General features: G+C 44.6%; 4 protein-coding genes and 1 long non-coding RNA gene across 42 annotated transcripts; 2 read left to right on the top strand and 3 right to left on the bottom strand.

Annotated features, from left to right (window-relative positions):
- Positions 1-23,551: 23,551 nt before the first annotated feature.
- LOC111767398 (ferritin heavy chain) lies at positions 23,552-65,501 on the bottom strand. Of its 5 annotated transcripts, none has more exons than XM_070257085.1 (4): positions 64,767-65,501; positions 53,889-54,029; positions 37,856-39,490; positions 23,552-26,150 (listed from the first exon to the last, which is right to left on the bottom strand). In XM_070257085.1, the coding sequence occupies exon 4, from the start codon at positions 25,814-25,816 to the stop codon at positions 25,268-25,270; it is 549 nt and encodes a 182-aa protein (XP_070113186.1). In that variant the 5' UTR covers positions 25,817-26,150; positions 37,856-39,490; positions 53,889-54,029; positions 64,767-65,501; the 3' UTR covers positions 23,552-25,267. The 5 variants fall into 5 exon arrangements, with proteins under 5 accessions (XP_070113186.1, XP_070113187.1, XP_070113188.1 ...); XM_070257086.1 differs by having other exon boundaries at positions 38,017-39,490; XM_070257087.1 differs by lacking the exon at positions 53,889-54,029 and having other exon boundaries at positions 64,767-65,490.
- LOC102150936 (protein FAM156A/FAM156B-like) lies at positions 30,472-30,999 on the top strand. Its single transcript, XM_005614201.1, has one exon. It carries the CDS (start codon positions 30,472-30,474, stop codon positions 30,997-30,999), a length of 528 nt encoding a protein of 175 aa, XP_005614258.1.
- Positions 65,502-87,549: 22,048 nt separating the features above from the next.
- On the bottom strand, positions 87,550-96,153 carry LOC138921762 (uncharacterized). The gene is made up of 3 exons (XR_011434646.1): positions 96,042-96,153; positions 95,395-95,493; positions 87,550-89,705 (listed from the first exon to the last, which is right to left on the bottom strand). It is a non-coding gene; the product is annotated as an uncharacterized lncRNA (long non-coding RNA).
- LOC100060161 (protein FAM156A/FAM156B) lies at positions 96,098-168,747 on the top strand. 16 transcript variants are annotated; one of them, XR_011434644.1, is made up of 8 exons: positions 96,626-96,854; positions 143,821-143,920; positions 153,283-153,419; positions 154,794-154,939; positions 159,591-159,729; positions 159,820-159,949; positions 161,550-161,705; positions 168,392-168,747. XR_011434644.1 is itself a non-coding variant. In XM_070257078.1 (3 exons), exon 3 carries the CDS (start codon positions 159,711-159,713, stop codon positions 160,350-160,352), a length of 642 nt encoding a protein of 213 aa, XP_070113179.1. In that variant the 5' UTR covers positions 96,098-96,123; positions 143,821-143,920; positions 159,591-159,710; the 3' UTR covers positions 160,353-161,046. The 16 variants fall into 16 exon arrangements, 12 of the variants coding, with proteins under 12 accessions (XP_070113179.1, XP_070113175.1, XP_070113174.1 ...); XR_011434643.1 differs by lacking the exon at positions 168,392-168,747 and adding an exon at positions 164,428-164,844; XR_011434645.1 differs by lacking the exons at positions 153,283-153,419; positions 168,392-168,747 and adding an exon at positions 164,428-164,844.
- Positions 168,748-170,850: 2,103 nt separating this feature from the next.
- On the bottom strand, positions 170,851-265,298 carry FAM156A (family with sequence similarity 156 member A). 19 transcript variants are annotated; one of them, XR_011434638.1, is made up of 8 exons: positions 264,542-264,770; positions 217,478-217,577; positions 207,978-208,114; positions 206,458-206,603; positions 201,668-201,806; positions 201,448-201,577; positions 199,692-199,847; positions 191,176-192,415 (listed from the first exon to the last, which is right to left on the bottom strand). XR_011434638.1 is itself a non-coding variant. In XM_070257066.1 (3 exons), the coding sequence occupies exon 3, from the start codon at positions 201,684-201,686 to the stop codon at positions 201,045-201,047; it is 642 nt and encodes a 213-aa protein (XP_070113167.1). In that variant the 5' UTR covers positions 201,687-201,806; positions 217,478-217,577; positions 265,273-265,298; the 3' UTR covers positions 200,351-201,044. The 19 variants fall into 19 exon arrangements, 12 of the variants coding, with proteins under 12 accessions (XP_070113167.1, XP_070113165.1, XP_070113162.1 ...); XR_011434637.1 differs by lacking the exon at positions 191,176-192,415 and adding an exon at positions 192,650-193,005; XR_011434636.1 differs by lacking the exon at positions 191,176-192,415 and adding an exon at positions 196,543-196,969.
- Between the last annotated feature and the right edge of the window lie 23,060 nt (positions 265,299-288,358).

Genomic DNA, 288,358 nt, shown 5'->3' with positions numbered 1-288,358 from the left:
CCCTTTGTCGGATCTATTGGATGAGGAAAAATCGGCCTCTTCAGCTGAGCGCCATTCAGGAAAAGCTGAGGAGGCGCAACCAACTGCCTCCTCCGCCTTGCTTGCCACCAAGAGACTCTTTTAAAAAGGCCGTTAGTAAATCTCAGACAAATTTTGAACAAACGTCCTCAGACGATGATGATTTACCATTCCCCCCTCCTTTAGAGAGGCGTTTCGCCTTCAAGAACCCTCCTGTCTTGCCTACTGCTCCTCCTTGTACTCCACCAGCCCCGTATGTTGATTCCAGGCAGTATAGTGTGGTTCATAATTGCCTTCGGGAAGGATTAAATCATGGATATCCTGATGTTTTTTCCTGTGCCTTCCCCGTAGTGGTCAATCATGGGCAAAGAGAACATGAATTCCTTCCTTTTTGGGTGTTTAAGGACCTGAAAAAGAGCATTAGAGAGAATGGAGTGCAGTCACCTTTCACTGTCGGGATGATAGTGGCACTGGGAGCCAGTTATCGTATGCTACCCTGTGATTGGCTTTTGCTCGCAAAGACTCTTTTGTCGCATGCTGAATATACTCTTTTCAAGTCTGAGTGTAATAAGATATCTGTATCCCAATCTATGGATAATCTATCTTTAAACCCCCCTCTCCCAATCAGTGCCGACTCGTTACAGGGGGTCGGCCATTATGCGACGCCTCAAGCACAGGCTGAGGCAAATGGAATGTTGCATAGACAATGTTCAGAGGTGGCATTAGCAGCCTGGAAGGCAATTCCCCCTTCAGGGGCAGACAGAGCCACCAATTCCTTTGTGAATGTCCGACAAGGGCCAAATGAGCCATACATAGAATTTATTGACCGTCTCCAGCAGGCAATTGAGAGGCAAATAGCTCATCCTGAAGCGGCTCAAATTATCCTGTTGAAAACAGCCTTTGAAAATGCTAATGCTGATTGCCAGTCTGCTATGTCTCACCTTAAAGGGCGAACTCATACTTTAGGGGATATGCTGCGAGCCTGTCAGGAAGTAGGAACTCATAGTCATGTGGCCAAAGTAATGGTGGCAGCGTTTTCGCAGCTGTCCAAAGGTGCTTTTGATAATGCCTGTTTTAAGTACGGAAGACCTGGACACTGTGCAAAACAATGCATGTCCGGTCCAAAAGATATCCCTGGTAAAGGGGGGCCAGCCGGTAATATGAAGCCACCTTCTAAACCATATCCTCAGTGCCGAAGGGGATTCCATTGGGCGAATCAATGTCGCTCTAAAACTGATGTAGATGGTAATCTAATCAACAGTGACTTGGCGTTGGGAAACCCAAAATGGGGCACACTCCCCAGTGCCCCGAAAAACCAAGTTTGGGGAGCTCTCAATCAGCAGGCTGACTCTATGTGAATGATTTAGTGGTGGCCTTGTCAGGAAGTACCGGAGTGGATCTCATGGCCTCAAAGACAGTCGTCACAGATTGTGCTGATGAAATCTTTCTTGTTCCTACCAATGTATGGGGACCTTTACAATCAGGATATTTTGGGTTATTAATGGGACACTCTAGTTCAGCTTTGAAGGGCTTAAACATCATTCCCAGGGTAATTGATGCTGACTATCAAGGTGAAATAAAAGTCATGGTCCGTTCATCTAGTTATTATGTGATAGAAGCTTTTACGAGGATAGCTCAGTTGATATTAATACCTTACGTGTCCCCTGCTCACACCTCTGCTGCCAAGAGGGGGGCCAGTGGCTTTGGCCACACTGGCGACAGTGCTTTCTGGATACAGTCATTAACATTAAATCGGCCCATTCTTACAGTATACATACAGGAGATTCCCTTTGAAGGGCTCCTGGATACTGGAGCCAATAAAACCATTATAGCCTCGTCCACTTGGCCTCCCCATTGGCCTAAAAAATAAACCTCTGCATCTGTACAAGGTGTAGGGGGGCTTATGACTCCTAAGGTAAGTGATCACGTACTCAAAGTCAGAGGGCCCAAAAACAGAATTGCCTTAATAACACCCTACATTCTTCCAACTCCATACTCCCTATGGGGGCAAGATTTGCTTTCTCAGTGGGAACTATCTCTAAACGTTAAGCCTTTTTCCTAGGGGCCGCTGATGTTATTAACATTCCTCCCATACCTATTCAATGGAAAACTACCACGCCTGTATGGATAGATCAGTGGCCCCTTCCAAAAGGAAAATTACAGGCTTTAAAGATGCTAGTACAGTAACAACTAAAATTAGGCCATATTGAACCCTCAACTAGTCCCTGGAACACCCTAGTATTTGTGATAAAAAAGAAATCTGGAAAATGGAGATTACTCCAGGACTTGAGGGCAATTAATGCTGTCATGCAACCTATGGGGGCTTTACAGAAGGGATTGCCAAACCCTTCTTTAATACCTGAGAATTGGCAAATTGTTGTTATTGACATTAAAGACTGTTTCTTTTCTCTACCTTTGTGCACCGCTGATAGGGAAAAGTTCGCATTCACTGTCCCAGTTTATAACAATCAAGAGGTCCCCCAGAGATATCAGTGGATGGTCTTGCCTCAGGGCATGAAAATCAGTCCTACCATATGCCAACAATTAGTAGGAGATGTGTTATTAACTTTTCCAAGCAAATACCCTACTATACAACTTTACCATTATATGGATGATATTTTATTAGCAGCGCCAACTAAAAATTTATCATTAACAGCATACCAACAATTAATTGAACTGCTAAAAGGCAAAGGCCTGCTTGTGGCTCAAGATAAGGTACAGTTTACCTCCCCCTGGAAATTTCTAGGATTAATGTTTGATAGACACCTGGAGAAGCCATGCATTCCCTCTATTTCCATACCCAATACTTTAACATTAGTTACATTGCAACAGCTTTTAGGAAATATCAGTTGGATACGTCCTTTTCTTGGCATCCTGACACATTCTCTGAATCACTTGCTTTCCTTGCTACATGGTGACTCTTCCCCCTCTTCTACGTGCACTCTTACCCCTGAGGCAAAACAAGAACTAAGCCTAGTAAACAAGGCTCTAACCTCCCAATTTTTAAATCACTTTGATCCGGAAATTCCCTTATGCCTTTATGTAATAAACACACCTAAAAGTCCTACTGGTATCGTCTTTCAAAAAGCGGGCAAGGTTATAAAAAGCTTGGAGTGGATATACTTGCCCCACACACCAGCTAAGGTACTCTATACACATTTTGATGGAATAGTGGAGGTTATTCAAAGGGGACGTTTACGGTGTTTACAATTGCAAGGCGCTGACCCTCAGACCACTTTTTTGCCTTGCACATCTTCTCAATTTGATCATGTTATGATGATCAGTTCACAAATACAAATGGCTTTGCAATCTTATATGGGTGAGATTTCGTTTAAATCCCTGTCCCATCTGCTCTTTCATTTTTGTACACAAACTCCGCTTACCTTTTCCTCGGTTATCTCTTCCCAACCTATTCCTGATGCCTTAACCGTGTTCACTGACGGCTCTGGAAAAACTGGAAAAGCTGGTATAGCTTGGTTTGCTAATAATGACTGGCAGACCAAAGTCTCTCACGGACATTCAACTACTCAAGTTGCAGAATTGGCAGCTATGTACCTAGCCCTGTGCACCTTTCCTTCTGTTCCTTTGAATATTCCTATGGATTCCGCTTATGTAGCTAATGCTGTCCCACTTTCGCCCTCCATTTTAAACTTTCATCAAACCACACAAGATATTTTCACTCATTTTCTGAAAATCAAGCAATTATTGTCCCAGCATACTCACTCCTGCTTTATTGCACACATACATCCTCACACTCCTCTTCCTGGTCCTTTATCTCAAGGGAACGCTATTGTTGATTCTGTTGTAGCCAATGTTTCACTTGACTGTCCTGCGTTTACAGCAGCACGTTCGTTTCATGCCTTACATCATTGCAATGCTCCAGCCCTGCGCTCGCGCTTTCACTTAACAAAACGACAGGCTGCACAAATAATTGCTGGTTGCCCAGCCTGTCAACAATCTTCCCTAGCCACCTCTCCCTTCGCTGCTGATGGGGTTAACCCTTGTGGACTATACAGCAATGATCTTTGGCAAACGGATACAACAATATTTCCGCCTTTTGGATGTTTCAAGTATATTATCGCTTCTGTTGACACTTACTCTCAATTTCTTTTCGCATTGGCACATACAAAAAATACCGCTAAACAAGTCATTCATCATTGGCTTGCTATATTTGCTTTCGTGGGGTCTCCTACATGCATTAAAACTGGTAATGGTCCCGAGTTCTCAGCGCAGATTATCTGCCAATTTTGTGCAAATTGGAATATTATCCATAAAACTGGCATCCCCTATAATTCTACGGGACAAGCTATTACTGAGCGATGTCGTAGAACGCTAAAGGCTGCTTTACAAAAAATGAAAGAGGCAATGAATATTATAAGAATGATCCGCAAGGTATTCTCAATCACACCTTATTTACTTTAAATTTTTTGAATCTAGCAGAGGATGGCACATCAGCTGCAGAAAGATATATGAGTCAAACTCAGAACCATGTGGCCCAACAAAGGCCAGCATTACACACGTCTGTTTCGACACAAAATGTTGGCAAAGTGTGGATTAAACGTCCTTATACGGATATCTGGGAGGGCCCTTTTATGGTTAAATGTGGGAAGAGAGGAGCGAGCTCTTTGTGTTTTGACAGATAAAGACATTGAGCGGATTCCATTAAAATGTGCACGGCATGCTCTAGAATTACTGAAAAATGGACAAACGGATAAGTAAATCAGTTTTTTTCTTTTTCCTCTTTTCTTCTCTAATGCATGTTGAGGTGATTTCAGAGCATGAAAATCTCACATATTGGGTCTTTATTCCTAATCCTCCTCTCTTTACTCCGGTTACTTGGTGGCATGCCGATCCCTCTTTGTCCTCTAACGATTCTGATTGGACAGGAGGAACCTGGGTACCCCCCCCAACAACATACAGGCCTGCACCAAAAGGGAGAAGAACCTCTGGTGATGTATGCTAACGATTTACCTTTTTGTATGGTTTATCAAAACAAAAGCACAACGTGTGTCACCTTTCAGGAACAAATGTATTTGTATTACCAACCTAAGAAAGGACAACAGGCAGCCAATCTGACATACATTACTGCTATATCAACATCTTATGAAGACAAAAGTAATGTCACACAAGTTCCTTCCGTCCCAATTTGCCATCCAAAAACTGATTGGCGTTACAAACATTACTCAGTACAGTGGTCCCCTTGCCGTACAGCATATCCAAGGTGAGGCAACATCTTTGGGGCCAACGTGCTGGATTAGGGACCTCACGGACATCTTTTGAGTGACAATCATACTTGGGCCTTCAACAGATCAAGTCCTAAACCTATAACATGGAGCAAACATGGCCTATCTGGACCCCTTTTACAACTATCTTACAATGAGACAGTGTGCAGCCCCCTCACAAAGGAATATGGAGGGTCGGGTTGCCTTTTATATCATGACTGTTGTCCCATGGTAAATATGAGAATGCAACTGGCGATTATTCATTGACTCTGATTCGAAAAGTTTCTGATACCGTTATGATCTGTACCACCCATCCTTATGTGTTATTATGGGGAAAAAATGTCCCTACTATCGAAGAATCTTCTAGTATGTATGTGGTTAATATTTCTCCCCCATATTGGTATTCTGATTGTTTAACACATTATAATGTAACCTCATTGAATGTGACCTATGTAATGGTGTTAAAAAGAAGAGCACATATTTGGTTACCTGTTTCTCTAAAGCGGACATGGTCCGAAGAGCATGCTCTACATATCCTCCTTGAGTCCATGAGAAAATTACGCCCTAAGCGGTTTTTGGCTACACTAATTGCATTCATTGTGTCCGCAGTGATTATCATTCCATCGGCAGCTACAGCTACTACTGCCTTGGTTAACAGTGTTCAAACAGACCATACGATGGAGTCCGTCTTGGTAAATGTCACTCAAGAATTGCAGACACAGGTGGATATTGATAAAGGGCTAATGTCACGATTGCAGGCATTAGAGGCAGCAGTAGAGTGGCTGGGAGAGCAGCAAAATGCATTAAATATGCGTATGAAACTAAAATGTGACTGGCAATTTACCACGCAATGCGTTACCCCCCTACTGTATAATAGCTCACTGACATCTTGGTAAGAAATAAAAAAACATTTACAGGGGGCATTTAATACCTCCCTGGCCAATGACATCACTGGGCTACAAGCTCGGTTAGAGAGGCAGTTACAAGAAGTACATAAGGTGTTCTCTCAACAAATATTTCAAGACATTGAAAATGGGTTACACTGGCTAGAGCCCTCCAATTGGTTCTCGGGCCTCAATTTATGCATATTTGTTGATGCTGGTGTGATTTTGATATTATCCATGTTAATAGGTTATGTTTTACATCTGCTGTGCTCCCTGAAAAAACAACAAAGGCAACAAGAGCAGGCATTGGTTATGATGGGCCTTCTAGCCTCAGCACAACATGACACCTTCCTTACTTTAAAAAACGAAAAAGTGGGAAATGTAACCGCCACTGATGCAGGAAGGGTTAATGATCACTGGAAAAGGCTTACCAACAAACTGTGACCTGGAGGTGAGAAGGCCGGTTAGCCAAAGATGGGTAAGATTTCCAGTGGGAGGCAACCTAAGCCAGGCATGGTCGCCCAGGGGCACAGATGGAGACACGATATCGGGAGCAGGAGGGGCCGTTGCCTAGGAGGCCTTGCATGCTCCGAGATAAAAATATACGAGCACAGCAATAACATGATAATATCAAAACAGAGGCCGAGGGAGGGCTCCTTGAGAAATTGCTAAGAATTCTTGGCATCTGCTAATTACATTGTCCAGAACACCTGTGTATGTTTAACAGCTGTAAGCTATGTATATATTGAAACACTGATTATAATAAACTCAGAGTGGCCATCAGCCCTCTCTGCATCTATCCTAGTGTGTACATTGATCGCGACACCAACATACTTTCATTCTTTTGCATGGGGCTGTCCAGTTTTCCGAACCCCATTTATTGAAGAGACTTTCCTTTCTCCAGTGTATGTTCTTGGCTCCTTTGTCAAAGATTAGCTGTCCATAGACATGTGGTTTTATTTCTGGGCTCTCAATTCTGTTCCATTGATCTCTGTGTCTGTTTTTCTGCCAGTACCATGCTGTTTGGATCACTATAGCTTTTGTGTATTTTTTCATTTTCTTTTTTCTTTTCTTTTTATTGCAGTAACATTGGTTTATAACATTATATAAATGTAAGGTGTATATCATTATATATTTCCATTTCTGTGTAAATTACATCATGTTCACCACCCAATGACTAATTAAAATCCATCACAACACACATGGGCCATACACCTCTTTCCCCTCTTTCCTCCCTGCTTCCCCTCTGGTAACCACCAATCCAATCTCTGTTTCTATGTGTTTGTTAGTCGTTGTTTTTATCTTCTACTTATGAGTGAGATCATATGGTATTTGACTTTCTTCTTCTGATTTATTTCACTTAGCATAATACTCTCAAGGTCCATTCATATTGTCACAAAGGGCTGGATTTCATCATTTCTCATGGCTGAGTAGTATTCCATTATGTATATATAGCACATCTTCTTTATCCATTTGTCCCTTGATGGGCACCTAGGTTGCTTCCAAGTCTTGGCTATTGTGAATAATGCTGTGATGAACATTGGGGTGCATGTATCTTTATGCACTCATGTTTCCAAGTTCTTTGGATAAACCCCCAGCAGTGGAATAGCTGGATCATACGGTAGATATATTCTTAGTTTTTTTGAGGAATCTCCATACTGTTTTCCCTCGTGGCTGCACAAGTTTTCACTCCCACCAGCCGTGTACGAGGGCTCCTTTCTCTCCATATTCTCTCCAACACTTGTTTCCTGTCTTGTTAATTATAGCCATTCTGACAGGAGTGAGGTGATATCTCATAGTTCTGATTTGCATTTCCCTGATAGCTAATGTTGTTGAACATCTTTTCATGTGTCTGTTGGCCATCTGTATATCTTCTTTGGAGACATGTCTGTTCAGATCTTTTGCCCATTTTTTAATTGGGTTGTTAGTTTTTTCGTTGTTGAGATGTATGTGTTCTTTGTATATTTGGGATATTAACCCATTATCAGATATGTGGTTTGCAAATATCTCCTCCCAGTTGTTAGCTTGTCTTTTCGTCTTGTTGATGGTTTCCTTTGCCATGCAGAAGCTTTTTAGTTTGATGTAGTCCCATTTGTTTATTTTTTCTATTGTTTCCATTGCAGGGTCAGACACAGTACTGGAAAATATGCTGCTAAGACCAATGTTGAAGAGTGTACTGCCTATGTTTTCTTCTAGAAGTTTAATGGTTTCAGGTCTTACATTCAAGTCTTTAATCCATTTTTGGATTCAAGCTTTGTTCTTTTTCCTCAGCATTCCTTTGGCTATTTGGGGTCTTTTGTTGTTGCATATAAATTTTAGGATTCTTTGTTCTATTTCTGTGAAAAAATGTTGTTGGAACTTTGATAGAGATTGCATTGAATCTGTAGATTGCTTTAGGAAGTATGGACATATTAACTATGTTAATTCTTCCAATCCAAGAGCATGGAATATCTTTCCATTTCTTTGTGTTTTCTTCAATTTCTTTCAACAATGTTTTATAGTTTTCAGTGTACACATCTTTCACCTCTTTGGTCATGTTTCTTCCTAAATAATTTATTCTTTTTGCTGCCATTGTAAATGGGATTGTATTCTTCATTTCTCTTTCTGCTACTTCATTGTTAGTATATAGAAATGCAATTTATTTTTGTATGTTGATTTTGTATCCTGCAACTTTACTGTATTCATTTATTATTTCTAAAAGTTTTTTGCTGGATTCTTTAGTGTTTTCTATATATAAAACCATGCCATCTGCAAATAGTGAATTTCATGTCTTCATTTCCAATTTGGATCCCTTTTATTCCTTTTCTTGCCTGATTGCTCTGGCTAAGACTTCTAACACTGTGTTAAATAAAAGTGGTGAAAGTGGGCATCCTTGTCTGGTTCCTCCTCTCAAAGGGATAGCTTTCAGTTTTTCTCCACTGAGAATGACATTAGCTGTGGGTTTGTCATATATGGCCTTTCTTATGTTGAGGTACTTTCCTTCTATACCCATTTTATTCAGAGTTTTAATCATAAACTGTTGCTTTATCTCGTCAAATTCTTTCTCTGCATCTATTGAGACGATCATGTGATTTTATTCTTAATTTTGTTGATGTGGTGTATCACATTGTTTGATTTGTGGATGTAGAACCCTCCCTGTATCCCTGGAATGAATCCCACTCGATTACGGTGTATGATCTTTCTAATGTATTGTTGTATTCGATTTGCTAGTATTTTGTTGAGGATTTTTGCATCAATGTTCATCAGTGTTATTGGCTTGTAATTTTCTTATTTTGTGATGTCCTTGTTTGACTTTGGTATCAGGATAAGGTCAGCTTCATAGAATGAGTTAGGAAGCCTCCCCTCCCCTTCAATGTTTTGGAAGAGATTGAGAAGGATAGATATTAAGACTTCTTTGAATGTTTGGTAGAATTCACCAGGGAAGCCATCTGATCCTGGACTTTTATTTTAGGGGTAGTATTTGGTTACTGTTTTGATATCCCTACTGGTGATTGGTCTATTCAAATTCTCTACTTCTTGACTCAGTTTTGGAAGGTTGTATGATTCTAAGAATTTATCCATTTCTTCTAAATTATCCAATTTGTTGGCATATAGCTTTTCCTAGTATTCTCTTAGAATTTTTTGTATTTCTGAGGTGTCATAATTTCTCCTCTTTTATTTCTGATTTTATGTATTTGAGCCTTCTCTATTTTATTCTTGATGAGTGTAGCTAAAGGTTTGTCAGTTTTGTTTATCTTTTGAAAGAACCAGCTCTTGGTTTCATTAATTTTTTCTATTTTTTTTTTTTTTAGTCTCTATATCATTTATTTCTGCTCTGATTTTTATTATTTCCTTCCTTCTATTGGTTTGGGCTTTGTTTGTTCTTCTTTTTCCAGTTCCTTTAGGGCACTGTTAGATTGTTTATTTGGGATTTTTCTTGTTTGTTGCAGTAGGCCCAAATTGCTATAAACTTCCCTCTTAGAACCACTTTAGCTGTATCCCATAGATTTTGGCATGTTGTATTTTCATTTTCGTTTTTCCTCAGGTAATTTTTGATTTCTCCTTTGATTTCTTCCTTGACCCAATTGTTGTTCAGTAGCATTTTGTTTATCTCCACATTTTTGTAGCTTTTCTTATTTTCTTCCCGTAGTTGATTTCTAATTCCATCCCATTGTGGTCAGAAAAGATGCTTGGTATGATTTCAATCTGCTTAAATTTACTGAGGCTTGCTTTTTTTCCAAACACATGGTCTATCTTTGAGAATGTTCCATGTGCACTTAAGAATGATGTGTATTCTGCTATTTTTGAATGGAATGTTCCATATGCATTAAGTCCATCTGATCTAATGTTTCATTTAAGGCCATTGTTTCCTTATTGATTTTCTGTCTGGATGATCTATCCATTGATATAAGTGGGGTGTTAAGCTCCTCTACTATTATTGCATTGCTGTCAATTTCTCCCTTTTGATTTGTTAATAGTTGCCTTATATACTTTGGTGCTTCTGTGTTAGGTGTTTATATATTAACATTTTATGTCTTCTTGTTGGAATGTCCTTATATCATTATATAATGCCCATCTTTGTCTCTCATTTTCTTTTTTGTCTTGTAGGGTTTTTTGTCTGATATAAGAATGACTACACCCACTTTCTTTTGGTTGCTATTTGCTTGGAGTATCATCTTCCATCCCTTCACTCTTAGCATGTTTGTCTTTAGATCTGAGATGTGTTTCCTGGAGGCAGCATATTGTTGGGTGTTGTTTTTTCATCCAGCCAGCCAATCTGTGTCTTTTTAATTTGGGAACTCAATGCATTTGCATGTGGAATGATTATTCATATATGAGCGCTTAATACTACCATTTTATCTTTTGTTTTCTGGATGCTCTATATTTCCATTGTTTCTTTTTCTTTGTGCTTCTGTCTGCCATTTCAGTTTGGTGGTTTCCTGTGATGTTTTTCTCAGTTTTCTCTTTATTTATGACTTGTGACTCTGCTCTGATTTTCTGCTTAGTGATTACCATGAGGTTTGTATAAAAGATCTCTTAGATGAGACAGTTCTTTTTCTGATAGCCTCTTTTCTCCATTAGCCTATGTAGATTCCACCCCTTTCCTCTTCCCCTTCTATGTTTTTGTTGTCACAAATTGTTCTTTTTTGTGTTGTGAGTTTGTGACAAAATTTAAGTGGTTATATTTTTTTTGATGCTTCCTTTCCCTTTACCTTTATGTTATAGTTGTTTACTAAGCTATTCTGATATAGAGTTGCAATTTTCTAGTTCTGTCTGTCTATTTATCACCTTGCTCAAAGCTGTGTAAACCTTTGCCTTTTTGTTTCAGGTAGGAGAGCTTCTTTCAACATCTCTTGTAAGGCAGGTCTAGTGGCAATGAACTTCCTCAGCTTTTCTTTGTCTTTTAAAGCCTTCATTTCTCCTTCATGACCTAAGGATAATTTCTCTGAATAGAGTATTCTTGGCTTATAGTTATTGTCCTTCTGTATTTTGAATATATCATTTCACTCTCTCCTAGTGTGGGGGGTTTCTGCTGAGAAATCTGCTGAAAGTCTGATGGGGGTTCCTTTGTAGGTTATTTTCTTCTGTCTTAATGACCTTAATATTTTTTCTTTGTCATTGACTTTTGACATTTTTAATATTATATACCTTGGAGAAGATCTTTTTTGCACTGAGGTAATTAGGAGTTCTATTTCCTTTCTTGTACTTACATGTCCAGTTCTCTCCCCAAATTTGGGAAGTTTTCCACTATTATTTCTTTAAATAAGCTCTCTGCTCCTTTCTCCCTCTCTTCTCCTTCTGGGATATCTATAATCCTTTTGTTACTTTTCCTAATTGAGTCGGATATTTCTCAAAGAATTTCTTCATTCTTTTAAAATCTTGGTTGTCTTTTGTCCTCCATCTGAACCATTTTTAGATTTCTATCTTTGAGCTCACTAATTCTATCCTCCATATGGTCTGCTCTATTTTTTAATGCTTTCTGTGTTATTTTTCATCTCATTAATTATGTTCTCCATCTCCAGAATGTCTGGTTTTTTTCTAGCATTTCAATCTCTTTGGTGAAGTACTATTTTGTTCATTAATTTTACTCCTGAGCTCATTGGACTATCTTTCTGAGTTTTCCTGTAACTTGTTGAGTTTCTCTATGAAAGCTATTTTGAATTCTCTGTCAGTTAGATTATAATCTTCTGTGATTTCAAGCTGGTTTCCAGAGTTGTCATTCTCTTTCTGCTCTGTTGTTTTCCTGCAGTTCTCCCTGGTGTTTGATGAATTAATCCTCTGCTGGTGCATTTGTGGTAGTAAGCACCATTTCTTATTTGGATATGGCTTTGGTTACTTTGTTCTGAGCCACTTCTGATTGTATTTGAGAGCCTGCACTTTCCACTTCCCACTGCCTCTGCTATAAGCATTGTCAATGCCCTCCTTGTGCCACCCTGTGCCTCTGAGGTTGCTGGTGCCTTGCTGCTTATGATGTCACTGCAGTCTCTGGTGTTGCCCTTGGGGTCACCAGGCTGTGAGCACTTCTGCTGCATCTGGGGTCGCTTGGGCCTCCTGATCCTTCGCTAGCTCTCCACAGGCTCTCCATGGACTTGGATGCTGCTGCCCCATGCACCACCTGCACTGCTGTTCCTGAGTTGTCTGGGGGTGCTGTTTGCACCACTACCAGGGGTGCTGGGTTTGCAGTTGTCACTGTTGTTGCCAGGGGCTTGGGACCCAGGGACTTGTATGCAGCCCTCACTGCTAGTGGAGCTGGCATTGGGGGTGCCACTACTCAGTGCTGGGTCACCATTTCTGCTCTGGTTCCTGAAGCCTTTGGTTGCAGGTTCCACCTGGGTGGGGGCGTGGGGACCATGGGCTGTTTTATCTGCTTCCACCACATCTGCTCATAATTGCATGAGCCAGGGGTCCTGCTGACCCCACTCCACTGGCCATCTTGTGGACTGGGGCACCTGCCACCTCTGCTCACAGTCATGCAAGCTACTGTGTTAGGATCTGTGCCACGGATTGCAACTGCCATCAGAGGGAGAGAGAGATGTTCCCCTAGCTCCACTGCCTCCCGGGGGTCCAGTCCACCAACCTTCAGATGTATAGATGCATGGGTCTCTTATGCATCCTGTTGTGCTGTGTAGGGAATCCTCTGTTGGCAAATGGCTATCCAGTTGCTTGTAACATGGTGGGGAGAGACAAAGGGAACAACTCACTCTGTCGTGATGCTGATGTCACTCCCTAGAAGTCTTATTACTTTTAGCGTTGTATTTAATTCCATGATGCATATTGGGTTAACTTTTGTATGTGGTGTGAGTTATGGGTAAAAGTTCATTTTTTGATCTTATGGAATCCAATTACCTCAAAACTATTTGTTGAAAAAATTGCCTTTCTCCCTTGAATTGCCTTTGCATCTTTGTTGAAAATCACTTGATTATACATGCATGAGTCTACTGCTAGACTCTATTTGTTGATTTTTTGTCAATACAATGCTATCTTGATTACTGTGGTTTTATAGTAAGTCTTGAAATCAGATAGAGTGAGTTCTTTAACATTGTTCTTCTTCAGAATTGTTTTGTATATTCTAGTTCATTTGCCTTTCTATATAAGTTTGAAAATCAGCTTTATTGAAGTAGGTCAAAGAGAGAAGAGTCTTAGGATAAGTTAAGGCAATATGCTTTGAAGGACAAAATGTAGTTCCAATCTGCAGAAGGACATGTGGGAAGGGATTGGATTTCCACCCCCGCCCCCCCTCAGCTTGGGGGCCTGCTCCAACAGAGAGGTAGCAGGTGATGGTTCAGGAGAGAAGAATGATTATTTCAGGTGCAAAGTTCTTGAGAAAGTGGAAGGCATGGGATCCTGAGCAGAGGTGAGGGGCTGGTTGCAGTCAGGAGCATATATGCAGAGGGCAGCAGAGAATGCCAGGGTAGAAACAGGTAGTTCGGGTTTGGGAAGCTCTGAGAAGTCCCAGCTGATTGCTTCTGTCTTCTCAATGAATTATTAGTGAGGGTCGTTAGAATGGAGGAGTGTTGCTAGTGATTGTGAAGGAGTATTGTAGTAGTGTATGTAGGATGAAAGTAAAAGTTTGGAGCAATTCTGTCATGGTCATGAATTTCAGATTAAATAATTCAGTGTGGTTGTAACATTTTCTCATCATTTCTTGGTTGCTCAGATACAGGTATTATTATATTCATTACATTATTATTTGTACTAGGAGCAATAGCATATAAAATAGGTATCATAATACTTGCCTCCTCAAAGGCACTAAAACTATGTATATTAGTTTGCTCAGGCTGCCATAACAAAGTACCACAGACTGGGGTGGCTTAAACAATATAAATTTATTTTCTCACAATTCTGTAGGCTAAAACTCTGAGATCAAGGTGTCAGCAGGGTTGGTTTCATCTAAGGCCTCTCCTTGGCTTATAGATGGCTGTGAGCTTGTGCCTTCACATGGTCTTCCCTCTGTACGTGTCTGTTTGTAAATCCCTGTTTTTATAAGGAATCCAGTCGTATTGGATTAAGGCCCACCCCAATGACCTCAATTTCACTTACTGATCTCTTTAAAGACCTTATCTCCAAATACAGTCACATTCTGAGGTACCAGGGGTTAGGATGTCAACATATGAATTTTGAGATTTTGATGGGACACAGCTAAGCCCATAACAGTATCATTATTAGTTTTATTTTAATACTATCTTTATTCCTATTACTAATATAATTAATTTCATTCTCGCAACAACCCTGTGAGATAGGAGTTAGACACTTAAACTCAGGAATTATGGCGCTTGCCAAACCTTCCCAGGAAAGGAAGTACTACTTAAACAGATGAAACTCGTGTATTTTTTAGTGTAGTCTAGCTTACATAGAGAGTCAACCTGTTTGTAATCACTAATTCACTTGTTATCATTAAACTATAAATGTTCAGCATCAGTAAAGAAAATAATAATGAAGGATGATGGAGTCTTATGAATCTACAGATATACTGGAAATCACACTGGATTTGGAGTCCAGTGAGATACACCTGGTCAGGCAACTACAACAAGCCACTGCCAAAGGTCTCTGCCCCCTGCAGTACTGAGGCAGGTGAATAACAAGGGAGTCTTGAGGCCACTGCAATTATTCACACATTTACACCTGCACAAACCCATGCATCTGCGGCCACTCTGGGAGAAATAAAAATAGCTTCCACTTCCCAAACCTTACAGAAAGGAGTATCATTAGCAACACCTAAGAATTTGTGGAGCACCACCACCTGCAAGGGACCCTGAGACATTCAGCTATCAAGAGTCTAACACTAGCAGTGCAAGGGAGAGCAGAAAAGCAGAAGGGAATGACTGTTGTTTGAATGGTTGTGGAGGTTCTATCTGTCAAGAATTGATCTAGTATGTTTTTTGTGATATGAGTTTCCTGGACACTGAGGTTCATGTGTATTTGTTGTTCTATGGCTTCCCCTGAATCAGTATATTGCATGGTAGATTTTTAAGACACATAGCTTCAAGTTTTCTAACTTTGGGGACAAACTGATTCTAAAATTTATACAGAAATGCAATGGACCACAAATAGCCAAGACAGTCATGAAGAAGAACACTGCTAAAGAATTTACATTACCAGAAATCAACACATTATAAAACACTAGTAATTAAGACAATGACGTATTGACACTAGGATAGTAAAATAGGCCAATGAAACAGAACAGGTGCTAGAGAAATAGACCCAATCATATAAGACCACCTGATTTACTACAAAGGAGCCACTGTTATTCAAGGAAGAAGAGATGGTTCTTGATCAATTAGATATCCACATGGAAAAATTAAAACTTGGGCCCTTGTCACATCAGCCACAAAAGTCAATTCCAGATGGATTTTTGATCAAAATTTGTCAAAATACAAAAGATAAAACAATTAATTTTCTATAAGTAGCATAGGAAGATATTCTTATGACTTCAGAGTGGGCACAGATTTCTTAAACCGGACACAATAAACACTAAGACAAAAGAAAAGATTGATAATATGGAATTCATTAAAATTAAGATCCTCTCTTCATCCAAGGCACAACTGAGACGGTTAAAAGACTAACTACTGGGGTCCGGTCCGGTGGCTCAGTGGTTAAGTGTGCAAGTTCAGCTTCAGCGGCCCGGGGTTCGCCGGTTCGGATCCCGGGTGCAGATAAGGCGCCGCTTGGCAAGCCATGCTGTGGCAGGCGTTCCACATATAAAGTAGAGGAAGATGGGCACAGATGTTAGCTGAGGGCCACTCTTCCTCAGCAAAAAGAGGAGGATTGGCAGCAGATGTTAGCTCAGGGCTAATATTCCCCACAAAAACAAAAAGACTATAGGAGAAGATATTTCCAATACATATCTCCAAAAAAGGACTTGCGTGTAGAATATCTAAGAAACTTCCACAAATGACTAAGAGAAAAGCAGACAACCCAATGAGAATAGGCAAAAGGCTTGGAAAGCCATTTCACAAAAGAAGAATAACCAAGTGGAAAATAAATATTATGAATTAGTGCTCAACATCTGTAGTCATCAGGGAAACAAACTAAAACCACAGCGAGATTTCACTACATGCCTACTGTAATGGATAAAATGAGAGAGAGGGGAAAAAAATCTTAACGTCAACTACGATCTGAAGCAACTACAACTCGAGAGAGCATTACCACACTGCTTTTGGAACATAGTTTGTTTCAACCACTGCTGCAAACTGTTGGTAGTAACACTTAAAGCTGAGTACTTAAAGCTGCATCCTCTGTAACAGAGCAATGCCACTCCTCAGCATACACCAAACAGATATGTGTTTATATGTTCACCCAAGGGACAAGTACAGGAATATTAGTAGCAGTATTATTTCATTAACATCAAAATTTGGAAATAATCCAAATGTCCATCAATATTAGAGTGAATAATAAAAGTGTTGAGTATTCAAACATTAGATTATTAAACAGAAATGAGAAATATTAAACTACTGCTATCCACAACAATACGGATGAATTTCACAACCATAATATTGAATGAAATAAGACAGACATAAAAAGGATACATACAGTGCTGTTCCATTCACATAGCATTCAAAAACTGGCAAGACTATTCTTTTCTGTTTGGTTAACAATTGGGAAAGGATTGTGATGTGTTACCATGTAGAGCACATTGGATATGTAGGGTCTGAAATCTTTCTGAATGATACTATAATGGTGGATGCATGAATTTATGCATTTTTCAAAATCCATAGAACCCTAATGTAAACTATGGACTTTAGTCAATAATAATGTATCAATATTGGTTCATTAATTGTAACAAGGGTACCACACTAATGCAAGATGTTAATAATAGGGGAAATTGTGTGGGAGGCTTCTGGGAACTATCTGTGTTTCCTACACAAATTTTCTGTAAACCTAAACTTCCTCTGAAAAATACAGTCTATTCAGTTTTCAGAAGTCAGAATAGTGGTAAATTTTGCTGGGTTAATGATAGGGAAAGGATTATGATGGAGGTTTCTGGGGTGCTGGTAATGTTCTATATCATGGTGTAAATATTAGTTCTGTGCATGGTTAACTTCACAAAATTCATTGAGTTGTACTCTTAAAATATGGGCACTTATATCTGTATATGTGAAGTGAAAAACACATTCCAAGAAAAAATGTCCCAGAAAACTAAACTGAAAGTCAGAAGCTAAAGGCCTTGTTAGATCTCTCTTTCTCTCCCTCTCTCTCTCTCTCTCCCTCTCTCTCTCTCCCTCTCTCTCTCTCCCTGTTTCTAACTCCCTATCTGTCCCTCTCCCTCTCCCTCAGTTTGGGAAATCTCTAAACACAACTGCTGTTTGCTAAAATTGATCCTGAGATAAATAACCCCAAATAAGTTGAAAAAAAAAAAGCCTTTTTTCTTCCAAACTTGACTCCTCGGAATACGATATCCGTCTCTGAGCTCATGGTTTTAATGACTCTACCATATTGCTTGCTAAGGATGCATCTCTCCAAAACAGGTTCATTGTATGGACAGTACTTGAGGCTTTTACTGTGGAACAGGACATATGGGTACTTTCCTGACCCTAGAATTTGAGGACAAAATATTCACTTGTGTGTGCTTTTTCATCTTTATCTCAGGAACTTGTGAACCTTCAGGACCTCCTTCTTGACCATGGAAGGCCTGTCCCTTACCGTTGCTTACCAGGTAAACCATTTTGTCTTCCAGACTGGCCACGTCTCTGGAGAAGGGAAGGCTATCCTACCACCCTCTATCACTCTGGGGAAGGCTGCAAGGTACAATTAAATGAATCAGTGACCATATTATATGGAGCTCCCACTGTGTGGAAGGCACTGCCCTTTGTGCTTCAAAATCCTGTTTCTGTTTTCTTCTCAACCTCACAATGTAGCTTTCATGATGCATTTTAAAATTAGCTGTGAAAAATAAAATAAAAATAAACCTAAAAATAGCTACGAAAGCTGAGACACAAAAAGGTTTTCACCAAGTTAAAGAACACTATTCAAACTCTTCTGTGCCATGTCTTATATCTGAAAGCTCCAATGTTATTTTTCATTAGAATTAGATACACATTGCAATATTCTGATGAATAACAATATGAAAACAGTTGTCATTGCTCTTGTAGAGTAAGTGCAATTTGGGAGTTCATTGATGAAATTAGCTATAATCTTGGGCTTATGTTTCATAGCAGATGCTGAATACATAGCAGCTCTAATCCTCATTGTCATTGTTAGTCTAAGTATTCATTAAGCACATGTGTGCCAAGCACTGAGTTAGGCACTTGAACATGTGCCATCCCAGGAAAACTTCAAAACATTCCAAGCATGTAGATATTCTTTTTGCCATTTTATAGAGAGGAAACTGAGGGGCTGACTTGCCCCAAATTGGGTGTCAGTCCTAGATTTTCCAGGTTCTGTCTATATGATTTTGTGTCGGTGGCTTACCCTTTTATGAGCCTCAGTTACCTTATCTATAAAATGAGATTAGTTACAATATGTACTGTCTCTGGTCTTTGTGTGTGTGTGAGTTCGATAGAACATGCTGCCTTGGTTTCTATGTGGATTAAATAAAATCACACGTGTGAGGCACTTAGCTCAGTTGCTTCCACAGAGTAAATGCTCAACAAATCACAATAATTTTGGCCAATAATATTGCTATTGCTACTACTGTAGAAAATTCCAGACTGTGGCCTATCACTGGAGAAAGACATAGTACATTCTATGGAAGATGGTTGGAAGCACTAATTTGCCAACTCTTGTCACAGCAATCTTCTTTAAGAAGAATCTTGACAGTATACTACTGGCCAATTCCCTCTTTCTTGGGATGTCATTAAAAATCAAATAAAACAATAAAAAATACAAGTTTAAGGCGGGGGGAGGGCCTTCTGACAGAGCTGGTGGAGATGCAAGGCAATGATGGCTTCTTGTCTCATCTCTCATTTCCTGTTAGTTGCTGCCAAGAAACATCTCGCTTGTGCAAGATCTTTAAATTCCATATTCAGTGTATTTTTCAAGACACAGAGATGATGCCCAAGATGACCATTATTTGTTTTTTGGTGTTGTGTAATTTTTTTTGAATGCAGATATCCACACTTATTTACAAGGTGCACTAAAATAAAGAAAAGAAAGTCCCTCAACTTGAACTTAGCTAATATTATCTCCATTCTCCACAAGATCTTAACAGTAGATAAGAGCATCCACGTGTTACAGGTTCAGGGCTTTTGTGACTTTTTCTCAATCACATAGTGTGATCTCACTGAATACAAAGACTGTTCTGGCTGCTCTGACACATGGTCCTGATTCAAGTCAACCTTTTCCAAAAATCTTCAGCTTCCCAGGAGGTTCTATGACAGAAGATAATTCTGAAAAGTGACCATTTACTAGTCTTAACTGTCACCCTGCTCTGAGTTTGATTGAAGAATGACTGTAAGGACACAGGTTCTTTCAGTGGTCCAGCCACTGACACAGTTTGCTCCAGCTTCACCCAGCTTGGGAGCTGTGACCTAGACCATGATTGTGTGAATCTAAAGAACATGGACATGTCCTGAGTCACTCCGTGGTTGCTCTAGGATCTGTTTTTGGGAACCACAAACAAGTTGCTCTCTGCCAAGAGGGTAGAGAGGCCTTCATCAAACACTTTCCTACTCTAGAATCCAAGAGTCCTCATAAACCTTTTCTTTGGGGCACAAAAAACTAGTGGTAACATCCTGGGATCTGACATTTTCCATTTGTGTCACCTTTAGCAAGACATTCAAGCACTCTGAACCTATTTCCTCATTAGTCTTGTGGGAGTAACATCTGCCTTGCAGATTGGTTCCGAATATTTCATGTAGTAATACATATAAATTACCAGACACAGTGAAGGGAGGGTGCCAATAAACAATACAGTTCCCTTCCCTCTTCCTCTTACTGCATATTCTAACCCTTGGCTTCAGTTACTAGCCCCAGATCCATTATTCCTTGAACCAAATTTCTGCTTAAATCACTCCTGCCACAAACTTCCTTCATCTGGTTACTCAGCTTCTGAGAACGGGGGAAGATTTTTGTGAATCCAGAGGGACAGTTGCTGGTTACAGCTTCAGTTTGAAAGGCAATTTCCTCTCTATACAGATCCCCACAATTTACCACATCTCTCTCTAGTTAGATCATAAGGACATTTACCAGGTGGCTACCATGAGCTGGGCCCTTTGTCCTCTCTTGTCTTCTACATTTCCTGCAGATCAACCGCTCACCTTCCCTCCCTCCACAGCAGGCTCTAGATTCTCCAGGTTCTATCCCCTCCTCAGCACTTTGCCCAAAGCGGACCACCTGCCGAGCACGCTGGAACCACCTGCTCGACTCGCCGGAACCAGCTGCCTGACACGCCAAAATTACCTGCCGGCTATGCCAGAACCTCTTGGCGGACACTCCGGAACCACATCTCAGACGTGCCATAACCACGTGACAGTGACGCTGGAAGCACCTGCCGAGCACGCCGGAACCACCTGCTCGATTCGCCAAAACCACATGTTCGACTCACCGGAACCACCTCTCTCTGAGGCCCCTATCTGAACTCTCACTCCCAGAAAACAGCTCTGCAACTAAAAGCCCTCCTCAGAATGCTCTCTCCTTAGTAGTCCTCAGGAAGGTATAAATAGCAATTGTTTTTGCCCTCAAAAGTTTTAAAACTATCTATTTTCCTTTGTTCTAGCAGGCCTCAGTGTTGGATGTAGAGGCACTGGGCCAGAGGACCTGGGGAGTGGCCTGTGGGATGAGGAGCTGCTCAAAGTGTGAAGGCAAGATGGCCTGAAAACCAGGGTGGGCTGGATCAGTGAGAAAAAGGGGAAAGGAATAAGGGGGGAGCACTTGGGAATTATACATTTGGAGACTGCCTACAGTGTACTCCATGGGCTTTAGCATCAATAGACTTAGATTAGAGTCCTGCTTCTACCTTAACATAAATGGGTGGCCCTGAGAAAGTTACCTAACTTCTCTGGGTCTCAGTATTTTCATCTATAGCAATAGAACTAACTATATATTCTTTGAAGAATTGTGATAATCAAAGGATAAGAGATACAAGAAGTGCATACAATTACACAATTTTTTTCTTCTGGAATTATTTATTTATTCATTTATTTATTACTTGTTTGTTTGTCACCATGCAAAGCTATTACAATATTATTGGCTGTATTTCCTATGCCATACATTACTTCTCCATGATTTATTTATTTTACAACTGGATGTTTGTACTTCTTATCCCCTTCACCTATTTCACCCGTCCCCCAACCCCTCCCTACTCCAGTAGCCACCACTTTGTTTCCTGTGTCTATGAGTCTGTTTCTGTGTTGTCTTATTTGCTCATTTGCTTTGTTTTTAGGTTCTACATATAAATGAAATCAAGTGTTATTTGTCTTTCGCTCTCTGACTTATTTCACTTAGCATAATACCCCCTAGGTACATCTACGTTGTCCCAAAATGACAAGAGTTCATTCCTTTTTATGTCTGAGTAGTATTCCATTGTGTATTACACCACATCTTCTTTTTCCATTCATCTATTGATGGACACTTAGGTTGCTTCCACATCTTGGCTATTGTGAATAATCCTGCAATGAACATAAAGGTATATATATCTCTTCAAATTAGTGTTTTCATTTTCTTCAGCTAAATCCCTAGAAGTGTCACTGCTTGATTGTATGGTAGCTCTATTTTTAATTTCTTGCAGAACCTCCATACTGTTTTCCCTAGTGGTTGCACCAATTTACATTCCCACTAACAGTGTACATGGGTTCCCTTTTCACCACACCCTCGCCAAAACTTGTTATTTTTAATTGTTTTGAAATATACTTAACATAAAACTTACCCTAAACTATTTTTAAGGCTGCAGGTCAGTAATGTTAAGCACATTCACATTGTTGTTCAAGCAATCTCCAGAACACTTTTTATTTTGCAAAACTGAAACTCTATGTCAATTAAAGAACAACTCCTGATTTCTCCTCCCCCCCCCCAGCCCCTGGCAACCACCATTCTACTTTGTCTCTATGAATTCTCAGAATTATACAATTTTTACTGTTACTTATACCCAATCTGAAGCTTATTTTTAAAAAATTTTAGCCTTATTTTGGTTTTGCTACATTTAATTTTAGTTAGTTGAGTGTTTTTGCTTTTTTGCCAACTGATGCTTTTTATTTAAATAAAATTATCAAGTCACAGCTCAAATGGAGTGCAAAGAAAGTAATAACTCTGAAGGTGATACTTAATAACTGAATTCTGGAAATTATTTAACTGATTAAGATTCAGTGATGCCCACCAGGATTCTGGCAGTGTCCTGCAGAATGGATTTCCAAAAACCAGGGTCCTTGCCCTGGAGGTTCTCATAGTTTCATGGGGGATCCAGACCAATTCATTCACTCTACATGGGTTTATTAAGTGCCTACTATGTGCCAGACAATGTTCTAGATGTTTGGGATACAGCAGTGCATAAAATAGACAAATATCCCTGTCTCGCAAAAGCTTACCTTCCCTCAGGAGCACTGATGCGTGAACATAATATTAATAATTTATGGATCATCTGATCCAGACATGTGCCTGATCTCTGTCAGTACCATTTGAGGCTGGAATACCCCATAACTCCTTGTCACATACTATGACATTTTTATCCCCCACTCCCTGAGACATAGTCAAGGCAGAGGCATTAGGATTGAAGAGGCACAATCTGATGTGGTGTGATAAATTACTCCCCCTAATGGCACCTTTGGTGTGCCATGGCAACATAGCCTTGTAATTGTGAGGAAGATCCATGATGTCACTGTGTCCTGAAGGATTCATAACTGTGGTGGGCCGTGGTGACAGTCATCCTTTATCCCCATCTCAGCCAACTACCATCCTCACCACCAAGCTATCTTGAGAGTCTCTTAATTCTTTTAAATTCTTTTTTAGAGTGGTAAGTAAAGATTTATTACTTTCTTCTATGAAGCACTACAGATTTCATTTTGGATTTTCTCCATATTTTTTCTAAGATATTTTCCAACTGATTCTCTTGCTTTTCTGGGTATATAGCATGGATACACAAAAATTATGTCTTTTCAATCAACTAGTGACTCAGTGTTTATTTCACATGGATTTTAATGAAAGATTTATATGATCTTGAATTTTTCCCTTATTGCTCTCCTTTGCTACATGTCCACTCTTCAATATTTGCTTTTAATATTATTGCATTTTAAAGAAAAATAAATCAATTTAACAAAACATGATGGGCAAAAATTGTATATAAAGTCTATTTTTAGTGTTGTAAACTATACATACATATATCCATACCCACACATAGAGACAGAGAAATGGCTGGTCAGAGATACACCAAAATGTTAATAGTGTTTGCTTGTGGGCTATTTCCTTGTCTATGTCGTTGGAGTTATATGACTCTCTGAATATTCTAACTTTATAGGCAAAAAAATAAATAAATAAATGCAATAACATTAAAGACTGTTCAAGCAAAATAAAATATTTTATATAATATCTACTAAAAATATTATGATACAATACCTACTATTTGGCAGAAAAGTAAAGATTCATGTGTTATGTCTTAGGTTGTATATTCCAATCATGTAAAAATTATATTTCTAATTAACTTAATATAAGCCAAAATTAGATCTTGTTACTTTCAGAGTGTTTTTGAGCCTCCATCATATTCTATCCAATAAAACTTTATACTTTCACTTGTGAGTTCTCAAGGAGATTTAACCTCTGTTTTTTGAATAGGAAACTGGCCAAGTATTCATATGTGCCTATGAGACCCATCCCATTATTTGAGTTTCAGTTATAATACAGTTTTTCTCAGAACTGTGAATATTTTCCTAGAAATGTATGAGAGAAACTTCACAAGTTGAGGTGCTAAATCAGTGTTTTGCCTCTTATTGGCTCTATTAACCTTGGTCCAGTTACTTCCTTTGCTGAGTCTCGGTTTCCTCTTCAGTCAAATGGGCCTAATAATTCTTATTATAGTTTTAAGTGTCCAACACATGGTGATTGGTATTAATAACAATTGTTATTACTCTTGATTGTTCTTTAGCAGAAAGAACAGATAAGATTGCACTGAAAACATTCATATTTTCCATGGTAAGATATCTATTTTTACTATTTACAATAGAACATGGGGTGACTGGGAATCTGAAGCTCTTAAAAAGTAAACGTGAGATTTGATAAGGTGTCATCGAGGAAGGTACGAAGGAATCCAGCTCCTGCTTTCTGCCTCAGTGCCCCTGTCCATGCTGGGTGTGGATAGGCTGACTAAGAAAGATGGCCCCTACTCTGGAGGAGTTAGAAGTACCCACTCAATCAAGAACAACTGCCAGGGCTCTGGTCTGGGCAATAAATGGATGACAGTGACCACATCCAAGCAATTTCCTCCCTCTGTGGTCAGCAATTTGCACTGTTCTCTCATTGACTGTCTCCCGTCCAGCATCACTCAACCAGGAAAGCAGCAATAATAAAGGCTGCCACTCACTGAGCACCTACTCTGTGCCAAGAACTTCATTTTTTTTTTTTTTTTTTTTTTTTTTTTTTTGGGTACCAAATTACTTTATTTGAAGGAATGGTACAAATCCAAGAACTTAAGTAGATGTTTTGGTACAACTTATAGAAAAGGTAAAGGTAACCCCAACATGCATGCACTGCCTCGGTGGATCAGGGAAGTCACCCGGTGGCTGCGGGAAGCTGGCCTGAGACTTAGCTCTCGTCACACTCTCCCAGGGTGTGCTTGTCAAAGAGATACTCTGCCATGCCAGATTCGGGGGCCCCCATCCTGCGCAGGTTGGTTACGTGGTCACCCAATTCTTTGATGGCTTTCACCTGCTCATTCAGGTAATGAGTCTCGAGGAAGTCACACAAGTGGGGGTCATTTTTGTCAGTGGCCAGTTTGTGCAGTTCCAATAGTGACTCATTCACATTTTTTTCCAAGTGTAATGCACACTCCATTGCCTTCAGCCCATTCTCCCAGTCATCCTGGTCTGGTTTCTTGATGTCCTGAAGGAAGATCCGGCCGCCTCGTTGGTTCTGCAGCTTCATCAGTTTCTCAGCATGTTCCCTCTCCTCATGAGATTGGTGAAGAAAATATTTGGCAAAGTTCTTCAAAGCCACATCATCGCGATCAAAATAGAAAGACATGGACAGGTACACATAGGAGGCGTGGAGCTCCAGGTTGATCTGACGGTTGATGGCGGCCTCCGAGTCCTGGTGGTAGTTCTGGCGCACCTGCGAGGGGAACGCGGTCGTCATGGCGGACGGCTGAGGAGAGGAGAGGGCGGCGGCGGCGGGGCGGCGCTGGAGCGGCGGCGGGAGCCTTGCGGCGGGCCGAGGGCACTGTGAGGAGGTGAAGGAGGGCTGACTCTGGGTGGCCGGCCGGGGCGGGGAGCGAGCGCCGGGTTCCGTTCAAGCACTGTTGAAGCAGGAAACCTCGGCAACTCCGACGAAGACTGTCGCCAAGAACTTCATTTATGCCAGATACAAACATTTATCAAGGATCATCTATGTGCCAGGCAGTGTGGTAGGAGCTGAGGATGCACCAGTGAACTAAGCAATCTAAAACACCTGCCCTTGTTGAGTTTATATTCTAGGGGGGAGACAAAAATAAACAATGAATATAATGACTCACAAATTATGCAGTGCAATAAAAGGCAATATGTGCTATTAGAAAAGTAGTGAAGGAAAGGAAGATTGGGAGGGCTGATCGGTCGGTATGGAGTTTTAAATGGGGTGTTCAGGGTCAACTTCACTGAGAAGATGACATCTGAGCAGATATGTGAAGAAGGTAAGGGATCAAGGCACAGGGGTATCTAGAAGAGCAATGCTACCGGCATTGATAACATTCCTTCCCACCCCTGAAGGAGGAGTATGGGTGCACTGAAATACAAGGATACTGAGCAGGGTCACCGGGATTACAACTCGGAAATCACACTCTAGTGCAATTTCTAATCTGCCATTATTCTCATCCAGTGTATTTTTTTTTAAAGATTTTATTTTTTCCTTTTTCTCCCCAAAGCCCCCCAGTACATAGTTGTATATTCTTCGTTGTGGGTCCTTCTAGTTGTGGCATATGGGACGCTGCCTCAGCGTGGTTTGATAAGCAGTGCCATGTCCGCGCCCAGGATTCGAACCAACGAAACACTGGGCCGCCTGCAGCGGAGCGCGTGAACTTAACCACTCGGCCACGGGGCCAGCCCCTTATCCAGTGTATTTTTCATCTTTCACATTGTAGTTTTCATCTATAGTTCATTTGTGTCTTTTTACATTTTACATGTCTTAACTTTTTGAACATATGGAGTACAGTTATAATAACATCTATGTCACTTCAAGTGAGTTTCAATTGATTCACTAATAGTCTCATTATGAGTTGAATTTTCCTGCTTATTTACATGCCTGCTAAGTTTTGATTGGATGTCTGATTGTGAATGTTACCTTGTTGAATGCTGGATATGTTTGCATTGCTAAAAATATTCTTGTGCTCTTTCTAGCATGCAGTTAAATTACTTGGAAATATCTTGATCCTCAAAGGTTCAGGACTAACACAAAATTTGCATGTGTGAGATACTCTGACCCGGAAACAACACAGGGCAGTTTATGTTTTCTGTGATGTTGACACTTTCTCTACAGAGGCCAACCTTTATTTACTGAGTGTGACCTGAAGATTTTAAGGCATACTTAAGAGTTTTAAAGGCATGTTACCCCATGCATGGAATTAGGCTGTTTCATCCAACTAAACTTTTATGGATGTATATTTAATTTATTTCCAGTTTTCCACCTTTTCAAATACAGCCAGTGTAAATATCTTTGTTCAGAAACCTTTGTACATCTGTCCAATCATTTGATTAGAAGATATTTTTAAAAGAAAATGTATGAATCCTACAGAATTTACCTTTAAATCTTGATGCATATTTCCACCCTGCCTCCTAGTCTCACCAGGAGTGTATGAAGGTAACTGTTATCCTTCGTTTTCTCCTTTATTTACTTACTTACTTATGCTTAGTATTATTTTCCAAGGGATTAGATTAAAAGGGAAGAAAATCAGGTCTCAGCCTTTATACAACAACCTTGTTCTGTGGATAATAATTTCCCCCTTGTTAAAGAAAGGAACTGTCACTGAAGCTCTCCTATACTTCAGATTTCAGAGACTAAGTATGCCATTGAATCAAACTTGCCTTTGTTTTGCTCCCCCCAGAACCAGTAGGTAAATGTTCCGAATGACTGTACCTTTCCCCTAGGAAAGGCCTCGCAGCACAGATATGGCTGCACCAATTCTGGTGTTGGGGAAAGGCATATCTAAAGTAGAATCCCAGCTCCATCACTTACTAACTGTGTGTGTGACCTTAGGCATGCTGCTTTGGCTCTGGGTGCCTTGGTTTCCTGTTGCATATTTGAGGGGTAGGAGGCATGAGAGGCATGGAGAAGTTTTGAGCCCCGACCAGAGACTTGAACATAGCACCTGGGATTCCATCCACCTGTGAGGATGAGGCCCTGAGACCCAACCTTACTCCTCATGCTCTCCTCAGTAAGGGAAATGTGGGGATACAAATAGCCTAGTTATGGTCCAGGAGGTGCCATTAACCCTAGGCGTGTGAAAGTCACACATCAATGAGGAGGGAAGGGTGCCAGGACTCCCGAAAATCTCATTAATTTTCACAGCGCTCAGGGGCGTACTGGAGCCAGAACACACTCATTCACAAGAGTTGATCCATAAACATCTAGGGGTTTTGCAAACCAGTTGTTAGACTGTTGGCTGCTTGAAATCAGCAAAGGCAGGAGTGTCGACATGACAGAAATTAGCCAGCAAATGCTACAGGCCTTTGCTGTCCTCCTGCACCTTCTCCAGAGCCAGTTTACCAATACACTACCAGTGTGCTGGGGTGAAAGGAGTTGGTGCCATTTCTATGCTTTCCTTTTTGTTTACGAATCCAAGACACACTTCAAGGTATCTTTAGGTGAGTTGTGTAAGGGAAGGTAAAATAACATGCTGTAAAGGCATGGAGCTAGCCCTCATAGTTTATTCTGTGGCCAGCTGTACCAACAGTGGGGTCCCAGCCCTTAAGTGGACATTGCAGGAACTGGCACAGCCTGGGTGGGTTTAGGGAAGGTGTTGGGGGAGCCAAAGGGGGTGGATGAGGTTTGTCGAAGTCCCTGGGATGGTCCCCAAAAGTCAGCGGAGGACTGTTCCTTATCTCCCTGGTGACAAAGAAAGACCAGGAATGAACCACTAGACAGAGCTAGGATAATTTAGTTAAGAGACATTCTTGAGATAGCAGGAAACATGACTGAACTGGTTTAACTTATGATGAAAATTTTTCTCATATAACAAAAAGTTTATGGTCAGAGTGGTTCCAGGCATGATTAATTTCTTACCTCAATGATGCCATAAGTAACAAACTCTGTATTTCTTGGTTTCTGTCCTCACTGGATTGGCTTCTCCTAAGCTCAGATCCCCTTATGATACCAAAATTATGGCCACAGTTCCAGGCACCATATCCAGATACAACAATGTTCAATGGAAAACAAAGGCTTGCCCTTTGCTGTGTGTATCCTATTCTGAGCAAGGAAGACTTGCCACAATCACCAGCTCTCAGACTGCATTTCCACTTAGTTCATTCTGAACCTGTATAAAATGTTGATATATTTGTGGATTTTATAATGAATTTCTATCATGTTCCATCTAGTAAAAATATCAGATTTATTAACTGCACTCTTCCACTCAGATTTAAACTTTGTTGGATGAACAGGAGTTTGATGTATGGTTTCGTATTTGACTATTTCCCCATCCTAACATCTAATATTTAACTATGACACTGGATATGTAAAACAATGTCCCAGATTATTAGGTTCTGGGACAAGCAAGGAAAAGACACACACGATCTCTGCCCTCAAGGAGCTCCTAGTCTGTTAGGAGACATTCAATAAAACAAGCACTGACAAGGAACTGTGATAAGTGATTTCTCTCAGAGAGAAGGTAATTGTATGGATTTGTCTGCACACAGCAGGAAATAACCTAATTTCAGAGGGACAGAGGAAGCCTCTTAGAGAAAGACAAGTGTAACCTGAGTGCTGAAGGTAAGCAGCAATCAGCCAGATGAAGGTGGAGGAAAAGCATCCCTGACAGAGGGTGGATGCCGTTGTATACAAAAGCATATATGAGGTGGAAATCAGAGAGAGCTTGGGCCATCTAATGAACAGAAAGAGGTTCAGATTGGCTGGAACATAGAGTGTAGGAGGCTGATTCAAGATACTGCCTGAAACATAATGAGCCTTACTGAACATTTATTGGGTTAATTAATCTTTTGTAATGACCCTGATTGGAAGATCATTTTCTCAATTCTCGGGTCAGTAATGAGAGGTTATCTGTATAGGCACCAGTTTGTCAGACTTTTCAGGATACTATAATATATTTAGACATTGTGTCTCCTTAGTCTTCTAGAATTGGCCATTTCTTCCAGGAGCCCTGGTTCCATATATTAGAGAATGATAGAAAGAAACCAAGACCTGGGCTCTGGGTGTGCTCATTGCAGCTAGAGATGCAACACTCTCCAAGATATAGAATAATAATTGGAAAACTAGTGGATCTTTGGCTTCTATGTTTGCAGGAGAGGAGGAGAGCCTGGACAAAGGGAGTCATTGTAATATGTCTTTCACTGTATGTCTAATCATTAGCATGCTTCACTATTATTGGTATCATTTCCATTTGGGGTATAGGAATATTTTTCTGCATTAAAAAAAAAAAAACTAGCTGTTTTTGTGAATCCTCCCTGTTCTTTCTTCTCTCTCCACCATTGTTTGCAGTTTGGCAACTTTTGGCTGCAGTCCTTTCCTTACTAATTGCAAGCAATTTGAGAACCTTAAGCTTCAGTTTCCTGTCCATCCTGAAATCCAAGAGTAGCTTCAAGCTAAGAATGGATCCACCATGGAGAGTCACCACAACTTTAAATTCTGGTTCATCACTGATTCCACCTAAAGAAATATCCCAGGAAGTTACATCAACCTCCCAACCATCATCCTCCAAAGTACAAAACCTGGATCTCATTAACTTAAACCTCAATCCAGATAGCAACTACCTCACTCCTCTACCAGAGGAACTGTGCCAACAGCAGTACAGAGATGAGATGACGCAACAAGAGAGGCAGTGGGAAATGTCAGTGTTCCCTCAGAGGAAAAAGACATTCATGGAGAACATGAGACAGAAAACCCTCAATCACATGGCACCTTATCGGATTGAAAAGGAGGGAAAAATCTCGTCTTCACACGTTAAAGATCATAATAAATGTAAATGTCGTCACTGCCAGAGCCAAAGGGAGCATGTTTCTGGAAACCCTAAAGGGCAGAATCCATCTTCTTGGAAAATGCTGGTGCAGGACCTTAGCCACTTGAACCTCAGCTCTGATACCAGACAGGCCAGCTGTCTACCAGAAGAGCTGCCATAAGAGTAGGAAAGAGAGAAGAGCCACCAAGAGAGGGAGATGAAAAGCAGAAGAATTCCTCAGAGGCTCCTTAAATAATAATTGAAATAAGACTCTCATCCTCATGTGGTGAGATCAGAATGGATTCAGATGTGTGAATGTTGATTTTTAGTCAATTCCCTTGGTGGAACTTTTTGGGAACCAGTTAGGAATGGTCAGTAGGAGCAGTAAGATCCAGTGTCTTCAAAAAAATCTTATTAGCAAGCAACAATCATTCTTTCAGTGATTTTTAGGGTCACTCTGGGACATGGTGGGAGGGATACTCTGTGGCAAGGAAGATGGGTAAACAATGGTTCTTTACTTCCCATTATTGGTGCAACCCGTCTTTTTCCCTCCTTGGATCTCTTTTTCCCTTATCCTGTTGCCAGTAAGTTATAAAGGATCCATGTAGTGTGAATCTCTTGCTGGTTTCAAAGTGCTTTTGTTCTGCTTTATGGATTGGACACAAGAAAAAGCACTATGTCTGATGAAATGCATGTGTGTTTTGGAATTCTGAAGTTGATAAGATGAGATCCACTTTTAAGCTTTTGAATCAAAAGAAAGTGTTGCAAAGGTATGTGTGAATAGAACCTGCGGGCTTCACATTGAATTGTTTGGATGAAACGTACTTATCATGAGGCAAGTATAGGAAAATATTTTATGCCCCTTTACAACTGAGTATTAGTCTCCCTTTTGAAAAAATTTCAAATGTATTGTCTCAATTGTCAGTTTCTAATACTTGTGTATGTATTTAAAAGCCTATCGTTCAAAGTCAGATATTTTATTCAACATTGCTTGGATCATATTTTGTCAAGGGTCACTACACATGTAATTTTAGAAGAGGTGTAGGAAAGAGGTTTTTGAAGACATTTTCATTACTCTTTGAGGTACCGTATTCAGGATGGCATGTGGAACAGCCACGCCATTGCGTGGACCAACTGCTCCGTGTGGGTAGCAATGGAAGGAGAACATCCTGCTCATAGTGTGAGCATCTGTGCCTTGTGCAGCTATCACTTGCTTAAGTACTCCATGATACATTCTTTGCTCTCTGGTGCCCTTCTATGTTTAGTAAGAACCGCACTCCCACGTCTGCTATATGGGACAAAGAGCATCATTATGTTGTTTATACTTCTCCAAAAATTATGACAGAGGTTAGATATGTGTTTTTGCTGTTCATGATATGAAATTGATTTAATTTCTCAGTTTCATTCCCGTAGACTTTTCTGAGCCACTCCTGGTGGTCTAGTGGTTAAGATTCTGCACTATCACTGCTGCGGCCAGGTTTGTTTCCTGATCATGGAACCATACTACTCCTCTGTTGGTTGTCATACTGTGGCAGCTGCATGTTATTGTGATGCTGAAAGGTATGCTACTGGTATTTCAAACGCCAGCAGGGTCATCCCTGGTGGACAGGTTTCAGCAGAGTTTCCAGACTACAACAGACTAGGAAGAAGGACCTGGCCACTCACTTCCAAAAAAAACGGCCATGAAAACCCCATGAACAGCAGTAGTACCTCATCTGATATAGCACTGGAAGGTGAGAGGATGGTGAAAAAAGACTGGGCAGGGTTCTGCTCTGCTCTACTCGGGGTCGCTAGGAGTCAGAATTGACTCGATGGCACTAAACAACAGAAAGAATTTTCTGACAGTTACCCCACTACAGAGCATAGTATTCTGCTAATGAGAAAGTAAGGTTAGCTCTGGACAATCTGCTTTATTATGCAGTCTTCAGTGGTGTGATACAGTAAAAATCCATGATTTTTTCACACATGGAAATTACTCCAGCACATATAAATTAACATGGACTGGATTCCAGCCATGTGATTTCATCAGAGAGTATGAAATCTTGTATGGTTTATACCACAATTCAAGGGGACAATGTAAAAAAAACAAAAATAGGTTTTATACATTTGGAAGTTTATGGCCTAATTTGATTATGTAAACTGGAGTGTATTTTTGAAAGAAATATAATGGTTTATTGATTGCTTCTTATGATTCTGGCAATATTCTAAATATTTATAGGTATATGTATATTTAGATATACAACTAATCCGGAACTGCTCAAAATCAAAGCAGGTTTTCTTCATGTGGCTATTGGCATACTTGTACTAAAATTTATATGTAAATACAAAGAATAGCAAACCCAATCTTAAAGAACAAAGGTGGTTTTATTACACTATCAGTTATCAAGCATTGCTCTAAGTCTGTAGTAATTCTGATAGTTTTGTATCAGCATAAGAATATACAAATAGAACAGTGCAAGAGAATATAATATACTCCACTGCAATTCAGTGGGGAAAGATTGTTCTTTTCAATGTAGGAAGAAATGAATTTTGCCCACTTACAACATACAAAAAATTAATTTGAAATTATTCATCAAACTAAATGTGAAAAACAAATCAATAACATTTCTAGAATAAAATACAGGACCATATCTTCATGACTTTGGGCATGCAAAGATTTTTTAACAGGATACAAAAAGCACTACCTATAAAATTAAAGTTTGATGAATTGTACTTACTTAAAATTAAGAATTTTAGTCCTCAAAAGGAAACCACAAAGTATTTGTGTACGGGACATATAAAGAATTTCTATTTTAGAAAAATATAGGTAAATCTTATCTTTATGAAGTCACAAAGATCTATAGAATAAATGAATCTTTATAATATCTCAACAATCTCTAGGATGCCCCCTTTTCATTCCTGCTTATTGTTAATTTTTGTTTTCTCCATTTTTTAATTGATTCATCCTGTTGATACTATACCAATTCTATTAATCTCTTTAAGAAATCAACTTTTGCCTTTCTGGTGTTTATGTATTATTCATTTGTTTATTATCTCTTAGATTTCTGCTCTTATATTTATTACTTCTTTTGAGTTCAATTTGCCATTCTTTTTAATCAATTCTTGAGATAGAGGTTTAAACCATTGCTATCCACCCTTTCTTCTCTAATATATGCAGTTAAGACGATAAGTTGTCTTTAAGCATTGCTTCACCTGTATCCCACACAATTTGTGGCTGGTCTTCATTAATATTTGATTAAAAATATTTTTTAATTTTCAGTATGCTATTTTTCTTTAAGTAATAAGTTAAAGCATACTCCTTAACTTTCCAGTCATCAGAGATTTTCCCATTATCTTTTTAATATTGAATTCTACCTTAACTTCCCTGTTGTCAGATAACTGACTTTTATTTCTTTTGAAATGTTAAGACTTACTTGTATGATCAGTTTTGCTAAATGTTACTGGTATACATTAAACAAAATGTATATTCTGTCATCATTGTGTACAGTGCTATGTAAATATTAGGTCCAGTTTGTTAATTGTCTTCTTCATATGTTCTTATATGCTTAAAGAATTTTACCTTTTTCTAATAGCTACTGAGAGAGGTGTGTTCAAGTCTTTTACTATGAATTTGGAGTAATTTTTTAGTAATGTCAATTTTTGCTTTCTGCATTTTCAGGCTGTATAGTTGTACGCATATAAATTGGAACTTTTATATGTTCCCGATGAATTGGCCCATTTACGATTATAATATTTTTATCACTGATAATGATTCTTGCTTTATAGTCCACTTTTCCTGATATTAGTAAAGCTACATCAATTATCTTTTAGTGTTGTATGGTATGTCTTTCTACATTATTTACTATAAATCTCTCTGTTTATATTTAAAATTTGTCACTAACAAGGTGTGTATAGTTTTATTTTTTCAAAATTATGACAAAAGCAAATATTTCTTTATGATAGTAATATGTGAGTACTTGCCATGAACCAAGCAGTGTTTGAAGCATTTTCCCTGGATTTGCTATTTTAGTTCTCACAATCTAAAGTTAATGAGTAATGTTATAATTATCCTCATGTTCGTTTTCATTCCCAGTTTGTCATTCCTAGTCATTTGTGTTTTCATTCCTATCTGACACTCCTAGATGGCATATTTTGTCAATTTACATTTAATATAATTAATAATATATTTGCATTGGTAATCTTACCATCTTACTTTTTTTCATTCATCTATTTATTCATGTATGTATTCTATTCAGTACATAATTATAATTTAGACTCTGATTCATTTGAAACTATTTTTTTAAATGTGAAATTAAAAAGAGTAAAGCCAAACTCATAGTAACATAGACTACAATAGGGATTACCATCTTATTTTTGACCCATAATTCTTATGGCCCTTTTTCTTTTTGTAAAAATTATTTCAATATTTTTTTGTGATTCCACTTTCCTCTATCAACTGGTTGGTTATACGTTGTCTTACTACTTTTAGTGGTTATCCTACAGCTTACAGCATGCATTCTTGACTTGTTACAGTCTTAAAAATTACTAAGATCTAATACAAAGTGCTAATCTTATAACTTTCCTTATAATACTGGAATTATGAGATATTTTAACTTCATTTATCACCTTGAGCTTTTTCCTTATGTTTACGTGGTTAACTTTACATATATTTGAAATTCCATAAAATACTACTCTTTTTGTTCTCACAGTGACTATTCAGTCAATATTCTTTCATATTTACTCACATGATGACTATTTTCTTGGCTCTTTCTTATTTCCTGAAATACTGTTTCCCCTGGAATCATTTTCTTTCTGCCTGAGGAATTATCTATATTATTCCTCTTAGTGCAGGTTGGCTGAGGATGAATCTCATCAGTTTTTTTGTGTGTGTTTCTCTGAAAACACCTTTAATTCATCTTCAGTTTTGAATAATATTTTCACTGGTTATAGGATCCTAATTGGCACTTGTTTTCTTTCAGACTGTGGAAGATATTTCATTTTCCTCTGGATTTCATCATTCTGTCAAATAGATCTCCTTTGAAAGTAATGTATATTTTTTTCTCTGCTTGCTTTTAAGATTTTCTCTTTGGTTATCATCACTATTTAAATTTGATGCTTTGGTTTGACTTTCCCTATAATTATTTTTAGAGGGTTCACAGAGCTTCTGATATGTATGGATGCCTTTCATCACTTGTAGAAAATTCTGGGCTACTACTATACTAATGCTTCTGCCCTATTCTCTTCTCTCCTTGTAGGAGTTCACTTACAACTATGTTAGACCTCTATCTTTACCATTATTTCTCCCTAGCTTCACTTTGATATAGTCAGTGCCCTAATCATGTTTTCTGCCTTAGTACTGACCTGGTGTGTATATCATCTTCTGCTAACTTCATCTAGTGGGTTCTTAATTTTAAAGATTGAGGGTTTTCCCATTCTAAAATGTCCATTTGAGTTATTTAAAGATACTTTAATTTTCTGGTAAAATTCTTCATCTTTCAGGATGAGAATCATATGCAGTGGTTGCTAGGAAGTACCTTTGTTAAAAATATTTGCAACATTTTTCTTTTATCTAAGTTCAGTCATTTAATATACAGACAGGTGAATTTCTATTTATGCCTAGCAGGACAGTAAGATTTCCACATGTTAATGAGTAGCAGTTTTGATAACACACAATAGCTATTACAAAATAATACGAAAAATCAAAGTGGTATTGAATCTAGCATGGAAAAACCTGGCACTTGATAAAATTCCATATTATACAGTTTTTTTGCATGACTCAAAGTAGCAGGGGTTTATAGCTGCTGGTTACATATTGATGTTTAGATGTGTGTAAGATTCAGTGATATGTGTAAGCTATCACTCTTGAAAGCAGTGATCCAACTTTCACTACCCAGCATATGAGGAAAATAAGAACTAAAGATGAACTTTCAGTTTGGGGATGTGCCAAAATGCATGAAAAAGTGGAAATCTCCTGTATAAAATAAAGATATGACTTCTGGTCTGAAAAAAATGGCATAGACTCATTTCTCCCTACTCTTCCCCACTAAGCAAAACTATAAATCTTGGAAATAATGCAAGAGGCATCCAAAAGAGAACTCTGAATAGTAATAAGAGGAAAGCAAAGAGGTTTGCAATTCCAGAATTGGAGAAACACAGTGGCTGAATAACTTACTGTCTTAGTCAGGTTCTCCAGAGAAACAGAACCAAGAGAATAAATATATAGAGATAAATAGATATATATAGATATAGATGTTTAGACATACAGATATAAAGACATACATGAGAGAGAGAGAGAGGGAGGTTGATTTTAAGGAATTGGCTCATACAATTGTACAAGGTGACAAGTCCAAAATCTGCAAAGTAGGCTGGCAGGCTGGAGACCCAGGGAAGAGTTAATATTGCAGTTTGAGTCTGGAGGCAGAATTCCCTCTTACTTGGGGGACTTCAGTCTGTTTCCTCTTAAGGCCTTTAACTGATTGAATGAGTCCCATCCACATTATGGAGGATAATAGACTTTACTCAAAGTCCACTGATTCAAATGTTAACCTCAACTAAAAATTAGCTTCCCGGCAACATCCAGACTGGTGTTTAACCAAATATCTGGTTACTGTGACCTAGCCATGTTGACACACAAAAGTAACCATCACAAGTCGACCCCTTGTCAACTTGGCACCCAAATACATTTACCTCTGAATAAAGACAATAACAAAATAACAAGATATGCTTCCACCTAACACAATACAACTATCCTGTGTAAAATCAAAAATGCACTAACCCTTTTCCCAGAAAAGAATGCACTTTGGTGATGTTCACTCTTCTCCTTGATATTCTGTAACTTAAATACTATCCTGTAAAGTCAATACATCTTATATTATACAATAAGAGAATAAGAGGGGGAAGAAAAAAAGATACTACACACACATTTTATAACATAATAAAGAAGAAATATTTATGACAATTACTATCTTTGTTTCTGTAACTGATAATGGGGTCAGAATTAGTACTTATAACTACCCTATTCCACTATCACTTTGTCTTCAGCTAGTCATGGTTCTTACCTGGTGGGGTGATCCAAAACTTCATTCACCAAGGGTTTGAGGCATTATTAGTCCTGCCTGAATTGGGCTGTTGTAGTTTTCCATTGACCTTAATCACAGGGCATGGTAATACTAAGAGACACCTAAGGGATCTCCTGTATGCCACAAATACAATTCCTCACCTCCATTGTGGAGTAGCAATACAGTATCCTCTTGGCAGCAGTCACCCCAGCCAGCACAGTAACTCCCTTCTTTGCCTGTTGATTCAGAGGCATAAGAAGAATGAAGTGGTGGGGCAAGAGTTTTAACTTCCAGTTCAATGGAATCATTATTCTGTTACCTGGTGGACACATTCCTCTCTTTGAAACTAAGACCTCTAGAACAGAAAAGCATAAAGCTGCAGGAACAGGAAACAAAAATTTTGCTAGTGGGTCACTAGAGGTAATAGTGAGTAGTGCCACTCCTATTTTCACCCCTTGATTCTTGGACCCATGAATCCCAGCTATGGAAAAAACAGTACCATATATTGAATGCTGATTCAGAGCATATACAATCTCCTGGAGAACCTTTCCCCACTCCTAAAGGGTATTGCCACCTAGCTGGCACTGTAACTGAGTCTTCAAAAGGCTATTCTACCATTCTATCAAGCCACCAGTCTCAGAATGGTGAGGAACATGCTAAGACCAGTGAATTCCATGAACATGGGCCCATTGCTTCATTTGTTGTGAAGTGAGTTCCATCATCAGAACCAATGCTGTGTGGAATACGACAAGAGTGGAGAAGGCTTTCTGTAAATCTACCAATGACAGTCTTGGCAGAAGTACTGCATGCAGGGAAGGCAAATCTGTATCCATTGTAAGTGTTTATTCCAGTAAGAACAAAATGCTGCCCCTCCCATGATGAAAGAGGTACAACATAATCAACCTGTCACCAGGTAGCTGGCTGATCACCCCTGGGAGATGGTGCCATGTCGGAGACTCAGGGATGGTTTCTGCTGCTGGCCGATTGGGCACTCAGCAGGTCGTCCTCGGTGAGTGACAGTCCATGTTACTGAGCCTATGCATAACCTCTATCCCTACCATCATGGCCACTTTGTTCATAAGCCCACTGGACAATTAAAGGGGTGGCTGAGGAAAGAGGTTGACTGTAATTCATAGAACAGAACATCCTAACCTAAGGAGATTATTAAAATCCTCTTCTGCTGAGGTCACTGTTTGGTGAATATTCACATAGGACACAAATATCTTCACATTTTTCACCTATTCAGAGAGGTCTATCCATATACCTCTTCCCAAGACTTCCTTGTCACCAATTTTCCGTCATGTTCCTTCCAATTCCCTCACCATTCAGGAAAACTATTGGCCACAACCCATGAATCAGTATATAATCAGATGTCTGGCCATTTATCCTTCCAAGCAAGATGAACAACAAAGTGCACTGCTGGAAGTTCTGCCCACTGGGGGAATTTCCCTTCACCACTGTCCTTCAGGCATGTCTCAAAGAGGGGCTTAGTGCTGCGGATATCCACTTTTGAGTGATGCCTGCATGTCATGCAGAATCATCTGGAAACAAGACCAGATTTTTCTCATTCTCTGTCAATTGCCTGTGCCACTGCTGCTGCACAGATCGATGATGAGAATTCTTCCTGGGGCAAAGCTGAAAGAGAAAAGAGCAAAAGAAAACGATAATTCAACCTGTATCAGTCACTACTCCATGGTTTCACTCTCTAGCACAAGGCACTTGCTTTTGCTTATTTTTTAGATTCCTCATATAGTTGTTTTTTGTATTTTTTCTAGAAATTTTAGTTATAATCAATGGAAGACATAGGCAGTAGTGAGCTAACTCCATGGTGGCCATAAGTAGAATCTCCTCATTGGGTTTTTTAATAGATTTTATTTTTTACAGCAGTTTCAAGTTCACAGAAAAGTTGAGCAGAAAGTAGAGAGTTCTCATATACCCTCTGCCCCCACAAATACACAGTCTCCCCCATTTTTAATATCCTGCACCAGAGTGGTACATTAGTTATAATCAATGAGCCTACATATCATAATCACTAGAAGCTCACAGTTTAAATTATGGTTAAATTAAATTAACCATTAAACACCAGTTTAAATTAAACTTGGTGTTGTACATTCTATGAGTTTTGACAAATGTATGATGACATATATCCACATGGTTTTTGTGTGGACATAAATTTTCAACTACTTTGGGTAAATACCATGGAGTGCAATTATAACATCATACAGAACAGTTTCACTGCCCTAAAATATATTAATCTTGTATCCTTCATCTTTGCTATAATTGCTTACATCCCCTTGCTGGAATGGCAAGTTTTTTATTCTTTTTTATTTTCTACGTAGACAATCATGTCATCTGCAAGCATATATTGTTTTATTTCTTCCTTCTCAATCTGTATTCCTTTTATGTCTTTGTCTTGTTAGTTAGGACTTCCAGTACGATGTTGAAAATAGGTGGTGAGAGAGGACATCCTTGCCTTTTTCCTGATCTTAGAGGGAAAGCTCACCATTAAGTATGATGTTACCCGTAGGATTTTTGTAGATGTTCTTTATCAAGTTAAGGAAGTTCCTCTCTATTCTTAGTTTTCTGAGTTTTAATCATGAATCAGTGTTGGACTTTGTCAAATTCTTTGCATCTATTGATATGATCATGTGACTTTTCTTCTTTAGCCTGTTTCCTCACTGAATTTTACGGAGGATAAAATTGAATTGGAAGTTGTATCAAATTGGTGGTCTGAATGCAATAGATTCTGTTTGAAGTTGTAAGTCACTCAGATGATGACTGGATCATTTTAAAATAGTAAGTGTTCTAAAAAATAATGAAGGTTCTACTGAAGACCAGAAAATATGAGGATTGACTGAAATGTGGAAAAAAGATATATTCCGAGTGAATGACTAAACCAAATATAAAATCAGGCATAAGACAGAAGTGTTTTCAGAGGCAGGCAGGTGGTACACTCTCCCCGCAGTGGGAATCAGAGGTTCTTTCCCACAATGGTGAGCACAGACATATTGTTACTCCTGCCCTTAGTTAAGATATTTCAGATGCCAGTCCTTGTGCCTGGGTGCTCCCTTGCAGGATGATATGAATAGTGTTCTCACACCTGCTCCCTAGGAAATAGAGCATTATTAAGTTCTGTGCAAATTATGTTAGGGTTTAGATGTGTATCTTTACTTTTCATGATGCAAAGTGGCTTATATTGACTAACTGGTTCCCTGTAGAGTCCTCTGACGGGCATTCAACCAGATCATTATATTCTGATGGGACAATTAGTATTGTGCAGAGTCAATATCTTCCATGACTTCAAGTTTGGTTTCTGAAGAATTGCCATTTTCCTTTTGTGATACCATGTTACTATAGTTTTCAAGGTTTTTGAGGAGTTGTTCCTCGGTCAGTGCCTTTAGTAAACATCTTTCCTTATTTGGATACGGCTTTGTTTACTTTGATTCAGAGCTGCTTCTGGTTGTATTTGAGAGCCTGTACTTTCCACCCTTTACTGCCTCTGCCAGAGGTGCCACCAGTTTCCCTGTTGTGCTGCTTGTGCCTCCCAGGTTGCTGGTGCCTTGGTGCTTACAATGTTGCTGTCATCACAAGTGCTGCCACCAGGGTCACCAGGCTGGCGAGCACCTCTGCTGCTTCTGGGGTTGCCTGTGTTGTAGGTTCTCCCACTGTGGCAGGGGGAGGGGGGACTGGTGTGGGAGCTAGGGTCATGGGCACCTTCGCCGTGTCTGGGTTTGTTGGATCTACAGGCCCCAATGCTATGTGTGGGGAGGCTGACGCTGTGGGGTGCCACTGCAGCTAGGGGGATCAGGGTCATGAGCTCCACTGTTGCAGTTACCTGGTTCTCTGCAAGCTCTTCACAAGCTCGGCTCAGGCGCTGCTGCCTCCAGTGCTGCCTGTGTTGCTGCTCCCGGGTTTTCTGGGGGTGCTGGCACCACCACTGCCAGAGGCACTGGGTTCACAGGTGTCACTGCCCTTGCTAAGTGGGCTGGAATCATGGGCGACACTTCCAATACCACAGAGGGAGGGGTCCCTGGGTCACAAGTGCCAATGGGGCTCCTAAAGCCTCTGAATTAGGGTGCCAGCGCAGTACCTGGAACTTCACATGACAGGCACCGCTGCCACTGCTGGGGGCCCAGGGTCTTGTACGCATCCCCCACTACTGGAATGGCCAGTGTTGGAGGTGTTGCTGTCAGGGGAGGGAGAGGGGGCTGGGTCACAGGTATTGTCATGGTTCCTAGAACCTCAAGTCACTGGCCCCACAGATGTTCCTGGCGCTTCTGGAAGCATGGGCTACCTGGGTTTCTGGGGCTTCCATTCTCGGTGTTACCTCAGTTCCTGGGGCCTCTGGTCTCAGGCATGGCCACAATTCCTGGAGCCTCCAGTCTTGGTTGTGGACACTGCTCCCCTAGTTCCACTACCTCCAGGAGGTCTAGTCCACTCACCTTCAGATGTATAGATGCATGGATATCTCAGGTGTTCTTGTGTGCAGAAGATCCTTTGTCAGTTTATGGATGCCCTACTGGTTGTAACTTAGAGGGGAGAGACAACAGGACCAACTCACTCTGCCATGATGCTGACGTCACCCTCCAAGCCTGTAATCTTTTGAGACTCCTTCACTCATAATGCATTTGAGTTTCATCCAAGTTGCAGAATGTATCAGTAGTTCATTCTTTTTATTGCTGAAAAATAATCTGTTGTATGGATGTACCAGATTTTGTTTATCCATTTACCCATTGAAGGACATTTGAGTTATTTCCAGTTTTTGGTAATTATGAATACAGCTGACATAAGCATTTGTGCATAGGTTTTTGTGTGAATATAAATTTTCATTCATCCAGGGTAAATATCCTAGATGTCCAATTTTTCCAACATCATTTGTTTAAAAGACTCTTTTTATTGAATTGTTCACAAAAGTACAGGTCAAATAAGAGAGTTGAATAGGGATATGGTGAAAATCACCAATACTGCATCTTTCAAGTCAAAAATGGTGGCATTTATTTCTACAATCCTTCCAGGGATGCAGTATTGCTTTCAATTTACTACATTCCTAGATAGAGGCAGGTCTAGTGGCTTCCACTTGGTCTTCCCACCATAATAGCCCTCATTCCACAGGCAAGGGAAACAATGTGAGTACATGTACTCCAATTATGTATTTATCAGCTGAGTATATGTATACTAATGATACATTCCAGACTTGAGAAATAAACACAAGATGGGTTCAGAGACCCACTGGCCCACCATGAGAAGGACTTGAGCTAAAATTCTATTGATCATGTGACCTACATGAGCCTCTATTCTGACTGATGAGCCACAGTGATGTTTTGGATCTCCTGGAATCAATGTCAGTTCAGAGCTAGTGTCAGTAGTCCTCAAAAGATCTGATTGTTTCCTTTTCCCCAGTGTATAGTTACCCCGGTAAAAGGTTTCTTTGGGGAATACTGGGAGAAAGATTTACAGTATAAATTTTCAGTAGTGTATGAGTGTTCTTCCTCAAGGGGACTGGGCATCCTTTTCACTCAAGGGGTTTTGTGAGAGGGGGTCAAGATGGCTGCATAGATCTCATCAAGATGATGGCATAAGCAGACTCTGAATTCGTCTCCTCCCATAAACACAACCAGGTTACAACTATTTTTGGAAAAATTACCCCGGATTGAAAACTGAAAACTGGATAAAAAGAACCTCCATAACAAGGGACAGTCCTGACGAAGGCAGAAGAGGCAGAAATTCCTGCTGGAGAGGAAAAAAGCCACCTTTGGGAGCAGCAGAGCTTCTCAGCTGGCCAGGCGGGAGACACCCTAAGGTACGCAGCCCTCCCTGGAGGAGTGAGGTCCAGAGCAAGGGCCAATACTGCTATAAGCATCATTCACACGCAGCCCAACTGAGACGATGGTTTTACTGTCTGGCTTTGCTGGCTATTAACTGCAGCGAGGATACTCCCAGAAAGCCTATCAGCTGAAAGCCGAAAAGACCCAGGTCTTAAAGGGCCCACGTGCAAACTCACTCATTGCAGCAACCTAAAATGACCAGAGAGGAGTCTGACAGTCCTTTGGTGAAACGAGACTCACCTTGTGGGCTCTGAGGCCATCTTGGTGAGAGGAGTGACCTCTCCGGAGACTGAGACATTGGTGGGGGCCATTGTTCTGAACAGGTCCAGGCATGCTGACACAGACCCCAGTAGGCGCCATTGAGGTTCATCCCTGGCCTGTGAGCCCAGGGCTCTGCCATGCCCATTAGAGCACAGATGTAAACCAGCTCAGCCAGGGCAGGCAACCCGCCACAGGAACTGGCCCCACCTAACAGCAAACCCTCAGGTTACTTTTCAGCCTGCATAGACTGGCTGCCTTGATCTTCTACTGGCAGGGAAGGGTGTCTGCCTCTGTGGGGCAGGGCCTGTGTGAGGACCATGTGAACTGTGGGGGGCATTGGTGGAGAGGTGGGGGCCTCTGCAGTGCGGTGTCAGGGTACAATCTATGGGTTTGGGAAGTTTGCATGGACCAGGACTGTGTTGACCGTGTGTGTGGTCATGTGGGGGGTGAGACTTAGCTGCAGAAGACCTGTGCTTCACAAATAGCCATAAAAAGGATCAGCCCCACCTTCCAAAGCCTGAAACAACTGAGTGCTCCAGTGCCTAGGGCCAGCCCCACTCAGCTGCACTCCTAAGAGAACTGACATCAGTCTTGTAGGCCTCAGGCCCATCACAACTTTAAGCCCCCGAGCCTAGCAACCAGCGACACTGGGTACAAACCCAATTAAGAGGAAAACTTCAATAGGAGTGTGCTAATAGACTTTGTAGCCAATGGTACTGAGGGCCCCAAACCAGATTTACAAACAGCTGGCCAGGGAAGGAAAGACTAGACTCCCTGGGTACCCACAGTAAGAGCAACCCTGCCACAGCAGAAAGACACAAGTAGCCCACAAAGAGGTCCCTCCTGGATCTTCTTGACTGGTGATGAGAGGGAAGCACACTGCTGGGCCTCATAAGGCATCTCATACATAAGGCAACTTCTCCAAGATCAGGAGACACAGTTGACTCACCTAATACAAAGAAATAAGCACAGAGAAAGAGGCATAATGAGGAGGCAAAGGAATACTTTCCAAGCAAGGGAACAGGACAAAACCCCAGAAAAAGGACTAAATGAAACAGAAACTAGTGACCTACTCAACAAAGAGTTCAAACAAAATATCATGAGGATGCCCTCAGATATGGAGAGAAGACTGGATGAAAAGGGTGAGCTCATCAGCAAAGAACTAGAAGATATTAAAAAAAAAAAACAATCAGAAATGAAGGATACAATACTGGAAATGAAAAATTCACTAGAAGGACTCAATGGCAGAGTAGAGGATGCAGAAGAATACATCAGCAAACTAGACAAAGACTAGAGGAAATCACCCTAGCTGCACAGAAAAAAAAAAGGACTACAATGAGAACAGTCTAAGGGAACTCTGGGACAATATCAAGCGAGGTAACATTCAGATTATAGGTATCCCAGAAGGAGAAGAGAAAGACAAAGGGGCAGAAAATTTATTTGAAGAAATAATAGATGAAAATTTTTCTAACCTGAGGAAGGAAACAGACATCCAATTCAGGAAGCACAGAGAGCTCCAAACAAGAGAAGCACAAAGAGGCCCACACCAAGACATACTATAATGTCCAAAATTAAAGATAAAGAGAGAATCCTAAAAGCGGCAAGAGAAGGCCACAAGTGACATACAAAGGGAATCCCATGAGGCTATCAGCAGACTTCCCAGCTGGGACCCTACAGGCGAGAAGAGAATGGCATGATGTATTTAAAGTGCTAAAAGGAAAAAGGCTACAGCCAAGAATACTCTATCCATCAAGGTTGTCATTCAGAATGGAAGGAGAGATAAAGAGCTTCCCAGACAAGCAAAAATTAAAGGAGTTTATCACCAAGAAACCAGTTCTACAAGAAATGCTGAAGGAACTTATTTAACTGGGAAAGCAATGACCACAAATAGAGATAAAAAAGTATTATCAATGAAACAAAACAACAACAACAACAAAAAACAGACAATAAAATCACTTGTAAAGGTAAAAATATAGTAAAGGTAGCAGATCAACTACCTGTTAAGATAATATGAAAGTTAAAAGACAAATGTACTAAAATCACCTATTTCAATGATAAGAGGGTAATAGATAGACACACACTAACCAAGAGACGATATATGGTTTGAAAAGCATAAAATGTGGGAGGAGGGGAGTGAAAAAGTAGAGCCTTTAGAAAGAAGTTATGCTAAAGAGTCTATCAACTCGATATAGGCTGTTATGTGCATAGAATATTAAAAAGGATCCCCATGGTAATCACAAATCAGAAACCTATAATAAGGAAGAAAAAAAGTAAGACAAGAGAAATCAAACATATTACTAAAGAAAGCCATCAAACCACAAGGGAAGAGAGCAAGAGAAAAAGAAAGGAACCGAGAAGAATAACTAGAACACCCAGAAAAAAAAGTAACAAAATGGCAATAAATACATATTTATCAACAGCTACCTTAAACGTCAATGGAATAAATGCTCCAATCAAATGCCATAGGGTGGACAATTGGATAAAAAAAACAAGACCTATATATATGCTGCATACAAGAGACACACTTCAGACCTACAGACACTCACAAACTGAAAGTGAAAGGATGGAAAAAGATACTCCATGCACATGACAAAGAAAAGAAAGCAGGGGTAGCAATACTTATATCAGACAAAATAGGCTTTAAGGAAAACTGTAACAAGAGACAAAGACGAGCATTACATCATGATAAAGGGAAGAATCCAACAAGAAACTGTAACACTTGTAAATATCTGTGCACCCAACATAGGAGCACCTAAATATATAAAGCAATTATTAACAGATATAAAAGGAGAAATAGTAACACAATAATAGTGGGGGATTTTAACACTCCACTTACACCAATAGATAGATTGTCCAAACAGAAGATCATTAAGGAAACACTGGCCTTAAAGGACTCATTTGACCAGATGGACTTAGTGGATATATATAGAAGTTCTGTCCAAAAACCATAGAATACCCATTCTTTTCAAAGGCAGATGGAACATTCTCCAGGATTGATCACATATTAGGCCACAAAACAAGTCTCAATAAATTTAATAAGATAGAAATAATACCATACATCTTTTCTGACCACAAAGGTATGAAACTAGAAATCAACTAGAAACCAGGAAGAAAACCAGAAAAGCCACAAAAATGTGGAGGTTGAACAAAATGCTACTGAACAACGATTGAGTCAATGAAGAAATCAAAGAAGAAATCAAAAAATTCCTGGGGAAAAAAGGAAAATGAAAATATGACAAGCCAAAATCTGTGGGATACAGCAAAAGCGGTTTTACAAGGGAAGTTTATAGCAATACATGCCTATCTCAACAAAGAAAAAAACTCCCAAATAGACAATCTAAAAGTGCATCTAAAGGTACTTGAAAAACAACAACAAATAAAGCCCAAAATCAGCAGAAGAAAGGAAATAATAAAAATCAGAGCAGACATAAATGAAACAGAGACAAAAAATAGAAAAATTAATGAAACCAAGAGCTGGTTCTTTGAAAAGATAAACAAAATTGACAAACCCTTAGCTAGGCTTACCAAGAAAAAATGAGAGAAAGCTCAAATAAATAAAATCAGAAATGAAAGAGGAGAGATACAAAGGACACCTAAGAAATACAAAACATAAGAGAATACTATGAAAAGCTGTACGACAACAAATTGGATAATCTAGAAGAAATGGATAAATTCTTAGAAACATACAACCTTCCAAAACTGTACCAAGAAGAAGTAGAAAATTTAAATAGACTGATCACCAGTAAGCAGATCGAAACAGCAATCAAAAACCTCCACAAAAATAAAAGTTCAGGACCAGACAGCCTCCCTTGTGAATTCTACCAATCAGTCAAAGATTACTTCATGCCTATCCTTCTCAAACTCTTCTAAAAAATTCAAGAGGAGGGGAGGCTTGCTAAATCATTCTAGGAAGCCAACATTATCCTGATACCAAAACCAGACAAGGACAACACAAAAAAACAAAATTACAGGCCAATATCACTGATGAACATTGATGCAAAAATCCTCAACAAAATACTAGCAAATCAAATACAACAATACATTAAAAAGATCATACATCATGATCAAGTGGGTTTCATTCCAGGAATGCAGGGATGGTTTAACATCCGCAAAACTATCAAAGTGATACGCCACATTAACAGAATGAAGAATAAAAATCACATGATCATCTCAATAGATGCAGAGAAAGCATTTGACAAGATACAGCATCCATTTATGATAAAAACCCTAAATAAAATGGGTACTGAAGGAAATACTTCAACATAATAAAGGCCATATATGACAAACCCTTGGTAAATATCATTCTCAATGGAGAAAAACTGAAAGCTATCCCTCATAGAACAGGAAGCAGACAAGGATGCCCACTGTCACCACTCTTATTTAACATAGGATTGGAAGTCCTAGCCAGAGCAATCAGGAAAGAAAAAGAAATAAAAGGGATCCACATTGGAAAAGAAGAAGTGGAACTGTCACTCTTTGCAGATGACATGATTTTATATCTAGAAAACCCTAAAGAATCAACTAAAAAACTTTTAGAAACAATAAAGGAATACAGTCAAGTTGCGGGATACAAAATCAACGTACAAAAATTGGTTGCATTTCTATACACTAACAACGAAGTAGCAGAAAGAGAAATTAAGAATATAATCCCATTCACAATTCCAACAAAAAGAATAAAATACCTAGGAATAAACTTAACCAAAGAGGTGAAAGATCTGTACACTGAAAACTATAAAACATTGTTGAAAGAAATTGAAGAAGACACAAAGAAATGGAAAGATATGCCATGCTCTTGGATTGGAAGAATTAACATCATTAAAATGTCCATACTTCCTAAAGAAATCTATACATTCAATGCAATCCCTTTCAAAGTTCCAACAACATTTTTCACAGAAATAGAACAAAGAATCCTAAAATTTATATGGAACAACAAAAGACCCCAAATAGCCAAAGGATTCCTGAGAAAAAAGATCAAACCTGGAGGGATCACACTCCCTGATTTCAAAATATACTACAAAGCCATAGTAACCAAAACAGCATGGTACTGGCACAAAAACAGACAACCAGATCAATGGAACAGAATTGAGAGGCCAGAAGTAAACCCACACGTTTATGGACAGCTAATATTCGACAAGGGATCCAAGAGCATACGATGGAGAAAGGAGAGTCACTTCAATAAATGGTGTTGGGAAAGTGGACAGCCACATGCAAAAGAATGAAAGTAGACCATTCCCTCACACCATGCACAAAAATCAACTCAAAATGGATTAAAGACTTGAATGTAAGACCAGAAACCATGAAACTTCTAGAAGAAGACATAGGCAGTACGCTCTTTGACATCGGTGTGAGCAGCATATTTTCAAGTCCCATGTCTGATCCGGCAAGGGAAACGAAAGAAAAAATGAACAAATGGGACTACATCAAACTAAAAAGCTTCTACACAGCAAATGAAACCATCAACAAAACGAAAAGACAACTTAACAATTGGGAGAAGATATTTGCAAACAATATATCAGATAAGGGGTTAATATCTAAAATATACAAAGAACTCATACAGCTCAACAACAAAAAAAAACAAAAACCGAATTAAAAAATGGGTAAAGGATGTGAACAGAGATTTCTCCAAAGAAGATATACGGATGGGCAAAAGGCATATGAAAAGATGTTCAACATCATTAGCTATCAGGGAAATGCAAATCAAAACTACAATGAGATATCACCTCACTCCAGTCACAATGGCTATAATTAACAAGACAGGAAACAACAAATGTTGGAGAGGATGTGGAGAGAAGGGAACCCTTGTACACTGCTGGTGGGAGGGCAAACTGGTGCAGCCACTATTGAAAGCAGTATGGAATATCCTTAGAAAATTAAGGATAGATCTACCATATGATCCAGCTATCCCACTGCTGGGTATTTATCCAAAGAACTGGAAAACGCAAAGTCATAAAGATACTTTCACCCCTACGTTCCTTGCCCTATGTTCATTATACCCAATAGCCAAGACTTGGAAGCAACCTAGGTGCCCATCAAGGGACAAATGGATAAAGAAGATGTGGTCTTTATTCATGATGGACTACTACTCAGCCATAAGAAATTATGAAATCCAGCCATTTGTGACAACATGGATGGACCTCGAGGGTATTATGCTGAGTGAAATAAGTCAGAGGGAAAAAGTCAAACACCATATGATCTCACTCATAAGTAGAAGATAAAAACAACGGCAAACGAACACATAGAATTGGAGATTGGATTGGTGGTACCATAGTGGAAGTGGGGAGGGCATAAGGGGTGATTAGGCTCACATGTGAGTGGATGGACTATAATTAGTTTTTGGGTGGTGAACATGGTGTAATCTACACAGAATTTGAAATATATTATGATGTACATCCAAAAGCTATGTAATGTTATAATCCAATGTTACTGCAATAAAACAATAATTAAATAAATAAAATTTTTTTAAAAAGATGGTGGCATAGGTGGACTCTGAATTCATCTCCTCCCATAAACACAACAAGGTTACAACACTGCAACAAGGGACAGTCCTGAGCAACCCCACCACAACAGAGGGCACACATAGTCCACACAAGGGTTACTCCTGGAACATTTGGAACAAGGAAGGAGAGGAAAGCACATTGCTGGGCTCCATAGGGTATCTGTTACATAAGGCCACATTTCTAAGGTCGGGAGACATAGCTAATCTACCAAATACATAGATATGAGCACACAGAAGTAGGCAAAATGAGGAGACAAAGGAATATGTTCCAAATAAGGGAATAGGACAAATCCTCAGAAAAAGAAATAAACATAACAGAGATTAACAATCTACCTGATAAAGAGTACAAACTAATAGTTATAAGGATCCTCACTGACCTTGGGAGAAGAATAAACGAACACAGTGAGAACTTCAACAAAGAATTGAAAATATAAAAAAGAACCAATCAGAATTGAAGGAATAAAATAAAGGAAATGAAAAATTCACTAGAGGGAACCAACAGCAGAGTAGATGACACAGAAGAACGGATTAGTTATCTGGATGAAAGGGTAGAGTGAATCACCCAAGCTAAACAGAAAAAAAGAATAACGACAGTCAAAGGGACCTCTGGGACAACATCAAGCCCACTAACATCCATATTATAGATGTCTCAGAAGGAGAAGAGAGAGACAAAGCAGCAGAGAAACTATTTGAAGAAATAATAGCTAAAAACTTCCCTACCCTAAGAAAAGAAACAGACATCCAGGTGCAGGAAGCACAGAGAGCACCAAACAAGATGAACCCAAAGAGGCCCACACCAAACACATTATAATTAAAACGTCAAGAATTAAAGATAAAGAGAGGATCCTAAAAGCTGCAAGAGAAAGGCAGCAAGTTACATACAAAGGAAACCCCATAAGGCTATCAGCTGACTTCTCCGCAGAAACCTTACAGGCCAGAAGGGAGTGGCATGATATATTCAAAGTGCTTAAAGGAAAGAAAATACAGCCAAGAATACTCTACTTGACAAGGTTATCATTCAGAATGGAAAGAGAGATAAAGGGTTTTCCAGACAAGAAAAAACTACAGGAGTTTGTCACCATTAAACTGGCCTTAAAAGAAATGTTAAAGGGACTTATTTAAGTGGAAAAGAAAACATCACAAATGGGAATAAGAAAATTATCAAGGGAAAAACTCACTGGTAAAGGCAAATATACAGTAAAGGTAGTGGATGAAACACCTATAAAGCTAGTATGAAGGTCAAAAGACAAAAGTACTAAAAATATCTAACACGAATGGATAGATCATATGAACAGAAGATCAATATACAACAGGTATGCACCCAGAGACAAACTAGGGCATGTGCACAGACCAGCCAACTCCTCCATGCACAGGTGGAGACATTAGCAGAGCTGCCTGGCTGGTGGGCACCTGCCGCAGCAGGGGGCCAGAGCAAGAAGGGGCTCCAGGGTGCCATGTGAAAAGGGAGGTTGTAAATGTTCGGATCACTTCCTGTTAAAGCATCCCTGATAGTCTGATGATTACTTTGATTGCCACTCGTTCATCATCAGTGAGGCTCTTTGGTCTTGCCTATACATGTACAACGTTTGTTTTTCTTTTAATTTGATCTCATTCTTATTTTTCCACAAAAATAGAAAGCTGTTATGATTGTTGCTGTTATTACTATTATACAGTATTAGGTGTTCCTAAAAGAAATATAATTATGTTATTAATTTCCTTGATTGTTGCTTTATTTAAAAATGTTTTCTTTTAGAACATTTCAAACATAAAAGAGTAGAAAGAGGGGCTGGCCCGGTGGCCGAGTGGTTAAGTGTGCGCGCTCCACTTCGGCGGCCCGGGGTTTTGCCTGTTCGGATCCTGGGGGCGGACATGGCACTGCTCATCAGGCCATGCTGAGGCGGCGACCCACGTGGGACAGCCAGAGGCACTCACAACTAGAATATACAACTGTGTACTGGGCGGGGGGGGGGGGGGGCTTTGGGGAGAAGAAAAAAAAAAGAAGGTTGGCAACAGTTGTTAGCTCAGATGCCAATCTTTAAAAGAAAAAAAGTAGAAAGAATCCTGTAACGAACCTTAGCGCACCCATTGCCCAGATTCACCAATGATCAACTCATAGGGTCTTTTTTCGCCTATAACCTCACCCACTTCCCCCACTTCCAGAGTATTCTGAAACATATCTATGATACCATTTCATCCACAAGTATTTCAGTAAGTATTTCTAAAAGATAAGGACGCTTTTAAAAAATTACAACCATATCATTTTCATTAGTTCTTTGCTTATTGATTTACTTGCTACTGGCTTTTAATATTAAAAATTAGCCAAATCTTATTCTTGGTGGGATTTCATAATTAACTATTATTTTTTGGTTTTAATTAAAAACATTTGTCAATAAATGAATGGCGCCTGACTACAGTTGAATTGAGTTGATTCATGAGAGGAAAATCTAGGCGTTTCTGGCTCCATCGTGGAGTGCTGCTTTCTTAAGAATGCAGAAGAACTCAAATTTGTTTTTTGAAAAACTCAATTTTCAGAAGTCACAAAGGTCTGCTGATCCCTTCAGTACTTTATCTTCAAGTAATTTCATTTTTGAGATGATAGTTCTTTTCCCATCAAAATGGACTTTTTGACTAAAGCTGGAAAATCAGGAGACTCACAAGACAAACACAGTTAGTCTCCCCTCCAAAAAAATCCAAGATGTCCCTAATTTAAGCAATTTAATGAGGATTCTCTCAAATTTGGATTCAGCTGCCCAATGAGCCCTCTCTTTCTCTGCCTAAATGTTCGATTTGCATGGAAAAGTTATCAAAAGAAACTTCATTTCCCAGTAGGCTATGTTGGTCAACCGACCACAAAACACTCTATTACACAGAGAAAGATTTGGACTTTTTAAAGCACCCGGAGGTGCAAATCAAGAAACCGGGCTCTTTCATGAGATGAGTTAAAACATTCTTAGATGGAGCTCAACCAGCTAGTGACAGGGTTGCATAATTAGTAAGTAAAGCTAAGATGACCGTTCAGCAGAATCTCACATTAGCAGTCTGCCGGGAAATTGTCCACACTATATTTGAGACCCACGAGGTAAAGGGAATAGGAAAGGGGCCACTTTCAATTATTGTTATTAGGAGACACACTGACAACCGGTCAAAGGACATCAAGGCAACACTAACCCAGAAGTTCATCGAATCGAAAGGGTTTTCATTTCGTACTGATGCAATTCTGGATGTTGATTGACAATGCTTATAGTACTAGTCAGAAAGCCTGAAGAGAAATGCAAGAAGCACCAAAATAAACTAAGGTTGAAATATTCAAAAGGATACATGAGTATTCTGAAATATTGTGGAAACTTTGCGTAAGGTCGTGGACTGATGCTGCTGTTGAGAAGGCAGGAAGTTGACATGCGGAATTTGTTCTGAAAACGCAGAGATTCATTCATTCACTGAGGAGCCTCACCTATAAAAGTTTGCCTGAGGGGCCGGCCCGGTGGCGCAGCAGTCAAGTTCGCAAGTTCCGCTTCGGCGGCCTGGGGTTCGCTGGTTCGGATCCCGGGTGTGGACCTAGCCTTGCTTGTCAAGCCATGCTGTGGCAGGCGTCCTACACATAAAGTTAGAGGAAGATGGGCACAGATGTTAGCTCAGGGCCAGTCTTCCTCAAAAAAAAAAAAAAAGTTTGCCTGAAGGTCTCATTTCCACAGTAAATGATGCTAGGTGAAGTTAATAAGATCCAGGGCACTACCCACGCGCTTGTCAGCTTTTCGCGAAGCACTGGGATCAGTATCCCATTCTCCATCGTTTTAAACCTAAGTGTGTAAGGATTTTGTGAACGATTCTCACTTTGCTGATTTGATGCTTACTGGCTTCAACAAATGGCTCTTTGAGCACATGAACAAAATGACAGCAAAAATTTTGAAGACAGTCAAAAATATATGAAAGTATACCGACGAGGTTTACGGATTTGAAGCCAAACTTCAATTTAGAGGAAATGAGGCCAAGTATGGTTCCTGGGTGAGGTTTAGTCGGTGTTATAAGTTCAACACTAAAGAAGACTTATTAGGATGAGTAGAACAATGTGTCTACTTAGGGGAAAAGCTTCATCGTTATTTTTAAATACTCAAAACGAAAATTTTCTGTTGGATTCAAAATTCATGAGCATTTGTTACAAGGAATTTCAACATCACATCTGATTGAAAGAAAAGAAAGAAGCATTAGATTTAAAGAAGGTTTCACCTTTGATGTACAAATTTCAAAGACTATGAATTATCCAAGTTCTGATTATTGACGAGAAAGGAGTTTTAATCAATAAAAAAAATACCCTTTGACCATTTGCTGTCACCTACTTATGCAAGCAGTTTCCTGTTGAGGGTAACTACCAAGAAATAGAAGAGATCATGTAGCTATTTCGAGCATAAAACCTGGGTCTCTGCCTGGCCTTGGCAAGAACCAGTAAGTTATAAAAGGGAGGTGAAAAAGGGAGGCACGAACAAGCAGTTGTTCCATTTCTTAAGAAAATTTGGTATGGTATGAAAGCATCAGCCATATTCAACACTAGAAACTGCATCTGATGCTTCAGAGAAGCCAAAATGGTACCTGATGACCCCAAAGCTTGTGCTTTTGAGGTAAGCTTTGCTGGCCTGCAGGACCATGCAGCTATATTTCACACATTCCAGCTGATTACTGAAGACATTAGGGCAAACTGTGTCTCAACAAGCTCCACGGAATGGATCTTACTTTCGACAACATGCCTTCCAAGATTGAGAAGTGGCAGGTCACGATGGAAGTTTATATCCGTGCTGAAACTACTAGTGGTTATTTGCTTCATTTGTTTTGTTTGGGTTTTTACCGAGAAACACAATAACGATGTAGAAGATCTATGCTCAGTACCAACTGATTTACCTAATCATGATGAAAATGGCCACAAGTGAATCAAATGACCATGAAATAAATCAAGGCAGTCATGACCAGAGGCTCAGAAGAAGTGGGCACGAACGTTGACCACTACAAATTTGCACGAGTGAATAAAAACTTATGCTTACAGAAGTGAACTCAAGTGTGCTATGACAAAATTCTGAAAAGATTTCATTGGGAAGTTATATACAAATTCAATATTTAATGACTCTCTGAAAACTTCGCATTTTTGTTTTTCTTACCACAATTGGTATAACGAAAAGAAAATGTAAAGAAGTCCTTTTCATCAAACCCCAGTACCCCTAAATCCTCTTCGGTTTACTCCAGTGCGCCATACAAATATTTCACCTTTTCTGTGTGCCTGGCTGTGAATGCCCTAACACATTCACATCTAGTCATATTGCATAGACACACTAGCACACGTGGACAGATATGTGCCCACAGGCACACGTGTTACATGGAGATTTGAATTTGCACTTACATCCAGACTCACACCAGCTGATAAGTGCAATCAGGTGCTCATACACACACGTACACACATACTTCCTCTTCTACACAGAAATGGTTAGGTGTGTGTGTAGGTGCCCACCTACCGGCAAATCATGCAAAGATATACAAAACACACACACACGCACACACACAGATATAACCACTCTTTTATAGAAATACAGGCCTAGGCAGAGACATATTCGCCATTCACATGGGCACATGCAGACACATACACCTACAAACCAAATCACATGGTCCTGCATGCTTTCAGACACAATTGTGTGCACAGACATCAGAACTGACATTCAGATACAGGGCAAGTCCTGTGCACATCCTACAGATCCAGGCCCTACCCACTCCAGGCTCTTACACTAAAAGATTAAAACCCACTAGCTTATACAAACCCTGCCCTGGCACACATACATATGAACACAGTATATAAATCTGCCCTGGCACACATACACATACACATACACACAGTAAAGATATGCTCACACACACAGACACATTGCTCAGGCTCACTGCTACAGACAGAGGCAGGCAGGCGTGTAGAGCAATGCAGGCTCATGCATACACATCCACATAGCCACCAATGCTTGTGAACACAGACAGACACAAAGCCTCAGATGCACACACCCATTTACACCTACATATAAACTCACATGTCACAGATATACACATCCTAGTACATGGCCATATAGGCACAAATCCTTTATACAAACACACACACACACACACACATCACGTATAAACCTGGATACCAACCTTCTTACATTTGCAGACACTCACAATAGAGATTGACGTGCGTGCTCACGTATGCAGACATACTGGCAATGCAGGGTAACACCTGAACTCACATGGACACAACACTATCACAGACACAGATGTGTGCACTCATACACCCGGATTTGCACACACTGGGAAATACACACACAGGGCCAAACTCCCTCCATTGACCTCCTGGACACACACTTCCTTTCTCAGACACCCCTGGTTTTATACACACACTGGGACACATATAAGTATAAAACAAGTTTTATGTACAAGCACCCTCTCACATACACACAGGATCTGCTCATTCTCTCACATACACATGGAGACAGCTAACGTGGCAAATACGCACATAGAAACTACCCCATTCACACTTGCAGATGGACACACACTGTTACTTACACATCAGCACATCAATAATTACGTACTAGGTAACACCTTATATGGCACAGAGGACTCATTATGTGCCTGGCACTGTCCTAAGCACTTTTCAAATATTAACTCATCCAAACCTCACCCTACGAGATAGGTGGTATTATTACTCCTACTTGACAGATAAGGAACTGGGGCTTCGTTGAGGTTAGGTGACTTGCCCAAAGCCGCACAGCTAATACACGGCAGAACTAGAATGCAAACCAAGAGCCTGGCTCCAGAGACCTTGCAGATCCAACTTACTCACATGCAGAAGCACATTCACTTCATACACATACACAGATACACACCACTCTAGCACAAGCACATGCAATGCACACACAAGCCATGTATTGACACACTCAGCTGCAAACAGCCACACACATGCACACACAGACACAAACATGGACATGCTCACATTTACAGACACTCCAGCCGAAGTATATATGCCCTAGGAAAGATACACACATTCATAAACACGCCCATAAACACACAGCCCACTCAGATACACCCACACTATCAAACACACAAAACACCCAGATGTACCACCTACACACCAACCAGAGAAATCCACACTCACATACAGATACACCCATATTCTCAGATACATTCCCCACCCAAACACACCCAAACACTCTCACACACACTATCCAGATAAACTCACATGCACACCTCCCCACCCAGATACACTCACATTCACACACTCCGCACAGATTCACCTATACACTCTCTCTTTTACACACCACCCAGATACACCCTATCTCTCTCTCAAACACCACCCAGAGGGAACCCCACACATCCTGCTTAGATAAACCCACTCTCACATGCCCCAACCCAGATAGGTGCACATTCTTTTTCTTACACACACTATTTGGATATACCCAATTTCACACACATACCCAATACTGATACAGCCACACTCTCTCACACACATCCCGTCCAAACATACCCATCCTTGTACACACACACATCAAATACACCTACAGTCACAGGCACTACACCCAGATACAGCCACACTTATTCAAACTCCCAACTCAGTACACCCACACTCTCACATACACCATTCAGATACACTCAAACTTGCACACATTCCCAACCCAGAACCCTCATACCCGACCCAGGCACAACTAAAACCTCTCTCACACACAGTATCAAGACACACACCCACGGTGACACACACACCACTCAAAGACACTACACTTGCACACACTCCACCCAGCTAATCACACCCACAAATTCCCAACCCAAATACATCCACACACACAGACACCCACGTACACATAATCCAGAGACACCCACTCACACACAAATCCTATCCACATTCGCTCACTTTCTCTGTCTCTCTGTCTCTGTCTGTATGTCTCTCTCTCTCACACACACACCCCAAGCACAGCTCCACTCACCCAGCCCCACCCAGATACGTTCACCCTCTCACACATACACACACCATCCAGATTCATCCCATACGGACCACTGAGATACACTCACACCCACACACATCATCTAGATGCACACCACCATCTAGATACATTTGCATTAACATCCCGCCCAGATATATCCAGCTCTCACACATGCCATCCAGGTGCACCTCCCCAGATACTCCATTGACCAGATACATCCATGCTCTCATCCCCTCCACACTACCCAGATGCACACACACTCCAAACACACTTCCCACCCAGATATGCCCCCCAAATTCTCTCTTTCACACACCCTATCCAGTTATACACACACATACCCAGGTGCATATACACCCAGATATACAACAAAAACTTTCACAACACACCATCCAGATATACCTTACTACACACTCGGCCACCCAAATACACCCATGCTCTCACGCACCCACCATCCAGATACACCCACATTCAAACACACTTCACCCAAAATACACCCACACACTGTCTCACACACAGCCCAGACATACCCCGACACCCTCTCTCACATATCATCCACATGCATCCACATCTCACCCACACGTCATCCAGATACACCCACTCACACCTCCAATACACTCACACTCACCTCCCAACCCAGTTAAACCCAAACACTTACACCTCATCCAGATATATCTACGTACTCCTCCCACCTGATACATCCGTGCTCTCATACACCCACACTCAGAAACACCTCACTCTCTCTTACACAGACACACAATCCATATCCCCTCTCTCTTAATCATCGTCATCCAGAATACCCACATTCCACACACACAATGCAGATACACCCATACTTTCTCACACACCCCCACACACCATCCCCAGATACCCCCAATTGTATACACACTCACACTCCCACCCTCACCCCGACGTACCCAAATTCTCTCTCTTACACACACACACACACACACACACACACACAACATCTAGGCACTACAGGTACATCTAGGTACATCTAGGTGTACTCCATCACACGCTTTCATTGCCTAGATACACTTGTGCTCTCACCCACCTACACACCATCCAGATATACCCATATTTGAATGCCCTCCACCCCCAAACGCCCATACTCCCTCATACACATACTCTACCTAGGAATACCCACACTCTCTCTTACACACACAACACAGATACATCCACACTATCAAACACATACATTGCCCAGATATCTCCCCACTCTCTCCTGCACCATCCAGCTATACCCATACCCACGTATCCCTCAAATATTCACATCCTCACACATCTTTCCACCCAGACACACCCAAACTCTCACTCATACCATCCTCCACTCAAATAGGCCGATGCTCTCATAGTACCTCACAAATGTACCATTAACACACACCCACACTCACACCTGCCCCTCCCAGATATACCCAAATGTCTTACATACACACTCCACCCAGAAACACCCGGGCTCTCTCTTACATACATACAACTCAGACCCCTTCTCTCGCTCTCTCTGTCTCTCTCTCTCTCTCATTCTCTCTCTCACCAAATATAACACCCTTTTCTACACACACACACACCCTACTCTACCCAGATATACCTTCACTTATACATATATATTCACATCTAGGTTTCTGCCTGGACGGCATAATTCGGGTGCTCTCCGTGAAAACCATTTATCAACCCTAGACACCATACAATGCCATTTTGTCCTGGGTCTTTGATGGGGAGGGGAAGGGAAGGGAAGGGAAGTCTTTGTCTTTCAAAAAATCCTTTCCTAAAGAGGTGACAGGCCCCCTTCCCTAGTAGGACATCAGCCATGATTGGTTCCCACTTCTTGAATGTGAATGATGACAGGAATTATCCTGAGACCCACACAAAAGCCCAGCACGTGGTCAAAGTCAGAGAGGCTCCAGAAGAGGTTCATGGATTGCTCGGGTGTTATAGTTTGCAATCCTGTAGGATGTCTACAAGTTAGAGGCAGACATGGTCTAGCAGGGTGCCAGTGACTCAGACATGCACATAAACACACGCTTGGGTGTGCATAGCATCACACAGACTCATAAGTACCCTCCCTTATCATCTCCTCAGGGATAAGGTCTATCTGCATAGGGCCAAGGCCAAATATTTCTCTCACACACATACCATCAGATAGGCACATGCACAAATACCTACACTCATCCCTATACATAGGCACACTCACAGCAATGCACACTCGCACTGCACATGGTCCCACACGTTCACATCCATTTACTCTCAAACATAGGCATGCATGCATGGCATACCTTCATATGACATAATGTCCATGAAGGACATACATTTACTCACAAACACAGGTGTACACACAGGCATACTTACACACGACCACAGTCAGGCAGACTCTGTATCACACCTAACGAGACAATGAACAAACATAACACATAGAGGTGAGCTCCCAAATGTATACACACACACACACACCTGGACATGACCACATAAGCATATTCACACACACTCACACATGGGTGTACGCACACACATAAATGCTCAGATGTGCACATGCTTGTCAATGAGATGATGTCTGCATATACAGACATTCTAACACACATAGACTTATACACACAACCGGGCATGTCCGCCTCTGAGCACATTCACATGCTTATAGACTTGTACATCATTTGTTCCTATATGCACACAATCAGACATGGAGACACAAATGTACTTACAAAACATACTCACACAATCATGGCCAGATATGCACACCTTATACATTTGCACACGTGCATACACCCATATGAGAAACTACGCAAACAAAAGAAGATTCATTTACACTCACATTCCCGGACAGACTTGGACACAAAGGTATGTTCACATACACGCACACATAGAAGAGCAGTCACATATTCTCACGCACTTGTACATCTGCACGAGAAGAACTGATAACACTCAGCACAGACATACACATGTAAGACATCCTCATACCACACACACACATACACTCAAACACACTTATAGGCCCAGAGTGGCACAGACATACATTCACTTACACTGTTCTACAACATATGCTCCAGAACAAACAATGGTATATAAACACAAACACACATATGCAAATAATTAGAGCCGTACAAACTGGTACATTCACACACCTGTACCTGCAGACAGGCACGCGCACAGGCATATTCACATGCACACGCACGTGTGCATGCACACACACACTTAGATGTGCATGAACACACAAATATACAAACATGTTCACTCAAATTGCGTACAGCCAGATGTTCACACATACTAGCAGATACACATACATATACACTCACAGTCACTTCACAGGCATATCCACACTCACATATTCACACTCATACTCAGAAATCCAAACAAAACACATAATCAGACACGTGCACCCAAGTATTATGAAACATAGTTACTCATGCATATCACAATGAGACATGTACTCACATATAACAGTGTATCCACAAACATAATTAGACATGTACACAAATGCATCTATTCACCTGTGTACACAGTCTTCTGTGCATATGTATACAACCCACCCCACATCCATACCCATATACATAGTCAGATGTGCACACATAGGCATATCCACAAAATATATTTTCATGAACAAAACATGTACTCACACACTCTCCCTTACTCACACAATTAGTTCTCCTTATACTAGTGTGACCATCTACACTAACATTTCCCTAATCAGATGTGGACCCATAAGCCTGTCTACAGACAATATCTCCCCAAACATGCACACCCATAATTCAAAATGCTAGAGAGCCCACATGGACATTCACACATAGGCCTACTCATACATATACATGACAGACCCACCCACACAGAAGCATGTTCACACACACATACCCTCCCATGCATGCATGGACACACACACAGATGCCCTTACACTCACAAACGCACCATTTAGATGCACCTAACTCATATGTACACATAAACACACATGAATATACACAATCCGCTACAACTAGGCATTCACCTAATTGGATATGCATACCCAGGCATTCTGAAACCCTCATACTCATACATATACAATCAGACATGTACACTCAAAGACAAATTGATACCACACACATATACAACCAGACATTCAACAGGCCTGTTGGCTCAGAGAAATACACCCTCACTGAGGCTCAGAATCAAACATACCTATTTGCTCACCCAGACAGACATGCAAAGTCATACCCACTCCCCTACACACACACAAACCTACCCAGACACCCATACACTCACATACACCATCACATAGCCTGTTCACACACACAGACATATACACACCCACAGTGCCCATGAACAGACACACACACACAGACTGCGCACACAGCTACACACCTTCAGTTGCACATACAGTATACACCCATGCTCAGGCCCAGATGCCTCTGGACCACAGGTTGGGTCCTCTCCCTTCCACATCAAATGCTTCTTCAGAAAAGTCTACTCTACACTCCAAAGCCCCATCGCTCCTTGCCCCCACAGAGGAGGTAGTGTTCTGGGCCTCAGCCTTTCTCCTCCTCCTACTCCTCCCCTGGCCTTGAGGACCCTCTGCCAGCCACACTCCCTCACTCAGTTTTTCACCACGTCTCCGCACCCAGAAACCAGCCAGTAACCCCCACTGTACCCCTAGCCCAGGCTCTTGGTTAGCAACTCCCTGCGAACTGTCCCCCACAGGTCTGGCTGCTGCATGGGCCACACCCCAGCTCTCCCCGAAGCCCTGCGATCTCAGAAGCTTCAGCCTTATCTACAGGCCCTGCCAACCACTGACCACAGGCCAAACTCTTGCCAAGTCTCCCCTCAACAGGGAGACGCATACATCGTCAGGGCCAGAAATGCTGCAGGCTGCAAGCCAGACCTCTGTTAGCTCATGGGGGCCTCAAGCCTCTGTGCGTGTGTGTGTGTGTGCACAGACAGGAGCAAGTGCAGGGAAAGGAGCCTGGAGTGGGGTAGGGGCAGGAGCTCTGCCCACAGCTACCACTTGTAACTTCCTACAAATGAGGTGGAACAACATAGAACTGCTCCTACCTCCCCTCCACTCCCCTCACCATTTGCCTACCTGCTGTCCTCCCCAGATCTCTACCAAGAGCCTGAAGAAGAGGGGCCAGTCCCTCCCCCAAATAATCAATAGCGGCATTAATCATGAATAACCGGCAACAATATTGACCATGAGCTTTGCTGACATTGCTGAAGGGCCACTTCTAGGCACATCCTTTATTTACACACACCAACTCATCTGGTCACTACACACACTCATGATGGAAGAGTTACCAGTCTCTTTGACAGATGGGAAAACCAAGATTCAGTAAGTAGCATACTTTCACTCAAGTTGCAGAGCTAGTAGCGGCAGGAAGTGTCCCTGGAGAATCCATGTTCTCCATGAACCAGGCTTTCTTGCCCCTCCAGACATAGGGACCACTGGCGACATGCACAAGGCCATAAGCTCTGGGGGTCCCAGATACAACGTGGGTGTCTGAAACAGAGATAGACAGCCTTGTGATGGAGGCTGGGGACCACCATGTTGTGCCTGGCCCCTGCAGGTTGTTGTGTGACATGGTCCTTGCCCCCACAGAGCCATCAGGCAGCCTAGGGCCTGGAAGTGCTCCCCACCCCACCTCACCTTCCTTTCAGCCCTACAGTGACTTCCTCCCCTTTACCCGGGAATCACAGCAATATCTTCGGTAGCGAGTGAGCAAAAGTCTGCTACCTGTAGGGAGAGACAGGAGAAGAAAAGGAAGGAAGGAAGGAAGGAAGGAAGGAAGGAAAGCAAGAAAGAAAAGGGGGAGGGAAGGAAGGAAGGCAAGCAAAGGAACGGAAAGGGGGGAGGGAAGAAGAAGTGGAGGGTGGTCTGGGCTGGGAGCAGCTTCTCTATCATGTCTACCCACCTGCCTGCTCACACACACACACACACAGACACACACACACCCTGCATGCAGGCCAAGGAACCTGGAGGAGAGTGGAGGAGGAGGGAAAGGGAGAGGAGGCAGCTGCAGGAGGCTGAGCCTGCCCGGGGTGCAGGCATTGTGAGGAGAGCACGGCCCGGCTCCCAGGCGTGCCTTCCACAGCTAGCACATGAGGAAATATTAACACAGCCTGGTGCCCAACCGCGACCATAATGATAAAAACAGACCCTGTGCGAGGAAACAGGTGGTGGTCCCCTTTCTCATGGGACATTTGGGACTGAGAAAGATGAGGGTGGCTACAGGACTCTCCAGGTTTGGGTGCCCAAGTAGCCCTTGCGATGGAGCAGAAAGAGAGAGACTAACAGAGTCAGAGAGAGACAGAGAGCAAGGCAGTGATGGAGACTCTGAAATATGTGTGGGGAGACAGAAGAGAAGTCCCAGCCCCCCACCCTTGGTGGAAGGATGCTGACTACTTACCTGGGCTCTCTCAGCAGGGCTGTCTTGGAATCCAAGGAGGGGGCCTCAAGACGTCTGACCCAGGATGAATCACAGCCCGGGCCACACTGTGGGACCCTCAGCGATCTGGCTGGCCAGTGACACTCTTGCTCCTGTTGCCGTGGATACAGTTGGGCTGGTCTAGATTGCAGACATCAGGGGAAGCAGGCACCGGAGGGGTGCACTGGGCAGGGCTGCGGGTGTTGGAGAACACCAGGTGGGCAGCACATAGCCTTGGGGTGCCCAGCTAGCTGGCAGGTGGGGATCTGGGCAGGTGCTTCCCCCACTACACAGTCCCACCCCCATCTTCGTGCCACTGCCAAGCTGGGAGGGCGGCCAGCGCTGGCCCCTACGACCCGTCTGCCCGCCTGGCTATTGGTCCCCCCTGCTTCCCTGTCTGCCTGCCGGCTGCTGCCTTTTGTCCTCAGAAGACACGGTCCCCGCGGGGCCTCTGCCAAGCCTCTAGCAGATGCTCAGGGTCCAGGGCTCCTCCCTGGGAGCACTCGCGCCATGGCCTGGGAGAGCCCCAGGTTGAGGGGGCTCTCATCCAGGCTCACCCCGCTCCCCAGGCTGGGCGGGGATGGGAAACAGGAGTAGGTCCACAGCCAGAGGCAGCAGCAGAGGTGGTGTTGGGGAGGGGATGGACGCCAGAAAGAGGGGGTGGGGTGGAGAGAGAGGCTGGCCTGAGAGCTGTGTCCCGGGTTTTAGATCCGGGTTGAGGAGGGTGGCTCAGAGCATCCGAGGGGGGGGTCCTGATGCAAAACAAGGGCACCATGGGCACGCCGGAGGGACCCTCCTGGCCTGGAAACCACCCCGGCTCACACAAATCCAGGTCCCAAGATGCTAGGGACACCCAGCCTGGATGGGGCATCAGCAGAGAGCCCGGGGTCCTAAGCTGGACCCCATCCGGCCTGTCCGTCCCCCCTCTCCTCGATTTGCACGGTCCCTGCCTCAGGGACGGGCGGAGGAGGGAGGGAGGCAGGGAAAGAGAGGGAGGCAAGGAGGGAGGCTGAGCAGGCAGGGAGACTCCCAGCCACCAGCCTGGTCCTCCCTGGGGCGGGGCGGGGAAGGGGGCTGGTGAGGCCGAGGAGCAGCCGGCTGGCTGGCTGGCTGGCCGACTGGGTGGGGATGCTGGCGTGGCGGCTGTGCTGCCAGGACAAAAGCTGACTGAGGAGGTCAGACTCCAGCCTTTCTGAGATGCTTGAGAGAGGCACACCGTAGAGGTGGGGAGAGGTGGCCAAGAGGCTGCGGAAAGAGCAACCCACGTGGGCTACAAGTGCAGAGGAGGCCGGAGGTGGGCAGCCTGGGGTCAGGGTCGGGGCAGAAAGGTCCTGTGGAAGTTTCTCAAAAGCTTTGAGATGGGAGGGATACTTGGAGCTCTGAGAGGTAGGACAGGTAACCTTATTTAAATAGAATGGGTTCTACGGGCATTTTCGCAGCAAGGCCTGGAGGTGGGCTGGGGGGCCGGTGGCAGGGACCTCTGCCCAGCTCTGAACAGCCCCTCTCAGAATATCTCCCAGTGCCACCCCTGCTTCCTCTGGGCCAGTAGACAGGCACAGACTCACACTTAATGCCATGTTCCAGGACAACAGAATGGGACAGGCAAGAAGAAAGCCTGGTGGGCAGAGATTTGAGGATAAGGAAAAAATGTTTCTGTCCTGAATGGATTAAATTGGGGCCAAATGACGCCGTAGTGGTTCCCCTAATTTATAGCATTCAGGAATTCCAATTCTCTTGATATGAGTAACTTTCTTTTATCTCCTTTCTTCCATCATCCGTTGGTTCACCCATTTCTTAAGCACGGCTTTATGCTAGCTAGGCCCAGTGGTGGGCACTGGCAATACAGGTGAATCAGACTTGCTCTCTGCCCTTAGGAGACCCTTGCTCTACCACCAAACTGTGGTCCTGCAACTCACCTGTACCTGAATCCCCTGGAGAGCTTGTGAAATGTGGATCCTCGAGCCTACCTCCCAGAAATACTAATCTAGGAGCTTGGAGATGAGGCTCCAAAACCTGTATTTTGACAAGGACCTCAAAATGTTTATTATTATGCTCACTGAAGTTTGGGCACCATGCTTTGGAGAGGGAGAGAAACCCATGAGTCAAAGATAAATTCACAGTGGAAATTAGAAAACATTTTGAACTGACTGATAATGAAAATATTACACCTGAAATCCTGTGGGATGCTGCGACGGCTGTGCTTAGAGAGAAATTTACAGCCTTAAAGTCATATGTTATTTTTAAAAAGGCTGAAAATCCATCTCAAGAAAGTAGAAAAATCAAATTAAACTTAAAGAAAGTAGAAGGAGAGACATAAGAAAGATAAGAGCAGAAATCAATGAAATAGAAAACAGAAGTACAACAGAGAGGATCAACAAAGTAAAAGTTGGTTCTTTGAAAAAACTAGAAAAATGATAAATCCCTGAGATTGATCCAGAAAAAATATATAGAAGGCACATAATGTGTCAGGAAGAAAAGGGGGCACTACAAGAAGGGTCACAGATACATTAAAACATAATAAGACAGTATTATGAAGAACTTTCTACCAACAAATTTGAAAATTCTGATAAAATGAGAAAATTTTCTGGAAAAATACAATTCACTAAAACTCACACAAGAAAAAAATTTAAATCTGAATAATCCTATAACTATAAATTGAATTTATAATTAAAAAGCTCTCTACAAAGAAACCTCCAGACCCAGAGACTGCCCATGGTGAATTCTACAAAATATTTAAAGAAAAAAATAACACCAATTTTCTAATTTTACACAAATTCTTCCAGGGGATTGAAGAAAAATTATACGATCACTTCAAGAGATGCCAAAAAAGCGTCATGACAAAGAACTTAGCAAACTTAAGTTTGCTAAGAATATAAAGGAAATTCCTTAATTTAATATACGTTATCTACAAAAAAACCCTATAACAAATATCATACCAAATGGGGAAATGTTAAATGCTTCCCATCTAAGATTGGGAATGAGGCAAGAACGCCCACTATAACCACTTTTATTCAAATTGTACCGGAGGTCCTGGCTAGTGCACTAAAGCAAGAAAAGTAAATAAAAGACAAGGATTACAGAAGAAGATACAAACTTGCCAATTCATTAGTAGTCAAGAAAATATGAAATAAAATCACACTCACTCGAACGACTAAAAAGAAGAAGAGAATACTGAATGTTGGTGAGAACGTGGAGTGACTGGAATTCTCATTCAATGCTGATGATAGTATAAATTGATATAATCACTTTGGAAACTGTTTAGCAATATATACTAAAGGCGACCATGTGTACACCCTATAACCCGACCATCCTACTCTTAAGTACACACCCAACAGAAATGCTTATATACGTTTACCAAAAGACATATGCAATAGTGTTCATAATAGCGCTATCTGTAATAGTCCAAACTGGAAACAACCCTAATGCCATCAACAGAAGAATGATAGATAAATTGTGGTATATTCATATAATGAAATACTACACATTGATGAGAAGAAATACCCCACAACTACATACGACAATATAGGTGAATTCTGCAAACATTACGCTGAGCAGAATAAACCAGACGCAAAAGAACACTTACTGGATGATTCCATTTATAGAAAATTCTACAGCAGGTGAAACTAATTTATGGTGATAGAGTCAGAACCGTGATCGCCTTTGGGGTCTGAGTAGGGAAGCCCAAGGAGACTTTCTGGAGTGCTGGGAATGTTCTGTTTCTTGATTTCTGTGCTGATTACATGAGTGGTTACTTAGTAACAATTCATCGAGAGCTGTGCGTTTATGCCTCGTGTGCTTTTCTTTACGTATATTATACTTCAATAAAAAAAGTTTTTAAAAAACGAAAAAGTACAATAAGCAGTCAGACTGTTTCATCGTAATGGGAGGCAAGGGTGGGAACTGGGAGCCGTGGGGGCTCAAAGATGTCAGGGGTGGTGTGTGGAGAGGTGTTGATACCCAAGATAAGTGTGGAATAAGTGAAAGTGAGTTGGAAGAAGTTTAAGAGGCAATACAGTATAGTAGCTAAGAGCACTGACTCTGGCTCCAGGCTGCTTGGGTTTGAATCCACGCCTCTTACCCTCCTTGCACCTCAAGTTTCCTGTCTGTTAAATGGGGTAATAATAGTGCTTACAACATAGGGTTGTGAGGATAAAGGAGGTAATATTTGTAAAGTGTTCATCATAATCTCAAGACATATAATTAGTACCATGTACTTCTTGATTAAGTGAAAAATGGTGACTAGGTGAGTGACACAGCCTGTACAAGGGCTTGGGCGTCCCAGAAGGCAAGATGCGTTTGGAGCATGGTGAAAGCAATTTGCTGTGGCCTGGGTGGGGGATACTCCTCCTGCACAAGCCAGACCCTGAATGCCAGGCTTAGGATCTCCTGCTTTCTCTTGAAGACAGAGATATTGACCTGGACTCCTACTATCTTGGTTTGCCCTCAGTTAGCTTCCAACTGATGTCCTTCTAAGGTCCTCAGGAGAAAGAATTGTTCTGGTGAGGTCGTTGGAGATGATGAGGAATGGCGATGAGGAAAGAAGGGCTTGTAAAGGAGGGTGGGAGAGAGGACGGCTGGACTCAAGCCCCCCACCCTATCCTTCAACCTTCCTCCCTTGCCAGGGGGAAGAAAGGGTTCTCCAAAAAGGCCTGTCTGTGAGATACGCACATAGGAACCAAGAGGCGGAGCTGTAGCGGGGAGAAGCCGGGTGGGGGGAATTGGGGGGAATTGAGTCATGCTCTTGTAGCCACAGTCCCTTGTTTTAAATCAACTCCAGCATTCTAGGAATGGGAGAGCCTTGGTTCTCTTCTGCCTGTGCCCCTCTGTTTCAGCCCTGAGCAGGTGGGGAGACTAAGCACATTTTAGAGGATTTTAAAAGTTCCTTATTTCCTTCTTCTCCTTTCTCTGAAATGACAGTGTTCCGCCACCAGGTGGGCAAAAGCACATTTGTGAGGCTGCTGTGATCTGTTTAACCTGTCCAGGCTGCACTGGATTGGGAGAAAGAGTGCCATGTTTTCCTATTCAATTATGCTTTAAAAAATTTAACATTTTCAAGTGTGAAATGTGATATACAGATATAAATGTGCATAAGATTTATACATGCAGACTGACAAACAGTTATAAAGTGAACATCCATGAAACTACTGCTCAGCTCAAGAACTAAAACATTAAAAGGTATCCAGAAGTCCCTAGCATAAATGATTCTTTTATCTCAAAAAACCAAAAACACATTCCTATCGTAAGAAATCTTCTACTTGGTGTCTAAAGAGATGTTTGGTACCATTGTTTGGTACATTTCTCATCCACGTTTAACTGTCCGAGTTACTGAATCTAAACAGGGCTTTTACTCCAGACTTGAATAAAGATGCTCCGTTACAACTTGTTTGGGAATTTTCCTTAGTTGGGGCCCCCTTTCATTCTCTAAACAAACTTTAATTTTTTTATTTTGAATATTTCAAACGTAGAAAACAGAGAGTAGTAGCATGAACACACACACACCTCACCAAGATTGGACAGTGAATAAGATTCTACCATATTTGTTTCACCTATTCCATTTTTTCTTTTGTTGAAGTATTCCAAAGCGAATCTCAGACATCGCATCACATCCCTATATACTTCAGTAGGCATTTCTAAAAAAGGATATAATTTAATTAAACCATTATGCCATTATTACACTTAAGCATAGCAATAACCCCTTGGTGATGTCTAATAATAAGCAAGTCTACAATTATCCAATTGTCCTAAAATCAAAGGTCTTTTTACAGTTGGCTTGTTCTAATCAGAGCACATTGCATACCAGACACTGGTATGTCTCTTGAGGGTCCCTTAGTAGACCAGGCCCTCTCTTCCCACTTCTTGTGTCATGCCCTTGACTTGTTGCAGTTGTGCTGTAGAAGGACTCATCTTCCAAATTTGTCTGTTTGTTCCCTTGTGGTATCATTTAATGTGCTCTTTACTCCCCGTTTTTCCTGGAGATGGAAGTTAGCTCTGAGGACTCTCTTGCGTTCGGGTTATTTATTGTTATTTTATATGTATTTTTCTTTCTTTCTTTCTTTCTTTTTTTTTGCAAGAACACCTCATAGGCGTTGCTGTGAGATTCCTATTTCATCACACCAAGAAGCATATAATATTTGGTGGTCCTGCCTTTAATGATGTTAAGACTCATCAGTAGGTTAAGGTGTAATAGCTTGATCTCTCCGTGAAAAATTTCCCCATCAACCTTTCATCTAATGAATTTACCTATTGGTGATTGTTGCCTGAATCAGTTATTTTATTAGGACTTGCAAAGTGGCAATTTTTCTAAAATTCTATCACTTTTCTACACTTATTAACTGGCATTCTTACATAAGTAAAGACTTTCCTTCATCAGCTCGGGCTATTGGGTTACCCAAAATACAGTTGATACAGGAAAGACAAGATAAAGATGTAATTCTGTCATTACAAATGCCAATTTTAGATTAAGGAATTGATGCTCTATGGTTCCAATGGTCCCAATGAGGTTTTAGTTTAGACTTTTTCTTTTGCTTGTTCTTGTTTTTAGCGTCATTACAAACTCATAGTTTTCGCTTTTTTAAAAAGTACATTCAGTGCGTTTTGATCCATTGCACTCATTATTCTATTTGACGTTCAAATTCTCTCTCACTTGGCCAATGGGAACCCCTTCAAGTTTGCTCCTGTGCCTTTTTGACATGAAACTAGTAGTCTTTGATAGTTTTCTTGGTTTCTAGTATGAAAAGATGTCCTATGCTCATATTGGACATTTCCTGCTCCAGACCTCGAATCAGCCATTTCTCCAAGGAGTCTGGGCTCCTTTTAGTTGGGATGTATTTGGACAAGAAAATAAGGGTGCTAGGTGTGCACATTGATACTGGGTGTCACTGCTTCTAGGTATTTTCAGTGAGGAGAGAAAGAAAATTTTTTCTTTGAGAGAAACAAGAAAGTCATTGGATTGTATTGATCTTTCTAATTTAAAATTAATATTCCAAGGTGTTTATGCAATTTTTAAATTTTGTACTTCAAAAGGGGCACTGTTATACTGAAAATCTTGGTTCCTAACAACATTTATATGGTGAATTTTTTGCAATAAAGTAACAAAACCAATATTTCTACCAACAGTTAGACTCTTGAAAGAATCTTGCTAAGATTTCTTAGCAGCTCTATTTGTCCTTGGAATATATTCCACTAAGGATATGCGTTCAAAACACTGTGTTCTAAAGTTGCTGGAAATAATACATCATCTTTGGAAGCTATGTCATGAATGTGGTATAGTTAGGTTTATTCATTACAGCTTGTTTTCAATTTTTAGGGATTAGTTTTAAAATTTTTAATCGAATTTTAATTTTCGAATATGTAAAACATTTTTATGTTTCCAATATATAGTCTAAACTATGTAACTTCCATCCTGGCCCTACACTCTGTTGCATCTTCTCCCTCAAAGGTTACTATCTTTTATTAGCTTTTGGTTTATCCTTCCAGTATTTCTCTTTGCAAATATAAGTATCTACCTACGCACTTATATGTGTATATCTATATATACTTATACTTTGCATTCTCCCCTTTCTCAGGCAAAGGCAGTAGACTAGATAGACTGTTTTACTCCTTCTTCCAGCATCTATTGAGTGCTTATTACATTTCCAGCACTGTGCTGAGGTGCTCAGGCAAGAGTGATCCCACTTATCACCATGTTCTAGTATATTTTTCGGTATTACAGTTAATTAGGGCTGCTGCTCTTATCTCTGTCTCTCAGGAGGCAGTGCTCCTGGGTGCCGCCTCAGTGCAACTTATTTATCTCCCGCTATCTTGCAGTGAGCGCTGACAGTGACAAACACTTGTCCCTCAGCATGTCAAAAGAATAAACATTTTTAATTACACAAGTAATGCATGAGAACATGTACATTGTGAGACGCTCGAACAACACAGAAATGTACGGAATAGCAAGCCATGGTTTGCTCTCACTCTCGCCCAATTCCACTGCACTTGACTGAAACAATTGTTCCTATGGTAGTTGCCAAATGGTGATTTCCTAATTCCATTGTTTCTTCTACATTTATTAGTTCACATTCTACAATAAGGAAGAGCTTTCTCTTCTCCTTCATTTATTTATTCATTCATTCATTTAATTTTCTCATATGAATTTGTGGATTCTTATTTTATTCAATGGGTTATAAACGGCTACATTCATTATTTATTTTGATGCCCAAATTGTCCCAGAATTTGACGGGGGGTGGGGAGGTCCTGTCAAGCTTGCTTTTGTGTCCTTGTGATATGCCCACCATTCTTTGAGCACTTCCTTACTTTCTGGAACAGCAAGATGTTCTAGGCGCATCTTGTACTTTTCCTGCCCCAGCTCTGGAATCAGCCATTTCTCCGAAAATCCAGCCTTGGTTCCCTTTGGTAGACATACCAAGATATGGGCACTAGGTATGCTCATTGTTGCAACTAGGGTTCATTGCTTCTAGGTCATCTCAGTGGACAGAGCTAGTGTGTGTGTGTGTGTGTGTGTGTGTGTGTATGTATATATTCCTACACACAAACACACACATTATCTATCTATATATATAGATACACACTCTATCTATATGCACTTTATATATATATATATACACACACATTATCTATATCTATCTATCTATCTATCTATCTATCTATCTATCTATCTATCTATTTAAGTAATCTCATCATCTTAAAAATCATGAGTCTGGGGCCAGCCCAGTGGCACAGTGGTTAAGTTCACGTGTTCCACTTCAGCGGCCTGGGGTTCGCCGGTTCAGATCCCGGGTGCTGAACTACACGCTGCTTGTCAAGCCATGCTATGGCAGGCGTCCCACATAAAATAGAGGAAGATGGGCACGGGTGTTAGCTCAGGGCCAGTCTTCCTCAGCAAAAAGAGGAGGATTGGTGGTAGATGTTAGCTCAGGGCTAATCTTCCTCAAAAAAGAAAAAAATAACAAAAATCATGAGTTCATACTGGTACTCCAATTCCAGTCTCAAACCACAAGGTTCATTCTAGCCTTCCCTGTTTCCACATGTTTATTTATTTATTTATTTATTTATTTATTATTTGCTGAGGAAGATTAGTCCTGAGCTAACATCTGTAGCCAATCTTCCTCTTTTTTTAGCTTGAGGAAGATTAGCCCTGAGCTAACATCTGTGCTAGTCTTCCTCTTTTTTATATGTGGGTCGCTGTCACACCATGGCTGACGAGTGGTGTAGGTCTTCGCCCAGGATCCAAACCCGTGAACCTGGGCTACCAAAGCAGAGCATGCCAAACTTAATCACTACACCATGGGGCCGGCCCCTTCATATTTTTAACTCCCTTCTCTGACAGTGAGAAACCTGGTTCTCATAATCCATAACATATTTACTGATTTTTTCAATCCTAGGATTCGCATTCAGTAGTTTCAGAACTGCCAACCCACACCACTGTGAAAAATAAAACTACCAACTAGGGTTTAATATTTGTTTACAGTTCTTTTTGCTTTTGTCCTTCAGTGTAGTCATGTTATTCATTTGAAATAGGTTCATTTGTTTATGTTTGTATCCCATTTTGTTTTCCCTCATCCTTGTTGATTGGTTATGTAAAATGTTAACATGATTTTAAAAGTCAAAACTATACAAAAAATTATACCCTGAGAGGCTCACTCCCTGATCCTCTGTACCCCATTCCCATCTGCAAACCCTTTTCATTCCATTCCCACTCAGCCCCTGTAGGTAATAAATCCCACTAGGTCCTGGTTGACCTTTACTGTGTCTTTTTGTGCAAATGAACAATATATATTTTTCATTTCTGTTTCTTTCTTACACAAAAGATAGCATGCTATACATACTCTATTGCACTTTGCTTTTTCTTTTGCACTATTTGCTTTACAAATATATCCTGAAAATGTATGTATTTATAAAAATATGTTAATGGCAAAATATGATAAACATACAGAAAAGTACATAAAACATATATTCACTTTTTAAGAATCATTATAGTTCAAAAACCTGTACAACCACCACACAGGTTAAGAAACAGAACATTACCAGCACCCTAGAAATCCTCTGAGCGACTTTTGCCAATCATACCTCCCTCTCTCTCATCCTAAATTTTATGGTACTTATTTTCTTGCTTTTCTTTATGGTTAACCACCTTAGTTTAGTTTTGCCTTTATTCAAGTATAACACCCACACAAAGCACACAAAAATTATGGACTTGGTGAGTTTTCACAGACCAAACCTACCCAAGTCAAGAAACAGATCATGACCAGTACCCCTGAAGCCACACTTGTGCCCCCCCAGTCACTTTCTACCTCAGGGTAGCCGCTATTCTGACTTCTAAGGGCATGGTTTAGTTTTGCACTTTATATAAATGGAAAACTAATAGAGTATATGCTTCTTTTACTTAATTATGTTAGTGAGAGTTATCCACTCTGTTGACTGAACAGACAGTTCATTTTTTTTATTACTAAGATTATGATAGTTAACAACCTTGTCAAATTACAGTTGTACATCATTATTAGTCATGTTGTAGGTACACCACTTCACCCCAGTGCCCACCCCCACCCACCCCGCCTTTCCCCTGGTAATCACTGATCAGTTCTCTTTGTCCATATGTTAACTACCACCAATGAGTGGAGTCATACAGAGTTCGTCTTTCTCTGTCTGGCTTATTTCACTCAACATAATACCCTCAAGGTCTATCCATGTTGTTGTGAATGGGACGACTTTGTCCTTTTTTATGGCTGAGTGGGATTCCATTGTGTATATATATATATATATATACCATATCTTCTTTATCCAATCGTCAGTTGCTGGGCACGTAGGTTGGTTCCATGACTTGGCTATTGTGAATAATGCTGTGATGAACATAGGGGTGCATGGGACTTTTGGAATTGCTGATTTCAGGTTCTTAGGATAGATACCCAGTAGTGGGATGGCTGGGTCATAAGGTATTTCTATTCTTAACCTTTTGAGGAATCTCCATACTGTTTTCCATAGTGGCTGCACCAGTTTGCATTCCCACCAACAGTGTATGAGGGTTCCTTTTTCTCCACAGCCTCTCCAACATTTGTCACTCTTGGTTTTGGATATTTTTGCCATTCTAACAGGTGTAAGGTGATATCTTAGTGTAGTCTTGATTTGTATTTCCCCGATGATTAGTGATGATGAGCATCTTTTCATGTGTCTATTGGCCATCCGTATATCTTCTTTGGAGAAATGTCTGTTCATGTCCCCTGCCCATTTTGTGATTGGGTTGTTTGATTTTTTGTTGTTGAGTTGTGTGAGTTCTTTGTATATTATGGAGATTAACCCTCTGTCGGATAAATAACTTGTAAATATTTTTTCCCAATTAGTGGGCTGTTTTTTTTTTTGTTTCAATCCTGTTTTCCCTTGCCTTGAAGAAGCTCTTTAGCTTGATGAAGTCCCATTTGTTTATTCTTTCTATTGTTTCCCTCATCTGGGGGATTATCGTGTCCGAAAAGATTCTTTTGAAGCTGATGTCAAAGAGTGTACTGCCGATATTCTCTTCTAGAAGACTTATTGTTTCAGGCCTAATCTTTAGGTCTTTGATCCATTTTGAGTTTATTTTAATAAATGGTGAAAAAGAATGGTTGATTTTCATTCTTTTACATGTGGCTGTCCAGTTTTCCCAGCACCATTTGTTGAAGAGACTTTCTTTCCTCCATTGCAGGCCCTCAGCTCCTTTGTCAAAGATTAGCTGTCCATAGATGTGTGGTTTTATTTCTGGGCTTTCAATTGTGATCCATTGATCTATGCATCTGTTTTTGTACCAGTACCATGCTGTTTTGATTACCGTTGCTTTGTAGTATGTTTTGAAGTCAGGGATTGTGATGCCTCCAGCTTTGTTCTTCTTTCTCAGGATTGCTTTAGCAATTCGGAGTCTTTTGTTGCCCCATATGAATTTTAGGATTCTTTGTTCAATTTCTGTAAAGAACGTCATTGGGATTCTGATTAGGATAGCGTTGAATCTGTAGATTGCTTTAGGTAATATGAACATTTTAACTATGTTTATTCTTCCAATCCATGTGCATGGAATGTCTTTCCATCTTTTTATGTCGTCGTCGATTTCTTTCAAGAAAGTCTTGTAGTTTTCGTTGTATAGATCTTTCACTTCCTTGGTTAAATTTATCCCAAGGTATTTTATTCTTTTTGTTGCGATCGTGAATGGGATTGAGTTCTTGAGATCTTTTTCTGTTAGTTCATTGTTAGCGTATAGAAATGCTACTGATTTATGTATGTTGATTTTATACCCTGCAACTTTGCTGTAGCTGTTGATTGTTTCTAATAGTTTTTCTATGGATTCTTTGGGGTTTTCTATATATAAGATCATGTCGTCTGCAAACAGCGAGAGTGTTACTTCTTCATTGCCTGTTTGGATTCCTTTTATTTCTTTTTCCTGCCGAATTGCTCTGGCCAAAACCTCCAGCACTGTATTGAATAAGAGTGGTGAAAGTGGGCACCCTTGTCTTGTTCCTGTTCTGAGAGGGCTGGGTTTCAGTCTTTGTCCATTGAGTATGATGTTGGCTGTGGGTTTGTCATATATGGCCTTTATTATGTTGAGGTACCTTCCTTCTATACCTATTTTATTGAGGGTTTTTATCATAAATGGATGTTGGATCTTCTCGAAGACAGTTCATTTTTATTGCTGAATAGCATCTCATTGTAGGAATAAACCACAATTTAAAAGATCTGTTTCGCTGGCATTGCTAAGAACTTGAGTTATATATACCTAGCTTGTCAAAGAAGGAAAAAATAACCTCAAGATCATAGTCCCACAGGTGAGACAGACAGATGAAGCAGAGAGTTACAGAATAAGCTCTCCGTGAGAGTTATATATGTGGAGTTATGGTTCGATGGACTCCGAGAGGTCTGAGGTAAGTTTTGAAGGATGAGAAGATAGGATCTCGCTAGGAGGATATAGGGAGAGAGAGAGAGAGAGACAGAGACAGAGAGTGAGACAGAGACAGAGACAGAGACAGAGAGCTTCTGGACAGAGGGAGAGCATAGTGAGGATCTGAGAACTGCTAGCATTTGGGGAAGGCTAGGTCAGAGGGAGCTGCATTTAGAGGTGGAGGGGAGAAGTGAGGTTGCAGGTTGGGTTGGTGGGGCAAAGGACATGTCACAAAAGTCCTACAGTACTGGGTTAAGAAGATGAGACTTTATCCTTTAGGAGATTGGGACACTACTGAATTTCTTTTTCGCTCCTCCTTTTTTTTTTTTTTTAAAGATTGGCACCTGAGCTAACATCTGTTGCCAGTCTTCTTTTTTTTTTTCTTCTTTTCTTTCTCCCCAAGCCCCCGCAGTACATACTTGTACATTCTAACTGTAGGCCCTTCTGGTTGTGCTATGTGGGACGCCGCCTCCGCGTGGTCTGATGAGCGGTGCCATGTCCGCGCCCAGGATCCGAGCTGGCCAAACCCTCGGCCGCTGAAGCGGACGGAGCGCGCGAACTTAACCACTCGGCCACGGGGCGGGCCCCTCCTCCTCCTCTTCTGTCTTCATTTTCTCCTCTACTTTTTAAGCAAGGGCATCATATGGCTCATTTTGCAGTTTAGAAGGATCCTTCAAGCAGCGGGCAGGGAGGATAGATTGGAGGGGTAAGAACAGGAAGGAGGGAGACCTGTGAGGAAGCCACAGCAACATGCACGGAGCGATACATGTTCGTGGTTAAGAGTCAAAGTCCTGGAATCAGGCTTCCAAATTTTCTCCAGCCTTGTTCTCTCTCCTGATCTCTAGACTCTCATATCCAACTTTCTACTCAACATCCCCACTTGAACGTCTAGTAGGCATTCTCAAACTTGACACAACCAAAACTGAACTCCTGACCTTGCCCCTAAAGCCGGCTCCTCTCTCAGTCTTTCTCTTGTCATGTTGGCAATTCCATCCTTCTGGTTACTCAGGCCACATTCTTAGAGTTATTCTTCACTCCCCTCTCTTTCATATCCCGTTCCATTCTAAAGTCTAGTAATCTATTCATTTGCATTTCCTAGAGTGTATATAAATGGAATCATACAATATGTTTTCTTTTTTTTATCTGGCTTCTTTCACTCAGCATAATTAGTTTGAGATTCATCCTTGCAACTGCATTGTCAACAGTTCATTCCTTTTAGTGCTGAGTAGTATTCCATCGTATTTATATATCACAACTTCTTTATCCATTCATCTGTTGATGGACATTTGCGTTGTTTCCAGTTTTTGTCTGTTATAAATAAAGTTGCTGTGAAGATTTGTGTACACGTCTTTGTACGGACATATGCTTTCATTTCTCTTGGGTAAACACATAGGAATGGGAGGGCTGGATTATATGGTAGATGCACGTTTAACTTTGTAAGAAAGTGCTGAACTGTTTTCCAAAGTGGTGGTACCATTTCATTCCCACTAGCAGTGTATGAGAGTTCCAGTTTCTTCATATCCTGCCAAAACCTGGTAGGTTGGTAGGTCAGTCTTTTAAATTTTAGCTATTTTAATAAGTGTGTAGCGGTACCTAATCATGTTTTAATTTGCATTTCCTTAATGACCAACGATGCTGAGCATTTTTTCATGTGCTAATTTGACATCTGTATACTTTCTTTTGTGAAGTGTCTGTTCAGATCTTTTGCCCACTTGAAAAATGGAGTTGTTTGATATCTTATTATTGAGTTTTCAGAGTTCTTTACACATTCTGGACAGAAGTCCTTTATTAGATATATGCTTTGCAAATTTTTTCTCTCAGTCTGTGGCTGGCCTTTTTATTTTTGTAACAGTCTCTTCTGAAGAAAAAAATTTCTAATTTTGATGAAGTCCAAGTTATCAATGCTTCCCTTATATCCGTGCTTTTTGAGTCCTAGTTAGGACATATTTGCCAAACCAAAGGTGAGTAAGATTTTCTTCTATGTTTTCTTTAATAAGTTCTTATAGTTTTTGGTTTTGCATTTAGGTGTATGATCCATCGTGCATTAATTTTTGTATATGTTGTGAGGTAAATGTCAGTCTTCAATTATTTCTTGCATATGGCTATCCAATTGTGCCAGCACCGTTTATTGAAAATATTATTCTTTCCCTCATGGAATTGCATTTATACCATTGTTGAAGGTCAACTAGCCATATGTATATAGGCCTGTTTCTTGACTCTCTTCTTTTTCACTGATCTTTACACCAATACCACATCATCTTGATTACTGTAGCTTGAAATCAGGTAGTCCTCTAACTTTGTTCTTTTTAAAAATTGTTTTGGCTATTCTAGGTCTTTTGCATTTCCATATAAATTTTAGAATTGGCTTGTCAACTCATGCATCTTAGCAATATTGACTTTTCCACTCCGTGAACATAGGATATTCTCATTTATTAGATCTTCTTTAACGACTCTGAGTAATGTTTTGTAATTTTCAGTGTACAGGCCTTGCAGGTCTTTTGTCAAACTTATCCCTAAGTATTTTATATATTTTGCTGCTATTATAAATGATATTTTTATTTCAAATTCCAATTGTTAACTGCTAGGATAGAGAAATGCAGTTGATTTTGAACGTTGACCTTTTATCCTGCAACTTTGCTAAACTCATTTGGTAGGTTTTTTGCAGATTTCTTAGGATTTTCTACAGACAATAATGTTATATGTGAAAAGGACAGCTTTGCTTCTTTCTTTACAATCTGCATACCTTTTATTTCTTTTTCTTACCATACTGCAAGGGCTAGGACCTCCAGTACAATGTTGAATAGAAGTGGAGTCAGATGTTTTTGCCTTGTTGCTGACCTTAAAGAGAAGGCATTCAGTCTTTCCTCCATAGACTATGACGTTAGCTGTAGATTTTTTGAAGATGCTCAACATCACTAATCACCAGGGAAATGCAAATCAAAACCACAATGAGATATCACCTCACACTCATTAGGATGTCTATTATAAAAAAGACAAGAGGTAACACATGCTGGCGAAGATGTGGAGAAAGGGAAACCCTTGTACACTGTTGGTAGGAATGAAAACTAGTACTGCCACTATGGAAAACAGTATGGAAGTTCCTTAAGAAATCACAAATAGAACTACCGTATGATACAGCAATCCTACTTCTGGATATATATCCAAAGGAAATGAAATCAGGATCTCAAAGAGACATCTGTATTCCCATGTTCATTGCAGTATTATTCATTGCAGCCAAGATATGGAAACAACCTAAGTGTCCGTCAACAGATGAATGGATAAAGAAAATGTGGCATACATGTGTACACACACACACACACACACACACACACACACACACACAGGAATATTACTCAGCCTTAAAAAAGAAGGAAATCCTGCCATTTGCGACAACATGGATGAACTTGGAGGACATTATGCATGGTATCACTTATATGTGGAACCAAAAAAGAAATGCTGAACTTATAGAAACAGAGAGTAGAATGGTGGTTGCCAGGGGCTGGAGAGTGGGGAAAATAGGGAGAGGCTGGTAAAAGGGTGCAAACTTTCAGTTATAAGGTGAATAAGATCTGAGGATCTAATGTATAACATGGCGACTATAGTTGATAATACACTGTATAATTGAAATTTGCTAAGAGAGTGGAACTTAAATGTCCTCATTAAAAAAATGGTTAATATGTGAGGTGATGGATGTGATGGTGAGAATACTTTCGCAGTGTACACTTAGATCAACTCATTATGTTGTACACTTTAAATGTATTACAATCTCAGTTGTCAATTATACCTCAAGGAAGCTGAAAAAATTTTCTATTCCTCCCTTTTCTTTTTTGGGTGAGGAAGATTGGCCCTGAGCTAACATCTACTGCCACTCTTCCTCTTTTTGCTTGAGGAAGATTGTTCCTGGGCTAACATCTGTGCCAATCTTCCTCTCTTTTGTATGTGGGACGCTGCCACAGCATGGCTTAATGAGTGGTGTGTAGGTCGGCGCCCAGGATCTGAACCTGCAAACCCTGGGCCGCCGAAGCAGAGAGCACGAGCTCAACCACTACACCACCGGGCTGGCCCATTCTGTTCCCCTTTTTGATTTCTTCTTTGACACAATATTTAGAAGTGTTATTTTGTTTCAAAATATTTGCAGATTTTCCACATACCTTTTCAAAAATTTATTTCTAATTTAGTTCCAGTGTGTTGAGAGAAAATATTTCGTATGACTTAAATCTTTTAAGTTTATGGAGATTTGTTTTATGGTCCAGAATATGGTTGTACTAGTTTCCTAAGGCTGCCATAACAAATCGCTACAAATTTGATGGCTTAAAACAACAGAAATTTATTCTCTCACACTCCAGAGGGCAGAAGTTTGAAATCAAGGTGTAGACAGGGTTGGCACCTTTTGCAGACTCTGAGGGAGAATCTGTTCCATGCCTCTTCTCACCAGCTTCTGGTGCCTGCCAGCAATCCTTGGCATGCTTTGGCTTGCAGATGCATCACTCTAGTCTCTGCTTCTGTCTTCACGTTGCCTTCCTCTCTGTGTCGCAAATCTCCCTCTGCCTCTCTCTTATAAGGACATCTGTCATTGGATTTAGGGCCCAGCCTAAATTCAGGACGATCTCATCTTGAGATCTTTGACTTAATTACATTTTCAAAAACCCTCATTTCAAATAAGGCCACATTCACAGGTTCTGGAGGTTAGGACTTGGACATTTCTTTTTGGAGGCCCCTATTAAACCCAGTACAATGGTCTATCTTGATAACTGTTCTGTGTGCATTCGGAAAAAAAAATGTCTATTCTGCTGTTGTTGGATGGTGTGTTCTATAAATACGTTAGGTAAAATTGGTTGATAGTATTGCTCAACTTTTTTTTATTCTAACTGATTTTTTGTCTACTCGTTCTATAGATTACCGAAAGAGATGTGCTGACTTCTTCAGCTATAATTACAAAATCTTCTGCTTCTCCTTTTAGTTCTATCAGTTTTTGCTTCATGTATATTGAAGCTCTGTTATTAGGTGCATAAGTGTTCAGAATTGTTATATCCTTCTGATGAGCTGGCCCCTTTATTATCATGAAATGGCCATTTTTACCCCTGGTAACATCCTTTACTCTGAAGTCTACTTTTCTACCTTTTCTGATATTAATATAGCCACCCCAGCTTTCTTTGATTTAGTATTTGCACGGTGTATCTTTTCTCATCTTTTTACTTTTTTTCTCTGTTAAAAATAACAACTTTATTGAGGTACAATTTACATTCCATAGTATGTACTCATTTTAGGTGTACATTTTGATGAATTTTGACCAACATATACACTCATGTAACAACCACCACAAGATATAAAAACATTTCTATCACCCCAAAAAGTTCTCTCATGTCCTTTCTTAAATTACAGCTTTATTGAGACTGAATTCACATGCCATACAATTTATCCTTTTAAAGATACAATTAAAACATTTTTAGTATAGTCACAGAATTGTGCAACAATCACCACAAGTTTTGAACATTTTCACCGCCTCTCCGAAAAAAAGCCTCCATACACATTAGCACTCACTCCCCTTCCCCCTCTACCCCATCCCTGAGAAACCACTAATCTACTTTCCTTCTCTATAAATTTGCCTATTTTGGACATTTCACATGAATGGAATTATACAATACGTGATCTTTTGTGACTGGTTTCTTTCACTCAGGATAATGTTTTCAGGTTCATCCATGTTGTAGCATGTATCAGTACTTCATTTCTTTTTATCACTGAATAATATTCCATTGTGTGGATATACCACATACTATTTATCCATTCATCAGTTGATAGACATTCAGGTTGTTTCCACTTTTTGGTTATTAAGAATAATGCTGCTTTGAACATTTGTGCACAACTTTTTGTGTGGACACACGTTTTCAATTCGGTATATACTTAGGTGTGGAATTGCTGGGTCATATGGTAACTGTATATATAATCTTTGAGGAACCGTCAGATTGTTTTCCAAAGCAGTTGCACCATTTTACATTCTCAGCAGTGTATGAGGGTTCCAATTTCTTCACAACCCCACCAACACTTATTATTATCTGTCTTTTGGATTATAGCCATCCTAGTGGGTGTGTAGTGGTAATTCATATGGTTTTGATTGCCTTTCCCCAATGGCTAAAAGTGTTGAGCATCTTTTTATGGGCTTATTGGCCATTGTATATCTTCTTCGGAGACATATCTATTCATATCTTTAGCCCATTCAAAAATTGGGTTATTTGTCTTTTAATTATTGAGTTGTAGGCGTTCTCTCTACAATCGAGCTTTCAGGTATACGATTTACAAAAAATGTGGGTTGATTTTTCGCTTTCTTGATGGTATCCTTTGCAGCTTAAAAGCTTTTCATTTTGATGAAGCTCAATTTATCTATTTGTTCTTTTGTTACTTGTGCTTTTGTTGTCATATCTAAGAAACCTATTCCATGGTCATGAAGTTTTATGCCTATGTTTTCTTCCAAGTGTTTTACAGTTTTAGCTCTTAACTTACATCTTTGATCCATTTTGAGTTAATTTTTGCATATGGTGTGAGATAGGTATACAACTTCATTCTTTTGCATGTGGATGTCCGGTTGTTTCAGCACCATCTGTTGAAAAGAGTATTCTTTGCCACTGAATTTTCTTGGCACTCTTGTCAAAAATCAATTGGCCATAAACGTGAGTGTTTATTTCTGGACTTGCAATTCTATTCCATTGATCTATATGTCTATCCTTATGCCAGTACTACACTGTCTTGATTACTATAGCTTTGTGGTAAGTTTTGACATCAAGAAGTGTGAATCCTTCAACTTTGCTCCTCTTTTTCAATATTGCTTTGCCTATTCTGGGTCTCTTGCAACTTCATATGCATTTTAGCACTAGTTTGTCAATTTTCGCAAAAAATGCAGTTATGATTTTGGAAGAGATTACATTGAAATAGATCAATTTGGGGGTTACTGCCTTCTTACGAGCATTAGTCTGCTGATCCATGAACATGAGATGTCTTTCCATTTATTTAGGTCTTCCTTAAATCTTTCAATGATATTTTGTAGTTTTCAGTGTACAGTCTTGCACTTCTTTTGTTAAATTTATTCATAAGTATTTTATTACTTGGGATGCTATTGTAAATCGAATTGTTTCTTTAATTTCATTTTTGGGTTGTTCACTGCTAGTGTATAGAAATGCAATTCATTTTTGTGTGTTGATCTTTTATCCTGCAAACTTTCTGAAGTCGTTTCTAAGCCCTAATCGTTTTTAGTGGATTCCTGAGGACTTTCTATACACTAGATCATGTCATCTGCAAACAGAGATAGTTTTACTTCTTCTTTTCCAGTCGTGATGGCTTTTATTTCTTTTTCTTGTATAATTGCCCTGCCTAGAGCCTCCAGTCAGTTTAGCTTGTTGCTTTCATAGGGTCCCTTCTTCATAGCTTACCAGCAAAATCCCCATTGTTTTTTAACGTCCTTAAGTTTGAACTTCCCTACATTCTGTTTCAGATAAAGTCAGTTCCTTTGGGGATAAGTTTAGAGGTCTCTCTTCTTATGGACTGCCTCTCTCCCTGGGTAAAATCTCTTGAGCCACTGCTCCAGGCACTGGGTGAGGGTGGCAGCTTCTGCTTTTCTCAACTGGAACCTCTTCTTATGAGCGAGCTGGGACGAGGGCTATAGATGCTCTAGTATTTTTGGCCTGCTGTGCCTGGAGTAAGGTTTCCATCCTATGAGCGAGGGCTGGATGAGGAAGGGAGTCCCTGATCTCTCAGACACACTCACTAGGAATTTAGCCTCTGCAACCTGGAGTGGGAGGGGATGAGGAATGCTGGTGTCCTGCCTCTTCCAGTGAGATACTGTGTCCCTTGATTGGGAGCTGAATGGAGAGGAAGTCCCATCTTTTCTCCCACAGTGAAGCTTCCACCCAGCTGATTTGGGGGGGGGGGGGGTGGAGGATGGAGTGGGTCATGGCTCACGTGCCACAGACTCTCAGTGTTCTGAGATTTAAAAGGTTTTCTTGGATAAATGTCTCTTTATTTGTTGTATATGCTTAGGACAATTTCTGGAGACTTTAAATGTTTTGGTTTTTAAAAAATAACTTTCACTAGTTGTTTCACTGGCGAATGGATCCACAGAGCTCCTCGTGTTGTCATGCTGGAAGTGGAGTCCCCTGAGTGGCCCATCCTATTGCTTTCAACCCATTTGCGCCTTTACATTCAAATTGGGTTTCTTTTAGGCAGTATATAGTTGAGTCTTGCTCTTTTATCCAATTCTGCAATCATTGTCTTTTAATGGTGGCATTTAGACCCTTTATATTTAACATAATTATTGATATGTTTGGGTTTACATATTCCACGTTGTTATGTGTTTTCTATTTGCCCCATCTATTCTTTGTTCCCAGTATCCTCTTTTTTGCCTTGTTTTGGATTAATGTAGTAGTTTTATGAGTCCGTCTTGACCTACTTGGTTGATTTGTTGGCCTATTTGCTGTACTTCTACTTTTTAGTAGTTGATTCAGGGTAAACCCTGAATAGCATACATCTACAATTTATCACAATATACTCTAAAGTACTATTACAACACTTTGAATAGAGCATAACAATTTTACAACCGTATAATTCCATTTCACTTCTTCCAGCCTTTTTGCTTTTGAGGACATATATTTTACTTTTACTTATGTTATAAACCCCATAATATATTATTATTTTTGCGTTAAACTGTCAATTTTTAAAGTTATTTTAAAAATGAGAAAATGGGTAGTTTATATTTACACACATATTTATCATTTATGGTGCTTTTTCTTTCTTTGTGCAAGTCCTCATTTCCGTCTGATGTCATTTTCATTCTATCTGAAGGACTTTTTATTTATTTACTTATTTTCTAGTGAGGAAGACTGGCCCTGAGCTAACATCTATTGCCAATCTTCCTCTTTTTGCTTGAGGAAGATTGTCACCGAGCCAACATCTGTGCCAGTCTTCCGCTATTTTATGTGAGATGCCACCACAGCATGGCTTGATGAGTGGTGCTAGGTCCGCGCTTGGGGTCCAAACCTGCGAACCCTGGGCCGCTGAAGTGGAGCAGTGAACCCAACCACTACACCACCGGGCCAGCCCCTGAAGGACGTTTAAGACCTTTTTTGTATTGTGCAGGTTTGCAGATGAATTCTTCGAGCTTTAGTATCTCTAAAAAAGTCATTATTTTGTCGTCACTTTTGAAAATTACTTTATCTCAGTTTTCAATTTTAGTTTGACAATTCTTTTCTTTTACTGCATTAATGATGTTGCTCCACTGATTTCTGCTTCCCATTGTTTCCGAAGAGAAACGTGCTGTTATATTTTATCTTTGGCCCACCTTACATAATGAATCTTTTTATCCTCTGGCTTCTTTTAAGATTTTCTCTTTTTTACAGCTTTTGAACATTTTAATTACACTGTGTCGGTGCAGTTTTCTTTATGCTCCTCCTGCTTGGGATTCATTGAGCTTCTTGGATGTGGCTTTATGGTTTGCATGAAATTTGGCAAATTTTCTGCTATTATTTCTGGAAACATTTTTTGTGCCCACCCTCCTTCGGCAACTCCAATGATATGTATATTAGGCTACTTGAAGTTGCCCTACAGCTCACTATTAGTCCATTCACTTTTTTTTTTTTTTTTAAGGAAGATTGGCCCTGAGCTAACATCTGCCACCAATTCTCCTCCGTTTTGCTGAGGAAGATTGGCCCTGAGCCAACATCTGTGCCCACTTTCCTCCATTTTATATGTGGGACTCCTGCCACAGCATGGCTTGACAAGCAGTGTGTAGGTCGACACCTGAGATCTGAACCAGTGAACCCCGGGCCGCCAAATCGGAGCACGCAAACTTAACCACTATGCCACCAGGCTGGCCCACTCCAATCATTTCTAACAAAACTTTCTTTTTTCCTTTGTGCGCTTCATCTTGGATGCTTTTTTTTTTTTTTAAACATCTCATTGAGTCTTCAAGTTCACTAATCTTTTCCTCTGAAATGTCTAAATCTACTGTTAATCTCATCCAGTGTATTTTTCATCTCAGATCATGTATTTTTATCTCTCGAAGTTCAATTTGGGTCTTTTTAAATAACTTCATATCTCCTGTTAACATGCTCACTCTTTCCTCTGTCTTGTTCAACACACAGAATACATTTATAATAGCTGTTTTAAAGTCCCTGTCACTTAACTTTATCGTCTGTGTTATTTCTGGGTCTCTTTCTATTGATTAATTTTTCTCCTCACTATTGGTTCCATTTTCTCATTCTGTGCATGCCTAGTAATCTTTTATTGGATGCCAGACATTGTGAATTTTACCTTGTTGGGTTCTGGATTTTATAATAGTAATAACAATAATTCCTTTAAGTGATTTGGAGCTTCATCCTGTGATGCCTTTAAGATACTTGGTAACAGTCTTATCCTTTTGAGGCTTGCTTTTGAGCATTATTAGATGGGACCCGAACAGTCTTCAGTCCAGGGTGAGTTTTCCCAACCAGCTGAGAAGTTTACCCAATACGCTGCATATTATTTTTTTCACCTCTGGCAGGGGAGAAGGTGAACTATTTCCATCCTTCTGTGAGCTATGGCGTTGTGCCACCCACTCCTTTTTGGTAGTTTCTTCCCTGGCCTTGGGTAGTTTCCTCACACACGTGGACTGATCAGAATTCAGTTGGAGACTCCAGGGGAACCCTCTGCAGATCTCCAGAACGCATGCTCTGTCTCTCTCGCACACGCTCCCTTTCTCTCTCTCTCTCTCGCTGCAACTCTCTCCTCTCCATGCAGCTCTCTTTTCTCTGGTCCTCTGCTCTAGGAATTCTACCTGTCTTGACCTCCCCGAATTCTCAACTGTTCCTCAACTCTGGGAGACCGTAGGACTCTGTTTGGGTTCCCTCACCCTGCACTGATGCCTGGAAACCCTCTCTAGGCAGTAAGCTGGGGGAAATTGTAGTGCTCACCTCATTTTTCCCTTTCTCTCAGGTATCAGTGTCCTGTACTGCCTGATGTACCATGTCCAAAACCCATCTCTTCCAATTTTTCAGTAATTTAAAGTGGGAGGATAGACCCAGACCTGTTAGCCCATCCTGGCCAGAACCAATTCCTAGTTCAGTCTTCAATTAGTCCTCGAATGCTATGTTAAGAAGATCCCCTATCTTTCTCATATGACATGTGTGTGTGTGTCCTGTGATGAAGAGATTGAGGGAAACTCCAGAGGTTCTGTCAGTGTAAAGATGGAACAGCTCTTGCTATTCTGACCATTACCATTATTTATGATGAGGAGGATGTTAGAGAATTGTATGTAAGGCATGTGGCACGGGGGCACCATTTAAAGGGCATCTGCTACTAGAGGCAGAAGAGAATGTTGTTTTAGGTCAGGACACCTAGAGTCAGAAAGTGCAGTGTGTGAATCCAAGTTTGCCATGGACTAGTGGGGAGACCCTGGGCAGCTAGCCTAACCCCTTGGTACCTCATTCTCCTCATCCACTGGTCTATTGACAGAATCAAGGGTGAATGTGGGCTGTTGCAGCCACTCGAAGGGGAGAGTGCCAGGAAGCAGGTTGTGAAGGGTCAGCTGGGTCCAGGGGCAGAGGGTCCCTAGAACATGGGGCCCCAGCATGCCCGGCCAAGCAGTGCAGGGAGAGGTGGGGGTTGCTCAGGTCAGCCTTGGATGAGATCCTGCAGTGCTAAGAGGTCCCTGGAGGACAAGACCCACAGGATGGATTCTCCAGCCCACAGGACACGCACAGGGAGGGGTGGCTCACTGAGACTGAGAGCACTCTGAATATCTCGTCTTTCCACTTCATGTTGTGGGGAACCATGTTTGTTTCGGGGACTGTGCAGATGGGGTCTTTGCTCGGCTTTGGCTACCTTTGTGATGTCAGTGGCTACCGCTGTCACTGACACTGCTGCGGAATAAGGCACAGCTGGGGGTTATGGGCAGGAGCTCTGGAGCCAGACAGACCTGGGCACGAGTACTGGCGTTTTCCCTCCTGGCTCCGGCGACCTTGAGTAAGTTAGTTAGCTGGTGCACAGCACATCAGTTTACTCATCTGTAAAAGAGTGATTAGTAATTATAGCCACCTCCCAAGGATGTTATGAGTATTAAAGGAGTTAGCTGATGGTTAAAATAGAGCATCTCTGGAAACAATAATAATGACCCAAAATATAATAATACTGGCTAATGTATCACTGACATTTATTCTGGCCCAGGCCCTGTGAAAACTCTTACTGGGATCGTCTCATTTACTCTTCACGACAACCTGTGAGGATTGTCACTATTTCACGGTGGAGAAGACCGAGGCACAGAGAGAGAAAGGGAATGACCCCCAGTCACACAGCTGCTACGAAGAGGATAAACAGAGATCGGTACTCAGGGAAACACCAGAACCCAAGCTCCTGACCACTGCTCGGGGTGGGGGTGGGGCGTAGAGGGGTCTATTCCAGAGGGGACTCTGCTGGGGCTGAAAACCAGGAAAAGGAATCAGAGCGGGCTGCTGTGGGCAGTGAGTGCCGGGAAGACACACCAAGTGGATGAAGGGGTCAGAGGGCAAGTGATGATGCCCTCTGATGGTGGAGATTGGAGAGTCGATCCAGGAACTCTAGGAACAGAGGAGAAAGAGGCCCGGGATGGGTGTCACAGGGGACTTCACTGGCTGAGAACAGGGACCCTTCTTCAGGTCTGGATGTTAGCTCCTGAATTCACATTCATTCGTTCATTCATTCATTCATTCATTCGCTATTTCCAAAGGCATTTCCTGAGCTCCTGCTGTCTTCTGAAAGGCCTTCAGAAGAGTTTCAGAAAGATCTGCCGGGAAAAGGAGCCCCCAGACCCAACCCCACGCGCAGACACATTGTTCTATACGGCTTATACAGAGCTGGGCTGAACCACAATCTTTGCCAATTTAATTTGTTTCTATCATTTAAAAAAACAGGAGATGACAAGTACCCAGACTTCCAGCTTCTCTGGGAAAATCACAACCCCTGGCCATGCAGGGATCTCATTCCTCCTCAAGGATAGTAGGCAGTAGCTGCACTGGAGGTGCCCCCTCAGACGAGGTGCGGGTCTGGGGTCTGCACTGGCCCCATCTTCTCTATCAGTACCCATTCCGGGGGCTGGTTGGCAGGGAACATTTATCCTACCCGTGGGCTGCTCTTCCTCACCTTCACAGGAGCTGGGTTCTCTTATGCACAGTAACTGCCTGGCCTTGGGGCAGGTAAGTTTGAGAACCCTGTTCCTGGACACCTTCCAGATGCCCTCACAAACAAATGCTCTGTGGTGCAGATACTGTTTTCATCACATGACTTTGCTTTAGAAACGGTTATTCAAATAATACATGAATATGGGGCTGGTGTAAAAGATTCCATTAGGACATCAGTACATGGACTACACAGGTCACTTCCTTCCTCCACATTCTCTCCCCCCTGGGCCTAACACTGGGGTTAGTTCTGGGTACTTCCCTGTTGCTTTCAAACATATTTCTCTGTATTTAAACAACACACACACACACACACACACACCAGGTCTGGTTTACTGGCATCCTCACGCCTTTCTTGGGGCAGGAGCTCTGCTGCAGTGGACTGGATGCTTAGACCTTTGCTCCCTTCAAGATCTTCAGGGTCTGGCGCTAAGACTGTTTGTCTGGGTGTGTTGGGGGCAAGGAGGGAGAGAGAGAAGGGAAGGAACAGTGCGCTGGTAATGTGGTGGAGGGAGACAGGAGTCAGACTCCACTTAGTTGTTGGGGAGGGAGGCTGAGCTTCCTCGGACCCCACCCCGGAGGACCCACTGAACCAGAAACTCTGAGGGATTCTGATGCACGCTAAAGCTTCACAGGAGCATTAGAACCACCAGAATATTCCACAGGACATACGTGAAAAACAGCCCCTCCGGGGTCTCACCTCCTGGGGGTGGGAGGTGAGGATGAGGTGTGAGGGTGGAACTGTTCCCTGCCTGAAGGTACCATTTCAGGGGTGCAAAGGTGGAATGCACCACTACCGGAGGTCCCACCAGGGAGGGGAATCTATTTGATAACAATACAAATACTGTGTATGGAGGGACAATAAAATCTGCCCCACCCCAGGGTGATCAGCCTCAGCCTTTGACAGAGGAGGGGATGATGCTGTCTTGGCGGCCCAGCCCCCAATCCCGGCCCTCGGGCGCACACCCACTTTTCAGACTTCCTGGAGGCCACTCTAGTCCCATTTTGGCCACGCCTATCTCCTACAGATTCGAATAAACCAGGAGCCTGCGAAGGGACAGTCGATTGATCATGGGACGAGAAAGGCGAGGAATCCAGGGCCACTCTGTGCGGTCCACCTGGAGACCACCTGCTCTGGCTCTTGCGGGACACAGAGAGACGGACTCCCAAAGCCCAGTCACTGTTCTCACGCTGAGGAGCTCTGGTTGATGGGCAGGAGTTTGTAGTGCAGGGGCTGGGCGCTGAGCTCTGGAGGGCCAGTCCAACCCAGTCTCCAAGGTGTGCTCCGCTGTCCAGTCAACAGGGCTGAAGACGCTTCCCCAGTCTGTGGCAGGGTTTAGGGAGATCACTCTCGGAGTCAGCTGGGACCCAGTGCTGGGGCTCTGAGTTCTATGTAATCATTGATCTGATTTGCAGTGTCCTAAGCACTTCTTAAGTGCCATCTCACTTAATCCTCACTAGGCCCCTTGGAAGAAAACACTGTCACTGATGAGGACGCTCAGGCCCAGAGAAGGCAGGTAACTGGCTCCATTATGCCCAAGCCCATGAGGACAGCGGCTGGGGCACTCCTCAAGTTCACACTGCCCCTGTCCCTCCCAGGGCCGCTTCCCTGTCCTCACAGACCCAGCTCTGCACACTGTCAGGCCACCTCCTGAGGGGACACTCACTGTAGCTCCTCCTCTCAGAAACCCTTCTCCTTCCCTCCCAGCCCTGGAGGAATTGCCCTAGACTCCCAGGATGGGTCTGGAGTTTCAGGTGGATCCTGGAGAGATTTTCAGCTCTACCCTAACAGGACTTTATGACAGACCCCTGTGTAGGGCGCAGGAGAGAGTTCTGTCCTGCACAATGTTCTGAACTTGAAGGAAGCAGGGAGGGTCCTGAGGGGGTCCTGTCTGGGTGCTGGGTGAAAGGATGCAAATGGGGGCGAGAGGTGTAACTGAGGCCTGGTGAATAGGGCTGGGAGAGGTGCAAAAGAGGCCCCTGTGGTGGAAGGGGAGGTCTCATGGCTGGCAAGGGGAGGGGAAAATCGGGGTAGAGAGAAGACGTATGGCAGCTGCCACCAGGAGAGGGAGTTTGAGGAAACGACAGGGATCATCAGAGGGATTTAATGGGGGCTGCCATAGGCAGTGTGAAGGGAAGACTGTCTTCCTAGGATCCAGAACCCCAAAGTGGGTGCTGAGAGATGGCAGAGATGACTAAGTCCATGGGCCTCCTTCTGTGGATCTGGGATTCACCCTAAATCCCCTATGGGGCAGGATGCAAAAGTCGCTACGACCAGAAGTGACCAGGGTTGGTTAGATGATGGTCATTCCCTGGACCCAGACATGAGAGGTCGCTCTCAGAACCCGTCAGCTCCAGAGGCCCTCCCCATCCCTGGAGTGAAACTGCCTTCCTCACGAGGACATGGTGATGACTACAGATAGTGGGGACTGCAAGACCCAAGGCCTCTCTCACAGGGGGTGGATGGGACAGAGACTCACTGTCACTGCCCACACAGCAGCCCTGAGATGAAGATTTGTGGGTCTGTGTCCCAGGGTGCAGCCTGAAGGCTCTATGGGGAAGTGCGTGAGGCCTCTGAGCTGAAGAGGAACTATTACCCAGAGTAGGAATTCGCGGAGCTGGTTGGCGTCTATGTTCTCAGGTGTGACATCTTTTAACTGTTTGTGGTTGGTGTCTAGGATGAGAGGTCTCTGAATTGTTTGTGGGTGGCTGTCCCAGGTCATGAGTTCTCTGAACTATTTTAGGGGGGTGGAGGTCTTGGTCCAGAGTGTTGGGTCTCTGAGCTGCTCATGTATCTGCACTTGAGAATGATTTCAAGAGGAAGGCAGGACGGACCTTACTCTCACAGGGCTTAGCAGTAGGCCTGTGATTTCACATTTGCTGTCAGTTCTCCCATGCCTGCCCTGGTACCACAGAGATGAAAGCTTAGGATCCCCATCCCCAGGAAAGGCAAGTCCTCAGTCACGTACAGCTCACAGGAGCCTGTGGTAATATTACTGATAAGGACAATATCTGCTGGCATCACTCTCACCCTTGCTAGGGGCCCTGTGACAAACCTCTGTACACATATAAACACAGGTAATCTGCCCAACACCCAACGAGGAGGTCACCATTTGCAGATGAGGAGCCTGAGGTCCAGTGAGGATGACAGTTCTCAGCTCCTGAGGAGGAGAGGAACTGGATGTAATTGGGCTCCTTGGAGGAGGCAGGGGAAGGCTCAGCACAGCCCAGGCCAGTTGTGGGGGGGGGGGGGGGGCACGACAGGGAAGGGGGAAGGGCAAGGTGTGCCCAGGGCCACAGGACTCTGTAACTGTCCTGTCAGGATGTCTGTCTCTCTATCTCTCACTCACACATCCTGCTTGGTCCTTGATGTATGGAATGTAATCCTTACATTCCCTGTGGATGTGACGGTGGAAGGTAGACAGGTGAGCCTCCACACAGGTGGGGAAATACCTCAGAGTCATCAATTTGCAGAAGGCCCCACTGAAAAGGTAGAGATCTCTGCCACCCCTTCCCCCTTTAAAGCATTTTTTTGGCACTGAGATCAGCAGGAAGGCAGCTAGGGGCCTGATGGGGTGTGGGGGACCTTGTGTACACAATGAGCCTCCCCACAACTGGGACATGTCCTGGTCCTGAGGGGCAGAGCGTCCTGATGTGTGTCAAGGCAGTGTGACTGAGGCCCAGGTGATGGGCAGTTGAGTCATTCCCTAGAAACAGTCCCTGAGGAGGGGCTTCCTTTCCCCTGTAGAAACAGGCACATCATCCAGTAGCAGGGCTGGGGGCCCACAGGTGGGTGCTAATTCAGTGGGGACAGTGTGCTGCCAGAAACAGTCTCTGTCCCTGTCTGTAATGTTCGTTTCTCTCTCTCTCTCTCTCCTCTGTGCCTATCACTTTGTCCCTCTCACACACGGGCCTGGGTATGACCTCATTCATGCCATGAAGGCCCACACTCGGCCTCTCCTGAGGGTATCATCCCTTGACGTGGACATTCATGGGGAACAGTTGGGGGGTTCCTCCTGAGTCTACGGGATTGTCCAGGGAAGGTATGTTCAGCTGCAGTGAGGCTGGGGAAGGGGTTCTTCTTTGCGGCAAACCAGGAGCTCCTCCCCATACATTGGGTGACCTGGGCCTCCAGCCTCTGAAACAGGCATGGGGGCTTCTCTGCTAAAAACCCTCCCACGGCTCACTCAAAGTCAGTCCAAGCCCTCACCACGGCCCAGAAGGCCCTACATGATCTGGCCCTCATTACCTCTCTGACCTCAGCTCCTACCTCTCTCTCTCCATCATGCTGTGCCAGCCACACCAGCCTCCTCACTGTTCCTCATACAAACTAGACTGAGTTCCACTCCCAGACTTTTCCAGAGGCGCTCATCTCTGTCTGGGAGGCTTTTCTCCCAGATATTCATCTCCTCTAGGTTTCTGCTCAAATGTCACAGTCTTAGCAAGACCTTCCTTGACCCCTCTTTCTACACTACTCTCTTTACTTTATTATTCCGATTTAACTTTAATCACAGCAATCACCAATACCTGACAAATTACTTACGTTTTTGTGCTGTATGATCCCAATAGAATGCAAGCTCCACGAGGGCCAGCGTTTTTGTCTCTTTCCAAACGGCTGTATTCCTAACACCCATAATAGTGCCTGACAGGCAATTTGGAGAGAAGGAAAGGGAGAATGAATAAACAAAGGCAAAGTTGTGGAGAGAGGCATAGCTAGACATGCTGAGGATTCTGCTAGGGAACATGTTCAGGGGTGACGGGGTGGTGACGAAGTCCATGGTCTTTATCTCACCTACTCAATGTCCTGGGGGACCCTGGGAAATGGCTCCTTCCCTAACAGAACCAAAGGTCCTGCTGTCCCTTTCGCTATTACTCACAGTCAAGGACAGAGGCCTGCCCCACATTAGGCCTTTGGACCCCAGTCGGGAGCTCCATCCCACCTGCCCCTTGGGGGACCGTGTCTGGGTTCCCCAACTAGACTCATTCTGCATTACCCAGGGAAGCACAAGCCAGCACAATGCCCAGGGGGGGTTCTAACGCTAGGGTGACCAACGCAGGCAGGCAAATTTCAGCTTAGGAAGACTTTTTCCCGGGTCCAAGACTGCAGCGAGTTGTGGGGTTTTCATCGTAACTTTGCCCTCCCAGCCTTTGGGGACCAGCCTGCAACGGCCCATGGGCATCTGCACCGACCAGCTGTTTTCCGTTCACACCAGCAAGGGGCGCGCGAGATGGAACAGTTCTGTCCTGGGCGGTACCACTGAGGGGCGCAGAGGTAGGACCGTGCTCTCCGGGAGGTACCATCGGGGAGGGGGCATCCGTTTTGGAATAACCCATTGTGTGTGTGTGTGTGTGTGTGTGTGTGACAACACTGAGGGGGTGTGTGTGTGTGTGACAACACTGAGGGTGTGCTTACACCGCGTGGGGCATCAACCACAGTTCCTAGTGGAGACACTAATGCGCCGTCGAGTCCATCCCCACTCCCACCACTCCATTCTCCCGGTGCATTGAAGCCCAAGTGGAACCCGTGTCTGAGGCTGTAGCTTTCACTTCCACTTCTCCAACTCCACCTCTCCGTTTCTACATGGTCGCATCCAGCTGGAGACTATGAGGGGGCGAGAGATTGGCTCCCGGACGGACGTGGGGGGTGGGGGGTCTGGGCCAGAGGCCGTACTGGGCGGTGATTGGTCACGGCGAGATCGCCGGACTAAGCACTTCCGGGACGCAGAGCGGCACCGGGTGGACCCGGTTGTTCCCGCCTCCCTCTTCGCCCAGCCAGTTCCCGTTGGCCGTCTGTCTGGGACAGGCGCGATGACGGCGCTCCTGGAGCTCGGGGGCGGGGAGCTTTTCAGAGTGTAGAATTTTCCTGCGAGTTGGACTCTTCACCAACTGACTGTCCCGAGGAGGCTGAAGCTGCTGCCCGGGTCAGTGGCGAGGTTCGGCGCAATCTCTGGCTTGTAACTAGAGTCCGACGCTGGATGCGCGGGGTGACGGTGCTGTCTTCACGTGAGCTTTTCAGTCTTCTTTAGCCCTGACTCAGTCAGAAGCCTAGTCGGGCGCGTTTGGCACCGCACCGTCAGTCCTACAGATGCATTCAATTAATGTCCGGGGAGAGGTCTCTGAGCTAGTTTGGTGTCTCTGCCTAGGAAGTAAAGTGTGTCGCTAGGTATGACATCTCAGATGCTGTTTGGGTACATTTGATCTGTCTGAGCCTTTTGGGGGATTGTGAACGAATGGGATATTTTATCTGAGTGGATTTGGTGCGACGTGGTATAAGGTCTCTTAGGCTTTGTGTACCTGTAAATCTGGGTGTGCATTTTCTGAGCTGTTGGGCATTTGTGTCCCTGGGTATGGGATCTCTCTGTAGGCATCTGCACCCCAGGGTATGAGGTCTCTGAGCCGTATGTCATTCTGGGTCCCAAGTTGTGAAGTCTCTGAGCTGCTTGGGTGTGGGGTGGGCTTTATCTTAAGGTGTAAAGTATTTGAGCTGTTTGGGGGTCTGCGCTCAGGGCCTAGGTTCTCTGATTTGTCTGGGGACTCTATCGCAAGGTTATGTGATGTTTCCGAGTTACTTGAACTTCTGTCTTTCTGGTTTTGTGGTCTTTGTATCAGGTTGAGAGGTGTCTGAGTGGTTTGAGGGTCTGTCTCTAGGATGTGAGGTATCTGAGCAGTTTTAACTTGTTTCCTGGGGCGAGGACTTTGGTATGTTGGGGAGGTCCTCGTGGCAGTGTGCATGGTCTCTGTTCTCTTTGGGGGTCTGTGACTGCAGTTGTGAGCTCTCTGTGCAGAGATGTTCGGAATCTGGTTTAGGTTTTGCGTTCAGTGATCTGGTTTTTGATGTCTCTGGGTATCTGAGCTGTTTAGAATTTCTTACCTTTTTGGTTGTGAGGTCTCTGTCCAGGAAGTGAGGATTTTGGAATCTGGCGGATATGATTCCAAAGCCTCGAGCCCCAAGTCCTGGTTGTGTGTCGTTGGACAAGTCGCTTGTCTCCTGGAGCCTCAGTATGTATCATACTTCATAAACTGGGGCCAATGCCTGTCTTGGAGTGTACCTGTGCATCTTAGCATGTGTGTAAAGGGCCTGGCTCCCAGCCATCCTTCCAGAAGAGTTTTCTGAGCGCCTGCTCTGTGCCTGAGTACTGTTCTAGGAGTTAGTGATAAAACACAGGACAAAACTGACAAACACAAGCAAAATCAGGACATAACATAACATGTTTATGACAAACATAAACAGGACAAAAACAAAATCAAAGTCTCTGATTTCATAGAGTTGGTCAGTAAATATATAGCACATCGAGGGTGGCAAGTGCTAGGTAGAAAGATGAGGCAAGGTCGATGGAAAGGGTATGTAGGGAGGACGTGCTTGTTTTATTCAGGGTGATCAAGGAAGGTCTCCCTGAAAAGGTGGTGATTGAGCGAAGACCTGGAGGAAGTGAGGGAGCATGCCTTGGATTACCTGAGGGCGGAGCATTTTAGGCAGAAAGAACAGCAGGTGCAACAGTCCTGAGGGGAAATCCACTTGGTGTGTTCCTGGATGTCAGGGAGTCCAGTGATGGTGGTAAAGCCCTCATCACTGGGTTTCACATGTAGCACTCATTGAAAGGTGCATGGTGTTGCTATTTCTATTTCCCCCACAACTGGTGAGGGAGGTGGGGTCATCCCCATTTTACGGATGAAGGCCCCGAGGCTCCAAGGCCTTGCACCTTCTCTCTGCTCGCTTCTGAAATTGCTAAAAGAGGAGTGAAACTTTCCACTTCATCCTAGAGACAGAGGGTTTGAGTGTCAGGGCTGCAGGGAGGACACCATCCACACTGAATGGCAGCCGGCCTGCTAGTATAAATTATAATATGGGAACCATGGCCATCATAACATTTCTACTCTTGATCGAGGGCAGGACTTTAGGAATGAGAAAGAACTGGGGCAGAAGAGAGAGAGGCAGGAAGGGGAAGCTGGAGAGCAGTGAGAAAAAACACAACTGGCTTCATAATATTGCCTGGATTTGGCCCAATTCATCTTAATTAATTGATCCTATTAAGATACGTTCACCCTTTTCCCCTTCCCTGCCCATTCTTTCACTTCCCTTCTCTTTTTTGCCTGAGCAGTTCAGTCCTAAAGCCATGAGGTGCTGCAGAGCAAGGCAAGTGTATATGTGTAGGGGCATCCCAACTTGGGGAGTCGGCGCCCAGGCACAGTGAGGAGGACATCCATCCATGAGGACAGAGCCCAAGGCAGTAAGGAGGGTCCCTGGGGGTTGGCGGAGGAGAGGGCTAACTGGCTCAGGGGTTCAACCCTGAGTGGGGCCTGGAGGTCAAAGGTGCAGGATGGTTGGCACAGCATGTGAGGAGGGACACTGTGTGGGGAAAGGATGGCTTATATACACTGGGATTCATCAAGTCAGTAAGTGTGTAAGGATAATGGGAGCCATGTCTCGTACTTTTGGAAAAGGGAGTTTCAATTATGGAAAGGAAGAAAACTACAACAAAATCGGGGGGTTATACTGGAATTGGAGTCTGTGTGTGCATATATGGGTAGATGGATATAGATGTACATACGTATGTGTGCGTGTGTGAGTGTGTACATACATATATTCCAAAGTTTTGGAGACAGCACCGACCCAATAGCAATAAGTACACCTAGCTCCCAGATCTTGGCTTCTAAATACCATCCCCTGCTAAATGATGGGTTCCCAGGCTGGAGGAGGGAAAGGATAAATGAGACTGCCTCAACTTGTGGTGTCAGTAATAAGGGAAAGTTCAAGGAATGATGGGGAGATGTCGGAAGGACACAAGAAATAACTCGAAGGGGCTCCCACTGGATAAATAAGTAAAATGAGATTATTTTATTTGTTCCAGCTTTATCAAGCTATTACTGACATATAACATAAGTAGGTTTAAGGTATACAACGCGATGATTTGGTGCACCCTACAGTTGGCTCTCCGTATCCGCAAGTTCCGCATCTGCAGATTGAGCCAACCACAGATCCTGTACTTCTGTGTTTATGATCCGAGAATGCAGAACCCCCGGATATTGAGGGCCTACTAAGGGACAGAGGCTCCGTGGATTTTGGTATCCACGGGGGTCCTGGAACCAATCCCCCGTGGATACCGAGGGACAACTGTATCTTGTGGGATGATTGCCACAACAAGGTTAGTTAACGCCCTGTCCCCTCACGTAATTACCATTTTTTTGTTTGGGTAACATTTAAGATCTACTCTCAACAACTTTCAGTATATAACACAGTACTGTTAATGTTATACGTTAGATTGCCAGAATTTATGTATCTTATGGCTGGAAGTTTGTACCCCTTGACCAACATTTGCCCCAGTACATTTGCCCCAGTGCATTTGCTGATCTCCATCTCTCTGAGTTTGGCTTTGTTAGATTCCACACGGACGTGAGAACATAGGCTGTCTTTCTCTGTCTGACTTATTTCACTTAGCGTAAAGCCTTCAGGGTCCATCCATGTCGTTGCAAAAGGCAGGATTTTCTTCTATTTTATAGCTGAATAACGTTCCATCGTATATGTATACACCACCTTTTCTTCATCCATTCATCCATCCATGGACACCTAGGTTGTTTCCGTAGCTTGGCCGTAGCTGCGATGTAAATCTTAAAATCGGCGTTACTCCTTCAGTTTTATTTTTTGTTTTCAAAATTATTTGGCTGTTCTAGTTTCTTCGCCTCTCCATATAAATTTTACAATCAGTTAGTCTCTATCTACAAAACATGATGCTGGGATTTTTTATTGGAATTGTATGAAATTGATGGATCCATTTGGGGACTATTGGCATCTTAATTATATTGAATTTATCAACCCATGAGCACAGTATATGTCTCCATATGTTTAGGTCTTCTTTTGTTTCTTTCCTCAGCTTTTTGTGTTTTTTTTTTTTAATTTTGTTTTGTAATCGTTCATTGATAGTATTTAGAAATACTCTTGATTTTTTGTGTTGAGCTTGTATCCTGCAACATTGCTGAGCTCACCTATTATAGGAGATTTTAAAAATAGATTTCATGGGATTTTCTATGTAGATAATCATGTCTACATTCATCAATGAATTGGAGCAGTTTTATTTCCTCCTTCCCAATCTGTAAGCCATTTCTTTTTCTTGCCTTACTAGAGTGGCTAGGACTTCCAGTACAATGTTGAATAGCAGGAGTGAGAAAGTGGCCATCCTCCTGGCGTCATTCCTGATCTTAGGAAGAAAGCCTTTAGTCTTTCTCCATTAAGTAGGATGGAAGGTGTAGGTATTTTTGTAGATGCTCTATATCAGGCTAAGAAAGCTCCCTTCTACTCCTGAATGTTTTTATCACGAATGGCTGTTGAATTTTGTCAGACGCTTTTTCTGCATCAATTGATAGGATCATGTGGTTCTTTTTCTTTGGTTCGCTAATATGGTGGACTTAGTGATTGATTTTTGAATACTCCACCAGCTTTGCACTTTTGGGATAAACCCCACTTGGTCATGGTGTATTATTCTGTTTATATGTTACTGAATTTGATTTGTTAATGCTGTTTTTGTCTGATTTTGGTATCGGGATAATGCTAATCTGATAGAGTGATTCAAGAAGTGTTCCCTCTCTTCTGTTTCCTTGAAGGGACTGTGTAGAATTGCTGTGATTTCTTCTTAAGTGTTTGGTAGGATTTTCCAGGGAATACCATAGGAGCCTGGAGATTTGTGAAGTTTTTCAACGACAAATTTGATTTTTTAGTAGATATGTATCTATTCGGATTATCTGTTTACTTTTGGTTGGGCTTTGATAGTTTGTGTCTTTCAAGCAATTGTTCCATTTTATCTTAAGTTGCCAGATGTGGGAACGTGCAGTTACTTATAGGATCCTTTTAATTTCTGTGGGGCCTGTAACCTGTTTTATTCCTGATGTTGGGAAGTTGTGTCTTTTCTTTATTTATCTTTCCGTTGTTGTTGTTGTTGTTGTCAGCCTGGGTAGTTTATGGATTTTATTGACCTTTTCAAAGAACTAGTTTTGGTTTCATTGATTATGTCTATTCTTTTTCCGATTTCTGCTCCAATCTCTATTTCCCTTATTCTGCTTGCTTTGAGTTTATCTTCGTTTTCTTTTTCTAGTTTCTTAAGGTGGAAGCTTTCATCCTTGATTTGGGTCCTTCATTCTTTCTAAGACAAGCATTTGATGCTGGACATTTACTGCTAAGCATTGCTTTAGCTGCATCCTGCAAATTTTGATGTGTTGTATTTTCATTTTCATTCAGTTCAAAATATTTTCTAATTTCCCCTGAGTCTTGCTCTTTGACCCATGGATTATTTAGAAGTGTATAGTTTAATTTCCTTGTGTTTGGAGATTTTCCTCTTAACTTTTTCTTACTTCTCGGTGGCTTTTCTCTTTTGGTCAGACAACATTCTTTGTATGATTTCAACTATATTTCCATTTGGTAAGATTTGTTTTATGACCTAGAATATGGTCTACCTTGGTGAAACTTCCATATGCACTTGAAATAAATGTACATTCCACTGTTGTTATGTGGAGAGTTCCCAACTTGTCAGTTACATCCGGGTTGTTCATGGTGTCATTGACTTCATAGACTTATTGCTCGTTTTCTCTTCATTAGATCTATATATTACTGAGAGAGTGTTGTAGTCTCCAACTGTAATTGTAGAGGTGTTTGTTTATCCTTTGTGGTCCGTCTGACTCGGTTATGTATTTTGAAGCTTTGTTGTTGACTGCTGTGCAGAAAAGAGTTAACGTAGCAGGCCTGGGACTGCCATCCTTAGAAAGACCGGCTTGTTGGCCCTTACCTTGCATCTGGGAACTTGGATTTGGGGAGGTTTGCCACCATTCCCTACCTGAGAAGGGCGGTTTACGCTTCCTAAAGTGTTTGTCCAAACAGTGTGTTTTATGCTAAACACCTGCCTGCCTTCTGGGACTCTGAAGTCTTGGGACATGCTAAGCAGACAGTGCCTATGTGACCGGCCCCCAATAAAGACCTTGGGCACTGAGTTTCTCATGAGCTTCCCTGGTAGACCACATTTCAAACATCTGCCATAATTCATTGTTCAAGGGACAGATTGTGAGACTCTACAGGGCAAGGACTCTTGGAAGCTTGCCCTGGTTTGCTCCAGGTGGTGCCCAGGGTACCCCTCCCCCTGGCTGATTTGGCTTTGAGTCCTTTTGCCGTGATAAATCTTTTTCCATGAGGGTGACTGTATACTGAGTTGAGTCCTCCTGGGGATCCATCAAAGAAAGGGTGGTCTTGGGACATCCGAAACAGTAGTGGCTGCCATGGGATCCACTAGCAAGACCCTGACTTTCACCTGAAATAGGGCGAAAGCCTTGTTGGAGTAAAGGAAGGATGAAGGGGCAAGGATGGTGAACCTTTTGTGCCTCGGTGACTATGGATGTACTCGTGATATGAAACAGCAGCTGTGCTGCTGTCTGTTGCGACAGGTTAGTGTTACTTACAGAATTTACAAATAAAAGATCCAATTTCAGGAGAGTTAGCTCACTGCATCCCTTGGCTGCTTTTGCCGTGCTGGGTGATGTGAGGGGGAAGAAGCGCAGCCAGTTCATGACTTTGGTGTTTGTTCTTTCCTCCCAGTAGGTGGAAGAAGGATCCATAGGTTCCCAAAGGTGACCTTTGGGTCAGCCAGAAATGTGAAAAGTTTGACTTGCTCTCTCCTCCAAGTGAGAGGAAACAAATTAAATCGGTTTGGGCTGGAGCAAAGCGATAGATACACTAGAGGCAAAGAAGGGCAAAAAACACTCCAGCCTTTGCTTCAGCGTGGCTGCTGCTGCTGATACAGCCCCTCCCAGCATTCCATCCAGGATCTCCCCCAGGAGGCTGTAATGGTAACCCTGTGAGTGTCAGTTTACTGCTAAGGGGTTGAGTAAACTTTCAGTGAAAGGGGAAAAGAGGGGGACCTTTTAAAAATGGCCTTGTCTTTTGTGGCTATTGCATCTGGATGTGTGGGAAAATTCATGTAAGATGTTAGGCAATATAACTATTCAATGCAGCTGCCCCGGCAAGACACTGATCTTTTCCAGCCTGCTCACTAGATAAATGATACAGACAGAGGCGACAGGAGGTTACGTAAGCCCATTTTGACTTTTTTCTTTTTTGGCTGAGGAAGATTAGCCCAGAGCTAACATCTGTTGCCAATCTTCCTCTTTTTCTTTTCTTTTTCTTTTTTTTGGTTTTTTTTTGCTTGGGGAAGATTAGCCCTGAGCTAACATCTGTGCCAGTCTTCCTACACTTTATATGTGGGTCGCTGCCACAGCATGGCTGATGAGTGGTGTAGGTCCGCACCTGGGATCTGAACCCGCCAACCTGGGCCACTGAAGTGGAGTGTGCTGAACTTAACCGCTATGCTATGGGGCCGGCCCCTGGAAGTTTTTTTAAAATTTGAGATTTCATCCTGACCAGTTCCTAAACATGATGTGTCTTTGTAGTTAGGTTATAGAACTTGTTTTTCTGTGAAAATTCTTTAGTCTCTCTTGCATACAACCGTACTAGACAAAAGGTTTGGAAGAGAGTAGGGGATAACTTTGTTTTGTTTTTATTTTTTTGTTTTTTTCGGATGTACATCATATTTTGAATTCTGTATACATTATATCGTGTTCACCACCCGAAAACTAATTATACTCCATCCCTTCACATGTGAGCCTAATCACCCCTTTTGCCCTAGCCCCTCCCCCCTTCCCCGATGGTAGCCACCAATCCAATCTCCAATGCTATGTGTGTTTTTTTTGGTCGTTGTTTTTATCTTCTACTTATGATTGAGATCATATGGTATTTGACTTTCTCCCTCTGACTTATTTCACTCAGCATAATACCCTCAAGGTCCATCCATGTTGTCACAAATGGCCGGATTTCGTCATTTCTTATGGCTGAGTAGTAGTCCATCGTGTACAAATACGACATCTTCTTTGTCCATTCGTCCCTTGGTGGGCACCTAGGTCGCGTCCATGTCTTGGCTATTGTGTATAATGCTGAAATGAACATAGGGTTGCAAGAATCTTTATGCCTTTGTGTTTTCAAGTTCTTTGGATAAGTACCCAGCGGTGGAATAGCTGGATCATATGGTAGATCTATGCTTAATTTTCTGAGGATACTCCATACTGCTTTCCATAGTGGCTTCAGCAGTTTGCACTCCCACGCAGTGAACAAGGGTCCCCTTCTCTCCACATCCTCTCCAACCCTTGTTGTTTCCTGTTAATTATAGCCATTCTGACCGGAGTGAGGTGATACCTCATTGTAGTTTTGATTTGCATTTCCCTGATAGCTGATGATGTTGAGCATCTTTTCATATGCTTGTTGGCCATCCGTATATCTTCTTTGGAGAAATCTCTGTTCAGATCTTTTGCCCATTTTCTAATTGGATTGTTGGTTTTTTTTGTTGTTGAGCTGTATGAGTTCTTTGTATATTTTGGATATTAACCCCTTATCTGATATATGGTTTGCAAATATCTTCTCCCAATTGTTAGGTTGTCTTTTTGTTTTGTTGCTGGTTTCCTTTGCTGTGCAGAAGCTTTTTAGTTTGATGTAGTCCCATTTGTTCATTTTTTCTTTTGTTTCGCTTGCCGGGTCAGACATGGGACTTGAAAATATGCTGCTCACACCGATGTCATAGAGCGTACTGCCTGTGTTTTCTTCTAGAAGTCTCATGATTTCGGGTCTTACATTCAAGTCTTTCATCCATTTTGAGTTGATTTTTGTGCATGGTGTAAGGGAATGGTCAATTTCATTCTTTTGCATGTGGCTATCCAGTTTTCCCAACACCGTTTATTGAAGAGACTCTCCTTTCTCCATCGTATGCTCTTGGCTCCCTTGTCGAATATTAGCTGTCCATAAACGTGTGGGTTTACTTCTGGGCTCTCGATTCGGTTCCGTTGATCTGTGTGTCTGTTTTTGTGCTAGTACCGTGCTGTTTTGGTTACTATGGCTTTGTAGTATAATTTGAAATCAGGGAGTGTGATCCCTCCAGGTTTGTTCTTTTTTCTCGGGAATCCCTTGGCCATTCGGGGTCTTTTGTTGTTCCATATAAATTTTAGGATTCTTTGTTCTATTTCTGTAAAAAATGTTGTTGGAATTTTGATAGGGATTGCGTTGAATCTATAGATTTCTTTAGGAAGTATGGACATTTTAACTATGTTAATTCTTCCAATCCAAGACCACGGAATATCTTTCCATTTCTTTGTTTCTTCTTCGATTTCTTTCAACAGTGTTTTATAGTTTTCGGTGTACAGAACTTTCACCTCTTTGGTTAAGTTTATTCCTGGGTATTTTATTCTCTTTGTTGCAATTATAAATGGGATTTTATTCTTAATTTCTCTTTTTGCTACTTCGTTGTTAGTGTGTAGAAAACGCAACCGATTTTTGTACGTTGATTTTGTATCCCACGACTTGACTGTATTCCTTTATTATTTCTAAAAGCTTTTTAGTGGAATCTTTAGGGTTTTCTAGATATAAAATCATGTCGTCTGCAAAGAGTGACAGTTTCACTTCTTCTATTCCAGTGTGAATCCCTTTTATTTGTTTTTCTTGCCTGATTGCTCTGGCTAGGACTTCCAAGACTGTGTTACATAAGAGCGGTGCCAGTGGGCATCCTTGTCTGGTTCCTGTTCTTAGAGGGATAGCTTTCAGTTTTTCTCCATTGAGAATGATCTTTGCTGTGGGTTTGTCATGTATGGCCTTTATTATGTTGAGGTATTTTCCTTCTATACCCATTTTATTTAGAGTTTTTATCATAGGTGGATGCTGTATCTTGTCAAATGCTTTCTCTGCGTGTATTGAGATGATCATGTGATTTTTATTCTTCATTCTGTTAATGTGGTGTATCACGTTGATAGACTTGCGGATGTTGTACCATCCCTGCTTCCGTGGAATGAAACCCACTTGATCATGATGTATGATCTTTTTAATGTATTGTTGTATTCAATTTGCTAGTATCTTGTTGAGGATTTTTGCATCGATGTTCATCAGTGATATTGGCCTATAATTTTCTGTTTTCGTGTTGTCCTTGTCTGGTTTTGGTATCGGGATAATGTTGGCTTCGTAGAAGGAGGTAGGAAGCCTCCCCTCCTCTTCAGTATTTTGGAAGCGTTTGAGAAGGATAGGTATTCAGTCTTCTTTGAATGTTTGGTAGAATTCACCAGGGAAGCCGTCTGGTCCTGGACTTTTATGTTTTGGGAGGTTTTTGATTGCTGTTTTGATCTCCTTACTGGTGATTGTCCTATTCAGATTTTCTACTTCTTCTTGGTCCAGTTTTGGAAGGTTGTATGTTTCTAAGAATTTATCCATTTCTTCTAGATTATCCAATTTGTTGGTCTATAGCTTTTCATAGTATTCTCTTATCATCTTTTGTATTTCTGAGGTGTCCGTTGTAATTTCTCCTCTTTCATTTCTGATTTTATTTATTTGAGCCTTCTCCCTTTTTTTTGGTGAGTCTAGCTGAGGGTTTGTCAATTTTGTGTATCTTTTCGAAGAACCAGCTCTTGGTTTCGTTAATTTTTCCTATTGTTTTTTTAGTCTCTACTTGGTTTATTTCTGCTCTGATTTGTGTTATTTCCTTCCTTCTGCTGATTTTGTGCTTTGTCTGTTGCTCTTTTTTCCAGTACCTTTAGGTGCACTTTTAGATAGCGTATTTGGGATTTTTCCTCTTTGTTGAGGTAGGCCTGAATTGCTATAAACTTACCTTGTACAACCGCTTTTGCTGTATCCCACAGATTTTGGCATGTCGTGTTTTTATTTTCATTTGTCTCCGGAATTTTTTGATTTCTTCTTTGATTTCTTCATTGACCCAATCGTTGTTCAGTAGCATTTTGTTCAGTCTCCACATTTTTGTGGCTTTTCTGGTTTTCTTTCTGTAGTTGGTTTCCAGTTTCATACCTTTGTGGTTAGAAAAGATGCATGGTATTATTTCGGTCTTCTTAAATTTGTTGAGACTTGTTTTGTGGCCTAATATGTGATCAATCCTGGAGAATGTTCCATGTGCATTTGAAAAGAATGTGTAGTCTGTGGGTTTTGGATGGAATGTTCTGTATATATCTACTAAGTCCATCTGGTCTAATGTGTCCTTTAAGGCGAGTGTTTCCTTATTGATCTTCTGTTTGGATGATCTACCCATTGGTGTAAGTGGAGTGTTAAAGTCCCCTACTATTATTGTGTTACTATTTCTCCTCTCATGTCTGTTAATAATTGCTTTACATATTTAGGTGCTCCTATGTTGGGTGCGTTGATATTTACAAGTGTCATATTTTCTTGCTGGATTGTTGCCTTTATCATTATGTAGTGCCCGTCTTTGTCTCTTATTACAGTTTTTGACTTAAAGTCTATTTTGTCTGATATAAGTATTGCTAACCCCACTTTCTTTTCTTTGCCATTTGCATGGAGTATCTTTTTCCATCCTTTCACTTTCAGTTTGTGAGTGTCTTTAGCTCCGAAGTGTGTCTCTTGTATGCAGCATATACATGGGTCTTGTTTTTTTATCCAATTGGCCACCCTGTGGCATTTGATTGGAGCATGTAGTCCATTGACATTTAAAGTAGCTATTGATAAATATGTATTTATTGCCATTTTGTCACTTTTTTTTCTGGGTGTTTTAGTAGTTCTTCTCTGTTCCTTTCTTTTTCTCTTCCTCTCTTCCCTTGTGGTTTGATGGCTATCTTTAGTAATATGTTTGATTTCTTTTGTCTTACTTTTTTTTCCTGCTTGTTATAGGTTTTGGGTTTGTGGTTACCATGAGGATCGTATTTAATATACTATGCATATAACAGTCTATATTGAGTAGAGAGACTCTTTACCTTGACCTCTTTCTAAAAGCTCTACTTTTTCACTGCCCTCCTCCCACATTGTATTATTTTCACATCATATGTAGTCTTTTGGTTAGTGTGTGTCTATCCATTACCTTCTTATCATTGAAATAGGTGATTTTAGTACATTTGTCTTTTACCCTTCCTATTATCTTCACAGGTAGTTGATCTGCTGCCTTTACTATATTTTTACGTTACAAGTGATTTTATTGCCTTTTTGTTGTTGTAGTTTTGTGTTTTTTTGATCATTTTTTTAATCTCTATTTGTGGTCGTCGCTTTCCCACTTAAATGAGTCCCTTCAGCATTTCTTGCAGAACTGGTTTCTTGGTGATAAACTCCTTTAATTTTTGCTTGTCTGGAAAGCTCTTTATCTCTCCTACCATTCTGAATGACAACCTTGATGGATAGAGTATTCTTGGCTGTAGGGTTTTTCCTTTTAGCACTCTAAATATGTCGTGCCATTCTCTTCTCGCCTGTAGGGTCTCGACTGAGAAGTCCGCTGATAGCCTGATGGGCTTCCCTTTATATGTCACTTGTGGCCTTTCTCTTGCTGCTTTTAGAATTCTCTCTGTCTTTAATTTTGGACATTTTGATTATAATATGTCTTGGTGTGGGCCTCTTTGTGCTTCTCTTGTTTGGAGCTGTCTGTGTTTCCTGAATTTGGATGTCTGTTTCCTTCCTCAGGTTAGGAAAGTTTTCCTGTATTATTTTTACGAACAAATTTTCTGCCCCTTTGTCTTTCTCTTCTCCTTCTGGGACACCTATAATCCGAATGTTAGCATGCTTGATATTGTCCCAGAGTTCCCTTAGACTGTTCTCATTCTGTGTAATTCTTTTTTCTCTTTTCTGTTCAGCTTGTATGATTTCCTCTAGTCTTTCGTCTAGCTCGCTGATCCGTTCTTCTGCTTCCTCTACTCTGCTATTGAGTCCCTCTAGTGAATTTCTCATTTCCAGTATTGTATTCTTCATTTCTGATTGTTTTTTTTTTTATATCTTCCAATTCTTTGCTGATGTGCTCACTGTGTGCATCCATTCTTCTCTGCATGAATTCTTTGTCAAATAGGTTGCTAGTTTTTGTTTCACTTAGTCCTTTTTCTGGGGTTTTGTACTGTTCCCTTGCTTGGAAAGTATTCCTTTGCCTCCTCATTATGCCGCTTTCTCTGTGCTATTTTCTTTGTATTAGGTGAGTCGGCTATGTCTCCTGATCTTGGAGAAGTGGCCTTACGTATGAGATGCCTTATGAGGCCCAGCAGTGTGCTTCCCTCTTGTCACCAGTCCATAAGAACCAGGAGTGACCCCTTTGTGCACTACTTGTGTCCTTCTGCTGCAGCAGGGTTGCTCCCACTGCAGGTACCCAGGGAGTCTGATCTTTCCTACCCTGGCGAGCTGTTTGTAAATCTGGTTTGGGGAGCCTCAGCACTGTTGGCTACAAAGTCTATCAGCACACTCTTATTGCAGTTGTCCTCTTAATTGGGTTGGTACCCAGTGTAGCTGGTTGCTGGGCTCAGGGGCGTACAGTTGTGATGGGCCTGAGGCCAACAAGGCTGTTGTCAGTTCTCTTAGGAGTGCAGCTGAGTGGGGCTGGCCCTTGGCATGGGGCACTCAATTGTTTCAGGCTTTGGAAGGTGGGGCTGATCCTTTTTATGGCTATTTGTGAAGCACAAGTCTTCTGCCGCTGATAAGCCTCACCCCCCACAGGACCACATACACTGTCAACACAGTCCTGGTCCGTGCACACTTCTCAACCCCCTGGAGCGTACCCCAATGCCACACTGCAGAGGCCCCCACCCCTCCCCCAACGCCCCCCACAGTTCACCTGGTCCTCACACAGGCCCTGCCCCACAGAGGCAGACACCTTTGCCTGCCTGTAGAGGATCAAGGCACCCAGTCAATGCAGGCTGAAAAGTAGCCTGAGGGCTTACTGTTAGAGGGGCCAGTCCCTAGGGCGGGTTGCCTGCCCTGGCTGAACTGGATTAAATCTGTGCTCTAGTGGGTGTGGCAGACACCTGGGCTAACAGCCCAAGGGATGCACCTCAATGGCCCCCACCAGTGTCCATATCAGCACACCTGGACCAGCTCAGAACAATGACCGCACCAATGCCTCAGTCTCCGGAGAGGTCCCTCCTCTCACTGAGATGCCCCCAGAGCCCACCAGGTGAGTCTCGTTTCACCAAAGGACTGTCAGCCTTCTCTCTGGTGATTTTAGGTTGCTGCAATGAGTGAGTTTGTGCGTGGGCCCTTTAAGACCCGGCTCTTTTCAGCTTTCGGGCGGATAGCTTTTCTGGGCGTGTCCTCGCTGCAGTTAATAGCTAGCAAAGCCAGACAGTAAGACCCCCGTCTCAGTTGGGCTGAGTGTAAAGGATGCTTATCGCAGTATCGCCCCCGCTCTGGACCTCACTCCTCCAGAGAGGGCTGCTTACCTTAGGATGGCTCCTGCCTGGCCAGCTGAGAAGCTCCGCTGCTCCCAAAGGTGGCTTTTTTCCTCTCTGGCCGGAGTTACTGCCTCTTCTGCCTTCATCAGGACTGTCCCTCGTCGTGGGGGTTCTTTTTATCCGGTTTTCAGTTTTTAATCCAGGGTAATTGTTCCAAAAATTGTTGTAACTTGGTTGTGTTCGTGCGAGGAGACGAGTTCAACGTCTGCTCAACCTCCATCTTGATGAGATCTCAGGGATAATTTTTAAAATGTAAATCTTTGATTTCAGAATTGTGTACATTGATATTGTGACAATGGAAGACAACACAAACCTGGCACCTGGGGAGAGGCAGAGGGAGGGAGTGAGGACATTAATGATCTTGTTTGTCCAAACTGTTCCTGGAGACTTTCTATTTTTCCTGACGAAATACTTCCTGTGCAGTCTTTGCAAGCTGCTGTGAGCATTTTGAATGCAAACTGACAGCTGAGCCTGCAGTCACACCTGACAGAGCTCTGACTATGGGGCAGCAGGCATGGCCTCAGCTCCTGGACTTTGCAGGTGGAGAAAGAAAAAGCACATGCCATGTGGGATCTAAAATGTCGTCTCCTGTCACCACCTCCATCCACTGGCCATGAAGAGAATGGATTTGACATCAACTGAAGCCTTCAGGGAGAAGGCCAGTGGGGTCATGATGTGTTCTCAAAAGATCCACTGACTTGGCTCTCATGCTGTGTTCATTATGTTCTGTCTTCCTGTGTGCTTTCTGGTTGGTCTTCTCTACTGTGTGTCTGTCCTGGGAAGAGTGAGTATGTTGGAGGCGGTCCTGCTGCTCAAGGGCTTTAATAAAGTTCCTGAGAGTTTCTTAGGCAGTTAAAAATCACAGATTCTAGGGCACTGTCGTGGCCACACTAAGTGAGACTCACTGGCTGTTGATCACAGAATGTGCGTTTTTTAAAAGTTCCTGGGTTCCGACACACACGGACAACTTGTCTGGGAACTACTGGAGCAGGGGTCTAGTCTTATTTTCCCTGCTGCCAGGCTTCTGTCTCCATTGTGAGGGTGTAGAAGTGACGTAGGGTTGGTGCCTTCTCTGGTGCACAAACCCAAGACCTCAGGCTAGGAGCCTGATAGGCTGTTTGCTATACTAAGGAGGCTCTCACACCATCGTTTCCACAGTGTATCCTGATTCCAATCCTGTCAAGCCTCCATCTAAAAGATTGCTATTGAGATCCAATTCCTACTTACTCAGCAGTTCTATGCTGCGAAAGCAATTTGTGTTACACGTCAGCTGTTATTCTACGTATTTTGTGGTAGCGTTTGGATCTTACCCTTCATTGAATAAGTACACAACACAGTGAGTTTTCCACAATGCCTCCAGACCTGTGGCTCCACCACTTACTGCTGAGTGACACTGAGCAAGTTGCTTAGCATCTCGCTGCCTCATTTCTCCATTAGTAAAATGAAAACACTAGTTAGTAGTAAATTTAGCTACTTCTTGGGGCAGTTTAGAGCACCGACTATGTTCAGACGTGTAAAGTTGTCAGGACGGTGCCTGGCGTATGGTGAGTTCCCAGTCAATTCTAGTTGTTGTTGTCAGTGTTGTTGCTGTTGCCACATTTTCCTGGAGCATGTTCCAGAGAGACAGTGTCAAGACTACCTTTGACTGACTGGATGGACTTTGCACGCTCACTTCAGCTCTTCGGGGACTCAAGAACTGAGTGTATGGGGCATGAAAGGTCATATTTTTGTTAGCATAATGAATATTCAGTTCTCCTTGTAGGGTTCTCGTGAAGCCTAAATGTACTGCCAGGGTTTCATCATCGTGTGCTCATATGGAAAATTTGAATGGAAACTTCCCTAGGAAATTAGAACTCTAATACCCTCTTCATATGATTTGTGTAATGCTGGGAAAGTAAATGGTCACTGGATGATGATAGAACATGAGTATGTAAATTTTAAAAAACATTTTAAAGACTGATATGTAAAGGCCAAAGAGCCTCATCATGTGATTTCTTTTATTGCCATTAGTTCTATCTAGTCTGATTCTCCTGTATCAAGTTGTGGAGATTTGAATCTGATGAAGGTATGAAACCATTAGGAGTCAAATTTTCTTCAGTAACACTTTGTTTCTTGTGTAGTTTTCACATTGTCAGTTTTATTGTGTTCGTTATTTCTAGCACTAATATTCATTATTGATTTAATAAAAGGCTGATGATGTTACCGTTTTCTGAGGTAAATCATGAGGCGACGGTGAACTGTTTTCGGATGGAGAGTCTGAGGGAAGGGGCAAAGGGGAGAGAGAGTGGGGTGGGAGTGGGGGAAGTGAAAGTGGGGGGCAGGGAGGGGGCAAATGGGAGGAAGGGGTAATGGGTACAAGCAAAAAGCAGAAGGGAATAAAAGCTCACACTTCTGGATGCTTCCTATAGGCCCGGCCTTGTTTTTAGCTCTCTCTCTACATATATAATTTTAAAAGTCATTGAGTACTTACAGCAACTCTATGAGGTAAGCATTTTGAATGTTATCATCCTTTCTTATAGATGAGGAAGCTGAGACACGAGGAGATTAACAGGTGAAGTAATTTGCCCGCAGCCACCTAGCCAGCAAGGTCAGAGTCAGATTTGTACCCAGGCCAGAGAGAAACATAAAGACACATGAGATGCAACCCTAAACTCTGGAGTGTGACCTCAGTGTCACATGTCCTCTGGATCAAAAGCCAGATGAACATGTCTGGCAGCATTAATCAGATTACATGTATCTGTGTACGGGTTGACCATGCTGTCTCCTAGGTGCATGAAATACTATGGGGTGACGAGTCAACATGTGCACATCACAAAGAACAGTTTCTGCCGTATCAGAGTCTCTGCGTGTGTTTGCTCCTGTTGACGTCGGCATCCACATCCTCATCGTCGTTATCATTACGGAAGGTAGTTTATGGTATAATGTCAAACAAGCAAAACAACAGATACGGTATAAAGACATTATCTCCCCTTCCCAAACTCATAATTTAAAAAATGCATAGGAAAATAGCCTGGAAGGGAATAACCACATATTAAGTGTCTTTCTCTAAGTGTGAAACTCTAGATAATTTTCACATAACATTTTATTCACTGTTCTATTTGCTGTATCTTCGTTATTACATAGCCAGCGTTCCTATTATAATTTTTAAAATAGTTTTTCTGAAGACTCATTCTCTTAGGTGTCTTGACGTTTCAGGATAAAAACTTATTTCATTATGCTTGCCAGGTGAAAAACCAATCAGTGTGTTTAAAGCAGGAGAAAGATCTGTGGTGCAGTAGCAGAGAGGAGCAGGGGAAGCAGAGAGGTCCAGATGGAAGGTTGGCTAAGTCTGCACGCACTGTGAAAAAGGCCACAGTCAATACAGGCAAAAACCAAACCAAACCCAACTCGCACGTCCCTACAAAGAGGCTGATGTGCTATCGAGATAAGTGTCTGTATTAAGACTTCTTAGACCTTCGCTCCCTTTTGACTCCCTTGGGGCAGTGGGGCAGCATGTGGTTCCTAGAAAGCAGTACTGCTTAGAACTACTCTGTGGATGAGAGTCGCAGCCTCACCTGCTCCTTTTGTGGGTGATCTGGAGCACTTTTCTTGAAGTCTGGAAGCCTACAGATTCAGAAGGGAAAAGAGAAAGAAAATACATAGTGCAGTAGTTAGATCCAACCTTCCCCCAATAAATCCATACGCAGAAAGCGAGATGCAGATACAGGTTGTGGTAATAATCGGTTGGGAATTAGCAGGGTTGGATTGGGTGACTCAGACAAGAAATGGGGAAGTGAATGCAAAGGTGAGAGAACGCGTTAAGAGGAGATAAACAGCAAAAAGTCCGTTTTCTGGCCTTGCTTTTCTGCTAAGAGGATAGAGTACTCCATTATTGTCGGGCAGGGCTCCCTGGTCTGAAGTCTGGGAGGGAATTATTGCACTTAGTGATGAGTGTTCTGAGGACTCACTATCAGCCCTAACAAGGGGCCACTGAGTGTGTGAAGGCATGAAGGTCTCGGTCCTTACCAGTGACAGATACAGAAAGCTTCTTAGCCCTGCTGAGAGTAGTGCTGTGGCACCTTAGGGAAGCTGGAAGCCACCCTCTAGCAAAACTACCAGTGCTCCCCAACCTCCTAATCCAGGTCAGGGGGCGGCCCAGACACTGGTCACTGTCCTGGATAACTATGATGGTCACTGTGTGTGTGTGTGTGTGTGTGTGTGTGTGTGTGTGTGTGTTTAAAAAAGATGGTGGGGGAGACTGTTCATTTAACTACAGTTCACCAAGCTTCAACTGTGGTCTAGGCACTGTGCTGGGTGCCTGGGAGATGCAATAAAAAAAGAAGCATCCGTGCCCTCATGGGGTTTATGTAAAATCATGGGACAATAATGAATCTAATGATCATACAAATAAATGTAAAAATTACTGCTGTGATTGGTGGTACCAAAGACGCCCACTCCAGGGCTTGGGAAGAAGTGACCTTGGCAAGACCTTTTGGAAGGTCTTCCCTTAAGAGGCAGTGCTTGGAGATCTCGTCAAGATGGTGGTGTAGGAAGACTCTGAACTCATGTCCTCCCACAAACACAACCAGGTTACAACTATCTTTGGAAAAATTACCCTGGATAGAAAACTGAAAACTGGATTAAAAGAACCCCCGCAACAAGGGACAGTCCTGACTAAGGTGGAAGAGGCAGAAATTCCTTCTGGAGAGGGAAAAAAGCCACCTTCAGGAGCAGCGGAGTTTCTCAGCCAGTCAGGCGGGAGCCACCCTAAGGTACGCATCCCTCCCTGGAGAAGTGAGGTCCTGAGTGGGGGCCCGATACTACTGTAAGCATCCTTCAGACTCAGCACGGCTGAGACGAGGCTCTTGCTATCTGGCTTTGCCGGCTATTAACTGCAGTGGGGATACCCCCAGAAAAGCTATCGGAGGAAAGCCGAAAAGACCCGAGTCTTAAAGGGCCCACGCACAAACTCACCTGTCTCAGCAACCTAAAATCACCGGAGAGAAGGCTGACAGTCCTTTGGTGAAAAGAGACTCACCTAGTAGGCTCCGGGTGCATCTCAGTGAGAGGAGAGACCTCTCCAGAGACTGAGACATTGGTGGGGGTCATTGTTCTCACCTAGTCCAGGCATGCTGACACAGACAGGCAGATGCCATTGAAGTTCTTCCCCTGGCCTGTTAGCCCAGGGGTCTACCACACCCACTAGGGTGGCCAGCTGGATAAAAAAACAGGACTCATGCTTATGCTGCGTACAGGAGACACACTTCAGACCTAAAGACACAAACTGAAAATGAAAGGATGGAAAAAGATATTCCGTTCAAATGGCAAAGAAAAGAAAACGTGGGTAGCAATGCTTATATTAGACAAAATAGACTTTAAAACAAAAACTGTAGCAAGAGACAAAGAAGGGCACTACATAATGATAAAGGGAACAATCCAACAGGAAGATATGGCACTTGTAAATATCGATGCAGCCAACATAGGAGCACCTAAATATATAAAGCAATTATTAACAGACATAAGAGGAGAAATAGACAGTAACGCAATAATACTAGGGGACTTTAACACTCCACTTACATCAATGGATAGATCATCCAAACAGAAGATGAATAAGGAAACACTGGCCTTAAAGGACACGTTTGACTAGATGGACTTAGTGGATATATATAGAACATTCCGTCCAAAAACCACAGAATACGCATTCTTTTCAAATGCACATGGAACATTCTCCAGGACTGATCACATTAGGCCACAAGACAAATGTCAGTAAATTTAAGAAGATCGAAATAATACCATGCATCTTTTCTCACCACAAAGGTATGAAACTGGAAAGCAACTACAGGAAGAAAATCAGAAAAGCCACAAAAATGTGGAGATTAAACAAAATGCTACTGAACAACGATTGGGTCATTGAAGAAATCAAAGGAGAAATCAAAAAGTTCCTGGAGACAAATGAAAGTACGACATGCCAAAATCTATGGGATAGAGCAAAAGCGGTTCTACGAGGGAAGTTTATAGCAATTCAGGCCTACCTCAACAAACAAGAAAAATCCCAAATAAACAATCTAACAGTGCATCTAAGGGTACTGGAAATAGAAGGACAAACAAAGCCCAGATCAGGAGAAGGAAGGAAATGATAAAGATCACAGCAGAAATAAATGAAATAGAGACTAAAACAACAATAGAAAAAATTAATGAAACCAAGAGCTGGTTCTTTGAAAAGATAAACAAAATTGGCAAACCCTTAGCTAGACTCACCAAGGAAAAAAGAGAGAAGGCTCAAATAAATAAAATCAGAAATGAAAGAGGAGAAATTACAACGGACACCCCAGAAAGACAGAAGATAATAAGAGAATACTGTGAAAAGCTATAGGCCAACAAATTGGATACTCTAGAAGAAATGGATAAATTCTTAGAAACATACAACCTTCCAAAACTGGACCAAGAAGAAGTAGAAAATCTGAATAGGACAATCACCAGTAAGGAGATCAAAACAGCAATCAAAAACCTCCCAAAACATAAAAGTCCAGGACCAGACGGCTTCCCTGGTGAATTCTACCAAACATTCAAAGAAGACTGAATACCTATCCTTCTCAAACTCTTCTGAAAAATTGAAGACGGGGGGAGGCTTCCTACCTCCTTCTACGACGCCAGCATTATCCCGATACCAAAACCAGACAAGGACAACACAAAAAACAGAAAATTACAGGCCAATATCACTGATGAACATTGTTGCAAAAATCCTCAACAAGATACTAGCAAATTGAATACAACAATACATTAAAAAGATCATACGTCATGATCAAGTGGGTTTCATTCCAGGGATGCAGGGATGGTACAACATCCGCAAGTCTATCAACGTGATACACCACATTAACAGAATGAAGAATAAAAGTCACATGGTCATCTCAATACACGCAGAGAGAGCATTTGACAAGATACACCATCCACTTATGATAAAAACTCTAAATAAAATGGATATAGAAGGAAAACACCTCAACATAATAAAGGCCGTACATTAGAAACCCACAGCAAAGATCATTCTCAACGAAGAAAAACTGAAATCTATCCCTCTAAGAACAAGAACCAGACAAGGATGCCCATTGTCACCACTCTTATTTAACATAGTATTGGACATCCTAGCCAGAGCCATCAGGCAAGAAAAAGAAAGAAAAGGGATCGATATTGGAAAAGAAGAAGTGAAACTGTCGCTCTTTGCAGACGACATGATTTTATATGTAGCAAACCCTAAAGAATCCACTAAAAAACTTTTAGAAATAATGAATGAATACTGTCAAGTCGCAGGATACGAAATCAACACACAAAAATCGGCTGCATTTCTGTACACTAACAACGAAGTAGCAGAAAGAGAAATTCAGAATACAATCCCATTCACAATTGCAACAAAGAGAGTAAAGTACCTAGGAATAAACTTAACCAAAGAGATGAAAGAGCTGTACACCGAAAACTATACAACATTGTTGAAAGAAGTCGAAGAAGATACAAAGAAATGGGAAGATATTCCATGCTCCTGGACTGGAAGAATTAACTTAGTTAAAATGTCCATACTTCCTAAAGCAATCTATAGATTCAATGCAATCCCTGTGAAAGTTCCAACATTTTTCACAGAAATAGAACAAAGAATCCTAAAATTTATATGGAACAGCAAAAGACCCCAAATAGCCAAAGGATTCCTGAGAAAAAAGATCAAACCTGGAGGTATCACACTCCCTGATTTCAAAATATACTACAAAGCCATAGTAACCAAAACAGCATGGTACTGGCACAAAAACAGACACACAGATCAACGGAACCGAATCGAGAGCCCAGAAATAAACCCACACATGTATGGGCAGCTAATATTGGACAATGGAGCCAAGAGCATACGATGGAGAAAGGAGAGTCTCTTCAATAAATGGTGTTGGGAAACTGGACAGCCACATGCAAAAGAATAAAAGTAGGCCATTCCCTTACACCATGCGCAAAAATCAACTCAAAATGGATGAAAGACTTGAATGTAAGACCCGAAACCATGAAACTTCTAGAAGAAAACACAGGCAGTACGCTCTTTGACATCGGTGTGAGCAGCATGTTTTCAAGTCCCTTGTCTGACCCGGCAAGGGAAACAAAAGAAAAAATGAACAAATGGGACTACATCACACTAAGAAGCTTCTGCACAGCAAAGGTAACCATCAACAAAATGAAAAGACAACCTAACAATTGGGAGAAGATATTTGCAAACCATATATCCGATACGGGGTTAATATCCAAAATATACAAAGAACTGATACATCCCAACAACCCAATTAAAAAATGTGCAAAAGATCTGAACAGAGATTTCTCCAAAGATATACGGATGGCCAACAGGCATATGAAAAGATGCTCCGCATCATTAGCTATCAGGGAAATGCAAATCAAAACTACAATGAGGTATCACCTCACTCCGATCAGAATGGCTGTAATTAACAAGACAGGAAACAGCAACTGTTGGAGAGGATGTGGAGAGAAGGGAACCCTCATACACTGCTGGTGGGAGTGCAAACTGGTGCAAGCCGCTATGGAAAGCAGTATGGAATATCCTCAGAAAATTAAGAGTAGATCTACCATATGACCCAGCTATCCCACTGCTGGGTATTTATCCAAAGAACTTGCAAACACAAATGGGTAGAGATACATGCACCCCTGTGTTCATCGCAGCATTATTCACAATAGCCAAGACTTGGAAGCAACCTAGGTGCCCATCAAGGGACAAATGGACAAAGAAGATGTGGTACATATACGCAATGGAATACTACTCAGCCATAACAAATGATGAAATCGGGTGATTTGTGACAACATGGATGGACCTTGAGGGTATTATGCTGAGTGAAATAAGTCAGAGGGAGGAAGTCAAATACCATATGATCTCACTCATAAGTAGAAGATAAGAACAACGACAAACAAACACAAAGCAACGGAGACTGGATGGGTGGTTACCATAGGGGAAGGGGGGAGTGGGGAGGAGAAAAGGGGTGATTAGGCTCACATGTGAGGTCGTGGACTAGAATTAGTTTTCGGGTAGTGAACATGAGGTAGTCTACAGAGAATTCGAAATATATTACGAGGTACATCTCAAAGCTATATAAGGTTATAATCCAATGTTACTGCAATAAAAAAAAAGAGAGACAATGCTTGAGTTGAAATGTGAAAGACACACAGGAGTTAACTAATCAGCAGCCCTCAGGAAGAGGGGACAATGTAAGTGGAGAAGCTTGGGGAATTGGAGGATGTGAAAGAAGCCCAATAAGAGAGACAAGAAGGGGAAGCACTGCTTTTCATACTGCTAGAGAGGTAGGCAGGGGCTGGACCATGCCCTGACGTCCTTGTGTAGGAGTATGGTCTTTATCTGAAAAGCAGTGGACAGGCCTGCACCTGTGTGAGAGAAAGGGGAGGGGAGGGAAGAGGGAGACAGACACCCTGAGTGATGTGGGAGACCAGTTAGAAGGTGGTTTTGACGATCAAAGGGAAAGAGGCTTCGGACTAGAGCAAGTGTGGCGGACACACAAAAAAGTAAAAGGTATTAAACAGGTATTTAGGAAGTAAAATGGAAAGAACTCAGCAAGGATTTGGACTTGAGGTGAAAGAGAGGGAGAAGTACGTGGTTAAGACCAGGTTTCTGTGTTGGGTAATAAGAGTAGGATGGTGCCATCTGTTGACCTGGGGCGTACCAGAAGAGGGCCAGGTCTGTGAAGAATTCCGAAATGAGACTTTTATTTTTATGAAGTCATGGTCTAAATGTAATACAATAACCAATATTTAAATACTTGGCTTCAAAGTTCTTTTTCCTTTGAAAAAACGAAAGTCAGAGGTGTTGAGAGAGAATTTACGTACAATAAAAGTCAGCCTTTTAAGATAGTTTGTAGAGTTTTTTTGTTTTGTGTTTTCAACTTTTTAATTATTTTATTGAGGTCATACTGGTTTACGACATTGTGTAAATTTCAGGTGTACATTATTATATTTCAGTTTCTGGGTAGACTGCCTCGTGTTCACCACCAATAGTCTAGTTTCCATCCGTCACCAGCGTATGTGCCCCTTTGCCCCTTTTGCCCTCCCCCACCCCCTTCCCCTCTGGTAACCACTAATCGGTTCTCCTTATCTATGTGTTTGTTGTATGTAGCATTTTGACAAATGTTCACGTTGTGTAACCACCACCACCACAATAAAAATATAGAAAATTTCCATCATTCGAAGATATCCCCTTGTGCCATTTGCCGTCAGACTCCTTCCTCCACTTCCGTACCCTGGCAACCACTGATATACTTCTGTCCCTATAGTTGTGCCTTTTCCAGAATGCCATTTACATGAAATCATGTAATGGGTAGCCTTTTGTGTTTGGCTTCTTTAATTTAGCATACTTGAGATGCATCTATGCTGTTACATGCATCAGTAGTCCTTTTTTATTAGTGTGTAATGTTCCTTTGTGTGGGTATAGCTCAGTTTGTTTTCCTTTTATCCATACACCAGTTGTTGAATATTTGGGTTGTTTCTAGGTTTGGCTATTATGAATAAAAGTGCTGTGAATGTTTGAGTACAGGTCTTTATGTGGACATATGTTTTCATTTGTCTTGGGTAGAACTCTCTAGGAGTAGAATTGCTGGGTCGTATGGTAAGTGTATGTTTAATGTTCAAAGTAAGTACCTGATATGAGGATATCCATTCCGGCTTTCCTGTGGTGGTGGCTTTTATGATACATCTTTTCCCTTACCTGACTTGCAGTTTGTTTGTATCTTTGAACCAAACTGTGTCTCCTGTAGGCAACATACAGTTGGCGCTTGTTGGTTTTTTTTTAAATCCAGTCTGTCAGTGTCTGCCTTTTGACTGGATTGTCTAATCTATTCACATTTAATGTTGTTATTGATGTAGATGGACTTATATCTGCCGTTATATGCATTTTTTTCCTCTGTGTCTCATGTCTTTTTGTTCTTTGGTTCCTCCTTTACTGCTTTGTTTTGCATTAAATGGATATTTTCTAATGTAGCATTTTAATTTCTTTAATGACGTGTTCGCTGTATTTTTTGAGTTATTTCCTTAGTAGGTGCTCTAAGGCTTACCATACACATCTTAACTTATCACAGCCGGCTTCAGATTCACACCAGTTCCAGTGAGATATAGAAACGTTGTAGCTCTATTCCCATTTCCCTCTTTTGGTGGTATTGTTATATATATATTACATCTACAAAGGGTACATCCCCTTAATACACTCTTATCATTACTTTGTTGTATATAATTTTATCCCTTTTTAAAAAAGCTGAGATAAGACAGGGTATCAAGTGTGTTATTTATACCTTCTGTTCTGTTAACCTTCTTTGTCACTATTTCTGATTCCTAGTATTTCTTCTTGTGGATTTGAGTTACCATCCAGACTCGTTCCCTTACCCAATACAGCTTTGCTCCCAGCCACCTGCCTTGTGCTGTTATTGGCAAACACGTCACATCATATATGTTATTGGCCCAACAATAAATTATATAATATCGTTTTGTACAGTTGCTTTTAAAATCAGTTCCCAGAAGAAAAGAGTAAGAATGTATATTTATATAGTCTTTTGTATTTACATAATTGCCTTTACCCACACTCTTGGTTTTTTCTCTGGATTCAAATTACCCTCTGGGGTCACTTGTTGCAACCTGAACTTCCTTCAGTTTTTCTTCTGAGCCAGTTCTGCTAGCAACAGATCCTCTCAGCTTTTGTTCATCTAGGAATGCCTTTATTTTGCTTTCACTTTTATTTTTTTAAACACTTTATTGAGGTATGGTTGACCTGTCAAAAGCTGTACATATTTAGTGTATACAACTTGACAAGTTTGGGAATAAGTATACACCCGCAAAACCAGCACCGCCATCAAGGACATGGAAGTATCCATCACCTCCCAAAGTGTCCTCCCACCCCCTTTATTGTTGTTGTTGTTGTTGTTGTTATTGTTATTAGTGAATACGAACGCTTAACATATGATTTACCTTCTTAACAAATTTTAAGTATACGATACAGTATTGTTAGCTTATAGGCAGTATGCTGTATAGTCAATCTCCAAAACTTATTTGCATAGCTATAACTTTGTACCCTTTGACCATCACCTCCCCATTTTCTCCTCTCCCCACTCCCTGGCAATCACCATTCTGTACTCCGCTTCTATGAGTTTGACTATTTTAGATTCCACCTATAAGTGAAATCATGCAGTATTTGTCTTTCTGCGTCTGGCTTTTTTCACTTACATAATGTCCTCCGGGTCCAGATGGCATGCCCTTAGACATAGAAAACCCTAAAGATGCCGCCAAAGAACTGTTAGAACTAAGAAACAAATTCAGTAATGTTGCTTTCATTTTTAAAAGATAGTTTGCTGGATGTATGATTCTTCCTGTAGTATACTTCCTATAGTATTTTCCTTTGAGCACTTTGAATATATTGTCCTGATGCTTTCTGTCCTCCATTGTTTGTGCTGAGAAATCTGCTGTTAATCTTATTGGGTTTCCCCTCATAAGTGAGGAGTCATTTTTTTCTTGTTGCTTTCAAGATTTTCTCCTTTATCTTTGGCTTTCAGCATTTTCACCATGTGTCTGTGGATCTCCTTTTGTTCGTCCTACTCAGAGTTTGTTGAGCTTCCTTCAGGCAATATTTCTTTGACTATTTTTTTCTGCTCCTCTCTCTCCTTCTGATACTCTCATTACGTGTACGTTGGCGTGCTTAAGAGTGTCCCATATTTCTCTGAAGCTCAGTTGATTTTTCCTCATTTGTTTTCCTCTCTCTCATCAGACTGTATAATCTCTATTGATCTGTCTTTAAGATTGCTAAATCTTTCTCTGGTAGTTCAAATCTACTGTTGAGCCCCTCTTGTGAATTTTCCACTTCAACTAATGTACTTTTCAACTCCAGAATTTCCATTCGGTTCTTTTTTATCATTAATATATAATTTTATAATTCTTTTTTATAATTTCTTATTTCTTTATTGCTACTCTCTACTTGATGTGACATTTTCATCATACCTTCCTTTACTTCTTTGATTGTGGTTTCCTTTTGTTCTTTGAACGTATTTATAGTAGCTACTTTGAAGTCTTTGTCTATCAAATCTGACATCTGCTTGTAATCTCAGGTAGTTTCTGTTGCTTGCTTTTTCATATTTTCCTGTTTCTGTGCATGTGTCATAACGTTGTTGTTGTAGGAAACTGGGCTGTCTAAAGCGGATAATACGTTGTGGCTATTCCGGGTACTGATCCACCCCACCCCTCCTGCGTTGGTTATTGTTATTTACTTGTTTATTTGCTTAGTGTCTGGCTGGTTTATTTTAGTGGAATCCATTCTCTTCCCACCCACTGCCTTTGCTGTGTTAAGCTTTGGATTTGACTATTCCAGAAGAGCCCACTGGGTATGCCCACTTGGGTATACCCACAGTCACCCTGGGATGACTGTGGTTTGGTTTGGGCAGGGCTGCCTTTGACTTTCTCTTCCCCTGACCACACTGAGCTGTTAAGCCCCGCTAATTGTGGGCTGATTATTGTTTTCAACAATGCCCTGGGACAAAAATTGCTCCATAATCTAAGCCAATGAAATTCTTTCTCCTTTGAAGAGATAGCCATTGAGGTCAGTGTTTCAGATTTGTTTTGACCCCAAGCAGGCTCCTTCAGCTGTCTCCCTCCCTGGTTGTCTCAGGTAATCCGGCCAGCCTACAGTTTGGCCTGTGTAGTGCAATGATTCCACCGATCTTCTACTAGCTGCCTTTGACCACAACCTCCACTATTTTGAAAGTGCCCCTAGGCTGGACCTTCTCAACACTCCATTGCAAGTGAAGTCAGTTCCTCTGGGAAGAGGTTCAGAGCTATCTGCTTCAAAATCACCGAGCCACAGCTCTGTAGTTGGGGAGTGGGGACAGTGGTGGCACACTTCTCTTTCCTGTTTACCGGTAGTAGACTATGTGATGTTGCTTTTTGAATTTCAATTTTTAATGGTTTGTGGCTGGTATATAGAAACAGAATTGGCTTTTGCATACTGATTTTGTATCATGTTACTCTGCTGAACTCACTTCTCAGTTCAAGTAGCTTTTTTGTGGATTCTTTTTATAGATTCATGTGTTATCTGCGGTTAATGACTGTTTTACTTCTTTCTTTCTTCTTGCCTTTCTTGTTGCTTGAATAGCCAGTAAAATATTGAACAGAAGTGGCAAAAGTATGCGCCCTTGCCTTGTTCCCTATCTTAGAGGGAAAGCATTCAGGCCTTCGCAAATAAGGATGATGTTAGTTTTAGGTACCTTTGTAGATGCCAATTATCACTTTAAGGCTGTTGCCGTAGGCTGAATATTGCCGTCTCCCCAACATTCATGTTGAAATCTTTCCGCAGTGTGATGGTATTTAGAGGTGAGGCCTTTGGGATGTGATTAGGTCATGATGGTGGGGGCCTCATGAACGGGATTAGTGCCCTTATAAAAGAGACTCCAGAGTTCTCGTCAAGATGGCGCTGTGAGCAGACGTTGAACTCGCCTCCTCCCACAAACACAACCAGGTTACAACAATTTTAGGAAGAATCACCCTGGATTGAAAACTGAAAACTGGATAAAGAGAACCCCCACAACAAGGGACAGTCCTGACGAAAGCAGAAGAGTCAGTAACTCCGGCCAGAGAGGAAAAAAGCCACCTTTGGGAGCAGCAGAGCTTCTCAGCTGGCCAGGCGGGAGCCAACCTAAGGTACGCAGCCCTTCCTGGAGGAGTGAGGTCCAGAGCGGGGGCGATACTGCTATAACCATCCTTCGGACTCAGCCCAACTGAGGGGGGGGGCAGGGTCTTACTGTCTGGCTTTGCTGGCTATTAACTGCAGCGAGGACACGCCCAGAAAAGCTATCCGCCCGAAAGCCGAAAAGATCCAGGTCTTAAAGGGCCCACGCACAAACTCACTCATTGCAGCAACCTAAAATCACCAGAGAGAAGGCTGACTGTCCTTTGGTGAAACGAGATTCACCTGGTGGGCTCTGGGGGCATCTTGGTGAGAGGAGGATGCTCTCCTGAGACTGAGGCATTGGTGGGGGCGGTTGTTCTGAGCTGGTCCAGGCGTGCTGATACAGACACAGGTGGGGGCCATTGAGGTGCGTCCCTTGGGCTGTTAGCCCAGGGGTCTGCCACACCCACTAGAGCACAGATTTAATCCAGTTCAGCCAGGGCAGGCAACCCACCCTAGGGACTGGCCCCCCTAACAGTAAGCCCTCAGGCTACTTTTCAGCCTGCATTGACTGAGTGCCTTGATCCTCTACAGGCAGGCAAAGGTGTCTGCCTCTGTGGGGCAGGGCCTGTGTGAGGACCAGGTGAACTGTGGGGGGCGTTGGGGCAGAGGTGGGGGCCTCTGCAGTGTGGCATTGGGGTACGCTCCAGGGGGTTGAGAAGTGTGCATGGACCAGGACTGTGTTGACAGTGTATGTGGTCCAGAGGGGGGGTGAGGCTTATCAGCGGCAGAAGACTTGTGCTTCACAAATAGCCATAAAAAGGATCAGCCCCACCTTCCAAAGCCTGAAACAACTGAGTGCATCCATGCCAAGGGCCAGCCCCACTCAGCTGCACTCCTAAGAGAACTGACATGCGCCTTGTTGGCCTCAGGCCTATCACAACTGTACGCCCCTGAGCCTAGCAACCAGCTACACTGGGTACCAACCCAATTAAGAGGACAGTTGCAATAAGAGTGTGCTAATAGGCGGGACCAAGATGGCGGAGTGAGTGGTCTTCTTTGTCTCTCCCCCGTCGAATCTACAACTAATTGGACATTCACTGATTAACAAAGGATATCCAGATAGCATCTCAAGTCGCCTAAGAGTCTTGTGCTACTATACATCGGAAGGCGGATGGACTTCCCCCTGGGAGGAGGTGGAATAGGTGAAAACTCTCCGACCACCGACCCCCGGCCCCGGACAGCCTAGTTCCTGCAGGAGGCTCTCTTCCAGTGGACTCCCCCATAGCATGGCCACACACCAAGGGTGGGAGTGTGCACTCACCAGTGGAGCGACGGTGGAAACAGGTGACAACAGCCCTACTCAAGCCCCCCGCGATTACACCTAAGCCCAGGGGGAATCCCCAGGGTCCCGCACCCACCGGCAGGGAAGGCCTCTGCTCGCCATGAGCAGGGAGGCCCCTCCCAGAATCCAGAACAAAGGGAAGCTCCCGGCGGGCGGATTCCCCGGCACAGCACCAGACCGCAAGCTGCTGCCGGGCCCACGGTCTCCGGCGCACGGGTCGGTGCAGGGGGCGCCCAGACTTCCCATAGACGTGCTTGGGGGCATGGTTGGAGCTCCAGCGCCCGGCTCTGCAGCCCAGGGGGAGGCGCCGGGGAGCCGGACCTCCCTGGCAGGGAAAGCCTCTGCTCGCCATGAGCAGGGAGGCCCCTCCCAGAATCCAGGACAAAGGGAAGCTCCCGGTGGGCGGATTCCCCGGCACGGCACCAGACCGCAAGCTGCTGCCGGGCCCACGGTCTCCGGCGCACGGGTCGGTGCAGGGGGCGCCCGGACTTCCCATGGACGTGCTTGGGGGCATGGTTGGAGCTCCAGCGCCCGGCTCTGCAGCCCAGGGGGAGGCGCCGGGGTGCCGGACCTCCCTGGCAGGGAAAGCCTCTGCTCGCCATGAGCAGGGAGGCCACGCCCAGAATCCAGGACAAAGGGAAGCTCCCGGTGGGCGGATTCCCCGGCACGGCACCAGACCGCAAGCTGCTGCTGGGCCCACGGTCTCCGGCACACGGGTGGGTGCAGGGGGCACCCGGACTTCCCATAGACGTGCTTGGGGACAGGGTTGGAGCTCCAGCGCCCGGCTCTGTGGCTCGGGGGGAGGCTCCGGGGTCCCGCACCCCCCCAGCAGGGAAAGCCTCTGCTCGCCATTAGCTGGGAGGCTCTGCCCATAATCCAGAACAAAGTGAAGCTCCCGGTGGGCGGATTCTCTGGCACTGCACCAGACCGCCAACTGCTGCTGGGCCCACGGTCTCCGGTGCAAGGGGTGCCCGGACTTCCCATGGACGTGCTTGGGGACTGGGTGGAGCTCCAACACCCGGCTCTGCGGCCTGGGGCGACGATCCAGGGTCCCGCACCCCCCCCCCCCAGCAGGGAGGGCCTCTACTCGCCATTGGCAGGGAGGCCCCGCCCAGCATTCGGAACACCAGGAAGCTCCCTAGAGCAGAATTCCCCACAAGGCAGCAGCTTACAAGCCACCGCCAGGCCCACGGACTCTAGCCGTGTCCCAGACGAGGCAAGGGGCTCCCAGAGATCCCGTGAGAGTGGAGTGGGGCACAGTGAAGCTCCGGTGAAACGGCTACGTAGCCCAGGGGGGAACTCCAGGTTCCTACATGTAGCGGCCTCAGCAAAAGCCTCTGCACAGCACTAGTGGAGAGGTCCCGACTGGCAACCGCAAGGTGGGGAGGCCCTGGGGCAAAAGTAGCACAGCTAGGTGAGCTAACGACAGACTGCAGAAGATACCCATAGCTCTGCTGGGACCTATAGTGGACAAGTGTGATCTTGTGGGCTCTGTTAGGGACAAAGCGGCGATTATAGGTGATCCTGCTCCTGGCTGCTGGGAAAGCCCACAACACCGCTGCAGACCACAAGGAGGGAGCGCGTCTAAGTGGGCTGCAACAGTAGGCACCAGATTGCCCCCACAACCGACGAGGGACCCCACAGGACCACTGTGACTACGAGGAGGGGTCCAGGTCCAGTCAGTAACAGCTGACAGGGCTCCTGGTTGGTGCAGTCTAAACAGCTGCCCCCCCCCCCCCCACCACACCAGTCGCAACAAGTGGAAGCAGCGGCTAAACTCTATCTCTCTGCGGAGGCACAAATCCACGCCATCAAGCAGCATGAAAAAATATATTAAATCCCCAGAACAGAAGGAAAATGATAAGCACCCAGAAAACAATCCCAAAGACAATGAAATCTATAACCTAAATGACGATGATTTCAAAACTGCCATTATGAAAAGACTCAACGAGCTGAAAGAGAATTCAGATAGACAACTCAATGAGTTCAGGAGCTATGTCACAAAAGAGCTTGACACTCTAAAGAAGAACCAATTAGAAATACTGGAGATGAAGAACACAATGGAGGAGATTAAGAAAAATCTGGACTCTCTGAACTGTAGGGTCGATAATATGGAGGACAGAATTAGCAATTTGGAGGATAGGAATATAGAAATGCTGCAGACAGAGGAGGAGAGAGAACTAAGACTAAAAAGAAATGAAGAAACTCTCCGAGAATTATCCGACTCAATTAGGAGATGCAACATAAGGATTATAGGTATCCCAGAGGGAGAAGAGAAGGAGAAGGGGGCAGAAGGCCTGTTCAAAGAAATAATAGCTGAGAACTTTCCAAACTTGGGAAGAGAGATGGAACTTCATGTGACAGAAGCCAACAGATCTCCAAACTTTATTAATGCAAGAAGACCAACCCCAAGGCATATAGTAGTGAAACCAGCAAAAGTGAACGACAAAGAGAAAATACTAAGGGCAGCCAGGCAGAAGAAAATAACTTACAAAGGAAACCCCATAAGGCTATCAGCAGATTTCTCAGGAGAGACCTTACAGGCTAGAAGAGATTGGAATGAAATATTCAAAACTCTGAAGGACAAAAACGTGCAGCCAAGAGTACTCTACCCATCGAAAATATCCTTCAAATACAATGGAGAAATAAAAGCTTTCCCAGATAAACAAAAGTTAAGGGAGTTCATCGCCACAAAACCTCCTCTTGAAGAAATGCTCAGGAAGAACCTCATTCCTGAAAAATCAAAAAAAGGAAAGGGGTTACAAAATCCAGAACAAACAAAGGAGATAAGCAGAAGGACCATAACACAAAGTAACAGCTCTCCATCAGGACAAAATGCAAAAGAACCGGAAAACAAGTGATAAAATGGCAAGAGTAGGCCCCCACGTTTCAATAATCACTCTAAACGTGAATGGATTGAACTCTCTAATCAAAAGGCACAGAGTGGCAGGATGGATCAAAGAACAAGATCCAACAATATGCTGCCTCCAGGAAACACACCTCAGCCCCAAAGACAAACACAGACTCAGAGTGAAGGGATGGAAGACAATACTCCAAGCTAATAATGAACAAAAGAAAGCAGGTGTTGCCATACTTATATCCGACAAAGTAGACTTCAAAGCGAAACAGATAAAGAAAGACAAAGAGGGGCAGTATATAATGATGAAAGGGACACTCCACCAAGATGACATAACACTTATAAATATATACGCACCTAACACAGGAGCACCAAAATTCGTAAAGAAACTATTAACAAAACTAAAAGGAGACATCAACAGCAATACAATAATAGTAGGGGACCTCAACACCCCATTAACACCAATGGACAGATCATCCAGACAGAAAATCAACAAGGAAATTATAGAATTAAATGAAAAATTAGATCAGATGGACCTAGTAGATATATATATAGGACACTTCCTCCAAAAACAGCAGGTTACACGTTCTTCTCAAGCGCGCATAGAACATTCTCAAGGATAGACCATATCTTGGGAAACAAAGCAAGCATCAGTAAGTTCAAGAGGGTTGAAATAATATCAAGCATTTTTTCTGAACATAATGCTATGAAACTAGAAATCAACTACAAGAATAAAGCGGGGAAAGGGCCAAAAATGTGGAGACTAAACAACATGCTACTGAACAAACAGTGGATTATTGAAGAAATTAAAGAAGAAATCAAATATTATCTGGACACAAATGAAAATGAAAACACACCGTACCAAATGATTTGGGACGCAGCAAAGGCAGTCCTAAGAGGGAAATTCATCGCAATACAGGCTCACCTCAATAAGCAAGAAAAATCTTACATAAACAACCTCAAACAACACCTAATGGAATTAGAAAAAGAAGAACAAACAAAGCCCAAAGTCAGTAGAAGGAGGGAAATGATAAAAATTAGAGCAGAAATAAATGATATTGAAATGAAAAAAGACAATAGAAAGGATCAATGAAACAAAGAGTTGGTTCTTCGAAAAAATTAACAAAATCGACAAACCCTTAGCCAGACTCACTAAAAAAAAAGAGAGAAGTCTCAAATAAATAAAATTAGAAACGAGAGAGGAGAAATCACAACAGATACCAAAGAAATACAAAGGATCATAAGAGAATACTATGAAAAACTGTATGCCAACAAATTGAACAACCTAGAAGAAATGGATAAATTCCTAGACTCATACAACCTACCCAAACTGAATCAGGAAGAAATAGAGAACCTGAATAGACCAATCAGAGGTAAAGAAATAGAAACAGTAATCAAAAACCTCCCCCAAAATAAGAGTCCAGGACCAGACGGCTTCTCTGGAGAATTCTACCAAACATTCAAAGAAGATTTAATACCTATCCTTCTCAAACTATTCCAGAAAATAGAGGAAGATGGCGCACTCCCTAATACTTTCTATGAAGCCGAGACCACCCTGATCCTCAAACCTGACAAGGACAACACAAAGAAGGAAAACTACAGGCCAATATCACTGATGAACATAGATGCAAAAGTCCTCAACAAAATTTTGGCAAACTGAATACAGCAAAATATCAAAAAGATTATACACCATGATCAAGTGGGATTTATATCAGGGACACAGGGATGGTTCAGCATCTGCAAGTGAATCAACGTGATTCACTACATTAAGAAAATGAGAAACAAAAACCACATGATCATCTCAATAGATGCAGAGAAAGCATTCGACAAGATCCAACATCCATTTATGATAAAAATCCTCAAGAAAATAGGTGTAGAAAGAAAGTACCTCAACATAATAAAGGCCATATATGACAGACCCACAGCCAACATCATACTCAACGGACGAAAACTGAAACCCAGCCCTCTCAGAACAGGAACAAGACAAGAGTGCCCACTTTCACCACTCTTATTCAACATAGTACTGGAGGTTCTGGCCAGAGCAATTCGGCATGAGAAAGAAATAAAAGGAATCCAAACAGGCAACGAAGAAGTAAAACTCTCGCTGTTTGCAGACGACATGATCTTATATATAGAAAACCCCAAAGAATCCATAGAAAAACTGTTAGAAACAATCAACAGCTACAGCAAAGTTGCAGGGTATAAAATCAACATACAGAAATCAGCATTTCTATATGCTAACAATGAACTAACAGAAAAAGATCTCAAGAACTCAATCCCATTCACGATCGCAACAAAAAGAATAAAATACCTTGGGATAAATTTAACCAAGGAAGTGAAAGATCTATACAACGAAAACTACAAGACCTTCTTGAAAGAAATCGACGACGACATAAAGAGATGGAAAGACATTCCATGTACGTGGATTGGAAGAATAAACATAGTTAAAATGTCCATACTACCTAAAGCAATCTGCAGATTCAACGCTATCCCAATCAGAATCCCAATGACATTCTTTACAGAAATTGAACAAAGAATCCTAAAATTCATATGGGGCAACAAAAGACCCCGAATTGCTAAGCAATCCTGAGAAAGAAGAACAAAGCCGGAGGCATCACAACCCCTGACTTCAAAACATACTACAAAGCAACGGTAATCAAAACAGCATGGTACTGGTACAAAAGCAGATGCACAGATCAGTGGAACAGAATTGAAAGCCCAGAAATAAAACCACACATCTATGGACAGCTAATCTTTGACAAAGGAGCTGAGGGCCTACAATGGAGGAAAGAAAGTCTCTTCAACAAATGGTGCTGGGAAAACTGGACAGCCACATGTAAAAGAATGAAAATCAACCATTCTTTTTCACCATTCACTAAAATAAACTCAAAAGTTTGGATCAAAGACCTAAAGATTAGGCCTGAAACAATAAGTCTCCTAGAAGAGAATATCGGCAGTACACTCTTTGACATCAGCTTCAAAAGAATCTTTTCGGACACCATAACCCCTCACATGAGGGAAACAATAGAAAGAATAAACAAATGGGACTTCATCAGGGTAAAGAGCTTCTTCAAGGCAAGGGAAAACAGGATTGAAACAAAAAAAACAGCCCACTAATTGAGAAAAAATATTCACAAGTTATTTATCCAACAAAGGGTTAATCTCCATACTATACGAAGAACTCACACAACTCAACAATAAAAAAATCAAACAACCCAATCACAAAATGGGCAGGGGACATGAACAGACATTTCTCCAAAGAAGATATACGGATGGCCAATAGACACATGAAAAGATGCTCATCATCACTAATCATCAGGGAAATGCAAATCAAGACTACACTAAGATATCACCTTACACCTGTTAGAATGGCAAAAATATCCAAAACCAAGAGTGACAAATGTTGGAGAGGCTGTGGAGAAAAGGGAACCCTCATACACTGTTGGTGGGAATGCAAACTGGTGCAGCCACTATGGAAAACAGTATGGAGATTCCTCAAAAAGTTAAGAATAGAAATACCTTATGACCCAGCCATCCCACTACTGGGCATCTATCCTGAGAACCTGAAATCAGCAATTCCAAACGTTCCATGCACCCCTATGTTCATCGCAGCATTATTCACAATAGCCAAGTCATGGAACCAACCTAAGTGCCCAGCAACTGATGATTAGATAAAGAAGATGTGGTATATATATACAATGGAATCCCACTCAGCCATAAAAAGGGACAAAGTCGTCCCATTCACAACAACATGGATAGACCTTGAGGGTATTATGTTGAGTGAAATAAGCCAGACAGAGAAAGACGAACTCTGTATGACTCCACTCATTGGTGGTAGTTAACATATGGACAGAGAGAACTGATCGGTAGTTGCCAGGGGAAAGGGGGGTGGGGGGAGGGCACTAGGGGTGAAGTGGTGTACCTACAACATGACTAATAATGATGTACAACTGTAATTTCACAAGGATGTTAACTTTCATAACCTTAATTAAAAAAAAAATCAGGCAATAAATAAACGTCAAAAGAGGAGATGTTTAAAAAATAAAAGAAAAAAAAAAGAGAGAGAGACACTCCAGAGAGCTCCCTTGCCCCTCCGGCCCCCTGAGGACACAGAGGTCGACAGTCTATGAAGCAGGAAGGGGGGTCTCGCTAGACACCAAATCTGCCGGCACCTTGATCTTCGGCTTCCCGGCCTCCAGAAGTGTGAGAACTCCAGAAGTGTGAGAAATAAGTTTGTCTTGTCTTACAATCCACCCAGTTCATGGTATTTCTGTTATATCGGCCCAAAAGGACTAAGACAGAAATCCCTCTCTATTTCTGCTTGGCTGAGAGGTTTTACCATGTTGAATTTTATCAAATGCTTTATATACATCTGTTGAGACGCTCATATTTCCTTTAGTCTTTTAGTCTGTTATTATGGTGAGTCGCAGTGACTGATTTTCAAATGTTCAACCAGTCTTGAAGCCATGGAGTAAACCCCATTTGGCTATGGATTATGTTTTATCTTTTTTATATATTCCTAGTTTCAAACAGCTAATATTTTATTTTGGATTATTGTGTCTATGTTCATGAGTGATATTGGTCTGTCATTTTATTTCCTTAAAATGTTTTTGTCTAGTTTTGATATCAGCGTGTTGCTAGCTCTGTAAGACGTTTCAGGAAGTATGACTTCTTCTCCAATTACCTGGAAGAGTTTGTAGCACCGGCATTATTTCTCCCATACGTGTTTGACCGAACTTACCAGTGAAGCTGCTTGAGCCTTGAGTTTTGTTGGAGGGAAGGGTTTTTGTTTTGTTTTGTCTGTTTATTTGTTTGTTTTTGTTGAGTTCACTCTCTTTGATAGACACAGAGCTATTCATGTTATCTCTTCTTGACTGAGGTTTGCTAGGTAGTGTCTTTCAAGGAGTATTCCCATTTCATCTAAGTCTCAAATTTATTTGGCTGATGTATTTAACAGTGTTCTCTTATCATCCAGTTAGTGTCTGAAGCATCTGTATTGATGTCCCCTCCAGCTCGTTACTGATATTGGTAATCTGTGTCACACCCACCTCATTCATTTTTATCAGTCTGGCTAAATCTGATAAATTTACTGATCTTGTCAGGGAACCAGCTCTTAGTTTCATTGATTTCTTTCTATCAAGTTTTTTGATTTCTATTGAATAGATTGCTGTTCAGATCATCACTGTTGTTTTTTCTTTTCCTTCTGCGTCCCCTGGGTTCAAGCTGATTTTGTTTTTCTGGTTTCTTAAGGTGGGAGCTTGGATCACTGATTTGAGACCATTCTTCTTTTCTAATATAAGCGTTTCCTGATACAAATATCCATCTATGCACTGCTTTAGCTTCACCTCACACATTTTTATGTGCCGTGTTTTCATTTTCTAATTCTCCTTGCAATTTCTTCTTTGATCCCTGCATTATTTAGAAATGTCATTTAATTTCAAAATACTTTGTGATTTTTCCAGATATTTTGTTCCAACTGATTTCAGTTTTAATTCCTTGTGGTCAGAGAACCTGGTTTGTATGATTTCAGTCCTTTAGAAGCTGTTGAGATTTACCATATGGTGCAGCATGTGGTCTATCTTGGTGAACGTCGTATGTATGATACTGAACAATGGGCTCACTCTGCTCGCCAGCCACATCTGAGCCAATTAATCACAACAGGTTAGAGATGGGAAAGGAAGTTTATTTAGATTAGATTAGCCGGCAGATCACGGGTGACTAGTGTCTCAAAATCCCATCTCCAGGGATTACAGAATTTTGAGGCAGTTATATAGGGAAAATGGGCAGTGAGGAGGGGGTCCAGGGATGTTGGTCTCCAGGCATGACGGGCTCCAGGCATCACCTTGTTCCATTCTTCTGTCAGCTGTGATGGATACCTTGTAGGTGTGTTTCCTGCCTGTGGTCAGCCTGTTCCTGGAGAGAAACTCATAGAACAGAGTTTTAATTTATCAAGGTATCAGGGAGTACATACGTAAGCAGAGGCCATAAGTCAGGAGAGCATGTGAACTTTTTTAGAGTACGTCCAGAGCAGCGAGTAATCACACGGAGGAGGGGCTGGGGCCATTAAGTGTACCAAGATGGCGTCACTCGTGCTCACTTACACGTGCACTTTGGAAGAATGTGTATTCTGCTATCCTTGTTCTGTAAATATCAACGAGGTCAAGTTTTTTGGTAGTGTTGCTCAAGTCATCTACAGTCTTTTCAGTAGCTGAGCTGCGCTTCCGTTGTGTGGTTGCTGTAATTATTTTCAGTACAACATAGACTTCAGATTCGGGTTGCAAGTTATAAAATCATTATACAAAAGTCAGTTGTATTTCTGTACACTACTAGTGAGAAATCCTAATAAGTAATGAAGAAAATAATTCCAGTACTATAGAATCAAAAGAATAATGTACTTGGGAATTAATTTAACCAACGAGGTGCAGGAGTTGTACACTGAAAATGACAAAACACAGTTGAAAGAAATTAAAGAAAACTTAAATAAATGGAAGGACATCCTGTGTTCATGGATTGGAAGACTTAATATTGTTAAGATGGCAGATTTCCCCCAATTGATCCAAACATTCAGTGCAATCCCTGTCAGTATTCTACCTGCAGTTTTTTAGAAGTTGAGAGGCTGATCATAAAATTCATATGGAAGTTCCAGCTTAAACAGTCTTGCAGAAGACAACCAAAGTTGGAGGGCTCACACAGTCCGACTGCAAACATTATTTCAAAGCTCCACGCATCAAGACAATGTTGTGCTAAATGTAAGGATAGACATACAGATCAATGGAATAGAATTGAGAGTCCAGAAATAAACCCCGTACGTCTGTGGTGAATTAATTTTTGACACCAGTGCCAAGACAGTTGGTTGGGAACAGAACAGTCTTTTTAGCAAATGGTGTTGGGACGACTGGATATCCACATGCAAAAGATTGAATTTGTATTCAGACCTCATACCACAGACGAAAATTAAGTCAAAACTGGATCAAAATCCAAATGTAAATGAGCTAAAACTATAAAACTCCTGTAAGAGAGCATAGGAGTAAATCTTTGTGACTTTGGGTTAGGCCGTGGATTCCTACATATCATGCCAAAAGCACAGGTAATAAATGAAAAATTAGATTAAAATGACTTCATAAAAAATGTTTAAAACGTGCTCTAAAGAACACCATAAGGAATTGAAAAGAACAGACCAAAGAACGGCAGAAAATATTTGTAAATCATGTATCTGATAAGGGTCCAGTATCAAGAATGTAAAAAGAACTCTTACAACCTAACAATAAAAAGACAAATAACCCAATTAAAAGATGCGCTAAGCATTCGAATAGTCCTTTCTATTAAAAAGATATACAAATCTCCGAGAAGCGCGTGGAAAGATGCTCAAAAATATTAGTTGTTAGGTGGGGCCAGCCCCGTGGTGTGGTGGTGAAGTTCGGCACGCTCCACTTCGGCAGCCCGGGTTCGCGGGTTCAGATGCTGGGCGCAGACCTACACCACTCGTCAGCTATGCTGTGGCAACGACCCACATATAAAGTGGAGGAAGATTGGCACAGGTGTTAGCTCGGGGCTAATCTTCCTCAAGCAAAAAAAAAAAAAAAAAAAAACACCAAAAAGAAAAGAAAAAGAGGAAGATTGGCAACAGATGTTAGTTAGCTCAGGGCTAATCTTCCTCAGCAAAAAAAAATAAAATAAAATTAGTCATTAGGGAAATAAAAACTGAAACCACAGTGCATTACCACTTCATACCCACTAGTCTGGATGTAACTTAAGAAATGAAAATAACAAGTGTTGAGGAAGATGTGGAAAAATTTAAATCCTCATACACTGCTGGTGGGAATGGAAAACAGTACAGCTGCTGTGGAGAACAGTTTGGCAGTTCCTCAAAGTGAAACCTAGGGTTGCCGTGTGACCCAGCTCTCCCACTCCTAGGTATATATCCAAGACAAGTGAAAACATAAGTTCACAGAAAAACTTGTATACCAGTGTCCCTAGCAGCATTAATCATAATAGTCGAAGAGTGCAGGCATCCCAAATGCCAACCAACTAATGAATAGAATATCAAATGTGGTGGTGTACCCATATAACGGAATGTGGTTCAGCTATAAAAAGAATAGAGTACTGATTGATACATGCTACAACGTGGATGAATCTTGAAAACATTATGCTGAGTGAAAGGAGCCAGACACAAAAGACCACCTGGTGTAGGATTCTATTTATATGAAATGTCCATAATGGACAAATGCGTAGAGACAGACAGCAAGTTAGTGAATGTCAAGGGCTGTTGGGAGGGGAGACTGAGGAGGGACGGCTAATGGTACAGGGTTTATTCTGGAATTATATATTGGCGATGGTTGCACAACCTTGTGAATATAGTAAAAACCACTGAATTATACAACTTCATTGAAAGAGTGAATTTTACGGTACATGAATTACAGCTCAATAAAATAAAAAAACTTTTAAAAAGGCAAGCGTGCACTTTTGGATAGATTTTTGGACATTTTTGGCGATACAGTAGGCTACACCAAAAGACGTAATAAGCTGTCCAAATCTTGCCTCCCTCAGTTTGATCCTCAGAGGTGACCACTGTAGTCGGATTAGGTGTTCCCTTCTTGTCCCCGTTTTCTGCATTTACAAACGTCACGTGCACACACACACACACACACACACACACACAGACACTGGGTGAGTGTGAGTATTTCTTACTTGTTACTCGTCATTAAAAGAAAGAAAACCTCTCTGGCCAGTACAAACTGTCTCCCCTCATTCTGTTTCAAGGCCAGCGGGTGCTCCGTGGTATAATATGAATACTTCATCTCTCGTTTACCCTTCCAATGGTCATTGATTATTAATGGACATTTAGAGGTTTCTTTCCCCCAGAAATTTGCCATTATCATTGTACACACAGCTCTGTGCGTGTGTGAATGTTTCTTTAAGACACATTCGTAGCAGTGGAGTTGCTGGATCAAAGAATTCTTTGGCTAAACAAACGTCTCTTGGGTACCTACTTGTGTACCTGGTACCGTTCCAGATGCTGGCAAGACATCGTAGAATAAGATCGACACACGTCCCTCTTTTCGTGAAGCTGAAATTCTGCTGGGTGGGGACGAGGTAGAATTTGAATTTCGGTAGATGCTGCCACAGAGCCCTGCAAAGTTGTTTTACCAATTGACGCTTCCCTCAGTGGGGCAAGGGAACCAGTGCCCCTTTGCCGGCATCCTCAGCACCATTCATAGGGTGGAGGCTTTAGGCAGGAGGCTGGACTCTATCCCAAGGCTGTCTACAAGATCTTGGAGTCTGCAACTGGAACGATCCACGTGGGGATTTCAGGGGAAATGAGACTGAGATGGAGCAATCCACTGCCCATGTAGATGTATTTGGTGGGGGGGTGGGGGGGCAGGAAGCTGGGGCTGGAATCACCCCTTGGAAATAGGCACGAAACAACCCTTTCTGGGCAAATTACCAGAGTGTGGGTGATGGGGAAGGGGGAGATGTTGAATGATGAGTGGTGGGTGTTACTTTCCTCTACTGGAAGGTACCACTGAGAGACCCAGATGGAGCGGTCTGCTCTGGGAGCTACCAGTGGAAAGGGGGGTCTTGTATTCCAAAACCACCCATTGTGTGTAAGGTGCAGGGGGGCTCACCACCATGCAGGGACTCCACACGTCCACTCTGAGGGAGAGGCCTCCACCTCTCCTGAGGTCACCATCATCCCATTTCTGGCCCCAGCCCACCAGCTCTACAGATTCAAATCAAGTAGGGCCCAGGAAGACCACAGTGGAGCAAGCGAATGGTTCCCTGATGGGTGAGCAGGGCAGACATTAAGGACGACACTAGAGCTGATGGGTCTAGATGGGACTGCCTACTCAGGATCTTCCAGGGAAGAGAACTCCCATTGGCTGAGAGAGGGAGTGTCCTACTCAGGGAGTTTAAGGTGCAGGGGTGCGGCTTGAATGGTGGAAGTAGAGGGTTTGGAATCCTGCCCAGGAACCTCAGCCCGCTCACCAGCGAAAGAGGCTGAAGATGCTACCAGGTCAGTGGAATCACTGGCTGCTTCTATTCTGTCTTGTAGTCGATCTATCCGTTCCCTTTTTTTCTTTTTTTTTCTTAACGCAAAGACAGAAGGAAAGTAGAGCAGAGAATTGGAGACTGGTTTCTTTTCTGTTCTTTTCGTTTTTTGAGTTTTGTGTGTGTGTGTGGATGCTTATTCTTTGTTGTTGTTGTTGTTGTTGTTGGGAAAGAGCCGCCCTGAGCTAACACCTGTTGCCCGTCTTCCTCTCTTTTTCTTTTTTCTCCCCAAAGCCCCAGTACATAGTTGTATATTCTAGTTATAAGTCCTTCGAGTTCTTCTATGTGAGCCGCCGCCACAGCATGGCTACTGACAGATGAGTGCTGTGGTTCCACGTCCGGGAAACGAACCTGGGCTGCCGAATCAGACTGCGCTGAACTTTAACCACTAGGCCCTCAGGGCTGGCCCTGTCTGTTCCCTTTTTAACAGTGCTTATTGGATCCCACTATATTGACTTCAGAGCTGAATAACACTTCACACCATACTGAGAAAACCCTTCTCCAGTGTCCTGTTCTGTGTCCACCAGACTACCTGTAGGTCCTGGATGGGCAGAGACAGTTCCCAGAGGGCTCATGATATAGTCTCCAGGGAAATGGGAGGTGACTTGCTCATCCCAAAGAAGTGAATGCTTGACTCATGGGATTTTAGGCAGATTTGAGACAGGAAGATGTTTGAGTGAAGGTGGGCGAGTAGGAGATAGGTGGTTTCTCAAGTCAGTGAACTTCTTATTAGGCGTTCATTGAGCCCTGACTGTATTCAGAGCTCTGCCGGAAAGGCTGGAAATGTACGACTGGGTTCCTGTTGTCTTGGGGGATAAAATTCCGCCAGGGCGTCAGAGATGGGCCACTGCGTGTGTCCCCAGGAGGACACATCAGCCAGGCCCATATCAGCGCCAGTCCCCGAATTCCACAGCCTTGCAGCTGTTTTTGCCCATGAGCAAATAGCCCTGCCCTGGTGCTGGTCTCCTGTTGGAGGATAGAGGCAGGGTAATATATGTGCCTCACAACTGGCACAAAGCCCCACAGCAAATGTAGAGACCCTCACGCCCCCTTCCCCCTTAAAGCAGAATTCGGCACTGAGGGGACAGGTTTCCTCTTTGGGGATGGGGAAATGACAAGGTGGATGGAGGGGTGGGTGGGACTGGGGCGCCTCTCAGTGGTCAGGTATGTGGTCTGTGGCATGTAGCCTCCCAGCACAGCAGTGTGAACCTCTTCACCGTCTCCTTCCCTCACTCTTGTTCACTGGCTTGCAAAGGATCTGCTGGCTGAAGGTGTCCTTGTTCCGGGCTGAGGCGGGCTGAGGGAAAACCAGGTGGCTGCAGTGCCCCCTTGGTCCACTTGCTGAGGAGGCTGAAGCAGTGTGTTCAGGGCGAATTGGATGTCAGCCAAGCAGTCCATGAGGCTCCGCGGGGCCCGGCCCCCAGTGGCCTCCAACCCTGCCCTCAGCAGCAGAGGATTGCCCTCCGGTTCCACCTTTCCCACAGATTCCACTCCCTACACTGAGGCAGCAGCTCCTCAGCAGGGAGACGGCACGGGGCCTTAGGGGCAGTGGGGGTCGCCCCAAGGACGGCATGAACCCTCCAAACCCAGGAGGTATCCCGTTTTGGTGGGTGGAGGGCTCCACTGTGTGTCAGGCCAGGGGACAGAGCCGGGGTCCTTCCCTCCTGGTTGTGGCCTAGGCTCGGTGCAGCTGAATCGTTGTCCAGAAACGGCCAATGAAGGCAGAATCTGGGGTCTTCCTTCCCCTGGAAGAGAAGAGGAGGTTCTCCAGGTGGCTGGATGGGGGTCCTGCGGTAGGGACTAACTCCACAGAGACAGTGGTTTTCCAGAAAGGCTGTCTGTAATTCTCTCATTCTGTCTCTCTCTGTGTCTGTTTCTTTGAGTCTCACTCATGGGGCTCGGTGAGACCTCACTGGGGCTCTAACTGACATGTGTCCTGTGTGGGGTGACTTTTTGGGTGTCAGAAGCAAGATGTCATTTCTCTGAGCTGTTTCAGCGCCCGTGTCCAGGATTCGAGGCGTCTGAGCTATGTGAGGGTCGACGTCCAGGACGTGAGATCTCTGAGCTGTGGGGAATTATGTGTCCAGGGTGAGAGCCCTCTGGGCTGTTTAGGGGTCTCTCTTCCAGTGTGTGAGGTATCTGATCTGTTTTACGTGCTGTGTCCACAGTGTGAGGTAACGGGGTTGTGCCCATTCTGTATTTCAGGAACTAGGGTTTGAGCTCTCCTGGGTCGAGGATGTGACGCATTTGAGTTCCTCGGGGATTCATACCCTACGCTGTGAGATCACAAAGGTTATTTGACACAAGGTGGGAGGTTTCTGACCCTGTGAGGGTTCTGCATCCTGAGTGTGACATCTCTGACCTGGTTATAAGTCTGCGTACCAGGGATTAAGGTTGCTGGAATTTCGAGGGGTCGACTGTGTCTCGGGTTATGAACCTTGGGCGGGTGGGATTTGGTGCACCACGCTCTGAGGTCTCTTAGATGTTGGCTGCACGTAACATTGTGAGCGAGCTCTCTGTGTTCACTGTACCAGCGCTCTGAGCTGTTTGCATGTCTGCATCCGAGGGTGTGAGCTCTGTGATGGTGTGGCTTCTGTGTGCAGGGTGTGAGGTCTGTGAGCTGTTGTGTTTCTGTCTCATAGGTTATGAAGTTGCTAAAATCATGCGGGCCTGTGTTTTAGAATTTGTCGTCTCTGAGCTGATTCTGTGTCTCTGGCCTCATTTACTGAGTTTCTAGGAGTTTGAGTTCTGTGGATTGTTTGGGGGGTGGGGGGGGGGGTGTCCAGTGCAGTGAGGTCTCCTAGCTGCTCTTTCCTGGGTCTGTATCTGGGTTTAGTGTGTCGTTGAGGTATTGTGGGGTTTGTGAGCCATAGTGTGAGGTCCTTGAGGTATTTGGGAGTCTGTGTCCAGCGTCTGATGCTTCAGAGCTGGTGGAGATCCGGGTCCCAGAGCGAGGTCTGGTCTGTCTTTGGTTCTGTGTCCCAGTTTGAACCCCCCGAGCCATTTGGGCATTTATATCCCCATGGAGAGACTTTGTCACATACCAAAGTTCAGACGTGAGGTGTTTGTGACCTCCCCCCGAGGTTTCAGTCTGACAACTGTCCAGAAAGACAGGGAGAGATTGATCCAAGTTGGCTGTCTGTGAATTCATCCACTCCAGCTCCCAACAACCCGGCTTCCTTGTCTGGACCATGGAGTATATGTGGTCGGCTTCCTTCAGACCCTCCACTCGGGTTGGGTTCTCACCACCCTGTCACCTGAAGGTCACAGGGTTCCCCTCGGTCCCATTTGTGGGAATCCCATTGTGAGGAGGAGTTTATTCTGTCCCCCAGACAAAAGACACAGTGTGGGGAACTCCTCTCTCACGATGGATGGGAGCTGCCCATCTTGTCCTCTGATGTCATCTGTCTCCTCTCAGGCCCGATGCCCATAAAATAAAGCTGGATGCATTCATTTTGCAGCTTTCTGACTGTACATTTGAAAGCCTGGATCCCCTATGCCCTGGATGGGTGGTAGGAGAGTCGAGCTTTTTGGATCATCTTTCCAAACCTTAACTTGACCTTTCCATGATGAGGTTGTACAAACTGTACCTCAGCCCCTTCCCCAAATGGCACACATCTTCTGAAAGCAGAATTCAGGGCTGGGGGAGGGGAAGGGATCCAGGCAAATTCCATCTCCGGCCGGGGGGAGAGTGTGGGCCTGAGATGACTCAGTTGGGGCGTTGGAGTCTTGTGCACATATTGCTTAATATAAATGTGTGTTGGGTTGCAGAAAGAGTAAACATCCTCCAGAATTTTATCTCCATCTCTGAGACACCCATGGTTTAATCCTGTTATTTCCTCAGGAACCACACAATCCATTCTGCACCAGGAGGTGAGGATTCCAGGGGAGAAAATTCTTTGTTCCTTTTCTGAAAACTGACAACCTGGCTAGAAGACAGACAGGTTTGTAAATTTCCTTGATATTCCGTAAATTACGCACTGTGGGATCACATGTCAGGCGGAGGTGAGTTTCTCTTCAACCACTAGGGCAAGCGTTTCAGGCGGATTTCAACAGAGCAGGAAGTGTTGCCCTCCCTCCTAAGGGCCATTTTCTAATACAACCTCTGTCTGATGTAAAGCCACCCCTCTCTTCATCTTCGTGTATTCCCAAATCTGCAAAGCAGCAACGCCTCCGCGGCAAAACTGTCAGACAAGAGCACCACTGCCTACCCAGTGCTGGGAAAACTTCCTTGTCGTTGACAAGTCCGCTTTTCTGAAACTCGCCTTCCTGCGTCTGAGCCCTGCTCTGTGGCACAGCCCCTCTGCTCAGTTCTCTGACGGTGTGAAGTCTGGGGAAGTCTTCTGGCCTGGGTGGGGCAGGGAAAGGGCAGGTCACCCGCCCAGAGGAAGACGTCATGGCATTTCTAACTTTTCCTAACATTTTCTCTAATTCCAGAATGCCAAAGGGGAGTTCTCAAAGGTCAATGTTATGAATTATTTGATTGTTGTTTCTGTAAAACCTTGTTAAACGAATGCCTGTGAGCCTCTCCTGTGTGTAACAGTAATGGAAATCATCGCACAGTTGGGTGTCTGGCAGTAAATCATTGAACACATTGGGAGCAAGTCACCAGGATGCTGGCAGGGGTAAACTTCCCTCTTGTTTTTGAAACAGAAAGAAAAGGTTGACAAGTGAGAATAAGAAAAGAGGAAAAGAAATACTACACACACTGAGATTGAAGCATTTCACACTGACGCAACTGAATTGATCGCAAATTTTGAACTTCTAAGTGGTTCATGAACAGCAACAATTTTCTTAAAAACGAGCATGTCAAGGAATAAGCAAGGCTACAAAGTAAAAGCAAAACCTTGAATATATCTAAGTTCCTTTAAAGTTAAGTGTTTGGGGTTTGAAATAAAGCCAGGCGGCCCCTGTGTCCCAGATCACAGAGCTGCCGGGCAGCAGGTGTGGCTGAAACTGAAGCAGCTGTGTCTTGAAGACCTGTCCCTGCGTGGAGGGAGGGTCCTGTCCCAAGGGGAAGAAGAACAGACCCTCAAGGATCTCACAGTCTAGGAGGGGAGGCAGACCTCTTGCTTCAGGCAACAAATATTCATCGAGGGTTTTCTGCGTGCAGGCACTACTCCAAGTGCTGGGATACGTGATGGCCCAACTGACAGAAATCCCTGCCCGGGACTTTACACTCCCTGGAGGGGAAGGGGTAGGTGGCAGACAGTAAACCCTCACCAACAACTGAGTAAATTGTGAAGTGTGTTAGAAGGTGATGGTTCTGTCATTAAAAAGAAAAAAAAATTTAGATCATGGTAATGGGATCGGGAATTTGGGAGGCAAGTGGGAATACTGACCAGAGCGACCAGGGTAGGCTTCACTGAGGAGGTGACATCTCTACAAAGACATGAAGAGGGAGAGGAGTCATCCAAGCAGATGTCTGGGGTCAGGACTTTCCAGACAGAGGGAACAGTTGGGAAAAAGTGTCACAGGCAGAGGCTGCCAGACTTGGTGCAGACACTGCCAGGAGGCCAGGGAAACTGGGGGCAAGGAGGGAGAGCTGAACGGAAGGCGGGGAGAACCGAGGGTGACAGGGACTAGATCCCGCTGGGCTGCGTAAGTTCTGCTCAGTCCGCTGGACCGAAAAGGTCGTCGGTGCTGAGTGACAAGCCTGTGCGAGGCTGTAGAGTGACGCAGAGGAGGGACATGGGGGAAGAGCAGTCAGAGAAGAGGCGGGTTTGAGTTTGGACTGACACGCCCTTCATCCATGTGCTCATGTCCCTGTCTCCACGGATATCTGTTCTCGAGGCACAGCATCACATACTTAACTAGCAGCCTGAATTCATTCAACAGTCCACCTATTGGACAGATCGTTGTGGGGCCTACTATGTGCACTACCAGCCACTTGGTACTTGGGAAACATTCAGCAGACTGACTGGTGCTCCAAGGATCTTGACCCAAGTTCCACTGTGAGGCCAGAACTGTGGCTGATGGGGCAACAGAGTGACCCACACATGTTTAATGAACGTTGCAGCCTCTTTTATTAGGAGTTTCTGGAATTAGGGATGGTATGAAAGACGCAATCCTCCTCCTCCCAAAGGGAAGAGAATCTGGCTACAGAGAGGTCCTTTTGACTTTGTTCTCCTGTGTTATTTCTAACACCGAAATAACTGATACAGTAATGGCTACCCTTTATTGACCTTTGGTCAGGCTCCTTCATCCATCAGAAAACATCTTCTAATCACCAACTGGACACTGCGTCCCAGCCTACAGGACACAGTTTGCGGATACAGGGATGTAACCTGCAAGCAGATGACCGCCACGTGTAGCAGCGTGAGAAGGGCAATGGCAGGATTTAAATCATGGTACCCTAGGAACACAGAGGGAGGGCATCTTACCCCTCCCTGAGGGTGTTTGTGTGAGTTTGGTCAGGACAGACTTCTCACGGGAGGGAAGGCTTCTGAGGTAGGCACTTGGATTATCCACATTTTACAGACAAGCAACCTGAAGAACAGAGAGATCAACACAGGTAGAGCCAGATTTCAATTCTCGGCCTGTTGGGCTCCAAACCACAGCTGGAGTTTGGTCATCTCCGGAGCTGTGACGCGGCCACTAAAAACACTTCCTCTGCTTGCCTCTCGGTTCTTAATATCTGGTAAATATAGTGAGACTGGTGAGGACATAATTTGGGGATAGGGATTCATTGTAAAAGTCTCTCGAATATGGCAAAGCGCCTTCCCACAGGGAAACCCTGGAAGTTAAAGTCCTGTTTGGCTGTTAACTCTGAGGCAGGCCTTTCATGCCAAGGCACTCCAGGTCTGTTGGCTTCAGGGCAGCTCCTTTGAGGGCAGACACAGAGAGTCTTTGCCTTGCTGGGTTCCTGCGTTTCACAGCTGGACGTGGTGTTGGGACAATGGTGACTCTCCAATCATGGAACAATATCTGCATCTCAGCAACTGAAACACAAGCCAAGTGTGTCGTCGTGAATGCAAAGAAGACTGGCTTTGGAGTCGGGCAGAACGGGGGTGTGATTCCCAGATCCACCCTTTACTGCATCAGCGACCTAACCTCTTTCAGCTTGTTTCCATGTCTAGAGAAGGCGGGGTCTGATACTTACCTCTCTGGGTCTTTGGGAAATAAAACTGTATATGCCCGGCACACGTTGGCCCCTCAGCAGCTGGGCTCCAGGAAGAGCTATTCACACTGTGCCCTGTGTTAGGGGACACATCAGTGTGAGGGAAGCATGCCAGGGCCCCTGGGGTTCTGGGTGGGGTTGGGGGTTACGGTGGTGGTGATCGGACTGGTGCCATTTCCATCTTTGCTCTTTCATTGTTCACATGTCCAAGGTGCACCCTTCACTTTGTACTTAGGTGTGCTCTGCTCAGAGGAGTTGCAGTGAATGAAGTTAATCCTCACAGTTGAGTCTGTAGCAGGCAGAATCAGCAGTGGGTTGGCGCTCTCCACGGGACTTTATAGGAACTGACATAGTTTCCTCCAGGGGCTGATGGCATCTAGTGAGGACCTCTAAGGGGTGGCATGAAGGCATTGTCAGATTCCCCTGGAGGGTCCCCCATAGTGAGCAGGCAGCTGATCCTTGCCTCCCTGATGACCACAGGGACTAGTAAATCAAACCCTTTGCAAAGGGAGGACCAGTTCGTATACATTCTCTTGTCCTAACAGAAAACTCAGACTGTACCTTACAGTGAAAAATTCTCTCCTCAAATCCAAGTCCACAGGTAGGGCAGTTCAAGGCCTGTTTAATTTACTGTTATGGGGTCAATGACACCACCAAGTGGCAGATTCTTTCCATGTTTCGGCTTATCCCTCCTCCCTGTGAGGTAGGTCCTCAGCCTGGATCCCTTCAGGGTGTGAAAATTGTGGCCACAGTTTCAAACTCCAAATTCAGACACAACAATGGGCCCATATGAAATAAGGGGAGATCTTTGCCGCGTGTATGCTATTCTTAGCGAGGAAGCCTTTCCCAGAAAAACTCTGTCATCATAGTGCACTTCCACTTAGCTCACTGTGAACCGGAGGAAAATGTTTGTCTGTCTGGGGAATCTATAATGAAATCTCCATCACTTTCTATTGAGTAAAAATAGAAAATCTAACTGTGCCTCTACATCCAGGTACTCCCTAAGGTAAAATGGAAATTGCTGTGCTTAACCTGACACCTGAACAGAAGTAGGAATCAGGCAGATGAGGAGGGAGGAAGTGCATGCCAGATAGAGGGAACAGCACACGTGAGATTGTGGAACTCGGGGGTGGGGGGGGGGGGCGGAGAGAGAGGGAGAGAAGGAGAGGGAGAGGGAGGGGGAGGGAGAGAGGGAGAGGAGAAGGACGAGTACAAGCACGAGCGCACTGGCCACTTGAGGAACAGAAAGAGGTTTTGGTTGGCTGGAATATCAAGTGGGGCGTGGAGCAGAGGTAGGGGTCTGCTGAAGATGAGGCATTTGGGGGCAGGAGGCTGGACGTTATCCTAAGAGCAGCAGGCAGCCCCTGCAGAGTTTTGAGCAGGGGTGACATGACCAGATTAGGATTTAAGAAAGGTCCCTCAGGCAGTGGAAAAGAGAACTTGAGGAAAGGGCCAAGATTGGTGGTGGTTGTCAAGGAGAGAGATGAGGGTGACCTGGACTAGGGAACTGTAGTGATGAAGAGAAGTGTCCACATCTTCTTTTAGAAAGACTTAGGAGGTCTAATTGGCTGGGCTTGATGATGAGGTGGGAGGGGTGAGAGAGGCAGCAATCAAAGATGGCTTTGAGGATCTCTGGCCTAAGCAGCTGGGTAGAAGGCTGCCTTTCACTGAGTTAGGCAACGCCAGAGGGGGTGCAGAGGTGTGGGGAGTGGGGGTGGATGGATTCAGTTTGGGCATGTTGGGTATTCCTTGCCTGTGGGCCTCAAACAGTTGTTGACCTGAGTGACTTGGGGGAGCTGACCTAACCTCTCTGGGCCTAAGATGCCTCATCTGTGATAGGACAGTGCTACTAATAATTAGGAAAAATGACTAATTTCTGTTTTCTTCATTTAGTCTAGGAGAACGTTCTCCTTTGATACAGCAGAGTGCTGGTTTACTATCAGGTACTCCCTAGGTAAAATGGAAATCTCTCTACTTGAAACAGCACATAAGACATTGACCAGCTTCAACTAGCTTTGCTTCCTTAAAACAGGTAATCGATTAATCAAACCTTGCCAGGTGGGAATCCGTAGCCCCAGGATGACCCCGGCCTTCAATAAGGAAAAATCTGGTTTCCAGCAGCCCCGGTAGCTTGATGGACTGATTTGAGACTAGCCAATCAGCTTATGTGGGCCCAGCTGCAGCTCAGTAGCTCCTAATTCCTTAAATTTTGCCCCGAACCTTGGATCGGGGAGAGAGATTTGAGAGCCTTGCTGCCCGTCTCCTTGCTGGTTGGCCCTGCAATAAAGCCTTTTCTTTTCTCAAAAGTTGGTGCCATGGTGTTGGCTTCGGTGTGCATCGGGCGGTGGACCTTGCCCCGGTAACATGCTAATCCATCTACCCTCTTGGTTTTCCATATGTGCTCTGTGTATTTTCACCAGGCAGCATGTGTTGCCAACATTAAAAGAAAAAAACATTCAAAGTAATCAGTGTTGATCATCACACGTGTGCGGTATGATAGCCCATCAGCCTGTCTCTCAGAGAAACAGCCCCCCTGCAGACCCTCCAGTCTTCCTCCTGTAGCCCCTCACTCCCCCCAGAGGGTTGGGGGTAGGGCCTTTGAGACTGAGTTTCTCTAACACTTTTCTGTGGTGTCATCTCCAGCGTCCTGGAGGTTGTCTAGCACTTGTTAACCGCAGTCTGCCTATGGGCCTGTCAGTTGGCTCAGGAGGTCTGTAGTCTAGGAGAGAGGATTGAACCGGATATGTGGATCTGGAAACTGTCAGTGGATGGCTGAATAGCAGGGAGGTGATGAAGCCACAGATACCTAGGTTTGAGTCAAGGCTCCACCACTTAGTCCTTGTGTGACTTTGGGCAGGTTACTTAACCTCTGTGGTCAGTTTCCTCATTTGTAAGATGAGGACGGTGAGCATATTCTGGGATAATGACTCAGTTTTGCTTCCTTCACTTAGATCATGATAATATTACCTTTTGAAAACTATAATGTGCTCCCGGAGTGTCGATTACTTCCAGGGTAAGAAGGGAATCTCTCTACTTACCCATGTACGTGCTTGGACAAGCATGAAAGATGCCTTGCTCATTTTTACCGTGTTGACAATGTTGAACTTCACCCCAGCCCTGAACACAAACCGCGGTAAAGAAGTCTCTGCAGGCTTTTGTGTTCTGGAAATGGCTTACCCCAAAGGACCACCCTTCCTCTTAGGACTCAGAGAAGGCCTGCTGTCCACTCTTTGTCCTACTTCCCGTAAGACCCGCGGATGACTCCTGGTATACCTGCGACAAGGCCAAACACAGACCTTTCTCCTTTGCTGAAGGGCCAGATAAGAGACCCTCCAACGCCCTGTTCTTTGTCTCATGAATGATAACTGAGATTAGAAGTCAGTCCTCCTGAAACTAGCTAGACAGCAGAGATAAACATCTGTTCAGCTGAAGGAGACTTGCCCTGAATGCAGAAACGATCCCACACTGTGAATCTCCCCCCTATAACGGGTCTGCTCATTCTTGTGAAGTGAAAGGCAAAACCACCCAACTGTGACAGTCTGATCTTCAGATCTGGGGTGCGCTCCCGATCGCGACAGCCTGAATGAAGTCCGTCTCTTTACTAGATTGGTTTCTGTCTTTCCCAGTGTGATGATGTGCAAAAACGGTGGGTAAGAAAACAAATCGGTAACAGGTGCTTCTCCTCCCGTGTGCACTCCCAAGTACCCAGGTACAGGAGTACCCAGGCTGTCACGGGAGAAGCCCCTCCTTCCATTCCCCCAGCTCAGCACCCACGTGCGTCGTCGTCAGTGAAGTCACCTCCACCGCCGGGTAACTTCCTGCGTTCTCAAGAAGCATCCCTCCCGACCCGTCCCGTCCCTGCGCTCCTGGGACACCGCTCAGCTGCGCGGCCAGGATGGGCGGGCTCAACCCTTCTCTCCTCCGAGCGGGTTTTCTGTCGCGGGTTCCCCCGGCCGCCCACGGAGAGGAACCCACTCTCCCTCAGGCCACTCCTGGGTCCCTCCCCGCCCACTGCAGCCCGTGGGAGGCTGGGGTCAGAGGACTTGGCTCCTCTTTAGAGTCCCATCCCTGTGACGTCAGGCGCAGCCGCCAGACCCTCCGGGATGGGGGGGGGGGGGGGGGGGGCAGGGCAGCCACCCTAGGACGTCGGGAGGATTTCTCCTCTCGGTGGTCTTAACCCTTCTATTCCCGGGGACCGCGCTTCTTCTCCTGGGCTGAGGATGGGAGGCAGCGCACTGGCTACTGGACGGCGGGAACCTGATCCGCAAAAGAACGTGCGTGAGCCCGACAGCCCCAGAGACAGAGACGGACACACAGACAGAGAGAGGGGTGATCGCCCTAGAACAGTCCCGGGGCGCGTTGTTGTCACGGGACCAGAATCCTTCTCTTTGGCCGAGGGGGAGGTGTACTTTCCAAAGGAACCGTTGTTTTTCTCAGACGCCCTATCGCTTCGGTATCAGAACGGCGGTTTGACAATTTGTGTGGCGTATTTCTCCTTCTCTAGTTGAGGGTTGCCATTTTTAAGCGGAGAAGGAAGATATTGACGCTTTCTACGGGCATCGTTGGACGCCCACCGCCCCACCCCCGGGATATAATTGGGCTAGAGTCAGTGTTCAACGGGTTCAGAAATAGTCTGTTTCCTTGGCATCACCTCCCTCCCTACCTCACCTCCCGCCCCACAGAGTTAGGCAAAATAATTGAAGTGTTTTCTAGGAAACCTACATTTCCCGTATTGAAACCATCAGAGAAACTCTTTCTAGGAGGTGTATGAGAGAGGTCATGATGTGACATAGGAATAGACGTGCTTTTTTAATAGGCTCTGTAGTTCCTGCATTGATATGCAATTGTTTAGACAATTTTTATCAGATGGCTCTACAAGCTGCAGTGTATACTATTTAGAGAAGGATGGTATCTTTGGTCGTCCAGTTTACTGGAGTACAGCCCATCCAGGGCAACAGACCTCTCCTGTGATCAGAAATTTGTTTCTATAACTAGTCACAGAATTCTATTTACATTTCCAATACAGTTTCCTTACATTGACATATTCCTACTGCGTACATTTGGGGGTTGGGGGTGTGTATATGTGTCAGGGCTGTTTTACTTGTTTGTTTTGTCAAAAATGGAAAAGTGAATGACCTTGTGTCCCTGAGCCTTTCAGGGTAACCAGCAACAGAGAGAAAGGATAAAAAAAGAAAGGATTTCCTTTTTTCTTTTTTGCTGCGAAAGATTCGCCCTGAGCTAACATCTGTTGCCAATCTTCCTCTCTTTTTTTTCCCCCTCCCCGAAGCCCCAGTACCTAGCTGTATATTCTGGTTGGTAAGTCCTTCCATGTGAGCCACTGCCGCAGCCACAGCATGGCTACTGACCGCCGGGTGGTGTGGCTGGGCGCCAGGAGCGAACCGGGCCACCAAAGCAGAGCGCTCTGAACTTGAACCACTAGGCCATCAGGGCTGGCTCAGGATTTCCATATTTTAAGGAGTAGATTTTCGGCAGCTCCCTATCCTAAGGGCAGGGTCTCTTACCTGGAACGCCTTGGTATTCCCTAAAACGTTTTGTGACTGGTTGGTTTAGGGAAGCACGGGTTCTACTGTTTTTAGTTGGATGTTGACTACATTTAAAACTGTGCTTGCGATTGCATGAAATAGGTAAGTTAAAACTTAAAGTCGCAGTGATCCGTTTTCTTTCCCCAGCACGTGGATGCAATACAAACTCAAGAGAAATGTTCAGTTTAGGCAAGGCCAACGTGCCTGGCAAGGAACATTTATAAAGTGAAGAAGCCCGATGTGCTAAAAGGACATCTAAACTGTGGTCATTTGAATCAGCATATCATTTAAGTATTTAAGGGGTAAGGAGAGCCAAGAGTATGTATAAGGTGGCGAATGCGAGTTAAAACAGGTGACAGTATTAGCAGGGAGAGATTGGTGTAATGAATAGTGTAGAGAATTTTGTATTTTAACAGAGCTAAGTGAAAAATGGTCACCACCACTACCTAGCTGTGTGACCTTGAGTGAGTTGCTTACCCTCTCTGATCCTCAGTTACCTCATCTGCAAATGGGGACAATGATATTATGTATCACACCACCCCCAGGAGAAGCCATTCCTGACCATCTGGGTTACGGGGCTCTCTTCTGTGTTCCGCCCACATCTGCCTCGGCCCTCATCACGCTTGTTTCGTCTTGTCTTCAGCATGGCGGCCTGCCCACCAGACTGTGAGCTCTTCTCTGAGGACTGTTATCCTGCACGGCATCCCGTGCGCACAAAGTCTACCAAAGCATGGATCCTGGAGCCTGGTGCCTAGCAGGTGCTCCGAACACGTTTATCCTGTGAGTGATGGTGACAACCAGCGATGCACACAGAGCAGTGTAGCTGTTGGTATGCTGTCGATTTGTTTATTGGAAGCAATATATCCTAATGAGTGGGCAGAGCAAATCTCTCAGATCAATTTTCAATCCAGCGGCTGTTTGTGTCTTGTATCCCCCACCGTCCAGAACCTTAATGTGCCAGTGTAACACCCACTTTTTCCCTTCCTAGTGTATAGCTACCGTTGTGCCAGCTGTTTCTCACCTGGAAATAACATGTTGTAAATAAGCAAACACAGAAAATTCTCTGCTCAAATTTCTGTTCGTTCAAGGGGGCAAGGGGCATCATGTCTTCTCTCCCCACTCCGTCCCGAGTGCCTAGTGTCCGAGTATTCCTCACATTTTTCCCCTTTATATTGTATCTTGGACAGTCTTTTACTTGCTCAGGATTAGGTCTGTGCAAGGTTGGGGCTGCACTGGGTAATTCGCTGAAGGGACTGATGAACAGGTGGGCCCTTGGTAAATATTGGTTGGAGGAATCCAACCTGGACGGCCAGGTTATCTTATTTCGTGGGTGAGAGGTGTAGATGTCACTCTGGCTTCCATCAGCAGAATGGACGATGTGAACCCGCTGCTCAGTGCCCTTGGGTGGGTCCACGTGTCCTCTGTCACTCGCAGCAGGAGACTGTTCTCCTTGTGTCCCTCTTGCTTACTGTGGCCACTCCTCCTCTTTACCCTTCCCCTCTGCCCTCCCTTGTACTCCCACTGCTTTCTCTTTATATGTCCTCTGGCCCACCACACTGTAAGATCCCTAACGAAAGAACCACGTTTCATGGGTCTCTTCCTTTCCTCTTTTGCACTCAGAAGAGGGCATCAGCGGTTGTTACTGATTTAAATGTTCTTTTGTAATGACACTGCTCTGAAAAGCATCTCCTTCGTTCTAGAGTCAGTAGGATGGAGGTTTTCTGTGTAGGCACCAAAAATATAGGACACCTGTGTACCAGGTGCTGGAGAATCTCTTTTATTAACCTGTGTGGTTTGCATCGCTGCAACTCAGACTCATTTTTCCTTGGCTTTGCACAGGGCTGGGAGCATGGTTTTCAGCACTCGGTGACCTTGGACAGATCTCAGTCTATTACCCTTAGGATTTTGCCATTCCTGGAGAAAAAGAAAAAATCAGACTGTTATTTAAAATGTTATTAAATGAAATATGATTCTTTGAACAGAAACAAATTTATTTTATAATCGTTTTTCATATCATTATGGAAAGTTGACAGAAGTATCGCATGTCACTGGTTTAATTGTCAAGATAAATACAAGTATCTTCATAGCATTCATCACCCCTGACATAGGAGGTGCTTACCTGTTTAGTTGTTTACTTTCTTCTCCCCACACCAGAATGCAAGCTTCATGAGAATGGAGAGTCTGCAAATTTTGTCCTGGGCAGTATTCCCAGCACTGAGAATGGAGCCTGGCACTAGGAAGTGATATGAAATATTTGCTGCGTGAGTTACCTGATCGCTGGACCAGCTCTGGACGTGTAGGTCAGCCCCCAGGACATTCTCGCCTGCATTCTCTCCCTCGGGATTGCTTTCTAAGTCAGGCTTTCAGGGAGGCCGAGAATCCAGGGAGGCCGTGCCACCAAGAGTGCATGCATCTGGAGTCAGGATGCACCTGGGGTGGAGTTCTGCCCCTTGCCTGAGGTGTGATCTTGGAGATGTTACTTAACCTCTCCACGCAAGCATTTCCACCTCTGTGACGTGGGAAGATATGGATTCTGCGGGGTTGATATACTAAATGAGATGTTTCCGAAGGGCCCCGCATTCTCTTTATTCCGCTCGACAGATAGTGTATTTATGAATGCCCACTGAGGTCGAGGGCTCTGTGATGGGTGAACAAGATAAAGTCCCTGGCCTCTGTCAGCTCCTGGGCCAGTGGGTGAGACAGACAAACAACCACCTCCGACAGCTGAGTGAGGTTGTGGCTGGGATAGGAGAAATACAGGGTGTTGCGGGAGCTCAGAGGAAATCCCCCGTCCAGGATGTGAGGAAAGGGGCAGAGAAGGCTTCTTGGAGGACATGCTGTCTAAGCTGAGTCCTGGGGGTGGAATAAGAGGCGACAGTCTTGCTAACAGCCATTCCATTCCCAAACCCTTCACCTAGGACTGCCACAGACATTGCCCCCCACACGCTCCTGACTGATTGAGGAGTGGGGATGTGACCCAGTGCTGGCCAATGAGAAAGGAAGGGAATGTTTGCCCGGGGCGGGGGGGTGGGGGGGGGGGGCGGGCAGTGGCTGCTTCTGGGATACTTCGTTGTTCAGAGGAAAGATCCGGGATTAGAAAGTCCTTTTCTGTTCTTGGATATCTCCGTATCTGGATGTCGATCCTGGAACAACCACTCCAGAAAAGGACAGATCAGAGAGCTGAAAAGAACCTGGGTCCTTGACACCATCACTGGATCCCAGAGTGTCCCCCGCCTGAAACCCCTCCTCCAACAGTCCTAATCAGAAAGGCAATTCACGATCATACAAGATGAAATCAGGAGGAAGGATCATTTTGTATGATCGTGAATTGCCTTTCTGATTAGGACTGTTGGAGGAGGGGTTTTCTCTTTACTCACAGCCCAAAGCAGACTTCCTGATACAGTGAGCATCGTGGGTTTTTTGGTTGGTTGGTTGGTTGGTTTTTGAGGGAGTTTTGATACCGTGTAGTGGGAAAGGGCTCAGGTTCTGATACTAGACAACCTTCCTTCCGACCCAGTTCTGCCACTTGCAGTCATGTCATCTTGAGAAATTCACTTGGCCCCCTGTGCCTTACTATCCTCACCTGTGAAATGGGTTTAGTATTCTTCATCATAACAATACCAACTGAGAGGGTTGTGTTTGTGAGTATGTAATGAGGTAATGCAGTGAGGTTCGTAGAAATGTGCCTGGCATGTTCCCTATCCTTACAACTACTGATGCTGCCGTGGGGTGGGTTGCAGGCCAGGCTTTACGCTGCGAGAGCTACAGTGAAGAACATAAAGATCACCTTAGACATCTCTGTCCAGCCCTAGAGGTTCTTTCTTTCTTTGCCACAGTCTTCTAGCTTTTCCCTCACACGTGGACGACCCCTCAGCAGAAGGCTGGCTCTTCCATTGTGGGTCTCTGACCGGGGAACCTCAAGTACACGTCATCTTATGTTGTGTGCATCCATTCAGTTCACTCTAGTTCTGTTCTCAGATAGGTAGGGGCTGCTTGTGTGCAGGGGGCACCCCAGGACAGTTAGCAGAGCCTGTGGTGTTCTGTCGGCTCCTGCACGGCGTTGGAAGCTCTCTGTGTCCTGGTCCCTGCTTTTCTCTCCAAACTCTTCTCCCTCCGCCCCAGAAGTCAGTTGACACGCACGCTGGATTCCAGCGCACACTCTGCCACTTCAGCCATCCTCTCTCCTTCAGCCTCAAATGCCTCATTGTAAGATGGCAATCACTCCACTTACTCGAGAGGTTTGTTGAGAGACCTACAGGAGATAATGGATCTGAGACACCCAGCTCACGTTACCTGGCACGTGGAAGGCACTAAATAAACGGCAGCGTTCTCTATCACGCTTCTTTAATCCACAGCATCCGGCATGCAAATGGTAGGCTTTCCTTCTCTTTTGTTAGGCTGAATAATATCCCATTGTGTACATATACCACATTTTCTTTCTCCACTCCTCTGTCCGTAGACAATTGGGCTGTTTCCATTATCTTGGCTGTTGTGAATAAAGCTGCAGTAAAAATGGGAGTGCAGGTATCTCTTCGAGATCCTGATTTCAGTTCTTGTGGATATATACTTAGATGTGGGATTGTTGGATCATGCGGTGGTTCTCGTTTTAATTTTTTGAAGAACCTCCATACTGTCTTCCATAGTGGCCACTCCAGTTTATGTTCCCAACAGTGTATAAGGGTTCCAATTTCTCTGCATCTTCACTAGCACTTGTTATCTTTTGTTTGTGTGTTTGTTTTTTATAATAGCCATCCTAACATGTGCCATGAGGTATCCCATTGTGGTTTTGATTTGCATTTCCCTCATGATTAGTGATGTTGAGCACCTTTTCATATACTTATTGGCCATTTGTATGTCTTCCTTGGAGAAATGTCTACTCAAATCCTTTGCCCATTTTTAACTGGCTTATTGGTTTTCTGGTTATTGAGTTATGTAAGTTCATTATTAATTTTGAACATTAACTCATCAGATCTATGCTTTGCAAATACTTTTGCCCATTCTGCATGTTGCCTTTTCACTCCGTTGAATGTTTCCTTGCTGTGCAGAGGCTCTTTAGTTTGATGTAGCCCCACTTGTCTATTGTTGCTTTTGTTGCCTGGGCTTTGGGTGTCATTTCCATAAAGTCATTGCCAAGACCAATGTCGTGCAGCTTCTAGGAGTTTTACAGTTTCAGGTCATCTGTTTAATCTTTAATCCATTTTGAGTTGACTGGTATGTGTGGTGTAAGATGGGGGTCCAGTTTCATCCTTTTGCATGTGGATATCCAGTTTCCCCAGCACTATTTGTTGAAGAGACTGTCCTTTTCCCGTTATGCATTCTTGGGGCCCTTGTCAAAGATCACTTGGCTGTATATGCGTGGGTTTGTTTCTGGGTTCTGTTCTGTATCATAGGTCTATACGTCTGTCTTTATGCCAGTGCCATACTGTTTTACTTACTGTAGCTTTGTAATAAAGTTTGAAATGAGGAAGTTTGATGCCTCCAGCTTGGTTCTTCTTTCTCAGAGTTGCCTTGGCCATTCTGGGTCTTTTGTTATTCCGTATGAATTTTAGGATTGTTTTTCTATTTCTGTAAAAAATGCCAGTGGGACTTTGGTGGGAATAGCATTGAATCTGTCTATCATTTTTCTTCTTAATCTGTTATATTAATCTGTGGATTACGTTGATTGATTAATCAGTTCTCTTCTTAACCTGTGGGTTGCATTGGTTGATTTTCAGTAATTGACCCACCGTTGCATTCCAAAGTTAACCCCACTTGATCAAGGTGTATTATTCTTTTCGTATATTGCTGGATTCGAGGCTAGTATTTTGTTGAGGAATTTTGTGCTTGTGACAAGAAAGAATATTGGTCTGGAGTTTTCTTTTTCTGGGACCAGTGAAATGCTAGCCTCATAAAATCCTCCACCTCTGTTTTCTGGAGGAAATTGTGTAGAATTTGTGGGGGTTTCTTCCTCTCAATATTTGGTAGGATTCACCAGTGCTACCACCTGGGTTTTTTCCCCAAAGGTTTTCAACTACTGATTCACATTATGTAGAAGATGTGGGACTTTGTACACTATTTCACCTTGGGCGCATCTTGGTACTTTATGGGTTTTGAGTCGTGGATCCGTTTCTTCTAAGTAGTTGCATTTATATATGTTAAGTTGAATGTAGTGTTACCATATTTTTGTCCTTTTCATATTTGCTGGGTCTACAGTGAGATCTCCTCTTTCATACCTGCAATTGGTAACTTGCTTCTTCTCTCTCTTTTTCGTCTTCATCAGTCCTGCTAGAGGTTTATCAATTTTATTGATCATTTCAAAGAACCAGCTTTTGGCTTAATTGAGTTTCTCTCCATTTTTTTTTTTTTTCTGTTAGAAATCTCGTTGGTTTCTGTTCTTACTTTTTAGTAAAATCTTATTTATACTTACTGGGAATTTTGAGATGTTTTCTATAGGCTCGAGCAGCCTTTTTAACTGGGTGAAAAGTCAGTGAGGATGAGGGAAAATTTAAAAGGGTGTGTCACCATGGTGCAAACGCTTACAATTTAGTAAATGTCTACTTTTTGCAAGTATAGGAATGCTTATGAGAAGAGGACGTGTTAGTCACACACTGATTGTTCTTTAAATTATGCTTCAGAATAATTTGTAAAAAGTCAGCAGGGCATTAACGTGATTGACTGCCAGCGCATCGTTTTGCATTGTGTCATATGGGTGCAATAATTGATCTCATTTCTGAAACCCTTGTAATAATAATATATATTATATGATATATAATAAACCCCTATAATCATATGCCAGAAGTATTCTGAGCTCTTGAGATGTAATTATCTCATTTAACCTGCAGGACAATGCTAGGAAATAGGTCTCATTATTATCCCCATTTTACAGATGGGAAACAGAGGGACAGAAAGGTTGGGTAAGATGAATAATAATGGAATGGATTTTCTTTCTTCTCTTGTCACTGTGTGTTGCAGTCTGGGTTCTTCTGGCTCCCCACGTTCCCTGCTACCTTCTAGTTCTTCGAGAACCTTCGTCTTCACCTTCCTGTCCAGACCCCAGGGCCGGCTGGAGCTTCGAGCACAGACTAGACCTCCATGGATCCCCTCCAGAAGCGTAACTCAACGTTGATTTCTGAATCTTCCCTGATGACCTCTGAAGAGACATCCAGGGAAGTCACAGCAGCCTCTCATCCTTCCTTCTCAGGATTGCTAATGATGGGCATCAGTGACCTGAACCCCCATCCTAGCACCAACTACTCTGCCCCTCTACCAGAGGGGCTGCTCCAGGAGCGGTACAGAGATGAGGAAATCCTGCAAGAGAGGCGGTGGAAAAGGTCAGCATCCCCTCAGGGGAAGAAAACATTCCTCGGGCACATGAGACGGAGACACCTCGATCACGTGGCACCTTATCAGGTTGAAAGGGAAGCCAGAGTCTCTTCCTCAGATGGTAGAGTTCAGAATAGATTCCGGTGTGAATGTCGATACTGCCAGAGCCGTAGGCCGAGTGTTTCTGGGATGCCTGCGGAGAGGAAGGGGGCCCCACATCCTTCCTCCTGGGAAACGCTAGTACAGGGCCTCAGTGGCTTGACCCTCAGCCTGGGTACCAACCGGCCCGGTCTTCTGCCGGAAGGGGTGCTCCAACAGCAGGAGAGAGAGGAGAAGCTCCAACTGGAGATGCGGCAGGAAAGCAAAAGAATGTTTCAGAGGCTCCTAAAACAGTGGTTAAAAGAAAACTGAGACTCTCATCCTCATGTGATGGAGATCTGAATGGATTCAGACGTGGATGCTGGTGTTGCCAGATCCTGGGCGTGGATTGCTTTTGGGGACCAAAGAGTAAGCAATAGTTGGAGGAGTGACAAGACCAGAGTTATGACTGGAAATCCTGTCAGCACGAGCCTTGATTTGATCCCAGGAAGGTCCTAATCTTTCCTGCCTGGAATTTCTGGATCACTCTGGGGCATTCTGTGGCAAGGGAGACTGCAAACGAGTGGTCCTTAACTCCTGTAATATGGCTCCCATGATGCATGTTGTCACTTTCACACCCTGAATCTCTGTCTTTCCTCCTTACTTTGTGTCAATAGGATAGAAACTGCCTCTGTACTGAGAATGCCTTGTTGCTGTGTGTGTGCTTTTGTGCCATTTTATTGACTGCTTCCAAGAAGCAGCACTAGGTTTGGTGGAATGCACGGGCACTAAACTTAGATCCAGTTTCCAAGATCTGAGGCTAAACAAAGTGTGGGAAAAGGACGTGGAGCTAGAACTCGGGGGTTCGCCATTTGTATCGTATGGTTTGTATAAGCTATTATGAGTATGACGAGCTTAAATGTAGCTGTTTCCCTGCTCCTTAACATTGAGTAGTCTTCCCCCTTGAGGGAATTTCTGATGGGTTACCTCGTCGTCGATACCAAATAAATACACGTGTGAAAGGAAACTAACTTTAGAATTCAGGTTTGTTCATCCATATTGTTTTGTCCTTTGTTAGATCTGAGATCACTACATTTAAATCCCAGAGCAGTAGATCAGAGTGAACCAAGAGGAGCTCTAAACCGTGCGCATTTGGAACAGGGGAGGAGGGAGGGCAACAGAGAATACCATCAAGCCACTGTTTGTGGCCCTGCAGCGAAACCAGCCTTCAGGTCACCCAGGCAGAGCAAATGGAAGAGAGCCCTTCTGCCCATGGAGAGTTGGAAGCAGAGTCTGCTGCCCACAGTAGGAGGTCCTGCCAGATGGTGCTGGTGCCCCTGGCACGCAGACTCCCGGGGCCATTCCTCGTTGCCTGGTATCCCTGGGTTGGTGCAGGCAAACAGTAGTTTCATGCCTGCCGCGTGAGAACCAGAGTGTCACTGAGTTATTTGACAGTCGTATTTGGATTTAGACATGTGCCTTTTCATTTCAGGAGGCACGAATGATTAAATCTACCTTTTCCCTCCACAGAATCCAATGATGTGTACCCAGGAAGTGACCATGCAGTTCTTCTGAACTGAAAATAAACTCTGCTTTCCGTTAGTCTGTGTCTTCATGTAGTCCCCAGAGCTGTGTTGCTGCAAAAAATCTACGCGTCTTCTGCAGACAGAAGTGGCTTGAGAACAGGTACGTTTATTAGATTCTGAACTTGTCATCTCATCAGAGAGCTTGGGAGCTTAACTGACCCTGCCAGGCTTGTCTCCCAGCTGGAGGGGAGAAGGTAAGTAAAGCAGGGCTTTTCTTTCTTGAAACTCAAAGGCCTAAATTCGGACTGGTCATCTGCAGTGTGTTTAGAAGGGGTAACACGGCGTTTCATGTTTATTGGTTGTTTACTAGATGTCAGACAATGTTCTACCTGTGTCCGTAGATCAGCTTATTTAATCCTCTCCCACAGACCCATCGTTTAGCAAGATTCGATCCCCATTTATGAAGTGGGAAAGCAGAGTATAGAGCAGTTAGGGGACTTGCTCAGGGTCACACAGGCAATAAGAGGGGTGTGGCACACAAACCTAGGCCGACTGGATTCAGAGCCCCCGCTCTTAACCATTCGCCGCACCGTAACCCCTTCAAGGCTGGGGGTGAAGCATGAAGAGCTGGTGACTTCAGTGGAAGATTCACTGCTGGCACCACATAGCCTTGGTAACGTACATCATCGGATCTTCCCCACAGTGCACTGGGGCAAGGATAATATCCCCACCTGGCAGAGTTCACAGAAGTCATAAAGTGATGGCCTCACTCCAGCAGCCACACCCGGTCAATCCTGCCAACCACAGTCTAGCCACTCATGAAGGTTGGCATTGTCTCCCCTTACCTCCCCCACTCCATGCTAGGCTGGCTGTTGGGGCGGGGAAGTGAGGAGGAGCTGTAGAGCCCACCCCTGGCCTTGGGAGTTGAGCCTTTAATCAGAGAGAGATCTGACACCCATAGGTATGGTGGAGAGCCCATCATTGATCCCCTGTGCGTCTCGGTTGCTGGGAGATGAGAGGAGTGAAAAAAGGATCATGGTGGGGTGAAGTGGACGCTGGGGGCTTGCTGAGGGAGGTCCTAACTGCAGAGTTACCCATGGACTCCAGGAGAGTGCATGGATATGGGTGGGCGGGTGTAACTGAGGGAGTCAGCGGCACCACCCCTTCCCCATCTCAAAGTCTTTGTCCCCACTCCCGTGTATGGGGTGTAGGAGGAGACCTGGGGTCACATCTGAGACAGCATACTGTCCCAAGTTATAGACCAGGAGCCGGAGTGTGGTGGTGTCCAGCAGGTCAAATTCTAGACCAGAGACTGAGCCAGAGGCGCCAGGAAGCAAGAAAATATTGGGAGAGAGTGGGCTTAAAATGTAATGCCCAGATAGAAAAATCAGAAGGTACCTATTGCAAGTAAAGAAGTCAAATTATTAAATTAAAAACCTTCCCACAAAGGAAAGCCCGGGGCCAGCTGGCTCCATTGGTGAATTCTATCAGACGTTCAGAGAAGAAATAATACCCATCCGTCACAGACTCTTGCCGAATAGAGAGGAGGAGGGAACATTTCCTAAGTCATCCTATGAGAACAATATTACTCTGCTACCAAAGCCAGACATGACATCACAAGCAAACTATAGACCGACATCCATCGTGAATATCGATACATAAATCCTCAACAAAATATTAGCAAACCCAGTCCAGCAACATTTACAAAGGGGTATGCAACACAACCAGGCGAGATTTACCCCACGGTTGCAATATTGGCTTAACATTCAAATTCAATTAAGGTAATACACCACATTAATATAACAAGGGACAGAAACCATCCGATTGTCTTGACAGACAAAGAAAAAGCATCTGACAAAATTCAAGACCCGGTCATGATTTAAGAAATGCTCAACCAACTAGAGATAGAAGGGAATGTCCTCAATCTGATGAAGGACATCTACAAGAAACCTGCTGCTCCCATCACATCATATTTATTAGTGAAAGAATGGATGCTTTCCCCTTATAAGATCCAGACCAAGGCAAGGATGTCTGCTTCCCCCACGGCTACCCAACATTGACTGAAGGTTCTAGCCAGTGCCAATATGCAAGACAAAGAAATGAAAACATGGAGAAGTTGGAAATGAAACCTATGTCCACGCAAAGACTTGTGTTCAGATGTTCACAGCAGCATTGTTCGTAATCGCCCAAAAGTGGAAACAATCTAAAAGTCTGTCGACTGGTGAACGGATAAACAAAATGTGGTATTCCCATAGAGTAGAATACCATTGATCCATAAAAAGGGCAAACTTCTGATTTCTGCTACCACTTGGGTGAGCCTCCAAAGCATGATGCTACGTGAAAGAACCCAGACACAAAAGGCCACTTATTGCTTGAGTCAGTTTATATGAAATGCAAAGAAAGGGCAAATCTGTAGAGACAGAAATTAGATTAGAGGTGCCAGAGTCTGGAGGTGATAATGGGGATTCACTGCTAATGGGTATACGGGATCTTTTTGGGGTGACGGAAATGTTCGAAAACTGGGTTGTGGTGATGGTTGCGGATCTCTGTAAATTTACTAGAAGTCACTGCATTGGACCCTTGAACTGGGTGAATTTTGTGGTATGTAAGTTATACTTCAGTAGAGCTGTTTAGCAAATGTAATACAAATATCCACGGAAGTCATCCAGGAAAAGGTACGTCGTTGCTTATATAGCACTAAGGAATCCCCCCCCCCCCACCTCGTTCCATGTTCTGGGTCCTGCCTACGTGACCCATCATCACCTGCCTCCTCCAAGTGTACTAGATGCTCCCGCCAGACAGAGTCACTGTACACATCAGGGTAGAAGGAGTGCTGGTGAGTGCACACATGTGTGCGTGTTTCTCTGTGTGTTCACGTGCAGGCGCCCTTTGGGTGAACATAATGGTTGACTCGCAATTCCATGGCTGAGGGAATCCACCCTGGGTCTGAAATGCCACTCAGGTGTTTTTCTGTTCTCCACGAATCCCCTGGACCCGGCTCAGTTTCCCTGAGCCCTTAGCTTCAACCTCTGGTCACAGGAAGACATGTAGAGTGGTGAGGGGTCTCGTCCCCCTATAGGGAACCCTGCCCGAGCTCAGTGACCGGGTGGGGATGCGCAACAGAGCAGTGACCAAGACAATGGAACTCCAGCCACCTTTCCACCCCAAGGCCCTTCTCCCTCCCCTCCACCTGCCTGGGGGGTCACGTAAGGAAGGGGACGTTGGGGCATAAACACACTCCTGAGTCCTTGAAATTGTTCTAAACATGGCTGTAAAATAAAGTAAACATGTCAAAAATAGCTCTCAAAAGAGAAGATACATATTAATTTTTTTTTAATCCAGAAATGACAAACATGGCTCTAAAGTCCAAAATTCTATTTAAAACCAAGGGAGGTGAAACACAGCGTGTGCTTATGCTTCTCAACCTCGCGCGGCATCACATCTCCCCTGGAGCGGTTTTAAAAGAAGATGATGGGGGCCGGCCAGATGGCATAGCGGTTAAATTTGCTCCCTCCGCTTCCGCAGCCCAGGGTTTGCTGGTTCAGATCCCGGGGTGCGACCTACACACCGCTTATCAAGCCATGTGGCGGCAGGCGTCCCACATATAAAGTAGAGGAAGATGGGCATGGATGTTAGCTCAGGGCCAGTCTTCCTCAGCAGGAAGAGGAGGATTGGTGTTGGATGTTAGCTCTGGGCTGATCTTCCTCAAAGAAAGAAAGAAAAAAAAAAAGGTGGCGCACCATCCCCAGAAAGTCTGAATTAGTGGGTCTGGAACGTGGCCCCGGCATGAACATTACTGGAAAACTTCTATGAAAGGCTAGATTGCAGCTGTGGAAACAGAACCTTCCTTCTAGGAGGAAACCTAAAATCGGAGATTTGAGACTTCTCTTTACAAGGAGAGCAGGTTTGCATCATTACCTGCTGTGCTTGGCAGATATCTTAGGAAAGGAAAAAATATGACAACGCGAATGTGTGTTTTAAGACTGACACTGTACTTGCTGTTCTCCACGTTCCTGAAATCAAAATTTTGAAGTTAAAACCCATTAGTATTTGCTAATGAAACATCTAAGTTTTTATTTCTCGTCCAGCCATTGTGCTTACTTTAAAATTTGTAAAGCATTGTCTAGATGATGCCATGAGACACGTCACAACATTTCTTTGAAAATTACAGATGACTAGATTTGTATCGGTTGATGCAGAAGGATCTGCCGTCAGGCTTATCTGCTAAGTTTGTTGAGTTGCATTTTTTAACTTTTTATTATAATTTATGTTATCAAAGTAATTCACACTCAGATAAAAGACCATATAGGACCAGGATATTTATGATGAAAAATAAAATTCAGCAATCCCTTGTATCATGCACACCCATGGACTTTCCTCCGCCTCCCCAAACTTTCTCCTTCAGCGATTTCTTCTGGATATGCATCTCCATATTCCCAAATCATGGGCTTATACTGCTATGTCTGGATTCATTGAGTTTAGACATTATTTGTTGAGTTCTTACAGAAGATGAGGATTTCCCTCTCTCAGGTATATTGCAGGGCCCAGGTTCTCCTTGGAGTTCCTGTGAGGGGCCCACCCAAACCGGTGCACACGTCTCTGCTCAGGATGTGTTCAGAGTGTGTCTGCCAAGAACGAGCCCTCACAGGGGACTTTATGCACATCTGTGGCAACATGAAGATCATGGTTTAGCCTTTTCCAGAGCAGGTCCAGGGAGTCACAGGGTGGTGGAAAGCACACCTAGCAGCATCCCCAGGGGTTTGGTTTAAGGAATCGGGTGGATGGCAGTGCCCATCCATGAGACAGGGGTCAAAGGTTTGGGGTCACCTGCATATTTGCAGGGTTTGTGGGACATCTGAGTAGAGATGCCCCATAGGTCTCAGCCTATGGGGAGGCCCTGGGGCCCAGCTGAGATTTCTTAGGCAGACGTGGTGATGAGAAAAGCTGTCACCATACAAGGGGATACAGATGAAAACAAGTCAGATGGGGGACAGTTCTGGGTGGTGATGTGGTCACCCACGGATCTTGTGCTGAGTGAGAAGAGCACTGGGCAGAGGTTGGAAACCAGGAAGAAACAAGATTTAGCAGGGGATCAAAGAAAAAGGACCAATGAGGAGACTTGGAAGTAGTGGTCTGAGAGGTAGGAGGAAAGCCAAGATGGGCTGCTGTCACAGACGCTGAGAAAGGAGAGCATTTTGAAAAAAAGGAATGTTAACTGTGGCCAAGACAGCATCGGGTACTTTGGGTTTGGCAACATGGAGCCCGTTGGAGAATTTAGCAAGGGGATGGTCCATGGATGGGGGCATATTGAGGGGGAATCGAAAGGTAACCAAATAAGTATGCTGTTGGAGTTTACACTTTCAAGAAGCTTGGCTTGGAAGGAATCAAAGACACGGGGTAATAGAAGCAGATGGCCATGTGCTTTTCAGGGTATGTTATTTTCTGTCCCCAACAATGAGAGAGAAAAACATCAGGATGCAGGTTCCAGAAATCCCTCACTGTCGGGAGAACTGTTGAGTAGATGACAGAGTTATCAAGAGTTGGGATAAGCCTCACAGGTGATTCTTCAAGTTGAGGAGGGAGGAATGGGGGTTTCAAAGCAGCAGTGGAGTTGCAGGGAGACTTCCATCCCCTCTTCCCACCCTCATTCTTACCTCCGGGACCCATGGAGATGTGTGTGGACTGAGAGATACAACATCTTCCAGGTAAAAGGCCTCAAATGGGTGGTGTTGGGGAGAGTCCAAGATTGAGTTAACTCAGAATAGAGTGAAATTGAGGGGGGAGGGATTGGGAAGCTTTGGCAAAGGCGGCATCAGAGGGAAGAGAGTCCTGCTGGGGGAGGACACAGCAGTCCTGTGGTGAGGGCAACGGATGTAACGGGCTTGGGTTTGGAGTGATGGCAGGGGCTGGAGACAAAGGCATTTGAGTGGCCTTGAGATTCACACCGAATGTCTGCTGCAAAGATGTTACTTGATTCAGGACGCTAGAAGCACAGAAAGCTATGAGAAGCTAGGAGAGGTTTGGCCTCAATGTTTCATATCTGTGGCGAGGAGGCTGTGCTTTGGGGTCTTCCAGATGATGAACAGAGGGGCTGGTCCATAGAGCGAAAGAACAGAACTCCCTTGTGATTCTGGCCCCTGCAAAGGTGAGATAGCAGAGTCTCTAGTCCTCAGATCACCATGAAGGGGATGCAAAGGCCCAGGGCTCGGGTGGGGCGCTTTGGAAGTGCAGGGAGAGGCCTGAGTCTGAAGTCTTCAAAGATCTTACCCAAGGGCCACCGGTATCAGGCCACCATCAAATAACTGAGGTGTATGCTTTCCAGCAAAGTAGCAGGGTTCAATCCAAAAGAGATTTCTGCCAGAGCGACCTGTGCACAGCCCAGGCACTATCGGAACTCGAGGTCTTTGTGAAGGACGTCCCGTTTTTCCATAGCTCCTTAACCTCTGTTTGGCCAGTGGGGAAGGATAGGACTAGATCTGAGAGGGCGCCCCAATGAGGAAAGGATACCAGGTGGGGCATGACTGTGACAGGGGGAGAACCAAGCCATTCCTCCAAGTTGACCCCCTTAGCTCCCCGGGGTGAGACACAAGAGCCGTGGTGGCTTCTTTGGGACTAGTTCCTGGTTTCCATTTGAAAGGCTCCTGGGCCTCAGAGCACTGCTGTCTCCTTAAGATGAAGGGGTGTAGAAGGCACGATTTTCTGAGTTACAAGAACCAAATGAGGCAGTGGGTATATAAATGTTTTCTAAGTCACATAGCTCCACATAAAGTGAGCCTGTGAAAACTGGTATTGTTTCTGCTGTTTGATTGTTGTTGCTGCTATTATTCAATGTGCTCTCCTCGATAGAAAACACACTCAAGAAGCCAACGACTACCTAGAAGTGGAGACCTGAGACACGCCCCTTGCCAGGAGCATTTGATTGCCACTCACTCTCTCAGGGCAAAAGCCGTTGCCTGTGCTCGAGGGCACGCAAGGTCTAGGAGAAATGAGGAGGGTCTCCCTTGAAGAATAGGAGCCAGTGGGTGAGCAAGAGACCTTGGGAGATATTTCTGAGTCTGTCAGCAGCTACTGAGATTCTCACCCATGCCTCTTGACTCTAGGGAGGAAACTGGCATTGTTACCCTCAAAAGAAAGGAAGGAAAAGAAGGGGGGGAGAAAAAGTCAACCCTACTTCTTCTAATAAAAAACATTGGCTTTCTGCATGTCCCTGCATGTTCCTTTTTTGGCTCTGGAAGCATTTTCTGAAGTCCAGCTCCAGGACTCAGGCCTTGAAGTGAAGGCCTGTATTGTTAAAGGAGAAAGGAGCCTGGCAGTGCTTGTGGAGGGCAGGGACGGCCTTGAGGAGGCCCTGCTCATCTCTGTGACCACTCTCATCAGTAACTCTACTCTGTCTGTCTGTCTGTCTGTGCCTCTCTTCTTTCTGTGATCTGTCTTAGGGGTCCATTGATGGGATGTTAAAGCTGTCCCGTGTAAAGAGAGGAGGCGGCAAACACCCCCCAATCTCTTTGAACACGGACTGATGAGACAGTGGGCAGAGGAGGAGCTGGTGGGGATGGCGTGCTGAGATCCTAGATTCACTCGTGCTCCTCGGACCCCACGGGCACTTTGGTTTATTCTCCCTGACTGATCTGATCTTCATCATGATTGCCCACTCTCTGAACTGGATAGTAAGGGGGGAAAAAACCACTGAATTTACTTCTAATTTGGTGAGCGTGACTGGATGCCATCGTGTGAATGGTCCACATATACAAATCCTCAGTCCGTTTCAGTGAGAATGCTCAGTCTCAGGTTCCCACCTCACCTCCCTACTTCTTTCCAAATGGGGAAGGGTATGTGTGGCTTACAAGTCTACGTGGTAATGTGGGAAGGGGATCTGTGACACACCTATGTTGCTCGCAGTGCCCTCGGTGGTCTCTGAGGGAAGGATGACTCTCTTCTCCCAGGTCCAGCTGGTGAAGTTGACCTGTACCACCCACGGGTGGGGCTGGTGAAACTTGCATTTTTGTCTCTCCCCTCTTGGTCAGGACCTGGTGCTCCCCAGGCTGTCTCGGCCTCAGCTCACTCTGCTGGCATCTGCAGCCCCCTCTGAACCTGGGTCTCATCCTCCATCCCGCCCCTGGGCAGGGCCATCCACTCCACAGCCTCAGCTGCAGGGCCACCTAACCCCTTGCCTGCTTAGGCTTCCTTCAGGAACCCCTGGCTCTGGACTCAGCCACTTTCCACATTCCTCCCTCGGGGAATGAAGCCTCCTGAAGCTTCACTCGCACCCTAGCAGGAAGCAGGATCACCTCCAGAAAGCTAAATCCCCAAACTCCAGCCACCCCTCTGCCCAAAGACGCTACTGGGTCATTCTGCAGAGTGAACTCCTGTGAGTCCCAAGTGCGAGCGGAGTGAAACTCTCTTTTACCTGGAGCTCCTCTTCACTTCCTGACACACCTCCCTTGTCTGAGCTGTCTTACCTCTGCCTGCCACTACCTCCGTGGGCCTTCTACCCCCTGTGACTGGAATGGACACGCTTTTCTTTGGCTTGTTTTTCATCTTGGCCTGAGACTTCCCATACTGTATCTAGGTCAAAAGGGGCATGCTGTGGAAATGTGTGCCCTGTCAAGAATAGGAGAATATGTTGTCACATAACCCCTCCCCACAAAATATAAAAATAAATAGAGTGATAAAGAATGGAATGGTCAAATGTGCCAAGGGCGCCTGGGAGGTTACTTAAGGTGAGCACAGAAAAGTGTCTGTGGGATCATGCAATATGGATATTAATGGTGGCCTTGACAAGACCAGTTTCAGGGGAGGGATAGGGAGAAAAGGTCTGTTGAAGGGGGCTGAGGAGTGAATCATCTCAGGAGAAGCTGAAGCAGTTTTGCTTTGAAGGGCAACAGATAATGTGCCAGTAGGTGCAGAAAGACGTGGGGAGGGGGTGGGTTTTTCTCCCTTTGTCGTGGAATGCTCCAATGTAGAGGGAGCAGGTGATGGTTCAGGAGAGAGGAGTGACAATTGCAGGAGCAAAGTCCCTGACAAGGTGGAAGACATGGGATCCTGAGCAGAGGTGAGGGGCTGGTTGCAGTCAGGAACGTGTATGCAGAGGCAGCAGAGAATGCCAGGGCAGAAACAGGTCGATTGGGTTTGGGAGGCTCTGAGAAGTCCCACCTGATTGCTTCTGTTTTCGCAATGAATTATTAAGGGAGGTTCATTGGAATGGAGGAGGGTTCCTGGTGAGGAATGTAGTAGTGTAGGTAGGATGAGAGTGAAAGTGAGAAGCAATCCTCTCAGGGTCATGGATTTAAGATAAAACAACTCAGTAAGGTTTTAAAGATTTTTCGTAAACGCTCAGGTGCTCAGATACACGCAGGGAGCAAAAGAGGTGTGTTTGAGGGGGAGGGTTTATAGCCCTGGGTAAGCTGGGTAAGGAGGGGCCTAGTGGACGGTGAGGAAGGCTGTGGGGTCGGTGGGCCGGAGGTTTCCAAGAGGCTGAAGGCTGTGGGTGCAGAGGCGTTGGGGGGAGGGAGCTGGACGACCAGGGCATGGCCTTGAGGTGATGAGACAGCGGAATGTTAGAAATGGGCATCCAGGAGGGGCGCGGTCTTTCCTGATGCCCGGGGCATGACCGTGCGCTGGGGGATGCTCGGGTGGGGAGGGGGAGAACATCCTTGAGGACGGAGAGGCTCCGGTGGACCGGGTCAGCCTCGTGGGCCCCGAGGTCGCCGGGAGGGATCAGAGGCGTGAGGGCTGAGAGGAGGACAGTGAGCGTGCCAGGGGACGGGCACCAGTGAGCGTTCGCAGCCTGGGGGTGGGCGGGAGGAGGATGACAGGGGATTGGTCCAGCTCCCGCACGTGGGGCGGGGGCGGCGGCTGGGGCAGTCGAGCGACAGGACCTGGCCGTCCCCGGTCCACAGTTCGCAAGAGGCTCCGGAGGGCAAGCGCCAGCGGCCACCGGCAGGGAGGCTGGCGGCCACCTCACGGGGCGCCCGCGCGCCGGCCCAGAGCCCGCCAGTCGGGGCGCAGCCCCGCCCCCGGGGCGCGTCCTTCCTGGGCACAGGGACTTCCTGCCGCTGTGGCTACGGTGCCGGGGCCCGGGCCGGGGGCGGGAAGGCGGCGGTGCCCCAGCCCGGTTGCCGGGGCCGCTCTGGCCGCTTCTCTTCCTTTCCGTGGTCCTCATCTTCCTCCCGCCGGCCTTCCTGAGCCACGAGCTCCAGGTCTTTGCGCCGAACGACCGCGGAAAAGATGGAGTTTTCGCTGGGGTTGGTGGCGTGGGGTTTCTCTGGTCTGCAGGTGGCAGTGTTGCGCCGTGCAGCCGCCCGTCCGCCTTCCTGCCCCGCCCTTCGTGCTTGAAAAAACTGCGCAGGAAGCGGCGCCTCCTTTCTGCGCCCCTGCGGGCCAGGCTGGGTGGGACTGGATCCGCTCCCTTGCGTCGCGTCCCTGCTGAAAACCCACTGCCTTCAGAGGAAACCCCTTTGCTTTTCCAATTGCCTTTTCTTCTAAGGAGTTGCCTGGATTCCTCAGCAGCTAGTGTTTCTCTTCTCTGAGTGGTCTTGTCATTGTCTTTCCCCAAGTTGTTTTGGGTTTTATGGACCTTTATTAACGTATTCTTCAGTTAAGGCCAGTCACTCAACCTCACTGCAGAAAATTGAGAGGACGGATCAAATATAATAAAGAAAGTAATCTAAACCACCGTCCCATCACCCAGTGATGACCGTTAATAGTATTTTGTGATAAATTTCCTTAGAGGTTTTTCATGAAAAGAGTTGCTTTCTGAATATACAAAGGTTTATTTTTGCATCGTGCCTTCAACCCCCTTCTTCGTGTACAGTTTTGAAAATAGTTTTCATATTTGTAGTCATTTTACTGAAAAATAATGCAGACATATTGTACAATGTTGAAAGTTTTGTAAATCTTGGTTTCAAGATCTAATTACCTGTGATCCAAAGGCGGCCGCCACAGTTCACCTCCGAGGGCCGGAGCTGCGGGGCAGGTTTGTCGCACTGCTTGATCCTCAGCGCCCGCCCGGAGGAGCACCTCGCGCTCGGTGGGTGCCCCATAAATGTTGGGAAAGTTTAAGAAATTTGCTTTTCTGCTCATTTTTCTTTATATATATAAAATCGATCTTTTCCTAGCCCTGGATTATGGTATAGCAACAGTTTTCTACATGATCTTTTTCCTTTGGCCCTCTGCAGTCAGCATTTGTCATGAACATTTCTTAAAAATCAGTTCTTCTGTCCTCTGCCAGGTCAGTTGACTTGCTGAAGGCCATTTGGCTTGTTGGTGACAGAGTCAGGACAGAGCCCAAGTCTCTCCAGTTTCAAGGCTCTTTCCTTCATTCCATAATAATCTCAGTGAGGCCGAAGTGACTAAGATGTCGTGCAGAATTGTCTTGGTAGAGGTGGTGCATCTTTTATTGTTTGCACCATGTCTTCATCAGCTTCGATATATCGGGTATCTTTCCTGAAGGACCCTGCCTTGCAGCATAGTCAGTTCATGAAACTTAGATTCTGGAACGCATCCTAAGGTTTTTTGGTCCAGTCGTTAAGAGCTATAGTCAAGGGGCCGACCCGGTGGCGCAGCGGTTAAGTTCGCACGTTCCGCTTCTCGGTGGCCGGGGGCCGGGGTTCGCTGGTTCGGATCCCGGGTGCGGACATGGCACCGCTTGGCAAAAGCCACGCTGTGGTAGGCGTCCCATATATAAAGTAGAGGAAGATGGGCACGGATGTTAGCTCAGGGCCAGTCTTCCTCAGCGGAAAAAAAAACAAAAAAACCCAGCTGTAGTCAACGTAGCTTGCTGCATTGGATGATTGATTTGGGTCACGTAACGAGGGGTAGAGGGTATAAGGAAGAATACACTAAATATGAACTTGGGGACCCAATTACCAACATGCTACTGGAATTAGGAACACGGTCATTTGGCCGTAAGCAGTATGAATGAAGCAAGTCTGACCTGACTGCAATGGTCTTTCTCTCCCCAAGTCTAGCTAACGCTTCTGACGCTGCTTTCGCATGCCTCACATCACTGAAAAAAAGTCACATATTTCTTTCCAAAACAGTTTCATTTTAAACAATACTGGACACCAATAAACTCCTTTATATGGACCGCTTCTTTACCACAAAGACGTCGTTTGGTTGGACACACAGTTCTTCGCTAATTTTTTCTTCCTGTAGGGTCTTGCAGAGGGCCTTGGGCCGGGGCTCAAGACAACTGCCCTTCCAGTTCCAGCTCCACCAGCCCTAATGATTTCACTCTCTCAGTCACTTACCTCCTCTGGGCCTGCTGTTTCCTCAGTTTTAAGAAGAAGAGTCAGGCTAAGTTATTGGTTGAACAGGGAGGCGCATCCAGGAAAGGGTGTGGTGAGAGAGCCCCTGTTCCCAGTTAAGGGAACTCTTCTTTCCTCTCTTATGTATTGGAATCTTTTTCCAGGAAAGGTTTCTTTTACTTTAACAAAGACTTTGAAAGCTACTGACTGATCTACACGAGCTCCAAGATTTCCTCTGTGCTCAGTCTCCCAGACGTGAAAGGAGGGCTGGCGAGGAAGGAATTATAAATGTGAATAGACTTGGCCCTCTTCAGGAGTAGCAGACACTAAAAAGTCATCTGTAAGCTTAGGTCGCCGACACTGCCAAGCTACTAGACGAGCCCTTGCCTTAATCAAAGGATTATTGGAAAGAGAAACTTTTGTCTGTTTCAAAGCCAATGTATTTTTGCTCCCTTGTTGAATAGAGTAGACTGTATCCCAACTGAATAGTCAGATAAGCGCCCGGACCGCAGCATCACTGAAGAGCCACCTCTAGAAATTTGAGTCCCTTTCGTCAGTTCAGTGAGTGTCCCGTGATATATCTTTTCCAGACAGCAGATCGTAGTTTTCCCTGTGTGTGCTTCCTGATGGCATCTTGGGTTGTGTTATCTTGGCACAGGCCCCCTCTGTTTGCATTGTAAGGATGTAGGGAAATGCTTTACTCCCCCTGAAATCAGGATTGCACGGCTTGTGCTCTTACCTGTTACAAAGTCACGAGGCTAAGATTTATTGCGGACGTACTGTGTGCCAGGCACTCTGCCAGGTCCTTTATATGGACGGTGGTCTCATTCAGGACAGAAACCTGATCAGGTAGGTTACTCTAATTCCCCCCTTTAACAGATGAGAAAGCAAACTGCTACTTAGAGAGGTCGCTGCTGAGGATGTCTGTGTAATATGAACCCTAGGATGACTCAAGGGACAGATTTCCCTTGAATCTCATTGCCGCCAACACTGCTGCTGGCCTTGAGAAAATGGTTTGTGTTGACCCACGGGGGACTGTAGTTTAGACAAGGGATCCTGTGGCACTCTTTGCTTTGGCTGCTAGAAAATTGGGGTCAAATTAGTGGCAGAACTTGTCTAGAAAAAATGTAGCTAAAATGATTCCAACAGAGTTTAAAGGCTTTATCAGCTGATGTGGATCACCTCTGAGCTGAAACAGAACTACACTTTTTCTAGGGAAAGGAGAAGAGAGAGGGGTGTGACCGCCGGATTTCCCAGGTCGCAGTTTCTTTAGCTTCTACAAATGTTCGGTTGGAAGATTTGGGAATTTGTTCCACTTTTTCCTCTCTTGCTCGGATCCTTAGCGCAAGCTCATTCCAGCAGCTGTCAGAAGAGTTTTTGGAGAGCTGTTTTCGTTTCTCTTGTCTGTCAAGTTTTGGGAGTGGGGAGAGGTAACAAAAGAGTTGGGGGAAGTAAAAGAAGAGGAAAAAAGGTAAAGGAAGCACGGGGTTGAAGCAAGGACAACTGGGGTCTATTGTCATTATTTTCCAGTCCCTCCTCTTAGACAAGATGGACTGTTTTCATCACCAGCCGAATCCTTTCAGAGAAAAAAACAAAATTACAGAGCTATGTAAGGTTCAGGAATTGAGTCGAGAAGGCCTCCACAGTGGGTTGGAGGAGCGGTTTGTTCTTTCGCCTCCTGTTCCTCAGTCGGAGCTTGGATCCTCTGTTTGAACAGGACAGGGACGCTGGCTCTGATGAGACGTGTGCTATAGCCTGAATGTCTGTGTCTCCCCCGAAATCCAGATGTTGAAATCCTGGTCCCCAGTGTGATGGTCTCAGGAGGTGGGGGCCTTCAGAAGGTGATGAGGGCGGGCAGGTGGAGCCCTCAGGACTAGGATTAGTGCCCTTATCAAAGAGACCCCAGAGAGCTCTCTCATCCCTTCATCACCTGAGGACACAGCAAGAAGCCGACCTCCTGTGAACCAGGCAGCGGCCCTCCACACACGCCCAATCTGCTGGCACTTTGATCTTGGACTTCCCAGCCTCCGGAACTGTGAGAAATGCACGCTTGTTGTTTAAGCCGCTCAGTCTGTGGTATCCTGTCACAGCAGCCCGGACAGACGAAGGCGACGTGATTGGACGCACTTTGGTTAAAGATCTTTGTGTCTGTATTCGTAAGCGGTATTAGTATTTGCTTTCCTTTGCCTGTAAGGTCTTTGTCTGGTTTTGGTATCAGGGCAATACTGGCCCCAGAGTTTGGAAGTGTTCCCTCTTCTTCTATTTTTTGGAAGCGTTGGTGAAGTTTGCTTACTAATTCTTCTGTCCACATTTGGTAGGTTTTACCGGTAAAGTTACGGCAGCACCAGGGATTCATTGTGGGAAGTTTTCTTTTTTCTTTTCCTTTTATTAAGATTATGATCGTTTACAACCCTGTGAAATTTCAGTTGTACATTATTGTTAGTTGTGTTGTAGGTGCACCCCTTCACCCTTTGTGGCCTCCCCCCCACCCCCATTTCCCCTGGTAACCACCAATCAGTTCTCTTTGTCTATATGGTAACTTCCACCTGTGAGTGGAGTCATACAGAGTTCCTCTTTCTCTGTCTGGCTTATTTCACTTAACATATTCACGATGCAATATAATCCTGTTTGAAGTTCACCTTTAGGAATGAAAAACCGCTAAGGAAACTTATCACAAACTATTCTTAACGGTCATGGCTGGGGAATGGGATTGTGGGTGATTAGCTGGCTTTCATTACACTCTGTCTTCCAGGTTTTCTATACTCAGGGGGAGTGACTTCTACAATGAGATAATATATTTTACCATATATAAAACCCAGGTCCACAAACCCAGGACAACCCAGGGAGAGACCATGACAAGACGATTCGGAGAAGCAGAAATACAAGATGCTAAGGAACCTAGGCAGCTCCGCAGAAGAAAGGCCAACTGGAAAAGCAAAAGGGCCTTGTCCCCCGGAAGGCAATTTTCCGAAAGGAGCGCGCAGAAGGGAGCAGCCGGCCCGGGAGCGGCCCAGCCCGCGCAGACGCAGAAGGAAGCCGCCTTCTCCGCGGAGAAGGCTCTGCGCAGTTTTTTCAAGCACGAAGGGCGGGGCAGGAAGGCGGCTGGGCGGCTGCACGGCGCAACACTGCCACCTGCAGACCAGAGAAACCCCACGCCACCAACCCCAGCGAAAACTCCATCTTTTCCGCGGTCGTTCGGCGCAAAGACCTGGAGCTCGTGGCTCAGGAAGGCCGGCGGGAGGAAGATGAGGACCACGGAAAGGAAGAGAAGCGGCCAGAGCGGCCCCGGCAAACGGGCTGGGGCACCGCCGCCTTCCCGCCCCCGGCCCGGGCCCCGGGCCCCGGTCCCCGGCCCCGGCCCGGAACCGTAGCCACAGCGGCAGGAAGTCCCTGTGCCCAGGAGGGACGCGCCCCGGGGGCGGGGCTGCGCCCCGACTGGCGGGCTCTGGGCCGGCGCGCGGGCGCCCCGTGAGGTGGCCGCCAGTCTCCCTGCCGGTGGCCGCTGGCGCTTGCCCTCCGGAGCCTCTTGCGAACTATGGACCGGGGACGGCCAGGTCCTGTCGCCCGACTGCCCCAGCCGCCGCCCCCGCCCCGCCCCACGTGCGGGAGCTGGACCAATCCCCTGTCATCCTCCTCCCGCCCACCCCCAGGCTGCGAACGCTCACTGGTGCCCGTCCCCTGGCACGCTCACTGTCCTCCTCTCAGCCCTCACTCCTCTGATCCCTCCCGGCGACCTCGGGGCCCACGAGGCTGACCCGGTCCACCGGAGCCTCTCCGTCCTCAAGGATGTTCTCCCCCTCCCCACCCGAGCATCCCCCAGCGCACGGTCATGCCCCGGGCATCAGGAAAGACCGCGCCCCTCCTGGATGCCCATTTCTAACATTCCGCTGTCTCATCACCTCAAGGCCATGCCCTGGTCGTCCAGCTCCCTCCCTCTAACGCCTCTGCACCCACAGCCTTCAGCCTCTTGGAAACCTCCGGCCCACCGACCCCACAGCCTTCCTCACCGTCCACTAGGCCCCTCCTTACCCAGCTTACCCAGGCCTATAAACTCTCCCCCTCAAACACGCTTCCTCTGCTCCTTTCTCCTTCCTCCCTACTCTCCTGGCAGTACCACCAAATGGACCAGCTCTTTGCACCCTCCACATCTCTATCTTCTCTCTCCTCTACCTACAATTGCGTTCCACGCGCACTGGCAGCCACTCTTCTCATGGTGTTCAGTGATCATTGGGAAAAGAGAAGAGATCACTTAGGAACTCTCACCACTTCCCAGCAACGCTGGCTCTGCGCTTGTGTTCTCTGCTGTTCCTCTGAAGGAAGTGACCTAATCCTATGAGGCCAGGCCCTTCAGCTGGATCCCTTGCCCATGTTCTGGAGAGGTGGGCCTTTGCAATGATCATTCCTTTGTCCTGAATTGCCATGTTCCCAATTTCTTTCAGGGTCATTCTATTATCTACAAATATGCTCCTATTTCTCACCCTTTATACAAAATGAAGTAAAACATAAAGCCCTCCTTTATGCCATATACTTCCAAGGTTCTGCCACATGTCCCTGATGATCCAAACAGCAAGTCTGTCTCCCCTTGTTCCAGAACCATGCTCCTTGCTAACCATTTCAGTTGAGCTTCTAACAGCCTGTCCCCCTGAAAGAAACCCGATTTTGTCAAAAATACCAGCGACTTTCTTATTGCCTACTCCTAGGATTACGTTCCCATCCTCAACTTAGTACATCTCTCAGAGGCCTTTGGTACATTTGACAATTCCCTCCTTCCTGAAGCCGTCCCTCCCTCCCTCTCTCCTTCCTTATTTCCCTCCTTCCCTTCCTCTGTTTTATTTTTAATTTTTGGATATTTGACAATATCCTCTCCAGGTGATGTTCCTCCAACCACAGTGGCCACTCCACTCCTTCTCAGTGTCCACTGCTTACCCCTCCCTTTCCACATGAAGTCTCCAGGGCCCCTTCTCACGCTACACTCTCTCCCTGGGTTATTTCCTCCATTTTGCCATCATGTAGCACGTATACAACGTGACCTCCCACAGTCCTATGTCTTGCATCAACCTGTCCCCTGAGATGCAGATTTGTCTCTCTCTTTGTTCGAGTGACAAGGAGTCATCAGACTTAACGTGTCCCAAGCACACCTCTTAGGTGCGCTGCATTTCGTTCGCTTGCGCTGCCATCCAACAAGTCCTCTTGATTCAATCTTCTGAATGCATCCTGTATCCATCCCCTTCTGTGCTTGCCTACTGCTGGTTTTTAATATCCAAGCAATCTCACCATGTCTTGCCTTCGCTGCAGTAACTCTGGCCTACTTCTGTTCCCTGCACACGCCCAGCTTATTCCCTCCTTAGGACATTGGTAATCACAGGTCCCCTGGCCTGAAAGAGTCTACCCTCAGACCTTTACGTGGCTGCTTCCTTCTCAACCTTATGGTTTCTGCTCCCTTGTTGCCTTCTCAGAGAGGCTCTCCCTGACCACTCTGTGTAAAGTCATTTGTTTCTGGCCTAGGACGTGGATTATTTTCCTCTGAACACTTACCACACTTATTTATTCATTGGTTGGTTGGTATTCTCTCATTCCCCAGCTAAGTGCTAAATTACCAGCTCCTACAAGAGGAGCAAACACCTATTGAGAGAGGTTCATTAATATTGCTGAATGCTGATTAAAGGGCCACCTGAGACCTGTCGTTGCTTCCCTGCAGGTTGGCGAGGAGGCAGCACAGTGGGTTGTCACTGGAGAATCTACCTTCAAATCGCCAGCCATTCTGCAGTGCGTGTGGGCCCCACAATAACTCCTGCAGCTTTCTAGGCATGGGGAGTAAAGCCACAGGAGTACCTTGCCCTGCCTTGTTTACCTTCTAAATCATTCAATGATGTTATTGCTATTTTAAGTGACATATCCATGATAAACGAGAGGGAGAAAGAGGCAGATGTCAGCCAGTCGTAAGGTCACCTTGAGTGGGCAGCAGTGCTGTTGTGACTTCATTTACGAAGCTCTCTGGCTACATGGCATCAGGCGCATTCCTTAAACCTCCCTGTGCCTTGGTTTCCTCATCTGCACAGACGGCAGTCCGGGCACATACCCACACGGTGACTGAAACTGTCCGTTCTCAGAGCAGTGCAGGCACCCGGGAGCTCTTCGAAGGGGTTTGGTAGCCTCATTGCTTTCCTTGTTAGCGGCTGCCAGCTGGAGGACTCAGGAGCCCACGAAAAGGCTGCAGGGTGCCAGAGTGCTCTCAGTGTCCTGACAGACCGAGCCCATATAGCTACGGAGGAAACAGATGCTTTGTTCAGGACGCAGGCAGGAACCTCTATTCACACTTCAGTAGGAAGGGCACTGAAGGCATTTTTCCCAGAATGGGAAGTTTTCAGGCAAACGTTTTCATTCCCATGGTTTTATAATCAGGACAGTTGTACTTTCATTCTGTTTTCCAATAATGTAGAATGTGCTCAACCCGGTAATGAGAAAAGTATTTCTTTTTAAAGATTACACTGTTGAGCCTTTCTCAAGAGCTGCCCTTTTCATTTATTATTTGGTAAATATGAGAGTGTAAAAAAAAGTTTCCCTAGCTCCCAAGACGCTTCTGCACTGCCACAGACATGAGCACGTGCCCCAGCTTGCCCCATAACTCCTGGAACACATTGCAAGCTTCAGGAGAGTGCATCTCTGTTGCCCAACTATGCTTAACAGTTACCAGACAATGACGGGGGCAGATTGCTCAGGAGTGAAGCTCTCTGGGCACTCACGTTAAAACTGCTGATACAGCATCTCCTAGGACTCTTTTTAGAACATAAAGTCTCTCCTTCAATTCAGTTTATTTTTATAGCTCTTGTCCTGTTGATGATGGTGTGAGGGTTTGTATTTGGTAATCCCTTCTATTTTATGTTTCTTTATCAGTTAGCTAATCTCTCTTTCCTAAAAAAAAAAATGCAAACCCTAAAGCCTTCCTTTTGTGATCTGGGTGTACGATGGGAAGCCTTGTGTCAGCATGAACGACAAGCAAAAGAAAAGAATATTCTGTTCCAACCTCACGGGAGTAGAAGACAGACACACAGAAGCAGTGGCAGATGGAGGTAAAGCTCTGAAGCCTCAGTCTCCCGTCCATGGACCTCGTCTCAGACAAGCAAAATATGTCAGAGAAGCGGAAGAGAGGATTTTGTCCCTGTTCATATTTGGGACTCCCAGGAGTTCACTCTGCAGAATGACCCAGTAGCGTCTTTAGGCAGAGGGGTGGCTGGAGTTTGGGGATTTAGCTTTCTGGAGCTGATCCTGGTTCCTGCTAGGGTGCGAGTGAAGCTTCAGGAGGCTTCATTCCCCGAGGGAGGAATGTGGAAAGTGGCTGAGTCCAGAGCCAGGGGTTCCTGAAGGAAGCCTAAGCAGGCAAGGGGTTAGGTGGCCCTGCAGCTGAGGCTGTGGAGTGGATGGCCCTGCCCAGGGGCGGGATGGAGGATGAGACCCAGGTTCAGAGGGGGCTGCAGATGCCAGCAGAGTGAGCTGAGGCCCAGACAGCCTGGGGAGCACCAGGTCCTGACCAAGAAGGGAGAGACAAAAATGCAAGTTTCACCAGCCCCACCCATGGGTGGTACAGGTCAACTTCACCAGCTGGACTTGGGAGACGAGAGTCATCCTTCCCTCAGAGACAAGCACATTTATTGAGAATCACAATTCCATCTCTGTGCGTGGCCTCGCACAGGACATCCTGTCTCTTAGTTTCCACTCCTTTGTTTGTTTCACTTTCTCTTGAGTCAGATGGATTAAGTTTCAGTTTCGCTGCTAACCAGCTTTGGTGTTTTAAATCAACTTCTGGTCACAGAAATAGAGCAAGGTGGAGAGATGTGTGCTCCCATCTGTCCTGGCCCTTCCAGCTGGGCTGTTGCCTGAGCTGAGTGACTCAGGATGAGCAAAAGAATGTTGCCAAGATGGCAGAATCCCACACATCTTTCCAGCACTGAGGCCCTTGTCCCTCCCCCTGCCTGCCTGCTTGGATCTCACCTGAGAAGGGGAATGCACTTTGGCTAAGGGTTAAGGGATAGGAGTAGGGTAGAGGATGCAAGGAGAGAGGGGAAGTCTTGAGATGCCCTCAGAAGGGACTAGGGGAGGGACCAGAGTCACCAAGAAAGCATTCTGTACAGCACCCAGATCCCAGGAGACATCGAAGACTATGAAAGCATAGTGGCCCTATCATGTGGTTTTGTGATGTTCTCCAGCAGTACGCAACGCTACAACCATTTTCTGAAGCCAAGCTGCATGGGCCAGGCCCTGGAAAATGGGGCCTGTGTTGTTAAAGGAGAAAGGAGCCTGGCATCACGTGTGGAGCGCCATGACGGCCTTGGGGAGGACCTGCTCACCTGAGTGACCACTCTCATCAGTTACTGTACTCCGTGTGCCTGTCTGGTCCACTCTTCCTTCTGTGCTCTGTTTTGGGGGTCAATATATGGGATGGGAAATGTTGTCCTGGGTTAAAGGAGAGGACAAGGCAAGGATGCCTCAAGCTCCTCTAACACGGACTGATGAGACGGTGGGCAGGGGAGGAGCTGGTGGGGATGACGTGCTCAGATCCCAGATTCACTCGTGCTCCTGGGACTGCATGGACACTTGGTTAATTTATTCTCTCTGGTCAATCTGATTCATCATGAGTGCCTACTCTCTGGACTGGATAGTAAGGGGTGAAAAAGCCCACTGAATTTATGTCTAATCTAGTAATTGTAATCTGATGCTATCATGTGAAGGGTTCATTTGAACCAGCCCCAGTCTGTTTTGGTAAAAACGCTCAGTCTCTTAGATTTCCATCTGACCTCCCTACTCCTTTGAAAGTGGGGAAGAAGTATGTTTGGTTTACAAGTGTCCTGGGTGATGTGGGAAGGGAGGGGGTCTAGGAAATTCTTATGTTGCTCACAGTATCCTCCGTGGTCTCTGCGGGAAGGATGACTCTTGTCTCCCAGGTCCAGCTGGTGAAGGTGACCTGCATCACCCACGTGTGTGGCTGGTGAAACTTGCATATTTGTCTCTCTTCTCCCGGTCAGGACCTGGTGCTCCCTGGGTGATTCGGCCTCAGCTTACGCTGCTGACATCTGTAGACCCCTCTGAATCTGGGTCTCATGCTCCACCCTGCCCCTGGGCAGGGCTGTCCACTTTACAGCCTCAACTACAGGGTCATGTGAGGCCCGAGCCAGGTTAGGCTTCCTTCATGGTAGAACCCCTGGCTCTGGACTCAGTCAATTTCCACTTTGCCCCTTCGGGAATGAGTCCCCCTGGGGTCCCACTTACACCTCAGCAGGAAAGAAGGTCAGCTCCAAAAAGCTGAATTCCCAACTCCAGCCATCTTTCTGCCCACTTTGTAGATGATGGAATGATCCAGAAGAAAAGCGGAAGGTGACAATTCAGAAAAAAGGAATGATCATTGCAAAAGTTTCCTCTTTGAGAAAGAGGAAGGACGTGGGACCCAGGTGAAGGGCCTGGCCTCAAATCAGATCTGGTCACCTCCTATGGAGGGACAGCAGAGAACACAAGCGCAGAGCCAGCGTTGCTGGGAAGTGGTGAGAGTTCCTAAGTGATCTCTTCTCTTTTCCCAATGATCACTGAACACCATGAGAAGAGTGGCTGCCAGTGCGCGTGGAACGCAATTGTAGGTAGAGGAGAGAGAAGATAGAGATGTGGAGGGTGCAAAGAGCTGGTCCATTTGGTGGTACTGCCAGGAGAGTAGGGAGGAAGGAGAAAGGAGCAGAGGAAGCGTGTTTGAGGGGGAGAGTTTATAGGCCTGGGTAAGCTGGGTAAGGAGGGGCCTAGTGGACGGTGAGGAAGGCTGTGGGGTCGGTGGGCCGGAGGTTTCCAAGAGGCTGAAGGCTGTGGGTGCAGAGGCGTTAGAGGGAGGGAGCTGGACGACCAGGGCATGGCCTTGAGGTGATGAGACAGCGGAATGTTAGAAATGGGCATCCAGGAGGGGCGCGGTCTTTCCTGATGCCCGGGGCATGACCGTGCGCTGGGGGATGCTCGGGTGGGGAGGGGGAGAACATCCTTGAGGACGGAGAGGCTCCGGTGGACCGGGTCAGCCTCGTGGGCCCCGAGGTCGCCGGGAGGGATCAGAGGAGTGAGGGCTGAGAGGAGGACAGTGAGCGTGCCAGGGGACGGGCACCAGTGAGCGTTCGCAGCCTGGGGGTGGGCGGGAGGAGGATGACAGGGGATTGGTCCAGCTCCCGCACGTGGGGCGGGGCGGGGGCGGCGGCTGGGGCAGTCGGGCGACAGGACCTGGCCGTCCCCGGTCCATAGTTCGCAAGAGGCTCCGGAGGGCAAGCGCCAGCGGCCACCGGCAGGGAGACTGGCGGCCACCTCACGGGGCGCCCGCGCGCCGGCCCAGAGCCCGCCAGTCGGGGCGCAGCCCCGCCCCCGGGGCGCGTCCCTCCTGGGCACAGGGACTTCCTGCCGCTGTGGCTACGGTTCCGGGCCGGGGCCGGGGGCCGGGGGCCGGGGGCCGGGGCCCGGGGCCCGGGCCGGGGGCGGGAAGGCGGCGGTGCCCCAGCCCGTTTGCCGGGGCCGCTCTGGCCGCTTCTCTTCCTTTCCGTGGTCCTCATCTTCCTCCCGCCGGCCTTCCTGAGCCACGAGCTCCAGGTCTTTGCGCCGAACGACCGCGGAAAAGATGGAGTTTTCGCTGGGGTTGGTGGCGTGGGGTTTCTCTGGTCTGCAGGTGGCAGTGTTGCGCCGTGCAGCCGCCCAGCCGCCTTCCTGCCCCGCCCTTCGTGCTTGAAAAAACTGCGCAGAGCCTTCTCCGCGGAGAAGGCGGCTTCCTTCTGCGTCTGCGCGGGCTGGGCCGCTCCCGGGCCGGCTGCTCCCTTCTGCGCGCTCCTTTCGGAAAATTGCCTTCCGGGGGACAAGGCCCTTTTGCTTTTCCAGTTGGCCTTTCTTCTGCGGAGCTGCCTAGGTTCCTTAGCATCTTGTATTTCTGCTTCTCCGAATCGTCTTGTCATGGTCTCTCCCTGGGTTGTCCTGGGTTTGTGGACCTGGGTTTTATATATGGTAAAATATATTATCTCATTGTAGAAGTCACTCCCCCTGAGTATAGAAAACCTGGAAGACAGAGTGTAATGAAAGCCAGCTAATCACCCACAATCCCATTCCCCAGCCATGACCGTTAAGAATAGTTTGTGATAAGTTTCCTTAGCGGTTTTTCATTCCTAAAGGTGAACTTCAAACAGGATTATATTGCATCGTGAATATGTTAAGTGAAATAAGCCAGACAGAGAAAGAGGAACTCTGTATGACTCCACTCACAGGTGGAAGTTACCATATAGACAAAGAGAACTGATTGGTGGTTACCAGGGGAAATGGGGGTGGGGGGGAGGCCACAAAGGGTGAAGGGGTGCACCTACAACACAACTAACAATAATGTACAACTGAAATTTCACAGGGTTGTAAACGATCATAATCTTAATAAAAGGAAAAGAAAAAAGAAAACTTCCCACAATGAATCCCTGGTGCTGCCGTAACTTTACCGGTAAAACCTACCAAATGTGGACAGAAGAATTAGTAAGCAAACTTCACCAACGCTTCCAAAAAATAGAAGAAGAGGGAACACTTCCAAACTCTGGGGCCAGTATTGCCCTGATACCAAAACCAGACAAAGACCTTACAGGCAAAGGAAAGCAAATACTAATACCGCTTACGAATACAGACACAAAGATCTTTAACCAAAGTGCGTCCAATCACGTCGCCTTCGTCTGTCCGGGCTGCTGTGACAGGATACCACAGACTGAGCGGCTTAAACAACAAGCGTGCATTTCTCACAGTTCCGGAGGCTGGGAAGTCCAAGATCAAAGTGCCAGCAGATTGGGCGTGTGTGGAGGGCCGCTGCCTGGTTCACAGGAGGTCGGCTTCTTGCTGTGTCCTCAGGTGATGAAGGGATGAGAGAGCTCTCTGGGGTCTCTTTGATAAGGGCACTAATCCTAGTCCTGAGGGCTCCACCTGCCCGCCCTCATCACCTTCTGAAGGCCCCCACCTCCTGAGACCATCACACTGGGGACCAGGATTTCAACATCTGGATTTCGGGGGAGACACAGACATTCAGGCTATAGCACACGTCTCATCAGAGCCAGCGTCCCTGTCCTGTTCAAACAGAGGATCCAAGCTCCGACTGAGGAACAGGAGGCGAAAGAACAAACCGCTCCTCCAACCCACTGTGGAGGCCTTCTCGACTCAATTCCTGAACCTTACATAGCTCTGTAATTTTGTTTTTTTCTCTGAAAGGATTCGGCTGGTGATGAAAACAGTCCATCTTGTCTAAGAGGAGGGACTGGAAAATAATGACAATAGACCCCAGTTGTCCTTGCTTCAACCCCGTGCTTCCTTTACCTTTTTTCCTCTTCTTTTACTTCCCCCAACTCTTTTGTTACCTCTCCCCACTCCCAAAACTTGACAGACAAGAGAAACGAAAACAGCTCTCCAAAAACTCTTCTGACAGCTGCTGGAATGAGCTTGCGCTAAGGATCCGAGCAAGAGAGGAAAAAGTGGAACAAATTCCCAAATCTTCCAACCGAACATTTGTAGAAGCTAAAGAAACTGCGACCTGGGAAATCCGGCGGTCACACCCCTCTCTCTTCTCCTTTCCCTAGAAAAAGTGTAGTTCTGTTTCAGCTCAGAGGTGATCCACATCAGCTGATAAAGCCTTTAAACTCTGTTGGAATCATTTTAGCTACATTTTTTCTAGACAAGTTCTGCCACTAATTTGACCCCAATTTTCTAGCAGCCAAAGCAAAGAGTGCCACAGGATCCCTTGTCTAAACTACAGTCCCCCGTGGGTCAACACAAACCATTTTCTCAAGGCCAGCAGCAGTGTTGGCGGCAATGAGATTCAAGGGAAATCTGTCCCTTGAGTCATCCTAGGGTTCATATTACACAGACATCCTCAGCAGCGACCTCTCTAAGTAGCAGTTTGCTTTCTCATCTGTTAAAGGGGGGAATTAGAGTAACCTACCTGATCAGGTTTCTGTCCTGAATGAGACCACCGTCCATATAAAGGACCTGGCAGAGTGCCTGGCACACAGTACGTCCGCAATAAATCTTAGCCTCGTGACTTTGTAACAGGTAAGAGCACAAGCCGTGCAATCCTGATTTCAGGGGGAGTAAAGCATTTCCCTACATCCTTACAATGCAAACAGAGGGGGCCTGTGCCAAGATAACACAACCCAAGATGCCATCAGGAAGCACACACAGGGAAAACTACGATCTGCTGTCTGGAAAAGATATATCACGGGACACTCACTGAACTGACGAAAGGGACTCAAATTTCTAGAGGTGGCTCTTCAGTGATGCTGCGGTCCGGGCGCTTATCTGACTATTCAGTTGGGATACAGTCTACTCTATTCAACAAGGGAGCAAAAATACATTGGCTTTGAAACAGACAAAAGTTTCTCTTTCCAATAATCCTTTGATTAAGGCAAGGGCTCGTCTAGTAGCTTGGCAGTGTCGGCGACCTAAGCTTACAGATGACTTTTTAGTGTCTGCTACTCCTGAAGAGGGCCAAGTCTATTCACATTTATAATTCCTTCCTCGCCAGCCCTCCTTTCACGTCTGGGAGACTGAGCACAGAGGAAATCTTGGAGCTCGTGTAGATCAGTCAGTAGCTTTCAAAGTCTTTGTTAAAGTAAAAGAAACCTTTCCTGGAAAAAGATTCCAATACATAAGAGAGGAAAGAAGAGTTCCCTTAACTGGGAACAGGGGCTCTCTCACCACACCCTTTCCTGGATGCGCCTCCCTGTTCAACCAATAACTTAGCCTGACTCTTCTTCTTAAAACTGAGGAAACAGCAGGCCCAGAGGAGGTAAGTGACTGAGAGAGTGAAATCATTAGGGCTGGTGGAGCTGGAACTGGAAGGGCAGTTGTCTTGAGCCCCGGCCCAAGGCCCTCTGCAAGACCCTACAGGAAGAAAAAATTAGCGAAGAACTGTGTGTCCAACCAAACGACGTCTTTGTGGTAAAGAAGCGGTCCATATAAAGGAGTTTATTGGTGTCCAGTATTGTTTAAAATGAAACTGTTTTGGAAAGAAATATGTGACTTTTTTTCAGTGATGTGAGGCATGCGAAAGCAGCGTCAGAAGCGTTAGCTAGACTTGGGGAGAGAAAGACCATTGCAGTCAGGTCAGACTTGCTTCATTCATACTGCTTACGGCCAAATGACCGTGTTCCTAATTCCAGTAGCATGTTGGTAATTGGGTCCCCAAGTTCATATTTAGTGTATTCTTCCTTATACCCTCTACCCCTCGTTACGTGACCCAAATCAATCATCCAATGCAGCAAGCTACGTTGACTACAGCTGGGTTTTTTTGTTTTTTTTTCCGCTGAGGAAGACTGGCCCTGAGCTAACATCCGTGCCCATCTTCCTCTACTTTATATATGGGACGCCTACCACAGCGTGGCTTTTGCCAAGCGGTGCCATGTCCGCACCCGGGATCCGAACCAGCGAACCCCGGCCCCCGGCCACCGAGAAGCGGAACGTGCGAACTTAACCGCTGCGCCACCGGGTCGGCCCCTTGACTATAGCTCTTAACGACTGGACCAAAAAACCTTAGGATGCGTTCCAGAATCTAAGTTTCATGAACTGACTATGCTGCAAGGCAGGGTCCTTCAGGAAAGATACCCGATATATCGAAGCTGATGAAGACATGGTGCAAACAATAAAAGATGCACCACCTCTACCAAGACAATTCTGCACGACATCTTAGTCACTTCGGCCTCACTGAGATTATTATGGAATGAAGGAAAGAGCCTTGAAACTGGAGAGACTTGGGCTCTGTCCTGACTCTGTCACCAACAAGCCAAATGGCCTTCAGCAAGTCAACTGACCTGGCAGAGGACAGAAGAACTGATTTTTAAGAAATGTTCATGACAAATGCTGACTGCAGAGGGCCAAAGGAAAAAGATCATGTAGAAAACTGTTGCTATACCATAATCCAGGGCTAGGAAAAGATCGATTTTATATATATAAAGAAAAATGAGCAGAAAAGCAAATTTCTTAAACTTTCCCAACATTTATGGGGCACCCACCGAGCGCGAGGTGCTCCTCCGGGCGGGCGCTGAGGATCAAGCAGTGCGACAAACCTGCCCCGCAGCTCCGGCCCTCGGAGGTGAACTGTGGCGGCCGCCTTTGGATCACAGGTAATTAGATCTTGAAACCAAGATTTACAAAACTTTCAACATTGTACAATATGTCTGCATTATTTTTCAGTAAAATGACTACAAATATGAAAACTATTTTCAAAACTGTACACGAAGAAGGGGGTTGAAGGCACGATGCAAAAATAAACCTTTGTATATTCAGAAAGCAACTCTTTTCATGAAAAACCTCTAAGGAAATTTATCACAAAATACTATTAACGGTCATCACTGGGTGATGGGACGGTGGTTTAGATTACTTTCTTTATTATATTTGATCCGTCCTCTCAATTTTCTGCAGTGAGGTTGAGTGACTGGCCTTAACTGAAGAATACGTTAATAAAGGTCCATAAAACCCAAAACAACTTGGGGAAAGACAATGACAAGACCACTCAGAGAAGAGAAACACTAGCTGCTGAGGAATCCAGGCAACTCCTTAGAAGAAAAGGCAATTGGAAAAGCAAAGGGGTTTCCTCTGAAGGCAGTGGGTTTTCAGCAGGGACGCGACGCAAGGGAGCGGATCCAGTCCCACCCAGCCTGGCCCGCAGGGGCGCAGAAAGGAGGCGCCGCTTCCTGCGCAGTTTTTTCAAGCACGAAGGGCGGGGCAGGAAGGCGGACGGGCGGCTGCACGGCGCAACACTGCCACCTGCAGACCAGAGAAACCCCACGCCACCAACCCCAGCGAAAACTCCATCTTTTCCGCGGTCGTTCGGCGCAAAGACCTGGAGCTCGTGGCTCAGGAAGGCCGGCGGGAGGAAGATGAGGACCACGGAAAGGAAGAGAAGCGGCCAGAGCGGCCCCGGCAACCGGGCTGGGGCACCGCCGCCTTCCCGCCCCCGGCCCGGGCCCCGGCACCGTAGCCACAGCGGCAGGAAGTCCCTGTGCCCAGGAAGGACGCGCCCCGGGGGCGGGGCTGCGCCCCGACTGGCGGGCTCTGGGCCGGCGCGCGGGCGCCCCGTGAGGTGGCCGCCAGCCTCCCTGCCGGTGGCCGCTGGCGCTTGCCCTCCGGAGCCTCTTGCGAACTGTGGACCGGGGACGGCCAGGTCCTGTCGCTCGACTGCCCCAGCCGCCGCCCCCGCCCCACGTGCGGGAGCTGGACCAATCCCCTGTCATCCTCCTCCCGCCCACCCCCAGGCTGCGAACGCTCACTGGTGCCCGTCCCCTGGCACGCTCACTGTCCTCCTCTCAGCCCTCACGCCTCTGATCCCTCCCGGCGACCTCGGGGCCCACGAGGCTGACCCGGTCCACCGGAGCCTCTCCGTCCTCAAGGATGTTCTCCCCCTCCCCACCCGAGCATCCCCCAGCGCACGGTCATGCCCCGGGCATCAGGAAAGACCGCGCCCCTCCTGGATGCCCATTTCTAACATTCCGCTGTCTCATCACCTCAAGGCCATGCCCTGGTCGTCCAGCTCCCTCCCCCCAACGCCTCTGCACCCACAGCCTTCAGCCTCTTGGAAACCTCCGGCCCACCGACCCCACAGCCTTCCTCACCGTCCACTAGGCCCCTCCTTACCCAGCTTACCCAGGGCTATAAACCCTCCCCCTCAAACACACCTCTTTTGCTCCCTGCGTGTATCTGAGCACCTGAGCGTTTACGAAAAATCTTTAAAACCTTACTGAGTTGTTTTATCTTAAATCCATGACCCTGAGAGGATTGCTTCTCACTTTCACTCTCATCCTACCTACACTACTACATTCCTCACCAGGAACCCTCCTCCATTCCAATGAACCTCCCTTAATAATTCATTGCGAAAACAGAAGCAATCAGGTGGGACTTCTCAGAGCCTCCCAAACCCAATCGACCTGTTTCTGCCCTGGCATTCTCTGCTGCCTCTGCATACACGTTCCTGACTGCAACCAGCCCCTCACCTCTGCTCAGGATCCCATGTCTTCCACCTTGTCAGGGACTTTGCTCCTGCAATTGTCACTCCTCTCTCCTGAACCATCACCTGCTCCCTCTACATTGGAGCATTCCACGACAAAGGGAGAAAAACCCACCCCCTCCCCACGTCTTTCTGCACCTACTGGCACATTATCTGTTGCCCTTCAAAGCAAAACTGCTTCAGCTTCTCCTGAGATGATTCACTCCTCAGCCCCCTTCAACAGACCTTTTCTCCCTATCCCTCCCCTGAAACTGGTCTTGTCAAGGCCACCATTAATATCCATATTGCATGATCCCACAGACACTTTTCTGTGCTCACCTTAAGTAACCTCCCAGGCGCCCTTGGCACATTTGACCATTCCATTCTTTATCACTCTATTTATTTTTATATTTTGTGGGGAGGGGTTATGTGACAACATATTCTCCTATTCTTGACAGGGCACACATTTCCACAGCATGCCCCTTTTGACCTAGATACAGTATGGGAAGTCTCAGGCCAAGATGAAAAACAAGCCAAAGAAAAGCGTGTCCATTCCAGTCACAGGGGGTAGAAGGCCCACGGAGGTAGTGGCAGGCAGAGGTAAGACAGCTCAGACAAGGGAGGTGTGTCAGGAAGTGAAGAGGAGCTCCAGGTAAAAGAGAGTTTCACTCCGCTCGCACTTGGGACTCACAGGAGTTCACTCTGCAGAATGACCCAGTAGCGTCTTTGGGCAGAGGGGTGGCTGGAGTTTGGGGATTTAGCTTTCTGGAGGTGATCCTGCTTCCTGCTAGGGTGCGAGTGAAGCTTCAGGAGGCTTCATTCCCCGAGGGAGGAATGTGGAAAGTGGCTGAGTCCAGAGCCAGGGGTTCCTGAAGGAAGCCTAAGCAGGCAAGGGGTTAGGTGGCCCTGCAGCTGAGGCTGTGGAGTGGATGGCCCTGCCCAGGGGCGGGATGGAGGATGAGACCCAGGTTCAGAGGGGGCTGCAGATGCCAGCAGAGTGAGCTGAGGCCGAGACAGCCTGGGGAGCACCAGGTCCTGACCAAGAGGGGAGAGACAAAAATGCAAGTTTCACCAGCCCCACCCGTGGGTGGTACAGGTCAACTTCACCAGCTGGACCTGGGAGAAGAGAGTCATCCTTCCCTCAGAGACCACCGAGGGCACTGCGAGCAACATAGGTGTGTCACAGATCCCCTTCCCACATTACCACGTAGACTTGTAAGCCACACATACCCTTCCCCATTTGGAAAGAAGTAGGGAGGTGAGGTGGGAACCTGAGACTGAGCATTCTCACTGAAACGGACTGAGGATTTGTATATGTGGACCATTCACACGATGGCATCCAGTCACGCTCACCAAATTAGAAGTAAATTCAGTGGTTTTTTCCCCCCTTACTATCCAGTTCAGAGAGTGGGCAATCATGATGAAGATCAGATCAGTCAGGGAGAATAAACCAAAGTGCCCGTGGGGTCCGAGGAGCACGAGTGAATCTAGGATCTCAGCACGCCATCCCCACCAGCTCCTCCTCTGCCCACTGTCTCATCAGTCCGTGTTCAAAGAGATTGGGGGGTGTTTGCCGCCTCCTCTCTTTACACGGGACAGCTTTAACATCCCATCAATGGACCCCTAAGACAGATCACAGAAAGAAGAGAGGCACAGACAGACAGACAGACAGAGTAGAGTTACTGATGAGAGTGGTCACAGAGATGAGCAGGGCCTCCTCAAGGCCGTCCCTGCCCTCCACAAGCACTGCCAGGCTCCTTTCTCCTTTAACAATACAGGCCTTCACTTCAAGGCCTGAGTCCTGGAGCTGGACTTCAGAAAATGCTTCCAGAGCCAAAAAAGGAACATGCAGGGACATGCAGAAAGCCAATGTTTTTTATTAGAAGAAGTAGGGTTGACTTTTTCTCCCCCCCTTCTTTTCCTTCCTTTCTTTTGAGGGTAACAATGCCAGTTTCCTCCCTAGAGTCAAGAGGCATGGGTGAGAATCTCAGTAGCTGCTGACAGACTCAGAAATATCTCCCAAGGTCTCTTGCTCACCCACTGGCTCCTATTCTTCAAGGGAGACCCTCCTCATTTCTCCTAGACCTTGCGTGCCCTCGAGCACAGGCAACGGCTTTTGCCCTGAGAGAGTGAGTGGCAATCAAATGCTCCTGGCAAGGGGCGTGTCTCAGGTCTCCACTTCTAGGTAGTCGTTGGCTTCTTGAGTGTGTTTTCTATCGAGGAGAGCACATTGAATAATAGCAGCAACAACAATCAAACAGCAGAAACAATACCAGTTTTCACAGGCTCACTTTATGTGGAGCTATGTGACTTAGAAAACATTTATATACCCACTGCCTCATTTGGTTCTTGTAACTCAGAAAATCGTGCCTTCTACACCCCTTCATCTTAAGGAGACAGCAGTGCTCTGAGGCCCAGGAGCCTTTCAAATGGAAACCAGGAACTAGTCCCAAAGAAGCCACCACGGCTCTTGTGTCTCACCCCGGGGAGCTAAGGGGGTCAACTTGGAGGAATGGCTTGGTTCTCCCCCTGTCACAGTCATGCCCCACCTGGTATCCTTTCCTCATTGGGGCGCCCTCTCAGATCTAGTCCTATCCTTCCCCACTGGCCAAACAGAGGTTAAGGAGCTATGGAAAAACGGGACGTCCTTCACAAAGACCTCGAGTTCCGATAGTGCCTGGGCTGTGCACAGGTCGCTCTGGCAGAAATCTCTTTTGGATTGAACCCTGCTACTTTGCTGGAAAGCATACACCTCAGTTATTTGATGGTGGCCTGATACCGGTGGCCCTTGGGTAAGATCTTTGAAGACTTCAGACTCAGGCCTCTCCCTGCACTTCCAAAGCGCCCCACCCGAGCCCTGGGCCTTTGCATCCCCTTCATGGTGATCTGAGGACTAGAGACTCTGCTATCTCACCTTTGCAGGGGCCAGAATCACAAGGGAGTTCTGTTCTTTCGCTCTATGGACCAGCCCCTCTGTTCATCATCTGGAAGACCCCAAAGCACAGCCTCCTCGCCACAGATATGAAACATTGAGGCCAAACCTCTCCTAGCTTCTCATAGCTTTCTGTGCTTCTAGCGTCCTGAATCAAGTAACATCTTTGCAGCAGACATTCGGTGTGAATCTCAAGGCCACTCAAATGCCTTTGTCTCCAGCCCCTGCCATCACTCCAAACCCAAGCCCGTTACATCCGTTGCCCTCACCACAGGACTGCTGTGTCCTCCCCCAGCAGGACTCTCTTCCCTCTGATGCCGCCTTTGCCAAAGCTTCCCAATCCCTCCCCCCTCAATTTCACTCTATTCTGAGTTAACTCAATCTTGGACTCTCCCCAACACCACCCATTTGAGGCCTTTTACCTGGAAGATGTTGTATCTCTCAGTCCACACACATCTCCATGGGTCCCGGAGGTAAGAATGAGGGTGGGAAGAGGGGATGGAAGTCTCCCTGCAACTCCACTGCTGCTTTGAAACCCCCATTCCTCCCTCCTCAACTTGAAGAATCACCTGTGAGGCTTATCCCAACTCTTGATAACTCTGTCATCTACTCAACAGTTCTCCCGACAGTGAGGGATTTCTGGAACCTGCATCCTGATGTTTTTCTCTCTCATTGTTGGGGACAGAAAATAACATACCCTGAAAAGCACATGGCCATCTGCTTCTATTACCCCGTGTCTTTGATTCCTTCCAAGCCAAGCTTCTTGAAAGTGTAAACTCCAACAGCATACTTATTTGGTTACCTTTCGATTCCCCCTCAATATGCCCCCATCCATGGACCATCCCCTTGCTAAATTCTCCAACGGGCTCCATGTTGCCAAACCCAAAGTACCCGATGCTGTCTTGGCCACAGTTAACATTCCTTTTTTTCAAAATGCTCTCCTTTCTCAGCGTCTGTGACAGCAGCCCATCTTGGCTTTCCTCCTACCTCTCAGACCACTACTTCCAAGTCTCCTCATTGGTCCTTTTTCTTTGATCCCCTGCTAAATCTTGTTTCTTCCTGGTTTCCAACCTCTGCCCAGTGCTCTTCTCACTCAGCACAAGATCCGTGGGTGACCACATCACCACCCAGAACTGTCCCCCATCTGACTTGTTTTCATCTGTATCCCCTTGTATGGTGACAGCTTTTCTCATCACCACGTCTGCCTAAGAAATCTCAGCTGGGCCCCAGGGCCTCCCCATAGGCTGAGACCTATGGGGCATCTCTACTCAGATGTCCCACAAACCCTGCAAATATGCAGGTGACCCCAAACCTTTGACCCCTGTCTCATGGATGGGCACTGCCATCCACCCGATTCCTTAAACCAAACCCCTGGGGATGCTGCTAGGTGTGCTTTCCACCACCCTGTGACTCCCTGGACCTGCTCTGGAAAAGGCTAAACCATGATCTTCATGTTGCCACAGATGTGCATAAAGTCCCCTGTGAGGGCTCGTTCTTGGCAGACACACTCTGAACACATCCTGAGCAGAGACGTGTGCACCGGTTTGGGTGGGCCCCTCACAGGAACTCCAAGGAGAACCTGGGCCCTGCAATATACCTGAGAGAGGGAAATCCTCATCTTCTGTAAGAACTCAACAAATAATGTCTAAACTCAATGAATCCAGACATAGCAGTATAAGCCCATGATTTGGGAATATGGAGATGCATATCCAGAAGAAATCGCTGAAGGAGAAAGTTTGGGGAGGCGGAGGAAAGTCCATGGGTGTGCATGATACAAGGGATTGCTGAATTTTATTTTTCATCATAAATATCCTGGTCCTATATGGTCTTTTATCTGAGTGTGAATTACTTTGATAACATAAATTATAATAAAAAGTTAAAAAATGCAACTCAACAAACTTAGCAGATAAGCCTGACGGCAGATCCTTCTGCATCAACCGATACAAATCTAGTCATCTGTAATTTTCAAAGAAATGTTGTGACGTGTCTCATGGCATCATCTAGACAATGCTTTACAAATTTTAAAGTAAGCACAATGGCTGGACGAGAAATAAAAACTTAGATGTTTCATTAGCAAATACTAATGGGTTTTAACTTCAAAATTTTGATTTCAGGAACGTGGAGAACAGCAAGTACAGTGTCAGTCTTAAAACACACATTCGCGTTGTCATATTTTTTCCTTTCCTAAGATATCTGCCAAGCACAGCAGGTAATGATGCAAACCTGCTCTCCTTGTAAAGAGAAGTCTCAAATCTCCGATTTTAGGTTTCCTCCTAGAAGGAAGGTTCTGTTTCCACAGCTGCAATCTAGCCTTTCATAGAAGTTTTCCAGTAATGTTCATGCCGGGGCCACGTTCCAGACCCACTAATTCAGACTTTCTGGGGATGGTGCGCCACCTTTTTTTTTTTCTTTCTTTCTTTGAGGAAGATCAGCCCAGAGCTAACATCCAACACCAATCCTCCTCTTCCTGCTGAGGAAGACTGGCCCTGAGCTAACATCCATGCCCATCTTCCTCTACTTTATATGTGGGACGCCTGCCGCCACATGGCTTGATAAGCGGTGTGTAGGTCGCACCCCGGGATCTGAACCAGCAAACCCTGGGCTGCGGAAGCGGAGGGAGCAAATTTAACCGCTATGCCATCTGGCCGGCCCCCATCATCTTCTTTTAAAACCGCTCCAGGGGAGATGTGATGCCGCGCGAGGTTGAGAAGCATAAGCACACGCTGTGTTTCACCTCCCTTGGTTTTAAATAGAATTTTGGACTTTAGAGCCATGTTTGTCATTTCTGGATTAAAAAAAAATTAATATGTATCTTCTCTTTTGAGAGCTATTTTTGACATGTTTACTTTATTTTACAGCCATGTTTAGAACAATTTCAAGGACTCAGGAGTGTGTTTATGCCCCAACGTCCCCTTCCTTACGTGACCCCCCAGGCAGGTGGAGGGGAGGGAGAAGGGCCTTGGGGTGGAAAGGTGGCTGGAGTTCCATTGTCTTGGTCACTGCTCTGTTGCGCATCCCCACCCGGTCACTGAGCTCGGGCAGGGTTCCCTATAGGGGGACGAGACCCCTCACCACTCTACATGTCTTCCTGTGACCAGAGGTTGAAGCTAAGGGCTCAGGGAAACTGAGCCGGGTCCAGGGGATTCGTGGAGAACAGAAAAACACCTGAGTGGCATTTCAGACCCAGGGTGGATTCCCTCAGCCATGGAATTGCGAGTCAACCATTATGTTCACCCAAAGGGCGCCTGCACGTGAACACACAGAGAAACACGCACACATGTGTGCACTCACCAGCACTCCTTCTACCCTGATGTGTACAGTGACTCTGTCTGGCGGGAGCATCTAGTACACTTGGAGGAGGCAGGTGATGATGGGTCACGTAGGCAGGACCCAGAACATGGAACGAGGTGGGGGGGGGGGGATTCCTTAGTGCTATATAAGCAACGACGTACCTTTTCCTGGATGACTTCCGTGGATATTTGTATTACATTTGCTAAACAGCTCTACTGAAGTATAACTTACATACCACAAAATTCACCCAGTTCAAGGGTCCAATGCAGTGACTTCTAGTAAATTTACAGAGATCCGCAACCATCACCACAACCCAGTTTTCGAACATTTCCGTCACCCCAAAAAGATCCCGTATACCCATTAGCAGTGAATCCCCATTATCACCTCCAGACTCTGGCACCTCTAATCTAATTTCTGTCTCTACAGATTTGCCCTTTCTTTGCATTTCATATAAACTGACTCAAGCAATAAGTGGCCTTTTGTGTCTGGGTTCTTTCACGTAGCATCATGCTTTGGAGGCTCACCCAAGTGGTAGCAGAAATCAGAAGTTTGCCCTTTTTATGGATCAATGGTATTCTACTCTATGGGAATACCACATTTTGTTTATCCGTTCACCAGTCGACAGACTTTTAGATTGTTTCCACTTTTGGGCGATTACGAACAATGCTGCTGTGAACATCTGAACACAAGTCTTTGCGTGGACATAGGTTTCATTTCCAACTTCTCCATGTTTTCATTTCTTTGTCTTGCATATTGGCACTGGCTAGAACCTTCAGTCAATGTTGGGTAGCCGTGGGGGAAGCAGACATCCTTGCCTTGGTCTGGATCTTATAAGGGGAAAGCATCCATTCTTTCACTAATAAATATGATGTGATGGGAGCAGCAGGTTTCTTGTAGATGTCCTTCATCAGATTGAGGACATTCCCTTCTATCTCTAGTTGGTTGAGCATTTCTTAAATCATGACCGGGTCTTGAATTTTGTCAGATGCTTTTTCTTTGTCTGTCAAGACAATCGGATGGTTTCTGTCCCTTGTTATATTAATGTGGTGTATTACCTTAATTGAATTTGAATGTTAAGCCAATATTGCAACCGTGGGGTAAATCTCGCCTGGTTGTGTTGCATACCCCTTTGTAAATGTTGCTGGACTGGGTTTGCTAATATTTTGTTGAGGATTTATGTATCGATATTCACGATGGATGTCGGTCTATAGTTTGCTTGTGATGTCATGTCTGGCTTTGGTAGCAGAGTAATATTGTTCTCATAGGATGACTTAGGAAATGTTCCCTCCTCCTCTCTATTCGGCAAGAGTCTGTGACGGATGGGTATTATTTCTTCTCTGAACGTCTGATAGAATTCACCAATGGAGCCAGCTGGCCCCGGGCTTTCCTTTGTGGGAAGGTTTTTAATTTAATAATTTGACTTCTTTACTTGCAATAGGTACCTTCTGATTTTTCTATCTGGGCATTACATTTTAAGCCCACTCTCTCCCAATATTTTCTTGCTTCCTGGCGCCTCTGGCTCAGTCTCTGGTCTAGAATTTGACCTGCTGGACACCACCACACTCCGGCTCCTGGTCTATAACTTGGGACAGTATGCTGTCTCAGATGTGACCCCAGGTCTCCTCCTACACCCCATACACGGGAGTGGGGACAAAGACTTTGAGATGGGGAAGGGGTGGTGCCGCTGACTCCCTCAGTTACACCCGCCCACCCATATCCATGCACTCTCCTGGAGTCCATGGGTAACTCTGCAGTTAGGACCTCCCTCAGCAAGCCCCCAGCGTCCACTTCACCCCACCATGATCCTTTTTTCACTCCTCTCATCTCCCAGCAACCGAGACGCACAGGGGATCAATGATGGGCTCTCCACCATACCTATGGGTGTCAGATCTCTCTCTGATTAAAGGCTCAACTCCCAAGGCCAGGGGTGGGCTCTACAGCTCCTCCTCACTTCCCCGCCCCAACAGCCAGCCTAGCATGGAGTGGGGGAGGTAAGGGGAGACAATGCCAACCTTCATGAGTGGCTAGACTGTGGTTGGCAGGATTGACCGGGTGTGGCTGCTGGAGTGAGGCCATCACTTTATGACTTCTGTGAACTCTGCCAGGTGGGGATATTATCCTTGCCCCAGTGCACTGTGGGGAAGATCCGATGATGTACGTTACCAAGGCTATGTGGTGCCAGCAGTGAATCTTCCACTGAAGTCACCAGCTCTTCATGCTTCACCCCCAGCCTTGAAGGGGTTACGGTGCGGCGAATGGTTAAGAGCGGGGGCTCTGAATCCAGTCGGCCTAGGTTTGTGTGCCACACCCCTCTTATTGCCTGTGTGACCCTGAGCAAGTCCCCTAACTGCTCTATACTCTGCTTTCCCACTTCATAAATGGGGATCGAATCTTGCTAAACGATGGGTCTGTGGGAGAGGATTAAATAAGCTGATCTACGGACACAGGTAGAACATTGTCTGACATCTAGTAAACAACCAATAAACATGAAACGCCGTGTTACCCCTTCTAAACACACTGCAGATGACCAGTCCGAATTTAGGCCTTTGAGTTTCAAGAAAGAAAAGCCCTGCTTTACTTACCTTCTCCCCTCCAGCTGGGAGACAAGCCTGGCAGGGTCAGTTAAGCTCCCAAGCTCTCTGATGAGATGACAAGTTCAGAATCTAATAAACGTACCTGTTCTCAAGCCACTTCTGTCTGCAGAAGACGCGTAGATTTTTTGCAGCAACACAGCTCTGGGGACTACATGAAGACACAGACTAACGGAAAGCAGAGTTTATTTTCAGTTCAGAAGAACTGCATGGTCACTTCCTGGGTACACATCATTGGATTCTGTGGAGGGAAAAGGTAGATTTAATCATTCGTGCCTCCTGAAATGAAAAGGCACATGTCTAAATCCAAATACGACTGTCAAATAACTCAGTGACACTCTGGTTCTCACGCGGCAGGCATGAAACTACTGTTTGCCTGCACCAACCCAGGGATACCAGGCAACGAGGAATGGCCCCGGGAGTCTGCGTGCCAGGGGCACCAGCACCATCTGGCAGGACCTCCTACTGTGGGCAGCAGACTCTGCTTCCAACTCTCCATGGGCAGAAGGGCTCTCTTCCATTTGCTCTGCCTGGGTGACCTGAAGGCTGGTTTCGCTGCAGGGCCACAAACAGTGGCTTGATGGTATTCTCTGTTGCCCTCCCTCCTCCCCTGTTCCAAATGCGCACGGTTTAGAGCTCCTCTTGGTTCACTCTGATCTACTGCTCTGGGATTTAAATGTAGTGATCTCAGATCTAACAAAGGACAAAACAATATGGATGAACAAACCTGAATTCTAAAGTTAGTTTCCTTTCACACGTGTATTTATTTGGTATCGACGACGAGGTAACCCATCAGAAATTCCCTCAAGGGGGAAGACTACTCAATGTTAAGGAGCAGGGAAACAGCTACATTTAAGCTCGTCATACTCATAATAGCTTATACAAACCATACGATACAAATGGCGAACCCCCGAGTTCTAGCTCCACGTCCTTTTCCCACACTTTGTTTAGCCTCAGATCTTGGAAACTGGATCTAAGTTTAGTGCCCGTGCATTCCACCAAACCTAGTGCTGCTTCTTGGAAGCAGTCAATAAAATGGCACAAAAGCACACACACAGCAACAAGGCATTCTCAGTACAGAGGCAGTTTCTATCCTATTGACACAAAGTAAGGAGGAAAGACAGAGATTCAGGGTGTGAAAGTGACAACATGCATCATGGGAGCCATATTACAGGAGTTAAGGACCACTCGTTTGCAGTCTCCCTTGCCACAGAATGCCCCAGAGTGATCCAGAAATTCCAGGCAGGAAAGATTAGGACCTTCCTGGGATCAAATCAAGGCTCGTGCTGACAGGATTTCCAGTCATAACTCTGGTCTTGTCACTCCTCCAACTATTGCTTACTCTTTGGTCCCCAAAAGCAATCCACGCCCAGGATCTGGCAACACCAGCATCCACGTCTGAATCCATTCAGATCTCCATCACATGAGGATGAGAGTCTCAGTTTTCTTTTAACCACTGTTTTAGGAGCCTCTGAAACATTCTTTTGCTTTCCTGCCGCATCTCCAGTTGGAGCTTCTCCTCTCTCTCCTGCTGTTGGAGCACCCCTTCCGGCAGAAGACCGGGCCGGTTGGTACCCAGGCTGAGGGTCAAGCCACTGAGGCCCTGTACTAGCGTTTCCCAGGAGGAAGGATGTGGGGCCCCCTTCCTCTCCGCAGGCATCCCAGAAACACTCGGCCTACGGCTCTGGCAGTATCGACATTCACACCGGAATCTATTCTGAACTCTACCATCTGAGGAAGAGACTCTGGCTTCCCTTTCAACCTGATAAGGTGCCACGTGATCGAGGTGTCTCCGTCTCATGTGCCCGAGGAATGTTTTCTTCCCCTGAGGGGATGCTGACCTTTTCCACCGCCTCTCTTGCAGGATTTCCTCATCTCTGTACCGCTCCTGGAGCAGCCCCTCTGGTAGAGGGGCAGAGTAGTTGGTGCTAGGATGGGGGTTCAGGTCACTGATGCCCATCATTAGCAATCCTGAGAAGGAAGGATGAGAGGCTGCTGTGACTTCCCTGGATGTCTCTTCAGAGGTCATCAGGGAAGATTCAGAAATCAACGTTGAGTTACGCTTCTGGAGGGGATCCATGGAGGTCTAGTCTGTGCTCGAAGCTCCAGCCGGCCCTGGGGTCTGGACAGGAAGGTGAAGACGAAGGTTCTCGAAGAACTAGAAGGTAGCAGGGAACGTGGGGAGCCAGAAGAACCCAGACTGCAACACACAGTGACAAGAGAAGAAAGAAAATCCATTCCATTATTATTCATCTTACCCAACCTTTCTGTCCCTCTGTTTCCCATCTGTAAAATGGGGATAATAATGAGACCTATTTCCTAGCATTGTCCTGCAGGTTAAATGAGATAATTACATCTCAAGAGCTCAGAATACTTCTGGCATATGATTATAGGGGTTTATTATATATCATATAATATATATTATTATTACAAGGGTTTCAGAAATGAGATCAATTATTGCACCCATATGACACAATGCAAAACGATGCGCTGGCAGTCAATCACGTTAATGCCCTGCTGACTTTTTACAAATTATTCTGAAGCATAATTTAAAGAACAATCAGTGTGTGACTAACACGTCCTCTTCTCATAAGCATTCCTATACTTGCAAAAAGTAGACATTTACTAAATTGTAAGCGTTTGCACCATGGTGACACACCCTTTTAAATTTTCCCTCATCCTCACTGACTTTTCACCCAGTTAAAAAGGCTGCTCGAGCCTATAGAAAACATCTCAAAATTCCCAGTAAGTATAAATAAGATTTTACTAAAAAGTAAGAACAGAAACCAACGAGATTTCTAACAGAAAAAAAAAAAAAATGGAGAGAAACTCAATTAAGCCAAAAGCTGGTTCTTTGAAATGATCAATAAAATTGATAAACCTCTAGCAGGACTGATGAAGACGAAAAAGAGAGAGAAGAAGCAAGTTACCAATTGCAGGTATGAAAGAGGAGATCTCACTGTAGACCCAGCAAATATGAAAAGGACAAAAATATGGTAACACTACATTCAACTTAACATATATAAATGCAACTACTTAGAAGAAACGGATCCACGACTCAAAACCCATAAAGTACCAAGATGCGCCCAAGGTGAAATAGTGTACAAAGTCCCACATCTTCTACGTAATGTGAATCAGTAGTTGAAAACCTTTGGGGAAAAAACCCAGGTGGTAGCACTGGTGAATCCTACCAAATATTGAGAGGAAGAAACCCCCACAAATTCTACACAATTTCCTCCAGAAAACAGAGGTGGAGGATTTTATGAGGCTAGCATTTCACTGGTCCCAGAAAAAGAAAACTCCAGACCAATATTCTTTCTTGTCACAAGCACAAAATTCCTCAACAAAATACTAGCCTCGAATCCAGCAATATACGAAAAGAATAATACACCTTGATCAAGTGGGGTTAACTTTGGAATGCAACGGTGGGTCAATTACTGAAAATCAACCAATGCAACCCACAGGTTAAGAAGAGAACTGATTAATCAATCAACGTAATCCACAGATTAATATAACAGATTAAGAAGAAAAATGATAGACAGATTCAATGCTATTCCCACCAAAGTCCCACTGGCATTTTTTACAGAAATAGAAAAACAATCCTAAAATTCATACGGAATAACAAAAGACCCAGAATGGCCAAGGCAACTCTGAGAAAGAAGAACCAAGCTGGAGGCATCAAACTTCCTCATTTCAAACTTTATTACAAAGCTACAGTAAGTAAAACAGTATGGCACTGGCATAAAGACAGACGTATAGACCTATGATACAGAACAGAACCCAGAAACAAACCCACGCATATACAGCCAAGTGATCTTTGACAAGGGCCCCAAGAATGCATAACGGGAAAAGGACAGTCTCTTCAACAAATAGTGCTGGGGAAACTGGATATCCACATGCAAAAGGATGAAACTGGACCCCCATCTTACACCACACATACCAGTCAACTCAAAATGGATTAAAGATTAAACAGATGACCTGAAACTGTAAAACTCCTAGAAGCTGCACGACATTGGTCTTGGCAATGACTTTATGGAAATGACACCCAAAGCCCAGGCAACAAAAGCAACAATAGACAAGTGGGGCTACATCAAACTAAAGAGCCTCTGCACAGCAAGGAAACATTCAACGGAGTGAAAAGGCAACATGCAGAATGGGCAAAAGTATTTGCAAAGCATAGATCTGATGAGTTAATGTTCAAAATTAATAATGAACTTACATAACTCAATAACCAGAAAACCAATAAGCCAGTTAAAAATGGGCAAAGGATTTGAGTAGACATTTCTCCAAGGAAGACATACAAATGGCCAATAAGTATATGAAAAGGTGCTCAACATCACTAATCATGAGGGAAATGCAAATCAAAACCACAATGGGATACCTCATGGCACATGTTAGGATGGCTATTATAAAAAACAAACACACAAACAAAAGATAACAAGTGCTAGTGAAGATGCAGAGAAATTGGAACCCTTATACACTGTTGGGAACATAAACTGGAGTGGCCACTATGGAAGACAGTATGGAGGTTCTTCAAAAAATTAAAACGAGAACCACCGCATGATCCAACAATCCCACATCTAAGTATATATCCACAAGAACTGAAATCAGGATCTCGAAGAGATACCTGCACTCCCATTTTTACTGCAGCTTTATTCACAACAGCCAAGATAATGGAAACAGCCCAATTGTCTACGGACAGAGGAGTGGAGAAAGAAAATGTGGTATATGTACACAATGGGATATTATTCAGCCTAACAAAAGAGAAGGAAAGCCTACCATTTGCATGCCGGATGCTGTGGATTAAAGAAGCGTGATAGAGAACGCTGCCGTTTATTTAGTGCCTTCCACGTGCCAGGTAACGTGAGCTGGGTGTCTCAGATCCATTATCTCCTGTAGGTCTCTCAACAAACCTCTCGAGTAAGTGGAGTGATTGCCATCTTACAATGAGGCATTTGAGGCTGAAGGAGAGAGGATGGCTGAAGTGGCAGAGTGTGCGCTGGAATCCAGCGTGCGTGTCAACTGACTTCTGGGGCGGAGGGAGAAGAGTTTGGAGAGAAAAGCAGGGACCAGGACACAGAGAGCTTCCAACGCCGTGCAGGAGCCGACAGAACACCACAGGCTCTGCTAACTGTCCTGGGGTGCCCCCTGCACACAAGCAGCCCCTACCTATCTGAGAACAGAACTAGAGTGAACTGAATGGATGCACACAACATAAGATGACGTGTACTTGAGGTTCCCCGGTCAGAGACCCACAATGGAAGAGCCAGCCTTCTGCTGAGGGGTCGTCCACGTGTGAGGGAAAAGCTAGAAGACTGTGGCAAAGAAAGAAAGAACCTCTAGGGCTGGACAGAGATGTCTAAGGTGATCTTTATGTTCTTCACTGTAGCTCTCGCAGCGTAAAGCCTGGCCTGCAACCCACCCCACGGCAGCATCAGTAGTTGTAAGGATAGGGAACATGCCAGGCACATTTCTACGAACCTCACTGCATTACCTCATTACATACTCACAAACACAACCCTCTCAGTTGGTATTGTTATGATGAAGAATACTAAACCCATTTCACAGGTGAGGATAGTAAGGCACAGGGGGCCAAGTGAATTTCTCAAGATGACATGACTGCAAGTGGCAGAACTGGGTCGGAAGGAAGGTTGTCTAGTATCAGAACCTGAGCCCTTTCCCACTACACGGTATCAAAACTCCCTCAAAAACCAACCAACCAACCAACCAAAAAACCCACGATGCTCACTGTATCAGGAAGTCTGCTTTGGGCTGTGAGTAAAGAGAAAACCCCTCCTCCAACAGTCCTAATCAGAAAGGCAATTCACGATCATACAAAATGATCCTTCCTCCTGATTTCATCTTGTATGATCGTGAATTGCCTTTCTGATTAGGACTGTTGGAGGAGGGGTTTCAGGCGGGGGACACTCTGGGATCCAGTGATGGTGTCAAGGACCCAGGTTCTTTTCAGCTCTCTGATCTGTCCTTTTCTGGAGTGGTTGTTCCAGGATCGACATCCAGATACGGAGATATCCAAGAACAGAAAAGGACTTTCTAATCCCGGATCTTTCCTCTGAACAACGAAGTATCCCAGAAGCAGCCACTGCCCGCCCCCCCCCCCCACCCCCCCGCCCCGGGCAAACATTCCCTTCCTTTCTCATTGGCCAGCACTGGGTCACATCCCCACTCCTCAATCAGTCAGGAGCGTGTGGGGGGCAATGTCTGTGGCAGTCCTAGGTGAAGGGTTTGGGAATGGAATGGCTGTTAGCAAGACTGTCGCCTCTTATTCCACCCCCAGGACTCAGCTTAGACAGCATGTCCTCCAAGAAGCCTTCTCTGCCCCTTTCCTCACATCCTGGACGGGGGATTTCCTCTGAGCTCCCGCAACACCCTGTATTTCTCCTATCCCAGCCACAACCTCACTCAGCTGTCGGAGGTGGTTGTTTGTCTGTCTCACCCACTGGCCCAGGAGCTGACAGAGGCCAGGGACTTTATCTTGTTCACCCATCACAGAGCCCTCGACCTCAGTGGGCATTCATAAATACACTATCTGTCGAGCGGAATAAAGAGAATGCGGGGCCCTTCGGAAACATCTCATTTAGTATATCAACCCCGCAGAATCCATATCTTCCCACGTCACAGAGGTGGAAATGCTTGCGTGGAGAGGTTAAGTAACATCTCCAAGATCACACCTCAGGCAAGGGGCAGAACTCCACCCCAGGTGCATCCTGACTCCAGATGCATGCACTCTTGGTGGCACGGCCTCCCTGGATTCTCGGCCTCCCTGAAAGCCTGACTTAGAAAGCAATCCCGAGGGAGAGAATGCAGGCGAGAATGTCCTGGGGGCTGACCTACACGTCCAGAGCTGGTCCAGCGATCAGGTAACTCACGCAGCAAATATTTCATATCACTTCCTAGTGCCAGGCTCCATTCTCAGTGCTGGGAATACTGCCCAGGACAAAATTTGCAGACTCTCCATTCTCATGAAGCTTGCATTCTGGTGTGGGGAGAAGAAAGTAAACAACTAAACAGGTAAGCACCTCCTATGTCAGGGGTGATGAATGCTATGAAGATACTTGTATTTATCTTGACAATTAAACCAGTGACATGCGATACTTCTGTCAACTTTCCATAATGATATGAAAAACGATTATAAAATAAATTTGTTTCTGTTCAAAGAATCATATTTCATTTAATAACATTTTAAATAACAGTCTGATTTTTTCTTTTTCTCCAGGAATGGCAAAATCCTAAGGGTAATAGACTGAGATCTGTCCAAGGTCACCGAGTGCTGAAAACCATGCTCCCAGCCCTGTGCAAAGCCAAGGAAAAATGAGTCTGAGTTGCAGCGATGCAAACCACACAGGTTAATAAAAGAGATTCTCCAGCACCTGGTACACAGGTGTCCTATATTTTTGGTGCCTACACAGAAAACCTCCATCCTACTGACTCTAGAACGAAGGAGATGCTTTTCAGAGCAGTGTCATTACAAAAGAACATTTAAATCAGTAACAACCGCTGATGCCCTCTTCTGAGTGCAAAAGAGGAAAGGAAGAGACCCATGAAACGTGGTTCTTTCGTTAGGGATCTTACAGTGTGGTGGGCCAGAGGACATATAAAGAGAAAGCAGTGGGAGTACAAGGGAGGGCAGAGGGGAAGGGTAAAGAGGAGGAGTGGCCACAGTAAGCAAGAGGGACACAAGGAGAACAGTCTCCTGCTGCGAGTGACAGAGGACACGTGGACCCACCCAAGGGCACTGAGCAGCGGGTTCACATCGTCCATTCTGCTGATGGAAGCCAGAGTGACATCTACACCTCTCACCCACGAAATAAGATAACCTGGCCGTCCAGGTTGGATTCCTCCAACCAATATTTACCAAGGGCCCACCTGTTCATCAGTCCCTTCAGCGAATTACCCAGTGCAGCCCCAACCTTGCACAGACCTAATCCTGAGCAAGTAAAAGACTGTCCAAGATACAATATAAAGGGGAAAAATGTGAGGAATACTCGGACACTAGGCACTCGGGACGGAGTGGGGAGAGAAGACATGATGCCCCTTGCCCCCTTGAACGAACAGAAATTTGAGCAGAGAATTTTCTGTGTTTGCTTATTTACAACATGTTATTTCCAGGTGAGAAACAGCTGGCACAACGGTAGCTATACACTAGGAAGGGAAAAAGTGGGTGTTACACTGGCACATTAAGGTTCTGGACGGTGGGGGATACAAGACACAAACAGCCGCTGGATTGAAAATTGATCTGAGAGATTTGCTCTGCCCACTCATTAGGATATATTGCTTCCAATAAACAAATCGACAGCATACCAACAGCTACACTGCTCTGTGTGCATCGCTGGTTGTCACCATCACTCACAGGATAAACGTGTTCGGAGCACCTGCTAGGCACCAGGCTCCAGGATCCATGCTTTGGTAGACTTTGTGCGCACGGGATGCCGTGCAGGATAACAGTCCTCAGAGAAGAGCTCACAGTCTGGTGGGCAGGCCGCCATGCTGAAGACAAGACGAAACAAGCGTGATGAGGGCCGAGGCAGATGTGGGCGGAACACAGAAGAGAGCCCCGTAACCCAGATGGTCAGGAATGGCTTCTCCTGGGGGTGGTGTGATACATAATATCATTGTCCCCATTTGCAGATGAGGTAACTGAGGATCAGAGAGGGTAAGCAACTCACTCAAGGTCACACAGCTAGGTAGTGGTGGTGACCATTTTTCACTTAGCTCTGTTAAAATACAAAATTCTCTACACTATTCATTACACCAATCTCTCCCTGCTAATACTGTCACCTGTTTTAACTCGCATTCGCCACCTTATACATACTCTTGGCTCTCCTTACCCCTTAAATACTTAAATGATATGCTGATTCAAATGACCACAGTTTAGATGTCCTTTTAGCACATCGGGCTTCTTCACTTTATAAATGTTCCTTGCCAGGCACGTTGGCCTTGCCTAAACTGAACATTTCTCTTGAGTTTGTATTGCATCCACGTGCTGGGGAAAGAAAACGGATCACTGCGACTTTAAGTTTTAACTTACCTATTTCATGCAATCGCAAGCACAGTTTTAAATGTAGTCAACATCCAACTAAAAACAGTAGAACCCATGCTTCCCTAAACCAACCAGTCACAAAACGTTTTAGGGAATACCAAGGCGTTCCAGGTAAGAGACCCTGCCCTTAGGATAGGGAGCTGCCGAAAATCTACTCCTTAAAATATGGAAATCCTGAGCCAGCCCTGATGGCCTAGTGGTTCAAGTTCAGAGCGCTCTGCTTTGGTGGCCCGGTTCGCTCCTGGCGCCCAGCCACACCACCCGGCGGTCAGTAGCCATGCTGTGGCTGCGGCAGTGGCTCACATGGAAGGACTTACCAACCAGAATATACAGCTAGGTACTGGGGCTTCGGGGAGGGGGAAAAAAAAGAGAGGAAGATTGGCAACAGATGTTAGCTCAGGGCGAATCTTTCGCAGCAAAAAAGAAAAAAGGAAATCCTTTCTTTTTTTATCCTTTCTCTCTGTTGCTGGTTACCCTGAAAGGCTCAGGGACACAAGGTCATTCACTTTTCCATTTTTGACAAAACAAACAAGTAAAACAGCCCTGACACATATACACACCCCCAACCCCCAAATGTACGCAGTAGGAATATGTCAATGTAAGGAAACTGTATTGGAAATGTAAATAGAATTCTGTGACTAGTTATAGAAACAAATTTCTGATCACAGGAGAGGTCTGTTGCCCTGGATGGGCTGTACTCCAGTAAACTGGACGACCAAAGATACCATCCTTCTCTAAATAGTATACACTGCAGCTTGTAGAGCCATCTGATAAAAATTGTCTAAACAATTGCATATCAATGCAGGAACTACAGAGCCTATTAAAAAAGCACGTCTATTCCTATGTCACATCATGACCTCTCTCATACACCTCCTAGAAAGAGTTTCTCTGATGGTTTCAATACGGGAAATGTAGGTTTCCTAGAAAACACTTCAATTATTTTGCCTAACTCTGTGGGGCGGGAGGTGAGGTAGGGAGGGAGGTGATGCCAAGGAAACAGACTATTTCTGAACCCGTTGAACACTGACTCTAGCCCAATTATATCCCGGGGGTGGGGCGGTGGGCGTCCAACGATGCCCGTAGAAAGCGTCAATATCTTCCTTCTCCGCTTAAAAATGGCAACCCTCAACTAGAGAAGGAGAAATACGCCACACAAATTGTCAAACCGCCGTTCTGATACCGAAGCGATAGGGCGTCTGAGAAAAACAACGGTTCCTTTGGAAAGTACACCTCCCCCTCGGCCAAAGAGAAGGATTCTGGTCCCGTGACAACAACGCGCCCCGGGACTGTTCTAGGGCGATCACCCCTCTCTCTGTCTGTGTGTCCGTCTCTGTCTCTGGGGCTGTCGGGCTCACGCACGTTCTTTTGCGGATCAGGTTCCCGCCGTCCAGTAGCCAGTGCGCTGCCTCCCATCCTCAGCCCAGGAGAAGAAGCGCGGTCCCCGGGAATAGAAGGGTTAAGACCACCGAGAGGAGAAATCCTCCCGACGTCCTAGGGAGGCTGCCCTGCCCCCCCCCCCCCCCCCCCCCCATCCCGGAGGGTCTGGCGGCTGCGCCTGACGTCACAGGGATGGGACTCTAAAGAGGAGCCAAGTCCTCTGACCCCAGCCTCCCACGGGCTGCAGTGGGCGGGGAGGGACCCAGGAGTGGCCTGAGGGAGAGTGGGTTCCTCTCCGTGGGCGGCCGGGGGAACCCGCGACAGAAAACCCGCTCGGAGGAGAGAAGGGTTGAGCCCGCCCATCCTGGCCGCGCAGCTGAGCGGTGTCCCAGGAGCGCAGGGACGGGACGGGTCGGGAGGGATGCTTCTTGAGAACGCAGGAAGTTACCCGGCGGTGGAGGTGACTTCACTGACGACGACGCACGTGGGTGCTGAGCTGGGGGAATGGAAGGAGGGGCTTCTCCCGTGACAGCCTGGGTACTCCTGTACCTGGGTACTTGGGAGTGCACACGGGAGGAGAAGCACCTGTTACCGATTTGTTTTCTTACCCACCGTTTTTGCACATCATCACACTGGGAAAGACAGAAACCAATCTAGTAAAGAGACGGACTTCATTCAGGCTGTCGCGATCGGGAGCGCACCCCAGATCTGAAGATCAGACTGTCACAGTTGGGTGGTTTTGCCTTTCACTTCACAAGAATGAGCAGACCCGTTATAGGGGGGAGATTCACAGTGTGGGATCGTTTCTGCATTCAGGGCAAGTCTCCTTCAGCTGAACAGATGTTTATCTCTGCTGTCTAGCTAGTTTCAGGAGGACTGACTTCTAATCTCAGTTATCATTCATGAGACAAAGAACAGGGCGTTGGAGGGTCTCTTATCTGGCCCTTCAGCAAAGGAGAAAGGTCTGTGTTTGGCCTTGTCGCAGGTATACCAGGAGTCATCCGCGGGTCTTACGGGAAGTAGGACAAAGAGTGGACAGCAGGCCTTCTCTGAGTCCTAAGAGGAAGGGTGGTCCTTTGGGGTAAGCCATTTCCAGAACACAAAAGCCTGCAGAGACTTCTTTACCGCGGTTTGTGTTCAGGGCTGGGGTGAAGTTCAACATTGTCAACACGGTAAAAATGAGCAAGGCATCTTTCATGCTTGTCCAAGCACGTACATGGGTAAGTAGAGAGATTCCCTTCTTACCCTGGAAGTAATCGACACTCCGGGAGCACATTATAGTTTTCAAAAGGTAATATTATCATGATCTAAGTGAAGGAAGCAAAACTGAGTCATTATCCCAGAATATGCTCACCGTCCTCATCTTACAAATGAGGAAACTGACCACAGAGGTTAAGTAACCTGCCCAAAGTCACACAAGGACTAAGTGGTGGAGCCTTGACTCAAACCTAGGTATCTGTGGCTTCATCACCTCCCTGCTATTCAGCCATCCACTGACAGTTTCCAGATCCACATATCCGGTTCAATCCTCTCTCCTAGACTACAGACCTCCTGAGCCAACTGACAGGCCCATAGGCAGACTGCGGTTAACAAGTGCTAGACAACCTCCAGGACGCTGGAGATGACACCACAGAAAAGTGTTAGAGAAACTCAGTCTCAAAGGCCCTACCCCCAACCCTCTGGGGGGAGTGAGGGGCTACAGGAGGAAGACTGGAGGGTCTGCAGGGGGGCTGTTTCTCTGAGAGACAGGCTGATGGGCTATCATACCGCACACGTGTGATGATCAACACTGATTACTTTGAATGTTTTTTTCTTTTAATGTTGGCAACACATGCTGCCTGGTGAAAATACACAGAGCACATATGGAAAACCAAGAGGGTAGATGGATTAGCATGTTACCGGGGCAAGGTCCACCGCCCGATGCACACCGAAGCCAACACCATGGCACCAACTTTTGAGAAAAGAAAAGGCTTTATTGCAGGGCCAACCAGCAAGGAGACGGGCAGCAAGGCTCTCAAATCTCTCTCCCCGATCCAAGGTTCGGGGCAAAATTTAAGGAATTAGGAGCTACTGAGCTGCAGCTGGGCCCACATAAGCTGATTGGCTAGTCTCAAATCAGTCCATCAAGCTACCGGGGCTGCTGGAAACCAGATTTTTCCTTATTGAAGGCCGGGGTCATCCTGGGGCTACGGATTCCCACCTGGCAAGGTTTGATTAATCGATTACCTGTTTTAAGGAAGCAAAGCTAGTTGAAGCTGGTCAATGTCTTATGTGCTGTTTCAAGTAGAGAGATTTCCATTTTACCTAGGGAGTACCTGATAGTAAACCAGCACTCTGCTGTATCAAAGGAGAACGTTCTCCTAGACTAAATGAAGAAAACAGAAATTAGTCATTTTTCCTAATTATTAGTAGCACTGTCCTATCACAGATGAGGCATCTTAGGCCCAGAGAGGTTAGGTCAGCTCCCCCAAGTCACTCAGGTCAACAACTGTTTGAGGCCCACAGGCAAGGAATACCCAACATGCCCAAACTGAATCCATCCACCCCCACTCCCCACACCTCTGCACCCCCTCTGGCGTTGCCTAACTCAGTGAAAGGCAGCCTTCTACCCAGCTGCTTAGGCCAGAGATCCTCAAAGCCATCTTTGATTGCTGCCTCTCTCACCCCTCCCACCTCATCATCAAGCCCAGCCAATTAGACCTCCTAAGTCTTTCTAAAAGAAGATGTGGACACTTCTCTTCATCACTACAGTTCCCTAGTCCAGGTCACCCTCATCTCTCTCCTTGACAACCACCACCAATCTTGGCCCTTTCCTCAAGTTCTCTTTTCCACTGCCTGAGGGACCTTTCTTAAATCCTAATCTGGTCATGTCACCCCTGCTCAAAACTCTGCAGGGGCTGCCTGCTGCTCTTAGGATAACGTCCAGCCTCCTGCCCCCAAATGCCTCATCTTCAGCAGACCCCTACCTCTGCTCCACGCCCCACTTGATATTCCAGCCAACCAAAACCTCTTTCTGTTCCTCAAGTGGCCAGTGCGCTCGTGCTTGTACTCGTCCTTCTCCTCTCCCTCTCTCCCTCCCCCTCCCTCTCCCTCTCCTTCTCTCCCTCTCTCTCCGCCCCCCCCCCCACCCCCGAGTTCCACAATCTCACGTGTGCTGTTCCCTCTATCTGGCATGCACTTCCTCCCTCCTCATCTGCCTGATTCCTACTTCTGTTCAGGTGTCAGGTTAAGCACAGCAATTTCCATTTTACCTTAGGGAGTACCTGGATGTAGAGGCACAGTTAGATTTTCTATTTTTACTCAATAGAAAGTGATGGAGATTTCATTATAGATTCCCCAGACAGACAAACATTTTCCTCCGGTTCACAGTGAGCTAAGTGGAAGTGCACTATGATGACAGAGTTTTTCTGGGAAAGGCTTCCTCGCTAAGAATAGCATACACGCGGCAAAGATCTCCCCTTATTTCATATGGGCCCATTGTTGTGTCTGAATTTGGAGTTTGAAACTGTGGCCACAATTTTCACACCCTGAAGGGATCCAGGCTGAGGACCTACCTCACAGGGAGGAGGGATAAGCCGAAACATGGAAAGAATCTGCCACTTGGTGGTGTCATTGACCCCATAACAGTAAATTAAACAGGCCTTGAACTGCCCTACCTGTGGACTTGGATTTGAGGAGAGAATTTTTCACTGTAAGGTACAGTCTGAGTTTTCTGTTAGGACAAGAGAATGTATACGAACTGGTCCTCCCTTTGCAAAGGGTTTGATTTACTAGTCCCTGTGGTCATCAGGGAGGCAAGGATCAGCTGCCTGCTCACTATGGGGGACCCTCCAGGGGAATCTGACAATGCCTTCATGCCACCCCTTAGAGGTCCTCACTAGATGCCATCAGCCCCTGGAGGAAACTATGTCAGTTCCTATAAAGTCCCGTGGAGAGCGCCAACCCACTGCTGATTCTGCCTGCTACAGACTCAACTGTGAGGATTAACTTCATTCACTGCAACTCCTCTGAGCAGAGCACACCTAAGTACAAAGTGAAGGGTGCACCTTGGACATGTGAACAATGAAAGAGCAAAGATGGAAATGGCACCAGTCCGATCACCACCACCGTAACCCCCAACCCCACCCAGAACCCCAGGGGCCCTGGCATGCTTCCCTCACACTGATGTGTCCCCTAACACAGGGCACAGTGTGAATAGCTCTTCCTGGAGCCCAGCTGCTGAGGGGCCAACGTGTGCCGGGCATATACAGTTTTATTTCCCAAAGACCCAGAGAGGTAAGTATCAGACCCCGCCTTCTCTAGACATGGAAACAAGCTGAAAGAGGTTAGGTCGCTGATGCAGTAAAGGGTGGATCTGGGAATCACACCCCCGTTCTGCCCGACTCCAAAGCCAGTCTTCTTTGCATTCACGACGACACACTTGGCTTGTGTTTCAGTTGCTGAGATGCAGATATTGTTCCATGATTGGAGAGTCACCATTGTCCCAACACCACGTCCAGCTGTGAAACGCAGGAACCCAGCAAGGCAAAGACTCTCTGTGTCTGCCCTCAAAGGAGCTGCCCTGAAGCCAACAGACCTGGAGTGCCTTGGCATGAAAGGCCTGCCTCAGAGTTAACAGCCAAACAGGACTTTAACTTCCAGGGTTTCCCTGTGGGAAGGCGCTTTGCCATATTCGAGAGACTTTTACAATGAATCCCTATCCCCAAATTATGTCCTCACCAGTCTCACTATATTTACCAGATATTAAGAACCGAGAGGCAAGCAGAGGAAGTGTTTTTAGTGGCCGCGTCACAGCTCCGGAGATGACCAAACTCCAGCTGTGGTTTGGAGCCCAACAGGCCGAGAATTGAAATCTGGCTCTACCTGTGTTGATCTCTCTGTTCTTCAGGTTGCTTGTCTGTAAAATGTGGATAATCCAAGTGCCTACCTCAGAAGCCTTCCCTCCCGTGAGAAGTCTGTCCTGACCAAACTCACACAAACACCCTCAGGGAGGGGTAAGATGCCCTCCCTCTGTGTTCCTAGGGTACCATGATTTAAATCCTGCCATTGCCCTTCTCACGCTGCTACACGTGGCGGTCATCTGCTTGCAGGTTACATCCCTGTATCCGCAAACTGTGTCCTGTAGGCTGGGACGCAGTGTCCAGTTGGTGATTAGAAGATGTTTTCTGATGGATGAAGGAGCCTGACCAAAGGTCAATAAAGGGTAGCCATTACTGTATCAGTTATTTCGGTGTTAGAAATAACACAGGAGAACAAAGTCAAAAGGACCTCTCTGTAGCCAGATTCTCTTCCCTTTGGGAGGAGGAGGATTGCGTCTTTCATACCATCCCTAATTCCAGAAACTCCTAATAAAAGAGGCTGCAACGTTCATTAAACATGTGTGGGTCACTCTGTTGCCCCATCAGCCACAGTTCTGGCCTCACAGTGGAACTTGGGTCAAGATCCTTGGAGCACCAGTCAGTCTGCTGAATGTTTCCCAAGTACCAAGTGGCTGGTAGTGCACATAGTAGGCCCCACAACGATCTGTCCAATAGGTGGACTGTTGAATGAATTCAGGCTGCTAGTTAAGTATGTGATGCTGTGCCTCGAGAACAGATATCCGTGGAGACAGGGACATGAGCACATGGATGAAGGGCGTGTCAGTCCAAACTCAAACCCGCCTCTTCTCTGACTGCTCTTCCCCCATGTCCCTCCTCTGCGTCACTCTACAGCCTCGCACAGGCTTGTCACTCAGCACCGACGACCTTTTCGGTCCAGCGGACTGAGCAGAACTTACGCAGCCCAGCGGGATCTAGTCCCTGTCACCCTCGGTTCTCCCCGCCTTCCGTTCAGCTCTCCCTCCTTGCCCCCAGTTTCCCTGGCCTCCTGGCAGTGTCTGCACCAAGTCTGGCAGCCTCTGCCTGTGACACTTTTTCCCAACTGTTCCCTCTGTCTGGAAAGTCCTGACCCCAGACATCTGCTTGGATGACTCCTCTCCCTCTTCATGTCTTTGTAGAGATGTCACCTCCTCAGTGAAGCCTACCCTGGTCGCTCTGGTCAGTATTCCCACTTGCCTCCCAAATTCCCGATCCCATTACCATGATCTAAATTTTTTTTTCTTTTTAATGACAGAACCATCACCTTCTAACACACTTCACAATTTACTCAGTTGTTGGTGAGGGTTTACTGTCTGCCACCTACCCCTTCCCCTCCAGGGAGTGTAAAGTCCCGGGCAGGGATTTCTGTCAGTTGGGCCATCACGTATCCCAGCACTTGGAGTAGTGCCTGCACGCAGAAAACCCTCGATGAATATTTGTTGCCTGAAGCAAGAGGTCTGCCTCCCCTCCTAGACTGTGAGATCCTTGAGGGTCTGTTCTTCTTCCCCTTGGGACAGGACCCTCCCTCCACGCAGGGACAGGTCTTCAAGACACAGCTGCTTCAGTTTCAGCCACACCTGCTGCCCGGCAGCTCTGTGATCTGGGACACAGGGGCCGCCTGGCTTTATTTCAAACCCCAAACACTTAACTTTAAAGGAACTTAGATATATTCAAGGTTTTGCTTTTACTTTGTAGCCTTGCTTATTCCTTGACATGCTCGTTTTTAAGAAAATTGTTGCTGTTCATGAACCACTTAGAAGTTCAAAATTTGCGATCAATTCAGTTGCGTCAGTGTGAAATGCTTCAATCTCAGTGTGTGTAGTATTTCTTTTCCTCTTTTCTTATTCTCACTTGTCAACCTTTTCTTTCTGTTTCAAAAACAAGAGGGAAGTTTACCCCTGCCAGCATCCTGGTGACTTGCTCCCAATGTGTTCAATGATTTACTGCCAGACACCCAACTGTGCGATGATTTCCATTACTGTTACACACAGGAGAGGCTCACAGGCATTCGTTTAACAAGGTTTTACAGAAACAACAATCAAATAATTCATAACATTGACCTTTGAGAACTCCCCTTTGGCATTCTGGAATTAGAGAAAATGTTAGGAAAAGTTAGAAATGCCATGACGTCTTCCTCTGGGCGGGTGACCTGCCCTTTCCCTGCCCCACCCAGGCCAGAAGACTTCCCCAGACTTCACACCGTCAGAGAACTGAGCAGAGGGGCTGTGCCACAGAGCAGGGCTCAGACGCAGGAAGGCGAGTTTCAGAAAAGCGGACTTGTCAACGACAAGGAAGTTTTCCCAGCACTGGGTAGGCAGTGGTGCTCTTGTCTGACAGTTTTGCCGCGGAGGCGTTGCTGCTTTGCAGATTTGGGAATACACGAAGATGAAGAGAGGGGTGGCTTTACATCAGACAGAGGTTGTATTAGAAAATGGCCCTTAGGAGGGAGGGCAACACTTCCTGCTCTGTTGAAATCCGCCTGAAACGCTTGCCCTAGTGGTTGAAGAGAAACTCACCTCCGCCTGACATGTGATCCCACAGTGCGTAATTTACGGAATATCAAGGAAATTTACAAACCTGTCTGTCTTCTAGCCAGGTTGTCAGTTTTCAGAAAAGGAACAAAGAATTTTCTCCCCTGGAATCCTCACCTCCTGGTGCAGAATGGATTGTGTGGTTCCTGAGGAAATAACAGGATTAAACCATGGGTGTCTCAGAGATGGAGATAAAATTCTGGAGGATGTTTACTCTTTCTGCAACCCAACACACATTTATATTAAGCAATATGTGCACAAGACTCCAACGCCCCAACTGAGTCATCTCAGGCCCACACTCTCCCCCCGGCCGGAGATGGAATTTGCCTGGATCCCTTCCCCTCCCCCAGCCCTGAATTCTGCTTTCAGAAGATGTGTGCCATTTGGGGAAGGGGCTGAGGTACAGTTTGTACAACCTCATCATGGAAAGGTCAAGTTAAGGTTTGGAAAGATGATCCAAAAAGCTCGACTCTCCTACCACCCATCCAGGGCATAGGGGATCCAGGCTTTCAAATGTACAGTCAGAAAGCTGCAAAATGAATGCATCCAGCTTTATTTTATGGGCATCGGGCCTGAGAGGAGACAGATGACATCAGAGGACAAGATGGGCAGCTCCCATCCATCGTGAGAGAGGAGTTCCCCACACTGTGTCTTTTGTCTGGGGGACAGAATAAACTCCTCCTCACAATGGGATTCCCACAAATGGGACCGAGGGGAACCCTGTGACCTTCAGGTGACAGGGTGGTGAGAACCCAACCCGAGTGGAGGGTCTGAAGGAAGCCGACCACATATACTCCATGGTCCAGACAAGGAAGCCGGGTTGTTGGGAGCTGGAGTGGATGAATTCACAGACAGCCAACTTGGATCAATCTCTCCCTGTCTTTCTGGACAGTTGTCAGACTGAAACCTCGGGGGGAGGTCACAAACACCTCACGTCTGAACTTTGGTATGTGACAAAGTCTCTCCATGGGGATATAAATGCCCAAATGGCTCGGGGGGTTCAAACTGGGACACAGAACCAAAGACAGACCAGACCTCGCTCTGGGACCCGGATCTCCACCAGCTCTGAAGCATCAGACGCTGGACACAGACTCCCAAATACCTCAAGGACCTCACACTATGGCTCACAAACCCCACAATACCTCAACGACACACTAAACCCAGATACAGACCCAGGAAAGAGCAGCTAGGAGACCTCACTGCACTGGACACCCCCCCCCCACCCCCCAAACAATCCACAGAACTCAAACTCCTAGAAACTCAGTAAATGAGGCCAGAGACACAGAATCAGCTCAGAGACGACAAATTCTAAAACACAGGCCCGCATGATTTTAGCAACTTCATAACCTATGAGACAGAAACACAACAGCTCACAGACCTCACACCCTGCACACAGAAGCCACACCATCACAGAGCTCACACCCTCGGATGCAGACATGCAAACAGCTCAGAGCGCTGGTACAGTGAACACAGAGAGCTCGCTCACAATGTTACGTGCAGCCAACATCTAAGAGACCTCAGAGCGTGGTGCACCAAATCCCACCCGCCCAAGGTTCATAACCCGAGACACAGTCGACCCCTCGAAATTCCAGCAACCTTAATCCCTGGTACGCAGACTTATAACCAGGTCAGAGATGTCACACTCAGGATGCAGAACCCTCACAGGGTCAGATACCTCCCACCTTGTGTCAAATAACCTTTGTGATCTCACAGCGTAGGGTATGAATCCCCGAGGAACTCAAATGCGTCACATCCTCGACCCAGGAGAGCTCAAACCCTAGTTCCTGAAATACAGAATGGGCACAACCCCGTTACCTCACACTGTGGACACAGCACGTAAAACAGATCAGATACCTCACACACTGGAAGAGAGACCCCTAAACAGCCCAGAGGGCTCTCACCCTGGACACATAATTCCCCACAGCTCAGAGATCTCACGTCCTGGACGTCGACCCTCACATAGCTCAGACGCCTCGAATCCTGGACACGGGCGCTGAAACAGCTCAGAGAAATGACATCTTGCTTCTGACACCCAAAAAGTCACCCCACACAGGACACATGTCAGTTAGAGCCCCAGTGAGGTCTCACCGAGCCCCATGAGTGAGACTCAAAGAAACAGACACAGAGAGAGACAGAATGAGAGAATTACAGACAGCCTTTCTGGAAAACCACTGTCTCTGTGGAGTTAGTCCCTACCGCAGGACCCCCATCCAGCCACCTGGAGAACCTCCTCTTCTCTTCCAGGGGAAGGAAGACCCCAGATTCTGCCTTCATTGGCCGTTTCTGGACAACGATTCAGCTGCACCGAGCCTAGGCCACAACCAGGAGGGAAGGACCCCGGCTCTGTCCCCTGGCCTGACACACAGTGGAGCCCTCCACCCACCAAAACGGGATACCTCCTGGGTTTGGAGGGTTCATGCCGTCCTTGGGGCGACCCCCACTGCCCCTAAGGCCCCGTGCCGTCTCCCTGCTGAGGAGCTGCTGCCTCAGTGTAGGGAGTGGAATCTGTGGGAAAGGTGGAACCGGAGGGCAATCCTCTGCTGCTGAGGGCAGGGTTGGAGGCCACTGGGGGCCGGGCCCCGCGGAGCCTCATGGACTGCTTGGCTGACATCCAATTCGCCCTGAACACACTGCTTCAGCCTCCTCAGCAAGTGGACCAAGGGGGCACTGCAGCCACCTGGTTTTCCCTCAGCCCGCCTCAGCCCGGAACAAGGACACCTTCAGCCAGCAGATCCTTTGCAAGCCAGTGAACAAGAGTGAGGGAAGGAGACGGTGAAGAGGTTCACACTGCTGTGCTGGGAGGCTACATGCCACAGACCACATACCTGACCACTGAGAGGCGCCCCAGTCCCACCCACCCCTCCATCCACCTTGTCATTTCCCCATCCCCAAAGAGGAAACCTGTCCCCTCAGTGCCGAATTCTGCTTTAAGGGGGAAGGGGGCGTGAGGGTCTCTACATTTGCTGTGGGGCTTTGTGCCAGTTGTGAGGCACATATATTACCCTGCCTCTATCCTCCAACAGGAGACCAGCACCAGGGCAGGGCTATTTGCTCATGGGCAAAAACAGCTGCAAGGCTGTGGAATTCGGGGACTGGCGCTGATATGGGCCTGGCTGATGTGTCCTCCTGGGGACACACGCAGTGGCCCATCTCTGACGCCCTGGCGGAATTTTATCCCCCAAGACAACAGGAACCCAGTCGTACATTTCCAGCCTTTCCGGCAGAGCTCTGAATACAGTCAGGGCTCAATGAACGCCTAATAAGAAGTTCACTGACTTGAGAAACCACCTATCTCCTACTCGCCCACCTTCACTCAAACATCTTCCTGTCTCAAATCTGCCTAAAATCCCATGAGTCAAGCATTCACTTCTTTGGGATGAGCAAGTCACCTCCCATTTCCCTGGAGACTATATCATGAGCCCTCTGGGAACTGTCTCTGCCCATCCAGGACCTACAGGTAGTCTGGTGGACACAGAACAGGACACTGGAGAAGGGTTTTCTCAGTATGGTGTGAAGTGTTATTCAGCTCTGAAGTCAATATAGTGGGATCCAATAAGCACTGTTAAAAAGGGAACAGACAGGGCCAGCCCTGAGGGCCTAGTGGTTAAAGTTCAGCGCAGTCTGATTCGGCAGCCCAGGTTCGTTTCCCGGACGTGGAACCACAGCACTCATCTGTCAGTAGCCATGCTGTGGCGGCGGCTCACATAGAAGAACTCGAAGGACTTATAACTAGAATATACAACTATGTACTGGGGCTTTGGGGAGAAAAAAGAAAAAGAGAGGAAGACGGGCAACAGGTGTTAGCTCAGGGCGGCTCTTTCCCAACAACAACAACAACAACAACAAAGAATAAGCATCCACACACACACACAAAACTCAAAAAACGAAAAGAACAGAAAAGAAACCAGTCTCCAATTCTCTGCTCTACTTTCCTTCTGTCTTTGCGTTAAGAAAAAAAAAGAAAAAAAGGGAACGGATAGATCGACTACAAGACAGAATAGAAGCAGCCAGTGATTCCACTGACCTGGTAGCATCTTCAGCCTCTTTCGCTGGTGAGCGGGCTGAGGTTCCTGGGCAGGATTCCAAACCCTCTACTTCCACCATTCAAGCCGCACCCCTGCACCTTAAACTCCCTGAGTAGGACACTCCCTCTCTCAGCCAATGGGAGTTCTCTTCCCTGGAAGATCCTGAGTAGGCAGTCCCATCTAGACCCATCAGCTCTAGTGTCGTCCTTAATGTCTGCCCTGCTCACCCATCAGGGAACCATTCGCTTGCTCCACTGTGGTCTTCCTGGGCCCTACTTGATTTGAATCTGTAGAGCTGGTGGGCTGGGGCCAGAAATGGGATGATGGTGACCTCAGGAGAGGTGGAGGCCTCTCCCTCAGAGTGGACGTGTGGAGTCCCTGCATGGTGGTGAGCCCCCCTGCACCTTACACACAATGGGTGGTTTTGGAATACAAGACCCCCCTTTCCACTGGTAGCTCCCAGAGCAGACCGCTCCATCTGGGTCTCTCAGTGGTACCTTCCAGTAGAGGAAAGTAACACCCACCACTCATCATTCAACATCTCCCCCTTCCCCATCACCCACACTCTGGTAATTTGCCCAGAAAGGGTTGTTTCGTGCCTATTTCCAAGGGGTGATTCCAGCCCCAGCTTCCTGCCCCCCCACCCCCCCACCAAATACATCTACATGGGCAGTGGATTGCTCCATCTCAGTCTCATTTCCCCTGAAATCCCCACGTGGATCGTTCCAGTTGCAGACTCCAAGATCTTGTAGACAGCCTTGGGATAGAGTCCAGCCTCCTGCCTAAAGCCTCCACCCTATGAATGGTGCTGAGGATGCCGGCAAAGGGGCACTGGTTCCCTTGCCCCACTGAGGGAAGCGTCAATTGGTAAAACAACTTTGCAGGGCTCTGTGGCAGCATCTACCGAAATTCAAATTCTACCTCGTCCCCACCCAGCAGAATTTCAGCTTCACGAAAAGAGGGACGTGTGTCGATCTTATTCTACGATGTCTTGCCAGCATCTGGAACGGTACCAGGTACACAAGTAGGTACCCAAGAGACGTTTGTTTAGCCAAAGAATTCTTTGATCCAGCAACTCCACTGCTACGAATGTGTCTTAAAGAAACATTCACACACGCACAGAGCTGTGTGTACAATGATAATGGCAAATTTCTGGGGGAAAGAAACCTCTAAATGTCCATTAATAATCAATGACCATTGGAAGGGTAAACGAGAGATGAAGTATTCATATTATACCACGGAGCACCCGCTGGCCTTGAAACAGAATGAGGGGAGACAGTTTGTACTGGCCAGAGAGGTTTTCTTTCTTTTAATGACGAGTAACAAGTAAGAAATACTCACACTCACCCAGTGTCTGTGTGTGTGTGTGTGTGTGTGTGTGTGTGCACGTGACGTTTGTAAATGCAGAAAACGGGGACAAGAAGGGAACACCTAATCCGACTACAGTGGTCACCTCTGAGGATCAAACTGAGGGAGGCAAGATTTGGACAGCTTATTACGTCTTTTGGTGTAGCCTACTGTATCGCCAAAAATGTCCAAAAATCTATCCAAAAGTGCACGCTTGCCTTTTTAAAAGTTTTTTTATTTTATTGAGCTGTAATTCATGTACCGTAAAATTCACTCTTTCAATGAAGTTGTATAATTCAGTGGTTTTTACTATATTCACAAGGTTGTGCAACCATCGCCAATATATAATTCCAGAATAAACCCTGTACCATTAGCCGTCCCTCCTCAGTCTCCCCTCCCAACAGCCCTTGACATTCACTAACTTGCTGTCTGTCTCTACGCATTTGTCCATTATGGACATTTCATATAAATAGAATCCTACACCAGGTGGTCTTTTGTGTCTGGCTCCTTTCACTCAGCATAATGTTTTCAAGATTCATCCACGTTGTAGCATGTATCAATCAGTACTCTATTCTTTTTATAGCTGAACCACATTCCGTTATATGGGTACACCACCACATTTGATATTCTATTCATTAGTTGGTTGGCATTTGGGATGCCTGCACTCTTCGACTATTATGATTAATGCTGCTAGGGACACTGGTATACAAGTTTTTCTGTGAACTTATGTTTTCACTTGTCTTGGATATATACCTAGGAGTGGGAGAGCTGGGTCACACGGCAACCCTAGGTTTCACTTTGAGGAACTGCCAAACTGTTCTCCACAGCAGCTGTACTGTTTTCCATTCCCACCAGCAGTGTATGAGGATTTAAATTTTTCCACATCTTCCTCAACACTTGTTATTTTCATTTCTTAAGTTACATCCAGACTAGTGGGTATGAAGTGGTAATGCACTGTGGTTTCAGTTTTTATTTCCCTAATGACTAATTTTATTTTATTTTTTTTTGCTGAGGAAGATTAGCCCTGAGCTAACTAACATCTGTTGCCAATCTTCCTCTTTTTCTTTTCTTTTTGGTGTTTTTTTTTTTTTTTTTTTTTGCTTGAGGAAGATTAGCCCCGAGCTAACACCTGTGCCAATCTTCCTCCACTTTATATGTGGGTCGTTGCCACAGCATAGCTGACGAGTGGTGTAGGTCTGCGCCCAGCATCTGAACCCGCGAACCCGGGCTGCCGAAGTGGAGCGTGCCGAACTTCACCACCACACCACGGGGCTGGCCCCACCTAACAACTAATATTTTTGAGCATCTTTCCACGCGCTTCTCGGAGATTTGTATATCTTTTTAATAGAAAGGACTATTCGAATGCTTAGCGCATCTTTTAATTGGGTTATTTGTCTTTTTATTGTTAGGTTGTAAGAGTTCTTTTTACATTCTTGATACTGGACCCTTATCAGATACATGATTTACAAATATTTTCTGCCGTTCTTTGGTCTGTTCTTTTCAATTCCTTATGGTGTTCTTTAGAGCACGTTTTAAACATTTTTTATGAAGTCATTTTAATCTAATTTTTCATTTATTACCTGTGCTTTTGGCATGATATGTAGGAATCCACGGCCTAACCCAAAGTCACAAAGATTTACTCCTATGCTCTCTTACAGGAGTTTTATAGTTTTAGCTCATTTACATTTGGATTTTGATCCAGTTTTGACTTAATTTTCGTCTGTGGTATGAGGTCTGAATACAAATTCAATCTTTTGCATGTGGATATCCAGTCGTCCCAACACCATTTGCTAAAAAGACTGTTCTGTTCCCAACCAACTGTCTTGGCACTGGTGTCAAAAATTAATTCACCACAGACGTACGGGGTTTATTTCTGGACTCTCAATTCTATTCCATTGATCTGTATGTCTATCCTTACATTTAGCACAACATTGTCTTGATGCGTGGAGCTTTGAAATAATGTTTGCAGTCGGACTGTGTGAGCCCTCCAACTTTGGTTGTCTTCTGCAAGACTGTTTAAGCTGGAACTTCCATATGAATTTTATGATCAGCCTCTCAACTTCTAAAAAACTGCAGGTAGAATACTGACAGGGATTGCACTGAATGTTTGGATCAATTGGGGGAAATCTGCCATCTTAACAATATTAAGTCTTCCAATCCATGAACACAGGATGTCCTTCCATTTATTTAAGTTTTCTTTAATTTCTTTCAACTGTGTTTTGTCATTTTCAGTGTACAACTCCTGCACCTCGTTGGTTAAATTAATTCCCAAGTACATTATTCTTTTGATTCTATAGTACTGGAATTATTTTCTTCATTACTTATTAGGATTTCTCACTAGTAGTGTACAGAAATACAACTGACTTTTGTATAATGATTTTATAACTTGCAACCCGAATCTGAAGTCTATGTTGTACTGAAAATAATTACAGCAACCACACAACGGAAGCGCAGCTCAGCTACTGAAAAGACTGTAGATGACTTGAGCAACACTACCAAAAAACTTGACCTCGTTGATATTTACAGAACAAGGATAGCAGAATACACATTCTTCCAAAGTGCACGTGTAAGTGAGCACGAGTGACGCCATCTTGGTACACTTAATGGCCCCAGCCCCTCCTCCGTGTGATTACTCGCTGCTCTGGACGTACTCTAAAAAAGTTCACATGCTCTCCTGACTTATGGCCTCTGCTTACGTATGTACTCCCTGATACCTTGATAAATTAAAACTCTGTTCTATGAGTTTCTCTCCAGGAACAGGCTGACCACAGGCAGGAAACACACCTACAAGGTATCCATCACAGCTGACAGAAGAATGGAACAAGGTGATGCCTGGAGCCCGTCATGCCTGGAGACCAACATCCCTGGACCCCCTCCTCACTGCCCATTTTCCCTATATAACTGCCTCAAAATTCTGTAATCCCTGGAGATGGGATTTTGAGACACTAGTCACCCGTGATCTGCCGGCTAATCTAATCTAAATAAACTTCCTTTCCCATCTCTAACCTGTTGTGATTAATTGGCTCAGATGTGGCTGGCGAGCAGAGTGAGCCCATTGCTCAGTATCATACATACGACGTTCACCAAGATAGACCACATGCTGCACCATATGGTAAATCTCAACAGCTTCTAAAGGACTGAAATCATACAAACCAGGTTCTCTGACCACAAGGAATTAAAACTGAAATCAGTTGGAACAAAATATCTGGAAAAATCACAAAGTATTTTGAAATTAAATGACATTTCTAAATAATGCAGGGATCAAAGAAGAAATTGCAAGGAGAATTAGAAAATGAAAACACGGCACATAAAAATGTGTGAGGTGAAGCTAAAGCAGTGCATAGATGGATATTTGTATCAGGAAACGCTTATATTAGAAAAGAAGAATGGTCTCAAATCAGTGATCCAAGCTCCCACCTTAAGAAACCAGAAAAACAAAATCAGCTTGAACCCAGGGGACGCAGAAGGAAAAGAAAAAACAACAGTGATGATCTGAACAGCAATCTATTCAATAGAAATCAAAAAACTTGATAGAAAGAAATCAATGAAACTAAGAGCTGGTTCCCTGACAAGATCAGTAAATTTATCAGATTTAGCCAGACTGATAAAAATGAATGAGGTGGGTGTGACACAGATTACCAATATCAGTAACGAGCTGGAGGGGACATCAATACAGATGCTTCAGACACTAACTGGATGATAAGAGAACACTGTTAAATACATCAGCCAAATAAATTTGAGACTTAGATGAAATGGGAATACTCCTTGAAAGACACTACCTAGCAAACCTCAGTCAAGAAGAGATAACATGAATAGCTCTGTGTCTATCAAAGAGAGTGAACTCAACAAAAACAAACAAATAAACAGACAAAACAAAACAAAAACCCTTCCCTCCAACAAAACTCAAGGCTCAAGCAGCTTCACTGGTAAGTTCGGTCAAACACGTATGGAAGAAATAATGCCGGTGCTACAAACTCTTCCAGGTAATTGGAGAAGAAGTCATACTTCCTGAAACGTCTTACAGAGCTAGCAACACGCTGATATCAAAACTAGACAAAAACATTTTAAGGAAATAAAATGACAGACCAATATCACTCATGAACATAGACACAATAATCCAAAATAAAATATTAGCTGTTTGAAACTAGGAATATATAAAAAAGATAAAACATAATCCATAGCCAAATGGGGTTTACTCCATGGCTTCAAGACTGGTTGAACATTTGAAAATCAGTCACTGCGACTCACCATAATAACAGACTAAAAGACTAAAGGAAATATGAGCGTCTCAACAGATGTATATAAAGCATTTGATAAAATTCAACATGGTAAAACCTCTCAGCCAAGCAGAAATAGAGAGGGATTTCTGTCTTAGTCCTTTTGGGCCGATATAACAGAAATACCATGAACTGGGTGGATTGTAAGACAAGACAAACTTATTTCTCACACTTCTGGAGTTCTCACACTTCTGGAGGCCGGGAAGCCGAAGATCAAGGTGCCGGCAGATTTGGTGTCTAGCGAGACCCCCCTTCCTGCTTCATAGACTGTCGACCTCTGTGTCCTCAGGGGGCCGGAGGGGCAAGGGAGCTCTCTGGAGTGTCTCTCTCTCTTTTTTTTTTCTTTTATTTTTTAAACATCTCCTCTTTTGACGTTTATTTATTGCCTGATTTTTTTTTTAATTAAGGTTATGAAAGTTAACATCCTTGTGAAATTACAGTTGTACATCATTATTAGTCATGTTGTAGGTACACCACTTCACCCCTAGTGCCCTCCCCCCACCCCCCTTTCCCCTGGCAACTACCGATCAGTTCTCTCTGTCCATATGTTAACTACCACCAATGAGTGGAGTCATACAGAGTTCGTCTTTCTCTGTCTGGCTTATTTCACTCAACATAATACCCTCAAGGTCTATCCATGTTGTTGTGAATGGGACGACTTTGTCCCTTTTTATGGCTGAGTGGGATTCCATTGTATATATATACCACATCTTCTTTATCTAATCATCAGTTGCTGGGCACTTAGGTTGGTTCCATGACTTGGCTATTGTGAATAATGCTGCGATGAACATAGGGGTGCATGGAACGTTTGGAATTGCTGATTTCAGGTTCTCAGGATAGATGCCCAGTAGTGGGATGGCTGGGTCATAAGGTATTTCTATTCTTAACTTTTTGAGGAATCTCCATACTGTTTTCCATAGTGGCTGCACCAGTTTGCATTCCCACCAACAGTGTATGAGGGTTCCCTTTTCTCCACAGCCTCTCCAACATTTGTCACTCTTGGTTTTGGATATTTTTGCCATTCTAACAGGTGTAAGGTGATATCTTAGTGTAGTCTTGATTTGCATTTCCCTGATGATTAGTGATGATGAGCATCTTTTCATGTGTCTATTGGCCATCCGTATATCTTCTTTGGAGAAATGTCTGTTCATGTCCCCTGCCCATTTTGTGATTGGGTTGTTTGATTTTTTTATTGTTGAGTTGTGTGAGTTCTTCGTATAGTATGGAGATTAACCCTTTGTTGGATAAATAACTTGTGAATATTTTTTCTCAATTAGTGGGCTGTTTTTTTTGTTTCAATCCTGTTTTCCCTTGCCTTGAAGAAGCTCTTTACCCTGATGAAGTCCCATTTGTTTATTCTTTCTATTGTTTCCCTCATGTGAGGGGTTATGGTGTCCGAAAAGATTCTTTTGAAGCTGATGTCAAAGAGTGTACTGCCGATATTCTCTTCTAGGAGACTTATTGTTTCAGGCCTAATCTTTAGGTCTTTGATCCAAACTTTTGAGTTTATTTTAGTGAATGGTGAAAAAGAATGGTTGATTTTCATTCTTTTACATGTGGCTGTCCAGTTTTCCCAGCACCATTTGTTGAAGAGACTTTCTTTCCTCCATTGTAGGCCCTCAGCTCCTTTGTCAAAGATTAGCTGTCCATAGATGTGTGGTTTTATTTCTGGGCTTTCAATTCTGTTCCACTGATCTGTGCATCTGCTTTTGTACCAGTACCATGCTGTTTTGATTACCGTTGCTTTGTAGTATGTTTTGAAGTCAGGGGTTGTGATGCCTCCGGCTTTGTTCTTCTTTCTCAGGATTGCTTAGCAATTCGGGGTCTTTTGTTGCCCCATATGAATTTTAGGATTCTTTGTTCAATTTCTGTAAAGAATGTCATTGGGATTCTGATTGGGATAGCGTTGAATCTGCAGATTGCTTTAGGTAGTATGGACATTTTAACTATGTTTATTCTTCCAATCCACGTACATGGAATGTCTTTCCATCTCTTTATGTCGTCGTCGATTTCTTTCAAGAAGGTCTTGTAGTTTTCGTTGTATAGATCTTTCACTTCCTTGGTTAAATTTATCCCAAGGTATTTTATTCTTTTTGTTGCGATCGTGAATGGGATTGAGTTCTTGAGATCTTTTTCTGTTAGTTCATTGTTAGCATATAGAAATGCTGATTTCTGTATGTTGATTTTATACCCTGCAACTTTGCTGTAGCTGTTGATTGTTTCTAACAGTTTTTCTATGGATTCTTTGGGGTTTTCTATATATAAGATCATGTCGTCTGCAAACAGCGAGAGTTTTACTTCTTCGTTGCCTGTTTGGATTCCTTTTATTTCTTTCTCATGCCGAATTGCTCTGGCCAGAACCTCCAGTACTATGTTGAATAAGAGTGGTGAAAGTGGGCACTCTTGTCTTGTTCCTGTTCTGAGAGGGCTGGGTTTCAGTTTTCGTCCGTTGAGTATGATGTTGGCTGTGGGTCTGTCATATATGGCCTTTATTATGTTGAGGTACTTTCTTTCTACACCTATTTTCTTGAGGATTTTTATCATAAATGGATGTTGGATCTTGTCGAATGCTTTCTCTGCATCTATTGAGATGATCATGTGGTTTTTGTTTCTCATTTTCTTAATGTAGTGAATCACGTTGATTCACTTGCAGATGCTGAACCATCCCTGTGTCCCTGATATAAATCCCACTTGATCATGGTGTATAATCTTTTTGATATTTTGCTGTATTCAGTTTGCCAAAATTTTGTTGAGGACTTTTGCATCTATGTTCATCAGTGATATTGGCCTGTAGTTTTCCTTCTTTGTGTTGTCCTTGTCAGGTTTGAGGATCAGGGTGGTCTCGGCTTCATAGAAAGTATTAGGGAGTGCGCCATCTTCCTCTATTTTCTGGAATAGTTTGAGAAGGATAGGTATTAAATCTTCTTTGAATGTTTGGTAGAATTCTCCAGAGAAGCCGTCTGGTCCTGGACTCTTATTTTGGGGGAGGTTTTTGATTACTGTTTCTATTTCTTTACCTCTGATTGGTCTATTCAGGTTCTCTATTTCTTCCTGATTCAGTTTGGGTAGGTTGTATGAGTCTAGGAATTTATCCATTTCTTCTAGGTTGTTCAATTTGTTGGCATACAGTTTTTCATAGTATTCTCTTATGATCCTTTGTATTTCTTTGGTATCTGTTGTGATTTCTCCTCTCTCGTTTCTAATTTTATTTATTTGAGACTTCTCTCTTTTTTTTTAGTGAGTCTGGCTAAGGGTTTGTCGATTTTGTTAATTTTTTCGAAGAACCAACTCTTTGTTTCATTGATCCTTTCTATTGTCTTTTTTCATTTCAATATCATTTATTTCTGCTCTAATTTTTATCATTTCCCTCCTTCTACTGACTTTGGGCTTTGTTTGTTCTTCTTTTTCTAATTCCATTAGGTGTTGTTTGAGGTTGTTTATGTAAGATTTTTCTTGCTTATTGAGGTGAGCCTGTATTGCGATGAATTTCCCTCTTAGGACTGCCTTTGCTGCGTCCCAAATCATTTGGTACGGTGTGTTTTCATTTTCATTTGTGTCCAGATAATATTTGATTTCTTCTTTAATTTCTTCAATAATCCACTGTTTGTTCAGTAGCATGTTGTTTAGTCTCCACATTTTTGGCCCTTTCCCCGCTTTATTCTTGTAGTTGATTTCTAGTTTCATAGCATTATGTTCAGAAAAAATGCTTGATATTATTTCAACCCTCTTGAACTTACTGATGCTTGCTTTGTTTCCCAAGATATGGTCTATCCTTGAGAATGTTCTATGCGCGCTTGAGAAGAACGTGTAACCTGCTGTTTTTGGAGGAAGTGTCCTATATATATATCTACTAGGTCCATCTGATCTAATTTTTCATTTAATTCTATAATTTCCTTGTTGATTTTCTGTCTGGATGATCTGTCCATTGGTGTTAATGGGGTGTTGAGGTCCCCTACTATTATTGTATTGCTGTTGATGTCTCCTTTTAGTTTTGTTAATAGTTTCTTTACGAATTTTGGTGCTCCTGTGTTAGGTGCGTATATATTTATAAGTGTTATGTCATCTTGGTGGAGTGTCCCTTTCATCATTATATACTGCCCCTCTTTGTCTTTCTTTATCTGTTTCGCTTTGAAGTCTACTTTGTCGGATATAAGTATGGCAACACCTGCTTTCTTTTGTTCATTATTAGCTTGGAGTATTGTCTTCCATCCCTTCACTCTGAGTCTGTGTTTGTCTTTGGGGCTGAGGTGTGTTTCCTGGAGGCAGCATATTGTTGGATCTTGTTCTTTGATCCATCCTGCCACTCTGTGCCTTTTGATTAGAGAGTTCAATCCATTCACGTTTAGAGTGATTATTGAAACGTGGGGGCCTACTCTTGCCATTTTATCACTTGTTTTCCGGTTCTTTTGCATTTTGTCCTGATGGAGAGCTGTTACTTTGTGTTATGGTCCTTCTGCTTATCTCCTTTGTTTGTTCTGGATTTTGTAACCCCTTTCCTTTTTTTGATTTTTCAGGAATGAGGTTCTTCCTGAGCATTTCTTCAAGAGGAGGTTTTGTGGCGATGAACTCCCTTAACTTTTGTTTATCTGGGAAAGCTTTTATTTCTCCATTGTATTTGAAGGATATTTTCGATGGGTAGAGTACTCTTGGCTGCACGTTTTTGTCCTTCAGAGTTTTGAATATTTCATTCCAATCTCTTCTAGCCTGTAAGGTCTCTCCTGAGAAATCTGCTGATAGCCTTATGGGGTTTCCTTTGTAAGTTATTTTCTTCTGCCTGGCTGCCCTTAGTATTTTCTCTTTGTCGTTCACTTTTGCTGGTTTCACTACTATATGCCTTGGGGTTGGTCTTCTTGCATTAATAAAGTTTGGAGATCTGTTGGCTTCTGTCACATGAAGTTCCATCTCTCTTCCCAAGTTTGGAAAGTTCTCAGCTATTATTTCTTTGAACAGGCCTTCTGCCCCCTTCTCCTTCTCTTCTCCCTCTGGGATACCTATAATCCTTATGTTGCATCTCCTAATTGAGTCGGATAATTCTCGGAGAGTTTCTTCATTTCTTTTTAGTCTTAGTTCTCTCTCCTCCTCTGTCTGCAGCATTTCTATATTCCTATCCTCCAAATTGCTAATTCTGTCCTCCATATTATCGACCCTACAGTTCAGAGAGTCCAGATTTTTCTTAATCTCCTCCATTGTGTTCTTCATCTCCAGTATTTCTAATTGGTTCTTCTTTAGAGTGTCAAGCTCTTTTGTGACATAGCTCCTGAACTCATTGAGTTGTCTATCTGAATTCTCTTTCAGCTCGTTGAGTCTTTTCATAATGGCAGTTTTGAAATCATCGTCATTTAGGTTATAGATTTCATTGTCTTTGGGATTGTTTTCTGGGTGCTTATCATTTTCCTTCTGTTCTGGGGATTTAATATATTTTTTCATGCTGCTTGATGGCGTGGATTTGTGCCTCCGCAGAGAGATAGAGTTTAGCCGCTGCTTCCACTTGTTGCGACTGGTGTGGTGGGGGGGGGGGGGGCAGCTGTTTAGACTGCACCAACCAGGAGCCCTGTCAGCTGTTACTGACTGGACCTGGACCCCTCCTCGTAGTCACAGTGGTCCTGTGGGGTCCCTCGTCGGTTGTGGGGGCAATCTGGTGCCTACTGTTGCAGCCCACTTAGACGCGCTCCCTCCTTGTGGTCTGCAGCGGTGTTGTGGGCTTTCCCAGCAGCCAGGAGCAGGATCACCTATAATCGCCGCTTTGTCCCTAACAGAGCCCACAAGATCACACTTGTCCACTATAGGTCCCAGCAGAGCTATGGGTATCTTCTGCAGTCTGTCGTTAGCTCACCTAGCTGTGCTACTTTTGCCCCAGGGCCTCCCCACCTTGCGGTTGCCAGTCGGGACCTCTCCACTAGTGCTGTGCAGAGGCTTTTGCTGAGGCCGCTACATGTAGGAACCTGGAGTTCCCCCCTGGGCTACGTAGCCGTTTCACCGGAGCTTCACTGTGCCCCACTCCACTCTCACGGGATCTCTGGGAGCCCCTTGCCTCGTCTGGGACACGGCTAGAGTCCGTGGGCCTGGCGGTGGCTTGTAAGCTGCTGCCTTGTGGGGAATTCTGCTCTAGGGAGCTTCCTGGTGTTCCGAATGCTGGGCGGGGCCTCCCTGCCAATGGCGAGTAGAGGCCCTCCCTGCTGGGGGGGGGGGTGCGGGACCCTGGATCGTCGCCCCAGGCCGCAGAGCCGGGTGTTGGAGCTCCACCCAGTCCCCAAGCACGTCCATGGGAAGTCCGGGCACCCCTTGCACCGGAGACCGTGGGCCCAGCAGCAGTTGGCGGTCTGGTGCAGTGCCAGAGAATCCGCCCACCGGGAGCTTCACTTTGTTCTGGATTATGGGCAGAGCCTCCCAGCTAATGGCGAGCAGAGGCTTTCCCTGCTGGGGGGGTGCGGGACCCCGGAGCCTCCCCCCGAGCCACAGAGCCGGGCGCTGGAGCTCCAACCCTGTCCCCAAGCACGTCTATGGGAAGTCCGGGTGCCCCCTGCACCCACCCGTGTGCCGGAGACCGTGGGCCCAGCAGCAGCTTGCGGTCTGGTGCCGTGCCGGGGAATCCGCCCACCGGGAGCTTCCCTTTGTCCTGGATTCTGGGCGTGGCCTCCCTGCTCATGGCGAGCAGAGGCTTTCCCTGCCAGGGAGGTCCGGCACCCCGGCGCCTCCCCCTGGGCTGCAGAGCCGGGCGCTGGAGCTCCAACCATGCCCCCAAGCACGTCCATGGGAAGTCCGGGCGCCCCCTGCACCGACCCGTGCGCCGGAGACCGTGGGCCCGGCAGCAGCTTGCGGTCTGGTGCCGTGCCGGGGAATCCGCCCACCGGGAGCTTCCCTTTGTCCTGGATTCTGGGAGGGGCCTCCCTGCTCATGGCGAGCAGAGGCTTTCCCTGCCAGGGAGGTCCGGCTCCCCGGCGCCTCCCCCTGGGCTGCAGAGCCGGGCGCTGGAGCTCCAACCATGCCCCCAAGCACGTCTATGGGAAGTCTGGGCGCCCCCTGCACCGACCCGTGCGCCGGAGACCGTGGGCCCGGCAGCAGCTTGCGGTCTGGTGCTGTGCCGGGGAATCCGCCCGCCGGGAGCTTCCCTTTGTTCTGGATTCTGGGAGGGGCCTCCCTGCTCATGGCGAGCAGAGGCCTTCCCTGCCGGTGGGTGCGGGACCCTGGGGATTCCCCCTGGGCTTAGGTGTAATCGCGGGGGGCTTGAGTAGGGCTGTTGTCACCTGTTTCCACCGTCGCTCCACTGGTGAGTGCACACTCCCACCCTTGGTGTGTGGCCATGCTATGGGGGAGTCCACTGGAAGAGAGCCTCCTGCAGGAACTAGGCTGTCCGGGGCCGGGGGTCGGTGGTCGGAGAGTTTTCACCTATTCCACCTCCTCCCAGGGGGAAGTCCATCCGCCTTCCGATGTATAGTAGCACAAGACTCTTAGGCGACTTGAGATGCTATCTGGATATCCTTTGTTAATCAGTGAATGTCCAATTAGTTGTAGATTCGACGGGGGAGAGACAAAGAAGACCACTCACTCCGCCATCTTGGTCCCGCCTATTAGCACACTCTTATTGCAACTGTCCTCTTAATTGGGTTGGTACCCAGTGTAGCTGGTTGCTAGGCTCAGGGGCGTACAGTTGTGATAGGCCTGAGGCCAACAAGGCGCATGTCAGTTCTCTTAGGAGTGCAGCTGAGTGGGGCTGGCCCTTGGCATGGATGCACTCAGTTGTTTCAGGCTTTGGAAGGTGGGGCTGATCCTTTTTATGGCTATTTGTGAAGCACAAGTCTTCTGCCGCTGATAAGCCTCACCCCCCCTCTGGACCACATACACTGTCAACACAGTCCTGGTCCATGCACACTTCTCAACCCCCTGGAGCGTACCCCAATGCCACACTGCAGAGGCCCCCACCTCTGCCCCAACGCCCCCCACAGTTCACCTGGTCCTCACACAGGCCCTGCCCCACAGAGGCAGACACCTTTGCCTGCCTGTAGAGGATCAAGGCACTCAGTCAATGCAGGCTGAAAAGTAGCCTGAGGGCTTACTGTTAGGGGGGCCAGTCCCTAGGGTGGGTTGCCTGCCCTGGCTGAACTGGATTAAATCTGTGCTCTAGTGGGTGTGGCAGACCCCTGGGCTAACAGCCCAAGGGACGCACCTCAATGGCCCCCACCTGTGTCTGTATCAGCACGCCTGGACCAGCTCAGAACAACCGCCCCCACCAATGCCTCAGTCTCAGGAGAGCATCCTCCTCTCACCAAGATGCCCCCAGAGCCCACCAGGTGAATCTCGTTTCACCAAAGGACAGTCAGCCTTCTCTCTGGTGATTTTAGGTTGCTGCAATGAGTGAGTTTGTGCGTGGGCCCTTTAAGACCTGGATCTTTTCGGCTTTCGGGCGGATAGCTTTTCTGGGCGTGTCCTCGCTGCAGTTAATAGCCAGCAAAGCCAGACAGTAAGACCCTGCCCCCCCCCTCAGTTGGGCTGAGTCCGAAGGATGGTTATAGCAGTATCGCCCCCGCTCTGGACCTCACTCCTCCAGGAAGGGCTGCGTACCTTAGGTTGGCTCCCGCCTGGCCAGCTGAGAAGCTCTGCTGCTCCCAAAGGTGGCTTTTTTCCTCTCTGGCCGGAGTTACTGACTCTTCTGCTTTCGTCAGGACTGTCCCTTGTTGTGGGGGTTCTCTTTATCCAGTTTTCAGTTTTCAATCCAGGGTGATTCTTCCTAAAATTGTTGTAACCTGGTTGTGTTTGTGGGAGGAGGCGAGTTCAACGTCTGCTCACAGCGCCATCTTGACGAGAACTCTGGAGTCTCTTTTATAAGGGCACTAATCCCGTTCATGAGGCCCCCACCATCATGACCTAATCACATCCCAAAGGCCTCACCTCTAAATACCATCACACTGCGGAAAGATTTCAACATGAATGTTGGGGAGACGGCAATATTCAGCCTACGGCAACAGCCTTAAAGTGATAATTGGCATCTACAAAGGTACCTAAAACTAACATCATCCTTATTTGCGAAGGCCTGAATGCTTTCCCTCTAAGATAGGGAACAAGGCAAGGGCGCATACTTTTGCCACTTCTGTTCAATATTTTACTGGCTATTCAAGCAACAAGAAAGGCAAGAAGAAAGAAAGAAGTAAAACAGTCATTAACCGCAGATAACACATGAATCTATAAAAAGAATCCACAAAAAAGCTACTTGAACTGAGAAGTGAGTTCAGCAGAGTAACATGATACAAAATCAGTATGCAAAAGCCAATTCTGTTTCTATATACCAGCCACAAACCATTAAAAATTGAAATTCAAAAAGCAACATCACATAGTCTACTACCGGTAAACAGGAAAGAGAAGTGTGCCACCACTGTCCCCACTCCCCAACTACAGAGCTGTGGCTCGGTGATTTTGAAGCAGATAGCTCTGAACCTCTTCCCAGAGGAACTGACTTCACTTGCAATGGAGTGTTGAGAAGGTCCAGCCTAGGGGCACTTTCAAAATAGTGGAGGTTGTGGTCAAAGGCAGCTAGTAGAAGATCGGTGGAATCATTGCACTACACAGGCCAAACTGTAGGCTGGCCGGATTACCTGAGACAACCAGGGAGGGAGACAGCTGAAGGAGCCTGCTTGGGGTCAAAACAAATCTGAAACACTGACCTCAATGGCTATCTCTTCAAAGGAGAAAGAATTTCATTGGCTTAGATTATGGAGCAATTTTTGTCCCAGGGCATTGTTGAAAACAATAATCAGCCCACAATTAGCGGGGCTTAACAGCTCAGTGTGGTCAGGGGAAGAGAAAGTCAAAGGCAGCCCTGCCCAAACCAAACCACAGTCATCCCAGGGTGACTGTGGGTATACCCAAGTGGGCATACCCAGTGGGCTCTTCTGGAATAGTCAAATCCAAAGCTTAACACAGCAAAGGCAGTGGGTGGGAAGAGAATGGATTCCACTAAAATAAACCAGCCAGACACTAAGCAAATAAACAAGTAAATAACAATAACCAACGCAGGAGGGGTGGGGTGGATCAGTACCCGGAATAGCCACAACGTATTATCCGCTTTAGACAGCCCAGTTTCCTACAACAACAACGTTATGACACATGCACAGAAACAGGAAAATATGAAAAAGCAAGCAACAGAAACTACCTGAGATTACAAGCAGATGTCAGATTTGATAGACAAAGACTTCAAAGTAGCTACTATAAATACGTTCAAAGAACAAAAGGAAACCACAATCAAAGAAGTAAAGGAAGGTATGATGAAAATGTCACATCAAGTAGAGAGTAGCAATAAAGAAATAAGAAATTATAAAAAAGAATTATAAAATTATATATTAATGATAAAAAAGAACCGAATGGAAATTCTGGAGTTGAAAAGTACATTAGTTGAAGTGGAAAATTCACAAGAGGGGCTCAACAGTAGATTTGAACTACCAGAGAAAGATTTAGCAATCTTAAAGACAGATCAATAGAGATTATACAGTCTGATGAGAGAGAGGAAAACAAATGAGGAAAAATCAACTGAGCTTCAGAGAAATATGGGACACTCTTAAGCACGCCAACGTACACGTAATGAGAGTATCAGAAGGAGAGAGAGGAGCAGAAAAAAATAGTCAAAGAAATATTGCCTGAAGGAAGCTCAACAAACTCTGAGTAGGACGAACAAAAGGAGATCCACAGACACATGGTGAAAATGCTGAAAGCCAAAGATAAAGGAGAAAATCTTGAAAGCAACAAGAAAAAAATGACTCCTCACTTATGAGGGGAAACCCAATAAGATTAACAGCAGATTTCTCAGCACAAACAATGGAGGACAGAAAGCATCAGGACAATATATTCAAAGTGCTCAAAGGAAAATACTATAGGAAGTATACTACAGGAAGAATCATACATCCAGCAAACTATCTTTTAAAAATGAAAGCAACATTACTGAATTTGTTTCTTAGTTCTAACAGTTCTTTGGCGGCATCTTTAGGGTTTTCTATGTCTAAGGGCATGCCATCTGGACCCGGAGGACATTATGTAAGTGAAAAAAGCCAGACGCAGAAAGACAAATACTGCATGATTTCACTTATAGGTGGAATCTAAAATAGTCAAACTCATAGAAGCGGAGTACAGAATGGTGATTGCCAGGGAGTGGGGAGAGGAGAAAATGGGGAGGTGATGGTCAAAGGGTACAAAGTTATAGCTATGCAAATAAGTTTTGGAGATTGACTATACAGCATACTGCCTATAAGCTAACAATACTGTATCGTATACTTAAAATTTGTTAAGAAGGTAAATCATATGTTAAGCGTTCGTATTCACTAATAACAATAACAACAACAACAACAACAACAATAAAGGGGGTGGGAGGACACTTTGGGAGGTGATGGATACTTCCATGTCCTTGATGGCGGTGCTGGTTTTGCGGGTGTATACTTATTCCCAAACTTGTCAAGTTGTATACACTAAATATGTACAGCTTTTGACAGGTCAACCATACCTCAATAAAGTGTTTAAAAAAATAAAAGTGAAAGCAAAATAAAGGCATTCCTAGATGAACAAAAGCTGAGAGGATCTGTTGCTAGCAGAACTGGCTCAGAAGAAAAACTGAAGGAAGTTCAGGTTGCAACAAGTGACCCCAGAGGGTAATTTGAATCCAGAGAAAAAACCAAGAGTGTGGGTAAAGGCAATTATGTAAATACAAAAGACTATATAAATATACATTCTTACTCTTTTCTTCTGGGAACTGATTTTAAAAGCAACTGTACAAAACGATATTATATAATTTATTGTTGGGCCAATAACATATATGATGTGACGTGTTTGCCAATAACAGCACAAGGCAGGTGGCTGGGAGCAAAGCTGTATTGGGTAAGGGAACGAGTCTGGATGGTAACTCAAATCCACAAGAAGAAATACTAGGAATCAGAAATAGTGACAAAGAAGGTTAACAGAACAGAAGGTATAAATAACACACTTGATACCCTGTCTTATCTCAGCTTTTTTAAAAAGGGATAAAATTATATACAACAAAGTAATGATAAGAGTGTATTAAGGGGATGTACCCTTTGTAGATGTAATATATATATAACAATACCACCAAAAGAGGGAAATGGGAATAGAGCTACAACGTTTCTATATCTCACTGGAACTGGTGTGAATCTGAAGCCGGCTGTGATAAGTTAAGATGTGTATGGTAAGCCTTAGAGCACCTACTAAGGAAATAACTCAAAAAATACAGCGAACACGTCATTAAAGAAATTAAAATGCTACATTAGAAAATATCCATTTAATGCAAAACAAAGCAGTAAAGGAGGAACCAAAGAACAAAAAGACATGAGACACAGAGGAAAAAAATGCATATAACGGCAGATATAAGTCCATCTACATCAATAACAACATTAAATGTGAATAGATTAGACAATCCAGTCAAAAGGCAGACACTGACAGACTGGATTTAAAAAAAAACCAACAAGCGCCAACTGTATGTTGCCTACAGGAGACACAGTTTGGTTCAAAGATACAAACAAACTGCAAGTCAGGTAAGGGAAAAGATGTATCATAAAAGCCACCACCACAGGAAAGCCGGAATGGATATCCTCATATCAGGTACTTACTTTGAACATTAAACATACACTTACCATACGACCCAGCAATTCTACTCCTAGAGAGTTCTACCCAAGACAAATGAAAACATATGTCCACATAAAGACCTGTACTCAAACATTCACAGCACTTTTATTCATAATAGCCAAACCTAGAAACAACCCAAATATTCAACAACTGGTGTATGGATAAAAGGAAAACAAACTGAGCTATACCCACACAAAGGAACATTACACACTAATAAAAAAGGACTACTGATGCATGTAACAGCATAGATGCATCTCAAGTATGCTAAATTAAAGAAGCCAAACACAAAAGGCTACCCATTACATGATTTCATGTAAATGGCATTCTGGAAAAGGCACAACTATAGGGACAGAAGTATATCAGTGGTTGCCAGGGTACGGAAGTGGAGGAAGGAGTCTGACGGCAAATGGCACAAGGGGATATCTTCGAATGATGGAAATTTTCTATATTTTTATTGTGGTGGTGGTGGTTACACAACGTGAACATTTGTCAAAATGCTACATACAACAAACACATAGATAAGGAGAACCGATTAGTGGTTACCAGAGGGGAAGGGGGTGGGGGAGGGCAAAAGGGGCAAAGGGGCACATACGCTGGTGACGGATGGAAACTAGACTATTGGTGGTGAACACGAGGCAGTCTACCCAGAAACTGAAATATAATAATGTACACCTGAAATTTACACAATGTCGTAAACCAGTATGACCTCAATAAAATAATTAAAAAGTTGAAAACACAAAACAAAAAAACTCTACAAACTATCTTAAAAGGCTGACTTTTATTGTACGTAAATTCTCTCTCAACACCTCTGACTTTCGTTTTTTCAAAGGAAAAAGAACTTTGAAGCCAAGTATTTAAATATTGGTTATTGTATTACATTTAGACCATGACTTCATAAAAATAAAAGTCTCATTTCGGAATTCTTCACAGACCTGGCCCTCTTCTGGTACGCCCCAGGTCAACAGATGGCACCATCCTACTCTTATTACCCAACACAGAAACCTGGTCTTAACCACGTACTTCTCCCTCTCTTTCACCTCAAGTCCAAATCCTTGCTGAGTTCTTTCCATTTTACTTCCTAAATACCTGTTTAATACCTTTTACTTTTTTGTGTGTCCGCCACACTTGCTCTAGTCCGAAGCCTCTTTCCCTTTGATCGTCAAAACCACCTTCTAACTGGTCTCCCACATCACTCAGGGTGTCTGTCTCCCTCTTCCCTCCCCTCCCCTTTCTCTCACACAGGTGCAGGCCTGTCCACTGCTTTTCAGATAAAGACCATACTCCTACACAAGGACGTCAGGGCATGGTCCAGCCCCTGCCTACCTCTCTAGCAGTATGAAAAGCAGTGCTTCCCCTTCTTGTCTCTCTTATTGGGCTTCTTTCACATCCTCCAATTCCCCAAGCTTCTCCACTTACATTGTCCCCTCTTCCTGAGGGCTGCTGATTAGTTAACTCCTGTGTGTCTTTCACATTTCAACTCAAGCATTGTCTCTCTTTTTTTTTATTGCAGTAACATTGGATTATAACCTTATATAGCTTTGAGATGTACCTCGTAATATATTTCGAATTCTCTGTAGACTACCTCATGTTCACTACCCGAAAACTAATTCTAGTCCACGACCTCACATGTGAGCCTAATCACCCCTTTTCTCCTCCCCACTCCCCCCTTCCCCTATGGTAACCACCCATCCAGTCTCCGTTGCTTTGTGTTTGTTTGTCGTTGTTCTTATCTTCTACTTATGAGTGAGATCATATGGTATTTGACTTCCTCCCTCTGACTTATTTCACTCAGCATAATACCCTCAAGGTCCATCCATGTTGTCACAAATCACCCGATTTCATCATTTGTTATGGCTGAGTAGTATTCCATTGCGTATATGTACCACATCTTCTTTGTCCATTTGTCCCTTGATGGGCACCTAGGTTGCTTCCAAGTCTTGGCTATTGTGAATAATGCTGCGATGAACACAGGGGTGCATGTATCTCTACCCATTTGTGTTTGCAAGTTCTTTGGATAAATACCCAGCAGTGGGATAGCTGGGTCATATGGTAGATCTACTCTTAATTTTCTGAGGATATTCCATACTGCTTTCCATAGCGGCTTGCACCAGTTTGCACTCCCACCAGCAGTGTATGAGGGTTCCCTTCTCTCCACATCCTCTCCAACAGTTGCTGTTTCCTGTCTTGTTAATTACAGCCATTCTGATCGGAGTGAGGTGATACCTCATTGTAGTTTTGATTTGCATTTCCCTGATAGCTAATGATGCGGAGCATCTTTTCATATGCCTGTTGGCCATCCGTATATCTTTGGAGAAATCTCTGTTCAGATCTTTTGCACATTTTTTAATTGGGTTGTTGGGATGTATCAGTTCTTTGTATATTTTGGATATTAACCCCGTATCGGATATATGGTTTGCAAATATCTTCTCCCAATTGTTAGGTTGTCTTTTCATTTTGTTGATGGTTACCTTTGCTGTGCAGAAGCTTCTTAGTGTGATGTAGTCCCATTTGTTCATTTTTTCTTTTGTTTCCCTTGCCGGGTCAGACAAGGGACTTGAAAACATGCTGCTCACACCGATGTCAAAGAGCGTACTGCCTGTGTTTTCTTCTAGAAGTTTCATGGTTTCGGGTCTTACATTCAAGTCTTTCATCCATTTTGAGTTGATTTTTGCGCATGGTGTAAGGGAATGGCCTACTTTTATTCTTTTGCATGTGGCTGTCCAGTTTCCCAACACCATTTATTGAAGAGACTCTCCTTTCTCCATCGTATGCTCTTGGCTCCATTGTCCAATATTAGCTGCCCATACATGTGTGGGTTTATTTCTGGGCTCTCGATTCGGTTCCGTTGATCTGTGTGTCTGTTTTTGTGCCAGTACCATGCTGTTTTGGTTACTATGGCTTTGTAGTATATTTTGAAATCAGGGAGTGTGATACCTCCAGGTTTGATCTTTTTTCTCAGGAATCCTTTGGCTATTTGGGGTCTTTTGCTGTTCCATATAAATTTTAGGATTCTTTGTTCTATTTCTGTGAAAAATGTTGGAACTTTCACAGGGATTGCATTGAATCTATAGATTGCTTTAGGAAGTATGGACATTTTAACTAAGTTAATTCTTCCAGTCCAGGAGCATGGAATATCTTCCCATTTCTTTGTATCTTCTTCGACTTCTTTCAACAATGTTGTATAGTTTTCGGTGTACAGCTCTTTCATCTCTTTGGTTAAGTTTATTCCTAGGTACTTTACTCTCTTTGTTGCAATTGTGAATGGGATTGTATTCTGAATTTCTCTTTCTGCTACTTCGTTGTTAGTGTACAGAAATGCAGCCGATTTTTGTGTGTTGATTTCGTATCCTGCGACTTGACAGTATTCATTCATTATTTCTAAAAGTTTTTTAGTGGATTCTTTAGGGTTTGCTACATATAAAATCATGTCGTCTGCAAAGAGCGACAGTTTCACTTCTTCTTTTCCAATATCGATCCCTTTTCTTTCTTTTTCTTGCCTGATGGCTCTGGCTAGGATGTCCAATACTATGTTAAATAAGAGTGGTGACAATGGGCATCCTTGTCTGGTTCTTGTTCTTAGAGGGATAGATTTCAGTTTTTCTTCGTTGAGAATGATCTTTGCTGTGGGTTTCTAATGTACGGCCTTTATTATGTTGAGGTGTTTTCCTTCTATATCCATTTTATTTAGAGTTTTTATCATAAGTGGATGGTGTATCTTGTCAAATGCTCTCTCTGCGTGTATTGAGATGACCATGTGACTTTTATTCTTCATTCTGTTAATGTGGTGTATCACGTTGATAGACTTGCGGATGTTGTACCATCCCTGCATCCCTGGAATGAAACCCACTTGATCATGACGTATGATCTTTTTAATGTATTGTTGTATTCAATTTGCTAGTATCTTGTTGAGGATTTTTGCAACAATGTTCATCAGTGATATTGGCCTGTAATTTTCTGTTTTTTGTGTTGTCCTTGTCTGGTTTTGGTATCGGGATAATGCTGGCGTCGTAGAAGGAGGTAGGAAGCCTCCCCCCGTCTTCAATTTTTCAGAAGAGTTTGAGAAGGATAGGTATTCAGTCTTCTTTGAATGTTTGGTAGAATTCACCAGGGAAGCCGTCTGGTCCTGGACTTTTATGTTTTGGGAGGTTTTTGATTGCTGTTTTGATCTCCTTACTGGTGATTGTCCTATTCAGATTTTCTACTTCTTCTTGGTCCAGTTTTGGAAGGTTGTATGTTTCTAAGAATTTATCCATTTCTTCTAGAGTATCCAATTTGTTGGCCTATAGCTTTTCACAGTATTCTCTTATTATCTTCTGTCTTTCTGGGGTGTCCGTTGTAATTTCTCCTCTTTCATTTCTGATTTTATTTATTTGAGCCTTCTCTCTTTTTTCCTTGGTGAGTCTAGCTAAGGGTTTGCCAATTTTGTTTATCTTTTCAAAGAACCAGCTCTTGGTTTCATTAATTTTTTCTATTGTTGTTTTAGTCTCTATTTCATTTATTTCTGCTGTGATCTTTATCATTTCCTTCCTTCTCCTGATCTGGGCTTTGTTTGTCCTTCTATTTCCAGTACCCTTAGATGCACTGTTAGATTGTTTATTTGGGATTTTTCTTGTTTGTTGAGGTAGGCCTGAATTGCTATAAACTTCCCTCGTAGAACCGCTTTTGCTCTATCCCATAGATTTTGGCATGTCGTACTTTCATTTGTCTCCAGGAACTTTTTGATTTCTCCTTTGATTTCTTCAATGACCCAATCGTTGTTCAGTAGCATTTTGTTTAATCTCCACATTTTTGTGGCTTTTCTGATTTTCTTCCTGTAGTTGCTTTCCAGTTTCATACCTTTGTGGTGAGAAAAGATGCATGGTATTATTTCGATCTTCTTAAATTTACTGACATTTGTCTTGTGGCCTAATGTGATCAGTCCTGGAGAATGTTCCATGTGCATTTGAAAAGAATGCGTATTCTGTGGTTTTTGGACGGAATGTTCTATATATATCCACTAAGTCCATCTAGTCAAACGTGTCCTTTAAGGCCAGTGTTTCCTTATTCATCTTCTGTTTGGATGATCTATCCATTGATGTAAGTGGAGTGTTAAAGTCCCCTAGTATTATTGCGTTACTGTCTATTTCTCCTCTTATGTCTGTTAATAATTGCTTTATATATTTAGGTGCTCCTATGTTGGCTGCATTGATATTTACAAGTGCCATATCTTCCTGTTGGATTGTTCCCTTTATCATTATGTAGTGCCCTTCTTTGTCTCTTGCTACAGTTTTTGTTTTAAAGTCTATTTTGTCTAATATAAGCATTGCTACCCACGTTTTCTTTTCTTTGCCATTTGAACGGAATATCTTTTTCCATCCTTTCATTTTCAGTTTGTGTCTTTAGGTCTGAAGTGTGTCTCCTGTACGCAGCATAAGCATGAGTCCTGTTTTTTTATCCAGCTGGCCACCCTAGTGGGTGTGGTAGACCCCTGGGCTAACAGGCCAGGGGAAGAACTTCAATGGCATCTGCCTGTCTGTGTCAGCATGCCTGGACTAGGTGAGAACAATGACCCCCACCAATGTCTCAGTCTCTGGAGAGGTCTCTCCTCTCACTGAGATGCACCCGGAGCCTACTAGGTGAGTCTCTTTTCACCAAAGGACTGTCAGCCTTCTCTCCGGTGATTTTAGGTTGCTGAGACAGGTGAGTTTGTGCGTGGGCCCTTTAAGACTCGGGTCTTTTCGGCTTTCCTCCGATAGCTTTTCTGGGGGTATCCCCACTGCAGTTAATAGCCGGCAAAGCCAGATAGCAAGAGCCTCGTCTCAGCCGTGCTGAGTCTGAAGGATGCTTACAGTAGTATCGGGCCCCCACTCAGGACCTCACTTCTCCAGGGAGGGATGCGTACCTTAGGGTGGCTCCCGCCTGACTGGCTGAGAAACTCCGCTGCTCCTGAAGGTGGCTTTTTTCCCTCTCCAGAAGGAATTTCTGCCTCTTCCACCTTAGTCAGGACTGTCCCTTGTTGCGGGGGTTCTTTTAATCCAGTTTTCAGTTTTCTATCCAGGGTAATTTTTCCAAAGATAGTTGTAACCTGGTTGTGTTTGTGGGAGGACATGAGTTCAGAGTCTTCCTACACCACCATCTTGACGAGATCTCCAAGCACTGCCTCTTAAGGGAAGACCTTCCAAAAGGTCTTGCCAAGGTCACTTCTTCCCAAGCCCTGGAGTGGGCGTCTTTGGTACCACCAATCACAGCAGTAATTTTTACATTTATTTGTATGATCATTAGATTCATTATTGTCCCATGATTTTACATAAACCCCATGAGGGCACGGATGCTTCTTTTTTTATTGCATCTCCCAGGCACCCAGCACAGTGCCTAGACCACAGTTGAAGCTTGGTGAACTGTAGTTAAATGAACAGTCTCCCCCACCATCTTTTTTAAACACACACACACACACACACACACACACACACACACACACAGTGACCATCATAGTTATCCAGGACAGTGACCAGTGTCTGGGCCGCCCCCTGACCTGGATTAGGAGGTTGGGGAGCACTGGTAGTTTTGCTAGAGGGTGGCTTCCAGCTTCCCTAAGGTGCCACAGCACTACTCTCAGCAGGGCTAAGAAGCTTTCTGTATCTGTCACTGGTAAGGACCGAGACCTTCATGCCTTCACACACTCAGTGGCCCCTTGTTAGGGCTGATAGTGAGTCCTCAGAACACTCATCACTAAGTGCAATAATTCCCTCCCAGACTTCAGACCAGGGAGCCCTGCCCGACAATAATGGAGTACTCTATCCTCTTAGCAGAAAAGCAAGGCCAGAAAACGGACTTTTTGCTGTTTATCTCCTCTTAACGCGTTCTCTCACCTTTGCATTCACTTCCCCATTTCTTGTCTGAGTCACCCAATCCAACCCTGCTAATTCCCAACCGATTATTACCACAACCTGTATCTGCATCTCGCTTTCTGCGTATGGATTTATTGGGGGAAGGTTGGATCTAACTACTGCACTATGTATTTTCTTTCTCTTTTCCCTTCTGAATCTGTAGGCTTCCAGACTTCAAGAAAAGTGCTCCAGATCACCCACAAAAGGAGCAGGTGAGGCTGCGACTCTCATCCACAGAGTAGTTCTAAGCAGTACTGCTTTCTAGGAACCACATGCTGCCCCACTGCCCCAAGGGAGTCAAAAGGGAGCGAAGGTCTAAGAAGTCTTAATACAGACACTTATCTCGATAGCACATCAGCCTCTTTGTAGGGACGTGCGAGTTGGGTTTGGTTTGGTTTTTGCCTGTATTGACTGTGGCCTTTTTCACAGTGCGTGCAGACTTAGCCAACCTTCCATCTGGACCTCTCTGCTTCCCCTGCTCCTCTCTGCTACTGCACCACAGATCTTTCTCCTGCTTTAAACACACTGATTGGTTTTTCACCTGGCAAGCATAATGAAATAAGTTTTTATCCTGAAACGTCAAGACACCTAAGAGAATGAGTCTTCAGAAAAACTATTTTAAAAATTATAATAGGAACGCTGGCTATGTAATAACGAAGATACAGCAAATAGAACAGTGAATAAAATGTTATGTGAAAATTATCTAGAGTTTCACACTTAGAGAAAGACACTTAATATGTGGTTATTCCCTTCCAGGCTATTTTCCTATGCATTTTTTAAATTATGAGTTTGGGAAGGGGAGATAATGTCTTTATACCGTATCTGTTGTTTTGCTTGTTTGACATTATACCATAAACTACCTTCCGTAATGATAACGACGATGAGGATGTGGATGCCGACGTCAACAGGAGCAAACACACGCAGAGACTCTGATACGGCAGAAACTGTTCTTTGTGATGTGCACATGTTGACTCGTCACCCCATAGTATTTCATGCACCTAGGAGACAGCATGGTCAACCCGTACACAGATACATGTAATCTGATTAATGCTGCCAGACATGTTCATCTGGCTTTTGATCCAGAGGACATGTGACACTGAGGTCACACTCCAGAGTTTAGGGTTGCATCTCATGTGTCTTTATGTTTCTCTCTGGCCTGGGTACAAATCTGACTCTGACCTTGCTGGCTAGGTGGCTGCGGGCAAATTACTTCACCTGTTAATCTCCTCGTGTCTCAGCTTCCTCATCTATAAGAAAGGATGATAACATTCAAAATGCTTACCTCATAGAGTTGCTGTAAGTACTCAATGACTTTTAAAATTATATATGTAGAGAGAGAGCTAAAAACAAGGCCGGGCCTATAGGAAGCATCCAGAAGTGTGAGCTTTTATTCCCTTCTGCTTTTTGCTTGTACCCATTACCCCTTCCTCCCATTTGCCCCCTCCCTGCCCCCCACTTTCACTTCCCCCACTCCCACCCCACTCTCTCTCCCCTTTGCCCCTTCCCTCAGACTCTCCATCCGAAAACAGTTCACCGTCGCCTCATGATTTACCTCAGAAAACGGTAACATCATCAGCCTTTTATTAAATCAATAATGAATATTAGTGCTAGAAATAACGAACACAATAAAACTGACAATGTGAAAACTACACAAGAAACAAAGTGTTACTGAAGAAAATTTGACTCCTAATGGTTTCATACCTTCATCAGATTCAAATCTCCACAACTTGATACAGGAGAATCAGACTAGATAGAACTAATGGCAATAAAAGAAATCACATGATGAGGCTCTTTGGCCTTTACATATCAGTCTTTAAAATGTTTTTTAAAATTTACATACTCATGTTCTATCATCATCCAGTGACCATTTACTTTCCCAGCATTACACAAATCATATGAAGAGGGTATTAGAGTTCTAATTTCCTAGGGAAGTTTCCATTCAAATTTTCCATATGAGCACACGATGATGAAACCCTGGCAGTACATTTAGGCTTCACGAGAACCCTACAAGGAGAACTGAATATTCATTATGCTAACAAAAATATGACCTTTCATGCCCCATACACTCAGTTCTTGAGTCCCCGAAGAGCTGAAGTGAGCGTGCAAAGTCCATCCAGTCAGTCAAAGGTAGTCTTGACACTGTCTCTCTGGAACATGCTCCAGGAAAATGTGGCAACAGCAACAACACTGACAACAACAACTAGAATTGACTGGGAACTCACCATACGCCAGGCACCGTCCTGACAACTTTACACGTCTGAACATAGTCGGTGCTCTAAACTGCCCCAAGAAGTAGCTAAATTTACTACTAACTAGTGTTTTCATTTTACTAATGGAGAAATGAGGCAGCGAGATGCTAAGCAACTTGCTCAGTGTCACTCAGCAGTAAGTGGTGGAGCCACAGGTCTGGAGGCATTGTGGAAAACTCACTGTGTTGTGTACTTATTCAATGAAGGGTAAGATCCAAACGCTACCACAAAATACGTAGAATAACAGCTGACGTGTAACACAAATTGCTTTCGCAGCATAGAACTGCTGAGTAAGTAGGAATTGGATCTCAATAGCAATCTTTTAGATGGAGGCTTGACAGGATTGGAATCAGGATACACTGTGGAAACGATGGTGTGAGAGCCTCCTTAGTATAGCAAACAGCCTATCAGGCTCCTAGCCTGAGGTCTTGGGTTTGTGCACCAGAGAAGGCACCAACCCTACGTCACTTCTACACCCTCACAATGGAGACAGAAGCCTGGCAGCAGGGAAAATAAGACTAGACCCCTGCTCCAGTAGTTCCCAGACAAGTTGTCCGTGTGTGTCGGAACCCAGGAACTTTTAAAAAACGCACATTCTGTGATCAACAGCCAGTGAGTCTCACTTAGTGTGGCCACGACAGTGCCCTAGAATCTGTGATTTTTAACTGCCTAAGAAACTCTCAGGAACTTTATTAAAGCCCTTGAGCAGCAGGACCGCCTCCAACATACTCACTCTTCCCAGGACAGACACACAGTAGAGAAGACCAACCAGAAAGCACACAGGAAGACAGAACATAATGAACACAGCATGAGAGCCAAGTCAGTGGATCTTTTGAGAACACATCATGACCCCACTGGCCTTCTCCCTGAAGGCTTCAGTTGATGTCAAATCCATTCTCTTCATGGCCAGTGGATGGAGGTGGTGACAGGAGACGACATTTTAGATCCCACATGGCATGTGCTTTTTCTTTCTCCACCTGCAAAGTCCAGGAGCTGAGGCCATGCCTGCTGCCCCATAGTCAGAGCTCTGTCAGGTGTGACTGCAGGCTCAGCTGTCAGTTTGCATTCAAAATGCTCACAGCAGCTTGCAAAGACTGCACAGGAAGTATTTCGTCAGGAAAAATAGAAAGTCTCCAGGAACAGTTTGGACAAACAAGATCATTAATGTCCTCACTCCCTCCCTCTGCCTCTCCCCAGGTGCCAGGTTTGTGTTGTCTTCCATTGTCACAATATCAATGTACACAATTCTGAAATCAAAGATTTACATTTTAAAAATTATCCCTGAGATCTCATCAAGATGGAGGTTGAGCAGACGTTGAACTCGTCTCCTCGCACGAACACAACCAAGTTACAACAATTTTTGGAACAATTACCCTGGATTAAAAACTGAAAACCGGATAAAAAGAACCCCCACGACGAGGGACAGTCCTGATGAAGGCAGAAGAGGCAGTAACTCCGGCCAGAGAGGAAAAAAGCCACCTTTGGGAGCAGCGGAGCTTCTCAGCTGGCCAGGCAGGAGCCATCCTAAGGTAAGCAGCCCTCTCTGGAGGAGTGAGGTCCAGAGCGGGGGCGATACTGCGATAAGCATCCTTTACACTCAGCCCAACTGAGACGGGGGTCTTACTGTCTGGCTTTGCTAGCTATTAACTGCAGCGAGGACACGCCCAGAAAAGCTATCCGCCCGAAAGCTGAAAAGAGCCGGGTCTTAAAGGGCCCACGCACAAACTCACTCATTGCAGCAACCTAAAATCACCAGAGAGAAGGCTGACAGTCCTTTGGTGAAACGAGACTCACCTGGTGGGCTCTGGGGGCATCTCAGTGAGAGGAGGGACCTCTCCGGAGACTGAGGCATTGGTGCGGTCATTGTTCTGAGCTGGTCCAGGTGTGCTGATATGGACACTGGTGGGGGCCATTGAGGTGCATCCCTTGGGCTGTTAGCCCAGGTGTCTGCCACACCCACTAGAGCACAGATTTAATCCAGTTCAGCCAGGGCAGGCAACCCGCCCTAGGGACTGGCCCCTCTAACAGTAAGCCCTCAGGCTACTTTTCAGCCTGCATTGACTGGGTGCCTTGATCCTCTACAGGCAGGCAAAGGTGTCTGCCTCTGTGGGGCAGGGCCTGTGTGAGGACCAGGTGAACTGTGGGGGGCGTTGGGGGAGGGGTGGGGGCCTCTGCAGTGTGGCATTGGGGTACGCTCCAGGGGGTTGAGAAGTGTGCACGGACCAGGACTGTGTTGACAGTGTATGTGGTCCTGTGGGGGGTGAGGCTTATCAGCGGCAGAAGACTTGTGCTTCACAAATAGCCATAAAAAGGATCAGCCCCACCTTCCAAAGCCTGAAACAATTGAGTGCCCCATGCCAAGGGCCAGCCCCACTCAGCTGCACTCCTAAGAGAACTGACAACAGCCTTGTTGGCCTCAGGCCCATCACAACTGTACGCCCCTGAGCCCAGCAACCAGCTACACTGGGTACCAACCCAATTAAGAGGACAACTGCAATAAGAGTGTGCTGATAGACTTTGTAGCCAACAGTGCTGAGGCTCCCCAAACCAGATTTACAAACAGCTCGCCAGGGTAGGAAAGATCAGACTCCCTGGGTACCTGCAGTGGGAGCAACCCTGCTGCAGCAGAAGGACACAAGTAGTGCACAAAGGGGTCACTCCTGGTTCTTATGGACTGGTGACAAGAGGGAAGCACACTGCTGGGCCTCATAAGGCATCTCATACGTAAGGCCACTTCTCCAAGATCAGGAGACATAGCCGACTCACCTAATACAAAGAAAATAGCACAGAGAAAGCGGCATAATGAGGAGGCAAAGGAATACTTTCCAAGCAAGGGAACAGTACAAAACCCCAGAAAAAGGACTAAGTGAAACAAAAACTAGCAACCTATTTGACAAAGAATTCATGCAGAGAAGAATGGATGCACACAGTGAGCACATCAGCAAAGAATTGGAAGATATAAAAAAAAAAACAATCAGAAATGAAGAATACAATACTGGAAATGAGAAATTCACTAGAGGGACTCAATAGCAGAGTAGAGGAAGCAGAAGAACGGATCAGCGAGCTAGACGAAAGACTAGAGGAAATCATACAAGCTGAACAGAAAAGAGAAAAAAGAATTACACAGAATGAGAACAGTCTAAGGGAACTCTGGGACAATATCAAGCATGCTAACATTCGGATTATAGGTGTCCCAGAAGGAGAAGAGAAAGACAAAGGGGCAGAAAATTTGTTCGTAAAAATAATACAGGAAAACTTTCCTAACCTGAGGAAGGAAACAGACATCCAAATTCAGGAAACACAGACAGCTCCAAACAAGAGAAGCACAAAGAGGCCCACACCAAGACATATTATAATCAAAATGTCCAAAATTAAAGACAGAGAGAATTCTAAAAGCAGCAAGAGAAAGGCCACAAGTGACATATAAAGGGAAGCCCATCAGGCTATCAGCGGACTTCTCAGTCGAGACCCTACAGGCGAGAAGAGAATGGCACGACATATTTAGAGTGCTAAAAGGAAAAACCCTACAGCCAAGAATACTCTATCCATCAAGGTTGTCATTCAGAATGGTAGGAGAGATAAAGAGCTTTCCAGACAAGCAAAAATTAAAGGAGTTTATCACCAAGAAACCAGTTCTGCAAGAAATGCTGAAGGGACTCATTTAAGTGGGAAAGCGACGACCACAAATAGAGATTAAAAAAATGATCAAAAAAACACAAAACTACAACAACAAAAAGGCAATAAAATCACTTGTAACGTAAAAATATAGTAAAGGCAGCAGATCAACTACCTGTGAAGATAATAGGAAGGGTAAAAGACAAATGTACTAAAATCACCTATTTCAATGATAAGAAGGTAATGGATAGACACACACTAACCAAAAGACTACATATGATGTGAAAATAATACAATGTGGGAGGAGGGCAGTGAAAAAGTAGAGCTTTTAGAAAGAGGTCAAGGTAAAGAGTCTCTCTACTCAATATAGACTGTTATATGCATAGTATATTAAATACGATCCTCATGGTAACCACAAACCCAAAACCTATAACAAGCAGGAAAAAAAAGTAAGACAAAAGAAATCAAACATATTACTAAAGATAGCCATCAAACCACAAGGGAAGAGAGGAAGAGAAAAAGAAAGGAACAGAGAAGAACTACTAAAACACCCAGAAAAAAAAGTGACAAAATGGCAATAAATACATATTTATCAATAGCTACTTTAAATGTCAATGGACTACATGCTCCAATCAAATGCCACAGGGTGGCCAATTGGATAAAAAAACAAGACCCATGTATATGCTGCATACAAGAGACACACTTCGGAGCTAAAGACACTCACAAACTGAAAGTGAAAGGATGGAAAAAGATACTCCATGCAAATGGCAAAGAAAAGAAAGTGGGGTTAGCAATACTTATATCAGACAAAATAGACTTTAAGTCAAAAACTGTAATAAGAGACAAAGACGGGCACTACATAATGATAAAGGCAACAATCCAGCAAGAAAATATGACACTTGTAAATATCAACGCACCCAACATAGGAGCACCTAAATATGTAAAGCAATTATTAACAGACATGAGAGGAGAAATAGTAACACAATAATAGTAGGGGACTTTAACACTCCACTTACACCAATGGGTAGATCATCCAAACAGAAGATCAATAAGGAAACACTCGCCTTAAAGGACACATTAGACCAGATGGACTTAGTAGATATATACAGAACATTCCATCCAAAACCCACAGACTACACATTCTTTTCAAATGCACATGGAACATTCTCCAGGATTGATCACATATTAGGCCACAAAACAAGTCTCAACAAATTTAAGAAGACCGAAATAATACCATGCATCTTTTCTAACCACAAAGGTATGAAACTGGAAACCAACTACAGAAAGAAAACCAGAAAAGCCACAAAAATGTGGAGACTGAACAAAATGCTACTGAACAACGATTGGGTCAATGAAGAAATCAAAGAAGAAATCAAAAAATTCCGGAGACAAATGAAAATAAAAACACGACATGCCAAAATCTGTGGGATACAGCAAAAGCGGTTGTACAAGGTAAGTTTATAGCAATTCAGGCCTACCTCAACAAAGAGGAAAAATCCCAAATACGCTATCTAAAAGTGCACCTAAAGGTACTGGAAAAAAGAGCAACAGACAAAGCACAAAATCAGCAGAAGGAAGGAAATAACACAAATCAGAGCAGAAATAAACCAAGTAGAGACTAAAAAAACAATAGGAAAAATTAACGAAACCAAGAGCTGGTTCTTCGAAAAGATACACAAAATTGACAAACCCTCAGCTAGACTCACCAAAAAAAAGGGAGAAGGCTCAAATAAATAAAATCAGAAATGAAAGAGGAGAAATTACAACGGACACCTCAGAAATACAAAAGATGATAAGAGAATACTATGAAAAGCTATAGACCAACAAATTGGATAATCTAGAAGAAATGGATAAATTCTTAGAAACATACAACCTTCCAAAACTGGACCAAGAAGAAGTAGAAAATCTGAATAGGACAATCACCAGTAAGGAGATCAAAACAGCAATCAAAAACCTCCCAAAACATAAAAGTCCAGGACCAGACGGCTTCCCTGGTGAATTCTACCAAACATTCAAAGAAGACTGAATACCTATCCTTCTCAAACGCTTCCAAAATACTGAAGAGGAGGGGAGGCTTCCTACCTCCTTCTACGAAGCCAACATTATCCCGATACCAAAACCAGACAAGGACAACACGAAAACAGAAAATTATAGGCCAATATCACTGATGAACATCGATGCAAAAATCCTCAACAAGATACTAGCAAATTGAATACAACAATACATTAAAAAGATCATACATCATGATCAAGTGGGTTTCATTCCACGGAAGCAGGGATGGTACAACATCCGCAAGTCTATCAACGTGATACACCACATTAACAGAATGAAGAATAAAAATCACATGATCATCTCAATACACGCAGAGAAAGCATTTGACAAGATACAGCATCCACCTATGATAAAAACTCTAAATAAAATGGGTATAGAAGGAAAATACCTCAACATAATAAAGGCCATACATGACAAACCCACAGCAAAGATCATTCTCAATGGAGAAAAACTGAAAGCTATCCCTCTAAGAACAGGAACCAGACAAGGATGCCCACTGGCACCGCTCTTATGTAACACAGTCTTGGAAGTCCTAGCCAGAGCAATCAGGCAAGAAAAACAAATAAAAGGGATTCACACTGGAATAGAAGAAGTGAAACTGTCACTCTTTGCAGACGACATGATTTTATATCTAGAAAACCCTAAAGATTCCACTAAAAAGCTTTTAGAAATAATAAAGGAATACAGTCAAGTCGTGGGATACAAAATCAACGTACAAAAATCGGTTGCGTTTTCTACACACTAACAACGAAGTAGCAAAAAGAGAAATTAAGAATAAAATCCCATTTATAATTGCAACAAAGAGAATAAAATACCCAGGAATAAACTTAACCAAAGAGGTGAAAGTTCTGTACACCGAAAACTATAAAACACTGTTGAAAGAAATCGAAGAAGAAACAAAGAAATGGAAAGATATTCCGTGGTCTTGGATTGGAAGAATTAACATAGTTAAAATGTCCATACTTCCTAAAGAAATCTATAGATTCAACGCAATCCCTATCAAAATTCCAACAACATTTTTTACAGAAATAGAACAAAGAATCCTAAAATTTATATGGAACAACAAAAGACCCCGAATGGCCAAGGGATTCCCGAGAAAAAAGAACAAACCTGGAGGGATCACACTCCCTGATTTCAAATTATACTACAAAGCCATAGTAACCAAAACAGCACGGTACTAGCACAAAAACAGACACACAGATCAACGGAACCGAATCGAGAGCCCAGAAGTAAACCCACACGTTTATGGACAGCTAATATTCGACAAGGGAGCCAAGAGCATACGATGGAGAAAGGAGAGTCTCTTCAATAAACGGTGTTGGGAAAACTGGATAGCCACATGCAAAAGAATGAAATTGACCATTCCCTTACACCATGCACAAAAATCAACTCAAAATGGATGAAAGACTTGAATGTAAGACCCGAAATCATGAGACTTCTAGAAGAAAACACAGGCAGTACGCTCTATGACATCGGTGTGAGCAGCATATTTTCAAGTCCCATGTCTGACCCGGCAAGCGAAACAAAAGAAAAAATGAACAAATGGGACTACATCAAACTAAAAAGCTTCTGCACAGCAAAGGAAACCAGCAACAAAACAAAAAGACAACCTAACAATTGGGAGAAGATATTTGCAAACCATATATCAGATAAGGGGTTAATATCCAAAATATACAAAGAACTCATACAGCTCAACAACAAAAAAAACCAACAATCCAATTAGAAAATGGGCAAAAGATCTGAACAGAGATTTCTCCAAAGAAGATATACGGATGGCCAACAAGCATATGAAAAGATGCTCAACATCATCAGCTATCAGGGAAATGCAAATCAAAACTACAATGAGGTATCACCTCACTCCGGTCAGAATGGCTATAATTAACAGGAAACAACAAGGGTTGGAGAGGATGTGGAGAGAAGGGGACCCTTGTTCACTGCGTGGGAGTGCAAACTGCTGAAGCCACTATGGAAAGCAGTATGGAGTATCCTCAGAAAATTAAGCATAGATCTACCATATGATCCAGCTATTCCACCGCTGGGTACTTATCCAAAGAACTTGAAAACACAAAGGCATAAAGATTCTTGCAACCCTATGTTCATTTCAGCATTATACACAATAGCCAAGACATGGACGCGACCTAGGTGCCCACCAAGGGACGAATGGACAAAGAAGATGTCGTATTTGTACACGATGGACTACTACTCAGCCATAAGAAATGACGAAATCCGGCCATTTGTGACAACATGGATGGACCTTGAGGGTATTATGCTGAGTGAAATAAGTCAGAGGGAGAAAGTCAAATACCATATGATCTCAATCATAAGTAGAAGATAAAAACAACGACCAAAAAAAACACACATAGCATTGGAGATTGGATTGGTGGCTACCATCGGGGAAGGGGGGAGGGGCTAGGGCAAAAGGGGTGATTAGGCTCACATGTGAAGGGATGGAGTATAATTAGTTTTCGGGTGGTGAACACGATATAATGTATACAGAATTCAAAATATGATGTACATCCGAAAAAAACAAAAAAATAAAAACAAAACAAAGTTATCCCCTACTCTCTTCCAAACCTTTTGTCTAGTACGGTTGTATGCAAGAGAGACTAAAGAATTTTCACAGAAAAACAAGTTCTATAACCTAACTACAAAGACACATCATGTTTAGGAACTGGTCAGGATGAAATCTCAAATTTTAAAAAAACTTCCAGGGGCCGGCCCCATAGCATAGCGGTTAAGTTCAGCACACTCCACTTCAGTGGCCCAGGTTGGCGGGTTCAGATCCCAGGTGCGGACCTACACCACTCATCAGCCATGCTGTGGCAGCGACCCACATATAAAGTGTAGGAAGACTGGCACAGATGTTAGCTCAGGGCTAATCTTCCCCAAGCAAAAAAAAACCAAAAAAAAGAAAAAGAAAAGAAAAAGAGGAAGATTGGCAACAGATGTTAGCTCTGGGCTAATCTTCCTCAGCCAAAAAAGAAAAAAGTCAAAATGGGCTTACGTAACCTCCTGTCGCCTCTGTCTGTATCATTTATCTAGTGAGCAGGCTGGAAAAGATCAGTGTCTTGCCGGGGCAGCTGCATTGAATAGTTATATTGCCTAACATCTTACATGAATTTTCCCACACATCCAGATGCAATAGCCACAAAAGACAAGGCCATTTTTAAAAGGTCCCCCTCTTTTCCCCTTTCACTGAAAGTTTACTCAACCCCTTAGCAGTAAACTGACACTCACAGGGTTACCATTACAGCCTCCTGGGGGAGATCCTGGATGGAATGCTGGGAGGGGCTGTATCAGCAGCAGCAGCCACGCTGAAGCAAAGGCTGGAGTGTTTTTTGCCCTTCTTTGCCTCTAGTGTATCTATCGCTTTGCTCCAGCCCAAACCGATTTAATTTGTTTCCTCTCACTTGGAGGAGAGAGCAAGTCAAACTTTTCACATTTCTGGCTGACCCAAAGGTCACCTTTGGGAACCTATGGATCCTTCTTCCACCTACTGGGAGGAAAGAACAAACACCAAAGTCATGAACTGGCTGCGCTTCTTCCCCCTCACATCACCCAGCACGGCAAAAGCAGCCAAGGGATGCAGTGAGCTAACTCTCCTGAAATTGGATCTTTTATTTGTAAATTCTGTAAGTAACACTAACCTGTCGCAACAGACAGCAGCACAGCTGCTGTTTCATATCACGAGTACATCCATAGTCACCGAGGCACAAAAGGTTCACCATCCTTGCCCCTTCATCCTTCCTTTACTCCAACAAGGCTTTCGCCCTATTTCAGGTGAAAGTCAGGGTCTTGCTAGTGGATCCCATGGCAGCCACTACTGTTTCGGATGTCCCAAGACCACCCTTTCTTTGATGGATCCCCAGGAGGACTCAACTCAGTATACAGTCACCCTCATGGAAAAAGATTTATCACGGCAAAAGGACTCAAAGCCAAATCAGCCAGGGGGAGGGGTACCCTGGGCACCACCTGGAGCAAACCAGGGCAAGCTTCCAAGAGTCCTTGCCCTGTAGAGTCTCACAATCTGTCCCTTGAACAATGAATTATGGCAGATGTTTGAAATGTGGTCTACCAGGGAAGCTCATGAGAAACTCAGTGCCCAAGGTCTTTATTGGGGGCCGGTCACATAGGCACTGTCTGCTTAGCATGTCCCAAGACTTCAGAGTCCCAGAAGGCAGGCAGGTGTTTAGCATAAAACACACTGTTTGGACAAACACTTTAGGAAGCGTAAACCGCCCTTCTCAGGTAGGGAATGGTGGCAAACCTCCCCAAATCCAAGTTCCCAGATGCAAGGTAAGGGCCAACAAGCCGGTCTTTCTAAGGATGGCAGTCCCAGGCCTGCTACGTTAACTCTTTTCTGCACAGCAGTCAACAACAAAGCTTCAAAATACATAACCGAGTCAGACGGACCACAAAGGATAAACAAACACCTCTACAATTACAGTTGGAGACTACAACACTCTCTCAGTAATATATAGATCTAATGAAGAGAAAACGAGCAATAAGTCTATGAAGTCAATGACACCATGAACAACCCGGATGTAACTGACAAGTTGGGAACTCTCCACATAACAACAGTGGAATGTACATTTATTTCAAGTGCATATGGAAGTTTCACCAAGGTAGACCATATTCTAGGTCATAAAACAAATCTTACCAAATGGAAATATAGTTGAAATCATACAAAGAATGTTGTCTGACCAAAAGAGAAAAGCCACCGAGAAGTAAGAAAAAGTTAAGAGGAAAATCTCCAAACACAAGGAAATTAAACTATACACTTCTAAATAATCCATGGGTCAAAGAGCAAGACTCAGGGGAAATTAGAAAATATTTTGAACTGAATGAAAATGAAAATACAACACATCAAAATTTGCAGGATGCAGCTAAAGCAATGCTTAGCAGTAAATGTCCAGCATCAAATGCTTGTCTTAGAAAGAATGAAGGACCCAAATCAAGGATGAAAGCTTCCACCTTAAGAAACTAGAAAAAGAAAACGAAGATAAACTCAAAGCAAGCAGAATAAGGGAAATAGAGATTGGAGCAGAAATCGGAAAAAGAATAGACATAATCAATGAAACCAAAACTAGTTCTTTGAAAAGGTCAATAAAATCCATAAACTACCCAGGCTGACAACAACAACAACAACAACGGAAAGATAAATAAAGAAAAGACACAACTTCCCAACATCAGGAATAAAACAGGTTACAGGCCCCACAGAAATTAAAAGGATCCTATAAGTAACTGCACGTTCCCACATCTGGCAACTTAAGATAAAATGGAACAATTGCTTGAAAGACACAAACTATCAAAGCCCAACCAAAAGTAAACAGATAATCCGAATAGATACATATCTACTAAAAAATCAAATTTGTCGTTGAAAAACTTCACAAATCTCCAGGCTCCTATGGTATTCCCTGGAAAATCCTACCAAACACTTAAGAAGAAATCACAGCAATTCTACACAGTCCCTTCAAGGAAACAGAAGAGAGGGAACACTTCTTGAATCACTCTATCAGATTAGCATTATCCCGATACCAAAATCAGACAAAAACAGCATTAACAAATCAAATTCAGTAACATATAAACAGAATAATACACCATGACCAAGTGGGGTTTATCCCAAAAGTGCAAAGCTGGTGGAGTATTCAAAAATCAATCACTAAGTCCACCATATTAGCGAACCAAAGAAAAAGAACCACATGATCCTATCAATTGATGCAGAAAAAGCGTCTGACAAAATTCAACAGCCATTCGTGATAAAAACATTCAGGAGTAGAAGGGAGCTTTCTTAGCCTGATATAGAGCATCTACAAAAATACCTACACCTTCCATCCTACTTAATGGAGAAAGACTAAAGGCTTTCTTCCTAAGATCAGGAATGACGCCAGGAGGATGGCCACTTTCTCACTCCTGCTATTCAACATTGTACTGGAAGTCCTAGCCACTCTAGTAAGGCAAGAAAAAGAAATGGCTTACAGATTGGGAAGGAGGAAATAAAACTGCTCCAATTCATTGATGAATGTAGACATGATTATCTACATAGAAAATCCCATGAAATCTATTTTTAAAATCTCCTATAATAGGTGAGCTCAGCAATGTTGCAGGATACAAGCTCAACACAAAAAATCAAGAGTATTTCTAAATACTATCAATGAACGATTACAAAACAAAATTAAAAAAAAAAAACACAAAAAGCTGAGGAAAGAAACAAAAGAAGACCTAAACATATGGAGACATATACTGTGCTCATGGGTTGATAAATTCAATATAATTAAGATGCCAATAGTCCCCAAATGGATCCATCAATTTCATACAATTCCAATAAAAAATCCCAGCATCATGTTTTGTAGATAGAGACTAACTGATTGTAAAATTTATATGGAGAGGCGAAGAAACTAGAACAGCCAAATAATTTTGAAAACAAAAAATAAAACTGAAGGAGTAACGCCGATTTTAAGATTTACATCGCAGCTACGGCCAAGCTACGGAAACAACCTAGGTGTCCATGGATGGATGAATGGATGAAGAAAAGGTGGTGTATACATATACGATGGAACGTTATTCAGCTATAAAATAGAAGAAAATCCTGCCTTTTGCAACGACATGGATGGACCCTGAAGGCTTTACGCTAAGTGAAATAAGTCAGACAGAGAAAGACAGCCTATGTTCTCACGTCCGTGTGGAATCTAACAAAGCCAAACTCAGAGAGATGGAGATCAGCAAATGCACTGGGGCAAATGTACTGGGGCAAATGTTGGTCAAGGGGTACAAACTTCCAGCCATAAGATACATAAATTCTGGCAATCTAACGTATAACATTAACAGTACTGTGTTATATACTGAAAGTTGTTGAGAGTAGATCTTAAATGTTACCCAAACAAAAAAATGGTAATTACGTGAGGGGACAGGGCGTTAACTAACCTTGTTGTGGCAATCATCCCACAAGATACAGTTGTCCCTCGGTATCCACGGGGGATTGGTTCCAGGACCCCCGTGGATACCAAAATCCACGGAGCCTCTGTCCCTTAGTAGGCCCTCAATATCCGGGGGTTCTGCATTCTCGGATCATAAACACAGAAGTACAGGATCTGTGGTTGGCTCAATCTGCAGATGCGGAACTTGCGGATACGGAGAGCCAACTGTAGGGTGCACCAAATCATCGCGTTGTATACCTTAAACCTACTTATGTTATATGTCAGTAATAGCTTGATAAAGCTGGAACAAATAAAATAATCTCATTTTACTTATTTATCCAGTGGGAGCCCCTTCGAGTTATTTCTTGTGTCCTTCCGACATCTCCCCATCATTCCTTGAACTTTCCCTTATTACTGACACCACAAGTTGAGGCAGTCTCATTTATCCTTTCCCTCCTCCAGCCTGGGAACCCATCATTTAGCAGGGGATGGTATTTAGAAGCCAAGATCTGGGAGCTAGGTGTACTTATTGCTATTGGGTCGGTGCTGTCTCCAAAACTTTGGAATATATGTATGTACACACTCACACACGCACACATACGTATGTACATCTATATCCATCTACCCATATATGCACACACAGACTCCAATTCCAGTATAACCCCCCGATTTTGTTGTAGTTTTCTTCCTTTCCATAATTGAAACTCCCTTTTCCAAAAGTACGAGACATGGCTCCCATTATCCTTACACACTTACTGACTTGATGAATCCCAGTGTATATAAGCCATCCTTTCCCCACACAGTGTCCCTCCTCACATGCTGTGCCAACCATCCTGCACCTTTGACCTCCAGGCCCCACTCAGGGTTGAACCCCTGAGCCAGTTAGCCCTCTCCTCCGCCAACCCCCAGGGACCCTCCTTACTGCCTTGGGCTCTGTCCTCATGGATGGATGTCCTCCTCACTGTGCCTGGGCGCCGACTCCCCAAGTTGGGATGCCCCTACACATATACACTTGCCTTGCTCTGCAGCACCTCATGGCTTTAGGACTGAACTGCTCAGGCAAAAAAGAGAAGGGAAGTGAAAGAATGGGCAGGGAAGGGGAAAAGGGTGAACGTATCTTAATAGGATCAATTAATTAAGATGAATTGGGCCAAATCCAGGCAATATTATGAAGCCAGTTGTGTTTTTTCTCACTGCTCTCCAGCTTCCCCTTCCTGCCTCTCTCTCTTCTGCCCCAGTTCTTTCTCATTCCTAAAGTCCTGCCCTCGATCAAGAGTAGAAATGTTATGATGGCCATGGTTCCCATATTATAATTTATACTAGCAGGCCGGCTGCCATTCAGTGTGGATGGTGTCCTCCCTGCAGCCCTGACACTCAAACCCTCTGTCTCTAGGATGAAGTGGAAAGTTTCACTCCTCTTTTAGCAATTTCAGAAGCGAGCAGAGAGAAGGTGCAAGGCCTTGGAGCCTCGGGGCCTTCATCCGTAAAATGGGGATGACCCCACCTCCCTCACCAGTTGTGGGGGAAATAGAAATAGCAACACCATGCACCTTTCAATGAGTGCTACATGTGAAACCCAGTGATGAGGGCTTTACCACCATCACTGGACTCCCTGACATCCAGGAACACACCAAGTGGATTTCCCCTCAGGACTGTTGCACCTGCTGTTCTTTCTGCCTAAAATGCTCCGCCCTCAGGTAATCCAAGGCATGCTCCCTCACTTCCTCCAGGTCTTCGCTCAATCACCACCTTTTCAGGGAGACCTTCCTTGATCACCCTGAATAAAACAAGCACGTCCTCCCTACATACCCTTTCCATCGACCTTGCCTCATCTTTCTACCTAGCACTTGCCACCCTCGATGTGCTATATATTTACTGACCAACTCTATGAAATCAGAGACTTTGATTTTGTTTTTGTCCTGTTTATGTTTGTCATAAACATGTTATGTTATGTCCTGATTTTGCTTGTGTTTGTCAGTTTTGTCCTGTGTTTTATCACTAACTCCTAGAACAGTACTCAGGCACAGAGCAGGCGCTCAGAAAACTCTTCTGGAAGGATGGCTGGGAGCCAGGCCCTTTACACACATGCTAAGATGCACAGGTACACTCCAAGACAGGCATTGGCCCCAGTTTATGAAGTATGATACATACTGAGGCTCCAGGAGACAAGCGACTTGTCCAACGACACACAACCAGGACTTGGGGCTCGAGGCTTTGGAATCATATCCGCCAGATTCCAAAATCCTCACTTCCTGGACAGAGACCTCACAACCAAAAAGGTAAGAAATTCTAAACAGCTCAGATACCCAGAGACATCAAAAACCAGATCACTGAACGCAAAACCTAAACCAGATTCCGAACATCTCTGCACAGAGAGCTCACAACTGCAGTCACAGACCCCCAAAGAGAACAGAGACCATGCACACTGCCACGAGGACCTCCCCAACATACCAAAGTCCTCGCCCCAGGAAACAAGTTAAAACTGCTCAGATACCTCACATCCTAGAGACAGACCCTCAAACCACTCAGACACCTCTCAACCTGATACAAAGACCACAAAACCAGAAAGACAGAAGTTCAAGTAACTCGGAAACATCACATAACCTTGCGATAGAGTCCCCAGACAAATCAGAGAACCTAGGCCCTGAGCGCAGACCCCCAAACAGCTCAAATACTTTACACCTTAAGATAAAGCCCACCCCACACCCAAGCAGCTCAGAGACTTCACAACTTGGGACCCAGAATGACATACGGCTCAGAGACCTCATACCCTGGGGTGCAGATGCCTACAGAGAGATCCCATACCCAGGGACACAAATGCCCAACAGCTCAGAAAATGCACACCCAGATTTACAGGTACACAAAGCCTAAGAGACCTTATACCACGTCGCACCAAATCCACTCAGATAAAATATCCCATTCGTTCACAATCCCCCAAAAGGCTCAGACAGATCAAATGTACCCAAACAGCATCTGAGATGTCATACCTAGCGACACACTTTACTTCCTAGGCAGAGACACCAAACTAGCTCAGAGACCTCTCCCCGGACATTAATTGAATGCATCTGTAGGACTGACGGTGCGGTGCCAAACGCGCCCGACTAGGCTTCTGACTGAGTCAGGGCTAAAGAAGACTGAAAAGCTCACGTGAAGACAGCACCGTCACCCCGCGCATCCAGCGTCGGACTCTAGTTACAAGCCAGAGATTGCGCCGAACCTCGCCACTGACCCGGGCAGCAGCTTCAGCCTCCTCGGGACAGTCAGTTGGTGAAGAGTCCAACTCGCAGGAAAATTCTACACTCTGAAAAGCTCCCCGCCCCCGAGCTCCAGGAGCGCCGTCATCGCGCCTGTCCCAGACAGACGGCCAACGGGAACTGGCTGGGCGAAGAGGGAGGCGGGAACAACCGGGTCCACCCGGTGCCGCTCTGCGTCCCGGAAGTGCTTAGTCCGGCGATCTCGCCGTGACCAATCACCGCCCAGTACGGCCTCTGGCCCAGACCCCCCACCCCCCACGTCCGTCCGGGAGCCAATCTCTCGCCCCCTCATAGTCTCCAGCTGGATGCGACCATGTAGAAACGGAGAGGTGGAGTTGGAGAAGTGGAAGTGAAAGCTACAGCCTCAGACACGGGTTCCACTTGGGCTTCAATGCACCGGGAGAATGGAGTGGTGGGAGTGGGGATGGACTCGACGGCGCATTAGTGTCTCCACTAGGAACTGTGGTTGATGCCCCACGCGGTGTAAGCACACCCTCAGTGTTGTCACACACACACACACCCCCTCAGTGTTGTCACACACACACACACACACACACACACAATGGGTTATTCCAAAACGGATGCCCCCTCCCCGATGGTACCTCCCGGAGAGCACGGTCCTACCTCTGCGCCCCTCAGTGGTACCGCCCAGGACAGAACTGTTCCATCTCGCGCGCCCCTTGCTGGTGTGAACGGAAAACAGCTGGTCGGTGCAGATGCCCATGGGCCGTTGCAGGCTGGTCCCCAAAGGCTGGGAGGGCAAAGTTACGATGAAAACCCCACAACTCGCTGCAGTCTTGGACCCGGGAAAAAGTCTTCCTAAGCTGAAATTTGCCTCCCTGCGTTGGTCACCCTAGCGTTAGAACCCCCCCTGGGCATTGTGCTGGCTTGTGCTTCCCTGGGTAATGCAGAATGAGTCTAGTTGGGGAACCCAGACACGGTCCCCCAAGGGGCAGGTGGGATGGAGCTCCCGACTGGGGTCCAAAGGCCTAATGTGGGGCAGGCCTCTGTCCTTGACTGTGAGTAATAGCGAAAGGGACAGCAGGACCTTTGGTTCTGTTAGGGAAGGAGCCATTTCCCAGGGTCCCCCAGGACATTGAGTAGGTGAGATAAAGACCATGGACTTCGTCACCACCCCGTCACCCCTGAACATGTTCCCTAGCAGAATCCTCAGCATGTCTAGCTATGCCTCTCTCCACAACTTTGCCTTTGTTTATTCATTCTCCCTTTCCTTCTCTCCAAATTGCCTGTCAGGCACTATTATGGGTGTTAGGAATACAGCCGTTTGGAAAGAGACAAAAACGCTGGCCCTCGTGGAGCTTGCATTCTATTGGGATCATACAGCACAAAAACGTAAGTAATTTGTCAGGTATTGGTGATTGCTGTGATTAAAGTTAAATCGGAATAATAAAGTAAAGAGAGTAGTGTAGAAAGAGGGGTCAAGGAAGGTCTTGCTAAGACTGTGACATTTGAGCAGAAACCTAGAGGAGATGAATATCTGGGAGAAAAGCCTCCCAGACAGAGATGAGCGCCTCTGGAAAAGTCTGGGAGTGGAACTCAGTCTAGTTTGTATGAGGAACAGTGAGGAGGCTGGTGTGGCTGGCACAGCATGATGGAGAGAGAGAGGTAGGAGCTGAGGTCAGAGAGGTAATGAGGGCCAGATCATGTAGGGCCTTCTGGGCCGTGGTGAGGGCTTGGACTGACTTTGAGTGAGCCGTGGGAGGGTTTTTAGCAGAGAAGCCCCCATGCCTGTTTCAGAGGCTGGAGGCCCAGGTCACCCAATGTATGGGGAGGAGCTCCTGGTTTGCCGCAAAGAAGAACCCCTTCCCCAGCCTCACTGCAGCTGAACATACCTTCCCTGGACAATCCCGTAGACTCAGGAGGAACCCCCCAACTGTTCCCCATGAATGTCCACGTCAAGGGATGATACCCTCAGGAGAGGCCGAGTGTGGGCCTTCATGGCATGAATGAGGTCATACCCAGGCCCGTGTGTGAGAGGGACAAAGTGATAGGCACAGAGGAGAGAGAGAGAGAGAGAAACGAACATTACAGACAGGGACAGAGACTGTTTCTGGCAGCACACTGTCCCCACTGAATTAGCACCCACCTGTGGGCCCCCAGCCCTGCTACTGGATGATGTGCCTGTTTCTACAGGGGAAAGGAAGCCCCTCCTCAGGGACTGTTTCTAGGGAATGACTCAACTGCCCATCACCTGGGCCTCAGTCACACTGCCTTGACACACATCAGGACGCTCTGCCCCTCAGGACCAGGACATGTCCCAGTTGTGGGGAGGCTCATTGTGTACACAAGGTCCCCCACACCCCATCAGGCCCCTAGCTGCCTTCCTGCTGATCTCAGTGCCAAAAAAATGCTTTAAAGGGGGAAGGGGTGGCAGAGATCTCTACCTTTTCAGTGGGGCCTTCTGCAAATTGATGACTCTGAGGTATTTCCCCACCTGTGTGGAGGCTCACCTGTCTACCTTCCACCGTCACATCCACAGGGAATGTAAGGATTACATTCCATACATCAAGGACCAAGCAGGATGTGTGAGTGAGAGATAGAGAGACAGACATCCTGACAGGACAGTTACAGAGTCCTGTGGCCCTGGGCACACCTTGCCCTTCCCCCTTCCCTGTCGTGCCCCCCCCCCCCCCCCACAACTGGCCTGGGCTGTGCTGAGCCTTCCCCTGCCTCCTCCAAGGAGCCCAATTACATCCAGTTCCTCTCCTCCTCAGGAGCTGAGAACTGTCATCCTCACTGGACCTCAGGCTCCTCATCTGCAAATGGTGACCTCCTCGTTGGGTGTTGGGCAGATTACCTGTGTTTATATGTGTACAGAGGTTTGTCACAGGGCCCCTAGCAAGGGTGAGAGTGATGCCAGCAGATATTGTCCTTATCAGTAATATTACCACAGGCTCCTGTGAGCTGTACGTGACTGAGGACTTGCCTTTCCTGGGGATGGGGATCCTAAGCTTTCATCTCTGTGGTACCAGGGCAGGCATGGGAGAACTGACAGCAAATGTGAAATCACAGGCCTACTGCTAAGCCCTGTGAGAGTAAGGTCCGTCCTGCCTTCCTCTTGAAATCATTCTCAAGTGCAGATACATGAGCAGCTCAGAGACCCAACACTCTGGACCAAGACCTCCACCCCCCTAAAATAGTTCAGAGAACTCATGACCTGGGACAGCCACCCACAAACAATTCAGAGACCTCTCATCCTAGACACCAACCACAAACAGTTAAAAGATGTCACACCTGAGAACATAGACGCCAACCAGCTCCGCGAATTCCTACTCTGGGTAATAGTTCCTCTTCAGCTCAGAGGCCTCACGCACTTCCCCATAGAGCCTTCAGGCTGCACCCTGGGACACAGACCCACAAATCTTCATCTCAGGGCTGCTGTGTGGGCAGTGACAGTGAGTCTCTGTCCCATCCACCCCCTGTGAGAGAGGCCTTGGGTCTTGCAGTCCCCACTATCTGTAGTCATCACCATGTCCTCGTGAGGAAGGCAGTTTCACTCCAGGGATGGGGAGGGCCTCTGGAGCTGACGGGTTCTGAGAGCGACCTCTCATGTCTGGGTCCAGGGAATGACCATCATCTAACCAACCCTGGTCACTTCTGGTCGTAGCGACTTTTGCATCCTGCCCCATAGGGGATTTAGGGTGAATCCCAGATCCACAGAAGGAGGCCCATGGACTTAGTCATCTCTGCCATCTCTCAGCACCCACTTTGGGGTTCTGGATCCTAGGAAGACAGTCTTCCCTTCACACTGCCTATGGCAGCCCCCATTAAATCCCTCTGATGATCCCTGTCGTTTCCTCAAACTCCCTCTCCTGGTGGCAGCTGCCATACGTCTTCTCTCTACCCCGATTTTCCCCTCCCCTTGCCAGCCATGAGACCTCCCCTTCCACCACAGGGGCCTCTTTTGCACCTCTCCCAGCCCTATTCACCAGGCCTCAGTTACACCTCTCGCCCCCATTTGCATCCTTTCACCCAGCACCCAGACAGGACCCCCTCAGGACCCTCCCTGCTTCCTTCAAGTTCAGAACATTGTGCAGGACAGAACTCTCTCCTGCGCCCTACACAGGGGTCTGTCATAAAGTCCTGTTAGGGTAGAGCTGAAAATCTCTCCAGGATCCACCTGAAACTCCAGACCCATCCTGGGAGTCTAGGGCAATTCCTCCAGGGCTGGGAGGGAAGGAGAAGGGTTTCTGAGAGGAGGAGCTACAGTGAGTGTCCCCTCAGGAGGTGGCCTGACAGTGTGCAGAGCTGGGTCTGTGAGGACAGGGAAGCGGCCCTGGGAGGGACAGGGGCAGTGTGAACTTGAGGAGTGCCCCAGCCGCTGTCCTCATGGGCTTGGGCATAATGGAGCCAGTTACCTGCCTTCTCTGGGCCTGAGCGTCCTCATCAGTGACAGTGTTTTCTTCCAAGGGGCCTAGTGAGGATTAAGTGAGATGGCACTTAAGAAGTGCTTAGGACACTGCAAATCAGATCAATGATTACATAGAACTCAGAGCCCCAGCACTGGGTCCCAGCTGACTCCGAGAGTGATCTCCCTAAACCCTGCCACAGACTGGGGAAGCGTCTTCAGCCCTGTTGACTGGACAGCGGAGCACACCTTGGAGACTGGGTTGGACTGGCCCTCCAGAGCTCAGCGCCCAGCCCCTGCACTACAAACTCCTGCCCATCAACCAGAGCTCCTCAGCGTGAGAACAGTGACTGGGCTTTGGGAGTCCGTCTCTCTGTGTCCCGCAAGAGCCAGAGCAGGTGGTCTCCAGGTGGACCGCACAGAGTGGCCCTGGATTCCTCGCCTTTCTCGTCCCATGATCAATCGACTGTCCCTTCGCAGGCTCCTGGTTTATTCGAATCTGTAGGAGATAGGCGTGGCCAAAATGGGACTAGAGTGGCCTCCAGGAAGTCTGAAAAGTGGGTGTGCGCCCGAGGGCCGGGATTGGGGGCTGGGCCGCCAAGACAGCATCATCCCCTCCTCTGTCAAAGGCTGAGGCTGATCACCCTGGGGTGGGGCAGATTTTATTGTCCCTCCATACACAGTATTTGTATTGTTATCAAATAGATTCCCCTCCCTGGTGGGACCTCCGGTAGTGGTGCATTCCACCTTTGCACCCCTGAAATGGTACCTTCAGGCAGGGAACAGTTCCACCCTCACACCTCATCCTCACCTCCCACCCCCAGGAGGTGAGACCCCGGAGGGGCTGTTTTTCACGTATGTCCTGTGGAATATTCTGGTGGTTCTAATGCTCCTGTGAAGCTTTAGCGTGCATCAGAATCCCTCAGAGTTTCTGGTTCAGTGGGTCCTCCGGGGTGGGGTCCGAGGAAGCTCAGCCTCCCTCCCCAACAACTAAGTGGAGTCTGACTCCTGTCTCCCTCCACCACATTACCAGCGCACTGTTCCTTCCCTTCTCTCTCTCCCTCCTTGCCCCCAACACACCCAGACAAACAGTCTTAGCGCCAGACCCTGAAGATCTTGAAGGGAGCAAAGGTCTAAGCATCCAGTCCACTGCAGCAGAGCTCCTGCCCCAAGAAAGGCGTGAGGATGCCAGTAAACCAGACCTGGTGTGTGTGTGTGTGTGTGTGTGTTGTTTAAATACAGAGAAATATGTTTGAAAGCAACAGGGAAGTACCCAGAACTAACCCCAGTGTTAGGCCCAGGGGGGAGAGAATGTGGAGGAAGGAAGTGACCTGTGTAGTCCATGTACTGATGTCCTAATGGAATCTTTTACACCAGCCCCATATTCATGTATTATTTGAATAACCGTTTCTAAAGCAAAGTCATGTGATGAAAACAGTATCTGCACCACAGAGCATTTGTTTGTGAGGGCATCTGGAAGGTGTCCAGGAACAGGGTTCTCAAACTTACCTGCCCCAAGGCCAGGCAGTTACTGTGCATAAGAGAACCCAGCTCCTGTGAAGGTGAGGAAGAGCAGCCCACGGGTAGGATAAATGTTCCCTGCCAACCAGCCCCCGGAATGGGTACTGATAGAGAAGATGGGGCCAGTGCAGACCCCAGACCCGCACCTCGTCTGAGGGGGCACCTCCAGTGCAGCTACTGCCTACTATCCTTGAGGAGGAATGAGATCCCTGCATGGCCAGGGGTTGTGATTTTCCCAGAGAAGCTGGAAGTCTGGGTACTTGTCATCTCCTGTTTTTTTAAATGATAGAAACAAATTAAATTGGCAAAGATTGTGGTTCAGCCCAGCTCTGTATAAGCCGTATAGAACAATGTGTCTGCGCGTGGGGTTGGGTCTGGGGGCTCCTTTTCCCGGCAGATCTTTCTGAAACTCTTCTGAAGGCCTTTCAGAAGACAGCAGGAGCTCAGGAAATGCCTTTGGAAATAGCGAATGAATGAATGAATGAATGAACGAATGAATGTGAATTCAGGAGCTAACATCCAGACCTGAAGAAGGGTCCCTGTTCTCAGCCAGTGAAGTCCCCTGTGACACCCATCCCGGGCCTCTTTCTCCTCTGTTCCTAGAGTTCCTGGATCGACTCTCCAATCTCCACCATCAGAGGGCATCATCACTTGCCCTCTGACCCCTTCATCCACTTGGTGTGTCTTCCCGGCACTCACTGCCCACAGCAGCCCGCTCTGATTCCTTTTCCTGGTTTTCAGCCCCAGCAGAGTCCCCTCTGGAATAGACCCCTCTACGCCCCACCCCCACCCCGAGCAGTGGTCAGGAGCTTGGGTTCTGGTGTTTCCCTGAGTACCGATCTCTGTTTATCCTCTTCGTAGCAGCTGTGTGACTGGGGGTCATTCCCTTTCTCTCTCTGTGCCTCGGTCTTCTCCACCGTGAAATAGTGACAATCCTCACAGGTTGTCGTGAAGAGTAAATGAGACGATCCCAGTAAGAGTTTTCACAGGGCCTGGGCCAGAATAAATGTCAGTGATACATTAGCCAGTATTATTATATTTTGGGTCATTATTATTGTTTCCAGAGATGCTCTATTTTAACCATCAGCTAACTCCTTTAATACTCATAACATCCTTGGGAGGTGGCTATAATTACTAATCACTCTTTTACAGATGAGTAAACTGATGTGCTGTGCACCAGCTAACTAACTTACTCAAGGTCGCCGGAGCCAGGAGGGAAAACGCCAGTACTCGTGCCCAGGTCTGTCTGGCTCCAGAGCTCCTGCCCATAACCCCCAGCTGTGCCTTATTCCGCAGCAGTGTCAGTGACAGCGGTAGCCACTGACATCACAAAGGTAGCCAAAGCCGAGCAAAGACCCCATCTGCACAGTCCCCGAAACAAACATGGTTCCCCACAACATGAAGTGGAAAGACGAGATATTCAGAGTGCTCTCAGTCTCAGTGAGCCACCCCTCCCTGTGCGTGTCCTGTGGGCTGGAGAATCCATCCTGTGGGTCTTGTCCTCCAGGGACCTCTTAGCACTGCAGGATCTCATCCAAGGCTGACCTGAGCAACCCCCACCTCTCCCTGCACTGCTTGGCCGGGCATGCTGGGGCCCCATGTTCTAGGGACCCTCTGCCCCTGGACCCAGCTGACCCTTCACAACCTGCTTCCTGGCACTCTCCCCTTCGAGTGGCTGCAACAGCCCACATTCACCCTTGATTCTGTCAATAGACCAGTGGATGAGGAGAATGAGGTACCAAGGGGTTAGGCTAGCTGCCCAGGGTCTCCCCACTAGTCCATGGCAAACTTGGATTCACACACTGCACTTTCTGACTCTAGGTGTCCTGACCTAAAACAACATTCTCTTCTGCCTCTAGTAGCAGATGCCCTTTAAATGGTGCCCCCGTGCCACATGCCTTACATACAATTCTCTAACATCCTCCTCATCATAAATAATGGTAATGGTCAGAATAGCAAGAGCTGTTCCATCTTTACACTGACAGAACCTCTGGAGTTTCCCTCAATCTCTTCATCACAGGACACACACACACATGTCATATGAGAAAGATAGGGGATCTTCTTAACATAGCATTCGAGGACTAATTGAAGACTGAACTAGGAATTGGTTCTGGCCAGGATGGGCTAACAGGTCTGGGTCTATCCTCCCACTTTAAATTACTGAAAAATTGGAAGAGATGGGTTTTGGACATGGTACATCAGGCAGTACAGGACACTGATACCTGAGAGAAAGGGAAAAATGAGGTGAGCACTACAATTTCCCCCAGCTTACTGCCTAGAGAGGGTTTCCAGGCATCAGTGCAGGGTGAGGGAACCCAAACAGAGTCCTACGGTCTCCCAGAGTTGAGGAACAGTTGAGAATTCGGGGAGGTCAAGACAGGTAGAATTCCTAGAGCAGAGGACCAGAGAAAAGAGAGCTGCATGGAGAGGAGAGAGTTGCAGCGAGAGAGAGAGAGAGAAAGGGAGCGTGTGCGAGAGAGACAGAGCATGCGTTCTGGAGATCTGCAGAGGGTTCCCCTGGAGTCTCCAACTGAATTCTGATCAGTCCACGTGTGTGAGGAAACTACCCAAGGCCAGGGAAGAAACTACCAAAAAGGAGTGGGTGGCACAACGCCATAGCTCACAGAAGGATGGAAATAGTTCACCTTCTCCCCTGCCAGAGGTGAAAAAAATAATATGCAGCGTATTGGGTAAACTTCTCAGCTGGTTGGGAAAACTCACCCTGGACTGAAGACTGTTCGGGTCCCATCTAATAATGCTCAAAAGCAAGCCTCAAAAGGATAAGACTGTTACCAAGTATCTTAAAGGCATCACAGGATGAAGCTCCAAATCACTTAAAGGAATTATTGTTATTACTATTATAAAATCCAGAACCCAACAAGGTAAAATTCACAATGTCTGGCATCCAATAAAAGATTACTAGGCATGCACAGAATGAGAAAATGGAACCAATAGTGAGGAGAAAAATTAATCAATAGAAAGAGACCCAGAAATAACACAGACGATAAAGTTAAGTGACAGGGACTTTAAAACAGCTATTATAAATGTATTCTGTGTGTTGAACAAGACAGAGGAAAGAGTGAGCATGTTAACAGGAGATATGAAGTTATTTAAAAAGACCCAAATTGAACTTCGAGAGATAAAAATACATGATCTGAGATGAAAAATACACTGGATGAGATTAACAGTAGATTTAGACATTTCAGAGGAAAAGATTAGTGAACTTGAAGACTCAATGAGATGTTTAAAAAAAAAAAAAAGCATCCAAGATGAAGCGCACAAAGGAAAAAAGAAAGTTTTGTTAGAAATGATTGGAGTGGGCCAGCCTGGTGGCATAGTGGTTAAGTTTGCGTGCTCCGATTTGGCGGCCCGGGGTTCACTGGTTCAGATCTCAGGTGTCGACCTACACACTGCTTGTCAAGCCATGCTGTGGCAGGAGTCCCACATATAAAATGGAGGAAAGTGGGCACAGATGTTGGCTCAGGGCCAATCTTCCTCAGCAAAACGGAGGAGAATTGGTGGCAGATGTTAGCTCAGGGCCAATCTTCCTTAAAAAAAAAAAAAAAAGTGAATGGACTAATAGTGAGCTGTAGGGCAACTTCAAGTAGCCTAATATACATATCATTGGAGTTGCCGAAGGAGGGTGGGCACAAAAAATGTTTCCAGAAATAATAGCAGAAAATTTGCCAAATTTCATGCAAACCATAAAGCCACATCCAAGAAGCTCAATGAATCCCAAGCAGGAGGAGCATAAAGAAAACTGCACCGACACAGTGTAATTAAAATGTTCAAAAGCTGTAAAAAAGAGAAAATCTTAAAAGAAGCCAGAGGATAAAAAGATTCATTATGTAAGGTGGGCCAAAGATAAAATATAACAGCACGTTTCTCTTCGGAAACAATGGGAAGCAGAAATCAGTGGAGCAACATCATTAATGCAGTAAAAGAAAAGAATTGTCAAACTAAAATTGAAAACTGAGATAAAGTAATTTTCAAAAGTGACGACAAAATAATGACTTTTTTAGAGATACTAAAGCTCGAAGAATTCATCTGCAAACCTGCACAATACAAAAAAGGTCTTAAACGTCCTTCAGGGGCTGGCCCGGTGGTGTAGTGGTTGGGTTCACTGCTCCACTTCAGCGGCCCAGGGTTCGCAGGTTTGGACCCCAAGCGCGGACCTAGCACCACTCATCAAGCCATGCTGTGGTGGCATCTCACATAAAATAGCGGAAGACTGGCACAGATGTTGGCTCGGTGACAATCTTCCTCAAGCAAAAAGAGGAAGATTGGCAATAGATGTTAGCTCAGGGCCAGTCTTCCTCACTAGAAAATAAGTAAATAAATAAAAAGTCCTTCAGATAGAATGAAAATGACATCAGACGGAAATGAGGACTTGCACAAAGAAAGAAAAAGCACCATAAATGATAAATATGTGTGTAAATATAAACTACCCATTTTCTCATTTTTAAAATAACTTTAAAAATTGACAGTTTAACGCAAAAATAATAATATATTATGGGGTTTATAACATAAGTAAAAGTAAAATATATGTCCTCAAAAGCAAAAAGGCTGGAAGAAGTGAAATGGAATTATACGGTTGTAAAATTGTTATGCTCTATTCAAAGTGTTGTAATAGTACTTTAGAGTATATTGTGATAAATTGTAGATGTATGCTATTCAGGGTTTACCCTGAATCAACTACTAAAAAGTAGAAGTACAGCAAATAGGCCAACAAATCAACCAAGTAGGTCAAGACGGACTCATAAAACTACTACATTAATCCAAAACAAGGCAAAAAAGAGGATACTGGGAACAAAGAATAGATGGGGCAAATAGAAAACACATAACAACGTGGAATATGTAAACCCAAACATATCAATAATTATGTTAAATATAAAGGGTCTAAATGCCACCATTAAAAGACAATGATTGCAGAATTGGATAAAAGAGCAAGACTCAACTATATACTGCCTAAAAGAAACCCAATTTGAATGTAAAGGCGCAAATGGGTTGAAAGCAATAGGATGGGCCACTCAGGGGACTCCACTTCCAGCATGACAACACGAGGAGCTCTGTGGATCCATTCGCCAGTGAAACAACTAGTGAAAGTTATTTTTTAAAAACCAAAACATTTAAAGTCTCCAGAAATTGTCCTAAGCATATACAACAAATAAAGAGACATTTATCCAAGAAAACCTTTTAAATCTCAGAACACTGAGAGTCTGTGGCACGTGAGCCATGACCCACTCCATCCTCCACCCCCCCCCCCCCCCAAATCAGCTGGGTGGAAGCTTCACTGTGGGAGAAAAGATGGGACTTCCTCTCCATTCAGCTCCCAATCAAGGGACACAGTATCTCACTGGAAGAGGCAGGACACCAGCATTCCTCATCCCCTCCCACTCCAGGTTGCAGAGGCTAAATTCCTAGTGAGTGTGTCTGAGAGATCAGGGACTCCCTTCCTCATCCAGCCCTCGCTCATAGGATGGAAACCTTACTCCAGGCACAGCAGGCCAAAAATACTAGAGCATCTATAGCCCTCGTCCCAGCTCGCTCATAAGAAGAGGTTCCAGTTGAGAAAAGCAGAAGCTGCCACCCTCACCCAGTGCCTGGAGCAGTGGCTCAAGAGATTTTACCCAGGGAGAGAGGCAGTCCATAAGAAGAGAGACCTCTAAACTTATCCCCAAAGGAACTGACTTTATCTGAAACAGAATGTAGGGAAGTTCAAACTTAAGGACGTTAAAAAACAATGGGGATTTTGCTGGTAAGCTATGAAGAAGGGACCCTATGAAAGCAACAAGCTAAACTGACTGGAGGCTCTAGGCAGGGCAATTATACAAGAAAAAGAAATAAAAGCCATCACGACTGGAAAAGAAGAAGTAAAACTATCTCTGTTTGCAGATGACATGATCTAGTGTATAGAAAGTCCTCAGGAATCCACTAAAAACGATTAGGGCTTAGAAACGACTTCAGAAAGTTTGCAGGATAAAAGATCAACACACAAAAATGAATTGCATTTCTATACACTAGCAGTGAACAACCCAAAAATGAAATTAAAGAAACAATTCGATTTACAATAGCATCCCAAGTAATAAAATACTTATGAATAAATTTAACAAAAGAAGTGCAAGACTGTACACTGAAAACTACAAAATATCATTGAAAGATTTAAGGAAGACCTAAATAAATGGAAAGACATCTCATGTTCATGGATCAGCAGACTAATGCTCGTAAGAAGGCAGTAACCCCCAAATTGATCTATTTCAATGTAATCTCTTCCAAAATCATAACTGCATTTTTTGCGAAAATTGACAAACTAGTGCTAAAATGCATATGAAGTTGCAAGAGACCCAGAATAGGCAAAGCAATATTGAAAAAGAGGAGCAAAGTTGAAGGATTCACACTTCTTGATGTCAAAACTTACCACAAAGCTATAGTAATCAAGACAGTGTAGTACTGGCATAAGGATAGACATATAGATCAATGGAATAGAATTGCAAGTCCAGAAATAAACACTCACGTTTATGGCCAATTGATTTTTGACAAGAGTGCCAAGAAAATTCAGTGGCAAAGAATACTCTTTTCAACAGATGGTGCTGAAACAACCGGACATCCACATGCAAAAGAATGAAGTTGTATACCTATCTCACACCATATGCAAAAATTAACTCAAAATGGATCAAAGATGTAAGTTAAGAGCTAAAACTGTAAAACACTTGGAAGAAAACATAGGCATAAAACTTCATGACCATGGAATAGGTTTCTTAGATATGACAACAAAAGCACAAGTAACAAAAGAACAAATAGATAAATTGAGCTTCATCAAAATGAAAAGCTTTTAAGCTGCAAAGGATACCATCAAGAAAGCGAAAAATCAACCCACATTTTTTGTAAATCGTATACCTGAAAGCTCGATTGTAGAGAGAACGCCTACAACTCAATAATTAAAAGACAAATAACCCAATTTTTGAATGGGCTAAAGATATGAATAGATATGTCTCCGAAGAAGATATACAATGGCCAATAAGCCCATAAAAAGATGCTCAACACTTTTAGCCATTGGGGAAAGGCAATCAAAACCATATGAATTACCACTACACACCCACTAGGATGGCTATAATCCAAAAGACAGATAATAATAAGTGTTGGTGGGGTTGTGAAGAAATTGGAACCCTCATACACTGCTGAGAATGTAAAATGGTGCAACTGCTTTGGAAAACAATCTGACGGTTCCTCAAAGATTATATATACAGTTACCATATGACCCAGCAATTCCACACCTAAGTATATACCGAATTGAAAACGTGTGTCCACACAAAAAGTTGTGCACAAATGTTCAAAGCAGCATTATTCTTAATAACCAAAAAGTGGAAACAACCTGAATGTCTATCAACTGATGAATGGATAAATAGTATGTGGTATATCCACACAATGGAATATTATTCAGTGATAAAAAGAAATGAAGTACTGATACATGCTACAACATGGATGAACCTGAAAACATTATCCTGAGTGAAAGAAACCAGTCACAAAAGATCACGTATTGTATAATTCCATTCATGTGAAATGTCCAAAATAGGCAAATTTATAGAGAAGGAAAGTAGATTAGTGGTTTCTCAGGGATGGGGTAGAGGGGGAAGGGGAGTGAGTGCTAATGTGTATGGAGGCTTTTTTTCGGAGAGGCGGTGAAAATGTTCAAAACTTGTGGTGATTGTTGCACAATTCTGTGACTATACTAAAAATGTTTTAATTGTATCTTTAAAAGGATAAATTGTATGGCATGTGAATTCAGTCTCAATAAAGCTGTAATTTAAGAAAGGACATGAGAGAACTTTTTGGGGTGATAGAAATGTTTTTATATCTTGTGGTGGTTGTTACATGAGTGTATATGTTGGTCAAAATTCATCAAAATGTACACCTAAAATGAGTACATACTATGGAATGTAAATTGTACCTCAATAAAGTTGTTATTTTTAACAGAGAAAAAAAGTAAAAAGATGAGAAAAGATACACCGTGCAAATACTAAATCAAAGAAAGCTGGGGTGGCTATATTAATATCAGAAAAGGTAGAAAAGTAGACTTCAGAGTAAAGGATGTTACCAGGGGTAAAAATGGCCATTTCATGATAATAAAGGGGCCAGCTCATCAGAAGGATATAACAATTCTGAACACTTATGCACCTAATAACAGAGCTTCAATATACATGAAGCAAAAACTGATAGAACTAAAAGGAGAAGCAGAAGATTTTGTAATTATAGCTGAAGAAGTCAGCACATCTCTTTCGGTAATCTATAGAACGAGTAGACAAAAAATCAGTTAGAATAAAAAAAAGTTGAGCAATACTATCAACCAATTTTACCTAACGTATTTATAGAACACACCATCCAACAACAGCAGAATAGACATTTTTTTTTCCGAATGCACACAGAACAGTTATCAAGATAGACCATTGTACTGGGTTTAATAGGGGCCTCCAAAAAGAAATGTCCAAGTCCTAACCTCCAGAACCTGTGAATGTGGCCTTATTTGAAATGAGGGTTTTTGAAAATGTAATTAAGTCAAAGATCTCAAGATGAGATCGTCCTGAATTTAGGCTGGGCCCTAAATCCAATGACAGATGTCCTTATAAGAGAGAGGCAGAGGGAGATTTGCGACACAGAGAGGAAGGCAACGTGAAGACAGAAGCAGAGACTAGAGTGATGCATCTGCAAGCCAAAGCATGCCAAGGATTGCTGGCAGGCACCAGAAGCTGGTGAGAAGAGGCATGGAACAGATTCTCCCTCAGAGTCTGCAAAAGGTGCCAACCCTGTCTACACCTTGATTTCAAACTTCTGCCCTCTGGAGTGTGAGAGAATAAATTTCTGTTGTTTTAAGCCATCAAATTTGTAGCGATTTGTTATGGCAGCCTTAGGAAACTAGTACAACCATATTCTGGACCATAAAACAAATCTCCATAAACTTAAAAGATTTAAGTCATACGAAATATTTTCTCTCAACACACTGGAACTAAATTAGAAATAAATTTTTGAAAAGGTATGTGGAAAATCTGCAAATATTTTGAAACAAAATAACACTTCTAAATATTGTGTCAAAGAAGAAATCAAAAAGGGGAACAGAATGGGCCAGCCCGGTGGTGTAGTGGTTGAGCTCGTGCTCTCTGCTTCGGCGGCCCAGGGTTTGCAGGTTCAGATCCTGGGCGCCGACCTACACACCACTCATTAAGCCATGCTGTGGCAGCGTCCCACATACAAAAGAGAGGAAGATTGGCACAGATGTTAGCCCAGGAACAATCTTCCTCAAGCAAAAAGAGGAAGAGTGGCAGTAGATGTTAGCTCAGGGCCAATCTTCCTCACCCAAAAAAGAAAAGGGAGGAATAGAAAATTTTTTCAGCTTCCTTGAGGTATAATTGACAACTGAGATTGTAATACATTTAAAGTGTACAACATAATGAGTTGATCTAAGTGTACACTGCGAAAGTATTCTCACCATCACATCCATCACCTCACATATTAACCATTTTTTTAATGAGGACATTTAAGTTCCACTCTCTTAGCAAATTTCAATTATACAGTGTATTATCAACTATAGTCGCCATGTTATACATTAGATCCTCAGATCTTATTCACCTTATAACTGAAAGTTTGCACCCTTTTACCAGCCTCTCCCTATTTTCCCCACTCCCCAGCCCCTGGCAACCACCATTCTACTCTCTGTTTCTATAAGTTCAGCATTTCTTTTTTGGTTCCACATATAAGTGATACCATGCATAATGTCCTCCAAGTTCATCCATGTTGTCGCAAATGGCAGGATTTCCTTCTTTTTTAAGGCTGAGTAATATTCCTGTGTGTGTGTGTGTGTGTGTGTGTGTGTACACATGTATGCCACATTTTCTTTATCCATTCATCTGTTGACGGACACTTAGGTTGTTTCCATATCTTGGCTGCAATGAATAATACTGCAATGAACATGGGAATACAGATGTCTCTTTGAGATCCTGATTTCATTTCCTTTGGATATATATCCAGAAGTAGGATTGCTGTATCATACGGTAGTTCTATTTGTGATTTCTTAAGGAACTTCCATACTGTTTTCCATAGTGGCAGTACTAGTTTTCATTCCTACCAACAGTGTACAAGGGTTCCCCTTTCTCCACATCTTCGCCAGCATGTGTTACCTCTTGTCTTTTTTATAATAGACATCCTAATGAGTGTGAGGTGATATCTCATTGTGGTTTTGATTTGCATTTCCCTGGTGATTAGTGATGTTGAGCATCTTCAAAAAATCTACAGCTAACGTCATAGTCTATGGAGGAAAGACTGAATGCCTTCTCTTTAAGGTCAGCAACAAGGCAAAAACATCTGACTCCACTTCTATTCAACATTGTACTGGAGGTCCTAGCCCTTGCAGTATGGTAAGAAAAAGAAATAAAAGGTATGCAGATTGTAAAGAAAGAAGCAAAGCTGTCCTTTTCACATATAACATTATTGTCTGTAGAAAATCCTAAGAAATCTGCAAAAAACCTACCAAATGAGTTTAGCAAAGTTGCAGGATAAAAGGTCAACGTTCAAAATCAACTGCATTTCTCTATCCTAGCAGTTAACAATTGGAATTTGAAATAAAAATATCATTTATAATAGCAGCAAAATATATAAAATACTTAGGGATAAGTTTGACAAAAGACCTGCAAGGCCTGTACACTGAAAATTACAAAACATTACTCAGAGTCGTTAAAGAAGATCTAATAAATGAGAATATCCTATGTTCACGGAGTGGAAAAGTCAATATTGCTAAGATGCATGAGTTGACAAGCCAATTCTAAAATTTATATGGAAATGCAAAAGACCTAGAATAGCCAAAACAATTTTTAAAAAGAACAAAGTTAGAGGACTACCTGATTTCAAGCTACAGTAATCAAGATGATGTGGTATTGGTGTAAAGATCAGTGAAAAAGAAGAGAGTCAAGAAACAGGCCTATATACATATGGCTAGTTGACCTTCAACAATGGTATAAATGCAATTCCATGAGGGAAAGAATAATATTTTCAATAAACGGTGCTGGCACAATTGGATAGCCATATGCAAGAAATAATTGAAGACTGACATTTACCTCACAACATATACAAAAATTAATGCACGATGGATCATACACCTAAATGCAAAACCAAAAACTATAAGAACTTATTAAAGAAAACATAGAAGAAAATCTTACTCACCTTTGGTTTGGCAAATATGTCCTAACTAGGACTCAAAAAGCACGGATATAAGGGAAGCATTGATAACTTGGACTTCATCAAAATTAGAAATTTTTTTCTTCAGAAGAGACTGTTACAAAAATAAAAAGGCCAGCCACAGACTGAGAGAAAAAATTTGCAAAGCATATATCTAATAAAGGACTTCTGTCCAGAATGTGTAAAGAACTCTGAAAACTCAATAATAAGATATCAAACAACTCCATTTTTCAAGTGGGCAAAAGATCTGAACAGACACTTCACAAAAGAAAGTATACAGATGTCAAATTAGCACATGAAAAAATGCTCAGCATCGTTGGTCATTAAGGAAATGCAAATTAAAACATGATTAGGTACCGCTACACACTTATTAAAATAGCTAAAATTTAAAAGACTGACCTACCAACCTACCAGGTTTTGGCAGGATATGAAGAAACTGGAACTCTCATACACTGCTAGTGGGAATGAAATGGTACCACCACTTTGGAAAACAGTTCAGCACTTTCTTACAAAGTTAAACGTGCATCTACCATATAATCCAGCCCTCCCATTCCTATGTGTTTACCCAAGAGAAATGAAAGCATATGTCCGTACAAAGACGTGTACACAAATCTTCACAGCAACTTTATTTATAACAGACAAAAACTGGAAACAACGCAAATGTCCATCAACAGATGAATGGATAAAGAAGTTGTGATATATAAATACGATGGAATACTACTCAGCACTAAAAGGAATGAACTGTTGACAATGCAGTTGCAAGGATGAATCTCAAACTAATTATGCTGAGTGAAAGAAGCCAGATAAAAAAAAGAAAACATATTGTATGATTCCATTTATATACACTCTAGGAAATGCAAATGAATAGATTACTAGACTTTAGAATGGAACGGGATATGAAAGAGAGGGGAGTGAAGAATAACTCTAAGAATGTGGCCTGAGTAACCAGAAGGATGGAATTGCCAACATGACAAGAGAAAGACTGAGAGAGGAGCCGGCTTTAGGGGCAAGGTCAGGAGTTCAGTTTTGGTTGTGTCAAGTTTGAGAATGCCTACTAGACGTTCAAGTGGGGATGTTGAGTAGAAAGTTGGATATGAGAGTCTAGAGATCAGGAGAGAGAACAAGGCTGGAGAAAATTTGGAAGCCTGATTCCAGGACTTTGACTCTTAACCACGAACATGTATCGCTCCGTGCATGTTGCTGTGGCTTCCTCACAGGTCTCCCTCCTTCCTGTTCTTACCCCTCCAATCTATCCTCCCTGCCCGCTGCTTGAAGGATCCTTCTAAACTGCAAAATGAGCCATATGATGCCCTTGCTTAAAAAGTAGAGGAGAAAATGAAGACAGAAGAGGAGGAGGAGGGGCCCGCCCCGTGGCCGAGTGGTTAAGTTCGCGCGCTCCGTCCGCTTCAGCGGCCGAGGGTTTGGCCAGCTCGGATCCTGGGCGCGGACATGGCACCGCTCATCAGACCACGCGGAGGCGGCGTCCCACATAGCACAACCAGAAGGGCCTACAGTTAGAATGTACAAGTATGTACTGCGGGGGCTTGGGGAGAAAGAAAAGAAGAAAAAAAAAAAGAAGACTGGCAACAGATGTTAGCTCAGGTGCCAATCTTTAAAAAAAAAAAAAAAGGAGGAGCGAAAAAGAAATTCAGTAGTGTCCCAATCTCCTAAAGGATAAAGTCTCATCTTCTTAACCCAGTACTGTAGGACTTTTGTGACATGTCCTTTGCCCCACCAACCCAACCTGCAACCTCACTTCTCCCCTCCACCTCTAAATGCAGCTCCCTCTGACCTAGCCTTCCCCAAATGCTAGCAGTTCTCAGATCCTCACTATGCTCTCCCTCTGTCCAGAAGCTCTCTGTCTCTGTCTCTGTCTCTGTCTCACTCTCTGTCTCTGTCTCTCTCTCTCTCTCTCCCTATATCCTCCTAGCGAGATCCTATCTTCTCATCCTTCAAAACTTACCTCAGACCTCTCGGAGTCCATCGAACCATAACTCCACATATATAACTCTCACGGAGAGCTTATTCTGTAACTCTCTGCTTCATCTGTCTGTCTCACCTGTGGGACTATGATCTTGAGGTTATTTTTTCCTTCTTTGACAAGCTAGGTATATATAACTCAAGTTCTTAGCAATGCCAGCGAAACAGATCTTTTAAATTGTGGTTTATTCCTACAATGAGATGCTATTCAGCAATAAAAATGAACTGTCTTCGAGAAGATCCAACATCCATTTATGATAAAAACCCTCAATAAAATAGGTATAGAAGGAAGGTACCTCAACATAATAAAGGCCATATATGACAAACCCACAGCCAACATCATACTCAATGGACAAAGACTGAAACCCAGCCCTCTCAGAACAGGAACAAGACAAGGGTGCCCACTTTCACCACTCTTATTCAATACAGTGCTGGAGGTTTTGGCCAGAGCAATTCGGCAGGAAAAAGAAATAAAAGGAATCCAAACAGGCAATGAAGAAGTAACACTCTCGCTGTTTGCAGACGACATGATCTTATATATAGAAAACCCCAAAGAATCCATAGAAAAACTATTAGAAACAATCAACAGCTACAGCAAAGTTGCAGGGTATAAAATCAACATACATAAATCAGTAGCATTTCTATACGCTAACAATGAACTAACAGAAAAAGATCTCAAGAACTCAATCCCATTCACGATCGCAACAAAAAGAATAAAATACCTTGGGATAAATTTAACCAAGGAAGTGAAAGATCTATACAACGAAAACTACAAGACTTTCTTGAAAGAAATCGACGACGACATAAAAAGATGGAAAGACATTCCATGCACATGGATTGGAAGAATAAACATAGTTAAAATGTTCATATTACCTAAAGCAATCTACAGATTCAACGCTATCCTAATCAGAATCCCAATGACGTTCTTTACAGAAATTGAACAAAGAATCCTAAAATTCATATGGGGCAACAAAAGACTCCGAATTGCTAAAGCAATCCTGAGAAAGAAGAACAAAGCTGGAGGCATCACAATCCCTGACTTCAAAACATACTACAAAGCAACGGTAATCAAAACAGCATGGTACTGGTACAAAAACAGATGCATAGATCAATGGATCACAATTGAAAGCCCAGAAATAAAACCACACATCTATGGACAGCTAATCTTTGACAAAGGAGCTGAGGGCCTGCAATGGAGGAAAGAAAGTCTCTTCAACAAATGGTGCTGGGAAAACTGGACAGCCACATGTAAAAGAATGAAAATCAACCATTCTTTTTCACCATTTATTAAAATAAACTCAAAATGGATCAAAGACCTAAAGATTAGGCCTGAAACAATAAGTCTTCTAGAAGAGAATATCGGCAGTACACTCTTTGACATCAGCTTCAAAAGAATCTTTTCGGACACGATAATCCCCCAGATGAGGGAAACAATAGAAAGAATAAACAAATGGGACTTCATCAAGCTAAAGAGCTTCTTCAAGGCAAGGGAAAACAGGATTGAAACAAAAAAAAAAACAGCCCACTAATTGGGAAAAAATATTTACAAGTTATTTATCCGACAGAGGGTTAATCTCCATAATATACAAAGAACTCACACAACTCAACAACAAAAAATCAAACAACCCAATCACAAAATGGGCAGGGGACATGAACAGACATTTCTCCAAAGAAGATATACGGATGGCCAATAGACACATGAAAAGATGCTCATCATCACTAATCATCGGGGAAATACAAATCAAGACTACACTAAGATATCACCTTACACCTGTTAGAATGGCAAAAATATCCAAAACCAAGAGTGACAAATGTTGGAGAGGCTGTGGAGAAAAAGGAACCCTCATACACTGTTGGTGGGAATGCAAACTGGTGCAGCCACTATGGAAAACAGTATGGAGATTCCTCAAAAGGTTAAGAATAGAAATACCTTATGACCCAGCCATCCCACTACTGGGTATCTATCCTAAGAACCTGAAATCAGCAATTCCAAAAGTCCCATGCACCCCTATGTTCATCACAGCATTATTCACAATAGCCAAGTCATGGAACCAACCTACGTGCCCAGCAACTGACGATTGGATAAAGAAGATATGGTATATATATATATATATACACAATGGAATCCCACTCAGCCATAAAAAAGGACAAAGTCGTCCCATTCACAACAACATGGATAGACCTTGAGGGTATTATGTTGAGTGAAATAAGCCAGACAGAGAAAGACGAACTCTGTATGACTCCACTCATTGGTGGTAGTTAACATATGGACAAAGAGAACTGATCAGTGATTACCAGGGGAAAGGCGGGGTGGGTGGGGGTGGGCACTGGGGTGAAGTGGTGTACCTACAACATGACTAATAATGATGTACAACTGTAATTTGACAAGGTTGTTAACTATCATAATCTTAGTAATAAAAAAAATGAACTGTCTGTTCAGTCAACAGAGTGGATAACTCTCACTAACATAATTAAGTAAAAGAAGCATATACTCTATTAGTTTTCCATTTATATAAAGTGCAAAACTAAACCATGCCCTTAGAAGTCAGAATAGCGGCTACCCTGAGGTAGAAAGTGACTGGGGGGGCACAAGTGTGGCTTCAGGGGTACTGGTCATGATCTGTTTCTTGACTTGGGTAGGTTTGGTCTGTGAAAACTCACCAAGTCCATAATTTTTGTGTGCTTTGTGTGGGTGTTATACTTGAATAAAGGCAAAACTAAACTAAGGTGGTTAACCATAAAGAAAAGCAAGAAAATAAGTACCATAAAATTTAGGATGAGAGAGAGGGAGGTATGATTGGCAAAAGTCGCTCAGAGGATTTCTAGGGTGCTGGTAATGTTCTATTTCTTAACCTGTGTGGTGGTTGTACAGGTTTTTGAACTATAATGATTCTTAAAAAGTGAATATATGTTTTATGTACTTTTCTGTATGTTTATCATATTTTGCCATTAACATATTTTTATAAATACATACATTTTCAGGATATATTTGTAAAGCAAATAGTGCAAAAGAAAAAGCAAAGTGCAATAGAGTATGTATAGCATGCTATCTTTTGTGTAAGAAAGAAACAGAAATGAAAAATATATATTGTTCATTTGCACAAAAAGACACAGTAAAGGTCAACCAGGACCTAGTGGGATTTATTACCTACAGGGGCTGAGTGGGAATGGAATGAAAAGGGTTTGCAGATGGGAATGGGGTACAGAGGATCAGGGAGTGAGCCTCTCAGGGTATAATTTTTTGTATAGTTTTGACTTTTAAAATCATGTTAACATTTTACATAACCAATCAACAAGGATGAGGGAAAACAAAATGGGATACAAACATAAACAAATGAACCTATTTCAAATGAATAACATGACTACACTGAAGGACAAAAGCAAAAAGAACTGTAAACAAATATTAAACCCTAGTTGGTAGTTTTATTTTTCACAGTGGTGTGGGTTGGCAGTTCTGAAACTACTGAATGCGAATCCTAGGATTGAAAAAATCAGTAAATATGTTATGGATTATGAGAACCAGGTTTCTCACTGTCAGAGAAGGGAGTTAAAAATATGAAGGGGCCGGCCCCATGGTGTAGTGATTAAGTTTGGCATGCTCTGCTTTGGTAGCCCAGGTTCACGGGTTTGGATCCTGGGCGAAGACCTACACCACTCGTCAGCCATGGTGTGACAGCGACCCACATATAAAAAAGAGGAAGACTAGCACAGATGTTAGCTCAGGGCTAATCTTCCTCAAGCTAAAAAAAGAGGAAGATTGGCTACAGATGTTAGCTCAGGACTAATCTTCCTCAGCAAATAATAAATAAATAAATAAATAAATAAATAAACATGTGGAAACAGGGAAGGCTAGAATGAACCTTGTGGTTTGAGACTGGAATTGGAGTACCAGTATGAACTCATGATTTTTGTTATTTTTTTCTTTTTTGAGGAAGATTAGCCCTGAGCTAACATCTACCACCAATCCTCCTCTTTTTGCTGAGGAAGACTGGCCCTGAGCTAACACCCGTGCCCATCTTCCTCTATTTTATGTGGGACGCCTGCCATAGCATGGCTTGACAAGCAGCGTGTAGTTCAGCACCCGGGATCTGAACCGGCGAACCCCAGGCCGCTGAAGTGGAACACGTGAACTTAACCACTGTGCCACTGGGCTGGCCCCAGACTCATGATTTTTAAGATGATGAGATTACTTAAATAGATAGATAGATAGATAGATAGATAGATAGATAGATAGATATAGATAATGTGTGTGTATATATATATATATAAAGTGCATATAGATAGAGTGTGTATCTATATATATAGATAGATAATGTGTGTGTTTGTGTGTAGGAATATATACATACACACACACACACACACACACACACACACTAGCTCTGTCCACTGAGATGACCTAGAAGCAATGAACCCTAGTTGCAACAATGAGCATACCTAGTGCCCATATCTTGGTATGTCTACCAAAGGGAACCAAGGCTGGATTTTCGGAGAAATGGCTGATTCCAGAGCTGGGGCAGGAAAAGTACAAGATGCGCCTAGAACATCTTGCTGTTCCAGAAAGTAAGGAAGTGCTCAAAGAATGGTGGGCATATCACAAGGACACAAAAGCAAGCTTGA

The sequence above is a fragment of the Equus caballus genome, chromosome X (assembly GCF_041296265.1).
Source record: "Equus caballus isolate H_3958 breed thoroughbred chromosome X, TB-T2T, whole genome shotgun sequence".
Lineage (NCBI taxonomy): Eukaryota > Metazoa > Chordata > Mammalia > Perissodactyla > Equidae > Equus > Equus caballus.
The sequence above is the reverse complement of the archived record's forward strand: the minus strand, read 5'-3'. Positions and strand labels throughout refer to the sequence as shown.

Excerpts from the sequence above, each read along its gene's own strand:
- LOC111767398 (XM_070257089.1), bottom strand. The coding sequence starts at position 26,051 with ATGTTTGTATCTGGCATAAATGAAGTTCTTGGCGACAGTCTTCGTCGG. Across the intron at positions 25,881-25,926 it reads GCCCCGGCCGGCCACCCAGA|GCTCCCGCCGCCGCTCCAGC; the intron begins GTCAGCCCTCCT and ends GCCCGCCGCAAG.
- LOC102150936 (XM_005614201.1), top strand. The coding sequence starts at position 30,472 with ATGGATCCACCATGGAGAGTCACCACAACTTTAAATTCTGGTTCATCA.
- LOC100060161 (XM_070257078.1), top strand. The coding sequence starts at position 159,711 with ATGGATCCCCTCCAGAAGCGTAACTCAACGTTGATTTCTGAATCTTCC.
- FAM156A (XM_070257066.1), bottom strand. The coding sequence starts at position 201,686 with ATGGATCCCCTCCAGAAGCGTAACTCAACGTTGATTTCTGAATCTTCC.